At 44.5% G+C, this 276,113-nt stretch overlaps 26 protein-coding genes, 3 long non-coding RNA genes and 2 pseudogenes across 44 annotated transcripts; 18 read left to right on the top strand and 13 right to left on the bottom strand.

Annotated features, from left to right (window-relative positions):
• Positions 1 to 26,907: 26,907 nt before the first annotated feature.
• Positions 26,908 to 32,906, bottom strand: psmb5 (proteasome 20S subunit beta 5). Its single transcript, XM_037459237.2, has 3 exons — positions 32,642 to 32,906; positions 30,720 to 31,026; positions 26,908 to 27,567 (listed from the first exon to the last, which is right to left on the bottom strand). Exons 1-3 carry the CDS (start codon positions 32,864 to 32,866, stop codon positions 27,284 to 27,286), a joined length of 816 nt encoding a protein of 271 aa, XP_037315134.1. The 5' UTR covers positions 32,867 to 32,906; the 3' UTR covers positions 26,908 to 27,283.
• A 55-nt stretch (positions 32,907 to 32,961) lies between these two features.
• On the bottom strand, positions 32,962 to 33,984 carry psmb11a (proteasome 20S subunit beta 11a). Its single transcript, XM_037458980.2, has 2 exons — positions 33,596 to 33,984; positions 32,962 to 33,505 (listed from the first exon to the last, which is right to left on the bottom strand). Exons 1-2 carry the CDS (start codon positions 33,973 to 33,975, stop codon positions 33,199 to 33,201), a joined length of 687 nt encoding a protein of 228 aa, XP_037314877.2. The 5' UTR covers positions 33,976 to 33,984; the 3' UTR covers positions 32,962 to 33,198.
• Positions 33,985 to 35,041: 1,057 nt separating this feature from the next.
• Positions 35,042 to 40,353, top strand: prmt5 (protein arginine methyltransferase 5). Its single transcript, XM_037459207.2, has 16 exons — positions 35,042 to 35,175; positions 35,491 to 35,609; positions 36,065 to 36,150; positions 36,281 to 36,415; positions 36,500 to 36,612; positions 36,721 to 36,770; positions 36,882 to 37,045; positions 37,121 to 37,282; positions 37,374 to 37,451; positions 37,664 to 37,722; positions 37,972 to 38,094; positions 38,652 to 38,827; positions 39,020 to 39,223; positions 39,340 to 39,450; positions 39,531 to 39,595; positions 39,677 to 40,353. The coding sequence occupies exons 1-16, from the start codon at positions 35,078 to 35,080 to the stop codon at positions 39,827 to 39,829; spliced, it is 1,896 nt and encodes a 631-aa protein (XP_037315104.2). The 5' UTR covers positions 35,042 to 35,077; the 3' UTR covers positions 39,830 to 40,353.
• Positions 40,354 to 41,554: 1,201 nt separating this feature from the next.
• Positions 41,555 to 44,355, top strand: LOC119209537 (uncharacterized). The gene is made up of 4 exons (XR_005119556.2): positions 41,555 to 41,674; positions 42,934 to 43,044; positions 43,194 to 43,392; positions 43,922 to 44,355. It is a non-coding gene; the product is annotated as an uncharacterized LOC119209537 (long non-coding RNA).
• Positions 44,356 to 45,293: 938 nt separating this feature from the next.
• ap1g2 (adaptor related protein complex 1 subunit gamma 2) lies at positions 45,294 to 57,430 on the top strand. Its single transcript, XM_037458780.2, has 22 exons — positions 45,294 to 45,446; positions 45,985 to 46,187; positions 46,692 to 46,816; positions 47,595 to 47,736; positions 48,320 to 48,416; positions 48,500 to 48,576; positions 48,664 to 48,759; positions 49,101 to 49,181; positions 49,523 to 49,621; positions 49,734 to 49,789; positions 50,496 to 50,609; positions 51,342 to 51,482; positions 51,818 to 51,872; positions 52,335 to 52,457; positions 53,126 to 53,215; positions 53,434 to 53,561; positions 53,756 to 53,860; positions 54,001 to 54,148; positions 54,843 to 55,005; positions 55,180 to 55,331; positions 55,909 to 56,007; positions 56,211 to 57,430. Exons 2-22 carry the CDS (start codon positions 45,987 to 45,989, stop codon positions 56,316 to 56,318), a joined length of 2,400 nt encoding a protein of 799 aa, XP_037314677.1. The 5' UTR covers positions 45,294 to 45,446; positions 45,985 to 45,986; the 3' UTR covers positions 56,319 to 57,430.
• Positions 57,431 to 57,476: 46 nt separating this feature from the next.
• Positions 57,477 to 58,930, bottom strand: nedd8l (NEDD8 ubiquitin like modifier, like). The gene is made up of 4 exons (XM_037458784.2): positions 58,753 to 58,930; positions 58,080 to 58,127; positions 57,902 to 57,984; positions 57,477 to 57,811 (listed from the first exon to the last, which is right to left on the bottom strand). Exons 1-4 carry the CDS (start codon positions 58,768 to 58,770, stop codon positions 57,688 to 57,690), a joined length of 273 nt encoding a protein of 90 aa, XP_037314681.2. The 5' UTR covers positions 58,771 to 58,930; the 3' UTR covers positions 57,477 to 57,687.
• Positions 58,931 to 59,529: 599 nt separating this feature from the next.
• On the top strand, positions 59,530 to 61,367 carry LOC119209429 (zona pellucida sperm-binding protein 3). The gene is made up of 9 exons (XM_062557673.1): positions 59,530 to 59,635; positions 59,717 to 59,901; positions 59,975 to 60,078; positions 60,169 to 60,260; positions 60,329 to 60,509; positions 60,599 to 60,704; positions 60,772 to 60,860; positions 61,059 to 61,150; positions 61,245 to 61,367. Exons 1-9 carry the CDS (start codon positions 59,569 to 59,571, stop codon positions 61,346 to 61,348), a joined length of 1,020 nt encoding a protein of 339 aa, XP_062413657.1. The 5' UTR covers positions 59,530 to 59,568; the 3' UTR covers positions 61,349 to 61,367.
• A 973-nt stretch (positions 61,368 to 62,340) lies between these two features.
• LOC119208988 (zona pellucida sperm-binding protein 3-like) lies at positions 62,341 to 64,203 on the top strand. Its single transcript, XM_062557765.1, has 10 exons — positions 62,341 to 62,446; positions 62,535 to 62,701; positions 62,781 to 62,884; positions 62,962 to 63,050; positions 63,135 to 63,315; positions 63,386 to 63,491; positions 63,579 to 63,664; positions 63,757 to 63,848; positions 63,931 to 64,004; positions 64,080 to 64,203. Exons 1-9 carry the CDS (start codon positions 62,380 to 62,382, stop codon positions 63,990 to 63,992), a joined length of 954 nt encoding a protein of 317 aa, XP_062413749.1. The 5' UTR covers positions 62,341 to 62,379; the 3' UTR covers positions 63,993 to 64,004; positions 64,080 to 64,203.
• A 1,785-nt stretch (positions 64,204 to 65,988) lies between these two features.
• Positions 65,989 to 68,184, top strand: LOC119208991 (zona pellucida sperm-binding protein 3-like). Its single transcript, XM_037457861.2, has 10 exons — positions 65,989 to 66,096; positions 66,185 to 66,351; positions 66,431 to 66,531; positions 66,607 to 66,695; positions 66,777 to 66,957; positions 67,032 to 67,137; positions 67,225 to 67,310; positions 67,401 to 67,492; positions 67,575 to 67,647; positions 67,721 to 68,184. The coding sequence occupies exons 1-9, from the start codon at positions 66,030 to 66,032 to the stop codon at positions 67,634 to 67,636; spliced, it is 951 nt and encodes a 316-aa protein (XP_037313758.2). The 5' UTR covers positions 65,989 to 66,029; the 3' UTR covers positions 67,637 to 67,647; positions 67,721 to 68,184.
• A 2,042-nt stretch (positions 68,185 to 70,226) lies between these two features.
• On the top strand, positions 70,227 to 72,066 carry LOC119208990 (zona pellucida sperm-binding protein 3-like; annotated as a pseudogene).
• Positions 72,067 to 73,846: 1,780 nt separating this feature from the next.
• Positions 73,847 to 80,022, top strand: LOC119208987 (zona pellucida sperm-binding protein 3-like). Of its 3 annotated transcripts, XM_062557940.1 has the most exons (10): positions 73,847 to 73,970; positions 74,059 to 74,225; positions 74,305 to 74,405; positions 74,481 to 74,569; positions 74,651 to 74,831; positions 74,906 to 75,011; positions 75,099 to 75,184; positions 75,275 to 75,366; positions 75,449 to 75,521; positions 75,595 to 75,801. In XM_062557940.1, the coding sequence occupies exons 1-9, from the start codon at positions 73,904 to 73,906 to the stop codon at positions 75,508 to 75,510; spliced, it is 951 nt and encodes a 316-aa protein (XP_062413924.1). In that variant the 5' UTR covers positions 73,847 to 73,903; the 3' UTR covers positions 75,511 to 75,521; positions 75,595 to 75,801. The 3 variants fall into 3 exon arrangements, with proteins under 3 accessions (XP_062413924.1, XP_062413923.1, XP_037313755.2); XM_062557939.1 differs by lacking the exons at positions 74,059 to 74,225; positions 74,305 to 74,405; positions 74,481 to 74,569; ... (4 more) ...; positions 75,449 to 75,521; positions 75,595 to 75,801 and adding exons at positions 78,293 to 78,459; positions 78,539 to 78,642; positions 78,720 to 78,808; ... (3 more) ...; positions 79,505 to 79,596; positions 79,671 to 80,022 and having other exon boundaries at positions 73,875 to 73,970; XM_037457858.2 differs by lacking the exons at positions 73,847 to 73,970; positions 74,059 to 74,225; positions 74,305 to 74,405; ... (5 more) ...; positions 75,449 to 75,521; positions 75,595 to 75,801 and adding exons at positions 78,094 to 78,204; positions 78,293 to 78,459; positions 78,539 to 78,642; ... (4 more) ...; positions 79,505 to 79,596; positions 79,671 to 80,022.
• Positions 80,023 to 82,898: 2,876 nt separating this feature from the next.
• LOC134105200 (zona pellucida sperm-binding protein 3-like) lies at positions 82,899 to 85,105 on the top strand. The gene is made up of 10 exons (XM_062557750.1): positions 82,899 to 83,022; positions 83,111 to 83,277; positions 83,357 to 83,457; positions 83,533 to 83,621; positions 83,703 to 83,883; positions 83,958 to 84,063; positions 84,151 to 84,236; positions 84,327 to 84,418; positions 84,501 to 84,573; positions 84,647 to 85,105. The coding sequence occupies exons 1-9, from the start codon at positions 82,956 to 82,958 to the stop codon at positions 84,560 to 84,562; spliced, it is 951 nt and encodes a 316-aa protein (XP_062413734.1). The 5' UTR covers positions 82,899 to 82,955; the 3' UTR covers positions 84,563 to 84,573; positions 84,647 to 85,105.
• A 2,036-nt stretch (positions 85,106 to 87,141) lies between these two features.
• Positions 87,142 to 89,431, top strand: LOC119208986 (zona pellucida sperm-binding protein 3-like). Its single transcript, XM_062557717.1, has 10 exons — positions 87,142 to 87,256; positions 87,345 to 87,511; positions 87,591 to 87,694; positions 87,772 to 87,860; positions 87,944 to 88,124; positions 88,195 to 88,300; positions 88,379 to 88,464; positions 88,548 to 88,639; positions 88,721 to 88,794; positions 88,879 to 89,431. Exons 1-9 carry the CDS (start codon positions 87,190 to 87,192, stop codon positions 88,780 to 88,782), a joined length of 954 nt encoding a protein of 317 aa, XP_062413701.1. The 5' UTR covers positions 87,142 to 87,189; the 3' UTR covers positions 88,783 to 88,794; positions 88,879 to 89,431.
• A 2,590-nt stretch (positions 89,432 to 92,021) lies between these two features.
• Positions 92,022 to 93,916, top strand: LOC119208985 (zona pellucida sperm-binding protein 3-like). The gene is made up of 10 exons (XM_037457856.2): positions 92,022 to 92,155; positions 92,244 to 92,410; positions 92,490 to 92,593; positions 92,671 to 92,759; positions 92,843 to 93,023; positions 93,098 to 93,203; positions 93,282 to 93,367; positions 93,460 to 93,551; positions 93,636 to 93,711; positions 93,779 to 93,916. Exons 1-10 carry the CDS (start codon positions 92,089 to 92,091, stop codon positions 93,792 to 93,794), a joined length of 984 nt encoding a protein of 327 aa, XP_037313753.2. The 5' UTR covers positions 92,022 to 92,088; the 3' UTR covers positions 93,795 to 93,916.
• Positions 93,917 to 94,320: 404 nt separating this feature from the next.
• Positions 94,321 to 98,221, top strand: LOC119208993 (RING finger protein 212B-like). The gene is made up of 13 exons (XM_037457866.2): positions 94,321 to 94,478; positions 95,221 to 95,344; positions 95,781 to 95,833; positions 95,922 to 95,996; positions 96,281 to 96,387; positions 96,479 to 96,581; positions 96,667 to 96,695; positions 96,778 to 96,818; positions 96,885 to 96,909; positions 97,026 to 97,092; positions 97,813 to 97,870; positions 97,965 to 97,995; positions 98,086 to 98,221. Exons 2-13 carry the CDS (start codon positions 95,245 to 95,247, stop codon positions 98,156 to 98,158), a joined length of 762 nt encoding a protein of 253 aa, XP_037313763.1. The 5' UTR covers positions 94,321 to 94,478; positions 95,221 to 95,244; the 3' UTR covers positions 98,159 to 98,221.
• Positions 98,222 to 98,490: 269 nt separating this feature from the next.
• homeza (homeobox and leucine zipper encoding a) lies at positions 98,491 to 103,372 on the bottom strand. 3 transcript variants are annotated; one of them, XM_037457853.2, is made up of 3 exons: positions 102,933 to 103,372; positions 102,059 to 102,242; positions 98,491 to 101,763 (listed from the first exon to the last, which is right to left on the bottom strand). In XM_037457853.2, exons 2-3 carry the CDS (start codon positions 102,131 to 102,133, stop codon positions 99,766 to 99,768), a joined length of 2,073 nt encoding a protein of 690 aa, XP_037313750.1. In that variant the 5' UTR covers positions 102,134 to 102,242; positions 102,933 to 103,372; the 3' UTR covers positions 98,491 to 99,765. The 3 variants fall into 3 exon arrangements, with proteins under 3 accessions (XP_037313750.1, XP_037313751.1, XP_037313752.1); XM_037457854.2 differs by having other exon boundaries at positions 102,152 to 102,242; XM_037457855.2 differs by lacking the exon at positions 102,059 to 102,242.
• A 411-nt stretch (positions 103,373 to 103,783) lies between these two features.
• On the bottom strand, positions 103,784 to 107,311 carry dhrs1 (dehydrogenase/reductase (SDR family) member 1). 2 transcript variants are annotated; one of them, XM_037457862.2, is made up of 9 exons: positions 107,092 to 107,311; positions 106,363 to 106,511; positions 106,027 to 106,170; positions 105,812 to 105,891; positions 105,435 to 105,567; positions 105,187 to 105,330; positions 105,029 to 105,098; positions 104,847 to 104,927; positions 103,784 to 104,750 (listed from the first exon to the last, which is right to left on the bottom strand). In XM_037457862.2, the coding sequence occupies exons 2-9, from the start codon at positions 106,504 to 106,506 to the stop codon at positions 104,614 to 104,616; spliced, it is 933 nt and encodes a 310-aa protein (XP_037313759.2). In that variant the 5' UTR covers positions 106,507 to 106,511; positions 107,092 to 107,311; the 3' UTR covers positions 103,784 to 104,613. The 2 variants fall into 2 exon arrangements, with proteins under 2 accessions (XP_037313759.2, XP_037313762.2); XM_037457865.2 differs by having other exon boundaries at positions 107,148 to 107,311.
• A 232-nt stretch (positions 107,312 to 107,543) lies between these two features.
• On the top strand, positions 107,544 to 135,969 carry LOC119208994 (uncharacterized). Of its 2 annotated transcripts, XR_005119523.2 has the most exons (5): positions 107,544 to 107,762; positions 108,033 to 108,080; positions 108,156 to 108,316; positions 133,420 to 134,059; positions 134,270 to 135,969. It is a non-coding gene; the product is annotated as an uncharacterized LOC119208994 (long non-coding RNA). The 2 variants fall into 2 exon arrangements; XR_005119522.2 differs by lacking the exon at positions 107,544 to 107,762 and having other exon boundaries at positions 107,832 to 108,080.
• On the bottom strand, positions 118,228 to 120,351 carry LOC119206986 (piggyBac transposable element-derived protein 4-like). The gene is made up of 2 exons (XM_037457647.2): positions 119,604 to 120,351; positions 118,228 to 119,443 (listed from the first exon to the last, which is right to left on the bottom strand). The coding sequence occupies exons 1-2, from the start codon at positions 120,184 to 120,186 to the stop codon at positions 118,314 to 118,316; spliced, it is 1,713 nt and encodes a 570-aa protein (XP_037313544.2). The 5' UTR covers positions 120,187 to 120,351; the 3' UTR covers positions 118,228 to 118,313.
• LOC134105230 (uncharacterized) lies at positions 120,514 to 121,848 on the bottom strand. The gene is made up of 4 exons (XM_062557789.1): positions 121,507 to 121,848; positions 121,053 to 121,412; positions 120,777 to 120,895; positions 120,514 to 120,708 (listed from the first exon to the last, which is right to left on the bottom strand). Exons 1-4 carry the CDS (start codon positions 121,577 to 121,579, stop codon positions 120,589 to 120,591), a joined length of 672 nt encoding a protein of 223 aa, XP_062413773.1. The 5' UTR covers positions 121,580 to 121,848; the 3' UTR covers positions 120,514 to 120,588.
• A 7,226-nt stretch (positions 135,970 to 143,195) lies between the features above and the next one.
• LOC134105287 (hydrocephalus-inducing protein homolog) lies at positions 143,196 to 152,623 on the bottom strand. Its single transcript, XM_062557874.1, has 21 exons — positions 152,342 to 152,623; positions 152,125 to 152,235; positions 151,881 to 152,051; positions 151,383 to 151,556; positions 151,066 to 151,280; positions 150,488 to 150,671; positions 150,240 to 150,360; positions 149,694 to 149,826; positions 148,740 to 148,845; positions 148,341 to 148,414; positions 147,675 to 147,848; positions 147,442 to 147,471; positions 146,655 to 147,144; positions 146,367 to 146,535; positions 146,173 to 146,255; positions 145,886 to 146,041; positions 144,818 to 145,286; positions 144,476 to 144,671; positions 143,708 to 144,294; positions 143,416 to 143,637; positions 143,196 to 143,334 (listed from the first exon to the last, which is right to left on the bottom strand). Exons 2-13 carry the CDS (start codon positions 152,198 to 152,200, stop codon positions 146,800 to 146,802), a joined length of 1,803 nt encoding a protein of 600 aa, XP_062413858.1. The 5' UTR covers positions 152,201 to 152,235; positions 152,342 to 152,623; the 3' UTR covers positions 143,196 to 143,334; positions 143,416 to 143,637; positions 143,708 to 144,294; positions 144,476 to 144,671; positions 144,818 to 145,286; positions 145,886 to 146,041; positions 146,173 to 146,255; positions 146,367 to 146,535; positions 146,655 to 146,799.
• Positions 152,624 to 162,550: 9,927 nt separating this feature from the next.
• On the bottom strand, positions 162,551 to 165,393 carry LOC119209893 (uncharacterized). 2 transcript variants are annotated; one of them, XR_005119593.2, is made up of 5 exons: positions 164,777 to 165,393; positions 164,524 to 164,679; positions 164,129 to 164,257; positions 163,771 to 163,914; positions 162,551 to 163,172 (listed from the first exon to the last, which is right to left on the bottom strand). It is a non-coding gene; the product is annotated as an uncharacterized LOC119209893 (long non-coding RNA). The 2 variants fall into 2 exon arrangements; XR_005119592.2 differs by having other exon boundaries at positions 162,551 to 163,914.
• A 4,942-nt stretch (positions 165,394 to 170,335) lies between these two features.
• LOC134105111 (uncharacterized) lies at positions 170,336 to 181,366 on the top strand. 6 transcript variants are annotated; one of them, XM_062557619.1, is made up of 4 exons: positions 170,336 to 170,673; positions 170,820 to 170,971; positions 175,030 to 175,128; positions 177,950 to 181,343. In XM_062557619.1, the coding sequence occupies exon 4, from the start codon at positions 178,744 to 178,746 to the stop codon at positions 180,802 to 180,804; it is 2,061 nt and encodes a 686-aa protein (XP_062413603.1). In that variant the 5' UTR covers positions 170,336 to 170,673; positions 170,820 to 170,971; positions 175,030 to 175,128; positions 177,950 to 178,743; the 3' UTR covers positions 180,805 to 181,343. The 6 variants fall into 6 exon arrangements, with proteins under 6 accessions (XP_062413603.1, XP_062413601.1, XP_062413604.1 ...); XM_062557617.1 differs by having other exon boundaries at positions 175,030 to 181,366; XM_062557620.1 differs by lacking the exon at positions 175,030 to 175,128.
• A 3,217-nt stretch (positions 181,367 to 184,583) lies between these two features.
• On the top strand, positions 184,584 to 191,278 carry LOC119209481 (uncharacterized). Its single transcript, XM_062557730.1, has 8 exons — positions 184,584 to 184,858; positions 185,347 to 185,491; positions 185,683 to 185,737; positions 185,839 to 186,117; positions 186,503 to 186,569; positions 189,304 to 189,455; positions 189,685 to 189,721; positions 191,173 to 191,278. Exons 1-8 carry the CDS (start codon positions 184,801 to 184,803, stop codon positions 191,178 to 191,180), a joined length of 801 nt encoding a protein of 266 aa, XP_062413714.1. The 5' UTR covers positions 184,584 to 184,800; the 3' UTR covers positions 191,181 to 191,278.
• A 224-nt stretch (positions 191,279 to 191,502) lies between these two features.
• Positions 191,503 to 198,363, top strand: xirp1 (xin actin binding repeat containing 1). Its single transcript, XM_062557873.1, has one exon. The coding sequence runs from the start codon at positions 191,503 to 191,505 to the stop codon at positions 198,097 to 198,099; it is 6,597 nt and encodes a 2,198-aa protein (XP_062413857.1). The 3' UTR covers positions 198,100 to 198,363.
• A 9,548-nt stretch (positions 198,364 to 207,911) lies between these two features.
• LOC119209569 (solute carrier family 22 member 13-like) lies at positions 207,912 to 211,316 on the bottom strand (annotated as a pseudogene).
• Positions 211,317 to 212,704: 1,388 nt separating this feature from the next.
• LOC119209243 (solute carrier family 22 member 13) lies at positions 212,705 to 215,490 on the bottom strand. The gene is made up of 10 exons (XM_037458411.2): positions 215,089 to 215,490; positions 214,915 to 215,018; positions 214,673 to 214,827; positions 214,380 to 214,548; positions 214,144 to 214,264; positions 213,910 to 214,004; positions 213,626 to 213,840; positions 213,439 to 213,547; positions 213,148 to 213,354; positions 212,705 to 212,824 (listed from the first exon to the last, which is right to left on the bottom strand). The coding sequence occupies exons 1-10, from the start codon at positions 215,461 to 215,463 to the stop codon at positions 212,749 to 212,751; spliced, it is 1,626 nt and encodes a 541-aa protein (XP_037314308.2). The 5' UTR covers positions 215,464 to 215,490; the 3' UTR covers positions 212,705 to 212,748.
• A 113-nt stretch (positions 215,491 to 215,603) lies between these two features.
• Positions 215,604 to 225,925, bottom strand: LOC119209244 (serine/threonine-protein kinase OSR1-like). The gene is made up of 17 exons (XM_037458412.2): positions 225,676 to 225,925; positions 224,932 to 225,044; positions 222,927 to 223,035; positions 222,173 to 222,314; positions 221,775 to 221,830; positions 221,453 to 221,562; positions 221,244 to 221,345; positions 220,874 to 221,007; positions 220,709 to 220,757; positions 220,556 to 220,621; positions 220,326 to 220,448; positions 219,843 to 219,878; positions 219,537 to 219,686; positions 219,020 to 219,125; positions 218,867 to 218,935; positions 218,552 to 218,616; positions 215,604 to 218,463 (listed from the first exon to the last, which is right to left on the bottom strand). Exons 1-17 carry the CDS (start codon positions 225,743 to 225,745, stop codon positions 218,389 to 218,391), a joined length of 1,575 nt encoding a protein of 524 aa, XP_037314309.1. The 5' UTR covers positions 225,746 to 225,925; the 3' UTR covers positions 215,604 to 218,388.
• Positions 225,926 to 228,304: 2,379 nt separating this feature from the next.
• On the top strand, positions 228,305 to 236,305 carry LOC119209064 (1-phosphatidylinositol 4,5-bisphosphate phosphodiesterase delta-1-like). Of its 2 annotated transcripts, none has more exons than XM_037458001.2 (15): positions 228,305 to 228,592; positions 229,872 to 230,030; positions 230,912 to 231,140; positions 231,267 to 231,396; positions 231,540 to 231,768; positions 231,872 to 232,073; positions 232,407 to 232,551; positions 232,635 to 232,787; positions 232,873 to 233,031; positions 233,138 to 233,297; positions 233,546 to 233,662; positions 233,787 to 233,965; positions 234,089 to 234,221; positions 234,474 to 234,623; positions 234,730 to 236,305. In XM_037458001.2, the coding sequence occupies exons 1-15, from the start codon at positions 228,559 to 228,561 to the stop codon at positions 234,819 to 234,821; spliced, it is 2,271 nt and encodes a 756-aa protein (XP_037313898.1). In that variant the 5' UTR covers positions 228,305 to 228,558; the 3' UTR covers positions 234,822 to 236,305. The 2 variants fall into 2 exon arrangements, with proteins under 2 accessions (XP_037313898.1, XP_037313896.1); XM_037457999.2 differs by lacking the exon at positions 228,305 to 228,592 and adding an exon at positions 228,927 to 229,697.
• An 85-nt stretch (positions 236,306 to 236,390) lies between these two features.
• Positions 236,391 to 248,952, bottom strand: ctdsplb (CTD (carboxy-terminal domain, RNA polymerase II, polypeptide A) small phosphatase-like b). 2 transcript variants are annotated; one of them, XM_037458004.2, is made up of 8 exons: positions 248,073 to 248,952; positions 242,108 to 242,262; positions 241,953 to 241,985; positions 241,292 to 241,393; positions 240,544 to 240,600; positions 240,040 to 240,132; positions 239,415 to 239,600; positions 236,391 to 239,285 (listed from the first exon to the last, which is right to left on the bottom strand). In XM_037458004.2, the coding sequence occupies exons 1-8, from the start codon at positions 248,146 to 248,148 to the stop codon at positions 239,160 to 239,162; spliced, it is 828 nt and encodes a 275-aa protein (XP_037313901.1). In that variant the 5' UTR covers positions 248,149 to 248,952; the 3' UTR covers positions 236,391 to 239,159. The 2 variants fall into 2 exon arrangements, with proteins under 2 accessions (XP_037313901.1, XP_037313902.1); XM_037458005.2 differs by lacking the exon at positions 241,953 to 241,985.
• A 531-nt stretch (positions 248,953 to 249,483) lies between these two features.
• On the top strand, positions 249,484 to 256,199 carry LOC119209065 (protein-cysteine N-palmitoyltransferase HHAT-like protein). Of its 2 annotated transcripts, XM_037458002.2 has the most exons (13): positions 249,484 to 249,692; positions 250,697 to 250,809; positions 251,892 to 251,959; positions 252,060 to 252,173; positions 252,565 to 252,585; positions 252,821 to 253,015; positions 253,214 to 253,423; positions 253,680 to 253,851; positions 253,990 to 254,134; positions 254,225 to 254,260; positions 254,364 to 254,565; positions 254,672 to 254,813; positions 255,013 to 256,199. In XM_037458002.2, the coding sequence occupies exons 2-13, from the start codon at positions 250,704 to 250,706 to the stop codon at positions 255,153 to 255,155; spliced, it is 1,554 nt and encodes a 517-aa protein (XP_037313899.2). In that variant the 5' UTR covers positions 249,484 to 249,692; positions 250,697 to 250,703; the 3' UTR covers positions 255,156 to 256,199. The 2 variants fall into 2 exon arrangements, with proteins under 2 accessions (XP_037313899.2, XP_037313900.2); XM_037458003.2 differs by lacking the exon at positions 252,565 to 252,585 and having other exon boundaries at positions 249,485 to 249,692.
• Positions 256,200 to 276,113: the final 19,914 nt, after the last annotated feature.

The following is a 276,113-nucleotide window of genomic DNA, read 5'->3' as shown; positions in this document are numbered from 1 at the left end:
TATTCTCAGAGCCATTAAAGGATTCATCAACATCACTTCTTGTGACGAAGGTATTTTTATGTTTAATTAGTGATCTCCTATAATAGAGCTACTAATCATTTATTAAAAGTAAAGACCCTCGACAAAGAGTGCTTTGATACAAACCAGTAAGCCTGTAGTGACGCGTTAAAGATGTCCTCATCAGTCATTGCTGTCATATACTGAGCATCTGTAACGTTTTGTACATTCATATAACATACCTTTTACCCATAAACCCAGTGTTTCTTTTGCTTGTGTGCATGTTTTATTTTTTACCATATTGGTGCACTGATACAACTTTGGGCCCCCATTTTGTTTGTACCATGCACACGCGCACGCTTTCACGCTGTGCAGCTGATTGACAGGCGAATTTGGCAACGTGCCAAGAAACGTAGTGATGTGCCAACAAAGCAGGCGGCGAGATTAGCAAGGACGAAGACACTCCACCATTTAAAATAGATATTGTTTTAGGAGGGAGGAGGGGGATTTATGGTCTTTATTGTGCAAACATAAACTAGCATAAACTCTTCGGTAGATCTTCAACATACATCCCTCAGACAAAATGACATCTCCTTTTTCTTGCAGCATAACGGCATAATACGTGTGTGTGCCACTACCCATCTTTCAAAGGTGCCACCACCGTCATTATCAACACTAAGCCATCACCTGATCACAGGCCAATGATAACATTATTATATTCATGTTAATCAGTCCGCCTTCATCACTGACGCGGTCCCATTTCAGAAAGCTATTACCTCCGTCCTTATCACTTAAGAGCAAATTATACCTCGCCATCTTCACGCACATGCCCACGCGCACGCGCATATGTCATTACGCCGATATATCCTCCTCAGCCATCGCACATGCTGTAAGTCCCCCATCTCCGGTCTACATTGTACTTGGCGATTGACTCCCCCAGAAGCCCTTTGTGGAGCAGATGAAGGAAGGGAAGAGGAAGATGTATGTGTGCGTAGTAAAAGAGAGGGACTGCTCCTTCTCTATTATAGAAACACAGTAGAACAGGGCCGGCCAGACGACAGAGCATGAAAGGCCTGATTTATCCAGCAGGGAGGGACACCGTGTGCGCGCGTGAGTGTTTGAAGAAAAGAGATGGAAAGACGGAGGAAGACAGGAAGGACTACAAGGAGCCGTGTTTAGCTCGTCTGTTTTGCTCTCTCTATTAATGAAAAGGTAAAGCGTCAATTATTTAATTGAATATTCACATTTGTGCGTGGGCCTTTGGATGTTTCCGTGGCACGTGTGAGTGGACGTGCCGCACTTTGCTGCCACCCGGGGGAGCCAGAACAGTCAATTTGTATTGTATGCAAGTTGTATGCTGTCTTGTGCTTGTAGCCATTTGTGAACGTTAGCATGCTAATAGGCTCAACTTCCGCAGTGACAATAGTAAACGTTACACCTGTGATCCAGCAGTACGATAGCATGGTCTCTGTGAGCATGTGACCAGACAGACGATAGCATTCACTCCCAGCAGAACTACTTTCTCGTGAGGAGATGGTTCCTAAACCAATCGGCGGTAAAACTGCCACCATAAAAATGATTTGCCACCAATCAGTTTGTCAAAAGTTTGTCTCATTTGTAAGCTTAGGTTGCAGGAGTTTGAGGGTCTGTACAACAGAGGCAATCTTTATATGCTGCTGTCGTGTTGATCAAAAAAACACACACTCTGAATTCATCCCTGCCCGTCTGCCAAAGCCATTTACCACAGGAAACACAAACTGGCCGACGAAAAAGCCGGGAGTGGGATGAATCATTTTTGTGGCATGTTAATTGGTGGTAGGGTGACAAAATGTAAATCTATTTAAACGTATCAAAGATTTTTTGTTAGTCGTTTTAAGTCCAAAAAGCTAGTTGAGATCACAATGGCTGTTTCCTGTGTCAGTTTGCCCACCGTTTATTGCTAATCTCTGTAACCCAACAGGGATTTGAAAACAACCCATAATCAAACAAATCTCTACATTTAGTGAAAAGACACATTTTCTCATTAATTCAACGAGAAAGTGTGTCCAAACTTCATGATCAAACCAACACATCTGCACACTTGATTTATCTCTCCGTCATGGCCCTTTATGTTTTGTGCGTGCCAGCGTCTGTGCGTGTGTGTGTGTGTGTGTGTGTGTGTGTGTGCGTGTGTGTGTGTGTGTGTGTGTGTGTGTGTGTGTGTGTGTGGCATGTGTTTAGGAAGGCCACTGTCATTTGCTAGGAAGTGGGGAGGAGGGAGCGCTCCGTGCAGCAAATAAGATGGCTTGATCCCAGGATAGGTCCCAGACATCTATCAGTGTATAAGATGCAAAAGGAACAGAGGAGCGAGGCCGCGCTGGCTCACCCGTGGGAGAAAGCTCGAGAACGGCGGCCAGAGGGACGGGGAGGACGAGCACCTATGGACACATCACATCAGCCAAGCATGTGGGCAAATAAACAGGAAGTGTAGAAACACCTTCGCTCCGTCAACGGACGGCAGGCGGAGTGACAGATAGCATGAGGATAATCGACGGCCGGACAGATGCATGATGGGTACTCCACATCCGCAGTAAGACACCGGCGAGGTGCGCCGTCTAATGGCACGGCACTCAGACGGACAGCGACAGCTGCCGCGCGCTTTAGTCCGAGTCGAGCAGAGATGGACAGATGCCCTTCTCTCGGCTGGAGGGATGCTGCAGCGCTGCACACACACACACACACACACACACACACATACACACGCGTGTATACACACACAGGCTCGGCTGGTCCTCCTCCCGACTCCACCGGTCCGCTCCTTGCTGTCAGGGAGCCAGACATGGGGTGATGTTTGTTCCCTCGGGCACTGTCATCTTCTCCCCTCCCCCCCCCCTTTCCCCCTCTCCCCACTCACGTCTCCTCTCCATTCCTTTCCTTCTCCCTCCTTTCCTTTCCTTTCTATTTATTGTGTGCCATTTGCCGTTTAGAGGCCTGCCACCCTCCAAAGAATACCTGGGACAGACAGCAGCGGTTCGTCTCTTTTGGTATGAATATGACAAGGGCTCCGTGCCAAAGAGGCTGCACGAGCGATTGTCTGAATGCTAATGACCATTTATGGATGCATTGTTATTTCGCTTTCCTTTCTGCCTCTCCGTCACTCATCCAGCTGGCAGAAGCTCTTTGAGCAAATTATATCAGCCTTTAAACGGCTGTTGACAATTGGGTGGAAGAAAGAAATATATGGATTGAGAAAAGAGGACGGGAGACGGAAGTGTAGGTGAAGATGCCGCTCCACTAAATCTGGACAATCGACCCTCACACGGGCCCATTGGAAAGTATCCATAGAACAGTATCTCAGTGTGCGTGATATACAGGTGCTGCTGGTCCAGCTGGTCACATTTGATAGGATTGTTAAGTCCAAATGGCAGTTTGATTTTCAGCATGAAGCCAAACAATCGCAAAGCTGAAAATATATGGACATTTGATTGGGCGGAGCGGACATTATCGCTTCATCTCAACTTCTAAAAGAAACAATCAGTACGCAAAAAAATGTTTTTAAGCATTTCTTTTGCTTTGGAGCTTAAATCTGCGTCAGCTAACGTCTTGTAGGCGTATCGGCGAAGTAAGAAGACGGATACGGAGACTATATTTGAAGTTATTTGCCTATTCATGTGACAAAAGTTGCCGTTGAGTTTAAAAATCACATTTAAAGCTGAAGAGTTGAGGAGATTCACATTCAATGAAGCACTTTGTGTCATGATGTACCCGAAGATAAAAATAAAGACTTGCTTCCAGCACTAGGTAATAACTGCAGTATTTGAAGAATGTTGGCTGCCTTTATTAACAGCATGTGAATCACAGATATCTAATGGATGCCAAGTACAGTCATATCAGAGATATTTAAAGCTGAAATTTCATGGATTTTATGAATCTTTCAACTAAATGTAGAGTCTTGAAAGCAAAACGACAAAAGGTCAAATTTGCACATTTATTTGTTATTTGTAGACTTTGCTATTTGAGTTTAATTATAGTGTTGGATCATTAACTTCTCATTTAATCCTGGAATTAAAAAACAAAATACTGACTCTGCACAGTCCTACTGTCACATTTTTACCAAAGCGATCATAATGAGTTCACTCAAGATATTTCGTCCTCTGCATTCCATTTACTTTATTTGTATTTAGCAAACCAGTCTAACCTACACCACTCATACACAACCCACAGAGGACGTTCATACCCTCACACACGAGGATGAGTTAGGATGAGGTACTGTGTGTTGATTAAACAACACCTGAATGAGATGTATGCTGCCTCACGCCCCGCAGACAAAGGCCCATGAACAACACAGCATGTTAATAAGTCAGCTAGGAATGCTTGCTTAGGTTTATTTCAGTGGGAAAGAGAACATCTGTTTGGACAGAACTCCAATGACCCCCCTTTTTTTGGCCGAGAAGAAAGTGCAGATGCAATTCAGGGTATTTTTCATTCACATTTATATAAGGCATGGAATGTAGGAGAAAGACACTACAATAGAATTCAAATGTCAGAACTCGACTAGCCTGTAGAGACGCTTATTTGATCAGATAGCAGAAAGTCACTGCGGTATCTTTATGTTGATGTCAAAGTGGAACAAAGCGGTCAATAAGCTACATAGATCGTTGCTTGATGGATATTAACAGCGTCAGTGGGGTTATTCAATTGTAGCGTGCATGCTGGTGGAGCAAATGCACTCACAAGCAAGATGCCTGCCAGCCAAATCTCAAATGCAAAACAACCAAGCAAAAGTCAAATAGAGCCTGCAAGCAGAAGATGTTGTCAACATCAGCAGCGGCTCCAGCGGAGCACAAAAAAACAGGTGAAACCGCCCGGCCGCTGGCTAAATCAGCCTAATTTGAGACGTTGCACCAAGCGTAACACTTCCATCCCCCTAAGGGCTCCAGAGAGAGTTCTCTTAACTCGCCTTGTAAGTTGATTTTATGGCAGGTTAAATACCCTCTTTCATCGATCATGCATGGAATGAATCTGATCCATCAAAATCCGCCTTTAATCTTAATCTCATGATTTGAACGTGGCGACAATTCATCATGTGCGGACTGAAATTGAATGAGGAAAAAGGGCACATTGGTCCCGGGGACTTGATGCGTCAGAGGCTCTGCTTGCTAAGTTCATGTGTTTTTATCTGCTTCTATTCATTTGAAATGATTGCCTCAAATCAATTTTACAGTTTAGGATCACGTTCAAGGCTGTCCAATTTTTCTCACAGAAGCAAGCTAAGTTAATGATTTATTTTGAAATGGAGCGTAAGAAGAGTTTTTATTGACGATCCCGAGCAGGGAGTCCTGTTGCACACCAAGGCGAGACAAGTCAAGGCCATTTTATTTGTTTAAAAAACTAAAAATAGAATCAAATTGGAGTACCAAAATGCAGAAATGCAAAAATGGTCAATTAAAGGCAGCAGCAAACAAAAAAGTCTTTGAACTGGATTTAGAGAAACTTTCTGGGACTTGGTTCTAGATATGTGGAGCAGAAAAGTGAACGCCGCTGCTCCATGATTAGTTTTCAATGCGAGAAGATGCTACATTAGCGGCTCAAAGTCTGAACGCCTGGGTCTCAGAACCGATTATAAACCACGATTAAGGATTATGAAACTTTTACTCAAGCCTGCAGCACCTCCTGGAGCTTCATGTACAGCCTTTGAGTGTAAAATGACAGTAAGTTAACCATATAGTTTGAAGGTCATCCACAAAATCAAAAGATCAAAAGATCTAACCTCATGGTCATTTGTTGTGATAATTTTAAAAAAAAGTTACAGCGGTTTAAAAAATAACATACCGTGCTGTACACAGTCTCTCTATGGTATGGGAAGAAAAACAGTAATGTACTGTGATTAAATGTATCGGTGGGAAGCTGACAATCACTGTGAAATACTCCCATAATCCATTGCTCTCCTACTACTATGGTGGGTCTCTGTATGGTTACATACCAAAGTGTGGTATTTTCTTTACTCAAAGGCTCCTCGAAGGGTCCGTTAACCTGCACTCGCTCTTCTTCATCATCACGTTTGCGTTTTTTGTGAAGGAGACGACCGACAGGATTACTGGAAAAGGCAGCGCTCCAAACGCACCCAGACGATGGATCAAATCACACATAACTATCTTGCTTTGTACTAAACTCATTTTTAAACGGACCATGTCTATAATCATCTCCGGGATTCATCTCAATTTCAAAAATTCCATTCAGAGGTGCCGGGCTCTTTCTTCCGAAGGGGCCACCCGTCTTCCAGCGGAACCGGGCTGCACTTTTTAAACTTTTTTTTGGAGAGCTTTGTAATGGAGAAATGAAATGTCCTGGAGAGCCTGTAGAACCTGCTACATGATGAAGCTCGGGCCAGTAATTGCAGGGAAGCCGGTGATTCCTGTTATTACATACCATAAGGCTTTTTGCTTTCAGAAAGTTACGGAACTTTTCGGACTTCGGAGCTCATCTTGTATTGAGGCAGAAGGGTGCAGGCCGGTGGTTTGGGGGGGGGGGGGGGGGTGTCGTAGATGCTGTTGTACTCTCTGAGAAGCACTAGCACAAACCGTCTGGCACCTTAACATCTGTGGAGGTTGCAAAGGTGGCACATCATTGTAATTTGGTCTCCTAAGGCGTTTCAGACCTGTGCTTCGACACTGAGTAACAGCCACGTCCTCGTCGACTACCTTCATGTCGGCACAACTGTGGGTTCTGTTGGACTGTGCTACAAAGGAAGACAACACTCGCAGGGTCTGCAAATCCACAGTTACTAATCATAAAATGGCAACATATCATTACAGCTGCTCGAGGGACTAAGGGAGGACTAAGTAAAATTGACCAAATGCTGTTTTATTATTTGACATGTCATTGTTGAATAAAATCTACCTCACCAAAACATCCACATCAGAGTACAGGTAAATACTTTATAAACTTAGAAAATAAATCCCTTCCAACCTTTCCAATACCTTTGGAAAGACTTTTTTATTCACTCTAAATAAATAAACAATTGCCTGAAATTTTCAAACTGAATATTGTAGCAATGCCTCCGTGTGCATTGTCGATGCGCGAGGCGTCTGGCAGAGCCATCTGAGAGCGCATGGTTTGAATGTGAGCGCGGGCGTGTGGCGCCATCTTTCATCTTCAGGAGCACCGGCTCAATGTCAAGCTGCCAGCGGATAGATGTCTTTTGTGCCCCCCCCCCCCCACACCGAACACTTTCTAGTGTGCGCTAGGCGGGTAACGACCCTGCGTCAGTGTGTGTCCCTGGAGGTAGACGACCACGCTGGGAAGACGAGACAACGCCCTCACACACACACACACACCTGTGCTATCATCATAAGAGCCTTTCTGCTGCTGCTGCTGCTGCAGCACACATGCTGGAGGCCGCCGTGCTCATGAACAACACACACGGCGAGAGCAAAGTGAGCGATAATGACAATAATGGTGATAATCGCCCACCGTCCGAGCAGGAGAGGGGGGGGGGGTGAAGTTTGAACGAATTACGTGCACGCTGAGGATTGAGCTGGCGGCTAACAATGATAAATTGTCCGTACCTGCGATCACATTGAGGGTAATTATTGCATTAGTGTATTTGTTACAGTGTTGGGAGTGGACTCCGTGAGACGAATTCAGCGGCTGAGGGAGGGAAGTGGAGTCTGTCGTGGCTCCGTGTGAAGTCGCTCCCCGTCATGTTTGCTTTCTCCTTCATCGGGGGCCAGACAGAGTTGTAATTTACAGGTGGTGCCAGGTTTCCTGCCATTCCCAATAAATTGGTCTCCATTTTTGTGACATCTGTGCTTTGGGAAGTATGATTTCTTTGATCTGTTCATCCCTACACCAGACGTTTTCTGCTATTCCATTTTACATCATCAGCCCCTCTGATGCCCCCCCTTCCTCTCCCTGTCTCCCTCTCTCTTTCTTCCTCCCCGTCTATCTTTCTCTATGTGTCATCAAACTGTCTGCCTCCCTTGTTCTTTATTTATTTTTATTTATTTTCAGTCCTGTCACTTATCTTTTTCTTATCGCTTGTCTTACTTATCTCCCGGCGTCATCCTCTTTTTACTTTTACTTCTTGCTGTGCCGCTGTCATTATCTGTAAGGTATGTCGTACCTTTGGTTGCATCTTGGTGATCTTAGGCATCATTTCCTTTGTTTGAGTGTGTGTATCTGTGTGTGTGTGTGTGTGTGTGTGTGTGTGTGTGTGTGTGTGTGTGTGTGTGTGTGTGTGTGTGTGTGTGTGTTTAATGTAAATGACTGTCAAGAGTTGGGGAGCTTTTTCATTCTGTAACTCAGGTTTGGAAAGAGTTTGAGGGTGCCATATTCAAGTAAAAAGTACTGCTACTTTAAATATGTATATTAGTCTATAATATTTAGTCACATTGTCGGTTGCTGTTTGAAGACACAGCATTCAAACGTTGCGCCTCCTCTGTGCCTCAAAGCGCGAGCAGGAAGGAGCGAGAGCACAGCGGGCTGGAGGGTGAATGATGAGAGGGACCAGAAAATTGCAAAAACCAAAGCTGCCAAGGAAAGGATGAGACCTTGTTTTTTTTTCATCTGTTCACGGCGGGTTACGTTCTGCAGGAATAAACGCGCAGACGCCTGCGTACAAAAAAGGGAGGAAAGGTGCCCGAGTCAGGCTTCAGGCCGCTGTGGCCTGTCTGCTCTCGCTGTGCGTGTGTTTCGGGGTCCTGGTCACGGTCGCAGTCCGATACATCACCACTCAGCATCTCCACAGAGGGGTGCGACAAAGAGGCCGCGAAACGCAGATTTCCATCTAATGGTTGAACGGCTGCAAGTCAAAGGATTCCCGTGCACTCAGGTCCGGCAAATCGTTGTGGTGATCACAGAGGAACAAGGGATCAGTCACACCGTCACAATGCTGCCCATGTGAAACAGGCTTTCAAAGTCCAAACGCTATGACAATGACGGTAGGAGTGGAGCATTTGATTGCGCCGCAAGTCTTCCCTGCTTTGCCCACACTGGCAGGCCAATCTCTTTAAGGCGTGGCTGCGTGCACAGCCAGCTGCCAACAGCCAATTCAAACAAGGACGGGCCCTTACGCCTCTGGACCACACGGCCCTGAACCCACATGCAAGGAAGGGAGTATGTGGACGAGGTGCTTAGCGTTGGGGAGTGGGAGCAGCTGAAGGAACGGCAGTGCAGTTCTGGAAGAGAAATCTGTCACCATTAGCAGAGCTGGCGCCAACTGTCCGGGATTTGAATACACACCTCGTTTTAGGATGAAGACTTGAGTGCAATACATTAGTCAAGGCCCTGTGGACGAAAAGGTTCTTAAACATCATGGCCAAAAATGATCTGTGCATTTTAGTTACCAGGTTGGAATCCATGGTTTGGCCTTCAGCTGGTTGGATCCTGAAGTTACTAATGGTGGACCTGTAACACAAGATGAACTGAGGAAAACACTGACAGGTTAGTACACATGTATATCTTTCATACAGCTTGAGATTTTTATGATGTTCCTGAATTGACAGGTTTTTTATGCCCGTCCCTCATTTGGGGTGTTGGCCTCAAAATAATAAAAAAAGATTTGTTTTTTGTATTGATGTGTACTTATTCTTTAATGGAAGTGTTAATGACACTCACGGACAAACTGGGACATCTGGTCACCGTAGTCTTAAAGTAGTCATTAGAGGACAGATAGCTGTAGGCAAACATTAAACACATTCGAGATCAATAAAGAAAGCTTTAATAGGCAACGCTACCTTTAATACAATATAAAACTTGGTACACATCCACAGTCATGATTTCCTCTCACGCTGCTACAATGACCAGAAGAACACTTAATCGACTGCTAATGAATCCCTAAGTCCACCCCAAAAGTCTTTATACCTGTCAATGAAAAGACGAGCCGAGAGGAATCATCGTGTTGCCGTGCGTTTAGGTTGCATTGGAAAGAAAGATCCCTCAACAAGGCTAGAAGAGCCATCATTAAGCACAGCTGTGGTTTTTTAATAGCCACCGGAGTGTAATAAATTAATCATACATGCAGTCAACCATCACGTTGACAATAAAGGCTGTCACAGCGTTGCTCATTAAAGTAAAAACCGTCTCACATTTGCAGGAAATATGGTGCAAAAATAACAGCGACGTCTCAGTAATTAGCATTCATTCATCTAGGATGTAAACCGTTTGGCCCCAAGTGAGGCTGAGCAGCGGTGGCCCAAGCCAATAAATCCAATACGTGGATGTTTCATGGGCAGCCGCTCTGATGTCTTCAATCTGCAGGTTGCCATGGCTCTGCGGATGGGGCCGACTCGATGGCCAGATGGAGCTGCAATTATTCTCACTCTCGTTGGTCAGCTCCATTTCATATTGCATCGGTCAAAATGTAAATTTGAGCTGTGAAAATGAAAAATATACATCCACCGGGGGAAGGGCAAGCGCCGCTGTTTGAGAGCCGACCTGAGTGTTATTACATTCCATCTAGACTTCCGCCTGAGCGTGCTTCCACAGTCACTCCGTCTGCTTTTCTTTTTTCTTTAATATGCAATGTTTCTGTAATATGGACAAAAATGCTTAACATTGCCGAGCTTGTTTCCAGCAACAACCCAGTCTCAACAACCCAGTCTCTCCAGCATAAAGATAAACCTTGAACTCCAATTTGCATAAGGGCAAGCCCATAGGACTTTTAAAACCATGAAATTACAATCTTATTCACTGTGATGTGGGTGTCTTAACACAATGCGTGATCGCCGTGTCTCATGGATGGGGCTAAAAACAGCCTCTGCGTTTGTTGAAGCCTATTTTCAGCCATGAATTCATGCACATTTGGTGATCTAGTGGTGAGTAGTTCTGGCAGCAGGACAGCGGATGTGGGGACAGAGTCAAAATCGTGTCTATTCGTGGCAGTGAGGGACATGTCTCACAGTGCAACAGTGGGACTTCTGGAAAATGATGGTAGAGAGAACTAAGCTGCATTGAGCTTTAACCATGAAGCCAAGAGTCGCAGAGGGTCAGCAGGCTGGAGTTGTTGGAATAATGGGTAATGTAATTACTTTTTTTCAGTCGTTGATCACAGCTTTCAAAGTAAGATATATGGTCTGTGCAGGGGTCCTAATTACCATCCATGTGTCTGTGTGCGTGTGCGTGACATAAGTGTATTCAACAGAGCAACTCAAGCACACTGTCCGCTGGCACCTGAGTCTCGGCTGAACGACTTTGCTGCATAAACAGTCCCACGCAAACACAACGCACATACTCGTACTCCATTCAGACACACATGGATACTCCCATCCTCCTCCTCCTCCTCCTCCACACATCCCTTCAACTCCCTCTCTCTCTCTCGCCAGCGCACCCTCCCTCTTCTTTTCATCTCCCTTGCTTTTTTTCCCTCTATCAACCAGATGGCTGACCCATCTGCTCCCCCTCTTTTACTCGCTCTCCACCTCCGTCTCCCTCCCTGAGCACTGCATGCTTCGCATGGTCCAAGTTCTGTATGCTAAGGACCCTCAGTTGCCTCGGACAATGTGCGCTCACAGTTTGACTCGCTCCCCATCTTGCAGGGACTGTGTTTTTGGCGCGCGTCTCTTTGGTCACCCTCGCATTTTTGAAGACATTTCTGACGATGGCTCCTTTTGAAACCTGTGTGTGTGTGTGTGTGCGTCTGTGTGTGCACATCTGCCTAGGTAGCCAAATTTGTCTGCGTGTGTATGCAGCATCCTGACCATCTGTTAGTGTATTTTTGCATTTGGAAGGGAGGTGTTTATCTGATTATAGACTAAATTGGGTTTTGCTTGAGAGTGAAGTGTACATGGGATGATTCTCTAAGCACTGATTCTCTACAGCACCAGTCAAACGTTTCATTCAATTAAATGAGGTGTGTTCAATCTTTTCACTGGTACATCTCTATGCAGCTATGCCCTTCGTCGCTTGGCCATCGTTAAGACGAGTAGTTTGCATTATGCATTTTTGGAGGTTCAGATGAGAAGAGTGAAACCACAGCTGTCTTCTACATGTTGTAAGAATCAAAATGACTGCTCCTGGTTAAGATATATTCTGTAAAAATAATGAATTGTTAGAATTCTGTGCAAATGAAACTTACAAGAATTAATGCATTAATTAGTGGGAGTCAATGGTGCTGGTCAGCATACTATTATTAGTGAATTTTTTGGCTAATTACTTAATTTGGTTTTTTTTAAATAGTTTTTAAAATAAATCAGAAAAGCCTACTTGTTTATTGTCGAATACAGAAGGGCAATGAGGGGCGACAACAACGCAGGCTAGGCTCAGCGCCCTTTCTCCGAGATTAAAAGGAAGGATTTGCTTGCTGAGAGATGCCTGCTAAAATCCTTTTTCCTGTCATTTTCCTTTCTGTGGATTGCTTCCCTGAAAAGCATGTATATAATTTGAGCAGAAATATCTATATACCATGAAAAGCAAGCAAGCCTGAGCTAAAATGATTACGTCCATTACCATGCGCTCTATTCAGCACCCAGGTCAGCGCCACATGGCCCTGTGGAAAAAACAAAAATCTAACAAATACATGTCTGACAAATCAACCTGTGCCACCCGTTTTGAAGTAAGTTTTCAGTAGAATCTTGGCGGTGCCGGTGTCCGGCCATTCCTTGACAATAGCGCAGTATTGCAATGTAGCGATTATTGTGACATTCCTATCTGATGTTTAGTTTACCTTCGAACTGAGCCAGTTTAACCGTCTCTGTACTAAGCGAACACTCTTGATGACTTCATATTTCGCAATATCGATCTTTGGTCATTTTGTTCTTGGCAAATAATTGTGTAAAAAATAAGAAATCACACTATTGCTTTAAATTCATAATTTTATTACAGCACAACCCTTTATTTTGTTGTTAGGATCATCCTTTCAAAGTTTATTGGTGAGATTTGAAAGCCTGAAATAAGTACACCCAATGCAGTAAAAACTGTCTGCACACTAACACCCACCTTTGTTTTCAACAACAATTTAATAATTAACAAAACTGACAAAGCTATGCGAACATCTGGTTTGTAGTGAACAGGACATATGATGATCCAATCAGAGAGGACAAGGACACTGCTGCCTGGAAGGCTCGCGGGCGGCTCTACCCGCTACCGCGTCCGCAGTCACCTTCACCTTCACGGGTTAGATTAAAAAAACATTTTTAAAAACCAACAACAACACTGGCGAGCGACGTTTGACTGACAGGTGGGCATGTGGCTGCCTTACACAAACATGCAGACACACATACCGCCCCGAGAAAAGACGCACGAGCCCCGAGACATGCTCGGGCGCAGAGCGAGATGGACAGCATGAGCCTGAGGAGCAGGGCGATTGCTCCAGACACACGTGGCAAGAGTCAACACAGAGAATAACAGAGGGGAGGGCCCGGGGGGGGGGGGGCTGGAAACGGCAGAGCAGACAGTCTGACGGGCATGCTGGACAATCACATAGATGGACAAAATGAGACACTTGCTATGCAAGCCCTTCCTGCATTGTTCTCATGTGAATCTTTAAGCAGAAGCGCGGGAAAAAAATGAAAACGATTTGACATTTTCAAAAGAAATACAAATACCTGCATGAAGGGAACCTTCAACAACTCAAAGCCCTGTTTGTGTTTCATATGAGGAGACAGTGATATTTGGCTTGGAGATGGAAGACTCACAGCTGTCTGAGAGAGAGCAAAGGGTGACAGGACGCTTCTTCAGACGTTCTGCCTGTTCAAATATTCAATAAAGGACAGAAAATGAATGAATGCGACACACACACAGGAATCCTCCATTGCCGTCTGTCCTCCACGCGACCGCATGGATGGTGCTCTCACTCTCAGGGCTCTGTGCGCGTTGGCAGAGACACACCTGGCGGAGACCGTCTGCACCTGGAGACCTCAGGTGTGGTGAGACAATGCAGAGGGTGGAGGGCTGGATGGAGGGATGGATGGAGGAAGACAAACAAGGAGGGCTCAGGGTTGCCATGCCAACTGTGCTCAAGTGGAAGACCATCAGAAAACCCAAAGTCCCCCGATGCACAGGATGAAACCGCACGGAAGAATCGGGGCACGGCCGGCAGCCCTTGGTGCCGCCCACTTGCGCGCACACAGCCAGCACAGATGCTACCCTGCAACCCGCACGCGCTCGCCATCCACCAGATACAAGTGCATCGCAGACGGCCCCGCGGTCGGAGACAGGCGTGCAAAATGCAACCCCACCCCCCCCACATGTTGCGCAACCCAGTCTCCAAAAAAGCGTGAAATGGCTACGTTGGTCCACCGTGATAAACGTAATCATGTCACGTTTTCCCCCAAAATAACGTTACTATGTTACGTTTCTTTTGGCCCATTCATTTACATTGCTTTGCAAATAGGTCACGTGACTATCAAGTTTCCCGGTAGCAAAAAGAAAAACATGGCGGACGGTCAGCATAATCTCCGTCAAAAACACAATATTTTAAGAAAGCATCAGCATTTGTATGCATTTCGATGGCATTTCTAGCGAGAAGTATGCGTTATTCTTTCATAATCTTCTATCAGAGACTGTAGAAGACCTTCCGTTTATTCGTTTCTGCGAAGATTTGAGTGTCTCTTTGAGAAAGCGTGGCTACGCAACGCCTTTAACGGCGCATTATTAAAAAAACACTTCCAGTGGGGGCGTTACCGTAAAGAAGCGTTCAGCCTTAAAGCCACTAATCGCCAAACAAAACAAACTCAAAGCACACGAATCACATTATGACTTTTTAAACATAAATTCCCTTACTTTTATGAGTTTTCAATGAAAGAATGCATAATTTCCGGGTGTAGGCAAGCCCGGGACATCCCGAATTATGGGCAATTTTGATTTGTCCAGCTTTTTGACAGCTCCAGTCCCGACTTCCAATCACAGCCTCCTAAGTCAATGACGCGCCTTAAACTCTCGGTTTTTGGGTGAGTGCAACTTCCCCCCCCCCGAACATTACGTCTTGTTTACATGGAAAAGGGGGGCGGGGCTTCGCCTTCGGAGCGGAGCGTCATTTCTCGCTCCACACGTCTCCTCTTTTTACTGGCCAGGAAAACGGGCGATCTATCCCACGTGGGTCTGGCTCCATTCCATTGGCTCTGACGAATCCACGGAGAGGCGGGACTTATAATTTGCCCGGCAAACGGAGAGATTTGAACTCCATTGCTTGCCCTGTGCGTGAAGTGGCCGTGAGGCCTCCACTAAAGTCTCTCTCTATTTGTTCTGCTTTACTCAATAAAAGTAAAACCTTTACAGATATACTGTCCACACACTAGGCTAACATAACGGAGATTCCAGGCTTCGTCCTTTATGTTTTATGGGGATAAAGCCTCTGTAAGTAGTTTTTTCCCAAGCAAATCTGAGTTTCTTCTGTTTTTTGTGTGTCCCATACAAATATCAAAATATATATACTGATTTTCACATCCAAACACACTCACTTATGTTCCCTTTTATCATGACAACAAGAAATTTCAAGATAAACCTTTTGCTTTCATAAATATGACAGTTTTAGTGTGTAAATGCCCAGCAGTGTACAGTCCGGGGGCCCCTATCGGGCCACTTGTTAGATGGTTCGATTAGTCTATCACTACTATACTTTGATCTGACGACTAATTTGCACATCATGCTCGTACCGGCATGGCTTCGCCCTTCCCAGGCATAGTTCATCATCTTCCAGGGTCCTATAGCCAGTGTTGGTAAAGTTTACTTTCTACATTAACTAGTTCAAAGTTTAGTTCACACATTTTAAAAATGAACTAGTTCAGTTCATAGTTCAAAATATTTGAAATAAGTTCACGGTTCCAAAAAATGAACTAGTTTAGTTCTTTTTTTCCATACGTTGCTGCGAGCTATTTTTTTTATTTTATTATTGCCACAGCCCAGAACCACAGACAGCAATTATTTGATCAGTTTTAACACTGAAGCTATGCATCAGATTTAATCTTCATATCCAATTTTGAATCCTTATCCAACCAGGGTTTACATTAGCATTGAGGGGACAGCATTTCCCCTTTGTTGCTTTAATGTTGCTGTCATTCACTCCACACTAGCAGCAGTTGCAGAGTTCACCCCTACACTACATTCTCAAACACATGCTGCTTGAATGGTCTTTTTTAAATAAGGTATTATAAAAAGAAAAACAGGACAGTAATCATTAAGGTGCAAATGTTTGCAAAGAAAGGTCAGATTCCTCCCATCCTTACCGACCTTGTCAGTAACTTCATAAAACTCTTTAAAATTATTATACGCCGCCTCTGCTACACTTATCAATGCGCGTTTACGGTGTGTTTTCTATAGAAATCTGGCACCCCATTGAACGACATTAACCTGAAAGAACGTGCCGTAGAAACCAGAATGAACGAGTTCACAGTAACGTTCATCGGGCATTAATACAGTACGTTCAGTTCACGTTCACCCAAAATATCAACGAGTTCATGAACTATCGTTCAATGAACGCGTTCAGGCACAACACTGTCCCGAAAGGGCCGGGATCGCACTTCACCCAGCATGCCTCGGCCTTCACTTTTTTCACTACAGAGTTTTGTTGCACCCTGTGACTCCGGCGTTAGACTCCTTCGACTGAGTTTCAAGATGGGTTGGATGGGTTACTGACTAAAATGTATGCCCCCACCCCCTAACTGCCTCAGGGCAAGTTGTAAATATAATAAGTCAAATAAGTCAAACAAGCAAGTTGTATCTGGTTTAACCCTTTTATTCCTGTAGGCGTTTTTTAGGCCTCATGCTGGAAATTGCATTTACACACTAAAACTAGGATAACGCATGTCTGATGATAGTGACAGTGAGTCTGTCGATCAAGATGAGGATGGAGACATAGTAGAGGTTGAAAATCCTCCTTGTTGAACACCCCACAATACATTCTGTGCTCCCTCTGGCATAACATTTCTAATGATATCATGTCCCCCCCTTCAGTATTTTAAGACATTCTTCAGGTTATTGTAGGCCAGTTGAATGTGTATGCCATACAATTTGACACAAAAAAGCCCTTTAAGTTTACATGTGGATTTTGTACATACAGTGTTGGTCATTTAATTTCTTTGTTTAATATTTTTGAATTTATGTTTGAATCCATTTGTGGTTAATGTGCTCAAAATGCACTACTTTCTTAATGCTTACATTGCTTGTTTGACCTATTATATTTACAAGTTGCCCTGAGGCAACAGACCTAAATCAAGTTAGGGGGTGGGGGCATATATTTTAGTCAGTAACCCATCAAACCCATCTAACAAGTGGCCCGATAGGGGCCCTCGGACCGTACACTGCTGGGCATTTACACACTAAAACTGTCATATTTATGAAAGCAAAAGGTTTATCTTGAAATTTCTTGTTGTCATGATAAAAGGGAACATAAGTGAGTGTGTTTGGATGTGAAAATCAGTATATATATTTTGATATTTGTATGGGACACACAAAAAACAGAAGAAACTCAGATTTGCTTGGGAAAAAACTACTTACAGAGGCTTTATCCCCATAAAACATAAAGGACGAAGCCTGGAATCTCCGTTATGTTAGCCTAGTGTGTGTACAGTATATCTGTAAAGGTTTTACTTTTATTGAGTAAAGCAGAACAAATAGAGAGAGACTTTAGTGGAGGCCTCACGGCCACTTCACGCACAGGGCAAGCAATGGAGTTCAAATCTCTCCGTTTGCCGGGCAAATTATAAGTCCCGCCTCTCCGTGGATTCGTCAGAGCCAATGGAATGGAGCCAGACCCACGTGGGATAGATCGCCCGTTTTCCTGGCCAGTAAAAAGAGGAGACGTGTGGAGCGAGAAATGACGCTCCGCTCTGAAGGCGAAGCCCCGCCCCCCTTTTCCATGTAAACAAGACGTAATGTTCGGGGGGGGGGAAGTTGCACTCACCCAACAACCGAGAGTTTAAGGCGCGTCATTGACTTAGGAGGCTGTGATTGGAAGTCGGGACTGGAGCTGTCAAAAAGCTGGACAAATCAAAATTGCCCATAATTCGGGATGTCCCGGGCTTGCCTACACCCGGAAATTATGCATTCTTTCATTGAAAACTCATAAAAGTAAGGGAATTTATGTTTAAAAAGTCATAATGTGATTCGTGTGCTTTGAGTTTGTTTTGTTTGGCGATTAGTGGCTTTAAGGCTGAACGCTTCTTTACGGTAACGCCCCCACTGGAAGTGTTTTTTTAATAATGCGCCGTTAAAGGCGTTGCGTAGCCACGCTTTCTCAAAGAGACACTCAAATCTTCGCAGAAACGAATAAACGGAAGGTCTTCTACAGTCTCTGATAGAAGATTATGAAAGAATAACGCATACTTCTCGCTAGAAATGCCATCGAAATGCATACAAATGCTGATGCTTTCTTAAAATATTGTGTTTTTGACGGAGATTATGCTGACCGTCCGCCATGTTTTTCTTTTTGCTACCGGGAAACTTGATAGTCACGTGACCTATTTGCAAAGCAATGTAAATGAATGGGCCAAAAGAAACGTAACATAGTAACGTTATTTTGGGGGAAAACGTGACATGATTACGTTTATCACGGTGGACCAACGTAGCCATTTCACGCTTTTTTTGGAGACTGGGTTGGTTGCGCCACCAACGCTACACTGACTCACCTTGGTGAGTGTAGTGCGAGGAGTCATGGCAGCAGACGGAAGGAGGAAGGACAGGAGCGGACGGGTGACTCAGCTTCACAAGGCCGGGTCGGATGTCCCGCCCTCGTGTGTCAGAAATAATGGTTCTCAAGTGATTCTTAAAAAAGGCTGCGTCGGTCCACAAAGAAACATCAGCGACCGAAAGAACCATTTCATCTATTAGATGGTTCTGCGTGTCTTGCATGAAGTTCTTCAGGATATCGAAGGGTTCTTTCTTCATATTTCATGTTTTAGGATGGTAAACATTTTGAAAGAGAAAAATAATCTCCTTTTCCTGGGTTAGTTGGCATATATACATTCATACTTTGTGTGCCACCAAGAACCTGGGGACAATGGATGTTAAAAAGAAAAAAGTTCTTCAAACCTTTATTAGTTCAGCAAGTTGTGCTTTAGAGTTTCCCTAGAAATTCCCCTTCAGAGAACTTCAGAACTAATTAGGCAGGAAGAAGGTAGCTTTGGGGCTGTGGTCCACTTAAATGGGCCTAGGGTGCGATTATCAAAACTCAGGTGAGCATCAAAGAAAGCAAACTTATTTTTATTTAAGGCTGCCAAAATTGGTGCGATAACATTTGCAGATAGAGAAGAAGCCAGCCAAAAGCATCACTCTCCTGAGTTCACCATAAACTAATTTATTTTTAAGAATAAAACTAGCAAAAGGTTAAGATAAAGAATGAGACCATGAAAGAGTTTATTTATTTATAAAAAAAAGAGCGACTACACAAACCAAAGTGTTTGCACACACAAGTGAGAAAAACACTTTGATGTTTTATGTTTGGGGACGGAAACACCACCACCCACTGCGGAGGAGACATTGTACAAACACGCCTGAACAGTTTTACAAGGCTGTGTTGGAGAACTGCAACGCGCGGCACTAAATATCCTCCATCTAACACTGGCACCGGAAGACCTTTCCAAAGCGACGAGAACAACCACTGAATAATTCGATGAAAGAGATTGTAGCAACAAGAACGGTAGGGATTACAAGCAAAGGCAAAGCAAAGTCCGGCCTCACCCTGATATGTTTAAACAAGAGAGGTAGCAAATTAGCAGAGAGGGCTGGGAGGAAACGGATGGGAAGTGAAGGAAACACATGACAGACAGTGAGAATTTTTACCTGGCCTCTACTAAAATACACCATTCTATACTCAAGTGCAAATTCAATACCAATAAGCAATTGTATTTTGCAAAAAAAAAAAAGAAACTATTTTGCTTTCAATAAACAGACAAAACGTTCCTCTATTGGTGGAGTAACTTGCATCTCTGCATCGTACACGAAGGGTTTCGCCTGTTTCGCCATGAACAGTGAAAAGCGGTGCGCCCTGATATTGTGGGGGAGCTCCCCCCCCCCAACACAAATTGGACGCTTACCTTTGAAGTTACTGATTTTTGCAGTGTGTAGGTCTGCAGCGGATCAACGGAAACAAGAAAAAGCCATTTGAACCAATAAAGAAACGCATAAAACAAAAGGCATTGCAAAAAGGGCTGTTTTTTTCGCTCAAGAATCCAACGTTTTGACAAGTTGGCGCAGAAGGGGAGGAGCAGGTGGAACTAATCACAATAATGATGTGTCTTTTCCATTGAGAGGTCCCGTTAAGCCACTGGCATGGAGTCAGCGTGCACAATATCAGGACCCTGCAACAACCACACCTGAATGCAATGCAGCTGTTATTGATGCTATTAGTTACACCTGCATTCTCTGCCGTGACTACTTGGAATATCTGTTTTTGAAACAAAGAAGAAAAGTGTCCAGACCCACTGCAAGCTGGGAATTGTCACACTCGGGCTTAACTAATAACGTCGAGGACATCTGAATGCCATTTATTTTCTTCCTCTTCCCAGGCTCGATCATTTTGCATGCCGGCTCTCTGTCATGGTACACTGATGCAGTGAGATGAAATGAAGCCATTAATTGTGCAATTAGTTACACCTGTGCCTCGCATGCTACGCCCAAATACTACTCCCACCTTTCTACTAGATTGTACAGTAAAGCTGCTCTAGTTTCCCCGCAAACAATGGTTCAAATGAGTGCCACAAATAATGGACCCCTGCTATGCCCCGCCCACTTAGCTAATGGCGTTCCGCTGGAGGCCACACTGTCAAGATTGTACTCCCTGTATTGAGATTATCATATTTTTCTGTGTTATTGGACATTTTTATGTTTTAATTGGCTATACATTTGTGGATTTCATCGCTACCAACTGCAGGAACTGTGCGTTGTTGCAGGAGTGCAGCCAACCACTTGCTGCAGGTTTCCATTTCAGCCAAAGAGTCACTAATTAGCACTCTGTCAGGTAGAAGGAGAAGAGCTCATCCGCTCAGTCACCTGCTGAGGAGAGCTGCTAAAATGAAAAGCTGCAGGCTTATGGCTCTCCATGGCATATGGTTTCCCCGCCTGCTCCTGCGAGGGTACACATCCCTGTGTGGTGACGATCTGTGCCGGGCGTCATCTCATCTGTTCTCACCCTCATTTTAAAGTCACCTTGCTTTTGAGTCACAGCCTATAAGAGCAACATAGACTTTACTGGTGACCCACACACACACACACACACACACACAAAAAAAAGACTAAATTGCGCAGCTTATGACAGAGCTGTAGCTTATAAAAATGAAGCAAGGTTTCATTGTGTTAATGGGGCGAACACTTACCTGTTAATCTCATTGCAGGCAGATGTCTCATATTTTCTCAAAATATTAAATGAGTTAAAAGAAATGTTTAGATTGCAGAGAGGAGATTTTGTCTTATTTGTATCTTTGTTGCAGATTTTGTCTTGAGGACTTGCACAGATTGGAGTCAGCCAGGGTTGCTTTTGAATGAAATAAAATGCGCCCGTTAGTAAGGAAGGGTCGCTAATTATCATTAGCATTAGATTTCCATTAGCTCCCGCGGTAGACAACCTAAAGATCATCTTCTACTTCTACTTTCAGACAAAAGTGCATAGCCCTCATTATCAGTGCGGATAAAATATTGGTCTAGAATAGCATTTAGAATACATGGTCTTAAATTTATACGTCATAACAAGATACTTGGACAGTTATTCCTTCATTTTCTTTTTCCTTTGCTGCATCCTTCGATAGTACGATGTACAAAGGCCTGTGTGTCAAGTGCAGAGGAGAGAAAGTGCAAATGACATCACCTGCAATCAATGATCAACTGCTTTTCTCAGTGGGGCGGTCAAGTGCAGTGGAGCGTTTTTGGGATTTGGAGAAATAGCCGACTCTCTGGGCCGCTCACTTACCGAGCCGAACATGGGCCCACTTCATGTTATGTTCGCATTGTAGTTTCCCAGGGACCATTTCTTTGGTAGAAAGGAGTTCAAATGAAAAGCATTTACAGAGGGGCCTGCAGATATTAAAGTGTAACCAAGACGGGAGGTTTTTTTTATTGCTACTCTGTGTTACTCTGGTGTAATAGATTGACCAGTTAATGATCACATCCAGTTCAAAACTACACAACAAGCATCTACACTACAGTTATTACAAATGCTCTACTACTTTATTTTAAGTTCTAGCTGAGATCTCATTCATTATACATTTACAAAAGGCTAAAATCCTGGCAATTGGCAAATGATATATTTTTGGAAAAATCCAATGGTGTTATAATCCTGCCATCCCATTTTGAAGTCTGTACCTATTTAACTGTGTAAATAAAGTAGTTTTAAAGGTGAGCCGCAACAGCCCATCGTATTTTCAGACACCATGGAATAAAATGTATTTTTTTTCCTTCCTTAAGGGGGAAATCAAACGAGTTCAAACATCAAAGGCTGTTTTCTTGAGGATTACAATACGTGGAAGTTTTATGAAGCCCTCAGCAGCTCTAGATCTATCTGTTACAGAACCCCGAGTGACATCACTTGAGTCAGAAGACTGAAACTTACAGCCACATTAGCCGCTACTTACACAACACAATCTCCAGACCCAACTGTTTGCAATCCAGCTGCAGTAATGTACACAAAGGGCTTTTCACAAAGGAGAAGAATGCATGGAGCAGAAAAGACGACATCTGTGGTTCTGCTTTATCAATTTCACAGAGCTAAATCAGCGTAGTACTTTAAAGTGACTTAAGGACTGTTAAAAGGAATGAGAAGGAGGGGGGGGGGGGGGGATAAAGTGGATTTCAAGGGGTGAAACTAAGCTGCGAGAGAAGCGGCGTTTCAAAGCAGAGGAGGCGGGCAAGACAGTCCCCTCGTAACATAACCTATGTATAGGATTAACATCCCATTCCACACGACGCTACATCCAGATGTGGGGGCATCCAGTGGGAGGGCGGAGGGGAGAACTGGGACAGATTCAGCCTGTACCATTTGCATCTCAGCATGCAGTGCTATAGCTGAGGTTCCCCCGGACTGAAGGCAAAACCCAAATCAGTTGGCCGCGAATGTGTGAAGCCGAGGAAGGAATCATGCAGGGTGGTTGTGCATCAGGAGGCGCGCGCTTGCTGGCTCTCACTGGCAAAAGCCCGAGTCAAAAGGAGATCTGAAATAGAGTGGTTCAGAGAAGGAAACACCAGCGGCCTGAAGCGGTTACACCGGGAGAGTCCGGCTTAAATAAAGCAACCCCTCTTACCACGCGACCTATATGATAATATCAAGAGGTCACCGGGCTGAGTAGCAGGCGCCGCACTGTCTTTGTGTCCACCGATAAAGAGCCGAGGCTGTCGAAGACGCTAAGTGCTGCTGCTGGGGGGGGGTGGGGGCTTAGAGGGGCACTGGGGAGAAAGTGCCCCATCTCAACTGAATCATCAGGGCAAAGGATGTAATGAGAGCGGATCGGTCCTGCATCGAAAGGCGAAAAGGGAAGAGGGAATGGGTGAGGGGTGGAGGTAAGGGGGAGGATGGGGAGCGTTGGAGGGGAGCTGGTGGGAAGCGCATATAGCACGGCAGGATGAGGGGAAGTTGCTGATAGAGGGATGCAGACTTAAAGATGCTAAATCGGATTGAGGCTGTGGCAGGAGAAATATGGGGGGGGAAATGCTCGAGGAGAAACTAAAACAAAAAACATGTATTTTTACTACCGCAGTGCTTACACGAAAACGTCACAGACACGGTTCCACAGAGGAGGCCAACCGCTGGGCACTCAAGGCTTTGGCTCACACATCACACCAGATTCACCCAATGGGGCACGGCAGAAGACGTGCAGTGGGACACGGCGACAGAGAGGCGGTCGTCGAAAAGAAAACAACAATCGGCCTTGATTTTCTTTGTGCCGCAACAAGGTGCCCCATCGACCGCCGACGACGTCTCCGATTTTACAACGCCGACTCATGGCGGAGCCCTGGTGTGTAATTAAACTGCCATTTCCATGATCTAGTCCATTAGCTTCTCCTTCTCGCGACTCCCTCGACTCCGTCATCCCCACAGCGGTGACAACCTGGGCTATTGTTTGCGATCAGAGAAGCTGAACTTGCGAAAGGGGTCATTACTCATTTCTGGCATTTGTTTTCGGGCTCCGGAAGAGAACGCCATAAATTATTTCACTCACGCGCCGTCCTATTGCCGGCACTGCGTGTCAATCACTTTTGGAGGGAAGGCACCCCCCCCCCACCCCCCCTCCTGTCAGTTCCGTCACGTCCGGCCCTGCGGATCATCTATCAGTGGGCGATGGTCCGGTTTGGACGGCTACCCTCCGTTATTAGCCTCGCGTCTCGGGGCTGCAGCTGAATCACAATCGCAGAGCCGGTGAAGAGCCAGGAAGCTGAGTGGGTCGAGTCCGGATAATGAGCTCCGGGGTGGGTAATTAACGCCTCCATTTTCCCACGTCTGTATCACCAGGGGGTAATGTGGCATTGGGATCAGGCCAGAGGGGAGGCAGGCAACTGGCCAAGGGCACAACGGGGGGGATTAAGTCAGTGTGAAGCAGAAGAAGGAAGATGGGATGGACGGAGGGAGAGGTGAGAGGAAGACAAGAGAGACGGGGGCTCCTAGCCTGGATGTGGAGTTACCCCTCATGAGATGGGTCCTCCGCCGAGGCCGGCTACCACAGCTATGAGTGACACTTCAAACCGACGAGGAACACACTGCAGGGTCGTACTCTTCTGTCAGAATTATAAAACAGAAGTGCCCACGGGGGGGGAAAACGCATTCCAAAAGCTGCTTTTTATAAAGCAGACTCCCTCTCCTACTTTTACAAAAATGACAACCTGAACAATTCACAATGTTGATTGATTCCATTATAGCTAAAGGTAAAAGGGGCTAAGCACAAAGCAATAAAGTCCAACCTGGGCTAAATATATACATAGTGTGCAAGGTAAGTCAACAGAAAAACACAACACGCTATATAGATGCACATCAATAAATATGTATCTTACACCTTTCCCTTCAACATGTAGCGACTAAGTCCGTCATATATATATATAAAAAAAAGAAACAGCCAGGAGCCACATGGGAGTAAGTGGAGTGACCTTGGCAGCCACCATCGCTCTTGCTGCATGTCTTTAGCCGTGGTCTCCCTGACCCGGCCTGCTGTTTGCCTTGGGGGCCGGGCCCCGCGCTGCTGACCATAAAACAAACAGACAGGGCCCCATTTGTACAGTCAGGTGTCATGACAAGGGATAAACACTTGCGCCGCTTCAGGCCTCTGGAGGCACAGTCTGCGTTAATGGTAAGGTGCTATCATCATCCTCAGGCCTCAGCTCCCATGAGCATCATCACCATCATCATCATCATCATCGAGGGCCCGCCAGGAGCTCCAAGGTGCCTGCTGGGAAGCGGGGGCGCCGCTGGCTCCAACAGGCTTCCGTCCGTTCGTGTCAATGAATTGATTGAGTCCAAAAAATAGAAAAAAGAAAATAGATTTGCCCACTGCTGGGGAGAATACATTTTAAAAAGTTAGTCATCATTGGCGCAGACAGGAATGACAAGAGCGTTGCTGTTTTTTTTTGGGGGGGGGGGATGAAGAGAGAAGAGAGCCCCTCTCCGCGGCGGCTGTTTGTCAGAAGCGTTCAGTGCGCGCTGATTATGTGAAGCCCGGGAAGCCTCTGGGGGGGTGGACAGGAGGCAGCCAGTGGGGAGTCATTACCCAAACCAAATAGACTCTTCATCATGTTGTTTTATTTCTGTTTGAGTAAAGCATCAACAGGAACAACCAATGGCTGATAAGAAGATGATGACACCCCCCCCCCCCCCCCCGAAGATCCAATTACAAAAACCTTGGGAAGTAGAGTCCCAAATGAGAGTCCCTAAGGTGTGGTCGGAGCCCCTTAGGAGCGTTTAGATAGGATCTGGTGCCTGGGCCTGAGGACCCATTTGTCCAGCTGACAGATGGCAGCATGTGGGCTATGGGGATATTTTGTGACGGTGTGAAACTCATTGTGCTGGCACCTATCAACATCCAGCTGGTCTTTTTTTCATAGCGGTATGTCTAATTTGGGAGGGAACACACAATTTTTCCCTTTTTTGTCCTGCCCCCCCCCCTTCTTCCCACAGAGACACGCGTTGCCCTGGAGCATCCAGCAATAACAAGATAAACAACAACGTTTAGGAGATGTAAAGTATCTGTTCACAATTATATTTACACCTCATTTGCTTTGTATAATACGTTTATATTATAGTTCCACCAGATAAAGTCAGGGGATCGACCATGTGTGTAGGATTCTTCCTCTGGGAAAAAAATAACACTCTAAATGTAATGGTCAAACAAATGACAGAAAAAGCCAAAAGGTTTGTTTGTGACACCGTATTTCATGTGAAGTTAATTTACTCAGCACACCCGCTCATTTCTGGTTATCAAAATCCCATTTCTACACAGTCTGCAGACTGGTCACCTGTGAAACTAGTTTTTAAACCCTGATTTGCAAGTGCACTGGCTTCAGATGTCCACCCCATCCCCTTCATTAGTGTTTATGTGGCACCATGAAAGCCGACGGAGAGGCGCGCACGTTGTAAAACACTGCAGCGCAAAGCAGTGCGCGGCCCCGGTGTCGGGAGGGGGAGGAATTAAAGAAGAAAACTCCCTGCTTCCAATTAAAAGCCGTGTTTCTGCAGCGCGGGCGGAGAAGGAAGCATTACCAATGATGGGAAGAAAACGCACCGTTACAACTCAGGAGGCACAATTACTGCGCTGGCGGTGTGCAATTAAATAGTGCTGTTTAGACAGCACTAATACACGCAGGACATACAGGGGTGACACCACACAAAAGGAAAGGAGGAAAGCATGTACCTCACAATCCCAACAGCTGGGGGAACAGATGACTGAAATGTAAACAGCAGCGGTGGGAAACACGACTATAGATCAAAGGAGAGTGAACAGATAAAACTGCATTTACATAAAAAGGGTCCATTCTGAGGCCTGCCGTTCACCGTCTGGCAACCCGTAAAAAGGTGGAATATAAAAAAAACACTACTCTTGGTAGGGGGGAAAAAAAGAAACACTACAGGATTTATTGTTGATCATTTGCCAGTGTAGGGTCCAAGTTAAATGTATGCATAGCGCACAGCACGTTACTCCCACGCTGCATCAAAGCGCGCCAGCCCCCGAAATGTCCCTCCGTGCAGGAGGAGCGTGCTCTCTGGCACCGTCTGAAACGTACAATATGAAGCTAGCGACAAGTAATACAAGTGGAAATCAAAGGACAGGTGAGTCTTTTTCCTTTTTTATTCATGTGTCAAACCATACTGACATTTTAGAACATCCTAAACATAGTAGAAACTCCCGACCCTCCCCAGTCCCCTCCCACTTCCTGGTCCCCGCTGTGCCCCCAATACACACGACTAAGCCTGACCCTTGTACTGATGGTGCAGCATGAGCACGTCTTCCTGAGACACCCGGGTCCACCCGTCGCTGTGGACGTGGTACAGGTTGACCTGCCCCCCGCTGTAGGCGTCGCGGAACGTGGCCTGGTAGATGGCGCGGCGCCCCAGCTCGCAGGCCTCCTCCACAGTCAGGTCCTGCCGCAGGCCGCTGTCAATCACGCCATAGGCGTACATGGAGCCCGAGCCCACGGCAAACAGGTCGCCGCACACGCGGTTGCCCTCGGAGTCGACGTAGTAGAGCCCTGGGGAGTACAAAAGGGCATGTCAGGAGGGTGGGGGGAGCCAAAGGGCGCAGGGAGGAGATGGTGTTAAGGGGACCAGCGTCCTCCGTTCCCCTGGCTCAGGTGATGAGCTACGTCAAGCAGGCTGAGAGCGAGACACTAGGAACAGCTGCAACCTCTCATAGTGGAGTAAGGCCAGGTGATATGAACAGCCTTACGCCTTCATGTAAAAAAAAAAAAAACAAGCCGCCCATGGAACCTGCTGACCAGGCACGGGCAACATCGGTGCCCCGGGGCTCAGCTCTGGGTCTTATTGATCCCTGCAAACAGGCCAAAAATGAACTATCGACCAGCAACTCTGAACCGTACATGGAAGTGCACCCCTCATAAGGGAGTAGCTATAGGGGGAAAAATGAAATAAAAGAAACCGCGTACTCAGATCTTCTGGACATGACACACATTCATATCATTCCACACATACTCCAATTCAACATTTCCCTTGAACTTCAAGGCACGCGCCGCAAGACCCACAACGCTCCCGACGGACCTGTGAGCGACAGTTTGCGACACGCTTGGTGGGCACACGCGTGTCGGTAACCATGACACACTCGCTGGGGCCTTAACCCTCAGAGTGACGCGGAGTGGGTGACAAGCCAGCGCCAGCTTGTGAGCCCGCCCACGGCACGGCCCCGCAGATGGTGAAAAAAAGGCAGCCTCTGAAAAAAGGCATGTTTTTCACAGCTCTGAAAACCTGTGAAAATTATACTTGCGCAGAGAAATGCAGGCGACGCACGCAGGAAATTGTCTGATATCCACCACTCAATCTCCCACATTAAAAAACACTCTGAAATGCCCTCGGACTGCACATCCTCGCTTGCAGAGTTCCTCGACTAAACTAGTGACAGTCTATTACGGATGAGAGCCACTTGCTCTTTTGGGGAAGAAAAAAAAGAGGGAGCATCTTACCATTGCTTTCAACTGGCAAATTGCAACTTCCTCAACCCGTCGTTAGCTTGCCATGATAATCATCCCGTGCCTGTCTATGCAGGGGGGTAATTTGCCATTCTGAGACCAGTCTGTTCCTCTTGAAAAACTCTAAGGGACTCGTTAAAAACATAACAGACGGGGATGGGGGGGGTTGTAAAGGCGACCTCTCATGCTGAGTGTGACGGTTTGACGGAGGTGGATGAGGACTCTTCAGGAGGTCCAAGTATAGATGCCGAGCGGCGCCGAAAAGCACTTCCCACATCATTTCCCTTCCCAAACACACCTGGGTCTTTGTGGAGCCCGACACGCTGCCGCTTAATGGGCTCTGCGCTTCAAACACTGACGTAGAAAAGCACGCAGCCACAGATGAATGCCGAGAAGAACAAGACAAAAAAAAGGTGTGGAGCATTGCAGCCAACAGAGACTCCTTCCACTCAGTCAATCCCCTGACAGGTGCTTAAGGAGCCCTGCAGCTGGCGGGGGGAGGGGGGTGGCAGCTTTCAGGAGGGACGCGAGGGGCACAGTGCATCAACTGGGTCAGTGTCGTCCTTCCCACCACAATTCGCCACTGCATCAGTATAACACAAATAAATAAAAAATAGCAGCAGCAGTTGAACAGACCCGAGGGAGGAGTGGGGGGGGGGGGGAGGGGGGGCACTACCTCGAGGGAGTGGTGGTAAAACTGACACATGGGTCTTCTGGCAAGGTCTCATATCAACCACTCATGTGGATTTTATTTGTTTTGCTCACGGGGGAGGGGGAGGAGCAGCACTGCATTTAATCACACATCCCCTTCATGTCCTTGTAAGGAGGGGTGCAGGGGGCGACTCAGAGTCTGTCGGAGACCAGAGTCTCCACGGAGTTCTCAAGCATTTACCGTACACTGATTACGAGTGTCATAACATTCAATGTTATTGCATACAGACGGATTTGACAACCTCCTCAACAAGGCCTTTATTCGATTTCTCTCGCACGCAGCTTGAGACACTGACTCCATCGAGGGAACAAGGGCTCTTGACTCAATGGTAGCTGGCTAATGAGCTCCCTGTCTAATCAAGATTGATTTAATTTACATGACATTTGGCTCTACATTTGGTCATTGGCATCGTGGGGGCCGTTGCAGAGCTCCCTGCACCTGCTGAACCTATGCAGGGATCATTATTCCCCCGATTGATAGTTCGGGACTTAACGCTCGCCATTGACGCTAGTTGGCACACAGGCGGGCCAACATTGTTCCCACAGCCCTCTCTGCTCCGTAAACGAAGCCTGCATTGATCGCCGCAGGGCGCACGTGCATTACGCCGCCCGATCCAATTGTCCAGGACCTGGCGTCCATCATGCCGCCGCATTCTGGCCGGCTCGCGGTCCCGGCTTCATTGATTTCCCATTACTGGGTCAGTGTGACAGCCTCTTTAAGCACACCTGCAGTGATGTACGGCCTCACACAGCGTGGCGGCCCGAAAGACTGCAGCGTACCAAAGGCTGCAGTACCACCTGGTGGGGAGATCTGGGAACTACGTGTGGTTACATAAAAGAAAACACAACTGGGAAGCCACATGAATTGACATTCCCTGCATGAAAGGATTGTACATTGAAAAGATCCCATAATTAAATTGGATTAGATTGTCAGTTTTTCTGTATCAAGAAAGATTAAGTCCTTACCTGAACTGTATGTATAATTTGTTATATATTGAACAGCTAAACACTCTTGTTAAACCCTAGTTTGGAAAGTAATGGATGCAATTAATATTTTCTTTAAGGTTAAAGCACATGGCAGGTCCTTCATGACCAATATACCTGAAACTGTATTTAAATGAGTGAATTATTTTTGCTCCTTGCACATGCTGTAAATCTAAATTAATGTGTGGAAATTACATGGTGAGAGTGGGCAGTTAATGTATGCGTCGATACTTCTGGTCTGAGTGCAGCACTTAAACCTGAATTCCAAAGAATTAAGAGATTTGTAGTTTTGGTTTGAGTAGTAAAAAAGATCTGGTAATAACAGCGAGTCACTAAATATATAAATAATATTAAAAAATATTAGAAAATATATATGCAGCTCTTTTGATGTGTTTGATTAAGTCATGTTTCAATGGATTTGCTTATTTTATTTTCACCGTGGGCAAACAGTTATTTTTACATAACCTGACACCAGTAAGTGTATTTCATACAGCTGTTGCATTTACCTGGGCCTCTCTTGTCCCAGCCGCACACCATGGTTCCCATGCTGAGTCCCATGCCCTTGTACTGGTACACCATGTTGGCGAGCAGCTTGGAGGCCGCCGCCACAGAGATGCGCTCCTTGTTGCGGAGCTCGTAGATGCGGCACTGGCGGGCAAGCAGGCGCTCCCAGAAGCTACAGTCGGCGGCTCCGCCGGCCATGGTGCCCAGCAGGTAGGGGTTGATCTCAATCACCTTCTTAACCGTCTGCGAGGCGATGTAGGCACCCGCTGTGGCCCGAGAGTCCACCGCGACAATGACGCCATGCTGGAACTGAGAGAAGTAACCGCAGGAGGGAAACACATTAATGGCAGCACATGACTGAAGGAGGGGGACACGTACATCAATGGATCGGAGATCGGTTATATTCCCCATGAGCTACCTTCTATTTCTATCTAGACAAAGCAGACATGTGCTGCTGCTCTACAACTGTGCGGCTAAGCTCTGTCTGAAAGCTGTGGGATAAGAAGGAAGACCTTTGCTCTTCCCTCTAAGTAACAGCAGCTGTACGGCACTAGGAAAGACAGCAGATTTTGGTCAGTCAGAGGAAGCTGTCGGCTGGAGAGGTTTTCATCTACCCTACCCCCCCCCCCCCCCCCCCCGCCCCGCCCCGCCTTCCGCTCAGGGATTATCGGATAAGGTTGGAAGTTATTTCATCTTATTTTTTTATCAACAAATCCCCTGAAGAGACCACAAGCAACAGCAGGAGAGTTGGCCCAGTATTTAGAGGGCTCTGCACACTTCTCAAAGGGGCAAAGCTTTATTATCTGTTTAATAGTTTTTGGACAACTATGGTGTTCTTGGCACAGGGTGTTTCATACCATTATCTTGTTAGTGGCAGGAATTCATAAATGGGCTCTATACTCGTAAAAATTGTTGCTGTAAAATAAGTCAGCCCAAATATTTTGAATTCCCTCTTTTTTACATAAATTCCTAACTTCACTGAGCTCAATAATAATGCTTTATTTTAGAGTTTTATTTATTGGATAAAGTATTTATTTTATGTCTGGTTCTGAACAACTATTCGTATTGTCTAATGTCAAAACAAAAGTGAAAAACAGTAACTAAACTTAAATGAAAAACTTAATGGCATTAAAAAAGATTTACATAAAAATCCTTGACATAGTATAAAAAGCCTGCCAAGGCACATCATCAATTAACTTTCTCATTTTAAATATTCGATGTAACATATACTTTAAATGGAATGAACGAATATTTTCAGGAATACAACGGCGACAATAAAAAAAGATTTTTTTATTATTATCGTTTAGAAAGGGGTTTGAATGCTCAACCAACGTTGTGTTTAACTCAATACGACCCGTTAAAGACAGCTATTTATCATAAAGCGCTATACATGTTAATGATAATAAAAACAAATCACCTGTACTATTTGCAGATGAAACCATTTCGTTAACAATCTAAAACGGAGTTCATAGATAATATATGTATTGCTTCGATGATTTTTTTTAAACTGACGTTATGTCAACATACGTGGGGAGTGGATGGTGCACAAGTGCCGTTTGCAGGACTGTCATCTTTACATTCATGTGCTCGTGGAAAGTTTTCAATGTATCTGGGACACGGTAAAATGTCAGGGCTGTAAAGTCCACATTGACGACTAGCTTGCGATCATCGAACTGCTTTTGGAGCTGGACACGTTTAGAAAAGTCACCACAACGCTGATGGTGACGTGCTGTGGACATCTGCAATGAGAAAGCGGTTTGTAGCTATGCTAGCATGCTAACGGTTAACATGCACCAGTTAGCGTAGCGTACGTTAAAACCTTCATAATGTAACTTACTAATCAAACCATGTTAACAGGAACCACGATTCCTTGGCGTTTAACAACAGCTGGCTATAATTAGTTAACTGTTAGTCATTAACTTACTTTAAAAGCCAATGTAGTGGTCCCATGCAGGAACTCTATTTTCCTCTCGACGCCGTCCTCGTCTCCGCCACACAGAGGGTTTCTAACTGAGAAACTGAGGCCGTCTCCCGGCGTGGCGTCTAACCCCAGGCCGCTCTGTTCCGGTCCGCATCCAAAGTCAGAAGTTTGACAATTATCAAAAGAAAAATTCGCACAATCACGGCTCAACACACTAGCAAGTGCCATCTTTGAAAAATAGTCTAATGAACAAGCAACTTCCGCCGGACACGGGGCAAACGTTTATTGAGTCACGGTGTGAAGCCCCACGGCTCCCCCTGGTGTTGAGGCGGACAGCAAATGTGCTGCTGCGATGAAAGGATGGATGAAAAGCTGAGATTTTAGAAGATTTTAGAAGAAGAAAAGCTTGAAGATACAGTAAAAATGTATTCTAGCTATCTGACAAAAGTGGATGAATTCTAAGGGAGGTTCTAAACTTTCTAAACTATACCCCCTGGCCACCACCTGAACCAACATTGTTCTACTTCATCCCGAATCCTCTAATGCAGTCCTTCTCTTTCTTATCTCTGCAATTTTCTCCCTTCTCTCCATGTCTCTGTATATTCCTCTCTCAGGTCCTCTCTCTTTCTTTGGCTCCAACCTAGGGCTGTGATGTGGAAGAGGTCTACATTGTTTCCCGAGTAGGCGTCCCTGTGAGTGGCTCTGAACACTGCTTCTCTTGCCAAGGAGACAGCCTCTTCTTTACTCAGGCTCCACCTTAGTCCTCCGTCCAGGACTCCATAAGCGTAAGGAGATCCCGAGCCCACAGAGAAGACGTCCCCCTGCAGCCGAGCTCCATCGCTGCACACATATATCAGCCTCGGGCCACTGTTGGGCGATGTGGAATGTGCCCTCGAAGTAACGTCCTGTCTGCTGACAACATCTATGGAGCAATCAGCAGCAGCAAAGTCGTCTGACCTTACTGCACATTTGGCGTTACCGGTCTCCTCATCCCAGCCACACAGTGTAAGAGCAACACACAATTCAGTCCCTTTAAAGGGGTGCAGCATGAATGACAGGAGCTTGGCGGTGCCACGTATCGAAAGACGATGTCTGTGCCTCAGTTGGTAGAGTCTGATCTCTCTGGCTAGAATTCGTTCCCACAGCATGCAGTCTGCACCGCTCCCAGAGGAGGTGACCACTAAATGCGAATGGATCGGCGTGATCTTGTGAACGGCTGGGCAGGCAACAAGTCCCCCGGCACTGGCCCGTGTGTCTGCAGCCGCAATGACACCGCCTTGGAAGATGAAACCCAAAGTTGTTGTTCCATGAGACAGAGGGAAAGGCCTGCGGACCATCACTGAATTGTTGGCCAGGGAAGCAGCCACTGAAGGTCTGTGGTGGAAAGGGCCAGAGTTCGGCAAAGGTGGCACCAAAAACTCCTGTGGGATACCCCTGTTTGTTCCAGATGTATTCAGTCTCCGCAATCCAAAATTGCACAAGTCAGTCAGGTGATAGGATGTGGCTGTATCTTCGAAATGATAGGCAGGAAACCATTCGCGATGCACAGAAGTGTCTCTGAAGCCACAAATATTTTCCAAAGCCATGATGAGGCAGATACTGATTCTTGTTTCTTGTCTCCGGTGCCTTTTCCAAAAATTGGTGGGCAAAAAGTAATGATTAAACACAGAGTAAACCAAAGTTCTCCTTTTGAAAAAACTGGTTTGGAAAACAGTATTTAAACACAGGAATCCATTTGTGTTTAATAATGGTGACGACGGCAGACAAGTCTCATTTGCTCATCTGCCTTCTATTCTGAAGCTTGCCTTTTATAGCCCTCTAAAACACACACAGACCTGCATTCAAAACCATTTGGATTGACATAAGTTACAATTTTATCTAGCCTGCTGTGAAAATGATACCAAGAGAAGCCCTTTTCTGCAAACACTATGTTTTCCGGAGTGAAAGAGTCATCTTTCTAGTTGTGTGCAACTTCATATATTTTCACTTTGTTGTTATGGCAAGTCACCAGCCACAAACAGCAGATCTTCTGACAGACTTAATTTCCTGTTGCTGTCTCTAGTATATCACGAAAAGATCTAAAATTTAGTTCTGAAGGAATGGAAACAGACTTAGGGCAAATAACATTACATTTGAATTAACTGAATACAAATAAAAAAATATATATCTGTGAGAGTTTTTTAAAATAAATGTTCGGTTACGTTTGGACAAGAAACATGAAACGTTGTTTTCCGTTTTCAGAAGCTGAAGACTTGGATGCGTAGTCATCGTGGTATTTTACGATGTATGCAACTGCAGCGCTTACAACGCCATTTTGGGGCTACGTCACGTTGCTGCCCAACGAGCGTTCTAGTCATCGCAGATCCAAGATGGCGTCAGTTTCCTCGTTCTCCGTATTTAACAAACGGTCCCAGTCAATCCGTTTAGTCGGCTAAAATCATGGCGTCCGGCAGCACGGGGAGCAGGGTATCCTGCGGGAGAGATTTGAACTGTGTGCCAGAGGTAGCCGATACTTTAGCTGCGGTCGCCAAACTTGGGTGAGGATACTATTGCACCCGACAAGTTCAATTTAGGGTTGTTTGGGGTAAAACTTAGCTTACAAGAGAAACCCGCTGGTTAGCTAGCAAAATGTCAGTGCGTGATGCTAGCTAACCTAGCCGGTGAATTGCCAGCACGTGCCCAATCACAACGAACCATGGTATTGTTGCGATGTGTTTATTTTAATGACACAGGCTTTCTGTTTGTATTTGTTTTCGGGCGGGGGGTAGTTGAGTTGAGTGTTTGTCCGTCCCGCACCTCTACCCGGCATTATAAACGATATCAATGCTGAAGTGCGATGCGTTCTTTCCCAGGTTTGACTTCCTGTGCATGCCCCTGTTCCACTCGAGGTTCAGGAGAGAGTTTGAGTTGGAGCCCGCTAAGTCCCGATCCGGAGCGCACACTCGGTCAGACCTGCTGCTTTGTGGAAGAGGTTTGTATTTTCTATGGTCATAACACCACGTCTGCTGCAGCGGGCCCCCGTCAAAACTGGGTTGTTATTATTAATCACTTTTGAATTGAGTGTAAATTAAGTTTTAGAAAGTAGCAACCACAAAGCTATGAAGCATAATTACATTTGTTTAAAAATAAACCACACATACATTTTTTTAACAAAGCGGACCATATGTATTGTCTCACAAACACTGATAAAATTACAACAGGATGCATCATGTTTGAGGTGCAAGTACCGGTGTTAGTTGTAGTGTGCTGTAAATTTGGATGCCATAACCTTGCTTTGTCCATTGGTGTGGCTGTCATAGCATCGCTAACAGAATAAAGCATAGGCATCTCAAAATTGGCTTGTATATAAGTACAGTATTTTTTATAAACTGTAATGACACATCAGTGAATGCCGCCTTTCTTTCAACTAACCATTGTTTTGCATAGATTGGAATACTCTTATTGTTGGGAAGCTCTCTCAATGGATCGACGCAGATTCAGAGTTCGAGACAGAGTGCCGAAACTCGGAGGCTGTAAGTTCTTCAACGTGGAAAGTTCTTCATAGTTTGAATGTGGACGCTATAGTTTGATCTCCAGATTGTCCAGTCTCCAGTCAACCCCCTCTGAATCTCTGTCGCCCTCGCATCTTTTGTTTCCATCCAGGCTCTGGTACAGGAGTTGAACTTCTCAGCATACCTGGGTCTGCCTGTTTTCATGATCCCTCTGAAAGGCCCAAACTGTGCCAATCTAGCCCGTCTGCTGCTTAACCACATCCACACTGGACACCACACCTCAAATGTAAGACACGGCCCAAACAAACATGTTTGCTTTCTAACTGGCAGAGACGGACTCATCCGCTAACTGTTGTTGTCTTCTGATCAGTTCTGGTTACGTGTCCCGCTGATGGCGTCAGAAGACATGCGGGAAGATCTGATCGAGAATGAGCCGACCACTTCGGGCGATGACACAAGTGTTGATGAGAAGACCTGGAGCTGGTTAGTCCACTTTCTGAGCTGTCTGGGGCCGTCTGCATGCTAATACAGCTGCCATCGATTTCCTTTGAATCCGTGACTCATTTTGTTTACATCCCTCTCTTCCTTTAGGTGGCACTCCTTCAGAACCCTCTGTGATTACAACAAGAGGATCTGTCTCGGTGAGAGAGAGCACACTGAAGCACCAGCCTGGGGAGAAGTCAGTGCATTACAGAGAAATGGTTATGTTTGTGACTGCTATTGAAAATGTGTTTTTAAATTTATTCCCAAAGCTATTGAAGTTGGAGCCGACATGCCTTCATCAGCAGTGATTGATAAGTGGCTCGGGGAGCCTATCAAAGCAGCCATACTTCCCACCAGTATCTTCTTAACTAATAAGAAGGGGTTTCCTGTTCTGTCCAAAGCCCATCAGCAAATAATCTTCAGTCTTTTCAAGGTACTGCAACTTAAATAAAAAAACAGCCCGATGCGGAAGTGTTGTTTTATTGTAAACAACCAGTTGTGTTTTTAGTTGGAGGCCCAGTTCGTCTTCACAGGCACCAGTCGCCACACTGAGAAGGACTTCCGGTCTTACCTGCAGTACCTGGAATACCTCAACCAGAACCGTCCTGCACCTAATTCCTACGAGCTTTTTGCCAAGGGCTACGAGGACTACCTGCAGTCCCCCCTGCAGGTAAGGAAGTGCTCAGCAGCTTTGAAATGTTTGCAATATAAATGATATCCTTTTTTTAAATATGAAGGCTGAAATAACGTTTTTCCTTCAGCCACTCATGGACAACCTGGAGTCTCAGACATACGAAGTGTTTGAGAAGGATCCTATTAAATATTCCCAGTACCAACAGGTAAGACCATTGAACCAAATCCAACCTCTTCTAGGTCGATAGACATGGAGGTGTGTTGATTGACACTGATTATCCATTAAGAATGTTTCTTTTGCTCTCCCGTGTGCGTCTGTAACTGGAGAGAGAGCTTTTAACGTCAGGACTAATGGTCATTTGTGTGACAGTGACGCCATCAACGTATTGATATGCCTGCCTTGTGCTTGTGTCTACAGGCTGTGTATAAATGTCTACTCGACAGAGTTCCAGAGGAGCAGAAAGACACAAACGTCCAGTGAGTATCTGCACCCAAGGTTAAAACATACATAATTGTCTATAAGGGACAGCTTCCTAGCTATACGGATTTTGCCATTGACTAATTTACATCTGTAGTTCCTGGGCCGTAGACGGAGAATAACATCGCAGTATAAGACATTATTTTGTCTGAATTAAATCCGCAGCAGCTGTCTGAAGTGAACGGGTTGTTGCTCTAATGGAGAATGCTGATCTGCCGAACTCAGAACCTCTTGTGTCATTGTCGCAGGGTGTTGATGGTGCTGGGGGCCGGTCGGGGTCCTCTGGTCAACGCCTCACTGCGTGCTGCCAGACAGGCCGACAGGAAGCTGAAAGTGTACGCTGTGGAGAAAAATCCCAACGCTGTGATCACGTGAGTGGAATATATTTCAAAGATCGTCTTGCTATATCACGAGGTGTCTCCATCGCTCTGTCTTTACACGTGTGTGTCCTCCATGTAAATGCTAAATTGCTCCCCCAAGTTTCATCATATGCTTTTGGAAATTCAGCGCAGTTTGGACATGTTGAATATTCATACACCCGGAAATGACATGTTTTTCACCACTGTTTTAATGACTGGATTTAGAGCTTTTGGCAAATGCTGTCTTCTTTTCACCCTCTTTAGTTTAGAATGTGGCCACTGGCAGTACTAGAAGTTATCAAAATACAAAGTAAAACTATTAACGCACAGTGAGGCCTTATCAGCACAATGATGATGAATGATCTCAGACCATCTTTTTTTTGGTTAACAAAAAAAACTAACTTAACAGAACTTTCTGCCAACGTTTTCATCGTTGAGTGCAAAATTGTTTGCCTCGAGAAAGCAGCAACACCACAAGCCGGGCATTTGGCCCGCTCAGCGGCATCAAATCCAGAGTGTAGAAATGATGCCTCCGACAAATGGACCAACAACCTCCTGTACTTGTTCAGGCTGGAGAACTGGCGCTTTGAGGAGTGGGGGGATCAGGTGACGGTGGTGTCGTGTGACATGCGGGACTGGGCGGCGCCCGAGAAGGCCGACATCATAGTCAGCGAGCTGCTGGGATCGTTCGGGGACAACGAACTTTCCCCCGAGTGCTTGGATGGAGCGCAGCACTTCCTCAAAGGTACTTGAGTTTTGGCTGTTATTGTGAAATCTACTATGGGATCTGCAGGTGCTGCGGAGGCAAAGTCCTTGTGTGCAGGCTGTTTGCCGCATCAAACGCAAGCATTTGTCCTTCTCAATTACCTTTTTGTTTTCATGCGTCTCAAAGCACTTTCTCTCCCCCCGCCTCTCTGTCTGGTCCTGTTGTTTTCAGATGATGGAGTGAGCATCCCTTGTTCCTACACGTCCTTCCTTGCTCCCCTGTCCTCCTCCAAGCTCTACAACGAAGTGCGGGGGTGCAGGGAACGCGACAAGGACCCGGAGTGCCACTTTGAGACGCCCTACGTGGTGCGCCTCCATAACTTCCACCAGTTGGCCGATCCCAAAGCGTGCTTCACCTTCAAACACCCCACAACAGGTAGACGAGAACGCACTAAACCCGTAAAGAATGGACAAATGGATCTTATTAAAGTTGTGTGTGGTGAATGTGTTGACCATACTTTGCTCCTCTTTTCTTTGATTTATTCTTTTCAGATATGAACAATAACCGGTATCAGTGCCTCACCTTCTCAGTGGGATGTAACTGCGTGCTGCACGGCTTCGCTGGCTACTTCGAGACCACGCTGTACAAAGACGTCACACTCAGTACGTCATCTTTGTGAAGAGGCAAGTCATGTTGTGCTTGGTTAAGATTAAAATGTTTAATTGTGTGTTTTGTGTTGCAGGTATAAAACCAGAAACTCATTCACCTGGAATGTTCTCCTGGTTCCCCATCCTCTTCCCCCTCAAAGTAAGTCACAAAGTCTGGCAAATTTGAAGCCCATACACCCGTTTGCATTCGCACATCAACCCAAATTCTTCCTCCCGATAGCAACCCATCTCCGTATCCCATGACGAGGATGTCACAGTGCGGTTCTGGCGCTGCAACAACGGGAAGAAGGTGTGGTATGAATGGGCCGTGACCGAGCCCTCCTGCTCCGCCATCCACAATCCCGCGGGACGCTCCTACACCATCGGCTTGTGATCATGACACACATGCACACATTTCTGTAAGAATGGGTGGCAGTGTAAGTTGAGGTGTCCCACCTCTTTTTTTTGTTTTTTTTTTTATAGTTGGATTTCTGGTGTTGTGGTAAAAAACTCCCAAAGTGCAGTGCTGAGTTTTAAAGTTGCCAGTGTTGGGCACTTGTCAGTCAGCAAAAAAAACGTTGTTGGATAAGCCAGTGTTTTTGAGTGTGTTCAATCAGGCACAGACGATCACATTAACTGCTGCAAGATTTGGTCAAACACCACCTCACCTGTTTGAGTCTTTCTTTGCCCCTGGCCTGTTCTGAACCAACATGCACACTTAATCCAACTGAACCATTTGCCTTATCAAACACTCATTCCATTTGATACTTGCGTACTAATGAAATGCCAATCTCCGTGACACGAGGGTCCGAGGAAGTCCTGCCATTCAGGTTACAGGCCGTTCTGTTTGAATGGGTCTCTTAGTACTTTTTTGTTTGTGTTTGAAACATGTCAATAAAAAAACCGTCTGTAATGGTCTCCCTGGGCTCTGAACTTTGTTTGGTACCACCACGGTCCACAAATGATTGGGTTTCTCATTATGTAGCTTGTGGTAAATGTCTCACTCTAGAATGATGACCTATGCATGGTTTTGTAGTTAAGGTGAGATGGCTACACAGCAAGGATACTTTGTTGTCTGGGAGATTTCCCCCTTTGATAAACATTTTCCTCCATCAATCAAATCAATGGAGTTATGGCTCACTCTACCTATGTATAAAACAATAGAGGTACAAATGTCTGGTTTATTGTCGGCCTTTATGCTGGAAATGTATTATCTCTTGCACCATTGTGGCAGAATTGTAAGAAAACTTTAATTTTGCTCTAACCTGGAGTTTTTTTTTTCTGCGTCAATGCAACTGTGAAATTCCATTTAGCCATTGTAGACACTACAAAAGCTGCTAAATATGCTTTTCAATCACAACTCACCGTGATCTGGCTCAATATACTCTAACACCAGCGAGAGCGTTTTCCAGAGCCTGCAGACGCACACACACAAAGCGGGACAGAAGGCGATCCAAGTGTGTTTCAAAAGATTCTACTCAACACCAGTGTGAAATCTACAATCTGATTATTTTATGGCAGGAAGGAGTATCATTGTGTCAAACTGTTATGCTTTACGCTTCTGCTTATCTGTCTTAATATTTATACACTAACAAGGAAACGGAAGATTCTAACCAATTCTTTATCTTCTATCGAATATGGGAGACGTCATCAAAAATATGCTGAGATTTCAAAGGTTATAGCTCTATTGATACATTTTCATTCATTTAAGAATAAATAACAGAAGGAAATGCACATTGCACAGAAGACTTAACCATATCAGATGACACAAAACATCAAACCATTTTATGCAGGCAAATATGACTTAAGTTGAAAAGCTTATACTTAAAATCTCCCAATATGTTGTATGATTCCACCAAGTTTGGCTACGGGTAGTCATTTCAGCAATGTCAATCATATCCACTTATTTTGTTTATTCTGTCAGCCTCATTTAAAATAAGGATATCAATTGATGTATGTCAGTGATGCAAGTCCGATACATACAGTTCTATCAAGGGAACTTAGAAAATAAGTCTAGCATTTAAACCAGCTAAGAATAAACAAAGTCAAGGGGGAGAGGAGAGCTGGGTATTTGAGGCTCGAGGGGGCGGGGTTTGAGACTCCTTGACAGGTTTGGCGGCGCTGATTGGTTGAAAGTGCTTTTTCAATTTGCTCAGGGCTTTTAAGTTCAGGTGTTCGGTTGTCTCCGCCGGGCGGCCGATGGCGTCTCCAGGTCTCCAGGCACCGGCTGCCCTGAAAGGTGAGTCCTCACAACAACAATACGAGCTCAGTTCTGCTGCGTTAATTGTTAAGGAACCAACTTTTTGTAACGGAGCCCGTCACAAAATATCTTGATGGTTAATGTTAGCACGTGCGTTCTCAAGCTTCTTTGTGCAGCCCCTCTTTCCACTCCAACCCCCCCCCCCCAGAAAGAGGTTAGTGTTTGCCGGCTGGCTGTTGCCTGCCTGTGTGAGTCAGTCGTTCAATTCAAACCAGGATTAGGTGGCTGTTTTTTTAGGCTAGCGCATTAAGGGATACATAACATGACTGCATTCAAAGCCCGCTTTGGGGATTTATTTAATCTTTTTTTAACTTTATTTACAGAGCTGCCGATTCATTAGCATCTTGTGAGGGACCGATGGTACAACTGTACCTTCATGGAAGCGTCTTATCAATGTGTAATGTGCACAGTTAATCAAGCAAACCATGGAAATTGGGTATTGTCTGCATAACTATAAAAGTTGATGCCGGTTACAATATGACCATAAGGAAGCCTTCATAAGGTGAATAAAATGTATCGTGGAACTGTGTGTAACTCTGACCAACATTAGTAATCATTTTGGTCATATATCATAATCATATATAAACGCAAATTGGGATGCATCCGCAAAACCAGCCAAAGTCTTCTAATGCCAAATGTTTCATCCCTATCCGCATGCAATGGTGTCAAACGCAGCACAAAGGTCAAGCAAGACTGTTGTTGTAAATAACTAAATCCTGAATGAAAATCATCAAATGTGACAAACGCTTTCCTCTCACACCAGCGGTCATAATCCAAACTTCCTTGCTCTCCTGTACTGGTGTGTACACGGGCGTGTAATATGCAAAGGTGGCGTGTGTCCGTCCTGACCCCTAACTAGAAAATCAGACTTCTATTTCTATGTAAAGTTGACACATTAGACGTATGCATCCACAATCCGAATGAACTGTGCATAACAGGTTGTTGAACACCCTGTAATGCTACCTGTGTCTCGCGTCCTCCGCTGCTCAGGTTGTGTAGTGAAGAACAAGCTTGCATCCAGATGGACTTTAGGGAGGCCTGATGTGTGCGTTTCGGTTCTCAGGTCATTATTGCTGGTTGGAGCCGGTTCACGCATTTGAGACCTTGCGGGATTACGACGTCCTTCATATCGGATTATTGATTGAATTTACAGATTTCAGAGAACTCTTGAATAAGTTTTATGTGAATTTCTCATTGCTTTTAATTAATATACCACAAATGTCTTCCATCTTCCCAAGAATCTACCATCCGCGATCGTCCTCTCCGTCCCTGTGGGTACCTTCCTGTACGTGGCCTTCATCACAGCCAAGAGCCCCCAGGAGCTGCTGGCCTCAAATGCTGTGGCAGTGGTGAGAAAGCTGTCAAATCTGAAATTTCATGCATGTAGCTAGAAGGAAAGGAGACTATTAACTCTTTGAATTTAAGTAGTTGCATTTTGAGTAACCACATTGTAGCATTAACACTGCTCTCTCGCTCTCCTGTATAATATTTCTCCCAGACATTTGGAGAGAAACTGCTAGGAGTAATGTGATGGACCATGCCCATCTCTGTGGCGCTCTCCTCCCATGTTGTGCACCAGTGACATTTACACCCTCATAAACTTTGTGGGTTTCATCAACTTCCTCTTCTATGGCATCACTATCGCCGAGCAGATTGTGCTGCACATCAGAGAGCCCGACATGCATCGACCCATCAAGGTAGCGATAACTACAGAGACCACTTATGTAATTCTGCTTGGTTCATAAACGATGAGCAAATTTCACGAACCCTTTTGAAATACTTGTCAAACGAATGGATGTATATTGATGGCAATACTGAGTGAAAGTGATATTCATCTTGTGTCCTCTTTTACACCACAATCTGTGTGTCATCCACCAGGTGAACCTGATTTGGCCGACCAGCTTCATGCTGTTCTGGATATTCCTCTCGGTCTTCTCTATATACTCTGAGCCTGTTCATGTTCACAGGTGTCCTTGTATATTACCTGGGAGTCCGCTGGGAAAACGAGCCCCAGTGCTGTGATATTACCATTGTTAAGGCGATGTTCTGGTGTTTCCCATAAGAGTTAATGGAACTCTGAGATGGGCACCAATGTGAGCCTGCCCCTTCAAAGTGCAAAGAGCACATAAAAGACTATATAGTAAAGTCAATTTGAAATAAAGTATTTCTGTGAATCTTCCTAATGTCAAAATCATGTTTCTGGTTTCTGTCATCAACTGCAATCAGGTAAAATGACTCATCTGTGCCAAAAGCTCTGTTTGGTGGTCCAGCCGGTGCCGGATGGGAGACCTGCCAGCCTCAAAACAAAGATGGAGACGACGACGACGGAAACGTGCCTAAACAAACCTTGGCTATGCCTGTCACTTTTGGGTTAAGGAAAAACAGAGGTACCTGGGGAAGGGAGAGAAATGAATATAGATCTTCACATACTGGCCTTTAATGCTCACTACCATCTACCATGTTGTCTGAACAAATGTTTGAGCTGTAATGTGCAACTGAAATTGTGAAAGGCAGGTCTGTTTTTGCTTTAATGTTGGAATTTAATACTTTGTCCTCTCGTCTGTCTTGAGTGTTGGTGTCATGGCCATGTTTTAACATGAGAGTTGTCTGTATTATTAAAGCTTGTTGATACGTGACTGTCTCCTGCCTCATTAATGTTTTAGCCACCTGTTGGAACACCTGTCGTAAAAGGGGCGGAGTCCATACACGATGAGCATCAAATTGCGGAAGTGGGCAGCTATGACTCGCGAGCTGGGTCGGGATCTCACGCCCTATATACGGACGGAAAGTAGATTTGCTTTCAAAGTAAAAGCCTGAAACTCGCTGAAAGATTTGTTTTCTCACTATTGTGCGTCAGAAGCACAATTCACAACGTATAAGTTTAGTAATCTCAACTCCTTTAAAACATGTTGAGTTAGTTTTATTAAGAGGCTACTTGCAGGGAACAATTTAGGCATGTTTAAATGATCGTGTAATGTTTACAGTAGACAAGTCGACCAGGCCATAACTGCCAAAGAACGGTATATTTCACTGGTTATATTTAAAAATAGTCTACACTGGTAGCCCAATCCTTATAGTGTGGCTGTAAAACCGCTAGCCAGATGATCTCTAGTTAAGATTTTTTAAGTGTTCCCTGACTTGCAACCAATACCCATCTTAAGTCAAAACCATGCTTTTCATACAATGATCGGTCAAAATGTCTGCTGTGAAATAAAGGCAATTATTCCTATTTGTATAGTAATGGTAGAATGATGGAAGTTATATCTATAAAACATTTTAGCTTCTCAGTTGGAATGACATTGGTCTCAATGATCCTGGCTCTCCCAGCAAATAAGCTCATGCCATTGAGATAGCTGCACAAATATACCACAATGTCCTAGTACTGGTATCATGTAGGAATGCAATTACCACTCAATATGCATTGCATCTCTCCATGCTGCTGTAACATGTCAAAAACGTCCCTCTTCCAGAGAATGACTCATCAAATCATGTATAATGACCTCCGTCCAAATCCATTATTTTTATTTAAAAAGTAATATTTGTAGTTTTCCGAATAGGATATTTACCAACCGCGTTTTATATTGAAAGCTGGGACAGGAAGTGGTGTGATTATGTTTTGGATGCTCTGACACGGACACACACACACCATTTGGATTCCCAGCTAAACTGCCCGCTGCCGCGTATTGGAGGGGGGGTTCTGTTGAACCGGTTTACGCTTCTAATTACCGGCGACTCTCCGTACAGCGCAGAGGTACGTTACTGCTCTGGAGCTGCCGCCATTCAACCAGCCGGACTGCCATGCTAGCTCAGCTAGCTCGGCTAGCCGGGCTGTCACTGAGCAGGCTTCACAGCCTCTGCGGGGTTTGCTGCATCCGGTCCCTCGGCTCGTCGAGCGTCACGCTAACTTAAATGTGTTTTCACGTGCACGTTAAAGGCCTGCACTTGATTGTGTGGAGTGAATGACTCCCGGTACAACACGTCCCCAGGAGCGATAGTCGAGTTTACCAGACTGGAAACGTAGTTAAAGTAGTTTGTGCTTATTTTTAAGTATGCAACGTGAAGTTGTGTGTTCTGTGTAGTGTCAGGACAGCTGTTCCTTGGCTAAAGTGCAGTTATTATTGTTTAGTAACAGCTTTGTCATTACCTTGACGTCCCACAACTGGGGATTTTAATTCAACATTTGTAAGCAGGGTGAAACTCTGCATAGCAAAGGGGTTAGTATGTGAGTTATTCAGCTAACATGTATATCGCCACCCCCCATTCTCTCTCTCTCTCTCTCTCTCATACAGCCATGTCTCCATCAGTGCCCCTGCAGGAGATGATCCGGGCCATCAGGTCAGCGAGGACGCAGTGTGAGGAGCGAGGAGTCATCCAGAGGGAGTGTGCAGCCATCCGGGCACAGTTCAGACAAGCCGACAATGGGGGGCGATCTCACAACCTGGCCAAGCTGCTCTACGTGCACATGTTGGGCTACCCCGCCCACTTTGGTCAGGTGAGGGGCTTTCGCTAATGCCCGTCATGGGTTTGCTTTTTTGTTAAAGGGGTTAGCGGGGAGGGAGGGCGGGGTTTAGCGGTAGAAAACTGCCGTGAAGCAGTCCCAGTGTGCGACCACTGTGTCCTCAGCAGTGAGACCACACCGACATTATCTGTGTGCGTGCACGATGGAGCTCTACACACATTACATTGTGGCAGTGCACGCTGAATATAATACGCTATGATGATACTGCTCTGCTCTCAGATTTTGTTTCTTTCCGTTACGTTAGAACACTTTAAATTGAGGTTAATTTCTCGGAGCAAAGTCTGGAGCATCGCAAACCCATATCAAAGAAAGAAAAAAAATCCCAATAAATCCCTGTCAGCTCCGAGGCCTGCTGCTCTAAACGGACCTCCCCGTTGAGTGAGAAAAGGGCAGAATATTCCCCCGGGCCAGTGTTATCGGCTGTGTCAGCCTCTCAAGTCACTTGACATTAACAGGGAATTTTGCTCCTCATACTAGATGGAGTGTGTTCGGATGATCGCCAGCCCTCGCTACAGCGAGAAGCGTGTGGGATACCTCGGAGCCATGATGCTGCTGGATGAGAAGCAGGATGCAAGCCTGCTCATCACCAACTCCATTAAGAAGTAAGACCCATTTAAAATAATTACTATTTACATTTTCACTAATCATTTATATTAAACCTTAGCATTCACATACAACTAAAAGGGGTACACCAGTTATTTCACTGTTCACGGGTAAAGTCTGTTCACGAGTCGTAAACGCGCTCAAGTCTCCAACCAAGCTGGTGGTGGATTTGCAAACACAAGTTGCATTGTGGGTAATGAAGGCATCAGGTTTGGAAGAGGGACAATACTGTGTGAAATTTAAAAATAATCACTGATTCTGATGCAGTGATTTAAATCCTTAAAAAAAAAACACCATCTGAAGTCAAAACTACTGGTTGGGTGCTTGTTTAATAAGGATTTGATAAATGGTTCATAATGCATTCAAATAGGGATGTTCATTTAACTGTATTCACTGTTCAGTAGTCATTACATGTCAAGAAATTTGAAAAGAAAGTTCTTCACATAAGGCCTTTGCCGCAGGTGTATTACCACTAACAAAGGTCTAATAACACAGTACAACGCGGCATATAAATGATCGCAAGTGATCAAGCATTGCTTATTTTTGTACGCACAAGTTATGGCTGCTTCAGGTGAGAAGTTACAGTTGTTGACAAAGTAAACACTATAAGCCTTATATCGTCATACTTTACTATACCGTGTAGTAACATATTATTGAGTCATGTCACCAAGTGTTGTGTGATGGTTCTCCACTTCATACAAAGTACAGAGAGAGGGACATTTGTTTCAGTTCCACATCCTTGTGCTCACCGTTGTCCTCTCTGTGTGTGTTTTCCAGTGACTTATCGCACAGCAACCAGTATGTGCAGTCTCTGGCTCTGTGCACGCTGGCCTGTATGGGCTCAGCTGAGATGTGCAGAGATTTGGCACCAGAGATCGACAGGCTGCTCCGAGCCTCCAACTCCTACATAAAGAAGAAGGTGTTTGCACATGACCATATTCACATCACTTACACTGAGATTATTATTTTTGCCCCTGGAAGTTATCATAGTTCTTTCGATTTGGGATCATTGCAGAAAAAAATATAATATTACTTAGATTATTTTTTCTGCAACATTATTCTCACAAATAAACACAACAATGATCTTTGAAGCCTGAATGCAATCGGCAGAAGCAAAAAGCTGCTCTATAAATAAGCTACACATCACTTCCTGTAGAGTGTCTCATTTAGGCGCTGGATAGGTATCGACTTTGTAAAGACACGTAATAGAAAGGGTTGTTTACTGATGTCACTTATATGGTGGAACAACAAGTTAAAATCTATTAAGCCTGTGCTTACCAAAGGCCTACAAAACACTCTGAAAGACTTCTGCTGGACGGGCTGTAATAAAGTCCTTCCATGAGAAAACTTCCTATTGCCACAGACTGGCTCAAGATTGTTATTGTCAGGGTGTGGCAACTTTAAGGAGAGAAATATAAGCAGAGAAATATCATTATTTTCTTACCTTTTTCAATGTACCAGTGATACAACTGTACTGATGAAGTCCTCCACTGCTCTTCCAGGCTGCTCTTTGTGCTGTTCACATTGTGAGAAAGGTCCATGAGTTGGGGGAGCTTTTTGTGCCGGCCGCTCGTTCCCTCCTCTCCGAGAAGAACCATGGTAAGTGGACCTACATGAGCCCCACCTGTGAGCCCGCCTCTCACACACACCGGTTACCCCCGTTCTTCTCATTTGGGCCCAAGGTGTGTTGCACGGCGCCGTGGTGCTCATCATTGAGCTGTGTGAGCAGAATCCAGAGACGCTGGAGCGCTTCAGAAAGGTACGGCAGAACACACACACGTGTGCATTTGACGAGTGAGGGATCTCTGAGTGTATGATGTCATGCCTTTGTGTCGTGTGTTTCCAGACAGTGCCAGATCTGGTGCAGATCATGAAAGGTTTGGTCCTTTCGGGTTATTCCCCGGAGCATGACGTGGCGGGAATCAGCGACCCCTTCCTGCAGGTCAGTCTGTACCGTGGGATCACAGCACTGCATTGTATCTCCACATCAAGATAATAGATACATCACCTTGATTATCTCTCAATAACACTTCATTAACATCAGAGGCATTTTATCTTCTGTAATGCATCATCTTTGTGAATCTGTTGCAACAATCAACTGATTTAATCTTCATGCAAACCACTTTTTAAATATATTTAAAATCAAAATATGTGACTTTTATTTTTTTATAGGTATGTATTGCTCAAAAATTGTTTATATTGTACTTGGGTTCAGTACCTTTCTTCACACACACACTTGTACATTAATAAACCCATGAACCCTGTTCCTCTCTCCGTCCACAGGTGCGCATCTTGAAGCTGCTGAGAATCCTCGGCCGCAACAACGAGGGAGCCAGTGACGCTATGAACGACCTGCTAGCTCAGGTATAATGTTCCCTTTCACAAATGTTTTTGTTATTTTGATGTTCTTTTAGGTCAAAACCAAATTTTTCCAAACATTCAAATTTCCATTGATGTTTCTTTCTTTCTTTAGCTATCATGGGTATCTTTGCTCATGCTGATCGCTCCCACATTCTACCTCTTAAAATAATGTGACTTATAACAAATCAGTTCCTGTTGCCCAGAGTTTCTCCTGTGGACAGATTTACCCGAACCCGTTAATATCAGCAAATCCTTAAGCTTGAATCACTTCTGCAGCCGCCTCAAACATTCTTTAGTGCCTGTTACAGATGAAGGCATGTGTGTGCGTTTGCGTCGCCGTACAGGTGGCGACCAACACCGACAGCACGAAGACGGTGGGCAACGCCGTGCTGTACGAGACCGTTCTCACGGTGCTGGACATCAAGTCGGAGAGTGGCCTCAGGGTGAGAGACCAGCAGCACTTCTCTCTGTGGTCAACCACCTCCACACACTGGGAACAATGTTACCCGGCTGCTGCCTCAATGCGCACCTGTCTTCATTCCACTTGCGCTGCAGGTTCTGGCCGTGAACATCCTGGGAAGATTCCTCCTGAACAACGACAGGAACATTCGGTTGGTGCTTTTCTTTCCTCCTTTACACTCCTGCGTCTGTTTCCCTTGACACCTCATCCCTCAGTCCTCCCCGCCTCCCCGCCGGGCTCGCTTGACCTCTTTTCATTCCACGAGGCCGACGGCAAACTCTTTGGGGGGGGGGCGAGAGGGGGAGAGAGGGAGAGATAGATCGACCTTCCCAGCAAGCTGCTATCAGTCTGAGCCCACTAATCACTTTCCCTGGAGCCGTTCCTATAAAGCCACAACTGTCTCTCTGTTAATGCGGATTTTGGGGGGAGGGGGTATGTCATTTTTCACCAGGCAGTGTGGAGACGTGTTACAGGTGCCTCTGGGTTTTGATTTGCTGTTGTTTCTTGGAATAGAGGTTGTGTGGCTGGATGAGCTTGTGTGTTTTTCCTTTTACCTGCAGGGCCCTCTGTGTGTGTCTGTGGCTGTTTGACAGTAACCTGACTGGTTTTATTCCTGCGAGAGCTGCCTGGATAGATCTCCCCTGTGCATACATGAATTTTCGAACAGTCCGCGAGACATTTCAAGCGGAAAGATAAATTATTTATCTTGCCAAATAGAAAAGGTTTACACAGTGGTGACAGTTGCTCTTGATCGTTAGCTGAGGGTTATACATCATTTTGCTGTTCAAACTAACTGCATTAAACGAACCGCAGACGGCCCACAACATGACAACCGCCTCCTCTGTTGGCATGTGCAGGTACATCGCCATGACATCTCTTCAAAAGATTGTTGGCACGGACCACAATGCAGTGCAGCGCCACCGGGGAACCATAGTGGACTGCCTGAAGGACCAGGACGCGTCTGTCAAGCGGTAACTTTTGATGTTCTTCCTCAAAACTCATCATACTTCAAAATAAAGTGTGAGTATGTTACGATGAAGCAGCATTAGGACAAAACTAATGCAGTAGCCTGCATCAACAGTTAGTTCTCTGGTGGAAAAGATCTTGTGATGCGCCGTCGTAATCGATACACTTTTTCAACTGCGCGTCAGGTTTAAAGCCCTGCATAATGCAGTGATAACAATAAACCACAAGTTTGATTTCATGCTTGCAAATGCTTAGCTGCACACAAAAAAAATGAAGTTAGCTGCACACTAAGCTCCGCAATTATTTCAAGATCCACAAATCAGGAGGACAATCGAGCTATACTTAATTGATTTATGTTATGGGTAAGTTCTCCTCACATGGTGCTCAGAAAGTCTACATATCAAACGGGTCAATGGGTTTCTCAAGAGCACGACGGCAGAAGGGCTTCTATAACATGGGAGCATCCTCCAGCGGCCACATCCCGCATGTGGATGGACGCTGGAGGGATTGAACATTTTGTGAACCCACAGAACTGCAGCGTGCCGTCGGTTGAGACCACACTGGCCTCGGATGCGTCAGCACAGACGGAGCAGCCGTCTAAATATAGATTTTGAGTTAAAAGACAAGTACCAACAGGCTCACAGCTATAGCGGCCTCGTGTTAAAGGGCCGGGACGCACCCTGCACACAGACCTGAACCCCACCCCCAACATTGACCCTCATTTGCCATCTCTCCAGCCGCGCGTTGGAGCTGTCCCTGGCGCTGGTGTCCGCCTCCAACATCCGCTCCATGATGAAGGAGCTGCTTCTCTTCCTCTCCTCCTGCCCCCCAGAGCTCAGGGCGCACGCCGCCAGCGGCATCTTCAACGCCGCTGAGAGGTGAGCGGCACCGACGCCACAACTTGCACGTGCAGCCACGCATGCATGGGAGTGAGCTCACATGCACGCAAATACATTTAATGTGACGCAACTGTTTGAAGTGTTTAGGCTCTGAGAAGATTAGAAAGTGCTTGGGGGTATGTCTGTGTGGCTCCATGTCCCTCTCTCTGTCTGTCCCCGCTCTGTCTCTTGAAGTGGCTCTGAGACCATGATTAGTTCTGTGTTTCTATTCTACCCACTTTCTTTCATTGCACTTTGTTTCTGTGGATGGATTTGTGCGTCTGACTCCACGTTAAGCACCACTGAGCGTGTGTGTGTGTCTCTGTCTTTGTCAGGTATGCTCCCTCCCAGCGCTGGCACATTGACACCATGCTGCATGTCCTCATCACGGTAAATACAGACCGAGCCGCTTCACCCTGCTGCCCTCTTACGGGGGGCAACTCACTGTAGGTTGTCTCTTGCCGTCATAAGTGTACCCCGGGTTAGCGTAGCTATGCTGCAAGACTCCTTACTGCATTCATATGGACAAGACATTCAGACATTTCTTCCCCCTCTTTTAATTTTGTGCTCCACTTTAGATTAAGAGAATAACGGATATTAGTGTAAGAGTTAATGCTATAGGTAATCCTTTTGACTGATGGATAGAGTGTATCCATCAGTCAAAAGGTGGAGATGTGGCCAAAATTAAAGCTTAAACCATGTCAATAAATGTTATTTATAATGTAAACAAGCTGTGCTAGAAGCCAGTGAGGTCATTGTGTCTGGAAGGAAATGTAGGGCGCCCCTAATACTTGGGCCAGCTGTCTGTTAATGGAGTATTGTGTGGGTGTGTGGTGATTTTCACTCTGCCAGGCAGGGGGCGACGTCAGGGACGAGACGGTGCCCAACTTGATCCAGCTCATCACCAACGCCTCCGAGCTGCACTGCTACACCGTCCACAAGCTGTACCGCGCTCTGCTAATGGACATCTCTCAGGTGGGTGTGTCTCAGCACTTTTAATTTTAAGGCAGGAACAAAAACGACGACATCCATAAACATCAGTGAAGCTGAAAGGTTGATGAAAGCAACAGGAACCTTGCCATAAGTGACAGGACACAAGTATTAATCACAAGCTTTGACAAAGACTTCAAATGAAGGAAAAGAGGAGACCTTGGTCAGCTGGTCGACTCACAAACAGATCCACTGACTGATGACTCTTTAAAACGAGTATTTATGGTCTTTGAACCCATCGTAAATCCTCAAGATAACCTTTGTCAGCTTTCGTGTGGGGACAATAAAAATCATGTTAGTGATGATGAAACTGGTCTGAGATCAGCGCAGCAGGATGTGAACTTAAATCGGATCACATTTAAGCTAGACCAAAGGGATGATTATATACTTGCCAACCATCTTACCACCAAATAAAATAAAATAGATTTCGCGTTTTTAGAAAGATTGATATTCAAAAATCCTGTACTGAGCTGCTTTGCCTCGTCAGCGCGGAGCCTAATAGCAAAGCTTTCTGTTTAAAATTGGCTGATGCGACAAGGTTTATTTTTGGAACCCAGTCGGACGAGCAGCCCGTGTACTCATCTGCAGTGTGGTGCAGTTTCTCTCACCCTGCTGACCAGCAGGCCAATCCCTCTTTCTCCTTGTGTGTGCAGCAATCGCTGGTGCAGGTGGCGTGCTGGTGTATAGGAGAGTACGGAGATCTGCTGCTCAAAGGAGATTGTCAGGAGACTGAGCCTGTTCAGGTACCAACACAGTTTTCTAGAATTATTCATTATCAAACACGTCCAGTCTGACAGTCCAAATACTGATGGACCAAATAGATTCTGAGATATCATAACATGCAGGGGATGAATTATCCGCTAAATGAATACTAGAGGCTAAAATAGCCGTTTGTGTCCTGAGTTGTGGTTTAATAAAAGATGAATAAATAGACCCTGTGGGGACCACATCTCTCGATCAGGTCACTGAGGACGACGCCCTGGACGCCCTGGAAACAGTTCTACAGTCGCACATGTCGTCGCCGGCAACCAGAGGCTTTGCTCTCACCGCCACCATGAAACTGAGCACACGCATCACTGATAACGTGGAGTAAGAAGACACCAGCGCATAAAGTTCAAAGCTCAGGACCAGGCCTCTGTGGCCGGTTTAAAGTCTGATGCATTCATTTAATTTCAGTGTTAGGGTTTTGAGGGTCTCGCATACAATTTCAGTACGAGTTTCAGCAATGTCTCAGAATTTCCCTAACTGCTGGTCCTCCTCTTTTTTGCCCCCCCCCCTGCCAGTCGCATCAGAAGCATCGTCAGCATCTATGGCAGCTGTATAGATGTGGAGCTCCAGCAGAGGGCAGTTGAATACAATGCGCTGTTCCGAAAATATGACCACATGAGGTACGCAATGAAGCTCTCAACTGGTCTTCTCCTGTTTAAAATGGCCTCATATATTGTGTTTCTGTTTTGGTAGAGCTGTTTTTGTGTGGAATCCTTTGGTCTGTGGACATAATGGGCTGAGAGGTTCCTTCTCTCTGCAGGGCAGCAGTGCTGGAGAGGATGCCTGTGATCGAGAAGAACTCCCCGGGTCACACCAACGGGGAGTCGACGGGGGAGGCCGTCAAGGACACCCCGGCAGCCAAAATGAAGCAGGGAGAGCCACTCCTGCTGCAGCAGCCCGCTAACCAGGTACATCACCTTGTTACCTGTGCTTTATGTTGCGTGCCTGCGGCTTAGTGAAGACCAGACTGACGACCCTCGTCAAGGTTTGCCATCTCGACATCTGTGTCTGACCTCTTTTAGCTGGAAGACCTATTGATTTGCAGGATTCCCCTGATAACTATTCAAGCATCATGAATTCAGGCTCCAAGCCTTGTTATGACTGTTGATAATTATGAACCAGTGTGTCGGCACCTCTCCTCAGGCAAAGCTTTAGTTTGTTAAGTGCTGGCTTAAAACTGAAAGCCGCTGGGCTCTTACCACCTGGTTCAGTGCAGCGGCCTCCTGCTATCTCTGCTACCCATTTGGCACCAACATGGAGCTGCTTCTCTTCCGCCCTCGCAGCTTACTCCCCAGTAGAAAGTACCAGTGAATGCAGTGTACCAAAAGAAACTACATTCTGTCGCATTGTGCGGTATGCAAGCCAACACGCTTTTCTTGCTATTCTGACCCACATCACCCTTCCTGCAGTTTAGATATGTGAGCAAAAAGGTCCAAGTTCAAGGCTGTGTTTTTCTGGTCTAAGAGTACTTTGGTTGTTACCGTTCAGATATGGGTGTATTCAAAAACTGTTCCCACAGCCTTACTGTCCTTCGCTTTGAATATGCAGAGCAATGTGTTCTCATTTCCTCCTCCTCCTGTGTGTGTGTGTGTTTTGCATCAGGTGTGTGACCTCTTGGACCTGCTTGGAGGTTCTGAGGAGACTGCGCAGCCCGGTCCAGCAGTCAGTTGTACAGCAGCGGGCCTGCCCATCCACGCAGCCAGCACTGCCGGAGGAGACCTCCTGGATCTGCTGGGAGGGTTTGAGCCTGTAGCGCTCGCACCAGGTGTGCCCCACAGCGGGACACACACACACACACACACTAGTTTAGACGGACAGGCACCACAAGGAGGAAATTATTTTGAAGAAGAAACTAGATTGCAAAGTGTATTCACTGCATCAAGCTAACAGATAATATCCTCCAGTGGTTTTATTGGTTTATTTAAACTTTTTTCCGTAGCTCCCACGGCGCTGGTGTACGACAAAGGCGGCGTGACCCTGACACTCAGCTGTGAGAAGCAGTCCGACACGGGGCTGACCGTGACACTAACGGCCTCCAACTCCAGCGGCTCAGACCTCAGCAGCTTCACCCTGCAGGCGGCGGTGCCAAAGGTTCGCCTCACTTCCTGTGGCAAAACACGCCGCAGACTTTCACACGTCACAGAAATAGAAATGTCTGCTTGTTGCATGTTCCGCTGTCAGAATCAAGATCCCGACGGGCGGAGACGAGTTGTACAGAAACAGATGTTTCAGTTTAACAAGTGGCCGTGTTAACTGGTGACGCCTAGTCTAATCTTATTCCGCTTATTTAAATAACAAACACAGATGAGTGTGTATTTAAAACCGATTGAAGGCTTTACTGAAGAACCTACACGTTCTCCGGGCGTTCCCAACATCTTAATCCGACACGCAGGTGGCATTAAATGTGCCTTCATTATTTTTTACCCACTCACTAAAGCACAGATCTGTAATGTCCATTTGTTTTGGTTGCATCAGTGGTTTATGCCCTCACACAACTTGACAAGCTCTTTACTGACTAAAAGCAGCAATCCTGCAGCATGTGGCAGAATATAAATTATTTGAATTAAACTTTCGTACCAGAGTGCAGATCAGTGCAGCCAAGAGGCGTGAACAGCGTGCTTGGACGGATTGTGGTGCTTCAAAGTTAATTTGATTCCCCTCCCCCCAGAGTGTCCAGTTACACATGAAGGCTCCCAGTGGGGACTCTCTTCCTGCCAGAGGCACAGCTAAGGTGACCCAGATGGTGGTCCTCAACAACCCAAACAAGGTGGGTTACACACACACACACGCAGGGGAGAAATTAACCCAAAAGTTTCTGGAGTAAAAGATGGATCCATTTGGGAAATAGGAACATGAGTCTCTTTACACTTTATAATTGGAAATAACTCATTGACTGACTAACTAGAGTGCGCGTGTGCCGTTGGCCATTTCTACCCGCATCGGATTACTAAATCCTCGTTCCTCCTCCAGGTGAACCTGAAGATGAGGGTCCGCGTGTCTTACACCCGCCTCGGGTCGCCCTTCCAGGACACAGTCCAGATCGACTCCTTCCCGGGACTCGATGCTGCCGGCCAATGACGGCGGACATTCACTCTGACGGCACTATGGCAACAGTCTGTGGATGAGTCGGCGTGTGTCACCCCCCCCTCGCTGACGGAAAGTTCTCTGCTTTCACACACTCAACACTAGCGACCCAGCTGCTGCTTCTGAAGGCTCTGATTATGTTGTTTCTATGGCTGAAGAAGACTTTTTCTTTCCCCTTCTCTGCAGACCCAAGTGTCAAAGTGACTGGTTTAATTCAATTCTGCACGAGTTTTGAATTTTCCCCTTATAATATACTAAAAAAAGTTTAATGACTTTTCTGCCTGTAGGTTTTTTTTTTTCTTTACAAACCTACTGACAGCAGCTTGCAGTTGTTTCACCTCATGGGTACATATTGTTACATGCTCGGTCCTCCCGTTTATTCTTTTTAAAGTCCTTTACCTAACATTTGCCTTTACCAACCTTACCTTGTTGACAAGCAGCTAATCACTTACTAATGAGCCATTAGTTACAAAATGCTCTGATCTGGAACACTTGATTTCAGCAGGAAACGCGGTGACAGGAATTTGCGATTGACTAGAGCAGGATCTTAAACACAACCTCACTTGTTGCAGCATTCAGCCGAACCCTCCTCCTGATTTTCCTGTGCCTTTCATCCCCTTGTATAAAAAATTGCAATTTTATTTCATTTTAGAGGCCAAGAGTTGTTTTTGAATGCTAGGGATGTAGGAATAGAAGCATGTCTTCATTATTACCATTTAAGCATGCCTTTGCCTACTTCTTTCCCCGTCTATTGTTTACAGAGGATCCAGAGTTTTTATTTTCTGAAGATTGTGTTTAGTGATGCAAGATGTCTATTTCAGATTTTAAAGTACACAAGCACAATTAGATGATAGGTCCTTGGATATAATCAAATACAACCCTTTGTTGTAGAAGGAAAACACCTGTCAGATGCCTCTGCTAAAAACCCTCCTGGATGTCACTGTGCTCTAAATGGATTTCAGTTCAACGGATGCTTGTCTCTACCAGACTTTCAATTACTACCTTAATTAAACTGCAAAGAAAATAAGTATTCGATCAGTTATGTAAATTGTCTTAATCTTCTGTTTCACGTCCTTTTCTAAATAAATCAAAATTTTCAGAATCCACAGCGGCATTTTGTGTGCGTTTGTGTGTTAGAGAACAAAGCTTCACTCAACTTCAGTATTTATTCACAAACAAATAGACCACAGAGTGTATCAACTGTCTTTTGTACTGCATGGGTGCCTGCATCAACTCAGAAAGCCACTGTGTGTTTACAAAAAAACATCTGCAAAGAAATTAGAACGTCTTTTTTTCTTAATTTTTTTTTCTTCTCTGCGTCGGTCAGAGATTTCAGATCTCAGGCCCCCAAAACAACAGCTACTCATGACAAAGAGGAGCAGCGTGTGCAGGGCCTGCGCGGCGTTGAGCCGCCTCGTAGCGCCAACACAAGGTGGAGCACCGAGCCTCCTTGGATCTTGTAGTCTGCAGCTGTCTTCTCATCGTTCCTGAGAGCGAGTGAGCACAAGATAGATGAGAAACTGGTGCCGCTCGCAGCCACTACGAAGCAAAATTGTTCGCCGTGTCGGGGAACTCACATCTGTTTGCCGCTGTAGATGAGTCTCTGTTGCTGTGGGGGGATTCCTTCCTTCTCCTCCACCCTCTCCTTAATTCGCTCCACCTTCATTCATGCAAAAAAGACGACATTTAGAGATGATACGGTGCCTTTAGATTCAACAGCACATTTTACCATCTAATAGCAATGGTGCATCTCACCTTGTCTGTGGGCTCAATGTCGATCTCTATTTCTTTTCCGGTGAGAGTCTGAAAGAAAAGTTGACACGATCACGCACAGGGCAGGGGGGGGGGGGGGGGGGGCGCAGTGAGCACAGTGAGGTCGTTAAAGGTCTGATTTCATGAGACCAGGCACAGACATGTAACGTACAGGAATATCCACACAGTGGACGAGTTGGATTCAGCAGTTCGTGGGCAATAACACGCCACCGAAATGATTGATCCAATAGTTATCTGTCGATCAACGTTGTATGGTGCTAAACGATGAATGTCGTGTGGCCCAGTAGTAAAGGCCGTAGTTAGGCTACAGACTCTACCGGGACACATTGTAGTGTAACACCGGACACACCAGTGGCTAACCTGCCGCCGTGATCGCATTCAAGTTAGCAAGCTATCAGCGAGCATAACGTTAGCTACTGAACGGCGACGTGTACCGACGTAACGTCTATTAAGCTACGTTAATTCCGCTAAAACACAGGCAGACATAGAACGTTTTAGCATGAAACAAGATACGTGTAAATTAGGATGTAATAAATCACTGCTCCCTTCCCGGTACAAAGTAAATTAGCGAGCCGGTGACTGGCGTTAGCGGGCAAGCAAACAGCAGCTACGAGGCAGCAGAGAAGCGTTAGCGTGGAGGAAACGATGCCCTTACCTTAACTTTGATCAGCATCTTGAATAAACAATTTAATACAATTCCAAATTATATGAAATGTCTTTGTTGACAACACTGGATGTATTGGGGTTTTACAACCTGCTCGTCTCCGGCTGACTCGAACGTACTTCCTGTGTTCACAGCTAACCCTTCCGGACGCGACAGGGTCCAAACGAACGAAAAGATGGTTCTGCTCTCAAGCAAAAATAGCGAAACGAGCTACAGCAGCTTTAATGGATGAACAAAAATATTTACATCATTGACTTAAGAAAAAATATAGGTATCTGATCAAGTGGCAAGCTAGAAAAAAAATCAAAGTAAGTAAGTTAAACTCCAATGACCTAAAAGAATGAAGATGCTTGAGGTATACTTCTTGAAAGTTCTTAGATCGTTCTAACATTTTAATAAAAATTCACATTATTTTATATCTAAAATATATAGGTTATATATGTTATATATAACTTCTTCAAGCAAGTAACAACCAATTAAAACAATATATTAGTGCAAAAATGAATGTAAAGCAAATAACTTACAATATTTTCCTCTGAAACATTACACAATAGATGTGTAGACTAAAATGAGTGCATATGTTTTTAATTGCTTCCATCAACTACGTGATCAAATTCACTTAACGTGAGTTGCATTTGTCCAAAATGAATATACTACAGTATAAATGGATCTGTGAGAACATACAGAAAGCATAAGTAGACGCTGACCAACCGATGCCTCGCTCTCACACAGGTGTTAATCATTCAACTCATTTGACAGGAAGTATACAAATAGTGTCCGTTCCTCCAAGCTCAGGACGATTCCGTCATGGTGGCTCTTCTGTACCTAGGTGTGATACTCTCGGCTGTCTACGCAACAGCTGTTGCGAATTCAGGTATTATTTGCACAGGAAAATGTGTCGACCTTCTGGTAGTTGTTCATGGATTAAAGCGTGAATCATGGGGTTTGTTTGCAGACATCAAGGTTGACTGTGGAAAAGACTCCATAAGAATCAAATGGAAGATCAGTGCGGAGATGGTGCCGAAGGCTGGCCGTCTCTTCCTTGGAACCTGCATGGCCACTACTTTGAATGTCCTGCCCAGCGGAGAGGGGGAAGTCTACTTCAACCAAAAATTATCTCATTGCCAATTTCAAAAATTGGTAACTCAAACGCTCCATTCAACTAAAATTGCTATCAGCCTCTCAAATGTCTCAATGAGCTGTTTTTCTACAGATAACACGAAAACATGTCACCTTCACAAACGAGCTGACTTACAGGCCCGAGCCGAGGTCCAAACCAGCTGCCTTTGTGCATGCCGTCGAGTGTGTTTATTTAAGGTGGCCGTATCTTTCATTTTAACAGTGAATGAAATTTCACTTTTAAATGCTGCACCGTTCGCTGAGACAAATGCTCTCGTTACAATTTAGACCCCCAGGAATCATTCCACCTTCCCAGAACCCTGGAGCTGGTGTTTCTGAAGGCCGAGGCGGGCTGGTGTTCCACATGGCTCTGCTCAATGGTGAGTTCTTGCACTACAACATGGTGCCTTGTCCCCGCGCTCTAAACCCGTTACCTGTTTCCCTACAGCGGAGTTATCAAGTGTCGCAAAGTCCAATGTTGTCACCCTGGGCTCTTTCCTGCCAATATGGGCGGTAGTGGAGCAGAAGTCCCATCAGCCCTTGCTGCTGCTCATGGAGGAATGCGTGGCGACCTCGACACCAGAGCTGCACCCTGGGAGCGTCGTACACCCCATCATCGGCAATAAAGGGTGGGGAGCCGTGTGTGGATTTAGTCTTTTTGTTGATTCTTCTAGATTTAAAGACTTCCTGCTAATCGGCAACATTTACGTTTCTTCAGCTGTCTTCTGGAAAGCATGACTGAGAACTCCCTGTTCCTTCCTCGCTACCAGTCGTCTGCAGTCACCCTTCTCCTGCAAGCCTTCCAGTTGGGTGTTGGAGAGGAGGTGAGGGTGTAAATTGCCATAAGGAATATTTAGTAAAGTCATTTTTACAGTGTCATGTTCTCCTCAGGTGTACATTCATTGCAAACTGGTTGCATGGGATCCTGAAGCTCTTGATGAAACCAAAAAAGCCTGCCATTATAAGAAGGAAAGTATGAGGTAATGATTTTGAAGTCAAGATTGGCAGTTTTAAATGTAGCAGGTAATCAGTGGAGCAAACGTTAACAAATTGAATTGACTTTATCAGCATTATCAATCTGAACACTTGGACATATTAAACATTGTTGTGGCCTTTGTCCATCCAGAGTTCTGACTCCACCCTGATACAATGCCCCTCCACGATTGTGCCTTTTCCAGGTGGGAACTGCTCGATGACCCCTCTAACAGCTCCATCTGTAGTTGCTGTGACTCCACCTGTGCATCCCGCTCCAAAAGAAGAGTTGAACTGGGTATCCCTATTCTACCAAACCTGATGTGTGATCTATTACTCATTGTAATTTATTTTTTTTCCATCAGAAGTCTTAAACTTATTTTATTTGTCAGAAAACCACGGCTTCAGTCACTTTTCTGTGTTGGGACCCCTGATCATAATGGATCCGTCTGACCCAACGGCCAACATGTCTAAGGAGACTAATTTTGCAGCTTGAGTCATGAAAATGTAAGGTCTTTGTTTGGAAAGAAGAAGAAAGAAGCTCTGGTTTAAACTGAAGGACTAAATCTCTGTTCTCTACAGGAGTCCAAACTGCCATAGACCTGGTGGTCCTGCTTGACTGAAACAGGTGGCCAATGTGACACTACACTTTCCATGAAGTCAACTTGCACTGCTGGCAGATTCATTGTCAAATGTCCTAAACTGTAATAATAAACTAGTTGTATACCGTATTGATGATTTGTTTTTACACTTTTTTTGTTTGCCTGTTTGTCAACAAGTGTATTGTTATGGTCCATACCCTACATTAGTTTGCTCTTACAAGATGCCCAACTCTCAATGAATTTTACATCACACTGAAGACCCTAAATTAGGCTCAAGTATGTTTTCTTCATAAAATGAGTATTTAGCAACTGATTTTGGCCAGTCTTTGACTAACTGAATAAGTGTTATTTCCTCTAGCTCTTTGTCTATTAAAACATTTCTGATTAAGAATGCAACATTTCTAAAGACTATGTATTAAAAAAAAGCTGACATGACCCAACTTGGCAAGTGTTTTCATTAAATCAATAGATTTAAGTTCTTGAATTTATTTGTGGGTATTTGATTTTTAAACTCTGCTAGTTAACTGGTTACTTTGGCTTTTTAGTTTAATGAATAATCTGTACAATGAATGCATCTGACGTGTGAATACAATGAAAAAACCCTTTCTTCCGCATAGCTTCACTAAAAACTAAATGATAAACAAAAATTGTGATACATATTTAAATGTTTGTGTGAAGGTGTTTTCTCATATTGTTATGCATTAGGAGAAAATCTTTCCACAAAATATGACGCCTGCTTACGTGCAGCTGATCAAGCTTCACTTCATCTAAATGAAACACATCTGTGTAATGAGCTACAATTGGTCCAAATGGCCTGTGCACCTGAGACTATTAAATCACACCAGGTGAAAGAAGTTTTCTTGATCAATAGGCTCCAGTAACACGGAATAAAAACCCTCCCAGTGCCAGGAGAAAGCAAACAGTCATGATGGCTTTCTATTGGCAACGAGCAGTGGTTTTGAGCCTGGCCGTGGTCATGTTGGTCAATGCAGGTAATGTAACCAAATGGTGAGTGAAGTTGTGTGTTTGTATCCCTTAGACAGAATGAGTTTGAGTTCCTTGTGTTTTGCCCCTCTCCAGACATGAAGCTGGACTGTAGGCCTGACGCCGTGACGGTGGTGTGGACTAAGGGCAAATCCCAGGCTGATACCTCGCTCTTCCGTCTGGGAAGCTGCTTCCCCACCAGCTTCTCGGCCACCGAGGCAGTTTTCAGAGTGGATTTCAATGACTGTAGCTTCAGAAGACTTGTGCGTAGAACCTTCTTTAAAATAACCTTGCTAACTAAGTTTGTTTCTGGTGCCTCACTGACATTGGTCTCTCTCTAAGGTAACTGGTGATTACTTGATGTACACCAATGACCTAACCTACGGTTCTTCTTCTGACTCTCAATCTCTGGCCTTCACTCATCCTGTTGTCTGTACATTTGAAAGGTGGGTGCTTATTTTACAACATTGGATGTTTAGTAAAATGGCAGCAGTTGCTTGATATGCTCTTTGTTTTGTTGCAGGCCTAAAGACTGGTACCCTATGATTTATGACCCTGTGTTCAGTACACATGGTGTGGGACATCTCGTGTTCCACATTGGACTCATGAATGGTGGGTTTACGTAAATTCTTCACTGAATGTGGTGGATCTTAAGGTGACGTGTAACTTAATGATCCCCCCTCTTTTCTGCTGTAGATGACTTCTCAGGCCCTGCTGAGTCTACTACCTTTGCTCTGGGATCCTTCATCCCGATCATGGCCAGCGTGTCACAGAAAACCCATCAGCCATTGCTTCTGCTTCTTGAGGAATGCGTCGCAGCGACCACACGGGAGCTGCAGCCTGACAGCCCTGTGTACCCCATAATCGCCAATAAGGGGTACTCTTGTTTCACCAGATCATACTGTTATTTTACAGAAATTGGATCTAACGCATTATTTTTAATACAGATGCCTCGTGGACAGCAGGATGTCTGGCTCAAAATTTGAACCAAGACAGAAATCATCAGAGCTCCACCTATCCCTTCAGGCCTTTAGGTTTGGTCTTGGTGAAGAGGTAAGAACACATTGTGCAGGTTTTAGGGTTTTTCTGTGACAGCTGGAAGCAAACTCTGCCTTAAAACCTCTTTCCTCTACATAACAGGTGTTCATCCACTGTAAGCTTGTGGCTTGGGATCCCAACGGTCTTGACAGCACCAAGAAGGCCTGCCACTATGTCAAAGAGCATGGGTAACTCTCTAAAATGATCTTTATTGTTTGGTGGGTAAAGTCAGACTTCTTTGATGGCGAATCTTTTTGCCCTTTCTCAATCTTGAACACAGCTGGGAGCTGCTGGACAACTATGCCTACAGCACTCTCTGTGACTGCTGTGACTCGGACTGCAAGTCCAGGAGGACCAGGAGTATACAATCGGGTAACTTAATTTCTGCCACATTAACTTGTCTGGTGTTGATTTGACCCCCTACCTCTGTAGTGATTTGTTTTCCCTCATATAGTTTCACATGGAGTGGCACAAAAAGCAGTCCTTGGACCACTTACCATTACTGAGACTCCTTGACGTTTTCTAAGGGTAATTTCTTTTTTTCTATGATGCTATTACTTTATACGTTACTACAACCTAACCTCCTCTTGTGTTTTCCAACAGGATTGGATTCTGTTGCACTTTCAAATGCAATTTTAATTGTCTGGATGCTGAAAGCTTGATGCCCATTGGAGTTTTGATTGTAATGAAGCATTAAATATGTAAGCTCATTAAGTTGTGTGTGTGATTGTCTTTGGCGTTTCAAGGAGGTTTTCTTTTCATAACATCATCGCTTGGTGTTACTCTTGGCACTTGCTACAAGAGTGCTTTGACTGTGGGATTTTGACTGCTTGAAAAATCCTTCAGAATGCTTTTTACATGACCTGGAGAAGTTGATGGTTCCTGGTAGAAGTTGTTATCTCTTAATACACCACAGAACAGACACTGATGTGTTTCTACAGTAAATGATCTATGGAAGTTTCCTTTCATTGGATTTTTAATGTAGTGTAAAATTCTAGGTATTGCAAGAATGCTTGATTGTTCACCACTGTAGTGCTAGTTTTCCTGAAATCATGACAATTGACAGCTCCCAACTCATACTGTGGGATTTAATTTGAAAACATAATCCTAATTACCTGTCCATGCCAACCCTTTCACTCAATAGCACTATGACCCTCCCCCCTAGCTTAGGGGAGGCATTTATACTGCATGTGAAATTTGTACATGCATCAAACCTTGTGGCAATCCTATACTGAAGTTGGTTGTGGCAGCTTAATTTACAAACCCAAATTTGGATCACTAAATCTGACTCCGCTATAGTGTAATGTATAACAATGGTGTTAACGTTCATGTGGAAACACTGCTACATAAATCTCACTGCCATCAACTAGAACAATGTCAAGTGTGAAACGGGTTTGTATACTAATGGCCAAATCTGAGAAACTCTATACCAAGGGTGTCATTACTAACATCAATGATGGCTAATAGTTATGAAAAAGCTAAACATTTCACAATTTAAAGATATGCTTACTAGGAATTCATGGGATGATCTAATGGAGAAAATAATGCAAGTTTCCCTTATGAAAGGTTTATCCCCTTTGAGGATCGCCTCTAAGGGCACAGAACCAAGTTCCAAACCGACAATTCTCCTCACGAACAAATATAATGCAGCACATTTTAATCAATCACAACTTATAAGTTTGAAAATGCTCTAAACCAGGAGTCCTCAATAGTTCGATCACGATTGACGAGTCAAACAGGTGAAACAATATTATAGCCACCGGCTCACATATTCACATTGAAAACAGGTATTGTACCAGAGGATTTAAAAATTTAAAAAATCAACGTCTTCGGGTATAGCGGAAAACTCATCTTGTTTTAACAACTGCAGAGCTATATCTATTTTGTCTTGTTTTTAAAAAATACTAGAGAAAATTGTACACAGAAAGATTATGTTGTACCGAGACTCTAATTCAAATCGTTTAAATCATTAAACTTTTATGGCTTTACTTCACCTTATTAATAAAAGTATCTCCGCACTTGATTATAATAAATTGACTTGAAGTATCGTCATAGACATTTCTAAAGCATTTTGTAAAACTTAATAATTCATTGGAAAAGCAGGATAGGTAAGGTTTCTTTAACACTGCAAACAAATTGCTAAAAACGTCTCAGAATCAGAACAGTGTTAATTGTTGCTATTCCAACAAAGCCCGACTACTATGTGGGGTTGCACAAAGGTCTATTCTTGGACCATTTTTATTCCTTATTCATATAAATGATCTGTCTTATGTATCAAAAGCCTTTTTCCGACAATCCTATTTCTCTCTCATTCAAATTGTAATTCCATGATGATGGAAGTTAAATCTGGTTTTATTATGACTAAAGCTACATGGTTGAGGCTAAAGCTGGCTCATGGTTCAGGTTGTTTGTTTACTTTGTTTGAGCCTGTGATAATGTGGCCGCTGCACCTGAGACTATGGAATCACACCAGGTGAAAGAGATTTTCTTGATCAATGGGCCCCAGTAACAAGGAATAAAAACCCTCCCAGTGCCAGGAGAAAGCAAACAGTCATGATGGCTTTCTTTTGGCAACGAGCAGTGGTTTTGAGCCTGGCCGTGGCCATGTTGGTCAATGCAGGTAATGTAACCAAATGGTGAGTGAAGTTGTGTGTTTGTATCCCTTAGACAGAATGAGTTTGAGTTCCTTGTGTTTTGCCCCTCTCCAGACATGAAGCTGGACTGTAGGCCTGATGCTGTGACGGTGGTGTTGACTAAGGGCAAATCCCAGGCTGATACCTCGCTCTTCCGTCTGGGAAGCTGCTTCCCCACCAGCTTCTCGGCCACCGAGGCAGTTTTCAGAGTGGATTTCAATGACTGTAGCTTCAGAAGACTTGTGCGTAGAACCTTCTTTAAAATAACCATGCTAACTAAGTTTGTTTCTGGTGCCTCACTGACATTAGTCTCTCTCTAAGGTAACTGGTGATTACTTGATGTACACCAATGATCTGACCTACGGTTCTTCTGACTCCCAATCTCTGGCCTTCACTCATCCTGTTGTCTGTGCATTTGAAAGGTGGGTGCTTATTTTACAACATTGGATGTTTAGTGAAATGGCAGCAGTTGCTTGATTTGCTCTTTGTTGTTGCAGGCCTAAAGACTGGTACCCTATGATTTATGACCCTGTGTTCAGTACACATGGTGTGGGACATCTCGTGTTCCACATTGGACTCATGAATGGTGGGTTCACAAAAATTCTTCACTGAATGTGGTGGCTCTTAAGGTGACGTGTAACTTGATGATCCCTCTTTTCTGCTGTAGATGACTTCTCAGGCCCTGCTGAGTCTGCTACCTTTGCTCTGGGATCCTTCATCCCGATCATGGCCAGCGTGTCACAGAAAACCCATCAGCCCTTGCTTCTGCTTCTTGAGGAATGCGTCGCAGCGACCACACGGGAGCTGCAGCCTGACAGCCCTGTGTACCCCATAATCGCCAATAAGGGGTACTCTTGTTTCACCAGCTCATTCTTATTTATTTTTTACAGTAATTGGTTCTAACACGTTATTTTTAATATAGATGCCTCGTGGACAGCAGGATGTCTGGCTCAAAATTTGAACCAAGACAGAAATCATCAGAGCTCCACCTATCCCTTCAGGCCTTTAGGTTTGGTCTTGGTGAAGAGGTAACGACACATTGTGCAGGTTTCAGGGCTTTGTTGTGAAAGCTGGAAGCAAACTCTGCCTTAAAACCTCTTTCCTCTACATAACAGGTGTTCATCCACTGTAAGCTTGTGGCTTGGGATCCCAACGGTCTTGACAGCACCAAGAAGGCCTGCCACTATGTCAAAGAGCATGGGTAACTCTCAAATGATCTTTATTGTTTGGTGGGTAAAGTCAGACTTCTTTGATGGCGAATCTTTTTGCCCTTTCTCAATCTTGAACACAGCTGGGAGCTGCTGGACAACTATGCCTACAGCACTCTCTGTGACTGCTGTGACTCGGCCTGCAAGTCCAGGAGGACCAGGAGTATAGAATCGGGTAACTTAATTTCTGCCACATTAACTTGTCTGGTTTTGATTTGACCCCCTATCTCTGTAGTGATTTGTTTTCCCTCATATAGTTTCACATGGAGTGGCACAAAAAGCAGTCCTTGGACCGCTTACCATTACTGAGACTTCTTGAAGTCTCCATAGGTAACTTTCAATTTTATAGTGTGCTTAAAATTCATCCTTTGCAACATTCTAACTGTCTTCTGTTCTCCAACAGGAATGGATCAATGCTGCAACTAGTTTCTGACTTGTATATTAGGCTTTGGAAGCTTCTGAAAACTCAATTGCCATTATGGATATCGGATCATATTAAAGATGTAACTTAAGCTCGTGTTCGTCTCTTTAATGGGTTTTCGTCATGGCTTAATCAGCAGATCATGTAATTTTACACTTTCTACCAACTAGCTTTAACAATGGGATTTTTATAGAATACTACTATGGAATATTTATCCAACAAGTTGTCTTATGCCTCTCCTGGTGAAGTACATGAGAAATGGTCCATATCTTGATGGCTCAGCTGTTTCTACAGTGACTGCTCTCTGCTTACTTTAAAATAAACCCATAATTGTGTAGACTGTGAAATGTCCTGGAATTCAAGCAGGACTATGTCTATTCTGGGACTACCTCCATTTAAAGATCTACTGGAATAAAAGCATGTGAAACTCCTCGTCCCTACACATGTTCTGATCATCCTTTTCTTCCTGCTTAATTTGTCTTTTCATAATTTACTTTGTGCACTGGTCAAACTACACTACAGATCTCTATTTCCAGGCTTGCTGTCAGATCTCATTTCAGAAATGGACTTTAACTAGAGCCATATTTCTAAAAATTGACTGATCACTTTAGAGACCAATTCAGAGCATGACTTTTATCTTCAGAAAGGGTGTGTTGTGTGGAGTAGTGTGATGTGCTGGGAGCCACAAGGTTGGTGTTAATAAATCCTGGCTGCTCCCTGCTCCATGTCAAAGTGTCCCTGAGCAAGACCCCTAACCCCTAATTTCTCCCCAGGCAGAATGTAAGTCACTTTGAATAAAGCATCAGCTAAATGACATGTAATCTCCATCCCCAAAGCATCTACGAGCAGAGGTCAAATATCAATACGATTTAGGAGGAAACCAATTCTGTAAAAGCTTTATCCACATAACCATGTTTCTTGACTCCAACATTTCATCAACTGTTCATTTAATTGCAGGCTTGTATTTGCCATGTAATCCTTTTGTGGTTTCTTGCCATACTGTTCAGACAAGCCCTTATTCTGATTTATGTCACGCGTGCTTCTCCACATTTACATGAACATTGAATGAAGGGTTGCTATTGTCATCCATCGCATCTTGTGGAAATATTTGAGGTAATCATAGCTGATGTGCATTTCATGTTTTCAAAAATTGTAATAAAATATTTAGGTAGAGGCTTGAAATCAGCCCTGCCTGTTTCCTGTCTGGGAATTAATTTTATTTTTAGTATGTTTATTAAATTGTGCAAATAAATACAACTCAACACCTATCTACACAAACATTAAAACCCACATCAAATACTTGTCTTAAAGACTAAACTTGTTCACATCTCAGAAAATTCAGGCAGGAATTCAGAATACAGACCTGGGGTTGTGTGCACCATAACAAAGGTTGGATGTGGAAGATTAAGAGCTAGGCTTTCAAATGAGTTAGTTATTTAGGTTTGGACTTTTCTAATAGGCCAGAGCCAAAACGATTCATAACAATAGTAAACAGAATGGTATATTCTTGATCTATAAATAATTTGTACATTATGCTGAGGGAATATTCAGGGCCGGCGCTAGCCATTTGGGTGCCCTAAGCACAAATGCTTAGTGGTGCCCCCCCCAGCCAACCAACCAACCAACCAACCACCACTACCACCAAAGGAATAACAACCATTCAGAATTTCTTAGGTTCTCTTTATTCCCCAAATAACTTCTAAACATAAATAATTTACATAAACAAACATGAAAAGAAATTATATAAAAGATAAAATTATAAATACCAAATACCACCACAATTACTAAAAACACAGATTTGGAACTGAACATTGTAAACGCAGAAAGTATTCAAGTATATAACCGTGTAAGTAATAATGTGCACATTTCTTCAGTAAATAATATACATGAGTACAAATAATAATAAAGTGCAAATTTTAAAGTGCAAATAACCATACATAAGTAAGAACTGCACAGTAGAATTTACTTTACCATCTCTATAAAAGAGACCATTCTGCTATCCGATAGAACTATATTACATTTTCACTACCATCAGTAAACAAAAGTGGACCACTTCAGCATTAAGATTGTATGTTGTTTCTCTTAACTGAATCTTTGTAGAAAATAAAGACTGTGGGAATCAGATTGTGGCCCTTCATAGAACTAATTTTACTTTGAGCTACTTTGTAAATTCTATGTGTTTTTCACCTCAGCCAGATTAACAAGCTCTCACGCTAATAGATTTAGTCTCCTGCAGTACGGTTGCAAAGATGGTGGTGAAGAAAAATTGTTTCAGGCTGTTTGGTTACGTGGCATAATGAAACATTTAAATATTTAATGCATAAGAGAAAATATTTCCACAATTAACAACACCTGATCATGTGCAGCTAATCAAGGTGCTGAATTCACTCTAAATGAAACACATCTGTGTAATGAGCTGCACCTGATACTAATAAATCACACGAAGTGAAAGACGTTTTCTTGATCAATGGGCTCCCGTAACAAGGAATAAAAACCCTCCCAGTGCCAGGAGAAAGCAAAAAGTCATGATGGCTTTCTATTGGCAACGAGCAGTGGTTTTGAGCCTGGCTGTGGTCATGTTGGTCAATGCAGGTAATGTAACCAAATGGTGAGTGAAGTTGTGTGTTTGTATCCCTTAGACAGAATGAGTTTGAGTTCCTTGTGTTTTGCCCCTCTCCAGACATGAAGCTGGAATGTAGGCCTGACGCTGTGACGGTGGTGTGGACTAAGGGCAAATCCCAGGCTGATACCTCGCTCTTCCGTCTGGGAAGCTGCTTCCCCACCAGCTTCTCGGCCACTGAGGCAGTTTTCAGAGTGGATTTCAATGACTGTAGCTTCAGAAGACTTGTGCGTAGAACCTTCTTTAAAATAACCTTGCTAACTAAGTTTGTTTCTGGTGCCTCACTGACATTAGTCTCTCTCTAAGGTAACTGGTGATTACTTGATGTACACCAATGACCTAACCTACGGTTCTTCTTCTGACTCTCAATCTCTGGCCTTCACTCATCCTGTTGTCTGTACATTTGAAAGGTGGGTGCTTATTTTACAACATTGGATGTTTAGTAAAATGGCAGCAGTTGCTTGATTTGCTCTTTGTTTTGTTGCAGGCCTAAAGACTGGTACCCTATGATTTATGACCCTGTGTTCAGTACACATGGTGTGGGACATCTCGTGTTCCACATTGGACTCATGAATGGTGGGTTTACGTAAATTCTTCACTGAATGTGGTGGATCTTAAGGTGACGTGTAACTTAATGATCCCCCCTCTTTTCTGCTGTAGATGACTTCTCAGGCCCTGCTGAGTCTACTACCTTTGCTCTGGGATCCTTCATCCCGATCATGGCCAGCGTGTCACAGAAAACCCATCAGCCATTGCTTCTGCTTCTTGAGGAATGCGTCGCAGCGACCACACGGGAGCTGCAGCCTGACAGCCCTGTGTACCCCATAATCGCCAATAAGGGGTACTCTTGTTTCACCAGATCATACTGTTATTTTACAGAAATTGGATCTAACGCATTATTTTTAATACAGATGCCTCGTGGACAGCAGGATGTCTGGCTCAAAATTTGAACCAAGACAGAAATCATCAGAGCTCCACCTATCCCTTCAGGCCTTTAGGTTTGGTCTTGGTGAAGAGGTAACGACACATTGTGCAGGTTTTAGGGCTTTTGTGGAAGCAAACTCTGCCTTACAACCTCTGTCCTCTACATAACAGGTGTTCATCCACTAAAAGCTTGTGGCTTGGGACACAAACGGTCTTGACAGCACCAAGAAGGCCTGCCACTATGTCAAAGAGCATGGGTAACTTTCTAAAATGATCTTTATTGTTTGGTGGGTAAAGTCAGACTTCTATGATGGTGAATCTTTTTGCCCTTTCTTAATCTTGAACACAGCTGGGAGCTGCTGGACAACTATGCCTACAGCACTCTCTGTGACTGCTGTGACTCGGACTGCAAGTCCAGGAGGACCAGGAGTATAGAATCGGGTAACTTAATTTCTGCCACATTAACTTGTCTGGTGTTGATTTGACCCCCTACCTCTGTAGTGATTTGTTTTCCCTCATATAGTTTCACATGGAGTGGCACAAAAAGCAGTCCTTGGACCCCTTACCATTACTGAGACTCCTTGACGTTTTCTAAGGGTAATTTCTTTTTTTCTATGATGCTATTACTTTATACGTTACTACAACCTAACCTCCTCTTGTGTTTTCCAACAGGATTGGATTCTGTTGCACTTTCAAATGCAATTTTAATTGTCTGGATGCTGAAAGCTTGATGCCCATTGGAGTTTTGATTGTAATGAAGCATTAAATATGTAAGCTCATTAAGTTGTGTGTGTGATTGTCTTTGGCGTTTAAGGAGGTTTTCTTTTCATAACATCATCGCTTGGTGTTACTCTTGGCACTTGCTACAAGAGTGCTTTGACTGTGGGATTTTGACTGCTTGAAAAATCCTTCAGAATGCTTTTTACATGACCTGGAGAAGTTGATGGTTCCTGGTAGAAGTTGTTATCTCTTAATACACCACAGAACAGACACTGATGTGTTTCTACAGTAAATGATCTATGGAAGTTTCCTTTCATTGGATTTTTAATGTAGTGTAAAATTCTAGGTATTGCAAGAATGCTTGATTGTTCACCACTGTAGTGCTAGTTTTCCTGAAATCATGACAATTGACAGCTCCCAACTCATACTGTGGGATTTAATTTGAAAACATAATCCTAATTACCTGTCCATGCCAACCCTTTCACTCAATAGCACTATGACCCTCCCCCCTAGCTTAGGGGAGGCATTTATACTGCATGTGAAATTTGTACATGCATCAAACCTTGTGGCAATCCTATACTGAAGTTGGTTGTGGCAGCTTAATTTACAAACCCAAATTTGGATCACTAAATCTGACTCCGCTATAGTGTAATGTATAACAATGGTGTTAACGTTCATGTGGAAACACTGCTACATAAATCTCACTGCCATCAACTAGAACAATGTCAAGTGTGAAACGGGTTTGTATACTAATGGCCAAATCTGAGAAACTCTATACCAAGGGTGTCATTACTAACATCAATGATGGCTAATAGTTATGAAAAAGCTAAACATTTCACAATTTAAAGATATGCTTACTAGGAATTCATGGGATGATCTAATGGAGAAAATAATGCAAGTTTCCCTTATGAAAGGTTTATCCCCTTTGAGGATCGCCTCTAAGGGCATAGAACCAAGTTCCAAACCGACAATTCTCCTCACGAACAAATATAATGCAGCACATTTTAATCAATCACAACTTATAAGTTTGAAAATGCTCTAAACCAGGAGTCCTCAATAGTTCGATCACGATTGACGAGTCAAACAGGTGAAACAATATTATAGCCACCGGCTCACATATTCACATTGAAAACAGGTATTGTACCAGAGGATTTAAAAATTTAAAAAATCAACGTCTTCGGGTATAGCGGAAAACTCATCTTGTTTTAACAACTGCAGAGCTATATCTATTTTGTCTTGTTTTTAAAAAATACTAGAGAAAATTGTACACAGAAAGATTATGTTGTACCGAGACTCTAATTCAAATCGTTTAAATCATTAAACTTTTATGGCTTTACTTCACCTTATTAATAAAAGTATCTCCGCACTTGATTATAATAAATTGACTTGAAGTATCGTCATAGACATTTCTAAAGCATTTTGTAAAACTTAATAATTCATTGGAAAAGCAGGATAGGTAAGGTTTCTTTAACACTGCAAACAAATTGCTAAAAACGTCTCAGAATCAGAACAGTGTTAATTGTTGCTATTCCAACAAAGCCCGACTACTATGTGGGGTTGCACAAAGGTCTATTCTTGGACCATTTTTATTCCTTATTCATATAAATGATCTGTCTTATGTATCAAAAGCCTTTTTCCGACAATCCTATTTCTCTCTCATTCAAATTGTAATTCCATGATGATGGAAGTTAAATCTGGTTTTATTATGACTAAAGCTACATGGTTGAGGCTAAAGCTGGCTCATGGTTCAGGTTGTTTGTTTACTTTGTTTGAGCCTGTGATAATGTGGCCGCTGCACCTGAGACTATGGAATCACACCAGGTGAAAGAGATTTTCTTGATCAATGGGCCCCAGTAACAAGGAATAAAAACCCTCCCAGTGCCAGGAGAAAGCAAACAGTCATGATGGCTTTCTTTTGGCAACGAGCAGTGGTTTTGAGCCTGGCCGTGGCCATGTTGGTCAATGCAGGTAATGTAACCAAATGGTGAGTGAAGTTGTGTGTTTGTATCCCTTAGACAGAATGAGTTTGAGTTCCTTGTGTTTTGCCCCTCTCCAGACATGAAGCTGGACTGTAGGCCTGACGCCGTGACGGTGGTGTGGACTAAGGGCAAATCCCAGGCTGATACCTCGCTCTTCCGTCTGGGAAGCTGCTTCCCCACCAGCTTCTCGGCCACCGAGGCAGTTTTCAGAGTGGATTTCAATGACTGTAGCTTCAGAAGACTTGTGCGTAGAACCTTCTTTAAAATAACCATGCTAACTAAGTTTGTTTCTGGTGCCTCACTGACATTAGTCTCTCTCTAAGGTAACTGGTGATTACTTGATGTACACCAATGATCTGACCTACGGTTCTTCTGACTCCCAATCTCTGGCCTTCACTCATCCTGTTGTCTGTGCATTTGAAAGGTGGGTGCTTATTTTACAACATTGGATGTTTAGTGAAATGGCAGCAGTTGCTTGATTTGCTCTTTGTTGTTGCAGGCCTAAAGACTGGTACCCTATGATTTATGACCCTGTGTTCAGTACACATGGTGTGGGACATCTTGTGTTCCACATTGGACTCATGAATGGTGGGTTCACAAAAATTCTTCACTGAATGTGGTGGCTCTTAAGGTGACGTGTAACTTGATGATCCCTCTTTTCTGCTGTAGATGACTTCTCAGGCCCTGCTGAGTCTGCTACCTTTGCTCTGGGATCCTTCATCCCGATCATGGCCAGCGTGTCACAGAAAACCCATCAGCCCTTGCTTCTGCTTCTTGAGGAATGCGTCGCAGCGACCACACGGGAGCTGCAGCCTGACAGCCCTGTGTACCCCATAATCGCCAATAAGGGGTACTCTTGTTTCACCAGCTCATTCTTATTTATTTTTTACAGTAATTGGTTCTAACACGTTATTTTTAATATAGATGCCTCGTGGACAGCAGGATGTCTGGCTCAAAATTTGAACCAAGACAGAAATCATCAGAGCTCCACCTATCCCTTCAGGCCTTTAGGTTTGGTCTTGGTGAAGAGGTAACGACACATTGTGCAGGTTTCAGGGCTTTGTTGTGAAAGCTGGAAGCAAACTCTGCCTTAAAACCTCTTTCCTCTACATAACAGGTGTTCATCCACTGTAAGCTTGTGGCTTGGGATCCCAACGGTCTTGACAGCACCAAGAAGGCCTGCCACTATGTCAAAGAGCATGGGTAACTCTCAAATGATCTTTATTGTTTGGTGGGTAAAGTCAGACTTCTTTGATGGCGAATCTTTTTGCCCTTTCTCAATCTTGAACACAGCTGGGAGCTGCTGGACAACTATGCCTACAGCACTCTCTGTGACTGCTGTGACTCGGCCTGCAAGTCCAGGAGGACCAGGAGTATAGAATCGGGTAACTTAATTTCTGCCACATTAACTTGTCTGGTTTTGATTTGACCCCCTATCTCTGTAGTGATTTGTTTTCCCTCATATAGTTTCACATGGAGTGGCACAAAAAGCAGTCCTTGGACCGCTTACCATTACTGAGACTTCTTGAAGTCTCCATAGGTAACTTTCAATTTTATAGTGTGCTTAAAATTCATCCTTTGCAACATTCTAACTGTCTTCTGTTCTCCAACAGGAATGGATCAATGCTGCAACTAGTTTCTGACTTGTATATTAGGCTTTGGAAGCTTCTGAAAACTCAATTGCCATTATGGATATCGGATCATATTAAAGATGTAACTTAAGCTCGTGTTCGTCTCTTTAATGGGTTTTCGTCATGGCTTAATCAGCAGATCATGTAATTTTACACTTTCTACCAACTAGCTTTAACAATGGGATTTTTATAGAATACAAATATGGAATATTTATCCAACAAGTTGTCTTATGCCTCTCCTGGTGAAGTACATGAGAAATGGTCCATATCTTGATGGCTCAGCTGTTTCTACAGTGACTGCTCTCTGCTTACTTTAAAATAAACCCATAATTGTGTAGACTGTGAAATGTCCTGGAATTCAAGCAGGACTATGTCTATTCTGGGACTACCTCCATTTAAAGATCTACTGGAATAAAAGCATGTGAAACTCCTCGTCCCTACACATGTTCTGATCATCCTTTTCTTCCTGCTTAATTTGTCTTTTCATAATTTACTTTGTGCACTGGTCAAACTACACTACAGATCTCTATTTCCAGGCTTGCTGTCAGATCTCATTTCAGAAATGGACTTTAACTAGAGCCATATTTCTAAAAATTGACTGATCACTTTAGAGACCAATTCAGAGCATGACTTTTATCTTCAGAAAGGGTGTGTTGTGTGGAGTAGTGTGATGTGCTGGGAGCCACAAGGTTGGTGTTAATAAATCCTGGCTGCTCCCTGCTCCATGTCAAAGTGTCCCTGAGCAAGACCCCTAACCCCTAATTTCTCCCCAGGCAGAATGTAAGTCACTTTGAATAAAGCATCAGCTAAATGACATGTAATCTCCATCCCCAAAGCATCTACGAGCAGAGGTCAAATATCAATACGATTTAGGAGGAAACCAATTCTGTAAAAGCTTTATCCACATAACCATGTTTCTTGACTCCAACATTTCATCAACTGTTCATTTAATTGCAGGCTTGTATTTGCCATGTAATCCTTTTGTGGTTTCTTGCCATACTGTTCAGACAAGCCCTTATTCTGATTTATGTCACGCGTGCTTCTCCACATTTACATGAACATTGAATGAAGGGTTGCTATTGTCATCCATCGCATCTTGTGGAAATATTTGAGGTAATCATAGCTGATGTGCATTTCATGTTTTCAAAAATTGTAATAAAATATTTAGGTAGAGGCTTGAAATCAGCCCTGCCTGTTTCCTGTCTGGGAATTAATTTTATTTTTAGTATGTTTATTAAATTGTGCAAATAAATACAACTCAACACCTATCTACACAAACATTAAAACCCACATCAAATACTTGTCTTAAAGACTAAACTTGTTCACATCTCAGAAAATTCAGGCAGGAATTCAGAATACAGACCTGGGGTTGTGTGCACCATAACAAAGGTTGGATGTGGAAGATTAAGAGCTAGGCTTTCAAATGAGTTAGTTATTTAGGTTTGGACTTTTCTAATAGGCCAGAGCCAAAACGATTCATAACAATAGTAAACAGAATGGTATATTCTTGATCTATAAATAATTTGTACATTATGCTGAGGGAATATTCAGGGCCGGCGCTAGCCATTTGGGTGCCCTAAGCACAAATGCTTAGTGGTGCCCCCCCCAGCCAACCAACCAACCAACCAACCACCACTACCACCAAAGGAATAACAACCATTCAGAATTTCTTAGGTTCTCTTTATTCCCCAAATAACTTCTAAACATAAATAATTTACATAAACAAACATGAAAAGAAATTATATAAAAGATAAAATTATAAATACCAAATACCACCACAATTACTAAAAACACAGATTTGGAACTGAACATTGTAAACGCAGAAAGTATTCAAGTATATAACCGTGTAAGTAATAATGTGCACATTTCTTCAGTAAATAATATACATGAGTACAAATAATAATAAAGTGCAAATTTTAAAGTGCAAATAACCATACATAAGTAAGAACTGCACAGTAGAATTTACTTTACCATCTCTATAAAAGAGACCATTCTGCTATCCGATAGAACTATATTACATTTTCACTACCATCAGTAAACAAAAGTGGACCACTTCAGCATTAAGATTGTATGTTGTTTCTCTTAACTGAATCTTTGTAGAAAATAAAGACTGTGGGAATCAGATTGTGGCCCTTCATAGAACTAATTTTACTTTGAGCTACTTTGTAAATTCTATGTGTTTTTCACCTCAGCCAGATTAACAAGCTCTCACGCTAATAGATTTAGTCTCCTGCAGTACGGTTGCAAAGATGGTGGTGAAGAAAAATTGTTTCAGGCTGTTTGGTTACGTGGCATAATGAAACATTTAAATATTTAATGCATAAGAGAAAATATTTCCACAATTAACAACACCTGATCATGTGCAGCTAATCAAGGTGCTGAATTCACTCTAAATGAAACACATCTGTGTAATGAGCTGCACCTGATACTAATAAATCACACGAAGTGAAAGACGTTTTCTTGATCAATGGGCTCCCGTAACAAGGAATAAAAACCCTCCCAGTGCCAGGAGAAAGCAAAAAGTCATGATGGCTTTCTATTGGCAACGAGCAGTGGTTTTGAGCCTGGCCGTGGTCATGTTGGTCAATGCAGGTAATGTAACCAAATAGTGAGTGAAGTTGTGTGTTTGTATCCCTTAGACAGAATGAGTTTGAGTTCCTTGTGTTTTGCCCCTCTCCAGACATGAAGCTGGACTGTAGGCCTGACGCTGTGACGGTGGTGTGGACTAAGGGCAAATCCCAGGCTGATACCTCGCTCTTCCGTCTGGGAAGCTGCTTCCCCACCAGCTTCTCGGCCACCAAGGCAGTTTTCAGAGTGGATTTCAATGACTGTAGCTTCAGAAGACTTGTGCGTAGAACCTTCTTTAAAATAACCTTGCTAACTAAGTTTGTTTCTGGTGCCTCACTGACATTAGTCTCTCTCTAAGGTAACTGGTGATTACTTGATGTACACCAATGACCTAACCTACGGTTCTTCTTCTGACTCTCAATCTCTGGCCTTCACTCATCCTGTTGTCTGTACATTTGAAAGGTGGGTGCTTATTTTACAACATTGGATGTTTAGTAAAATGGCAGCAGTTGCTTGATTTGCTCTTTGTTTTGTTGCAGGCCTAAAGACTGGTACCCTATGATTTATGACCCTGTGTTCAGTACACATGGTGTGGGACATCTTGTGTTCCACATTGGACTCATGAATGGTGGGTTCACGTAAATTCTTCACTGAATGTGGTGGATCTTAAGGTGACGTGTAACTTAATCATCCCCCTCTTTTCTGCTGTAGATGACTTCTCAGGCCCTGCTGAGTCTACTACCTTTGCTCTGGGATCCTTCATCCCGATCATGGCCAGCGTGTCACAGAAAACCCATCAGCCATTGCTTCTGTTTCTTGAGGAATGCGTCGCAGCGACCACACGGGAGCTGCAGCCTGACAGCCCTGTGTACCCCATAATCGCCAATAAGGGGTACTCTTGTTTCACCAGATCATACTGTTATTTTACAGAAATTGGATCTAACACGTTATTTTTAATACAGATGCCTCGTGGACAGCAGGATGTCTGGCTCAAAATTTGAACCAAGACAGAAATCATCAGAGCTCCACCTATCCCTTCAGGCCTTTAGGTTTGGTCTTGGTGAAGAGGTAACGACACATTGTGCAGGTTTCCGGGCTTTTGTGGAAGCAAACTCTGCCTTACAACCTCTGTCCTCTACATAACAGGTGTTCATCCACTGTAAGCTTGTGGCTTGGGACACAAACGGTCTTGACAGCACCAAGAAGGCCTGCCACTATGTCAAAGAGCATGGGTAACTTTCTAAAATGATCTTTATTGTTTGGTGGGTAAAGTCAGACTTCTATGATGGCGAATCTTTTTGCCCTTTCTCAATCTGTATCTCAGCTGGGAGCTGCTGGACAACTATGCCTACAGCACTCTCTGTGACTGCTGTGACTCGGACTGCAAGTCCAGGACGACCAGGAGTATACAATCCGGTATTTGTGGATTCTGCTAGGTTAACGTGTCTATTGCTATTTACGTTAACTCTTTCCTTTTTCTTTTAAAACAGGGACTCGTGGTGTGGCTCAAAAAGCAGTCCTTGGACCCCTTACCCTTACTGATGAGACTTCTTAATGATTTTTTTTTTTTTTTTTTAAAGGTAGCTTTCCTTTAGTTTGTGCTTGACCATTTATCCTTTTTACAATCTGAATCTCTTGTCTTCAACAGGAATGGCTCAATGTTGCAATTTATATCTGAATTTTGTTGGGATTCTGGAGCTTCTCAAAGTGTATTTTTGTTTCCCTTGGATTACAGATGTATGAAGCATTAAAGATTTAAACTTGCCTAAAGCGCACTTGGGTTATTTGCTTACTTGTCTTTAGTGTTTCCTTGTAGGTAGCTTTTTTTTTTTTTTTTTTTTTTTAAATTACATCTTCGCTTGATGTGAACAGATTATGTGTCTGGGGCTCGGTTTGCCATATGAATATGCTCGGCTACAGAAGAGCCCTTCGAAGTAGAAATTCAAACATGTCAGAATAGTCAACTATTTGTAACATGACTTAAGTAGTTTTTGTCCTAGTATTGTAGTGGCATACGCCACTGGATCCTGTCTCTATATTGAATAGTCTTGGTGTAGTACATTTCTTTAAAATAAACTAAGTGTGCAATCAAACATGTCATCTTTATCTTGTGTTTAAAAACTTAATGGACACATATGCTTTTGCATGACACTAGGGCCCTATGTTCATGTGAACTGCAACTTTGTTGCATCTTTAGTGTCCAGCAACTCGTTGGAGTGAGAAATGTGTGGTTATTGGAAAATCTGAAGAGCACAATAGTAATGGCGCACCAACCTGTGATCAGTAACTTAATGACGCCTTTGCTGGACACGGAATATATTCCACCAGAGTACCTTGATGGCTTACATTCCACAATGGGTCACAATATTTGGTATTCTGATGTGTATTTGTAAATCACAGAACTGCCCCAAACCATTTTTTTCAATAGCATTGAGTGTCCTGTATGACCACACCAGTCACGACTATAAAATGTTAGTGCATGAGTCTGAGCAGAGCTTAAGGTTGTGTGTAAGTGTTGGTGAAACAGTGGCGGGATGCACAAGCGATGTGGCAGAAATTAATTCTTGGCTATTGGCAAACTTAGGCAGCACTTGGGTTTTAGCTGCTCTAGTTATCTGAACTTTCACCAACTCATCCAGCTAAAAACGTATTACAGCAGTATGAAGCACAAGTAACTTCTACACAGCACTAGCGCACTTGGTGGTCCATAACCTTATTCAATTACACGTCAGAAGAAAACAAAACTAAGATTAATGAAAGAATGACCAATCTCTGCCCTGGTGCAAGTCTCTTATGTGATGACTGTAGCAGTCTGTCTTTACAGCTTTGATCTGGAGCAGTGACTATTTTGAATTAAGAATTTTGTGTAATTTTATTTTTTTCTTAGTTATAGGACCCATCTTGTTCGGAGATAACTCGAAGATTCTTCAAGTTACTGTAAGATGCCAGGTAGACCGAATTTATCGAAACTCATTAGATAATCAATATCTTGGATGTTCTTTACCTAGTAGAATATCTTCTGTTTTGGCAGAGTGTTTATCAGGAAGTTACAGGTCACCAGGTTTTTATGTCTCAAACATTCTTGTAGTTTATGGAACTGGTGGGTTTCGTCTGGCTTGATCAACATATAATTGTGTATCATCCGCATAAAATAAGTTTATGGAGTGGTTTCTGATAATATTGCCTACAGGAAGAATTTAGATGAATACAATTGGTACAAGCACAGAACCTTGTGGAACTCCAAGACTGATTTTGGTGATCAAAGTTTTATCATTTGCAAACAAATTGGGTTTCAATAATTAGGACTCAAACCACCATAGTGTGGTTTGTTTAATGCCTATCAAATGTTCTAATATCTAACAATGTAATTATCAATGGTGTAGAAAGAAGCTCTGTAGTTTGGCAAGACAAGAACATAAACAATTCCTTTGTGTGAGGCAGATACACGGTAATTTGTCATTTTCAACAGTACTCTCTCAGTAAGAGATTGGGTTATAGTTATCCAACACCTCTGGATCAAGAGTGGGTTTCTAAAGAGGTTTATTAAGACACCCATACACGGCCTGAAAAAATTATAAAATGCGGAGAGAGATGGTAATCTTATTTAATTTAAATTCAGGAAGATATGGTTCCCCTCAGGGGCATAATATATTTCAGGCAGAGAAAAACATTTTCTGGTCATTTTAAATTCAATTTAAATGCATTGAAATAACTTTTAGCTAAAAGTATTGCAATCTTTAGACAGAGGAAATCAATCTATACAATAAACAAAAACAGCAGCAAACGCATTCATTTAGCCAAGTCAGACCGGAATAACTCTTTAGCTAAAGTTGTGATACATATGTAAAACATACAGTATTTCTTGTGGGTGGGTGTGATGGGTTGTAAGGTAAAAACCGTTCAATCTAAAATACAAAGCCACATGAATAGCGGACTAGCACTTCAGATATCACCTGGCCAGTGCTGCTAACACATGACTTAGAGGGAGATGAATGTTGTGTAAGACTGTTGAATTTTAAAATATAATAGAAGACATCAAATGAATATACATTCATTTTCTCTATTATATTTTAATATTCAAATATTATTTAGGTGGCAGCTTCAAATAAGCCCATTCTAATAGCTCAATAGAATGGAGCTAAAGAGATGGATGACAACAGTAAACAGAATGATATATTCTTGATCTATGAATTAGGATCAATTCTGATGTTACACTGAGGAAACATTGCCTTAGCAAACCAAATGAAAGGGGTTGAGCTCAGGATTAAGATGGTCTCGTCTGTGGTTTATTTTTTCTGAGTCTTTAAAATAAGACTGTAAAAATCAGATTATATCAGGTTTACCTTAAGGCGTATGTTCTTAAACTGGCCCAATAATTTCAATTCTAAATACTTGGTAAGTGGTAACTTTTTGTTTTTAACTCAGCCGGATAAACTAGTTCTCATGCTGTTGACAGTGCCAGCTAAAAACCGGTTGAAGAGATAGTGGTAAAGAAAAAAGGTTCAGGTTGTTTGGTCACGGGGCATGTTAAACCTTTTTTTTTTTTTTTTTTTTTTTTAATATATTTTCACAATTAACAACACCTGCTCACATGCAGCTGATCAAGCTTCACTCCATCTAAATGAAACACATCTGTGTAATGAGCTACAATTGGTCCAAATGGCCTGTGCACCTGAGACTATGGAATCATACCAGGTGAAAGACGTTTTCTTGATCAATGGGCTCCAGTAACAAGGAATAAAAACCCTCCCAGTGCCAGGAGGAAGCAAACAGTCATGATGGCTTTCTATTGGCAACGAGCAGTGGTTTTGAGCCTGGCCGTGGTCATGTTGGTCAATGCAGGTAATGTAACCAAATGGTGAGTGAAGTTGTGTGTTTGTATCCCTTAGACAGAATGAGTTTGAGGTCCTTGTGTTTTGCCCCTCTCCAGACATGAAGCTGGACTGTAGGCCTGACGCCGTGACGGTGGTGTGGACTAAGGGCAAATCCCAGGCTGATACCTCGCTCTTCCGTCTGGGAAGCTGCTTCCCCACCAGCTTCTCGGCCACCGAGGCAGTTTTCAGAGTGGATTTCAATGACTGTAGCTTCAGAAGACTTGTGCGTAGAACCTTCTTTAAAATAACCATGCTAACTAAGTTTGTTTCTGGTGCCTCACTGACATTAGTCTCTCTCTAAGGTAACTGGTGATTACTTGATGTACACCAATGATCTGACCTACGGTTCTTCTGACTCCCAATCTCTGGCCTTCACTCATCCTGTTGTCTGTGCATTTGAAAGGTGGGTGCTTATTTTACAACATTGGATGTTTAGTGAAATGGCAGCAGTTGCTTGATTTGCTCTTTGTTGTTGCAGGCCTAAAGACTGGTACCCTATGATTTATGACCCTGTGTTCAGTACACATGGTGTGGGACATCTTGTGTTCCACATTGGACTCATGAATGGTGGGTTCACAAAAATTCTTCACTGAATGTGGTGGCTCTTAAGGTGACGTGTAACTTGATGATCCCTCTTTTCTGCTGTAGATGACTTCTCAGGCCCTGCTGAGTCTGCTACCTTTGCTCTGGGATCCTTCATCCCGATCATGGCCAGCGTGTCACAGAAAACCCATCAGCCCTTGCTTCTGCTTCTTGAGGAATGCGTCGCAGCGACCACACGGGAGCTGCAGCCTGACAGCCCTGTGTACCCCATAATCGCCAATAAGGGGTACTCTTGTTTCACCAGCTCATTCTTATTTATTTTTTACAGTAATTGGTTCTAACACGTTATTTTTAATATAGATGCCTCGTGGACAGCAGGATGTCTGGCTCAAAATTTGAACCAAGACAGAAATCATCAGAGCTCCACCTATCCCTTCAGGCCTTTAGGTTTGGTCTTGGTGAAGAGGTAACGACACATTGTGCAGGTTTCAGGGCTTTGTTGTGAAAGCTGGAAGCAAACTCTGCCTTAAAACCTCTTTCCTCTACATAACAGGTGTTCATCCACTGTAAGCTTGTGGCTTGGGATCCCAACGGTCTTGACAGCACCAAGAAGGCCTGCCACTATGTCAAAGAGCATGGGTAACTCTCAAATGATCTTTATTGTTTGGTGGGTAAAGTCAGACTTCTTTGATGGCGAATCTTTTTGCCCTTTCTCAATCTTGAACACAGCTGGGAGCTGCTGGACAACTATGCCTACAGCACTCTCTGTGACTGCTGTGACTCGGCCTGCAAGTCCAGGAGGACCAGGAGTATAGAATCGGGTAACTTAATTTCTGCCACATTAACTTGTCTGGTTTTGATTTGACCCCCTATCTCTGTAGTGATTTGTTTTCCCTCATATAGTTTCACATGGAGTGGCACAAAAAGCAGTCCTTGGACCGCTTACCATTACTGAGACTTCTTGAAGTCTCCATAGGTAACTTTCAATTTTATAGTGTGCTTAAAATTCATCCTTTGCAACATTCTAACTGTCTTCTGTTCTCCAACAGGAATGGATCAATGCTGCAACTAGTTTCTGACTTGTATATTAGGCTTTGGAAGCTTCTGAAAACTCAATTGCCATTATGGATATCGGATCATATTAAAGATGTAACTTAAGCTCGTGTTCGTCTCTTTAATGGGTTTTCGTCATGGCTTAATCAGCAGATCATGTAATTTTACACTTTCTACCAACTAGCTTTAACAATGGGATTTTTATAGAATACTACTATGGAATATTTATCCAACAAGTTGTCTTATGCCTCTCCTGGTGAAGTACATGAGAAATGGTCCATATCTTGATGGCTCAGCTGTTTCTACAGTGACTGCTCTCTGCTTACTTTAAAATAAACCCATAATTGTGTAGACTGTGAAATGTCCTGGAATTCAAGCAGGACTATGTCTATTCTGGGACTACCTCCATTTAAAGATCTACTGGAATAAAAGCATGTGAAACTCCTCGTCCCTACACATGTTCTGATCATCCTTTTCTTCCTGCTTAATTTGTCTTTTCATAATTTACTTTGTGCACTGGTCAAACTACACTACAGATCTCTATTTCCAGGCTTGCTGTCAGATCTCATTTCAGAAATGGACTTTAACTAGAGCCATATTTCTAAAAATTGACTGATCACTTTAGAGACCAATTCAGAGCATGACTTTTATCTTCAGAAAGGGTGTGTTGTGTGGAGTAGTGTGATGTGCTGGGAGCCACAAGGTTGGTGTTAATAAATCCTGGCTGCTCCCTGCTCCATGTCAAAGTGTCCCTGAGCAAGACCCCTAACCCCTAATTTCTCCCCAGGCAGAATGTAAGTCACTTTGAATAAAGCATCAGCTAAATGACATGTAATCTCCATCCCCAAAGCATCTACGAGCAGAGGTCAAATATCAATACGATTTAGGAGGAAACCAATTCTGTAAAAGCTTTATCCACATAACCATGTTTCTTGACTCCAACATTTCATCAACTGTTCATTTAATTGCAGGCTTGTATTTGCCATGTAATCCTTTTGTGGTTTCTTGCCATACTGTTCAGACAAGCCCTTATTCTGATTTATGTCACGCGTGCTTCTCCACATTTACATGAACATTGAATGAAGGGTTGCTATTGTCATCCATCGCATCTTGTGGAAATATTTGAGGTAATCATAGCTGATGTGCATTTCATGTTTTCAAAAATTGTAATAAAATATTTAGGTAGAGGCTTGAAATCAGCCCTGCCTGTTTCCTGTCTGGGAATTAATTTTATTTTTAGTATGTTTATTAAATTGTGCAAATAAATACAACTCAACACCTATCTACACAAACATTAAAACCCACATCAAATACTTGTCTTAAAGACTAAACTTGTTCACATCTCAGAAAATTCAGGCAGGAATTCAGAATACAGACCTGGGGTTGTGTGCACCATAACAAAGGTTGGATGTGGAAGATTAAGAGCTAGGCTTTCAAATGAGTTAGTTATTTAGGTTTGGACTTTTCTAATAGGCCAGAGCCAAAACGATTCATAACAATAGTAAACAGAATGGTATATTCTTGATCTATAAATAATTTGTACATTATGCTGAGGGAATATTCAGGGCCGGCGCTAGCCATTTGGGTGCCCTAAGCACAAATGCTTAGTGGTGCCCCCCCCAGCCAACCAACCAACCAACCAACCACCACTACCACCAAAGGAATAACAACCATTCAGAATTTCTTAGGTTCTCTTTATTCCCCAAATAACTTCTAAACATAAATAATTTACATAAACAAACATGAAAAGAAATTATATAAAAGATAAAATTATAAATACCAAATACCACCACAATTACTAAAAACACAGATTTGGAACTGAACATTGTAAACGCAGAAAGTATTCAAGTATATAACCGTGTAAGTAATAATGTGCACATTTCTTCAGTAAATAATATACATGAGTACAAATAATAATAAAGTGCAAATTTTAAAGTGCAAATAACCATACATAAGTAAGAACTGCACAGTAGAATTTACTTTACCATCTCTATAAAAGAGACCATTCTGCTATCCGATAGAACTATATTACATTTTCACTACCATCAGTAAACAAAAGTGGACCACTTCAGCATTAAGATTGTATGTTGTTTCTCTTAACTGAATCTTTGTAGAAAATAAAGACTGTGGGAATCAGATTGTGGCCCTTCATAGAACTAATTTTACTTTGAGCTACTTTGTAAATTCTATGTGTTTTTCACCTCAGCCAGATTAACAAGCTCTCACGCTAATAGATTTAGTCTCCTGCAGTACGGTTGCAAAGATGGTGGTGAAGAAAAATTGTTTCAGGCTGTTTGGTTACGTGGCATAATGAAACATTTAAATATTTAATGCATAAGAGAAAATATTTCCACAATTAACAACACCTGATCATGTGCAGCTAATCAAGGTGCTGAATTCACTCTAAATGAAACACATCTGTGTAATGAGCTGCACCTGATACTAATAAATCACACGAAGTGAAAGACGTTTTCTTGATCAATGGGCTCCCGTAACAAGGAATAAAAACCCTCCCAGTGCCAGGAGAAAGCAAAAAGTCATGATGGCTTTCTATTGGCAACGAGCAGTGGTTTTGAGCCTGGCCGTGGTCATGTTGGTCAATGCAGGTAATGTAACCAAATGGTGAGTGAAGTTGTGTGTTTGTATCCCTTAGACAGAATGAGTTTGAGTTCCTTGTGTTTTGCCCCTCTCCAGACATGAAGCTGGACTGTAGGCCTGACGCTGTGACGGTGGTGTGGACTAAGGGCAAATCCCAGGCTGATACCTCGCTCTTCCGTCTGGGAAGCTGCTTCCCCACCAGCTTCTCGGCCACCGAGGCAGTTTTCAGAGTGGATTTCAATGACTGTAGCTTCAGAAGACTTGTGCGTAGAACCTTCTTTAAAATAACCTTGCTAACTAAGTTTGTTTCTGGTGCCTCACTGACATTAGTCTCTCTCTAAGGTAACTGGTGATTACTTGATGTACACCAATGACCTAACCTACGGTTCTTCTTCTGACTCTCAATCTCTGGCCTTCACTCATCCTGTTGTCTGTACATTTGAAAGGTGGGTGCTTATTTTACAACATTGGATGTTTAGTAAAATGGCAGCAGTTGCTTGATTTGCTCTTTGTTTTGTTGCAGGCCTAAAGACTGGTACCCTATGATTTATGACCCTGTGTTCAGTACACATGGTGTGGGACATCTTGTGTTCCACATTGGACTCATGAATGGTGGGTTCACGTAAATTCTTCACTGAATGTGGTGGATCTTAAGGTGACGTGTAACTTAATCATCCCCCTCTTTTCTGCTGTAGATGACTTCTCAGGCCCTGCTGAGTCTACTACCTTTGCTCTGGGATCCTTCATCCCGATCATGGCCAGCGTGTCACAGAAAACCCATCAGCCATTGCTTCTGTTTCTTGAGGAATGCGTCGCAGCGACCACACGGGAGCTGCAGCCTGACAGCCCTGTGTACCCCATAATCGCCAATAAGGGGTACTCTTGTTTCACCAGATCATACTGTTATTTTACAGAAATTGGATCTAACACGTTATTTTTAATACAGATGCCTCGTGGACAGCAGGATGTCTGGCTCAAAATTTGAACCAAGACAGAAATCATCAGAGCTCCACCTATCCCTTCAGGCCTTTAGGTTTGGTCTTGGTGAAGAGGTAACGACACATTGTGCAGGTTTCCGGGCTTTTGTGGAAGCAAACTCTGCCTTACAACCTCTGTCCTCTACATAACAGGTGTTCATCCACTGTAAGCTTGTGGCTTGGGACACAAACGGTCTTGACAGCACCAAGAAGGCCTGCCACTATGTCAAAGAGCATGGGTAACTTTCTAAAATGATCTTTATTGTTTGGTGGGTAAAGTCAGACTTCTATGGAGAATCTTTTTGCCCTTTCTTAATCTCAGCTGGGAGCTGCTGGACAACTATGCCTACAGCACTCTCTGTGACTGCTGTGACTCGGACTGCAAGTCCAGGAGGACCAGGAGTATACAATCGGGTAACTTAATTTCTGCCACATTAACTTGTCTGGTTTTGATTTGACCCCTACCTCTGTAGTGATTTGTTTTCCCTCATATAGTTTCACATGGAGTGGCACAAAAAGCAGTCCTTGGACCACTTACAATTACTGAGACTCCTTGACGTTTTCTAAGGGTAATTTCTTTTCTTTTTTTTTCTCTATGATGCTAATACTTTATACGTTACTACAACCTAACCTCCTCTTGTGTTTTCCAACAGGATTGGATTCTGTTGCACTTTCAAATGCAAATTTAATGGTCTGGATGCTGAAAGCTTGATGCCCATTGGAGTTTTGATTGTAATGAAGCATTAAATATGTAAGCTTATTAAGTTGTGTGTGATTGTCTTTGGCGTTTCAAGGATGTTTTCTTTTCATAACAAGAATCGGTGTTACTCTTGGCACTTGCTACAAGAGTGCTTTGACTGTGGGATTTTGACTGATTGAAAAATCCTTCAGAATGCTTTTTACATGACCTGGAGGAGTTGATGGTTCCTGGTAGAAAAAGTTGTGTTGTCTCTTAATACAACACAGAACCGACACTGCTGTATTTCTACAGTAAATGATCTTGGGAGGTTTCCTTGCATTGGCTCTTGTGATAAATGTACTGTAAAATTCTAGGTATTGCAAGGTTGCTTGATTGTTCGCCAATGTAGTGCTAGTTTTCTTGACATGAAAATTGACAGCTCCCCACGCATGTCACACTGTGGGATTTAATGGAAAACATCTAATTACCTGTCCATGCCAACACTTTCCCTCAAGCACCATGACCCTCCCCCCCCCCCCCCCCCCCCCCCCCCCCGCCCCCAGCTTAGGGGAGGCATTTATACTGCATGTGAAATTGGTACACTCATAAAACCTTGTGGCAATCCTATACTGAAGTTGGTTGTGGCAGCTTAATTTACAAACCCAAATTTGGATCACTAAATCTGACTCCGCTATAGTGTAATGTATAACAATGGCGTTAACGTTCATGTGGAAACACTGCTACATAAATCTCACTGCCATCAACTAGAACAATGTCAAGTGTGAAACGGGTTTGTATACTAATGGCCAAATCTGAAACTCTATACCAAGGGTGTCATTACTAACATCAATGATGGCTAATAGTTATGAAAAAGCTAAACATTTCACAATTTAAAGATATGCTTACTAGGAATTCATGGGATGATCTAATGGAGAAAATAATGCAAGTTTCCCTTATGAAAGGTGGATCGCCTCTAGGGCACAGAACCAAGTTCCAACCCGACAATGCTCATCACGAACAAATATAATGCAGCACATTTGAATCAATCACAACTTATAAGTTTGAAAATGCTCTAAACCAGGAGTCCTCAATAGTTCGATCACGATTGACCGGTCGATCACCAAGGCAATGCCAGATCGCCTGCTGCTGGTAAAAAAAAATCACATCGCGAATGCACGGACGATCGCGGAAGCTAAAGGAAACTAATGCTAATTAGCAATCCTTGCTTACTTAGACACATTTGATTTCATTAAAAAGCAACCCTGGCTGACTCCAATCAGTGCAGGTAGACTGACTAAGGTAATGACTAAGAGTGTATGGAATGGTTATGACGGTTCCCTCGTTTCTGGCAGATCATAGGCTCGTTGTTTTTTGTATTGATTCGTTTTGTCTCGACGGCATGTAGCGCTTTTGTTCCGTTTGATTAACTTTACTGCTCGTTTGCCCAATTCCCTCCCCTACCCCAGCCCACCAATAGGACGCTCCTCAGAGGGGGGGCGGTGAAAATGTGCAACCATTGGTCGAAGCCAGGAGCTAACAACGAAAACGATAGCTCGATAGTTTTTTAACATTTCTCTTAGACAAACATCCCAAAGTCATGGGAAAACATACACCAAGCACCTGAATCATATCAATCATAAATGATCCTAACCTTTCCTGTGTTCAACAAAGATATGAATTTATTCCCAGTTTTTCTGACTGTAATAGCTCCAGCAGCCATCTTGTTTGACTCACAGACATTCTTTGAATCATGTTAGGGAGCTTAAGGCGGAGGGTTGGAAGTCAAACGTTAGTGTTCAGCGTCATTTTACATTCGGGCGGGAGCTCTTCTCCACGTGGGGCTACTCGGATCAAATCGCCGTGTGTACTGGCTCTAGAATCTAGAGGTGTTTTGCTCACTCTATTAAAGTAGAACTTTCCACAAATCTGTCCACACATTAGGTTATCACTTAGATGTGTGTTTTGCCTGGTATCTCTGCGTTTTAAAGGGATGGATAGAAAACACCCACAGATGTTCCCCTTTATCACGATCCCAAAAATTCCCATATAGACAAAATAGTTCCAAAGATATTACGCGTTTTATCACAGGCATGCCATTTTTGGAACAGAGGCCAAAAAGGGCTAGGGTCAAACCCTTGAAAGGTTTTTTGACAATCCATTTAGCTGTAGCTTAAAAATCTAAGGAATTATTTTTAAATGTTGGTCTTCAATTAGCTAACAACTTTCCTGCCTGTCATTGTAATCCATTGGATTTCATTTCAACAAATGTCACCTGTATCCCTTACTTTGAACCCCTTGAAGAAACACGTGCTATATTTGATGATCTAAAACCAACTTTACCATGACAACATCTCTGCGTTTCTAGTCCAACAGGTGAAAAAATATTATAGCCACCGGCTCACATCTTCACATTGAAAACAGGTATTGTATCAGAGGATTAAAATATTTAAAAAATCAACGTCTTCGGGTATAGCAGAAAACTCATCTTGTTTTAACAACTGCAGAGCTATATCTATTTTGTCTTGTTTTTAAAAAATACTAGAGAAAATTGTACACAGAAAGATTATGTTGTACCGAGACTCTAATTCAAATCGTTTAAATCATTAAACTTGGCTTTACTTCACCTTATTAATAAAGGTATCTCCGCACTTGATTTTAATAAATTGACTTGAAGTATCGTCATAGACATTTCTAAAGCATTTTGTAAAACTTAATAATTCATTGGAAAAGCAGGATAGGTAAGGTTTCTTTAACACTGCATACAAATTGCTAAAAACGTCTCAGAATTAGAACAGTGTTAATTGTTGCTATTCCAACAAAGCCTGACTACTATGTGGGGTTGCACAAAGGTCTATTCTTGGACCATTTTTATTCCTTATTCATATAAATGATCTGTCTTATGTATCGAAAAGCCTTTTTCCAACAATCCTTTTTCTCTCTCATTCAAATTGTAATTCCTTGATGATGGAAGTTAAATCTGGTTTTATTATGACTAAAGCTACATGGTTCAGGCTAAAGCTGGCTCATGGTTCAGGTTGTTTGTTTACTGTGTTTGAGCCTGTGATAATGTGGCCGCTGCACCTGAGACTATGGAATCACACCAGGTGAAAGAGATTTTCTTGATCAATGGGCTCCAGTAACAAGGAATAAAAACCCTCCCAGTGCCAGGAGAAAGCAAACAGTCATGATGGCTTTCTTTTGGCAACGAGCAGTGGTTTTGAGCCTGGCCGTGGCCATGTTGGTCAATGCAGGTAATGTAACCAAATGGTGAGTGAAGTTGTGTGTTTGTATCCCTTAGACAGAATGAGTTTGAGTTCCTTGTGTTTTGCCCCTCTCCAGACATGAAGCTGGACTGTAGGCCTGACGCTGTGACGGTGGTGTTGACTAAGGGCAAATCCCAGGCTGATACCTCGCTCTTCCGTCTGGGAAGCTGCTTCCCCACCAGCTTCTCGGCCACCGAGGCAGTTTTCAGAGTGGATTTCAATGACTGTAGCTTCAGAAGACTTGTGCGTAGAACCTTCTTTAAAGTAATCTTGCTAACTAAGTTTGTTTCTGGTGCCTCACTGACATTAGTCTCTCTCTAAGGTAACTGGTGATTACTTGATGTACACCAATGACCTGACCTACGGTTCTTCTTCTGACTCTCAATCTCTGGCCTTCACTCATCCTGTTGTCTGTGCATTTGAAAGGTGGGTGCTTATTTTACAACATTGGATGTTTAGTAAAATGGTGGCAATTGCTTGATTTGCTCTTTGTTTTGTTGCAGACCTAAACACTGGTACCCTATGATTTATGACCCTGTGTTCAGTACACATGGTGTGGGACATCTCGTGTTCCACATTGGACTCATGAATGGTGGGTTTACGTAAATTCTTCACTGACTGTGGTGGATCTTAAGGTGACGTGTAACTTAATGATCCCCCTCTTTTCTGCTGTAGATGACTTCTCAGGCCCTGCTGAGTCTACTACCTTTGCTCTGGGATCCTTCATCCCGATCATGGCCAGCGTGTCACAGAAAACCCATCAGCCATTGCTTCTGCTTCTTGAGGAATGCGTCGCAGCGACCACACGGGAGCTGCAGCCTGACAGCCCTGTGTACCCCATAATCGCCAATAAGGGGTACTCTTGTTTCACCAGCTCATTCTTATTTATTTTTTACAGTAATTGGTTCTAACACGTTATTTTTAATATAGATGCCTCGTGGACAGCAGGATGTCTGGCTCAAAATTTGAACCAAGACAGAAATCATCAGAGCTCCACCTATCCCTTCAGGCCTTTAGGTTTGGTCTTGGTGAAGAGGTAACGACACATTGTGCAGGTTTCCGGGCTTTTGTGGAAGCAAACTCTGCCTTACAACCTCTGTCCTCTACATAACAGGTGTTCATCCACTGTAAGCTTGTGGCTTGGGACACAAACGGTCTTGACAGCACCAAGAAGGCCTGCCACTATGTCAAAGAGCATGGGTAACTTTCTAAAATGATCTTTATTGTTTGGTGGGTAAAGTCAGACTTCTATGATGGCAAATCTTTTTGCCCTTTCTCAATCTGTATCTCAGCTGGGAGCTGCTGGACAACTATGCCTACAGCACTCTCTGTGACTGCTGTGACTCGGACTGCAAGTCCAGGACGACCAGGAGTATACAATCAGGTATTTGTGACTTCCGCTACGTTAATATGTCTTTTTGATTTGTACTTAACTTCTTTTTTTCTTCTTTTTTTTTTTTTTTTAAAGGGACACATGGTGTGGCACATAACGCAGTTCTTGGCCCACTTACCATTACTGATGGAACTTCTGACTCATTCTCAGGGTAACTTCAATTTTATTGTGCTGTAAATTTACGCTTTAAAACTAATCTGCGTTTCTTTCATCAACAGAAATGGATCCTGTTGAGTTGACTGTTTATTGGGTTTTGAATAATGCCTCATTGTATTGAATCTATTAAAGAACTCTTGTTTAAAATATCACGCTCACAAGTGACTTGTTTATCAGCCCTTCCATTAGGTCAGCTAGATGTTTCCCAAAACATTTTTCCTGAAGAAGCTGCTTGATGGGCCTAATCAAATTGCTGTTTTCAACATCTTAAAAATGGCATTTTAACATCTGGTCTACTTTAAGGAAGTCTCCCTAAATTTCTTTGAAAACCTAGTCCCAATGGGGCAAACATTTACACTGTAAGCCTAACCAACTAAATGATAAGTAATCCAATGGTTAATAATGCAATTGTGTGAATACATGCAATGCCTCGACAGGTCTGGAAATGATATATTTAAAGAATACTTTACATGAACTGTCTTTAATGTGACTGTTGTAACTAAATCCCTTCCTACTGAAAATCAAAAACTAAGACTGCATTCTATTAAGTTTATCATCAATTTAAGTCTTCACTGATAGTCTTACTCTCCGTGACGAAGTTAGTGTCAATTACGTCACTCGACCAATCAGAACGGGGAACGAGATGCGCTGCGAGCTGGAGGACGTGACTGAGGAACAAAACTTATTCCACTAACTCGCCCCTGACATCATTTGCCGGTGACGTTAGCTAGTGTTTGCAAGGCAGCAAACACGAGTGTGCAGGTATTGTTCTAGCAAAGTTTATTTTCAGTTTTGACTACGATTATCCTGTAGTTATCCAACAAAACCGAACCAGTGATTTATCCCCAATTTAAGCTAGCGTTAGCTTGCAAACACTTTGCCAGCCAACAGGCTCTTCACAGCGGCCATTTTGACGTCGTCACTGGGTAATTGCAGGTGTAAGGAATATGCCTTATGACCCTGTTCCTTGGGATTGTCGGGACCGAATAGTGTATGTGGGCTTAGTGGATAGATTAATCAAATTAACGTTTGCTAAATATAAATCTTTCTTTTAAATGTGGAAAAACTGGGATGGCCTGTAGTTTAACTGTTGCCACTGTGTATGAGTAACATTAGCTTAGTTGCTCTTCCCTTTAGACAACTGCACCAAAATGTGCGTATTTATGTCTAAGTCATGTCTTTGCAGAATATCCTAGCCTAATGCTAAAATGGTCACGCTATTGGTTGGTTGGATATTGTGTTGCCTTGTAAAAAAAAAACTACAAACTACAATTTATTTAAAATACGGCCGGGTAGGCAGGAGGGTTTGAGGCGTGTGGGCCTGGTTTACAGCCGTCGGTCCCACAGGGGTCGTAGGAGATGAGGTCAGGAAAAAGTCCAAAACACAAAGTCCACAGCAGGAAAAACAACACAATACTAAATACCCAAATGTGTGAACACATGCTTATGGTCAAATACTGTAAAATTTCATGTTACATAATCAAGTATTTGTATGTGTTTGCAGAAGTTGAACCCCACAGGACTAAAAATGGACTGGTTGCACTGTAACCAGTGCTTCACCAGGAGAGGGTCCAGGTTTGCTGTATCCAGCTGTGGCCACATCTGCTGTGACGCATGCATTAAATCCAGTGAGACTAATTCCAAGTCATAGTGCCGCTTTTTTACTATTATTTTACTTAAAGTTGTTGTGAGGAACTTTTAATTGGATGTGACATCAATACTGATTTCCCTGTATGACCTACGTACATAAGTAAGTACACCAGCATCATCGCTGGAAGAAAACACAGACTACGTGCTGCTGGAGACCCCGGCCATATTACCTGGCATGCTGGAGGGAAGGGAGGCCAGGGAGATCCAGTCGTCAGCAGGGCAGACTGAAAGGCCCTGCTGGAGTAAAATTGGTGTTTTTCTTGAGGAAACTTGTTTTTAGGAAACATCCCCACGCTTGTCAAAACAGACATGAACACACAAATTGAAAGTTCCTTGTAGTGACTTTAACATCACTTGCTCAAAGACATTTGCAGGCTAGTTATCGTTCTTATGGTGATAATGTGTTTCCCACAGAGCAGTGCAGTGTATGCGGGGCCGGCTGCAGTTACTTGTTCATCACAGATGAGGTTGGTGAGTTTGAATTCTCCACTGCAGCTTACAGTCTGATCCAAAACAGCGAGTTACATATTTATCTGCACAAATATTCTGTTTTAGATGAAGCCACAGGAAAAGGTGTTTTTCAAGGACCCTGCGAAGCTCATCAAGTCACGGCTGGAGCACATTTCACAGGTCTGTCTCCTCTGCTGCGACCACTCGAACTCTCAGCTACCATTTTAATTGCTTTACAGGGATTTTATATGTCACAGCAGCCAGGCAATTAGTAACCAGTGAGTAAGTCATTCAGCAACAGACTGCTTCAGTTAGTGGGATATTTAACAAGATTAAAAGCATCCCAAATGGTCATCGTCATTTGTGCTTCCCTGAAATTTAATCCAAAAGTTGAATCACATTTATCCATATATTTTTATTTTCTCTGAAAGAGTATTTGATAGTGAGGTCTCTGTGCTCTCTAGATTGCAGTTTTTCAGCGTACGCAGACAGAGAGAGTGACGGCGCATTTCAGGCACAAGTCTGTTGAACTGGAAAGGCGTCTGAAAGAAGTCACTGAGCAGGGTTTCAGGTAATTTCAATATCTGTTGTTGTCCCTTTGTGGCCATGTAAATGAACCCCCACAATAGCAATGCTATTCTTCCCACCTTTGTCTTCATGAGGCAACTCTCTGAGCTGAAAAGAGAGAACGCCGTATTAAAAAAGCAGCTTTCAGACCTGAAAAGAGAGACGGATGATTTGAAAAAGCCGCTTTCTCAGCGCAGGGTAAGTGTTTCCGAAAGTCTAATATCGATGCCGAAACCGCCAACATTTGGGTAAGAAGTTACACATCTATCTGCGTTTCCCACAGGTGTCTCCAGGACAGCTTCATACAAACGGGTAAAACCAATTTTCCCTTTCAGGACTGTCCTGTTTAATCATAAATACTCCTGTATTTAAACTTTTAACTCCTCATATATAGAAGTCAACGGATGTCCCTTCCCGTGGCCGTCACATCTCCAGGTAAACCCTGTGCTTTAAGTCAGTGAATATTGATTCCAGTTGATGTGCATGTTCTCTTTTTACCAGTTACCCCTCGTTCAAGAACCATGAGGTACGTACTGCATGCTCTGATGGATTTTATTCTGCATTTTCAGCACCATTGTGTATCAACATTAAATGAAGAGACTGCAAAGTAATGTATGCTTTAACATGTTGTCTGTGTCTCAGCTACTTTGGCTCAGAAGAGTCTCAAGGGTTGGCCAGAGAGCGGGGTCGCAGTCCATCCTCTCTCACAGTAAGCGTTAGTTGAACTCTGTTTTGTTCACCCCGTGAAAATGAATGTTGGAAGTGTAAGGGTTTTCCAAAAAGTACTGAACAAAATATACATTTGGTCTTAGATTTGTGTGTAACTTTTAAAGACCCATAGCAATGTAACAGTGTGAAAATACAAAATTCATAATAGCTAATAATAACAAATAGCTTTTACCAAACCTTTATTGAGGTCTGTCCTACTAATGGAGTTAGTTCTACCGTTACGGAGGTGCTATCGCCATGACAACCCCATCCACTGACGAATAATAGGAAATGCGGTTGAAACCTCTGAAAGGGGCTAATAAGTACGAGCAACATGCAGGTCAAATAAATGTGTTTAAAAATGAATTCGACTTTTATACATCTGCTTAAAGGCAAAGCGGCAGTGATGCGGGTGGAGGGAGAATAGATGGATTAATTTACAAAAATATGAAGTATCGCTAATTTTAGCACTGTGAAGAGGGTGACAATTCATACGCACATGATGGATGATGGTCTCAGAATTATGAGCTTGGTGCTAAAGAGCCCACCGGGGTATTGTTGAAGGTCGAGTCTTTCATGGTAAAGATTGTTTTGTCAGACTTTAATGTCAATGGTCAGAAATTAATTTTTCACACTCACTGCACTTTCATACTTGAGTCCTCATTATTACTTGTTAAATATTTAACTGGAAATTTGAATTGGGCCTCTTTCTGTTTGTCAGACTCCTGGATCAGTTTCCTCTATTTCAAGCCACAGTTCTCTTCATGAATATGTACACAGTAAGTATTGAGATCTGTGATCAGAACCTCTCTAGATCTGGGAGAAGTTATTCATTTCGTCTTTAACCGGGATCCTGTCCCATGTTTCAAACAGGAACACCCACGTCCTTCAGCACTCCTATGAGGTAAGAAACGCTCACCAATCACGAATCATGAAACATTGATGTGGATGTGAAGATCTTCTCATGCATGCAGCCCATTTCTGTCATCCTCAGAACTCCACGTCAGACACCTGTTTTCCCGTTCCATTTTATGAGCGGATTATCAATACATTCACCCCGAAATTAGTCGGGTGACGCCTGACAATTGGACCAGTTAAGGAGTCTGTAACAATTGTTTAATTTGTCTTAACCTATCACCAGTTGGCTTCAATGATTTAATTTATTAAAGTACATGAGATGTTAACTTTACATGGATATTGTAGTTGTTACCATGTTCTGTTGATTAAATTGTGTTATTCAATTATTTTTTTTTAACTCGCAACAACTTTATTATTTCTGCAGGATGGCTTCTGAATTCATATTTAATGAAACAATAAATTTGATTCGTTGATATCCGTTGCAGTCATTACAGCACACACACAAAAAACATTGCTGCACACACAATTAGAAAGGCAAATCCTTTACTGGTTTCCAGTGACACAGTTGTGCAAATGAGGATTTGTTTTCATACACGGAAGACATCTGCAAAGGAAGACACTAAGCATTATGGACATTTCCCCACAGCATGACGCTTGCATTAACTTTTAATTTCTAAAAGAATGACAGAACCCAGTGATGGACACTGCTTTATCAACATTCTGCTCATCTAACGTTTCCCTAGACGTTCCTAATGAACTCAACTCTTGCCTCTATTTAAAGCCCACTTCTCCATCTCAACTAAAGTAGTACTTTAAAAACATGAAGTTCTTCTGAACGGATGACCTGAATGTGTAATGTTTACTACAATTCATTATGAGTCAGTATGTGTTCTTTGGATTCAAACCATTTGCTACTTATACAGTACGTGGACTGTATTCTTCATCTAGTTTTTTCTAAATCATAAATCATTAAGTCACACTCTATCACTATGCAGACAAAATAGATATACAAATACTGACTGAATTACTGAGTGCAAATCAGAATCGAAATGGACAATTCTGACATTTGAATGCCGCTGATGTGGATGCTGCTGTCCTATTAGATCACGTGTTACAACAGAATGTCTAAAGGACAATCTGGGACTGTGTCTCAGACATAGACAGTAGAATTTGATAGACCATGCTGTTTTTAAAAAGGCTTCAGTGTTAAGAGATCAGAAATGACATGGTTAAGTTACTGGAAGAACTGGATTTCATGAATATGACAGCAGGCTCTAAAACCAAAGTGCAAGATGTCAATTTAAAGTGTACATGTCCAGTGTGCTTTTCATGACAAGGAATTATTGGCTGTAAAGGAATGATTACACACAGTGATCAGTCAACAAATTCATCAACAGACATCTTCCTGGAACAGTTACTTGTCTGCATTAGTCAGGTACTACGAGTACAACCTGTTTAAATTATACTGCTACAATAGCATACTAAAACTTCTGTAGTAGAGATATCTAAAAAAAAAAACAATACGCTAAAAAAAATAAAAATAGAACAAACCAGTGTACAAGTTACTGTCCTATTTACAGCAACATGGGCAGCACAATTATAGTTCAAGTCCAAAATATATATTAGGATAAGCAGGAAATGCAGCATATGTATAAAAAGCCAAACCTTTTTGGGGGGCTTGTGCTGGGAAGACCGGATGTTACAAACCTGCTAAATTAAAGCAATTTAAACCAAAATAACTACGCTGGTTGGTGCAAAGGATGCGAGCAGCACTCCACCAACTTAAAGAAATGTTCTCGAGTGTGGTTCCAGGGTCTTATTCAGCAAAAATCGGTTTTTCCTCAGTACCCCCCACATCCTGACCTGCAAACCAATCCCGCACTTGCTGGTAGCTCATTCTAGATTTCTTGCATAAAGAGTCCAGGTCTCTTTCATGTAGTGAGCCGGTTCCGAGGTAATACGCCACCAACGGCTGGATATCAGGAAGATCTGCACTCGATGCAGTCGCTGGGGACTTCCGTTTGCGGCCGCCGGCCCGAGTAGACGTCCCGGAGCCGCTTCCGTTAGTCAAGCCCCCGCTGCTGCTCTGCTGGGCCGCGAGTTCTGCCAAGAACTGATCGCGGACCCCCTTCACCCAGCGCAGCTGGCCATTTTTTACGGCGTACCGCGTGTCCCCGAACCACTGAATGACATCTGCCCGGGGCAAATTTGTAAGCTTAACAAGTTCGGTGTAATCTTCACTCTTGGGCCACTGGCAGCGTAGGAAGTGCTGCTTCAACACATCCAGCTGCTCCTTGGTCTTTCTTGGTCGCCCAGCCGGAGTGAGGGCAGGGGAAGTGGACGTGGATGAGGGAGCCTTTGAGACGTGCAGCGGCGTTTGTGAGGGACTGGCTTTGGCTGAGTGGGCGGACTTCTTTGATGTGCTGGTGTTGTTTGAAAGCGGTTTGGAAGGCGAGGCGCCCGGCGGTGGGCTCGCAGAGGGGGAAGAGCAGGGGGAGCTTTTCAGGTCATCCGACGGCTCCTGTGGAACATCTGGCTCGATCTTGCAGGTCAGCTGCAGGGGCAGCTCCTCGCTCTGCTCCTCATCTTTCAAACTGTCCCCGTCACCAGAGAGCTCCTCCGTGCCGTCATACCCTTCTGCCTCAAGTACCCTGTCCCCGAATGCTTCCAGGCTGTTGGACAAAAAGGTCTGAAAGAAATGGGAATTCCTAATCCCATTGCTGCGGGCGGCCTCCTGGCTCTTCACCCCGTTGAGTTGACTGGGCTTTTGTGTAATGAGTGGGAGAGGTTGGACTTGTTGGTCTTGTTTATTTGCGGTGTGTTGCGAGTAGTTCTGGGCAGCGGCGAGGCTCCCTCGGCCAACCCTCAGCTGGTACCGGCTGTCACTGAACCACTTGCGAATGTCGTTACGACTCAGCCCGGTTTCCTCCTGCAGGCGTCTCAGCTCTGCCTCCGCAGGCCAGTTCTCTCTCAGGAAGCTCTTTCGAAGGGCGGCGAGCTGAACCTTAGACTTTTTGTAGCGCCCGTGGCGGTGCTGGCGGGAGGGCGACCCCGAAAGGTCGAGGGAGACGTCGGCCGCTGTGCTTGCTGGCGTTTCCACCGGTGGCCGGTAGAAGTATGAATCCTGAGGAGGTGGAAGGGTGGAGCTGAAACACGGGGCGGTGGGTTTGGTTGGTTTGTAGGAATCCGGGGACTCGCACTTTAGTTTTGTCTTTGGGGGGCTGGAGGGAACGCTCTCTACTTTGTTGTCAATCACCAATTCCTCAATACCTTCAGCCTTACTCGGCATCTCGGCCTCCTTGTTGGTTTCAGTCGAGTCATCACAAAGCTCAGGCACTGCCAGCTTTCGCCGCGTCTCCTCGATCTCCTCTGAGGACCAGCTGATACCGTATTTGATTCTCTGCACCATGAACCACACCTTCACTTTGTCCAGTGGCAAGGCACACACCCGGGCCAGGGTGCCGACCTCGCGAGATGACGGGTATGGGAATAAGTTAAAGGCTTGGATCAGCTCGGAGATCGTGTCAAGTTCGCGGGTTTGATCAGACTGCGTCCATACCAACTTCAGTCCCTCCGATACTAGAGGCAGGCACACAACAGAGTTGTGGTTGGTGGTGAAACTAGCCACGCCGCTCACGTTGCCGTCAGCCGAGTGGCGCAAATCCTTTGAAGAGCGTTTAGGAGACGGTTTCCCGTCACATTCGGTCTTTGTTGCTTTTCCATCAAAATGCCCCCTCATGCCCATAAGTAGTCCATTTCTGCCATTGTGGTCACTGTAGGTCGCCATCTGGGATGTCAAAATAGGCTCTTTCACCTAGGGAGAAAAGAAGAAGAAAAAACATGGATTTAGCTGCAGCTTTCCTACTTGTCTCAGAAGGTGGTTTTCACCACAGATAAGATCACTGTAAGGAAGGAACATTTATACGGACATGTACAGGCAAGGGTACCAACTATGATGTTAAAAGAACTTTTGGTCCTCATTCAAAGTCAATTATCTGGCAGCTGTTTCCCCTCCCCCACCCCGTACTCCTTATTCTGAACTCCCAGTGAAACTAGTCGTATACCCTGTCCAGACTCGGTTCCCCTCCCCCCAGAGTGTGGTGACTGACTTTTGTTTTGTGTGAGTGGGGGGGTCGGTCGCAAAGGGTGGGTGCGCGGGGAACGGGGATCCATGAGAAATCCATCGCAGTCTGCTTTCTCACCCTTTCCCAGCCCGGCTTTGTTCCACTCCCAGATCCTCGGCCCTAAAGATGAGTGCAGCCTCTTGACAAAGGCCGACAGCACAAGAGAGACCTGTGGATGAAGAAAATGAGCTGCGTTGGTCTCCACCAAGGCCAAGTCTAGGCACTATTAGACCCCAAATAAAAGTAGGGGATTTGGTTTTGTTCTTTTTGCAACAGGTGTAAGCCAGTTTACAAGCAAATCACACATCTAGTAGTTAAATACAAGGATAATTATTCAAATGTGTCATTTTTGTTTTTCCACGGCAGTTATTACATTACTTTTTTAATATGGAGTCTTTCAAGTAACCATGTAGCCGTCTCTCATTTAGCAGGAGTAGTGTGCTTTATTTTTAGACAAAAGATGAAAAATTGCACCTTAAAAATAAGGTCATAAAACACGTTTTAAGGTCCCCTTTAGCGACGCTAGGAATTAGTACGTGAACCAAAAACAATGGCAAACAATTACGAAACCAGAGTATTAGTCATCTGTGACACACTAAACCCACGGGATGAGGTCATGTGGCGACGTGCGATGTGTTACTCCGACGCGCCGCGCGAGCTAACGCGTTGCATTTTTGCATTGGTGTGCTAAAAAAGCGCAATAAAAGTTGCTTTCGGTGCGGATCACAATAGCGAGTCTCCCTCCCTCCTCCTCCTCCTCCTCCTGCTCCTTCATGGCGTACTAACTAAAGCGCGTCCCTCTGCACAGGCGCACTCCGGCGCCAGACACGCTTCAGTGGAACATTAAAAATAAACTTACCGAAATGCTGCTCCAACCCGTTATCCCCGCGGGTCCGTGGAAGCGGAATGAACACAAAGGGGAACCGGGAGTTACCCCTCCGCCGCTCCGCCTTCTGTGACCGAAGTTTTAGAGAAAGACCCCGCGAACAATAAGGTCCGTCTGTCGGGTTGACCCTCGTCTTGTTTATCACCTCGACGGATTACGGCCGGGACACAAAGATGCACGCGACCAAGTTTTAGTCTCCTTTTGGGAGGAGTTGGCTCGTGGGTTTTAGTCCTTTCCCGCGCGGGGGGGACGATTATCTCAATCCTCGGGATTCAGGTCGGAAGCCGAGTCGCCGTTACTTCGCCCTCCTCGGTCCATCCGTCGTTGCTTTTGTTCTTTAACTGAGAAGTGTTTTTTTTTCGCCGTCCGGTCAGATCGAGGCGAGGCGGAGCCGAGGACCAGGAAGCCCACAAGGCCCAACCGACTCTCCCACGCAGTGACGGCAGGGTGGGTGTCGCCAGTGTGGGAGAGCAGCCCGTGGATTGGCGGGACGAGGCGCCTGTATAAGAGATCCGAGGGGGCAGTGGGCGAAACGGGTTTCACGTCACCCACCCACCGCCGGTCCCCGCCGCGCCGGGCCGCTCGCGTCTCGTTCCAGCGAAACAAACAAAGTGCTGCTGCTGCTGCTGCTGACCCGAGTCAGAGAGGGGGAGACATGTCGGCCTCAGGGACGCTCCCTCCCGGCTTCAACTCTGCAAATATCCCGGCATTTCGTGGACGGACTGCGCTACTGTTGTGCCCACGCGTAACTGAGCGGAGGAGGTGGTATAAACACAACTTGAGTGAGCGCGTGCGTGAACGTTAAAGTAGATCAATAAACAATGAACGATCAAAAATAATTTTATTTGGTGCTATGGCCTTGTATAAATTCATTCTTGATGTATCGCCAAAATGAGTAGTTCAGATGATTAAAGAACAGAACATTTGATCTTTGCATTACGAACAACACGGACGAAATCAATCCGCTGATTCATATTTATATATATAAGTAAAATACAGTTACAATATATACACACATACTGTAAGTCACATGTATCAATTATAATTCATTGTTAGTGCTAAATAATATAATAAAATAGACAAGATGTTGATAATAATCTTTCCGTAGGAGATACAACCCTTTATTTGATAATATATCTGTTTTGATCAGTTTTAAGGACATTTACATTTATTTTACACAAGGTAAGGAGAAAACAGCAGCAAGGTAACACTTCTTTATTTAACCATTCTTTACCTAGTCGGTCGAATACCGTAAGAATGGATGTAGTGTTGGACGTGAAATAGATGTATAGCAAAGATAAAAATTAGTGAAAAACACAGAAGCATTGAACTGTTTATCACAAGTTTCATCTGCAAAGAGATGCTTAAGAAAATACAAAACATGGTTATAATTAAATTCAGATTGTGCGGCTTCACTCACAGATAACAGCAATGTTAACGTTAAATGTATCTTCACTTTGTTGACTTCAAACTTTAACGGCACAAGTAGGATTATACAAAATACAGTATGCAATAATACTCCTTCAAAAGATATAGTTGAAAGTCATAGCTGCTTGTCACCTACTGGCAAATGTGGCGACTATATGTTTAACTATGGACCACTTAGTCCACATATGGTTCGATGCTGCCTCTCCGGTGCGGACGTGGGAAATGCTTAGAAGCGGTTACTAGCCAGGGTGAGCGCAAAGCGGGGCAGGCGTAGGAACGAAGGGACCACCGCTGACAGCCAGGAGAGATACGGCACCTGGCTCAGGAGGAATTTCAGAGACGTGTAGTCAGCTACGGTCCGTCCTGGACACAAACAGATGAACAAAGCATCAAAGTCATGTGACTGTACATCATAGTAGGGAAGAAAAACATGAACACAAGCAGCAGGTCCACACTAACCATCAATGTCTTGTATTCCATAGCGCCTTGCCAGGTCACAAGTCAGGAGCACCTTCCCAGTCAGAGACATCAGATGTTTATCTGTTAGGAAAGAAAACTCTTGACTTACTTTGCAAATAAACAAGAATAACAGTTAATCGAGTCCAGCTCCTCCGCAATCATTTCAAATAGAGTAATCCTACCGTTTGCCAGGTTGACGATGCACATCCCACTCACTTCTGTGGATTCCCCATTGGCAAAGACTTCTTTGAACTGAGCCACAAAAAAAAAAAATGATTGAGCACAAGAAATAATGAAATACCTGCGGTGAAAAAGGATTTACTGTAAAAGAAGAGTGTACCTTGTCATCGCCACTTTGTGTTGATTCTTTGTCTAAGACAAACTGAGACACCAGCTCTGTTTTTACCGCTCCAGGCCACAGACTCACAGAAGCCACGCCCCTTCCTTTAAGCTCCAACGCCATGTCTGCTGCCAGCCTGTCACACTGAAACAAACAACAAACACCGTCACACCGGATTACACAGCACATGTACATTGATGACATTTGGCCCCTTGACAACATAAATCTGAGACTAAATTAGAACTTACTGCCGCCTTGCCAACGCCATATGGCACGTTGAAGAGATACCGCAGACCCCCCATGGACGAAATCGTGACTATCAGACCCCGACCTTGAGCCACCATCATCCGGGACGCGTGAACGGAGAAGAAATAGTGGCCCCTGCCGGATTCAATAAAAGATGTTGGTAAAATTCCTAGTAAAAAAAATGCCTACAGAAACTGAGATATTTAAGTAAACACGTCACACTGCTTTTGACATCACTCTGACAGTTTCTAGGAAAGTCACCCGGAACTCAAACATAATTAGAGAAAACAAAAACAAATGAGGTAACAGCAGTCTGGGGAAACCAGCCCTGGTCACAAGGAAATGACTCGGTCGAGTCATCAGACATGACGAAGTGTACCTGAGGCCTGTGTTGTTGATGGAATCCCAAATGGACGGATCGATTTCCCAGAACTTGATCCCCATATTGTCAAAGATGGCCTGAAAGAACCCATCATGTTTTAGAGGTCAAGCTAAGAGGTCACCGAGTCAAATGTCTTTTTTTTTATTGGCGTCTTAATTTTGTTCACAAAACACAAGTTTTCCACAAGGTCGTGTTTAGGCCCTTTATCTTACCTGGACTCCAGCATACGCGTTGTTCACCAGCAGGTCCAGTCGGCCATTTTGCTCGCGCTTGATCTGTTCAAACAAGTCTTCGATGTCTTTATCTTTTGTGGAATCGCAGATAACCGGGACACACTTTCCACCCCTCTCCTTCACCTGTGTTGATAACAAACGCGTCAGCCACAGACCGATTAGACAAAGCAGCTCCGACACACAACCGCTAAGAAACGCCGACATCGCAGTGGCGAAGCCGTCAGAGTGGTCCAGACCTCAGCCGAGGTACGGATCACAGGCCGATTGCACCGTTGTCAGTAAGCGATTGTAGCAAATTGAAGCTGGAAACGTCACCTGGGCAGCGGCTTGTTTCAGAGTGGTCTCCTCGCGCCCTGTGATGTAAACAGTGGCTCCTGCCTCGGACAGCTGGAGGGCTATTCCCTGGCCGATGCCTCTGGAGGCCCCCGTCACCAAACACACCCAGCCAGACAAGGACATTCTCCCTGGAGAGGAGGGACAATAACATGTCAGATAAGAGATAAGACCAAATGTCAAGTAGGAAAGACTCAGTCAGTTTAGTATCATCAGAGGTCAGCTGGGGAGGGGTTGCAACACTATCCAGAGTTGGCTTAAAATCTCGTGTCTTTTTCTCCCTTCAAAACTCCTTTTAGTGAAATGACTGTTACTACGCATTGCGCATGTGCAGTCAACAGCTGATTTACCATGACGTCATTAATGACAAAGTTACTGATCATCAATGAGGGTAAACTTTGCCCCGAAGACAACAACATTGTAAAAAACGTACATGCATTAAAAGGTAATCGCAGTGCGATTACTCGACGTTAATCAAGGGTAATATTATTATTATTCACACAGTAAAAATACAACCAGAAATAATTGTTTTTAAAATAAGTTATGTTTAGAGCTTACACTTAACTCACGTTCTTGTTCTTATGATATACCAACTCATCTTTTAGACATTTTCCTAAACGTTATTTACTTTTAGCAGTAATGGTTATTCTTGATAATCGTATCGCGTTGTAAGGAATGCATGGACAGAGGCAAGACTCGACTGTTACTCACCTACGATTGTGGACTTGAAAGTCTGAAGAATTCGCTTGAATAAAAGACTCTGGTACCTTAATCGTACTTCAGCCTCAGACGAGCGAACGGATCTGAAGTTTCCGTCTGCTTCACGCCGCTGTTTTATATCAATGACTGGTGACGCGAGCAACAATGTGAGCAGTATTATTTCCAAGGAATTTCGAAGCACCGTTTTCTGTGGTCGTGGTGTCGCGAGAAGACGCACCGAGAGGAGATTACGAGGTTTCGTAAGCTATCGGCGACGTTTCGGTACCAACTTTAGATCGAATAAGTGAAAGACAATTGTGTGTGTCGTTTTCGACGCAGATGATATTCCCCTACTTATTTGTTGTGTACACATTCCTACATTTGCCCATTGCGTTAGGCAAAGAAAACACCACACGATGGCGCTATAGTCTTGCTAAAAAATATACAATGACGGTGTGCATTAAGGGTCGGGTTTTAACAGATAGGAGGTTTGTGCTGGTCTGCTGCTCCAATACTACTTCAGAGACAATGCAAGTGTATTTGTATAGCATATTTAAACAATGACTTTTCACATGTAACCATTAAAACCACCGAAATGAAAAAAATGTTACTGTCTGTTTGCCCAGTCAAACAGGAAGTCATTTATTTAAACCATCGTTAGGGAAATACACAGGTGGATCCCGGTGAGTCACCAACACTTTCTGAAACAAATTCATCAGAAAAGACAAAGTTTTCCAACTGTAACTTTTTTATAATTCTTTATTTTAATCCACTTTATAGATACCTTTTCCATGTATGTCTATTTAATACATTCCTTCAAAGACAACTACTTTCAAAACTTGTATTTTTAAGTTATTTTCTTGTGTAAAGTCTGTGCACAATGGTTTAGCCTGATGACGAGGACTCCCTGTCATCAACATATTCCCTCTATTATCTTCCTGAACTACCATCAGGTATGAAGAAGCAGCTGGCCCATCACAGCAGACCACTCCGCCATCTGGGTGAGTATTGATCCCATTCAGAGCTCGGGGAACATCTCGAGGTGTTCTCTCATTAACATGCGCTCGTCCCGACAGATGTTGAAACCTGCAGCTCCACCGCGGCTCTCTGTGGCTGGGAGCGTTTAGCCGTAAACGACGCTCTACACATGTGTCTCATCCTACTGACGCGCATCAAACCCAGTTGTTGAGCTGAATGCATCAACTTCTGGGAACCTTTGAGAGCGACACGTTATCAAGTAAGTTTATTTGGAGGCAAACATAACATTCTTTGGTGTCGGAAGAATAGGCTTTCCATTAAGGAGCCGATTTCTTCATTTTTAAACTAGATTGATTAGATCATAATTTTTCCCAGGGTGAACCTATTTCAATCTATAGTGGTCGTGGTCAGAGACTGCAAAGGGGGAACTGCTTTGCTTTTATTACCCCGTTAAAGCATTAAAAGAGAAATCGGCTCAATCGCGATGGAGCAGACCCGGCGGGGCGGTGCTAACCCTTCAGAATGGGCGACGTGACCCAAATCGACGTGGCGCTGCGCTGCGTAATCCGTTCACTTCTGACACAGAGAGGCGGCACCTTTTGTAGAAATCGATCCGTCGACCCGTGAGTGAAATGAAATACCAGATCTGTAACAACTGGATCATAAAAAGTATCGTGTTGCGATACAACACTGTTTTCAATGTGTGCGCGAGGTGCGGTGGTTTCTTTCATTCAGTAAACGTCCACCAGGGGCAGCATTGTACTGATCTGGATCCACGAGGACTTTTGTGTCGGTGTCAAAAAGAGGCGCACTCTTTGAGCCGAGCTCGGGTGCGGATTGGTCGACGAGCGACTGCGCGGAACCTCTTTCTTTTGGACGGGACAACAATGGTGGGGGGTGGAAAGGACACAGCCGGTTTGATTCCAGAAGGACGCGCCCCCGCCCCCGCCCCCTGACTGTTATTTAACTGGGCAAAAAGAACTGCTCTACAAGACTCGGTAGTTCACTGTGACAAAATCACTCCAGGTAGAAAGTTAACAGTTTAACATGATTCTTAGGAGGATGAGAGAAAGGCAGAATAAAACAATAATTAAAGCAAACTTTATCTTTGACATTATCATGGTCTTAGGCCTTTTAAGTCAACATATGACCAGGAGCTTTTGATGTACCATTTAAAAATTAAAGCCTCTCAAAATATCATACAAGAGCCAATTTCCTTCAATATCTCAATCACCAGACTACATTTTGTCATTTTCAGATTAGATTTAAAAGGAAACAATTGATACCTTTATGACCATTCCACTTCAGGTTGATAGCACACATCCCAAGGTGACACTTCTGATGTTCCATCCCAAAATAAAAGCCTCTCAAAATACCATACATGACCCAACTTCCTTCGAAATCTTTTAAACAGTGTTTTTTTTTAATTGTGCCCTACGCACACAGTTTAATATTTCTTCTGGCAAAATGCAATTTTTAGAGCCCAAGGTCACAAGAGCACACTGCGTGGATTTGAAAAGAATCGGGTTCAATCCCTGGGAGCAGTTCTTTTACAACTGTAAGAAATTCTGAAAATATGCCAAAAAGGAACATCTTTAATGATTAGTGTATGCCGAGTGTGGTCTTTTTTTATTTCTAGAGGGCGCTATAGACACATTTCTTTATACACAAATGTGAGACCCAAAATTGATCAATTTTTTTAACAGTCCAGATATCCATGCCAAATTTACCAACTTTCTGAACATGATAAAGGCCTCAAAAAGGCCTGCGGTTCGTGAGAATAATAATAACAATTCCTTGTTATACAATATGTTCCTCTACGACTAGTCATAGCGAGGACCCTAATAATGATTCCTATAAATGCAATAGGTTCCTCTATAACTAGTGGTAGCGAGGACCCTAATAATAAACGAGCAGCGTAATTTTGAGAGACACATGACTCTACCGAACGCATGAGTGTAGCTTTCATGTCTTTATGTGTTTTAAAACTGCTCAACTAGCAGTTTACAAAATATGTACCTTCTGTTTTTTTTTTTTAAATATGTGGGGAGATTTGTATTGGACCCTATGGGGCTTGAGGCAGACTTTGTCTCACTCTCGGGCTCCTCATGCAAAAAGTTAATAAATGTGGGATTTCATACTCTATGTCTGACCAGCACAAGCATGGCATCGTTTTAATCTAGAAATGAAGCCTGAAAAGTGAATATTGTGGCCGTAAAAGCAAAAGTCCCTTTCTTTTTTTTTACTAAACTCTGACACTACTCTCACTCTACTTAACTCTAAGAAACGCAATACACACCAAGATAAAACTCAGAAACGGACCCAAAAACTAATGAAGCATAACTACTGATTATGAAAAAAGTATAATAGATATCAACTGTTTTTTTAAATAAAATTGTTAAGACTTGTGAACTCCATTGGAAACCATGTTATAAAAGTTGAGGTTTTAATTAATATAAATTCAATTATAAGAGCTAGAAAGCTGAATAGTCATAGCACCGCTCTCCTGAATGAGCTGAACATTTTAATACTAGAACGGTTTAAATAGCTGAAAGTGTGAAGGAGTGGTGCGAGGTGGCACGGAAGAAATAGAATAAGTTGCATCAATGCATTCCAACAACTTAGCCCTTTTACTAAAATATCTCACATAGATATTTTTGCTGTATACGGAATTCAGAAGTTATGTACCTATTACTTATAGGCAGATACTTACTGGTCATAGTAACAAACCTAACTAAATCTGCTTTTCAATTCAATTCATTTTATTTTGTATAGCCCAAAATTGCAAATTACAAACTTGCCTCAGAGGGCTTTACAGTCTGTACACATGCAACATCCTCTGTCCCGCAACCCTCACATCGGCAGAGGAAAAACTCCCCAAAATATGAAAAAACCCTTTAATGGGGGAAAAAAGGGAAGAAACCATAGGGAGAACGTCAGAGGAGGGATCCCTCTCCCGGGATGGACAGACTGCAATGGATGTCATGTGTACACAATCAACAATGTAAAAAAAAAGTACAATACATTCAATTCCTCTAACAGAAATGATACAAGTAATTGCAAGTAGCAGAACAAGTGTACGGCAGGACCACTGCAGGGACAACCACCATCAGATCGAACCACCATCCACAGAGGCTTCTGTGGGGAGGGAGAGCAGAAAGATGTTGGTTTATGATGACAGTAATATGAATCATATTTAAAGTAATGATGATGGCAGCAGCAGGTGTCAGCAGAGCCATGAGCCAGGAGTCAGAACCGACCCAACTGACCGAACTGACCGAGTCTGTCCCCCGGACTGAAAGTGGAAGCTGGTTCCACAAAAGAGGAGCTTGATAACTGAAGGCTCTGGCCCCCATCCTACTTTTTAAAACTCTAGGAACCACAAGTAGCCCAGCATCTACGGAGCGTAGATGCCTTGTAGGGCAATACGGTGTAACAAGCTCTTTAAGATAAGACAGTGCCTCACCCACAAGTGCCTTGTAGGTGAGGAGAAGTACCTTAAATTCTATTCTTAATTTAACAGGAAGCCAGTGCAGAGAAGTTACTTACTTTTTGTGGGAACTTTTGTCCACAAAAAGCTATGCTGCTCGAGACCATCTTTGGCAGCACCTTAAATGAGTTCTTGTGTCCCCCGCGGCCCGGTGGAGCAGCAGAGCCTCTGGACCTTTCTACTTTACACTGTTACTAAATCCCAGTTTGTGCCCCAAACCCCTGTAGGGCTGTACTTTCAAGTAGGAGGATGAACTGGAAACAGAGATGGCAATGACATGGGTGAAGCTAGCTTCACTGGGCACCGGTTCTTCTTCAGAACCGGTGCCCAGTGAATCGATTCCTTGGAATCGTTGGCATGTCTTCCTAACAATGCCGCTTATCGATGCTGCTCATTGTAAATGCGTCATGACGTTACACACTCACTGCGTTTGTTTTGATTCAGAACGCAGCAAACATGCCACAGAGACTGAAGTTTGGCTATATTTTACGCGAAAAGACTTCAATACCGTCACTTGCAACAGTTGTAAAAGTTAAATTCCATCAAGGGGAGGGACTACCTCCAATATGCAGAAACATTTGGCCACCCAGCATGCGATTCATTTGCAGGACTGTCGCGTGTTTGATACACTACTACTTAACGACACGACAAGTGAGTCAAGCAGCAGCGGAGCTAACAGGACACCATCTGTTATTAATCCCAAAGGTAACTTGTCTAACTTTACTTAGTTAATGTGAGCGGCGCGCCATTTCATTCATTGAGTAAACTTTTACTATATAACAATAATAATCTCCATTGTCATTGTACATCAAATTGTGATGATGATAATGGCCAGAGTCTGGCAAAAGGCAGAAGCTCTTTCTTGACTGTTTTCAGTTTGTGTTTTTAGTTTTTATGCCACATAAATGGCAGTTTATTTTTTGTTTTCTTCTGTTGTCTGGACTATTGACCAATGAATGTGAAAATGAACAATTTCCACAAAAGACACTCTACTTTACTTTGAGAAGTAACTCACCTACTTTAAGTTTGTTTTGAGGTTGCTACACATACTTTGTGTATACTCGGTGGTGTGTCTTAAAGCTAATTAAAGCGAGTTAATTAGCAAACTTTGTACTTATTCCCTCACCAAATGAGAATCGATAAGAGAATCAATAAGAGAATCGATAAGGAATCGGACCGTTAAGCAATATCGATGAGGGAATCGGAATCGTAAAATTCGTATCAATTCCCATCCCTAGGTGAAGCGTCTGCTAGCTGTCTCGAGGTGTGTGTTTGTGCGTGTGCGTGTGTTGATTCACCGGTCGTGTAATTCAGAGCACCTGGGAGGTGAACTCCGAGACACCTGGGGTAGTACCGCCCATTAGGGTTGTCACAATACCAAAACTATGACTTCGATACTATACCTGCCAAAATATTACAATACCCGATACTTTCGAAACGATACCACAAATAAGATACTAAAATATCTATGATAGTAACAAAAAAACATCTTTAAGGTTCCCTTTTTACCAGCTTGTTCCTGCCCAGCTTTTTAAAGACTAATAAACTAACAAATGTCATTCATATTAGTATCTTTTTCTCTGAACTCTCTGACCTCTTGGTCTGCTCGTCCTGCATTTTGCGTTTCATCTTGTCAATCTCAGGGGGGAGAAGTAAGTAAGATAGATTGTAGTTCATCCTGAAGGACCATTCCAGAAGAGGCCTGTGTAGCTGATGAGGTAGATGGCTGGTCCTCATCCTGAGGCTCTCAGACTATTCCAGCAGCAGAGTCATGTGTAGCAGGGCGGGTAGGTGGCTCATCCTGACCAGTAGCAGAGGATACTCCAAAATATTTTAAAAGTGACCCTGAAATTGTAGTTGATTTGCAATTGAAATTGAAATCAAAAGACCGTAGGATTATGTTTTATACAGTTAAAACAGCATGGGGTCAAATTGACCCCAAACATAATATAGTAGGGTTAAATAAACATGCCCTTACGCTAAATCATTCATTACATGCTATATTAATCTAACTTTTAGGGAGGAAACTGACCGTTAAACTATACTTTGTCACAAAATATAGTTGTAGCAAATAGCAAATGTCCGTCTTTGAAACTACCTACAGATTTAAAAATTCCGTTGGTTAATGACAGAACCTAACGTTGAACCAAGTGATGCAAATAAATAATAACTGAACTCACAAGCACATTTTATGGTGAAATTACAAACCTTGTGTTTGTTGAGTTAAAACCGAATTATTGTTGTATAAGCATTAAGCAACATAGCAAAAAGGCTAACAGACGAAAGACTTACCCCACCAATTAATTTCAGTTCTGCATTTGTTGCCGGCAGACCCGTTACACATTCATGACACACGTATAATCATACAGAGAGAGAACATAGTTGCATACCTTCATCTTTTGCTCATTTCTCCTCCTCTGCTTTTCTTTTCTTTCTATAGTGGGAACCTGAGGGCTTTAACCTTTTTCTGTCCATCTCTGTTTATATTTGCCACTGACTCGACAAGCAACAGATTTCCCATCCCCCCAACACTGTCAGTCACGACCAGAAGTCAAGACTAAACCAATTAATATGAGGGGCCGTTCAAGACATTATTCATTCTGGTACTCTCACATACATATATTCTCACTCTTATATACATACATTCTCCTTTTACATACTTATATTCTCACTCTTATATACATACATTCTCCTTTTACATACATATATTCTCACTCTTATATACATACATTCTCCTTTTACATACATATATTCTCACTCTTATATACATACATTCTCCTTTTACATACATATATTCTCACTCTTATATACATACATTCTCCTTTTACATACATATTGTACGGTGTGGGTTAGTACGGCTCCGGACACAGGCACTGACACCAGGGTGGTGGGTTTCAATGGTTTTATTATTTTATTATTTTCGCTCGCAATGACACGCCGCTCGCTTGGTCGGTCTCTCCCCTTCCTCGCTCCCGCCTCACTGTTATATCGGGGGAGAGCACACACACACACATGATTATCATTGTTTTCACCTGGCACCGTTCCCAGAGCCGCTCCCCCTCTCTCCGACCTGCAGCCGGGCTGAAACCACGCCCGCCACCACATACCCCCACCGCCCGACTTAGGCCGGGGAGCCGTCCGGCCTAGCTCACTCCCCCCCCCCTCCCTCCAGGGGGCGGGAGAGGAAGTCCGCCACGACCATCTGCGTCCCCGGCCTATGGACCACCTTGAAGTTAAAAGGCTGGATGGCCAGATACCACCGAGTGATCCGGGCGTTAGTATCCTTCATGCGGTGGAGCCATTGGAGCGGGGCGTGGTCCGAACAGAGGGTGAATGAGCGTCCCAGGAGGTAGTAACGCAGGGAGCCCACCGCCCACCGGATGGCCAGGCACTCCTTCTCCACCGTGCTGTACCTGGCCTCCCTCTCCGACAGTTTCCGGCTGATGTAGACCACCGGGCGGTCGACCCCCTCGACCTCCTGGGACAAAACGGCCCCCAGCCCTCTGTCCGACACGTCGGTCTGCAGAACAAACGGGAGAGAAAAGTTAGGTGTGTGGAGGAGCAGCTCCCCACAGAGAGTCTGTTTTACCTTCTCAAACGCCCGCTGGCACTGCTCCGACCACTGGACCGGATCTGACGCACCTTTCCGGGTCAGGTCGGTCAAGGGGCTGGTGAGGTCTGCAAACCCGGCGATGAACCGTCTGTAGTAACCTGCCAGCCCCAAAAACCGCCTCACCTCCTTTTTCGTCTTGGGGCGCAGGCAGGCTGCAATTGACGCTGTCTTGTCTACCTGAGGACGCACCTGCCCCCCCCCCCAAGTGGTACCCCAAATACCGTACCTCCCTCCGTCCAACTGCACACTTCCCCCGGGTTGGCGGTTAGCCCGGCCCGCCTCAGCGACTCCAGCACCGTGTCCACCCGCCGCACATGCTCCGCCCAGGTGGTGCTGTGGATAATGACATCATCCAGGTAGGCGGCTGCATATGCGGCGTGCGGGCGCAGCACTTTGTCCATGATGCGCTGGAACGTGGCCGGGGCACCGAACAAGCCGAAGGGAAGCATGGTGAATTGGTACAAACCATACGGAGTGGAGAAAGCTGTTTTCTCTTTGGACTCTGACAACAGGGGAATCTGCCAGTAGCCCTTAGTTAAATCCAGGGTCGTAAAAAAACGTGCAGTGCCCAGCCAGTCCAGGAGTTCGTCAACCCGGGGCATTGGGTAGGCGTCGAATCGTGACACGTCGTTTACCTTGCGGTAGTCCACGCAGAACCGCACAGTCCCATCCTTCTTGGCCACCAGAACGATGGGGCTGCACCAGGCGCTGTTGGACTCTTCTATTACCCCCATCTCCAACATAGCCGCCAATTCCTCCCGAACCACTTTTCATTTGTGTTCGGGTAGTCTGTAGGGTCGTGACCTCACCGTCACCCCCGGGGGTGTCTCGATTCGGTGCGCTATCAGGTCGGTGCGGCCTGGCCGGGGAGAGAACACATCAGCAAACCGCTCCTGCAACTGGGCAATGTCTGCTCTCTGGTCCTCAGAGAGATGACCCTCACACGGGAGCGGGGTGGGATTAGCCGCTTTTGGCACCTCCGGCCCCAGGTCCTCTCTTTCCGATACTGTGGAAATCAGAGAAACAGACTCCGCCTCCCTCCAGGGTTTCAGGAGGTTGAGGTGGTATATTTGTGTGGCCCCGCCCCTGTCAGACCGCACCACCTCATAATCAACATCCCCCACCCGGCGTGTGACCTCGAAGGGCCCTTGCCACTTAGTTTTGAGTTGGAAGAAGGAAGTAATATAAGTACCTTTTCTCCCGGTGTGAATTCTCGTTTTTCCCGGGGCTCGGACCTTCCTCCCAGCTTTCTTTAACCCTCCCGTTGTCCTCCCATCCTCCAGCAGTCGCACGCACGTACGTACGTACGCGCTTACGTCACGCGTTCAGCCATCATACAACCCCGCCCTCCGGTAGTCGCACGTACGTACGCGCTTACGTCACGCGTTCAGCCATCATACAACCCCGCCCTCCGGTAGTCGCACGTACGTACGCGCTTACGTCACGCGTTCAGCCATCACACACCCCCGCCCTCCGGCAGTCGCACGTATGAACGTACGCACGCACGTACGTACGCGCTTACGTCACGCGTTCAGCCATCATACAACCCCGCCCTCCGGCAGTCGCACGTACGTACGCGCTTACGTCACGCGTTCAGCCATCACACACCCCCGCCCTCCGGCAGTCGCACGTATGAACGTACGCACGCACGTACGTACGCGCTTACGTCACGCGTTCAGCCATCACACACCCCCGCCCTCCAGCAGTCGCACGTACGAACGTACGCGCTTACGTCACGCGTTCAGCCTTCACCTCTCTGTGCAAGACTATTATGGCCCTTTCGCAATACCTGAGACGGCGAGAACGGACTTGCGTTCCCGCGAGAATACACTCGGGAGGTTCGGGGGGGGGGGGGGGACGGTCATTTCCGCCATTGGAACAGCAGCTGACTTGATGACGTCACCACGTCAGCTGGTCTTGCTAATACGCTTTAATTTAGTTTTTGATTTAAATATTTTACTATTAACAAGCTTTTGTCTCATTTTTTGTCTCAGAAATTGTATATATAAGCAGTCGTAAAATAGATAGCTTTATCAAGGAGGTTGTAACAAAAAATAAACTATTATACTAAAATATTTTAATGCACACACACACACACACACACACACACCTACCGTTTGTCTTGTTACTCATCAAGAGGCTGATAATCAGCGTAGTGGTCCTCGTGCAGCAAGCCGCTGACCGCACATCAAAGATCTTACAGAGTACAATAATCCATATGTGGATTTTTTTATTCATTATTTTTACAAGTCAGAGCTTCAGATTTTCTTTGAAGCTCTTCCGCCAGTTTAGACTCTCGAGCGCGGTGCTCACCTCGTGTCCTTTAATTAAAACATTGTTAGTTTTAATGCACAACGATGGACAATAAACAAGCTGCGCTCTGCGCATACAGACAATACGTATGTACAAAAGTTACATGTAAACATGAAGTTATGAATCTAAACAAACAGACGGTGAACAACCTCCGTCTCTGACACCACGTTAGAAAACGTACCAAGACTCGTCGTGGTACAGCTAAGTCTCACGTATAAACCGCTACGGAGACGCGAAAACGACCGGCGGAGCATTTCACAGCAGACTCGACGAAAACAGGCCGCTCTCCGCGGGCTGCGAGATGATCAGCTGACCTCCCGGCGCTGGAGGGTGTCTGACGGTCCGTCATGACTACACGTCCACGGGGCAGATTGTTACGTTAAAGGCTGTTGACAAACATTTACTTTAACAACTAACTTTAGTCATAAAATTACATAACGTTACTTAAATAAAGTAGTATTTATAAAACTCGGACTGTGTGTTTATTTTCCTCCGTCGGTCGCTGTTGCCTGCCTCTTAGGTTGAAATGCATTCTGGGATATTTGGCTCTCGCAACAACAGGCGAGCCTGCTCCGATGCATTGTGGGTACAATGGGCGGCGCGAGTCGCATCCGCGTATTATGACCGCGTTTTTTTTAGAATTTCACGTTAAACGGTGCAACTTTTACTATAGTAAGCAAACTATATATATATATATATATATGTATCCGTCAAGTATTTGTGTAAATGTGAATAAAGACAATGCAGATTGGTGTGTACATCCATTGTGTTTTTATTACGTCAAGCATTCAGCCTTCACCCCCGCCCTCCGTTAGTAGTAGCACGCACGCACGCGCGCGTTCAGCCGTCACCCCCCTCCACGCCTTGTCGTCCTCGCGTCCTCCAATAGTCGCAGGTGCGCGCCGCGCCTCCGTCGTCGCCGCCGTCGTCGTCTCCGCGCCCCCCGCCTCCGTCGCTCGAGACACGCCGGTCGGCGCAGGCGGGGCAGAACGCGCGCGAGCAGCCCCGGCAGATGTACCTCCTGCACGCGCAGCAGACGGTGTGCGTCTTGCTGTCCTTCTTCGACGGGCAAATCTGACACCTCTTCCTCTTGCTCGCCACCCTGGACAGAGCCGAGGCGACGGCCGCCGCCCGCGTTTCCGGCTCCCGTTCCGCCTCCGGCGCCGCCTCGGCTCGACCGCGCGCCCTCCGGGCGGCCCGCACGAACGCCGCGGACGCTTCCGTGCGGGGGAGACACGCCCTCCTCTCGACGAGCGGCGTCACGAGCTCTTTTCCGAGCCGCTCGAGGAAGAACCTGCGCTTGCTCCGCTTGCCGGACATCCAGTCGGGACGGACCTCTCGCCATATCACGAAGGCGTTGTAGGCGGACACGTCGACGACGTTGTGGAACACGACCAGGGGCCAGCGGGCCGTCATCCTCCTGCAGCTGTACGTGCCGATCACCTTGTCCAGGTTGTCCACGCCTCCCTTGTTGCGGTTGTAGTCCAGGATGATCGCGGGCTTCCCGTCCGGGCGGTCGCCGACCTCGGCCTCGGCGTGCCGCGTGCTCATGAGCACCACGTTGCGGTTTTTCTTGGGCACGTAGGACACCAGGGCCGTGGTGGGCGTGAACGCAAACATCGAAGAGAACACCGCCCTGTCCCTCGTCGCCAGCAGAGCGGGCGGAAGCTCGGGCTTGTTCTTTCGAACCGTGCCGACCACGGTGATCCCCCTGGCCAGGAGCCGGCGCGCCAGCTCGTAGGACGTGAAGTAATTGTCGCACGTCACGTTGCGACCCGCCAGGCCCTCCGTGACGTCGAGCACGACCCTCATCCCCAGGTTCCTCTCGGGGCCGCCGCCGCCCGTCGTCGGCTTGCCGGTGTACACTTGCATCTTCCACGCGTAGCTGGATCTGGCGTCGCACGCCACCCACGTCTTGATTCCGTATTTCGCCGGCTTGCTGGGCATGTACTGCCTGAAGGGACACCGCCCTTGGCGGCGGGGGGTTACGAGGAGAGAGAGAGAGAGAGAGAGAGAGAGAGACAAGACAGAGAGCGTCGTCGTCATCATCATCATCATCGGCATTGTCTTTTCGCGAATCTTTACAAGAAAATAAAAAAAAGCCCCTCCGCCGCCGCCGCCGCCGCTTACCTCTGAACGGAACCAGCTGCTCGTCCACGGTCACCTCGGGCCCCGGGTTGTAGAGGAGCGGCAGTCGGAGCACCCACGCGTCCCACACGTCTCGCACGGCCGCCAGTTTGTCGCTCGCTCGTCGCTCGCGCCTCGTCTCGCGGTCGTCGAATCGCAACAGTGTCGAGTACGCGTGAAAGTCCTTCAGCGGCATCGTGGCGCGGAAAATGGCCCTTCCGCTCTCCGCGTCCCACAGACTGGCGGCGGCCTCCCCTCTGGACCTGTACACGCCCGCCAGGATCAGGAGGCCCACGTAGGCGCGCAGGTCGACCCGGTCCATGCCTTTCCAGTCGTCCCCGTATCTTCTGCGACCTTCGAGGTTGGTCATCTCCAGGACAATGTCTTCTATCGCGGGCGTCACAAACAGCCGGAACGTCGAGGCGATGTCGGTGGCGCGGGACGCCGCTTCCTCCGTGGGCCCGGGGGTCGGCGGACCCGGCCGACTCTGCTCGTCGGTCGCGCCCCGTCTGCCGTGCGCCGTCGAGGACCACGTCAGTTCGCCGTTTTTGGACGGAAAGGTGCAGGTCTCGGGTCTTTCGCCCATGGCGCGGTCTTCTTCTTCTTCTTCTTCTCCTCCTTCTTCTTCTCCTTCTTCTTCTTCTTCTCCTTCCTCCTCCTCCTCCTCCTCCTCCAAAGACAAAGCTTCGTTCTCCGGGTTGTATTCTTCGCCGCCGTCGTCGTCGTCGCCGTCGTCGTCGTCGTCGTCGTCGTCGTCGTCGTCTTCTTCTTCCCCTCGTAGCTCTCGTTCTTTGTTGTCAAATCCAGCACCTCGGACAGATCTGCGAGCGCGCGAGGAGAGAGAGAGAGAAATTCCAGCACCTCGGACAGAGGCCCCCAAGTCCCCCACCCCCTGAAGCTCTATCTGGCGTCTGTCCGAGGTGCTGGAATTTCTCTCTCGCTCTCTCTCTCGCTCTCTCTCTCTCTCTGCCCCGGTCGGCCGATGTCTCTAGCGCGCCACCGTCGCGTTCATGTCCTCGTACACGTCGTCGAGGGGGAACCGCTGCAGCTTCTTCCTCTCCTGCCGCTGCCGCCACCGCCGCAGCGCTTCCTTCGACATCCTGCACGCCTGTGTCGGAAACGAACGCGTTAGTCATTGCGGCGTCGCGAGGCTTTTTTTTTTGGTCGGGCGCCTACCTTCAGGAGCGTCCACGCGAAGCACCACGCGATGACGACGACGACCAGGACAACAAAGGCGCAGGTCGCCAGTGTCGTAGGGGGGGTGTCATCCCATAGCTCGTCTCGACACCTCTCGCCTGTCGCGGACACGAGAGAGAGAGAGAGAGAGAGAGAGAGAGAGAGAGAGAGAGAGAGAGAGAGAGAGAGAGAGAGAGAGAGAGAGAGCGAGAGCGGGTCATTCGCTCGGCCTCGACGCGATGTCCTGTTTCGCGCGCGTGCAATATTTTTGCTCACCCGGCGACGACGGCTGCGGCACGACCAGGAACACCGACCCCGTGCCCGGCAACTCCACGGGTCGCCGTTGGCGATCGTATTTCAAATACACACACTCGTACCGCCCCGCGTCGGCGGGAGTCACGGGGTCGATGACGACGTCCACGTCCGGAAACGTTTCGCTGCACCGAAGTCTGCCTCGGTATTCGGGGGCGACGGTGCCGCCGCCCGGCTGGTCGTCTTTGAACAGGACCCTTACGTCGCCGCGGCCGCCGGCGCCGCGACCCGTCATCAGACTCAGGTACTCGGGCTTCGGATGGGAAGATCGGCACCGGACGGTCACGGCTTCTCCGGGCTCCCTCCACACCGCTTCGTCGGGCCCTGCGACGATTTAAAAAAAAAAACCACGCCCCAAATCATTTCGCCTCGCCCGCACACACACACACACACACAGAAACAAGCACGCGACGCTCACCGGGACCGCGCGGGGCCGCCGCGCAGGAGAGGCACAGGGTCGCCGCCGCGAGGCTCAGGTAGAAAGTCGACATGTCGGCAGAGCGCTTCCCGGCGTCGAGGCGATCCGTGAGTAGCACGCGACCGTTTCCGCGTGCGCATTCGTTAGTATGTCACCGACATCGATGTCATCGGCCACACGAACCCCGACCGAGGGTACGCGAACCGAGGTGGCCACCGCGAATTAAATTGTCACAAGCGGCCCCTCAAATCTTGTGCCATACGCTACACGACAAGGCAACGACACGTGGAGATTGGTTTTAACCTTTTATTTTATTTCACACACATACGCACGCACGCACGCACGCACACGGACTCCAAAGTCGCAGCGACGGGGACGGGTGCTCGTTTACGTGGAAAACACGTGTCGCACGAGGGTCCGGGTGCTCCTTCGCGTCACGCGAAAGCGACGGTGAGAAGTGGCCGCCCGCTCGCTCCCTCGCTTCGTCTTCAGGGCACGACGGTCGGCCGCATGTCCTCGTAAACGGCGTCGTCGGGCCGCCGGGCGCCCTCGGCCGTTCGGCACATCCGGGTCTGCGGACGCACGCACGCACGCGCACACACACACACACACACACACACACACACACAGGAACGGTTGTTGTTGTGAGGGATTGAGAAAAGCTTGCACGCGCACACACACACACACCACTCGGACTACGCGGCTACCTCGTGGATGATCCACGCGAGGAGCCCTATGACGACGGCGGTTCCCAGAAGCAGCGCGCCGACGCAGGTCACGTTCGCCACCAGGGCCGCCAAGTAGTCGCCCCAGCTCGCCGTACCTGTCGTCGTCGTCGTCGTCGGGAACAGCAAATGAAATACAAATAAAATGTGTTTAGCCCGCGGCGCGTTTAGCTAGCCTGCGTTACACCCCCCGCAGCCCTTTTGGGAAACTTGCGTGAATGTTGAGAAGGAGGAGGGCCAGCCGCCACCACCAGGAGCACCGACCCGGTTCCCCGCTGGTCCAAGGACAGGTCGAACCCAGGCTCGCGCCCCGAGTAAAAGCACCAGTACTGGCCCGTGTCTTCGGCGATCAGGTTCTCGATGACGGCCTCCGAGTCCGGGAACGTCCCGCTGAACCGAAGTCTTCCGCCGACGACGGCGTCGACCATGACCTTTCTCGGCGAGGCGCCCCGGGCCGCGAGCGTGAAGGTCTCGTCGCCGACGCTCTTGACCAGCCTCAGGGACCTCGGGCTCGCTCCGACAGCTCGGCACCGGATGGACACAGTTCCTCCGAGGTCTCTGCGCACCGCTCTGCCGCGCCCCGCGTAGGAAACCGCCGAAAAGGGCACGCGCGGGTCACTCTGCGGGACTGCGACGGCGAGACACAAGGCGGTCGCTAGCTTCAGATAGAAAGCCATCGTCACCGGCTGGCGTCTGTGGGTCGGAGCCGCTACTTATATTCCCGCGGCGGCCTTTCCCCCCCCCCCCTTTTTCCTCCGACCAAGCTCTGCAGAGGGTGTGTGTGTGTGTGTGTGGGGGGGGGGGGTGGTGCTGTACAGGAGGCGAGGGACCTCGGTGGACAGGTAGGCGGCGTCGGGGTTCGACACTCCGATCTGCATCTGCCAAGCCGCTTGTTCCTCCCTCGCTCTGAGAGAAAAGCACTCGGCGAGATCGCGACTCTTTGCAGTCGTCCTGGCTCCCAGATGGCGGAACGAGCTCTGCGACATGAGGCGTCGGGACTGCGGAGGGCCTCTACGTCTTCCGCGGGAAAAGTCGAGACGCACCTTTTTTAGACCTCGACTAAAACACTAGCGGACCGTAGCACTGACAAATGGTAGCACTTGAATTGGACTCGTAATGGCACTTTTCTGTAACGTGTTTTCAAACTGCTTATTTGATGAAAAATGTACGCTCACTCTATGTGGAAATGCACTTACGTCGTACGTCGGCGCTTTGGACAAAAGCCTCAGCTAAATGACATGTAATGTAATGTAGAAAGGGGAGGATCGGGGTGGAAGAAAAACAGCTCCTCGAGGCCCCTCCTCGCGAACGAAGAGAAGGGAGAGGAGAAAGCTCACAGGCTAAATAAATGGCTCTCACAAAAATAAAAAGTGACAAGTGGAGCGGCGGATCGCGATTCCGGCAGGCAGGCAGGCAGGCACGCATGCACGCACGGAGGAGGAGGAGGAGGCCTCCGCTGAGTCCTCCGACTGCAGCTGCGGCTCCCGGAGGCCTTCACGCCGTGGACTACGTAGAGGGATTTCTGCACCGCATCACTAAAGGAGCCAAAGGAGCGCAGAGGTCTCTCTCTCTCTCTCGCTCTCTCTCTCTACTAGTACTTTTGTTTATTTGGGGTTGTGTTTATTATGTGCTTTGTGTTGAGCTGATTTGATGTTGTGAATTGTTTTCTTGGGATGTTGAAAAATAAAGTGTTTTTGAAAAACCAAAAGAATCCCTCTCTCTCGCTCTGTCTGTGTGTGTGTGTGTGTGTGTGTGTGGTTCGGCACCCCTTCGGCCCTTTTGATTGCGACATACAGCGAAAGGTCAACTCGAGAGGCCTTGCCGCGGTTGGATATTATACTTTGTGTGGATCTTTTGCGGACGTTGATCGCGTACCTGAAGCCTCTCTCGCACTCGGCGGCGATGCATGTTATCGTCTGTCTCTCTCTCTCTCTCTCTCTCTCTCTCTCTACTAGTACTTTTGTTTATTTGGGGTTGTGTTTATTATGTGCTTTGTGTTGAGCTGATTTGATGTTGTGAATTGTTTTCTTGGGATGTTGAAAAATAAAGTGTTTTTGAAAAACCAAAAGAATCCCTCTCTCTCGCTCTGTCTGTGTGTGTGTGTGTGTGTGTGTGTGGTTCGGCACCCCTTCGGCCCTTTTGATTGCGACATACAGCGAAAGGTCAACTCGAGAGGCCTTGCCGCGGTTGGATATTATACTTTGTGTGGATCTTTTGCGGACGTTGATCGCGTACCTGAAGCCTCTCTCGCACTCGGCGGCGATGCATGTTATCGTCTCTCTCTCTCTCTCTCTCTCTCTCTCTCTCTCTCTCTCTCTCTCTCTCTCTCTGTGTGTGTGTGCGTGTGAGGTTCGGAACACATTCACCCATTGCAATCGTGACATGTAGGAAAACGTCATCTCTCGCCGAAGCCTCGCGAGTTCTCGCGAGATGACGGCTCGCTACGAGCAGGGTCGTTCTGACCCGAACGACGGACACGATTCGAGGGTCAGTGTGACCCGACGCCGTCGTCTGGGCTGAGGCGCTCGCCGGAGCGAGCCGATTAGACCCGAGCGATGCCGACTCGTAGCGAGCCGTCATCTCGCGACATCTCGCCGGGTCGTTCTGACCCGAATGACGGAGACGAGACGACGGTCCCGGCCCTTCTGATGGTGACGCGTAGCTAGCCGTCATCTCGCGAGACCTCGTCGGGTCGTTTTGACCCGAACAGCGCAGGCCTCTCTTGTGTGAATGTTGCCGAGGGTCAGAGAGACCCAAGGACAACGTGAGGGTTAATAAGGTCCAGCACCCCTCTTGGTGATCTGCCAAACAGAAGCTCAAAGGGGGAAAACCCGGTGGAGGCCTGGGGAACCTCCCGAACTGCAAACAACAGAGGGTCAAGCCATTTATCCCAATTACGTTCATCGTCGCTAATAAATTTACGAATCATGGACTTCAGCGTTCTATTCATCCGCTCCACCAACCCGTCCGTCTGGGGATGGTAAACGCTGGTGCGGACGGACTTAATGCCCAGTAACCCGTAAAGTTCTCCCAGTGTGCGCGACATGAACGAGGTGCCCTGGTCTGTTAGAATCTCTTTCGGGATTCCAACCCGGGAGATGACCTGAAACAGTGCTTGCGCGACGCTCTTTGCAGAGATATTGCGCAATGGCACTGCCTCCGGATACCGGGTTGCGTAATCCGGCCGCATAGTCTCTCCGGGCCACCGGGGGGAGCCCCATGGCCGCCGTCTGCGCCTCCCCGGTCAGGAGGGGCACCGGCCTGACCGGCCACTCTTCCTCCGGCCAGCCGCATGCCTCCGCCATCGCCTCGAAGGCCTCCAGGAAGGCCTGGGCCTTGTCCTCCGCCGTCATGCGGTGGAGGGTCAGGCTCGCCAGTGCTGTCGGGCCCGGTGGTGGTTGCGTGGGTCCCGACCGCGCCACCAATAGCTCCAGCGCCTGGGCCTGCCTCCCCACCTGGGCCTGGAGCGCCCCCAGGAACTGCCGGTTAGCCTCGGCCTGATCCCTCTGGATCGCCGCCAGCTCCCCGATCATCTGGCCCAGTGCCAGCGGTGGTTGGGCCGGCATCGCCTGCTGTGCCTCGTCCGCCATTCTGCCGGGTTGGGCGCCACTGTACGGTGTGGGTTAGTACGGCTCCGGACACAGGCACTGACACCAGGGTGGTGGGTTTCAATGGTTTTATTATTTTAATTATTTTGCTCCCGCTCGCAATGACACGCCGCTCGCTTGGTCGGTCTCTCCCCTTCCTCGCTCCCGCCTCACTGTTATATATCGGGGGAGAGCACACACACACACATGATTATCATTGTTTTCACCTGGCACCGTTCCCCGAGCCGCTCCCCCTCTCTCCCACTTGCAGCCGGGCTGAAACCACGCCCGCCACCACACATATATTCTCACTCTTATATACATACATTCTCCTTTCACATACATATATTCTCACTCTTATAAACATACATTCTGCCGTGCTGTGAACAACGTCAGGCGAGGATGAGCATGCCCTTTGTTGCTCAATAGAAGAAATTGTGTCAGAGGATGTTAAAATAGTTCTCAAAACTCAAATGGCTTGCTGCAAAGCGGTCTCATCGCCGTCCATGCTGATCGCGACCTGAACATGACCCGCCTCGAGTCTCAGCCAATCACAGGGTAGGTTGACAGCCAATCACAGCGCGAGAAATGTTCTGCCTTCCGTTTCCACTATACGCCTTCCGTTTCCACTATACTTTCGCTCATACACACATACAGTACATTCTCCTTATACACACATACATTCTTCTCTTACAGACATATATTTTCTTTACACATACATACATTTGTTTGTGAGAGTGAGAATATATGTATGTAAAAGGAGAATGTATGTATATAAGAGTGAGAATATATATGTATATAAAAGGAGAATGTGTGTATATAAGAGTGAGAATATATGTATGTAGAAGGAGAATGTAGGTATGTGAGAGTACCATAATTAATAATGTCTTGAACGGCCCCTCATAAATTAATCTTGGTGACAGGTGACACATAATCGTTTTGTATTACCAATTTGTATTGGCCATTTCACACAATTCATAAAAAACAAAAATGTGCAGGAACTATAGGCCTGCATTTATCACTATTGAAATGTGCGTTATTTGGAAGAAAGTCGGGGTGTGACTGACTTTAGCCCACTAATTACATTAGCGTATTTAACAGTGAATCCCCCCCCCCCCACACACACGAGCAAAACTGGCGAAGTACTCGGCAATTCCGCGGAAAACAAAACATATCCTGGATAATAAATCGTTGAACACCCTATATCACTCATTATTTTTGCCATCTCTGACATATTGTTTCAAAGTCTGAGGAAACACCTACAAAAGAACTCTGCAGCCGATATGCACAATACAGAAAAGAGCAATAAGGACAATAAATAAAACAGGATACAGAGATCACACAAACCCACTCTTCATAAAATCACACATGTTGAAATTTATGGATCTGGGCAAATTCAGGAGGGCACTTATAATGTATAAAGCGAGAAATAATCTATTTCCAATAAATATACAAGGATTGTTTAGCGAAAGGGAGGGGGGATTTAATCTAAGGGGAGACCTAACTTTTAAAAAACCAAAGGTGCGAACAAATATGAAAAGCATGTACGTATGGGGTGACTTTGTGGAATAGTCTGGGGACTGACATAAAACAAAGTGAAAATATATAGTTGTTTAAAAAAAGATATAAAAGTAACATGTTTTGTTTAAACAACTATATGAAAGAGGAAGGATGTTAATGGAAGATGATGAGGGATTAATCTTTAAATGAAATTGGGTTGATTGTTATATTGTATTTAACTTAGTACATTTGATTTGATTTGAAGCATTTTATTTCTTGAACATGTAGACATTTAAAAAATAAAAAATTTAAAAATCAACATAGACATAGACCACAAAATTAGAAAAGTCACCTTTTGTTCAAGAAAAGGAGTAGAGGGAAGCAAAAGCATATAGATACCCACCCCTATCTTATCCATATTCTCAATTAGTATATATTACTTTGAAGATTAATATCATACATACATACATACACACACTCTCTCACACACACTCTCTCACCCTCACGCACGCATAATCACACTCACAAATAAATACAATTTAAATTTCCGTCACTGAATATTTTCACAGATCTCATATTTGGCTAATGTGTATAATTTAAGATGTTTTTGAACTGTGCAATATATTTATAATCTTTGATCTTATCTGGTAAGTTGTTCCACAACTTCACCCCACAGACCGATATGCACCTGCTTTTGAGTGTAGAGTGCACCTTTGGTTGCCTCAGTTTCAGTCTCCCTCTTAAATTATAGTCTCCTAGTCTGTCGCTAAACAAACTTTGAAGGTTTCCTGAGAGTAGGCTGTTTCTTGCTTTAAATACAATCTGTAACGTTTTAAAATCTTTTAAGTCGATAAATTTTAATATATTTAATTTCAGAAATAATGTGTTTGTGTGTTCATAGTACCCCACCTTATTAACTATCCGTATTGCTTTTTTTTTAATTGTGCATATTGCCTGTAGGGTGCTTTTGTAGGTATTACCCCACACTTCCACACAGTAACTCAAATAGGGGGCAAACAGTGTACAGTACAGTGTATGCAGTGATTGTATATTCAATATATGTCTGACTGTGACTAGTATCCCTACACATCGTGCCAATTTTGAGTGTACATGAGTGACCTGTGACCTCCAGCTGAGCTTGTGGTCTATCATTACACCTAGAAAGGAGTATTCAAACACCCTTTTGATTTTTATATTATCGATCTTTAGTTCAATGTGTGTGTTTGCTCGTGTGTTACTTTTACCAAAGACCATAAATTTGGTTTTCTTTACATTAAGTGATAATCTATTTATATCAAACCACAATTTCAACTTGGTTAACTCAGTCGAGACCGCCTCCAACAACTGTTCGAGGTTCCCTCCCTCACAGAATACATTTGTGTCATCTGCAAAAATAACATTTTTCTGGATCCTGGAAGCATTACTTATGTCATTTATATAAATAATAAATAGTTTTGAACCCAGTATTGATCCTTGCGGCACACCACAGGTAATATTTCTTAAGGTGGACTTCTTATCCCCTATCTGTACAAACTGTTTTCTTTGTCCTATGTAACCTTGTACCCAATTTATATATATATATATATACTACTATATGGGGATAGTTTATGTATATATTTATATGTATATATTTACAGGGATATTTGTATAAACTTATTGGTGATTATATATTTATGTGGATATTTATGAAGTGTATATGTGGTAAATATGTATATAGGTATGTTATGTAGAGAGATTATCGGTGCAACTGAAGAGCTGTTATAAAGGGTTGGGAAATCAAAAAAGTATTGCACTTCTTCCCACTCCTTTTTTGTATGGTGTGTTGTTATGTCTTGGCTTTGTAATTCTGCTCTTTAAAAAAAAAAGAATAGGAGAAGAGTATGTATAAATAGTTATACATTTGTTTTTATGTAGATGTTCGAAAAAAATAAATTCATTCATTCATAACACAATCCCAAGGTTTAAATTACTAGAAAGCATAGGTATGGACCTTATTGAACTGGATTAATGTAAAGAAAAGGATTATAGTTTGACAAAAGCACAGGGTGTTTAACAAAGGCAAAAAGCCGCAACAGAAGAAAGTAGAGAATGTTTTGTTTTTAACAGTACACACTGTGTCAACAAAGTGACAACACATCTGTTCCCTATCAGGGAACTCGAGCTGCGTAAAGACGCTATGGGAACGCCCCTGCGTGGCCGCGTCACGAAGCACGTGTAAAATTCAACCAATGGCGAGCTGGTACGTCATAGCGGGGACGCCAGGGCGCTAAAAAGGGCTGAGCGGTTTGTCCAATGTGTTCCCCCTTGCACCCGATAAGGTAAGTGTTACGGGGCTTAGGCATGGAGCACGCCTAACTAGCCCTTGAGGGGGCTGGCTGTGCAGACTGTGAGCATTTGCTGTGGCAATCTTGCGTCTCCCGTCAAGCTCTCTTCACTGAGGACGGCTCGACGAGGCGTGCTCCCCGCGGCTCCGCTTCGGCTCATGCCGAGGCAGAGCCCCGGTTGCAAATGGCAAATGGATCTCACGGAGGATTCCGGGACGGCTGACGCCTTTTCCCGGCCCTTCACCATGGGATCCAGGCGCTCCTTTCCGGAGGCGGAGGCACGCTCCGCGGCTTCCTCCACCCCGGACGAGACGCCGCTCTCACGTTTTTCCGGCTCCGAGGAGCTGGACGTGGTGAGCGTAGAGGCAGCGGAGGCTGACGCCGAGGCGACTCATTCCTCCGCTGCCGCAAAAGGAAATTGCTGGAGGTCCTCACCCGAGCCGCTGACAGATTACATATCAGCTGGCCGGCGTGTGAGCAGCAGCCATCTGTGCAGGAAAAGAAGGAAGGGAGCCGTAGAACGAGTTCTCCCCCCAGACAGAGAGTCAGGCCGGTACTTCATTGTTCCAAAGAAGGATGGGGGTTTGCGTCCGATTTTGGATCTCCGCCATTTGAACCGCGCTGTTGCGAAGTTGAGCTTCAAGATGCTCACTCTCAAACAGATTGCGGCACAAATCAGGTCCGAGGACTGGTTTGTCACGGTGGATCTCCAGGACGCTTACTTTCATATTCCCATCCTCCCTCGACACAGGAAGTTCCTGAGGTTCGCTTTGGGGATAAAGCTTACCAATATAAGGTCCTTCCGTTTGGGCTAGCCCTCTCGCCCTGTACGTTCACTAAATGCGTGGATGCAGCTCTGGCGCCGTTGCGTCTCCAGGGCATCCGTATTTGAACTACTTGGACGACTGGTTGATTTAGCGCCCTCCGAGCGCCTGGCGGCCCAACACCGTGATGTTGTGCTCGCCCAAATCAACCGTCTGGGGGTGAGACTCAATACTAGGAAAAGCGTGCTGTCCCCAGCACGTAGGACCACCTTCCTGGGTGTAATTTGGGATTCGACCACGATGCGGGCACACCTGTCTCCCGCTCGGGTAGTTTCGATCCTCTATGCTGTTCAGCAGGCTAAGCTAGGCCAGCCACTCACTGTGAAACAGTTTCAGAGACTGTTAGGTCTCCTGGCAGCGGCATCCAATGTGATCCCCCGCGGCCTGTTACACTTGAGACCGTTGCAGTGGTGGCGCAAGACCAAGGGATTCTCCCCAAGGGGGAACCAGCACCGCCTGATCAAAGTCACTCGGCACTGCCTGAGGGCCTTGGTCATATGGAGGCACCCTGGGCTTCTAGCCCAAGGGCCCGTTTTAGGGGCGATCTGTCGCCGGCTCATCCTCACGGCAGACGCTTCCCTCACGGGCTGGGGTGCGATCATGCAGACACCCTGTCGAGGCAGGGGCCGAGGCCGTGGACTGGAGACTCCACCCAGAGGCGGTGGAGTTCCTTTGGGGTCACTTCGGCCGCGCGGATGTGGACCTAATTGCCTCCGCAGAGACAACTCATTGTCCTCGGTGGTTCTCCCACACGCACCCCGCCCCTCTCGGCTTGGATGCTTTGGGACAGGCATGGCCAAAAGTATGCGCTTGTACGCTTCCCCCCGGTTGCTCTGCTCCCAGGGGTTCTGGATAGGGTCTGTCAGGACAGAGTCAGCCTACTGTTAGTAGCCCCATTCTGGCCGGCCCGAGTATGGTTTGCGGACCTAATATCGCTTCTCGCAGGCCCCCCGGTGGAGATCCCCATCGGGTCGGACCTGCTGTCTCAGGCGTCGGGGTCCGTAGTTTACCCCCGCCCGGAGCTTTGGAAGCTATGGGCGTGGCCCCTGAGGTCCGGTTTCTCGACTGAGGTCGTAGAGACCACCTCCTACTCCAGAGCCCCGCCACTAGGAGGCCCGTCTGCCTTTGGGGCATCTCTCTTCCTTTGTGGCACCCGGTCCTCCGTTCCTGACGTCGGACCAGGCGTATAACAGAGCCGCAGCAAGTGAATGGTTATTAAGGCCATGACACTTGCTTATGAATCGGACGGTCAGCCCGCATCTTGGCTGTCCGGGCCCATTCTACTTGGGGTATGGCGGCTGCAGAAGCCCTCCTGTCGGGGACCTTACCCTCGCCTCGAGCACAGGTGCTCTCGTTGAGTGTGCGTTTTTGAAAACTTCACACCACGGTCACCTGCTCGTATGGTGAGTGGGTATAAATGTTCCCATAGCGTCTTGAGTTCCCTGATAGGGAACGTCTCTCGGTTACGTATGTAACCTTCGTTCCCTGAGGGGAACGAGACGCTGCGTAAAGCGTTCTGCCATACTCCCGGCCTGCCCGTGGCACTCGATTCGGCCTTTCAGAGATGAATGGTCCTGCCCTTTGGGTCCCTTTGTAGCGCCCTGGTCCGGCTAAAGGAATTGGTTGAATTTCACACGTGCTTCATGACGCGGTCACGCAGGGGCGTTCCCATAGCGTCTTTACGCAGCGTCTCGTTCCCCTCAGGGAACGAAGGTTACATACGTAACCGAGAGACGATTTCTAGTTTTGGGAGCAATGTGAAATATCATTTGCCCTTGTTACCCACAGTCAGCAGGACTGAAGGAACAAAGAAATGGTAGAATGAAAATTAAAATGAAGTAAAGAATGGCTAAGTCGGAAAATAATTCAATGTAGCAACTAAGTAGCATTAGAGGGCTCTAAGGTTTGAACTATTAGATGATGGTTAGATGGAAGTTATTAATTTATTTTACTCATCTTAAACCATTTGTTAAACAAAATGAACAAATGGGAGAAAACACAGCAGAGAATATAAAAAAGAGAGAATTACGTTGGCTGTTCAATGTTTTTCCTCCGCAGAAGCTGCCTACTCGGGCCATGAAGGTCACAGAGAGCCGGACATGAACCAAGCACATCAACAATCAACAAGCAGAGAGACCATCCTGAATCCACCTTATGAGGATCAGATGCCAATTATTGCCACATATGTCACACACATAAGAGTAACCTGTCTGGTCTGCCTGTTACCGGTTTCAGGGCTGGTCGCCAATAAACCCAGCTGCCATGTCTCAGCCTGAATAGGGCTGAGACAGAATTGGGCCCAGATTCTGCAGCCAGTCTATTTCAGTGCTGTTTGCCGATAAATCCGGCTGCCACGCGGTGTTAATTTCGTTAGCTCTATAGCCCGGGAACGCTTCGAAGTTGTGCTATCAACTCATTTAAATCTAGACATGTATATTCTCTTATATTTGAATGATAATACTGTTTATTAAGCATTGCCGTACATATATTATTTACATCTAATCAATTTGAATTCAGCGGTAGACATGTACTAGTGTTTTATGATCAGATGCAACAAGTCTAGCTTGAGTGATCCAGATGCAGCTTTAATGCAGGCTTCTCATTTAGACATATTTTACACAGCTTACATACAAACTCCTCGTGCTCGCTCTTACTCTAGCTTTCCCAGCATACATTACGGTACAAACCCATGACGGCGTTGTGCTTCCATCGCTTTGAGTGGGCATGGTGTAGCGTGTAGAAATAGCATAACAGACTGGACTAGTGAGCTAGTTAGCAGGCCATCTAGTCACTTGTCTTTATATCAAAACAGTCATTCTGTTGTCGTTGGTTTGCACCGTTAGGCTAAACAACAAATCATTAGAGTGCCACCTAGTGGCACAACTACATTGTTACAACTAGGAGATCTGTATATATCATAAAGACTAATTGTATCCACCGTTTTTTCACCTAGATCCCAGACACAAGACCGGAAAGACCAGAAAAACAGCAGCCTGATCCAGAGAGGATGGCGTCATCTGTTCAAGCCAACTTCTCCTCACCAGTGAAGTATAATGCTGACTCGAACAACAAAGCAAAGAAGAGGCTATTACCCAGTGGATTGGACGCACTGGCCTACCTGCCCGTTCAGTTGAGGACGAAGATTTTGTTCAAATGATGCTGACCATTGATAAGAGGTTGACGGTTGTCAAGGAAACAAAAATAACTAATTTAATTGATGAACTTTAAAATGCCGAAAGGCAGACATTTAAAGACAGACTCGCCACAGCATGCAAAATTACATATGGACAAAAAAAGGCCTCACAGCAGCATTCCTTGCCATTAGTGCATGCTACTATTGCACTCAGCAAAACACATACTGCTGAGGCTTGAGCAGATCTCCCACCCACACACTGCAGAGTGTATAAAAACATGTGTTGACCGATGCACAGAGGACTGGGGAATTTCAAAAGAAAAGATTCTGACTGTAATAACAGATAACGGGAGCAACATGGTTGCAGCATTCAAAAACGAAGATGATGAGCACAGCTCTGAGGATGAAGAAGTCCAGAACAGTGATGAAGAGTTTGAGGAGGGTGATGAAGAGCAAAAAGGTAAATGGTTTTTGATTGTAGCGGTTTCAGTAGTAGGCTAGATAATGTCTGTCATTGAGCTAGGTTTGGTTAATAATTCTATGCTGTTATGTGTGTTAATACATTGTATATTGTGATTGCATTGTGCTGCTCATGGCAATTTAATTTCCCATGGATGATTATTAAACTGCCTGTCTTCTCTCTTGTTTGTCTATCTGTCTTATTTACTAGGTACGGAGCCATAAAGAGGACACCCTGCGCTGTACACACGATGCAACTCGTGGTTAACATGACCCAGAAGGAACAAAGTGTAAAACGACTCTTTGACAAACTAAGAGGACTTGTCAGGCTCTTCCGCAAGTCGTCTGCAGCAACTGAGCGACTGCTCGAGCTGTGTGGACTTACTCTGGTCAAAGACTGCGTCACTAGATGGTCCAGCTCATACCAGATGATCTCCCGCCTTCTTGAAGTGAAGGACTCAATTGTCCAGGTTGCTGATGGGATGGATTGGGACTGTCTCCTGCCCAGTGAGTGGCAGAAGCTGGCTGCTCTCAGAGACCTGCTCCTCCCCTTCGCAGAGCATACCAAGATGCTACAGAGCGACACCATGTCCCTATCCCTGGTGGTTCCCGCCCTCTTGGACCTGAGTGCTCACCTGTCCCAGTTACCCCAGGGCACTGGCTACAGGGACCTAGCTGGCCTGGCACAAAAAATGAAGGCAAACATGGAGCAGCGCTTCAGCTGCTTCCTTGAGCCCATGGATCCAAAGTTCTCGCCCCTCGCCACCGCTGCATGCTTCCTTGATCCAACTGTTTCACCTGAAACCCTCATTGAAAATGAGGACAGCCAAATTCACCCACATGGAAAGAACCTATATAAACATATATGTTTTAATATATGTTTTGATATAGGTAATTGATATATGTGACATATATAAAATTGGCCGTTTTCCTATGTTATATTATATATGTACATATATGCGCCACATATATGCAGGCATATATGCACGCATACATGTACACATATATATACATGCATAAATGTACCTATATAGGTACATATATGCACATACTGTATGTCCACCTATATATTAGTAAAATTATTAAAATCCAAACTAGGAAACAAAAATAAAAGCCCAAAATGTGGAAATTTACACGCACAACCATCTCTAGGGTTTACAGAGAATGGTCCGAAAAAGAAAAAACATCCAGTGAGAGGCAGTTCTGTGGGCGGAAATGCCTTGTTGATGCCAGAGGTCAGAGGAGAATGGCCAGACTGGTTCGAGCTGATAGAAGGGCAACAGTGACTCAAATAACCACCCGTTACAACCAAGGTGGGCATAAGAGCATCTCTGAACGCACAGTACGTCGAACTTTGAGGCAGATGGGCTACAGCAGCAGAAGACCACACCGGGTGCCACTCCTTTCAGCTAAGAACAGGAAACTGAGGCTACAATTTGCACAAGCTCATCAAAATTGGACAATAGAAGATTGGAAAAACGTTGCCTGGTCTGATGAGTCTCGATTTCTGCTGCGACATTCGGATGGTAGTGTCAGAATTTGGCGTCTACAACATGAAAGCATGGATCCATCCTGCCTTGTATCAACGGTTCAGGCTGGTGGTGGTGGTGTCATGGTGTGGGGAATATTTTCTTGGCACTCTTTGGGCCCCTTGGTACCAATTGAGCATCGTTGCAACGCCACAGCCTACCTGAGTATTGTTGCTGACCATGTCCATCCCTTTATGACCACAATGTACCCAACTTCTGATGGCTACTTTCAGCAGGATAATGCGCCATGTCATAAAGCTGGAATCATCTCAGACTGGTTTCTTGAACATGACAATGAGTTCGCTGTACTCAAATGGCCTCCACAATCACCAGATCTCAATCCAATAGAGCATCTTTGGGATGTGGTGGAACGGGAGATTCGCATCATGGATGTGCAGCCGACAAATCTGCGGCAACTTGTGATGCCATCATGTAAATATGGACCAAACTCCCTGAGGAATGCTTCCAGCACCTTGTTGAATCTATGCCACGAAGAATTGAGGCAGTTCTGAAGGAAAAAGGGGGTCCAACCCGTTACTAGCATGGGGTACCTAATAAAGTGGCCGGTGAGTGTATATATTTAATGGTGTGGGGGATGGCCTAAATTTATCTACATGTCACTGGACTTTGGAGATGGGATAATGGGGTTGATGTCAGCTCCTTCTCATACCAACCCTCTGACTTTACAGTGGGTGGAAAGTAATTGTGCTTTGACAGTCCTGCACACAACCTTGGAATGGTCCTTAGTGCGTGGCTACGGCATTGTGGAAATTGGGAAGAAGACCTCTGCTTGTTGTTGTGAGCCACAGTTTGCCTATTATTGACACTGTGTTTTAAGGCTTTTCAATGAAACCGGAGCACCCGGAGAAAATCATAACAGACATGCCATGCAGAGAACATGCAAAGCCACTCAATGAGGCTCATGAATGTGAAGCCAGAACCCAACCCGAGCCACTGTACAGTTTCTTGGGAATGGCAAATTTAATGGTGTGGGGGATGGCCTTAATTTATCTACACGTCACTGGACTTTGGAGATGGGATAATGGGGTTCATGTCAGCTCCTTCTCATACCAACCCTCTGACTTTACAGTGGGTGGAAAGTAATTGTGCTTTGACAGTCCTGCACACAACCTTGGAATGGTCCTTAGTGCGTGGCTGCGGCATTGTGGAAATTGGGAAGAAGGCCTCTGCTTGTTCTTGTGAGCCACAGTTTGCCTATTATTGACACTGTGTGTCTTAAGGCTTTTCAATGAAACCGGAGCACCCGGAGAAATCATTACGGACATGCCATGCAGAGAACATGCAAAGCCACTCAATGAGGCTCATGTATGTGAACCCAGAACCCAACCGAGCCACCTTGCTGTTCCTTGGGAATGGCTAATTTAAGACCGTGCGGGTGGCCTGGGTCGTGGTGACGCTGAGGCTTTGCATGTGTAGCAATGTCGGGAGGACGACCAAATAATCTTAATTAATATACGAGCAACGCCACCGTGGGAATTTCACTCCCGGAATTAATGACATGGAGCACCTAATTATGGTCAGCAACAGGACACAGATTCGAACAACACCGGCACTAGACGTGATTCCATTATACAAAATTATACGTTTATTTATGAGTACATCGTTCTTAAAAGACAGTCTCGAGACTAGTGATATGGTCTATAAATTGATACACGATTAGACCAAAACAATGAAAAATGCTTAAAAGTCATCCATGTTACAAAAAGAAATAAATCAAACCAGGAAAAGGGGACAGAAGACTGAGGGCTCGCTGGCAGAGATGACTTCTGAGAAAAAGGTGGGGGTGGACGGTCCCTAATGTCACAGCAAAGAAAACCAAACAAAATAAAAGAAAACCACACAGCTGAATATATGATGAAGTAATATAAATCAAACGAGGGGGACCACCACCACCAGGCTCAGCCAACCACTCTTACCAGCAGCCCAAGAAACTCCTGTCCCTTAAATAAAGAAAGAAAACAATTAATAAACACAAAATATCGGCCACGGGGCCCACACACACAAACAAAAACAAAGAAAAGAATGATTAATTCACAAAACGAGTTCAGACAGAACAGCAGTGGAGGGGGTTTCCGCAGTATCTTGTGGGGCTTGCCTCCGCAGTTGGTCCGCTGGTCAGCCGTGCATCAGGCCAGTGCCGCTGGCTGCAAATTAACACATCGCTTAAAACAGCTGGCCAGAGCAACTGTAATCGCAGTACAGATGAGACAGCCTACCGTCGGAATATGGTGTCACACTTGAATACACCAGGCTGGAGAACCACGCTCTTTCAAATCAACTCAGCCGACAAGCGGGTGAGTACCGTTGATGGCACAGAATGGGAAGTTGCCACACCAGCTTCCTGCAGGCACGCTCCCTCAGCCGCAACCTCCAAACCACGGCTGGCCAAAGCCCACGACCAGGTGAGTCTCACAGGAGCCCCCAAGCAACCATTATACCCCCGAGAAGCGGAAAAAGGAAGACGCACCACAGGTAGGTGGACTGAAACATATACTCTCCCGGGGAGAGCCCCGCCCTGTGATCAAAAAGACGGGGAATAATTGTTTACAGCTGGGTATCCCACCGTGATTGGAGGTGCATAGGTGGCAAGCCACCTGGGTTAGACCAACCCACTAGACCGGTAAATTGAAGTGGACTGAGCCACTCTGTCACACATGTGGCTGGTGGTGGCCTGGGTCGGGGTGACGCTGCGGCTTTGCATGTGGCTGGTGGTGGCCTGGGTCGGGGTGACGCTGGGGCTTTGCATGTGGCTGGTGGTGGCCTGGGTCGGGGTGACGCTGGGGCTTTGCATGTGGCTGGTGGTGGCCTGGGTCGGAGTGACGCTGGGGCTTGGCATGTGGCTGGTGGTGGCCTGGGTCGGGGTGTGCATAGCGTAGCTTTGGAGAGGACTGGAACGGGGAGCTTCTTCAGATCCTTTTCACATCCAGACTTTGCATTGAGTGGGAAGCGAGTTTGCCTTGACACAGGCCTGCAAGCAACCTTGGACTGGTCCTGGACTAGGTTTCTAGTCACTTGGTCCTGAGTGGATGACTGGGCCTTTGTGGAAACGGGTGGCAAACACATGATGGGTTTGGCGCCATACTGCTTCCTGCACTCGTCCTTGGATTTGTCTTCAGTGCGGCGCTGATTGCTTGTGGAAATGGAGGCCAAGTGAAGACGCTTTTCTCCAACTTCACACTTGAGCTTCCGCAGGGCCATTGTCAGCTCCTCGTTCTCATTGCTCACTGTCTTGTATTGAGACTCGAGCGCCAGGATTTGTCCCTGTGTTCCCTGCAACTGTTTTTTTAGTTGTCTGTTGTCCCACTGACACTGCTGGAACTTCAGCATGGCGTCATCCGGCCTGCGTTCCAACCTGCACTTCAGGTCCTTGATCTCGGCATCCTTTTGTCCAAGAATGTTCTTCTGAAAGTAACTCAAGTTATTTTTTAGTAGCTTTTTCTGAACCATACTAACGCGATGTTTGTGGACTACCGGACGGTAGAAGATTACCGGCCTTAACTTTCCTTTGCGAAGAACACTCAAGTGATATTTTAATAAATCATTCTCCGTCTGGAGTATAGAGACCCGATCTGCAGTGTCCCTATTACTTTTTTCTTGCGAGACCTTTGTAACTTTCTGGAGGTTGACCTGGACATTTAGTTGTTCTTTTTCATCTTCTAAGTGCAAAATCTTTTTTTCTAACTTTGCGATTTCAGCCGGGACCTCGTTCAGTCTGGCTGCTGCCAGCAAGTGGGCCTGGGATCCGTCCTCATATATTTTCTTTGCTTCTGCAAGCTGCAAGGTTTTTTTTTCCAGCATTTCTTTCAAGTCATTGCAAGCCAGGTTAGCCTTGGTAAGCTGTTTATTCCTAACATCAGCCTCAAAATTCAAGGTTATGACCTTCTCCTGCAGACTTTGATATTCTTTGCGGTTTTGAACGAGTTCCTCCTCAGCCTTGAACAAGTTTTGCTGGCCAATATTTCTCTCTTTTATTATGGACTCATTATGGATCCTTTCCAGTTTATGTCTTTTCTCCAAATCAGCAAGCAAACACCTGACATTCCCAATCTCCTGTTCTTTGGATTTCATGTCCTCGGTGAGCATTTTCATCTTAGTTTTTAATGTGAATATCTCCTCAATGAGGCCATTCTGATCCTCCTTCATTTTCCTAATGTGGTCTGCCTGCTTCGTCGCCTCGTTTTCATGTTTTTCTAATTCCGTTGTCTGCTTTGCCAGATTTTCTTGCAGGCTACTCACTTCTACCTCAAGCTTCTTATTCAACGTTAAATAGTTGGCATTTTGACTTTTCATGCCATTGTACGTTTCAGTCAGTTCATTTATCTGTCTCTCATAAGCTTTCCCTTTTCTGTATCTTATTAAGAGTTCCTTTGTTATTTTTTCACATTCTGTTTTTTCTACACGCAATTGGTCCTTTACAGAGGTCAGCTCATTATCCACGTTTTTATTTTTAGCAAGCTGTTGTTTCACACTGCTCAATACATCATTTAATTTAATGGTGTTTGCCTGCAACATTTTGATCTTCAGGCTCTGTTCTTCAATTTTGTTGACAGCAAAAGATTTATATTCTGCCAACTTATCTAAGTCCTGGTTGGTATTCTTTGAGACTGTGTCCTTGAGCTTTATCAATTCTTCTTCCCTCTGCTTCCGGAGCAAATTTTCCACGATGTATTTATTCTCAAACTTCGTGGTTTTTTCCAAGGCGATCGAATATCTTGAATGAATTTGACGTTTCTCATACTCCCACTTTGCTTCATCAATACGCCGTTGTTCTTTGGCCTCTTCTAAGTCCTCAGTTAGCCAAGATATAAGCAAGTCCTGTTCAGCGGCATGTTTTTGGGCTCTACTAAGGTCATTCTCAGCAACAGCAAAACTGACAAGCTTTTTTTGGAGAGACTTATTATGGCTCATCAGCCTTTGCTCTGTATTCTTTCCTTTCTCAGTCCGAGACATTTTTAAAGCTTTTTCTAAACCAATGCAGTGATGTTTGTATCTACCTGTGGTTCCTTCCTCAGCTCCAAACTATGTCGACTGCCAGACAAAGCCAATGGAATTCGATATGAAAGCTGTAATGTGACTCGTGACGCGCTTACGATATCAGAGGCGTTGCCATGGAGAGGTAATACGTCATACACACGTGAGTGCCGACGTCAATTCCGTTCCTAATATCGCCGTCTCGCACAAGTTGCGCTGTTGTCGCTACTATCGCTTAGCTGAAATTGTCCTTTGTCATTTTTACAATAACGTTGAAGCCAGACAAAGCAGCAGGTGCTGCTGCAGGCGTCTGACACTGTTAGGGACGACAGCTGATACGTTGCACAGTATTCACGGAATTAAATAGTTATTTTCCTGATGACATAATGCGACTGCCTGAGATATTGTCTGCAAATTACCCATTTTAATTATTGCAATGTAAATAGAACTTAATTGCCTTAATTCTACGTGGCATTGATTCAACAAGGTGCTGAAAATGTTGGCCCATATTGATAGGATAGCATCTTGCAGTTGATGGAGACTTGTCGGCTGCACATCCAGGGCACGAAGCTCCCGTTCCACCACATCCCCAAAGATGCTCTATTGGGTTGAGATCTGGTGACTGTGGGGGCCATTTGAGTACAGCGAACTCATTGTCATGTTCAAAAAACCAGTCTGAGATGATTCCAGCTTTATGACATGGTGCATTCTCCTGCTGGAAGTAGCCATCAGAGAATGGGTACATGGTGGCCATAAAGGGATGGACATGGTCAGAAACAAGGCTCAGGGAGTCCGTGGCATTTAAACGATGCCCAATTGGCACTAAAGGGTCCTAAAGTGTGCCAAGAAAACATCCCCCACACCATGACACCACCACCACCAGCCTGCACAGTGCATTGTGGCGCAGGTTTTTTCACAGACAATCGTTAAATATGAATAAAGGCTGTGTGTCAAATATTTCTTTCTCCGTTTATTTCCTTTCAAGGAAAGAAAGGTCACAGCAGCTACGTGCTCAGTAGATTGCCAAGAACCTTCCCCCTTCACATCAGGGCCAGGCGGTTCCATACCTCAGTTCAGTTACAGGTGGCATTAACAGAAAACTTGCTTACATTCAATCAACGTGTTGAGTCTCTACAGCCAGGACACTGGGGACCTCTTATCAGTGGGAAACACTACTAAAACAGTTCTTTTCCCATGGCCTCACCATCCCATCACTTGCATTTGATAAACTGGTTATACAATGAAGCATTTAGAAGAGTTACATATATTTTTGCCATTACACCAACCACAGCCTTGCAGGCTGCGTGAGGCTTGCGTAGCTTTTGTCCCTAGTCTAGAAAAATTGACGACGCACGCAAGAAGGGGTGAAAAGGCACGCATGCGTGTGCGTGTCCTTGCGTTTTTCTGAAAAGTCAGAAACTATGCTTAACACGCACTAGGGAGATGCTCTTATGTGCACTAGTGAGATGCGCATGAGTGTTTCATTAGTACGCGTAAGAGTGTCTCAGTAGTTAAGTACTAAACAGCCCCTCATAAAATCCATTTTGTGTGTTGATACCCGTTTGCTAGCTGTCTTAAAACACTTTAACAAACGGGCCAATAGCAAAATCATTACAGCTGGGTGACCTTAACATGCCCTTGCGCGGTGCGTGTTACACATTTTAACTTCATCATAGTAGGATGTGCACCAGGGACGGACTGGGAAAAAAAATTTGCCAGTGAGTGACTGTCAAATCCGTTCCACTCAATGCACAGCGCGTTCCCCACTCAATGCATTGCACGTATCGTTATTTTGGATGATTACAAAGAATTTACATAATTTACGTATTTCAAATAACATTTGGATGCACCAATTTGCCTTGATGGAGACATGGAATATGATGCTTTCTGGTTATGGAGCTTAAGCGGTAGTTCAACGAAGGAAGACTCCCTTTATGCCATGCGTACTTCATGGCATTATGCTATCAGCTGAGATTTCCAGCGTCTAGGTGTATATAACCAACCAGACGCGGTGCTGTGTCTCTAAACCAATCATATTGTTGCTGTCAAACCTTTAAAGGGCTTCTCTCCGTTGTTGCTGTCAGGTGTCATTTCAGCGCAAAACCGGATGCAACCCTCCTCCCCCCAAGGCACTTCCAGCCAGCTATCATGCATTCTTCACTCATCCTTGGTTTTCATTTTCATCAACTCCCTTCTTCACCACCACGACCAATGTCTGGACTACAGGAGGGGGGAGCACAATCTCTAACAATAAACAATAAAGACAGTGAAATCAGAGGGGAGAATTAGTATGAACATATATTGTGGAAAGGAACATCAGTTGCTTGTGTGATTGTGTGCAGGGGCGGTTCTGCATTGAATGGCACCCATGGCGAGACCCCCTTTGAGCGCCCCCCACCCTCCAAAAAAAATTCTGCAGTTATATTTTTATTTTTTATTTTAACATGAGTGAGAGAAAATTACATTAGAAAAACACAGAATCCAGTTACTGTTTTTTGCAATTACAACAGGAAACACATTTTACACATTTGCACAAAATATGTCGTCTAGGCATACCCCCTTCACACACACACACGCACACACACACACACACACACACACACACACACACACACACACACACACACACACACACACACAGAGAAACAAAACATGAGGTCTACCTCGTTGCCCTGATTCCTTTCATGAAAAAGCCTATGCAGGGTGGTAGACTTACTGGTGGAGAGCAGCAGGGTTCAGGATCCGTCTTCATCACCTGCGTGCAAACGTGTGCTCAACAAAAATCCTGACCTTGTGATTCTCTGTTTAACATCGCTCTCACTGTCGTCATGTTTACCTTCTTCTTGTGCTGCTGTGGTGCTCCTGAGGCCTGTTTGGGAGAACTCTGCCACTGCAATGTCCTCCTCTGGTCGTCCCAGTCGGCCACCTGCTCGAGTGGCTGCTGGAAATTCACCTGACTAAGTTTGCATCTGATCGGCTGGCTGGTAAGAGTCACTGGCTGATTGGAGGCAAAGGTCACAGTCACTTCCTTGGAACAACCGGCATGAAGGTGCCCAACCTGGAAGAAAAGAGGTTATTTGGGATTTTTTTAAACTCCCACACCTGTATTCCTTCCTCCAATATTTTACCTGTGGTGAAAAGGAGACATGGGATCCAACAGGAGGCCACTCAAACCTCACTACCTGGCTGCTGCTGTGGTTTGTCATTGTGAAATTCTCTTGATAGGAACAATTTACATGGCAGTCGCCAAAATTCAGCACCTCGTAATAACCTGTCAGACAGAAATAGACTTGAGTAAAATTCCTGAGAAAGAAACCAGCTAACATATTAATAAATCCCAACGCTTACAGCATTTGCCTGTTCAGAATCAATAAACAACTGCTACTCTGGTTGATTATTGAACCTGCTTCACACATGGCTCTTTCCAGTCTTATCACATGATGAGCTTTCTGCCGCCCTGTCTCCTCTTACCTCCATCTCCATTTTCCTGATCTATTTCCTGATCTATTGATCTTAAAAAAACACAATTTATTGATTTACCCCTTTATCTGTGTCGTGAGTTGTCCAGACGTGGGGGCTCCATAACAAATTCCACGGGGAAAATTACAAGCTATTGATTGTTTAAGTGAAGTCTTACAGCTCCAGTTTGTACCTGAGTCATTGGAGGCCTCGATCTGCGTGGAGTGGATGGAGCTGCTTGTGTTGCCAGGTGCCGCTTTGAGGGTGAACACTCCATGTTTATCCAACATATTAATCTGGACCTAAACAACCCACAAAGCACCTTTTTGTGTAGCATTGTGTTTTGGGTATTTTGTTAGAGTGGATGTGGGTTACTATGTGAAAAATGCATCTTCTAGATCTATAATAAACACAAGGATAAATAGGTCTCTTCCTACCTGAGCAGGAACATTGCCGTCATTTAGCAGCACCAGAGGCCGTGTTTTGCGACGCCCTACCAACACACGTCTGAACTGGAGCATTTGGCGTCCTCTGCTGTTCCTCAGAGCGGGACGCACCACACATACACTGGGCAGACTGCCCTCGCCCCTGAGGTTGAACTCCAGCACCTTACTCTTGAATGTGGGTGTCATTCTGGATGAGACAGAGAGAAGAGATGCACAGCGGTCAGCAAGGAAAATGAAGTGCTGATGCTGTTCTGTTACTACACTTGGTAGTAGAAATAAATGGGACCAATCAACGTCAAAGAGAGCAGTGCTTACTCAGTCACCAACTCGTACCTGCTGGTTACCTCCATTGTGGCCTCAAACACAGCGTTGTAGCACAACATTGTCTGGGGTGTGAAGGTGACCACAGCGAATAAGTGTGACTGCCTGGGGATGCTCAGCATTGCAGCAGACAAATTAAAAACATCCGCAATTCGAGAAGTCTGTAAGAAATCGTAGTATCAGCTGCGTGTAGCACGATAGGAAATGGTCCTGTACGCATTCATCCATGTACCCTTTACATGCCTTACCTTAGAGCCAATGTACTTAATTGCCAAGCTGAGCACACAGGGCACCTTGCTGTTGTTGGTTATTTTGAAGCGGGCCTGGGCTGTTTGCCCCACCAGGACTTTGTTGAAAATGAACGTGTTCTCGTCCCGGATGTAAATGCGTTCAGCATTGCAAAACTGCTCAGAGGAGAGCTGACTGCTGTCGTGGCACAAATGGTGTTCCTCAAAGATGGTTGACATGTCTAATGCTATACCTGTGAGACAACAATGATCCAAAATAGGTAATAATTTGATCTGATTAGATGTTTGTGTGAAATTGCAGTAATAGGCTTTTGAAGCCCTCAATTATGGCCAAATAACAATAAATTCTTCATCCTTGTGTCTGAGTGCCCAGAGATACAAATATTCATTTAGGTTGAACATCTTTAAGCAAAGTGAGTTTTCAGAAGAAATATCACTGTTATAACTTCTTCAGCTTGACATCACTTCAAGTAGCAGTTGAGACCTTGATTGTGATTTATGCACAAGTAGGTTTGTCTCTTTTTCAGATTTAAATCTTCAATGTATCCATTGACATGAGAGACATGTTATTGAACACAATCCCATTAGTTTGTATTGCAGGGCATTGTTTTTGCTGATACCGTTTACTATGAAGCTACCTCCATCACGCTATATACGGTAACTTTTGTTCACAGGAATCAGGAACATTTTAATATGGAATTTTGTGACTTGTGGCAGCAAAGATGGTTCAACATGTGCAACTTCAAAACTTGTGTTTTAGCATTTTCTAATTTTTTAATGAATGAGTATCATCCCTTGTGCTTAAGTATATGTGTGTGTTCTGTTCTCCTACCCTGCCTTCCCCGGTGGCGCAGGGTTAGGGGTCATGCGGCTGATGATGAAACGTGTCTCAAAGTCTCCATTGTTCTGGATGGTGAAGCTCTGGCTTTTCTTGAAGCCATAGACCAGTGGGCCAAAGTTGAGGTCACATGCAGGTATGATCTTGTACCTGATCAGCAATTCATCAATTGCCAAAAAAAGATACACAGATTCACAATCTGAATTGGAATAGATTGTACTACTGTTCCTTAAATACTAATGCATATTACAGAGAAGAGATAGTATGAATCAAGTCTTTACCTGGAGAAGACAGACTTGACTGAAACCTCAATTGCTATAGTGGCTATGAGTTCTCCACCATTCCCAATGCTGGGGTCAATCACCTGCGAGAGAAGAAACCCACATTTTAACTTGAGTGTGCCATAAAATGAACAAATAATGAATACATAGCTGAACCTCCACTGCAAGCATTAAGGCCGTTGTAGGGTTCTGACCTGGCAGCGCAGGACAGGTTGCTCTCTAATGAGGATTTCTCTGTTGGGTCTGCATAGTATTTGCACCGCTGTGGGCTTCTCGTGGGGCATTAGAGTCCCACTCTGGGGAGACACTGTGAAAATGGCCTCCAGGTTTGGCTGGCTTGGGTCGGTTCGCTGCAATGTGAACCTTTTGCAAAGAGAAGAATGCAAGTGAAACAACTTTGTTTTTTTCTCTGTAGTTCACTTGCAGTAAGGTGAAACCCAAACTAATACATTGAAAGTAAAGAAGTAGAATTTCAAACTCACTTATAGGCTATTTCATATTTCCCTAGGTTCTTCATCCTGAGAGACAGTTTGGCCTCTTCAAAGACTTTAATGGTTCCAAAGTTCACCATTAGCTGGTACAACCCAGCGAAATGTTGTCAGACTGCACAAAAACACACACACAAACTTAGTACAAACAACAACAACATAGAACAGAATAAAACACCATTGTGGTGTCTGTGTGGGTTTTTCCTTGCCTCTGGCTACGTTTCAGCTTTATGTTGTCTTTGTGTTGGTCCTGTTCAGCGCAGTCAGGTGTGGAGGAGAGGGGTAACCGAGGGGAGGAAGACCGGTCAGAGCCCTTTGCCTTTGTCTTGTCTGAACTTTGTCTCTTACTCTTCTGACTCTCTCTGGTCTTTTTATCCTTGTTTTTTGTCAAGCTGGCCTTGATGCGACCTTCAAAACCTGGCACTGACATCTGACTAGGCAACGGCAACGAGCCGTGTTTCTTGTTCTTCTTGCCAACAGCCGTCTGTGCACACAGGCCATGATGTATCCAATTGATGTGTTGGTTTCTCGTACCGCATTACTGCAATTTAACTACTTTTACCGGGAACAAATATGGGGAGGGATAACAATGTCTAAAACAGGATTATTCTACAGGAGTAACGCTGCGTTACTGGAAAACCATGTTGCAATGTTGTGAACATGCGACAGGTCAGAATGCATCTCTCCGTCCATCCCATTAATGTGTGTAAACCGCTGTATGTTATCCTGTGGGAGTCTGGTGTCACAGTGAAGGGATGGCTCTGCGCTGTTGCAGACTTACCAAGAATAAGTGTTCTGCTCCCTGCGGATGCTACAAGGATTTCAAGAACTGATCAGAACGGTTAAAAGAAGAGTTTTCCAATGTTATTTCAAATGTAACACGCTTGATGAACGGCAGCCGTTTAGGAGAGAGTAAAGAAGAATACCATCTTTGTCGTAATTTTACAGGCAGTCTTAACTTAATTAGAGAAAACTTCATTTAGAGAATGCATGACTGACGGTCATCCACCTAACCTGTTTCTCTGTTGGGGCATCCTCAGGCACTGGAGCAGCCTCGTCACCAGGCAACGGGACCAGCAACAAGCCCCGGGCTCGGTCCCAGTGCTGCAAGATGTGATCCACCTGTTGCTGGGTCTGCTCATACACAGCGAACTGACACTGCAGCTCATCCACAATGGACTGGATTGGCTGGATAGTCCAAACATCAAGGGTAATACAAAGTGGTCATCAGCATTGAACAGCTATTGATTTTTTCATGGTGTGGGATAAGCAACTCATTTCATTATTATTAGTTAATACTATCACTTAAATATTAACTGTAAGTGCATACAGCAGTTTGTCTTTCCATTGTTACATGCGAAAGTGAATGCAATTCCTATTTTATGATATCAATTATAGGTTGTAAGCATCTTACTCGAGATGTTGTCATAGGACACTGAATGGTTGTTTATATTTCTAGTATTCAGAGCAACGTTTGATAGTAAGAACAATTTTAGCTTTTAAGAGCTGCAAGAGTGCAAATACAAAGGGAAAGAAGTCTACTTTTTGAGTAATACAAAATGCATTTGTCTCCATTTTTGCTGGAATTTTTGTGTCCTGATCCGAAAAAAGAATTTGACATGACGATGGAGTGACTTGCTGTGCGGGGGTGTCATGGCCTTCGCTTCTTAATGAACTCACCATCTCTCCCTCCAGCTTGTCTGCAGGCACAGAAGATTCTGCTTGTAATCGCTTGGCTTCTTTGCTCCGATGCGCTGTATTAGCAAAGCGGGATTGATAATAGCACATACACAATAATCTTGGGCTATATGTAGTACATTTTTACATTATGAATGACATTAATTCCTTAGCCTAATGTGTGAGTTTGCATTTATTTATATATTTCTTCAAGACCTGAAACTGTTAATGCTTAACACTTTAAGAACCTTATGGATCAAAAATATAATAAAATTATGAGTTGTGTAAGTAAGTAAATTGTGAGTGCAACCCTCAACCATCATGGTAAAACAAGTGTGTATGGTCTTTTATATATGCTGAAGGTTTCTGCATCCTGCACCGAATCATGTAGAGATTCCTTACATCTGCTGGCACCTTTGTTTAATGGAAGCTGCTCTCTTTCAACCACTCGTATTTTTTTGGAGTTGTTAGAGCCAGACGTCGGCACAACATTGACTGCAGCTGTTGTCTGGAAAAAAAAAGAAATCAAATCTATTTTGAAATCAGTGATGCATGTGTGAACGTGGTGCTCCTTCCCAGCACCAGATAGGCGATTCTTCACCAATAGCTCTTTCCTTTTCTTCAACACCCTTTCTACTCTTAGCCTCTTCATCTCTGCAGATTCTATACTCTTGAGACCCATCATACATCAAGTCAGTTCTGATTGCAACGTCTGGGATCTAATTTCTCTAATTGTTTCTGTAGATGGGCCCATAGAAAGATTCTTCTTAAAGTTTTGACTCACTATCACACTCACACTTCTACAGCTGCCTTGGCTGTTAGATTGTGACTCCTGGTTCTCAGTCCAACAGTATCCAATAATATAACGTACTGTACTCTATGAACAATGATTGACAGTTTCATATACACTTGTAACACTTGAGGCTTCTTAACTCCTACAAGTACAATATAGTACTCAATATAGTATGGCCTAAATCTCTAGAGAAAGTTCCATAAAATATTATTTTCCCTGGACTTCTGTCATTTGTTAGCCTCAGCAGATAAAGTAGTTTTGGTTATAAAAGGATTCACAGCTGGTCTATGATGTGCTACAGTACTCATTAATCTGTATGTCCCCTTATTTTCCAGTTGTGGTGCTCTGTAGTTCATAATGTACCTACATAATGTAATATTTGAAAGTTAATTATAAAATACCTACGAAATAATTCCACGTTATTCCCTCGTTCCATGTTTTGTTGCCTCTCAAATACAGTACAAGCATCAGTAACTACTGTAGGGGTATGCAGTGGTAACGTAAATTGGAAAGTTATGCTATGTGTTGTAGGACATCAGTAATATAACAGTATATACACAGACCTGCTTCCTCTCCAGTGTGCTCTTCTCCTTCGACACTTCTTTAAGAGTCATTTTTCCTCCCTTTTTGTTGTTCTTCAATTCTTCTTCCTTCAGCATCTCCTCCTGAAGCCTCTTTTCTTCCTGCCCGAGCTCCCTTTCAAAGAGGCGCACATGCATTCACACGTTTTTATGGTTGTGTAATTTTGGTTCGAAATATTAACAATAATTGGATGAAAGCAGAGTCAACTAATTTGGTTAACTTTTGTGAACAAAAACAAAATAAATCATCTTTAGAGGAGATTTTAATTAAATGCAGTAATGCACTCAACATTAGACATATATCTGTACTCTCCTGTATACTCTTAATGTATAGTTTATTTCTACATATCTGTACTGTGTTGTTTCTCGGCTCATCTTTATTTGTCAGTTTCATTTTTTTCCTTCTGCATTATGGTTGCATTTATAGTCATTTTCAATCTGATGATGTTCAGTTAAGAGAGAGTGATGAATCTGACAAGATACATTGACACTAGCGTATCTAAGAAAAATAAATTCTGCTGTCTGTACTTCTCTGTTAGTCGCTGATCAATATGCTCCTTTTTCTCCTCGGGCAGAGCGTCGTACTCCTCATCATCCAGCTCCTGCAACCACGGCTCCTCCATTTCAGCTTTCTCTTTCTCCAGAGCCTCTGAAGTACACAAGCAGACAGTTACATATTTCTTAACCATAAACCCGACTGATTAGACATAAATATACACTAAATAAAGATTTGTAACCTTTGTATAATAATGCGTCATCAAGTGCATTTCTCTTACCCTTGGCTTCTCTCTGTGCTTCCTCTCGTGCCTTCAGGGCGTCGTACGAGTCACTCAGGTTGACTACAAAGATGCGTTTGCGGTTATCAAGGGCCTTGAGAATAATTTGGAGCACGCTTGCTGCCGATTGAGCATACACAGACTCCAGGCCGTCAATCACGATGCCGCGGTGACAGTCGCTTAACTAACGCCATGACGACAACAAGACGACAAAAAAAAGAAGACACAAGTGAGACTAAGTGTGAAAAGTGTCACACATAATACATATTTGATATAAGACTAACCACAACAAAAAACTGTGGGTAATCTACCTGAAATCAATCTGCCAGGATGTCAACCAATAGCTGTTCAGGCAACAGATTACTGTCCACATCTCCTCCCTGAGGAGAAACCACACTCAAGCTGGTTTATTATAGTCAACTATTATTTTCTTATTTCAATTATACACAGAGAAAAGAGAGATTTGAGAGATAAAGAGAAATTTGCTTTACACAGATGAAGATGTATCAAGTAGGTTCATACCCTCAAATTAGTAGAGGAATTTTTCAATTTACAAACATGGACTTCAATGCTTAGACAGCAGCAGCAGATGAGCAGAGGAGAAGAAAATATACCAGGCAACGGGTAAAGTGTGTGTTCTCGGTCCCCCGAGGAGCCTTGGAGCCATTTCCGCTGAAGCCGTCCTCAATGGGTTTTGAAGGAACTTCCAAAGTACCACGTGAAGCTGGAGCTGAATGTGGAGCTGGTTCTGATGCTTCTGGATGTGTTTCTGGTTCATATTCTGTGGACTGAGCTGAAAGCAGATACAGTATTAATATTTTCTTTTGTCTACATTTACCAATGTTGCTCATTAGAATGTTCTTCTACAGTTGTGTCCTGTCTGTTTTCTTCTTACCAGCCTCCTGAGGCTTCTTCCCAGCATTAGCGGCGGCAGCACAGTCGTAGGGTTGTCTCGCAGTCTGGCTGATAGGTGAAGTTCCATTGACGAGCACCTCGGTAACCACGGCATCAACACTCAGGCTTGCCCCTCCGTAGTGACGGGCCAGAGCTGCCACACAGCTGCCATTATCTAAAGTGGGGAAGACACACAAAACATTTCACAAATTCATACTCATCAATCATACATTTCTGGGTATACAGCATATAAACTGTGAGGCAAGTTAGGAACACATATTTTTGGTGACTCTTTTGGATCTAGTCACATATTTTATGTTAATAACAGATAAACCAGAGAGGTATTGCAGGTGAAAAAAAGATGGATGAAACATGGGTCAAATTAATTCAATATATTAGATTGATATATGAGGTTCTCCAAATGAGATGACAAAATTGAGCTTGATTTAAAATGCATAGCCAACTTTTTATTGATCAATTAGTCAATCAGTTGCTTCACCTGTCAGTGGCGCTCCATACACAATAATAGCAATGCCTCTGCGGTTGCGTGCAGCCAGACCCTCAGGCGACAGATCCACACGCATGTGGCGAGCTATTGCTCTGGAGACGGGGGTCATCTCGAGCTGCCCCAGTGCCTGGGAATTTCCCACTACGGTCATCTCCGAAACCACTGAAAGAACGAGTGTTACTTAGACACGCAGGGCCTGTGGAAACAACAGTGAATGTTCAAATGTTGTACTTACGTAATTCAGCTGGTTTCAAACTTAAAGAATGCATTTCTTCCACTTTGCTGTCTCTTTCCTCGTATGTGTCAACCATCACAGCTTCATCTTCATCCAGGCCTTGTTTCAGTCCTGCTGTACACAGGTAATTTGGATAAAAACAGGGAACCGACATTATATGCAGACACCTTTGAGTACATGATTTCAGTTCTTAAGGATCATGTGTGCCCTAAGCTACCATCGTCTTTCAGCTGGGAGCAGTGCTCCTGGTAGTACTCGAGCAGTTCCTGGGGAAGACTTTCTCCAGGGGCTCTGGGGGGCAGTAGTAATATGCGGTTCTCGCCATAACCCTTAACAAGACGCAGGATCTACACGTGAGGAAGAAATGGGAAAGAGAAGGAAACCGGAACAGAGAGAAAACATAATATGGAACAGTTAGAAGAAAATGAAATGTTGTGGACCAGTTAAGGAACAAGATAAAAGAAAACACATCTATATCTGTATCTCGAAGGGGTGCCGAACCACACACACACACACACACACACACAGACAGAAGGAGCGAGATAGAGGGATTCTTTTGGTTTTTCAAAAACACTTTATTTCTCAACATCCCAAGAAAACAATTCACAACATCAAATCAGCTCAACACAAAGCACATAATAAACACAACCCCAAATAAACAAAAGTACTAGTAGAGAGAGAGAGAGAGAGAAATTTTTTGATTTTTCAAAAACCTTTATTTTCTTAAAAAAACAAACACAAACAAAAACATATTCCATGTTGACATTAAAGGTCCAATGAACACACAGAATGACTGCGAAGACGCAATCTCCTTCCAGCCAATCAGCTCCAGATTCCTCTGCAGCACCGACGCACACAGAAATCGTCCACTTTGTCGATGAACCGTAGGTTCGTCTGGTCACTGGTTCCTCCTTTCAGCCGGTACTCCACTCAATCCACGGCAGCCCTCTCGTTGATCCTCTGGACGAACTTTCGTAGCCGGAAGACCTCCTGCTGGGTGTAGCGGGAACTCCCTCGTTTACTTGCGCCCTCTCGAGCAGTACGCCTGAATTTCTCCATATCAGGAAAGTAGTCCTCCAGCTGTATCCCCTTCATGTTCTTTGTGGTCTTCAGGAAGAGTTTCACTCTCCCCACGCTGTAGCAATTAGTGGCCGTCCCGCCAGAAGAGACGCTGTCCGCAGAGTCTTGCTCCACAGCCGAATCGGCTACTGCTGCTCCCCCTGTCCTTCTGCTCCCTGACCCCTTCTTGGCTTGAGAGCCCCCTCTGCTCTCCGTCTTTCTCTTCAGGAGGGGGATTTTTAAACTTTCTTCTCCCCCCTCCATGTCCATTTCACTATCAGTAGACAGTGTCCCTTCAAAGTATGTCTCCAGACACCCTTCCGTCTCCTCTTGCCTCCCTTCACCCCCTTGTCCAACCTGCTGGACCCCAACTATTTTCTCATTCACTCCGTCATTCCCCTGCCCCCCTTGCTGGGCCTCACTCGTCCCTTCATTCACTCCGTCATTCGCCTGCCCCCCTTGCTGGGCCTCACTCGTCCCTTCATTCACTCCGTCATTCGCCTGCCCCACTTGCTGGGTCTCACTCGTCCCTTCATACACTCCGTCATTCGCCTGCCCCACTTGCTGGGCCTCACTCATCCCTTCATTCACTCTGTCATTCGCCTGCCCCACTTGCTGGGCCTCACTCATCCCTTCATTCACCCAGTCATTCGCCTTCCCCACCTGCTGGGCCCCACCCGTCAGGTCCTTCACTCCACCAGTCCCTCTCTCCACCAGCTGAACTCCACGTTCACCCCCCTCACTCGCCACACTCTCCTGGACTCGATCTGTCCCTTCTTCACCTCCTTGCTGGACCCCAACTGTCCCCTCTTGTCTTTCATGCCCCCCTTGGTTGTGACTAGTAGATTTCCTCTCTGGACATGCTCTGCTTTGATGTCCCTCCCTCCCACACCGGTAACACCTTGAACTGTCAGAGTTGGCAAACACCAAATAATCAAAACCATCCACCCTTACTTTAAACACCACGTTGAGATCCTCGTCTTTTTGGTTGAGGAGCATGTACAGCGTCCTCTTGTGCGACACCACGTGTCTGAGGAGAGGAGATTTGCAGCCTGATGTCACTTTTTTAACGCCAGACACAACCTTCCCGTGTCTTGACAGCTCTCTGGTCAGCATCTCGTCTCCGATGAACGGGGGGACGTTAGAGACCGTGACTCGGGTCGCTGGTGTGGCGAGAGGCAGAACGGGCACGCGCGTCTGATTCACCACGATCCCCTTCTCCACCACCATGTTGGCTTTGTCCACACTGTCTACAAACAACACCACCGCGTTGTTCATGCGGGCGGCGGACTTTACGCTGCCGTGACCGACCATCTCTCCCACGGCCAGGCTGCAGTCCTCCACGGAGCAGGGGAAGCCCGGCGGAACCTTAACGCCGTGCTTCCGCGTTAGTCGGGTCAGGTCCATGGCTGCGTTTAGCACGCCGATCAGCGTGACTTGATCGGCTGCAAAAACGCGCACAACAGGAACACTACCTAACAAAACACGTCTACACAAAACTTCTAAATTCAACGCATTAAATATTAGGCAGATCTATGCTACAAACGCTATCGCTCTCACCTCCACGCTCTGCACGCTCGTCACTCAGAGAGAGAGAGAGAGAGAGAGAGAGACCTCTGCGCTCCTTTGGCTCCTTTAGTGATGCAGAAATCCCTCTACGTAGTCCACGGCGTGAAGGCCTCCGGGAGCCTTCACGGCTGCAGGCGCAGCTGCAGTCGGAGGACTCAGCGGAGGCCTCCTCCTCCTCCTCCGTGCGTGCCTGCCTGCTGGAATGACGATCCGCCGCTCCACTTGTCCTTTTTATTTTTGTGAGAGCCATTTATTTAGCCTGTTAGCTTTCTCCTCTCCCTTCTCTTCGTTCGCGAGGAGGGGCCTCGAGGAGCTGTTTTTCTTCCACCCCGATCCTCCTTTCTACATTACATTACATTACATGTCATTTAGCTGAGGCTTTTATCCAAAGCGACGTACGATAAGTGCGTTTCCACATAGAGATACACACCGCGGTAACGAGTGAGTACATTTTTCATCAAATAAGCAGTTTGAAAACATGTTACAGAAAAGTGCCATTACGAGTCCAATTCAAGTGCTACCATTTGTCAGTGCTACGGTCCGCTAGTGTTTTAGTCAAGGTCTAAAAGGAGTCTAAAAAGGTGCGTCTTGAGTTTTCCGCAGAAGACGTAGAGGCCCTCCGCAGTCCTGATGTCATCGCAGAGCTCGTTCCGCCATCTGGGAGCCAGGACGACTGCAAAGAGTCGGATCTCGCCGAGTGCTTTTCTCTCAGAGCGAGGGAGGAACAAGCGGCTTGGCAGATGCAGATCGGAGTGTCGAACCCCGCTGCCGCCTACCTGTCCACCGGCAATCGAGGTCCCTCGCCTCCTGTACAGTACACCCCCCCCCACACACACACACACACACACACACACACACGCACACCCTCTGCAGAGCTCGGTCGGAGGAAAAGGAAGAACAAAAAAAAAAAAAAAAAGGCCGCCTCCGACCCACAGACGCCAGCCGGTGACGATGGCTTTCTATCTGAAGCTAGCGACCGCCTTGTGTCTCGCCGTTGCAGTCCCGCAGAGTGACCCGCGCGTGCCCATTTCGGCGGTTTCCTCCGCCTACGCGGGGCGCGGCAGAGCGGTGCGTAGAGACCTCGGAGGAACTCTGTCCATCCGGTGCCGAGCGGTCGGACCGAGCCCGAGGTCCCTGAGGCTGGTCAAGAGCGTCGGCGACGAGACCTTCACGCTCACGGCCCGGGGCGCCTCGCCGAGAAAGGTCATGGTCGACGCCGTCGTCGGCGGAAGACTTCGGTTCAGCGGGACGTTCCCCGACTCAGAGGCCGTCATCGAGAACCTGATCGCCGAAGACACGGGCCAGTACTGGTGCTTTTACTCGGGCCTGGGTTCGACCTGTCCTTGGACCAGCGGGGAACCGGGTCGGTACTCCTGGTGGTGGCGGCTGGCCCTTCTCCTTCCCAACATTCACGCAAGTTTCCCAAAAGGGCTGCGGGGGGTGTAACCAGGGTTCGAAATGACTTAGGACTCTTGGGGGGGTCCCCTAAAATTTAACTATAAAAAATACTGAAGACTACCTTGCTACTATGGAAGCCCATTTCCGCCACAAAAAAAAAAAAAAAAGAAGGCTTAGAAAGTCGAAATTATGACTTAAGAAAGTCGAAATTATGACTTAAGAAAGTCGAAATTATGACCTAAGATATGCGCATGCGCAGCTTCCAAAGGTCAAACGGTTTTCTAGCCTTACTTATTTGACAAGTACAAAAAACAGCCGTAAAGCCTCTAAGCTCCAGTAGCCGATGGCGTAAGGCATCCGTCCTGGATATGTTGTTATTTTGCTCGACATGGTTCGAATCCAGGTTGTGGCGATCTTTCATTAATATATATTTTCTTAAATTACCTTCTTAAATGTCTGTGATGCACGTCACTGTATGACCGTCTGAACATAAAATCCTCTTATGTCCAAATGTTTCGGTGGTTCCAGGCTGCAGCCTCGCGAAAAAAGTATCGATACACATGTTTGGAAGTGTTCCATGATACGCCACCAAACCAGTTGTCTTGGCTCACCCTGAACCAAAAGGTTTTCTTGCCACTGACGATGTGCAACTTTATAAGACGTATTGAAATCAGTAGCGGCATTTGACAGCTCGGTTGGCCGACGGCGTAGCGCCGCTGTCTTATAAAGTGTTTCTGTTTTGCTCGACTGCATGGGTCGAATCCAGGTTGCGGCGATCTTTTAATAAATGTATGTTCTTGTATGTTCTGTATTTCTTTATACGTGGCAGTGATGTAGTGCTCACTTATACAATCGCAATATGTTTGCGAATGTGTGACGGATCAGGTGACCGAGGCAGACAACCTCTGCCGCTGTCGGGGCAAAACAAACACGCACGCGTAGCCAAACCAGTAGGTTCAAAAACCAGTAGCTATGTTGATGTTGCTGTAACGTCATCCCCCTTTGAGGAATACAGAAAACACATCGCTGATTACTAACAGTATTAATTTCCGTGTATGAATCAACATCACAAAGGATAGCGTATACATTGCAAAACCAGCGACGTTGTGACCGCGTCACGGAAGCTGCGCATGCGCATATCTTAAGTTATAATTTCGACTTTCTTAAGTCATAATTTCGACTTTTTAAGTCATAATTTCGACTTTCTCACCCTTCTTTTTTTTTTTTTGTGGCGGAAATGGGCTTCCATATGCTACACTATATACTGCAGGCAAAATTATATTGACATATTTTGAAGGTGAGATAATGGTGTTGGGATGTTTTTCATGGTTTGGGCTAGTCCCAGTAGTGTAGTGGTGTCTGGAGAAGTGGATTGGCTATAATCAAACAGGTAACCCTCTCATTCTGGAGCAACAAAGTTACAGCACCTTATATAAATCCCTGACATGACAAAGTGGATAACAGGTCATTCTTTCCTTGAGCAAGGAAGTTAACCAAGTTACCTAAATCCACCAGGTGTACTCATTATGGCAGCACCATGCACCTTCAAAGGGTTTGATCAAATACAAATGGCATTTCTCATCCCTTATGTTAATGGAATTTGTAAAACAATTAGCCACTGGATTGAATAATAATGTCTTTAAAGACTGTACCTACATTAGATGGTTTACTTTGTTTTAAAGTAGTCAATCTATAACCTGAACTAAAATCTTTAGGGACAAAAAAGTAAGATATTCTAACATGACCGAAAGCCATTAATATGACAATAATCCAATAGTAACCACATTATTCAAAATCAACATGTTAAGTGACCAGTCACATATTTTATTTATTTGTTAACAACTTCATCAGTTAGTGTTAACTGGGGTTGGAGAGAAGACCTACAGGGCACCCCTGCTTCTTTTTTTTTAGTTAGTGAAAAAAAAGGAAACGATAGTGAGCTCAACATTAAATGAATTAATAATGTAATAACAATAACTTATAACAAAAACTTATTTCACCAGTAAATTACTGTTAAACGACAAAAACAATGGGAAAAGGGTATTTTACAACAACTTTGAATGCAGCACAAGGCTGGCGAGGCGAATTTCAAGTGAACGCAACATCTGTTTGTTTTTCAGACAACGGCAGCTACAGACTGTTCAGTGAAACACAGACACACTTTACACCGTTTAGCTGTCAGTATTTTAACCGTGGTTGCTCCATTGACATATTTAAAATATATATATACTTCAGCTGCCAGCTAACGGTAGGCTAACGTTACCTGCTGTCTAGTGTAGTGTTTACTAGCGTCCCGTGCGGCGCTGTTTCACTTCCCTCTAACGTCCGTTTTCGGAGCATCAGGGAGAAGCGGGAGGCATTTTAGTGGCATCTAAATAAGCCACCGAAATCAGAGTTACTATTCGGTCCGGTAGATAACGGCCGTTAAGACACCTGTACCGTATTAGCAACGGGTCTCGAACCCTCCACCCCCCCAAAAAAAAACCTCTTCGGATCTACACGATTCACGTAGATGACATTTTCCCATTCAAAACTCACAGACTTGAATTAAGTCCTTGCTATCTTTCGTAATCACTGACTGGACCATTAGGTCGGTTTGCTAGCTTTGTCTACTACTACTAGTCTAGCTAACTGCTAACTGTCTGCTGTTAGCTGGCAGTTTGTTTGGCTTCATACACGTACAGCAAGAAACGTTGACAAACGCACTCTTCTAATCATCTAACTTAATGCAACTTTTGATATGGGAACACCAACTCCAAATATTTTACTATAATAAGCAATTATTATGGAGATATAAACATAATCGAAGCACTTACGGGATTTTCATTAGGGTTCTTTAGATTTCACTCTTTGTGAGGCTTCGTTTTTGCCGCGTTCAATGACCTACGTGTCTGCGTCACAGACTGCACTGTTTACGCCGGAGGACCACGACAACAATCTGTGACGCTAGCTGCCCTGATTGCTGCCCAATCGCGCTAGGAAATAAAGTAATTTTTTGTTATAAATATAAAACGTCACTAAAGACCTATAATTACACAATCATTTTTAATGTTAAAAATATTTTTTCGGGGACCCCCCAAAATCTAAAAATAAATTCTTATGGGGGGTCCCCAATGGCTTATGGGGGGTCCGGGACCCCCCCAGACCCCCCTCATTTCGAACCCTGGGTGTAACGCAGGCTAGCTAAACGCGCCGCTGGCTAAACACATTTTATTTGTATTTCATTTGCTGTTCCCGACGACGACAACGACGACAGGTACGGCGAGCTGGGGCGACGGCTTGGCGGCCCTGGTGGCGAACGTGACCTGCGTCGGCGAGCTGCTTCTGGGAACCGCCGTCGTCATAGGGCTCCTCGCGTGGATCATCCACGAGGTAGCCGCGTGGTCCGAGTGGTGTGTGTGTGTGTGCGTGCGTGCAAGCTTTTCTCAATCCCTCACAACAACAAAACAACAACCGTCCCTGTGTGTGTGTGTGTGTGTGCGTGCGTGTGCGTCCGCAGGCCCGGATGTGCCGGACGGCCGAGCGCGACCGGCGGCCCGACGCCGGCATTTACGAGGACATGCGGCCAACCGTCGTGCCCTGAAGACGAGGCGAGGGAGCGAGCGGGCAGCCACTTTTCACCGTCACTTTCGCGTGACGCAAAGGAGCACCCGGACCCTCGTGCGACACGCCGAATCGACATCGGTGACATACTAACGAATGCGCACGCGGAAACGGTCGCGTGCTATTTACGGATCATATTGTGCATATTTTTTCCCTTGTTCACTAACGACTAATTCAATATTGGCCAGGTATGTACAGTGGAATGATACTGCAATCCATTGTTGGACTGATACCTGGCACAGGTCACAAAACAACCTGGAAAGCAGTAAATGTGGTCCATGGTTTTACAGCGAACACTTAAGGGAGGGTGGAGAGCATGCCGTCCACTTAGAGGATTTATGTGACAACAGCGGGTCAGGCAAGGCCCTCCAAATCATTGCTGCTTCACTGGCTTAAGTCCATGGTCAACTTTCAGACCACAGGCTGGTTTGTGTGTGACTCTATTCAACAACATGCCGCCTCAGTAACTGCAGAGCAACACCTTCCAGTTGAATGGAAGTCTTATTACACAACACAACAGTAAAGCTAAAATTCCCTGAAAATATAGTGCAATTTATTTAATAAATGTTGGGCAAATAGCTTTGTTGATACTAAATTTTACTTTTTCTACAAGATGAAATGAAAAAGGACAAGTATTATTTTAATGCAGTTAATTGTAAATTAGCAGGAAGTGTAACACCCAGACTGGGGATTTTGGCCACAAAGTGATTCTGTGTGTCTTCTGTCAATCACCCTTCCTTCTCGTTTCAGACACCGCCTACCTGTGTGCCGCCGCCCCCGTGATTACAAGCCCCACCCTTATTGTTTACACCTGTGTCTCGTTCCCCTGTGTATTTAGCCCTTGTCGACGAATTGTTCTGTGCCAGTTTGTCTCTTGTCTCCCATGAGCTTACCAGCGATTGCCTGAAGTGTGCCTGCCCGTGTTTCGAACCTTTTCTGTCCACCCGCAACCCTTTGCCTGCCGATTTGGATTTATCTGCCTCCTCTGTCTGATTACCCGTGTACCGAACCTCTGCCTGGATTAAATACAAGAATTGCTCTTAACTACCGTGTGTCAAGTCGGCTTTTGATTCCAGGTCCTTGTGGCCCTAGCCTCCCTGACAGGAAGATAGCACAATATACAATACACACATTTTTCCACTAAAGTCAAAGAATAATTATAAATAATCAAAATTATTAAAATTATTAAATATTAATTTTGGCCAAACTTGTGTACGCCTATGGTTCACATTACAGTGTGTTTTAATACAATGATCTGGACAATGTGGAGAAGGAATGGCAGCACAGTTTGACTGCAGATGTAAAACAATGACAGAACATCGTGTTGAAGATGTGAGAAAATCATATTGTAAAAGTAAGCAGGTCGTTGCTTACACAGATGTACAGTCATAAATAGACTATAGAAGCTGAATCATTATAACATTATCTAACCAGTTGCAAACAGAAGCTTTGAGTCGCAGAGATTCAAAATATTGCTTTTTCTGAATCACCAAGACAGCATTTATCCCTCTAAATCCAGAAAAGTCATGGTGGCACTGTTACGTCCCCTGTTCTGTGTATAGGTTTGTGTATGTGCCTCCTGGGGAGGCAGAACGTAACAGGCACTATCGACAATGTTTCTACTCATCATGCTTTGATGACATAGATAATGGAGCATAGCATGTTATTTTTTAAATCGTGAGTTAGGACAACCAACGTTAGTTTAGTTAGCTCAGGAAACATTTAAAAGCCGGATCTAAAATTATTATACTTGTATAAAGTAAAGTTACAGCAACAAAAAGGGAAGATGATGTCCTCATCAACCAGCTAGCTAAATGATTAAATGATTGTTGGTCCAGGACAGCGTTAACTTAACTGCTGGATCAAGCTAACGTTGGTGCTCATCGACTGAACTCACGTTAGTTAGCTAACGAAGGTGAAGTGTTAGTTACTACTAGAGATGAGCGAGTACAGCATTATCTGTATCAGTATCTGTTGAACCATATGAATTATCTGTATCCGTATCCGTACTCGGACTGGGCGGGGCCTAACCCGAAAATGGGCGGGACCTAACCCGGAAGTAGGAAAGATTTACCCCGTAAATTGTCGGGTTAAGCCTTTCTGCGGTTAAAACAGCATTCCTTCTTAATTCTTATCACTGATGATCATGAGAGAGAGAGGGTTAGTGTGTGTGTGGCTTAATTTGTAATATTAATATTTAGTTATTCAACACAACTAGTCAACGTCAGACACTGAGTGCGTGAAGAGAGCCAGCAGACGGTAAAAAACTGAGAGAGAGAGAGAGAGAGAGAGAGAGAGAGAGAGAGGTCAGTGCGTGAAGTAAAAAAAACTAAAAAAAAAAACTGGTTAGAGCCGACTGAAGAAAAAAACTCCGACAGGCAGAGACGCAATGCGAGTCGCATTCTTAAGCACCACGTCTTAACAAGCCCCACGTTTACCTGAACTCTACTAGTTAAGAACAACAAACCGAAGTAAAAAAAATAAAGGCGAAGAAATCGTTTAAATTTATCGGGAAAGACCCGCGAACCTGGTGACTGAGGTAGGGAGAGAGGAGTTCTGTGTGTGAGTGAGCAGAGCGGGACACAGCAACACAAAACAGTATGTGTGTAGTGGAGGGGCGCTGTGACTACCAGCCAATCACAGAACGCAGACACAGACAGCTACCCAATGATGACTTTTATTCAATCCGAGCACAGATATTGACTCGTATTACTCGTATAATACTCGTACTCGGCAAAAGTGCTTTATCCGTACCGGATACTCGTTTCAGCCGAGTATCCGGCTCATCTCTACCCAGAACCTTAGGTCAAGCACAGTGTCATCAGGAAAACTTGGGTTTGAGTTTTGAGCCAAAAGCGATCTCTGTGCACCAAGTGTTTTTATCTCCAGTACATTACATTCTGGTATACTGTACACAAAAAGGAGGCAATGTTCATTAACATGAAATATCTTTGCCTGTTTCATTGCATGTCTCAGATTGTCTTCTCATTTACAGTTTGGTCTAGAGAAAACTCTTAAACTCCAAGTTCCATAGCCATGGTAGAGTTTAGCAAATCAAGCAAATCAAAGATTACAGTTTTGAAAGCAGAATATAAAACAGAATTACAGTTTAAAAACCAAGAAATGGAACCGTAATGGTCTGTGATAAAATCCCTACCCCTCCCATGAACATAATTGAAAAAGATCTGGTTTTGTTTAAGTAACTCGTGACATTGAGTCCATCCTATATAAGACCAAATCCTGGGTCAGTGGAGTTGAGGCAGGCCTGAAATGTCACTAGCAAAAGCTTCGTAGTCTTTGTGGTGTGCAGGAAGACAAAGTGTTTCAAAACACGTTTAAGACTTCCAGCATTAGTTCACTGGGCAAGAGTTCCCATCCTGTCCAGAATTGGAGGAGTCTTTCGAACTATGTACGGGAAGCTATTAAATGAGAAGTGATAAGTGTTAACCTAATTGGTCCTCTGTCACATTACAAGTACACACTGGAAATTAAAAATAGGTTATGATGGAATGCCATTAAAAATGTATTCACAGGCTGGGATGATGTTAGAACAGAAAAAGAAAAGATAAGACTATCGTTACCATTTTCAATATTTAAGTGCACTTATATGTAGCTAAAAGACATTGCACCTGTAGTTAATATGATGTACTTGTGTTAAAAGGAAAATGGCACCTTATTGGGACTTTTTCTTATTCCCTGTAACCCCCTGAGTATGTCCATACATACGCTGTGACTATACAAATTACAACATGTAAATAGGAACATGTTGGCGTTATTTTGTCACTTATTGGGAGCAGTAGGCTAGATGGAGCCGGTTGGGGGCATTGGACAGAGTTACAACACACGGAGATGAGAAGGGTATGTATGGACTTGTCGAACTCTGGGGGTTATGGTGAATAAGATTAAGTTCCAATAAGGCGCCGTGTTCCTTATAGCGGAATTGGAGCAATAGAGACAACAGAGGAGAGGATACATTTGACCTATCTTCACTTCATTGACTGTGGACATCATAATTACATGAGAACTGAGAGCAGCCTCTGAATTCCTTGGGAAAAATGTGGGAATGACGTCTGTCATTCTCTCTTTCAGAAGGGGCCAAACCATGGTCTCCTTTAGTCCTTTCCGTAGCTGCTTTACTTGACGGCTTGTTCGTTAAATCACCTTCAATGTCAAAACAGCATAAAAAGCAAACAAATTTTGAGATATTTTAGAAACAAATAAACAGCTACATATAACTGAAGTTTATACAGAGAAAATGTTTTTTATTTGAGCAATAAATTTAAAGATTTCAACCTTTGCACGCACAGAATAGACATTATTTAGCATAGCATTAAATCTGCAGTTTAAAAGAAAGTAAGCGTGCACCATCACTCACAGCGTGGAATAGAAGCCGCTCATGCAGCCACTTCCGGTTGGTTTTGGTAACACCAGGTAGGTCCCAGGACAAGGCAAGGTCAAAGTCTGCGTTCTCTTCCTCTTTTGTCAACTCAGAACTGCCTTCCAGCTCGATGCCAACATTTAAGTAATATGAGTGAGATGTATGACATTCAACAAAAAATTTAAATTCAATTACTTTTAGTTTATGATCAAATTGATGCATGCCATTTTGTGACACCATGAGACCGTAATATTGTGCGCAATGTTAAGTGCAATGTCTTTTGGCCACAATATATAGCACTTATGTCACAAAATGTCATGCATCAGTTCAATCATCACCTGATATTACAACAAACTAATCTTAATTTGACAGATAACAACCAAAGTTCTTACCGACTGGATAGTAGTGCGGATGTCAATATCGGGGCAATCTGCAATTTGGATTGTTGTAGTTTCTGGTGATTCCCCCACACAACACATGAACTATTGCAGGACTAAGGCCAGATAAACAGGGTCCACTGTGTAGGAATGAGTGGCTCAACATCGTTCCTAAATTGGCAATAAAAACATATCATGACATTAATGGTTTAAGAAAACATTTGAAAGTTTTTTTCAGTTCAGACCTCACAGTAGGCACATATGTTACCTGCCACCAGAAACATGTCACTATCCAGAATGAATTGAGCTGTTGATGGAGTTAGGTGATCTGGTTCTCCATCAAAATCCGAGTGAGGCTGGTGTTCCCTGTACAAAATGCAGTTGGATTTCTACAAGTGCTAAGCAATAACTTTATGAAAGTCACCATTGCTCAACACAAACCAAAAACATGTTTGGCCACTGTACTGATGAAGTCCTGAACGAAGTCTAGTACTGGTTGCTAATACGGCGGATAGGTTTAGACGTGCGCCCGGTGCGCTCGAACATAGCAAAGACGGAGAGTTCTTTGATTGTTACAAATATTTTGCATGTTTATTTTAAATGCAAATATCATACACCGGCAACTTTTTGCTCATAATACATTTACCCAAAATAACAAACCGCATTGCTCACCACAAAGGCAGACACGCACACTGGCACAGTCGAAAACTGTTTGCTTCCCAAATTAGCAACACCTGTGTCTGGGATTCCTGCAGGTTAAATGGCCTACCTGGGCATATCCGAGGTCAGCTGAGCCACAAAGCACATACAGCCCCCTACTGGCACAGAGCAAAATTTATGGAAGTAAATCTGTGCCATCGGGGGTTGACATAAAAAGGTGATTGAATTTCTAGCACTGAATATTTATGCATTGAAATTATGTACCTGAATGTTTTTCAACATTAAAACACCGCAAAAAAATTCAACCTAAAAAAAAACTGTTGAAATATTCAGCCGCAACAGAAATGGAGGTTACAATATTCAACCCCAAAAATGTCAACCTAGACAGACCAACATCCGGGACACTAAGGAAGAGCAATCGACTCTAGATTCAAGAGAAAATGGTTACCCTTTAACTCCCTGATAAACCCCACCCCACATCAGTTAATCATAGTATTACCTAGAGATGAGCGAGTACAGCATTATCTGTATCTGTATCTGTTGAACCATATGAATTATCTGTATCCGTATCCGTACTCGGACTGGGCGGGGCCTAACCTGAAAATGGGCGGGGCCTAACCCGGAAGTAGGAAGGATTTACCCCGTAAATTGTCGGGTTAAGCCTTTCTGCGGTTAAAACAGCATTCCTTCTTAATTCTTATCACTGATGATCATGAGAGAGAGAGGGGAAGTGTGTGTGTGGCTTAATTTGTAATATCAATATTTAGTTATTCAACACAACTAGTCAACGTCAGACACTGAGTGCGTGAAGAGAGCCAGCAGACGGTAAAAAAAACTGATGAGAGAGAGAGAGAGAGGGAGAGGGAGAGAGACAGAGAGAGAGAGACAGAGGGAGAGAGAGGTCAGTGCATGAAGTAAAAGAAAAAAAACTGGTTAGAGCCGACTGAAAAAAAAAACTCCGACAGGCAGAGACGCAACGCGAGTCGCATTCTTAAGCACCACGTCTCAACAAGCCCCACGTTTACCTGAACTCTACTAGTTAAGAACAACAAACCGAAGTAAAAAAAAATAAAGGCGAAGAAATCGTTTAAATTTATCAGGAAAGACCCGCGAACCTGGTGACTGAGGAAGGGAGAGAGGAGTTATGTGTATGTCTTCACTAACCTCCTCGAACCCCCCAGTCCTCCTCCCCCCTCCACCCTTCTCCCAGGAGACTTTGTCACCTACTTTACCAGAAAAATAGATGACATACGCTCCTCCTTCTCCAACCCACCTCCTTCCAGTTATATCGCACAGACCTCGCCCCAATCACCCTCACTACCCTGTTTCACACCCCTGTCCCCTGACAAAGTCCTTACCTTAATAACCTCTGCCCGTCCCACCACCTGCCCCCTTGACCCCATCCCATCCCATATCCTACAGTCGATCGCCCCTGATCTTCTTCCCTTCCTCACATGTCTCATTAACAATGCTTTGTTATCTGGCTGTTTCCCCAACACCTTGAAGGAAGCAAGAGTTAACCCACTTCTGAAGAAACCCACCCTCAACCCTTCGGAAGTAAACAACTACAGACCCGTATCCCTCCTTCCCTTCCTGTCCAAAACAATTGAACGAGCCATCTTCAACCAACTCTCCTCCTACCTCCATAGTAACAACCTCCTAGACCCCCACCAGTCAGGCTTCAAGGCGGGCCATTCCACAGAGACTGCTCTCCTCGCTGTCACGGAACAACTCCACGCTGCTAGAGGCGCCTCGCTCTCCTCCGTGCTCATCCTACTGGACCTTTCTGCAGCATTCGACACAGTAAACCACCAGATCCTTATCGCCGCCCTTCAGGAACTTGGTGTCACAGGATCCGCGCTGTCTCTTCTCTCATCCTACCTTGACGGTCGCACCTACCGGGTAACTTGGGGAGGATCAGTGTCGGAACCTTGTCCCCTTACAACTGGAGTTCCTCAGGGCTCCGTCCTGGGTCCCCTCCTCTTCTCAATTTACACCAACTCCCTTGGGTCCGTCATTCGCTCTCACGGTTTTTCCTATCACAGCTATGCCGACGACACCCAACTAATTCTCTCCTTCCCCGACTCGGACACTCAGGTGGCGGCACGGATCTCTGCATGTCTGACTGACATCTCCCAGTGGATGTCCGCTCATCACCTGAAGATCAACCCCGACAAGACCGAACTACTTTTCTTCCCTGGAAGAACCTCGCCCACCCAGGACCTGACCGTTAACTTCGGCAACTCCGTGTTAACGCCCACTCAGAGTGCCAGGAACCTCGGCGTGACACTTGACTCCCAACTCTCCCTGACTGCCAACATCGCAGCGACGACCCGATCCTGTAGATACACGCTCTACAACATCAGGAGAATACGTCCCCTTCTCACTCAGAAGGCGGCACAGGTACTGATTCAGGCGCTTGTCATCTCCCGCCTTGACTACTGCAACTCTCTGCTGGCGGGTCTCCCAGGTACCGCCATACGACCCTGCAGCTCATCCAGAGTGCAGCAGCTCGACTGGTCTTCAACCTTCCGAAATACTCCCACACCACACCGCTTCTCCGTTCACTTCATTGGTTACCAGTAGCTGCCCGCATCCAGTTCAAAACATTGGTACTGACGTACCATGCTGTGAATGGATCGGGACCAGTCTACATCCAGGACATGGTGAAACCCTACATCCCAACTCGCACACTTCGATCTGCATCTGCAAAGCGGCTTGTTCCTCCGTCACTGAGAGAAAAGCACTCGACGAGATCGCGACTCTTTGCTGTCCTGGCTCCGAGATGGTGGAATGAGCTCTCCGATGACATCAGGACTGCAGAGAGCCTCTACATCTTCCGTCGAAAACTCAAGACACACCTCTTTAGACTCTACCTTGACTAAAACACTAGCAAACCGTAGCACTAACAAATGATAGCACTTAAATTGTACTTATAATGGCACTTTTCTATAACATGTTTTGTAACTGCTTATTTGATGAAAAATGTACTTTCTTGATACTCGTTTTCTGAGTTTGTATCTATGTGGAAATGCACTTATTGTACGTCGCTTTGGATAAAAGCGTCAGCTAAATGACATGTAATGTAATGTAATGTAATATGTGTGAGCCGAGCGGGACACAGCAACACAAACAGTGTGTGTGTAGGGGAGGGGCGCTGTGACTACCAGCCAATCACAGAACGGAGACACAGACAGCTACCCAATGAGGACTTTTATTCAATCCGAGCACAGATATTGACTTGTATTACTCGTATAATACTCATACTCGGCAAAAGTGCTTTATCCGTAACGGATACTCGTTTCAGCCGAGAGTCCGGCTCATCTCTAGTATTACCTTGAAATGCGATCCGTTTCCCTCCAAGTCCAGCAGCTGTTAATTCCAATTTGGCATTTTTTGCAGGAACTTTGTCCCCCATATGGTCACTCAGGTACGGCTGCAACAACGAATCGATGAAATCAATTAAAATCGATTATTAAAAGCGTTGGCAACGAATTTCATTATCGATTCGTTGTGTCGCGCGACTATTATGTTTGAGTATTAAAAGAAAGTTGCGCACGCCGCGCAGAGGTGAGAAAAAAAAAGTTGAGCGCTCGCGCAGCAGAACAGAGAAGAAAAAAAGCTCCGCCCAGCAGAGCATTGCTAAGAAAAATAAATAAAAAAGAGCAGCGCTGAGGTAGAGGAAAGACCATCGGAGAGACCCGTAATACTGTTCTGAAACATGCGGAGGAAGAGAAACCAATGCGACCTAAATCCTCCCAGGTATAGGATTATTTCACACTGAAATGGGGGGGGGGGGGGGGTGCTAGCGGTTTTCTTTGCAGCGCCAGTCTCATCTTTTTCCGTTCTAATTGCCGCGCTTGACTTCAAGATGTAACCTTTATTATTGTTCGGTCTGAAACGGCGCGCCCAGTGGTGCAGCAATATTGTTGTCCGGGTGGAAATCGGGAGAAAGGTCAGTCCGGGAGATTTTCGGGAGGAGCTTTGAAATTCGGGAGTCTTCCAGAAAATTCGGGAGGGTTGACATGTCTGATTGTAAGATATGCAAAAGCGACATGGCCTGGCACGGGAGCACCACGGCGATGATTCAGCACCTTAAACGGAAACATGTTGGAAAAATCTAATCTAAATATTTTTTGTGCCTAATATATTTAATTTGGCAGCTGTAAAGTATACACATCATGCGATGTGTGTATGTTTTTTGTGTTAGTCCATTTTATTTGCTTACTTAGGGATGTTCAAGGAGCAATCTGTTTGTGCACTTTCTAAATGTTTTGCACTGTCAGTTCTATTTTTCAATAAAGCGTTGGAAATTAATGTTTATTTTTTTATCTGATTCATCGATTAATCGATTATTAAAATAATCGTTAGTTGCAGCTCTACACTCAGGCAAAAGAAATTGTGCGTAAACATTGTCCGACACAATCTTTTAGCTGGAGGTGCCGTTCTTGTTGTAGGTCTTGCTGGCCTAGCACTGTAGGGAGCGAAAAGTCTCGCCACTTCAGCGTAACAATGTGAAAAAGAAAACATGGGATTAAAGAGAAAGTCTGTAAAAACAGTAGCATGCTAGGCACACACAGACAAAGCTTTTTCATATAATATATGATGATCTTATAGAATATGATACTTTGCTGTACACAAAACTATCCAACAGTATGTACAGAAGTTAACATAAGCACAACCTTAAACATCTCATTTTGTAAATGCAAAATACACATGCAGCAGGAATATTCATCGCAACACCAAACTACTCTATGACGTTTACTTTGGGTCCAGTTCATGTTAAACGCTAGCATGCTCCAAGCTAGCATGCAAACTAGCAAATTATCTGCGCTAACGCTAACTAGCTTACCAAAAAATCAGTCTTTCCCGTATCGAGTGGGCAAGTAAAATAACTGGTTATAGTTCCAGGTGTGCTTCATTCAAACACTCACGTACTTACAGAGTATTGGGGCCGGTAGCCGTGGTTGAATCAGCTCGTTCACGTCGCTCTGCTCCCGGACACACTTCCCCTCGCGCTGCACCCGGTGGAAGCTCTGCAAGCGTCTAAGAACTTGCGCATGCGCGTTACAGATGTGAGCAGAGTTACGTGTTTTCAACTAATGTTAGCGACACACACTCACTGTATTTCCATATTTATGACGTTTTAAGAAAAATCTTGAAAGCGTTGTGAGATGTGGGGTTCTCTGTGTGTGTCTTCTTGTATTTACTTTTTAGCTTGTAGAATAGATGTCCGCTTGTAGGACAGATGGCGTGACCGGATCGGTCCTTATAAGGCAGACAATGTGAATGGTGGAAGAGAGAGCACAGGAAAAATGAAGATAAAATATTATCTGAGATAACACACCTGCGACCGAAGGGAGAGCCAGTTTGAACCCATTTTCAGGGCAAGGCCGAAGGCTGCAGGAGAGAGTACCAGACACTCATTGTTCGGGGAAGGCGTTTGTTACAGAAGGATGAACTGGGTTGAACCAACGTTCAAGGGCACCAGAGGGATTAAAACAGGTCAGTGCCAGAAGGCAGGCGGACTTTGGAAGGGATTTGCTTGCGATACGTATTTCATTGTCTCCAGATATATCTGCGGAGAATTGCTCATGTACAACTTTTTCTCTTCTAAATAAATGTTAAACTTTTTAACTAATTTCCTGCAGTGGATTCTTCTATCAACCAACTCGGGTGGATAAGGAATATCCTAACAATTTTGGGGGCTCGTCCGGGATAGGAGTTTTCCTGCAGGGGGAATTCGGTCCAAGAGCTTTCACCTGCTGAACACTGCGTACTCCCAGGCCGGCCTCAAAACAAGGTAAGCAGAAACCTGTTACTAATTCTGCATATTGATTAATCTAAAATAAGGAGTACGCTGTGGATTGGTGGTGAAGGAACCAAATTGATACATGAGCAATTCGCTAAAGTTAATATTAAGGAAACCGGTAAAAGTGCACAACAATAGTACCGGCGAGTACTATTGGGTTTAGTAGGTACCGGCGAGTACCAAGGGATCTTCTATCCGACACAAATTAAAGGATCAGGGATCCTATTGGGTTTAGTAGGTACCGGCGAGTACTATTGGGTTTAGTAGGTACCGGCGAGTACCAAGGGATCTTCTATCCGACACAAATTAAAGGATCAGGGATCCTATTGGGTTTGGTGGGTACCGGCGAGTACCAAGGGATCAATGATCTGACACAAATAAAAGGATTTTGAATCCTAGTCTTTGGTTTGGCAACCCCATCAGTTCCTGACGAGGGCTGAAGTCGCTAGGTGAGTGTCCTGGGGATTTGAGGACCCCCGAAAACTGGTCTTTGGTTTGGCAACCCCATCAGACCCTGACGAGGGCTGAAGTCGCTAGGTGAGTGTCCTGGGGATTTGAGGACCCCCGAAAACTGGTCTTTGGTTTGGCAACCCCATCAGACCCTGACGAGGGCTGAAGTAGCTAGGTTGGAGTCCTGGGGATTTGAGGACCCCCGAATCCCAGGGTTGGAGTCCCTAGGAGTAAAAGCTCCTTAAATCCTGGGCTGCAGTCTCTGAGCAGCTTGTGTGTGTGTGTGTGTGTGTGTGTGTGTGTGTGTGTGTGTGTGTGTGTGTGTGTGTGTGTGTGTGTGTGTGTGTGGGTGCAAGCAAGCAGGAGAGTGAAAAAAAAAAAAAAAAAAAAGGGGAAACTGAGAACATAGACGGTCCGAGAGGTTAATATAAACTTTCGGTGTAATACATTGATGACCGAGAGGTTAACATAAACTTTCGTTGTAATACATTGATTCTCGGAAGGTTAAGATAAACTTCCGTTATAATGCATTGATTTCGAAGGGTTAAAATAAACCTTCGTTACAATAAAAGAATTCTGGAAGTATAACATAAGTTCTCAGAACAAACGGGGAAGCTTGCTGGAGCTGCGGAGAACATTTACTGTGTCACACTGAGGTGACCAGCTGTCCGAGCGGGTTAAAGCGATATAACTGGGAACTGTTGTTGGAATGGAAGATGAATATGATCGGGAAACTGTTGACGGCGGCTGGGGGCCAGCGCCGGGGTATCGATGGAAAATAATAAACGACCAGCTGAGGCTGTTGTTGGTGGCGGTGGGTGGAGAGACCACCGGGAAAAAGAAGCATGAGGCTGTGGAGCGCACGGAACGCGCGGTGAGAAAGTTGTTAGAAAAGAAAGGCGTTAGTTTGGCAGACAGGCTGTCACTGGCGCAGATTTTGTGGGAGAAGGAGAGAGATTGTAGAGAAGAAAAGAAGGAGCTTGAGTCGAAACGCGAGAAGGCGAGTGTGTTGAAAAAAGGAAAACTTCGTAAAGAGATGGAGGATGTGGAGGACATGAGGTCCGCATTGTTTTCGTACTGGATAAAAAGTAAAGCCGTGGGGAGAAATAACCAGGAACGGTGTAATGAGGAAAGACCACCGGCATACGATGTTGAAATAAACGGTGTGAATTCGGCTTCTGCACCTGCTGGGTTGTATCCTGTATTAAATATAACGGGGGGAGAGTTGGAAGTTGAAGAAAGTGTACCACTGCGGGGTTGTCGGGGCAACGAGGTAACGGGGGAAAGCCGGCCTTTCGAAGCGCGTCAAAATCGGGAGGGGTTTAAAGAATGGACGGACTCACGCACTCCGGGGAGAAGGGACAGCTCAGAAGTGCAGCGGAGAAATAAGGCGGATAAGGGAAAGTATTTAGCCGGGGCGAATGAGCGGGTGAAAACACAATTGAGATACGGGGAATCACCAGACATGGGGGAGAGAGGAAAAAAAGGCTCTGCCTCGGCTCAGGAGGAGCAAAACGGGGAATGCGGGGATAACAGCGACCCAGAGATTCACGGGGAACCGGGAAAAATGTATCCGTTATTCATGTCTTCTCGAGGGGTTAATAAATACAAGCCGTGGTCGCTGGGAGACGTGTCCGCTCTAGTCGCGCAAATGCCTGCACCATCTGAAGGGGGAGATAAGTGGCTAAAACAACTCGATACGCTTACTAACGGACACGCTGGCGCTCGGCGACTTTAGGGCTGTAGCAGCCAGATGCATGACCGCACATGATTTAGCGGACGTGGAAAACAGAGCAGGGGTGACCCGACAAGCCGATGACGACAGATTTTTGTATTTCGCGACGGAGATCGGGGACGCAATGCGCGAGAAATGGCCACTTCTAATGTCGACTAAAATACCGAAATTACCATGGGACGCGAAGAAAACCCCGCGCGCGTATTTGGACGAATGTAAAGAGACCTGGGTAAAAAGCACTAGCCATCATCCGGGAACGGAGGGCATACAGAGAGAATGGTTCAGACAGGCGGTGCTGGAGGGAGTACCAGAGGGGGTAAAAGCTAAAATGATCACTAATCCAGACTTGCCAGGAAGTGAATCTGCTGTGTGGGAAAGACATTTACTGCACCATTTACAGGACGCGACTGAGGAAGCGACAGGGGAAGAGAAGCAGCTAAAAGAATTACAGGCTCAGCTTCTTAGGCTTCAGCTCACTAAGGTCAAACAGGAAGTGAGCGACAAGAAGCAGAAAGGGAAAGACGAGCGACAGATGACAGTCCAGGCTGCCCCAGCTGAAGGTAACGCCCCAGATTTGTATCCACTCCCACCATGGGAGGAGACGTCGTATGGGACAGCCCAGGGGTGGGGCCCAAACCGAGGGGGCGGTTATCGGGGAGGTTACAGAAGTAATTACAGGGGTGGCGCTGGTCGGAGAGGATCATACGGTGGGGGAGGAGAAAGAGGCGGCTACCAAGGGAGAGACGCTTGTTTCAACTGTGGTATGGAGGGGCACTGGCGCATGGAGTGTCCTAGCAAAAAGAAGAGACAGGGGAGGGGCAGGGGTGTCCCGTCTCAGGGGGCTTGGGCCCCCAATCCACATGCTGCGCCACCTAGGGGACAATACCCTGCACTGGAGGACTGGGGCTATGAGGCGGATGCCTCTCAGTGACACACCCCGATGGGAGACTCCGACAGCAGGGGCAGGGCAGACCCCATGCTGTCACTCACGGTACTGCAACAACAACTTCCGTTTCTCGTTGACACTGGGGCCACATACTCCACCATACAAGCAGCGGGCTCGTCTGCTATGTCCAAAGACAGTGTCAGCGTTATGGGATTCTCCGGGGTGTCACAGAAACTGCCTATAACAGTCCCCCTACCGGTGAAAGTGGGAAATCAGACATTGACTCACTCTTTTGTTGTCTCACCTCAAGTTCCAGTGAATCTTATGGGAAGGGATCTTCTCATCAAAACAGGGGCTTCAATCTTGTGCGGCCCGGACGGACTGAGTGTCACATTGCTGGATGGAACTGTGTTGCATTGCAATGACAATGGACAGACTAATGGCCAGTGGGTGATGCAGCCACTGCAACAACAACAGTGTGCAGACATCTACTGGGGCCTCCTAAAGCCTGAGTGTCCTGACATCCCAGGGGTGATGGCTCTTTACCAAAAGTGGAAGCCTTGGATAACTCTTCTTGATCCGTATGTTTCTCCTCCTGACCCGCCTCATGTAACATTGTTCTATGATAGACAAGGGGATGATTGCTACTGGGATGAATTTATGGGGCACTTAGAGAGCACTGAGTGGGAGGTGACGTCCCAAAACCTCTATGTGGGCCCAGAAGGGGTAGCCACAGCTGTTATCCTCTCTCCTGATCAATTGAAATGGTATTTAATGAGCCAAGAGGCGGTGCCACATGTATCGCTGGCTCTGCATCCCAAACATCAGGCTAAAGACTTGGGTCCAATGACTAAACGAGCAGTGCTGCTAGATGACTGGGTGTGCACTCAACTGCCTGATGTTTGTTTTTCTCCTTCCGCTAAGATGTACAGAATTTCAGGGAAAGCGACTAACACTGTCATTTTAACGCACGAACAGGTGTCCAGAGACCACGGAAGGGAGAAGACCGACCATCCCCACACAGCTATCCTTCTTGAGAAACTTCCAGACTACCTCTGGTCCGAAGGCCCGACTGACGTAGGTTTTTGTAACACATGTAAACCAGTAACGTTTGAAATTCAAAAGCGACCCCCCATTTGGCAGTCCCAATACCCTCACAAGCCAGCCGCGGCAGAGGGGATCAGGGACACTATAGAGGGACTCATTAAGTCAGGAGTACTGGAGCCCTCTCAGTCCGCCTGGAACACGCCCATTCTCCCGGTAGAAAAGGAAGCAACTGGTAAATATCGCATGGCACATGATCTCAGAAAGATAAACGACATGCTGGTAACGACAACGGTACCCGTCCCGAACCCATACACTGCGTTGACTAGTCTAACACCACAACAACAATGGTTCACGTGCATTGATTTGGCAAACGCGTTCTTTTGCATACCACTACAGGAAAACTTGCGGGATGTATTCTCATTCACATATGGGAACAAGCAACTACGTTATACTCGGCTACCGCAAGGATTTGCTCTTTCACCTGGTATTTTCAATCAAGTGTTAAAACAAGCATTGACAGGTTGTCCGCTCCCAGAGGGCACGACGCTGATCCAATACGTCGACGATATCCTCCTCGCATCCACTTCAGCTGAATCCTGTGTGGAAGCAACAGACACCATCTTACGCTGGTTGGCCACGACCGGTTTCAAGGTCAGTAAGTCAAAGTTGCAGGTCGCCAGGCGGCAGGTTTCGTTTCTGGGGAGAGTGCTGTCAGGAAGCGGCTCAGGGCTCTCAGCCGCGCACAGGTCCAGTATTCTCCACCATTCGCGTCCACAGAATGTAAAGGAAATGCTTTCCTTCCTAGGACTCACGGGGTTCAGCAGACAATTCATTCCGCGTTATTCAAATCTCACTCAGATTCTACGTGCAAAGGTAAACGAGAAGGGGATGATGAACCTCACTGCTGAACTCGATTGGGACCAAGGGGCGGAGGAGGCATTTATTACACTAAAAACAGAGCTGGCGCAGGCCGCAGACCTTGCAGTTCCAGATTACAGCGCGCCGTTTTACCTGGACGTTTCTGAAACAACAGGGGTAGTAAATGGGGTTTTGTTTCAGAAAAAGGGGGAGGGTAAAAGGAAGGTGCTTCTGTATATCAGTGCCATGATGGACAACATGGAAAAACGACACCATGAATGCACACAACACGCAGCAGGGGTTGCAAAGCTATTAATGAAAACAGCACACATAGTCATGGGCCACCCACTACACGTGCTAACAACACACAGCATAGTAGCTTATGTAAACTCACAAACTTTCACGATGACGTCACTAAGACAAAGAAGGCTGAGCAAGCTGTTAGAAGCTCCAAACCTCACCTTCACACATGAAGGCATCAACATGGCTGATCACATGAGAGAGGGGAAACCACACCAATGTGAGTACAAGGTGGAGCTGGAAGCAAAAGCACGAACCGACTTAAAAAGCACACCACTGACACACTTTGATTGGCAATTGTTCACTGATGGCAGCTGCTTCAGACATCCACAACATGGGTTGCAGTCCGGATACGCGGTAGTCAGAAGTAATGGGGCAGGAACAGAGGTTCTGGAAGCGGGAAGAATTCAGGGTCAACAGTCAGCACAGAGAGCGGAGGTACTCGCGCTGATAAGAGCGCTACAGCTGGCAGAAGGGAAGGCAGTAAACATCTATACTGACTCGGCTTATGCGGTAGGAGCAGCTCACGTGGAGCTGGGGCAGTGGTTAAGAGCAGGTTTTCTGACGGCTGGAGGAAAACCGATTAAACACGAACCAGAAATGAAAGACTTGGCGGCAGCCTTGGCTCTACCAAGCACAGTGGCCATTATAAAGTGTAAAGGACACGAGCAGTCCAACAGCACGGTGGCAAAAGGAAACCAGGCAGCAGATCAAGCTGCAAAACAGGCTGCAGGTTACCAAATGGGGCTCCAAATGGTAAATGCAGAAGAAGAGGGACAGTTGGGGCCACAACTTAATGAGGAGCAAATTGCAGAAGCCCAAAAGGGGGCGTCTCCACAGGAGAAAACGGTGTGGAAACAAAGAGGGGCTACGGAGGCTGGAGGCCTCTGGAGGTCCCCGGACGGTCGTCCAGTGCTACCACCTGAAATCAGAAACAGGTGTTTGCAGGAGGCACACGGGATGGCACATGTGGGACACAAACAGATGAATAGGAATCTTTGTCACTGGTGGCATCCGTTTTTGGCAGACATGACACGTGAATATGTTAAGACCTGTAAAATATGCATCACGTTTAACCCAAAACCGACGGTGAAGCCGGAGATGGGGGTGTTTCCGTTGACATTGGTCCCGGGACGGGAAATAGTCATCGACTACACTGACATGATCACCCGATGCGAAGGTAAAAGGTATCTCCTGGTATGCGTGGACGCCTTGACCGGCTGGCCAGAGGCGTGGCCCACAAAAAAAGAGGACAGTAAATCAGTTATCAAATGTTTGATAAACCATTACATACCAAGACATGGGTTCCCTGAGAAAGTCAGGTCTGACAACGGCACACACTTCAAAAATCATGACCTACAAGAAGTGGAGAGAATGTTGGGTCTGAAACATGCTTTTGGTACAGTATATCACCCCCAATCCCAAGGGAAAGTAGAACGCATGAACCAAAACTTAAAACAAAAATTGGCTAAAATCTGTGCACAGACAAATTTAACCTGGGTTCAAGCCCTCCCACTTGCATTAATGGCCATCAGAAGCTCAGTCAATCAGGGTACAGGTTTCACCCCATACGAGCTGACCACTGGAAGACAGTTTCCCGGACCAAGCGCAGGCTTGAAGCTCCAGCCTGACCCGGAGACACCAACAGGTGAGTATGCAAGTCATTATAACGAACTACGAGCTCTCGTTTCAGATTTTGCGGTCCAGGTGCAAGACAGAACCGGAGGGCAGAACACCCCTGATCCCCACACAACAGCCTGGGTCCTCCTGAGGGTCATTAAGAGGAAGTGGTCGGAGCCACGGTGGACAGGACCATACCAGGTGGAGGAGAGAACCTCACACGCTGTGAGGCTGAGAGGGAAAGGGGACACCTGGTACCACTGGAGCCAGTGCGCCCCCGCGGACGAACCGGGTCGCACTCTTCAGGACATCCTGACAACGCAGCAGAAAGAGACGGAACTGGGCACTGGATAGTGCCCGGACGTGCTCTCGGCGGGCAGTGACCGACAGACACCCAGTGCATGGTGTTCTGTGTTGACTGTCTACAACGAAAGAAGAAGACCAGCGACGAAGAAATGCACAATGCTATCCTCTCCTCTCCTCTGTTCTATCTTTCTCAATTCTCCGCAGTTAGTTTAGTTGAAATAGAGAATGTTGAGTACGCTTAATATTTCCATAATTGCTATGGGGGGGGTAACGGTTGTTATTGCATTAGCTCTTATATACTTAGCTGTCACAGGTTCCACCTTGTTTGTTTGAGTGTTTTTACAGTGTTGATACTATATAGCTTGGGTTGTTTTTGGGTATATCTTTCTGTGAGTTGTTTGTGTAAACTAGTGGAAAGGAAGCGAGCCACAGTAAGCGACAGAACCAACACTTGGGGGTCCCTTCTCAAAGTCAGACACGAAAAGACAGGGCGTGGTGTAAGGTAAGAGGTTTAAAGGTCCTGGGGGAGGCCCTCCTCCATCAGTATCACAACAGACCGGCATGATGGGCAACGGCTCCAGGAGTGGAGGACTCCACGCGTTGGGGGGCTGGAAATGTATGGGCTTCATGGTACTAATCTCGATTGCCATAGTGTGGGGTATACTCTGGTTTTTTGAAGGCTCACACGTCACCCCCATGGCAACGCCCACCATCCTCTCCCGCACACGCCGCGATTTCAAGAAGGGGTGGCCATGCGATAGAAAGGCGAAGATCTTACGGTACGTTAGAGGAAGCACGACGACCTTTGAGTTTGATTTATGCGACGTGATACATTGTTATCGGAATCACGCATCATGGACAAAGTGCAATTTGTACCTGTGCGCAGATCCGTATTTCCATAGTGTGTGTGCACGGGCGCGGTACCTACACAAAGAAAGTGAGAGGTGTGGATCATGGGGACACGTAGCAAAATATACTGGCGCTAACTGGGCCCCATACGGACCCTACTCCGACCCTTCGTGGTGGTCCAACGTTACCTTTTCCAGAAAACCCCAAAGCACCATCTCGATCAACCGGGTTAGTCTCACACTAGCAGGATTTTATAGTGCACCCCCCAGCAGAAATCCGAAATATGGGGATTTCTACTTCACTTTGGGGCTTGAACGAACAGGGGAGGACGCCCAGGGGATACTGCAGCTTGTTTTTGTTGACCCTCCGGCCTCTCGTCCAGGGAGACCCACACCTCCTCCAGACAGACAGGGGGCACTCGCTATGGCTATTGACTACTCTCAACTAAAACCCTTAGATATACTCGAACAGGCCACCGGCTATAAAGACGACAATCTGTGGCTTCGATGGCTGTCCCAAAACGCGGTAGAACATGGGCAGGGTAACTGTATAGCATGCGCCTCGGGTCGACCACAACTTACCACGGAGCCGGCCCCTCTGCATCCGGAAGATGCCTGGGGTTATAATTGTATGCTGGGGCTAACTCGGCAGGCAACCCCTCCAAAGTGTACCACCCTGGCGTCTCTCTTCCCACCGATACATAACAAGACAAAGCCTGGCCCGTTCACTCCGTACAGAGGCGAACCGCGTCGTTATCAGTGTTTCAACTTCACTCATACTTCCCCCACAATCAACGTAGGACAGGTCCCGGCCGACTGGTGCAACATCACAACCAGAGGGACATTGATCGGGGTATGGGCCCGGGCGGGGTTATATTATTATTGCGGGGGACAGAGGCTTTTGTCCAGAATCCAAACCAAAACAATTGGGAGATGTGCAATGATCCAACTGGCCGTACCACTAACTATGATCAGAAACAAATTGGTCAAAAGCACAGAAAAAGGAAACACTGCGCTCACTAAACGACGACGGCGGCACGTCCTGAAGCGCGCAGCTGTTGATCCGACACGGTTATTTGACCCCACCTATCAAAGTCCCACTTACATTGATGCCTTGGGGGTCCCCAGGGGAGTTCCGAATGAATACAAGCTGGCTAATCAAATCGCAGCGGGGTTTGAAAACATTCCGCTTTTGTCTGCATACTTTCCGGTAACGCCCAACAAAAATGTGGACCGCATTAACTATGTTCATTACAATGTGCTACGACTCTCCAATCTCACCAGGGATGCCGTGGAGGGTCTTTCTGAACAGCTGGCCCCCACGTCCTTAATGGCCGTACAAAACCGGATGGCCCTTGACATGTTATTGGCTGAAAAGGGGGGAGTATGCGCCATGTTCGGAGATGTATGCTGCCCGTTCATTCCGAATAACACGGCTCCAGATGGTTCTGTCGCCCGCGCTTTAAGTGAACTAAAGACCCTGTCGGCCAAAATGCATGAGCACTCCGGAGTAGACAATTCCATGGAGGAGTGGATGACTAAGACGTTCGGAAAATGGAAATCTCTCATGATGACTGTCCTGTTGTCTCTAGCAACCTTTGTGGGCATACTCGTCACGTGCGGTTGTTGTTTTATTCCCTGTGCCAGAGCGCTCTGTTTACGCCTTATCTCCACAGCGATTCAACCTGAGGGGGGGAACATGATGCCATTGTTGGCCTTGAAGGGCGTAGAGGACTTAGAGGAGGAGGTCGACCCGGCAGACTTACTCCATTAGTTAGGGTGATCTCTGTAAGAGATCAAAAGGGGGAAATTGTGAGATGTGGGGTTCTCTGTGTGTGTCTTCTTGTATTTACTTTTTAGCTTGTAGAATAGATGTCCGCTTGTAGGACAGATGGCGTGACCGGATCGGTCCTTATAAGGCAGACAATGTGAATGGTGGAAGAGAGAGCACAGGAAAAATGAAGATAAAATATTATCTGAGATAACACACCTGCGACCGAAGGGAGAGCCAGTTTGAACCCATTTTCAGGGCAAGGCCGAAGGCTGCAGGAGAGAGTACCAGACACTCATTGTTCGGGGAAGGCGTTTGTTACAGAAGGATGAACTGGGTTGAACCAACGTTCAAGGGCACCAGAGGGATTAAAACAGGTCAGTGCCAGAAGGCAGGCGGACTTTGGAAGGGATTTGCTTGCGATACGTATTTCATTGTCTCCAGATATATCTGCGGAGAATTGCTCATGTACAACTTTTTCTCTTCTAAATAAATGTTAAACTTTTTAACTAATTTCCTGCAGTGGATTCTTCTATCAACCAACTCGGGTGGATAAGGAATATCCTAACAGCGTGTAAATCATGTCTTTGCGTAGACCAAATTTCGCCGACCAGTTCATTCATTATTATGATAATCTTAATGATATTATCGTCTCTCTTTCAACCTTACGTTACAACATGACACATAATCAAGAAATGTACCCTTTTCTAGTACGTTGATGTTTCACGCACTTTTTCGCCAGTTGACGTTGAAATGAGGTCTTAGATGTTCAGACCTCATTTCAATCCAATTTCAACCATATTGACGTACGTTGAAATGACGTCTTGTGCTCACTTCTAGAAGTCAATCAGCCAGCAATATACACCAGATAGAACAATCTTGGCCATTAGTTGTATTTTACCTCAGATAAATTCCATTGCAATTAAACAAAAAAGAAACTGCTGGATATTTTGAAGGTGGTCAAAAAAAAGGCCTTATGCTGATCAGACCTGTATTATGTATTATATAAGGTGTCAGGCGCTGCCCATATTCATCACAAAACTGTGACATGACTCACTGGCATTCCTCTTGTATGGTTATGTATTCAAGTTAGAAGCTTAAATTCCCAGAAAACTCCCTGTATTATAGACGTGGGTGTGAAATCCTTCCTGTTTTTCTGTTATATTTCATTTCTTGTTAACAGATAGAAGCATTTGTTAGAAATGTACCTATATGTAAAGCAGTACATTCTCATTTTGAACTATTACAACTTTTAAGTCCATGTTTTGGGGTGGGAAGTACTGAGTTAGATTGATGAACTGTGTCTCAACTTTTTAAAGAGAATCATAGGATACTCTGTGTTGCCCATCTGGGAGTGAATTGAAGCTGCAGTGCACAGAGAGAACAGATGGACAGACAGATGAACGGGAAAAAATACTACTACTTTTTGAACTTTGACCCCAACTTTAGTTTGAAGGTCAATAAAAAGAACTCAGTACCTTTTTCACCAAATATGCTTTGCCCCTTCTGTCCTCGGCACTCAGTGGAGTGTGATCCACTTTGGCTGGGATCACTCCAGTGCATGTGTGTGTGGGGAGTAAACAGACAGGAGAGTGGAGGGAATTACTGATATAGTGAAGCATATATCGTTTGTGAATCAGTGTGCTTTTAAAGCATTTGATGCAGGGTGGATTTTGCAACCCGAAGGCACATCCAGTTTGTGTATTGTCTCGGAGATCTGTGACTTACACATAACACATGATCGAAGTTCTTCGGCAGGCTACCTATTTATAGCACAATTACGCAGCCCGTCCAAAAATACATTTGTTCGAAACAGTTGAGGCAATGTAGAGTATGTAATTTTATTAACCCATATGAATGGAATGATTTGTATTTGCAGTACAACATTTTAAACCCTAACCAGACTCTACACCTGTGCACTGTTGCAAATAGCGAGTCAAGCCTCAGCGCAAGTGCTAAGTAGGCTACACAACTACAACTTGCAACAGCAGTGATCTTATCTCGCTGCATGTGAGCAGCACAAGCCGTCACAGCCGAGCAGCTGTGTGATTGGGTTCGACATCCCCCCCCGATGAGCCTCTTGTCGACATCAGCCGCGGAGCTGTGGAGACCTCTCTCGCGAACTGGCCTGTGTGACGCAACGTGGACCCAAAAGGCGTCTTTGCAGAAGCAAAGGGATAATGTTTGTCCTCAGGTCTCCATTGTTTCATTGTGACTCCATTAATCCCCAGGCTAACATCTGTGTGGATGTGTGTAACAGGAGGTGCCCGTGGTCATCCAGCCACCTGTTGCATCTGGCTGTCGGGTCTGCAGTGGGAGCTCCCGTAACTTCCCAGATGCAGCAGGGTGTGCTCTGCTGTTTGTGCTGGCCCTCACATGTGGCTCCATGTGAGGCTTTTGCAAGAGTACACAGCAGCAGCAGCTGGAGGAGGAGGAGGAGGAGGAGGAGGAAGAAGGAGACCTGCTCTGTTCTCAGCTGCGTGAGCCAGTACTGAGCTGTTTGGATGACAGTCTGACTGCCCCCCTCCCTTCCATCAAGATGACATCTCTATACTTTGTATATCGACTGCTTTCTACTATCCATATACGTTTTCAGAACTCCTTTTTACAATCAGTTTATCCATTTAGCAATTTCTGTACACCGGTTTACAAACAATATTTTGTATGTATTTTATCTCTATTTGGAGAGGTACTGTGTAGGTTAATTATTTCACTTGCATAATTTTCTTTTCATACATTGTTAATGAGCGTTGTTTGTGGCCTGAGATGAATGCATGAATGCTTCTCTGTAAATGCTGCATATGACAATAAATAATATACATAAGTAAGTAAATAAGAACATAGCTGCCATGCATACATGTGAGCACACCTCAGTGTTAAACATTACAGTAGGGTTCTGTCCAACCACTCCAAGGCCCTCCAAGCCCTCTGCTCTGGATGGAGGCGTGCTGCTCTGTCGCCATCTGCTGGCTCTTAAATCATTCTTCTCACTGGTGGGTTTTTCAGCAGGGAATGAGTGAATCTTCTAAACTGAAAGTCAGCAATTGCATTGTCTGATTTGGACGGTTGGCACACAGTGAAACCAACCTTTGAGATATGCTATCATACCGTTTTCTATTTACAATACAAAGATTTTGATCATAGAAGCATCAACATAAATATAGATACACACCATACGTCAAGTATTCCCACAAGGATGATTGAACCAAGAATATATTAAGTTAGTTGGAAATAGCTGTATATTCAAACATTTCAGGACAATATGAAAAAGTCAATCAGTTAATACATTATTTAATTCTCCTGTTTAACATATTTTCAAGAAGATCCGATGTTCCTTAATGTCAGTTGACGATTACCTCATGTTACCATTGTCAAAAAAAAGTTCAGGTCTATATAATGTTCTCTCTGATTTATTGGGGCATAAAATCCTTGTGCCAACAGTGGTGGATTCTAACTCCATTCATGCTCACCAGCTGCCTGCAAACATTGTGCAGTGTCAGCTTTTCCTGTACTTTGGATACGTACTGCTTTGGGAGAATAGTAGAAGCAACTTAACACATTATGGTCTGTTAGAGCCTCCTTATATACGACGTGGCTAGAAATCAGTAAGGAATAGCAGCGTGTGAGGTGCATCTTAAATGCGGCTTCTCTGAGTTTTTAGTATGAGGTGCCGTGGCACAGCAACTATGCCAGGTATTTCGACGCTAACATCTCACTGGAGCAGCTGTCATAGAACAAACAGGCCAGCTCTCTGGTTTCTCTGTGTCCTCAATGCATCATACTGTCATCACTGTCATAAACAAAAAAATGCAACAAAAAAAAAAATCCACCAGAAGATAACCTTTATGAGCATGTTTTTGCATAAGTGCCTGATTGCGGGTTGCATTGGTCCTTCAGAGGGATGTATCAGGTGATGGCGTTACGGTTCCCGTATTCAGATGCCTCGGAAATCACGAGGCGTTAAAGGACTTTGGCCACTAGAGCATTGCTGTGTGAGAGATGTCACTAAACCACAAGGGACAGAGATGCACAGATGACTTAAGCGTCTTCTCTTCAGGTATGGGCTTAAATACTTTTGTCACTTTGCAGACAGAAAAATATTAGCAATGGCAATTTTGTGGCTCTATTCTACTTTGTAGCCTATTTATTTTTTACTTATATCATAGAGTGTACATTTGCATACATATATTTCTCTCATCAAAATGTAGATCTTGTCACTTTTTCTCTTACTCTGAGAATAAGGGCATTTCAGTTACGATATAATCCTGAAGATTGAACAATAAGACATAGTCCTACAGAAAAGTACATTTGCTTTTGCTTTCTGAGTGCAGGAGTTCATAAACATTAACAGAGTCATATGACTTTCAGTGTGTTGTGTTGTATAATAATAAACCTCAGCAGTACTTCTAGTCCGAATATTCTGACTCCTCAAATCATGTGATTTTAGCATTTACAGGTAATATAGTTTCTGCAAATTAACACACAATAATGAGGCGATTCGAGGCTTCTGCTACATTACATTAATGTAACATTTGCTTATTTTAGCTGCTGTTGGAGGGACTGCGATGGAGACATTTGGCATGCGCAGGACCCAGTCTCTGAGGTGTCTCTCCGGGGTTCAGGAGAGGTCATGGGTCATGCCAGCTCCCACCCGCTGGGACAGGAAGTCTGTGTCTCAGCTGGTACAACAGTAAGTTCTGACTATGTGCACATATAGCATTAAATGAGAAACATTCGTAACTTTATACTAGATTCATTTTCTGGTAGACAGTAGGTGAAATTAATAAAAGACCATTTCATTCACTTTCAGAAATTTTCATCTTATTCTTGGAAACAAAAAAAATATTGTTATAAATGTGTCAATTTGTTTTTGCCAAACAGTTACCAAAGCTGTACTGACCTGATGGGTATCGCTAAACAGGAGCACAGACTTCAGGTAATAATGGTTCTTTGTCTTTTGTTTCATCATGGGTGATAAAACGTGAAAACAAATACAACAACAACGCGCAAAACAAACAATCCAATCGCTGCTTTCAGGTGTCACCAAGCAAGAGGCAGCAGGCGGACGGGGACAACGTGGCCCTCTGGGGATCTGGAAGAGCTTCTAATTTGTCCAGGAGTCGCTCCATGGACCTCCTCCCTCAGAGAGAGCCGTCCGGCACCAAAGCTCTGTGTGCCTTGTTTGAGTCCAAGGCCACACTGCAGCGAGGCTTCAACAGCAGCCCCCGGCTCCACCCAGCCTCCGCTACCGGCAGGAACACAGGGAGAGGCCCCCCTCTGCTGGAGTGCAGAGGTCACAAGGAAACAATCTTTCAGGTGAGAGAGTTTTGAGCAGGTGTTATTATTTTTAGAGCCTATTTCACTACATTGACTGAACACACTGATGCTATCATGCTAAAACCCTCCTTCCAGTACTTTTAGAAAACAGTTAACCGTATGATCTATCTGATTTATCCAACATGTATAAAAATCAAATGTATAATCATCTATTTTTAAAAATTTTTTTTAGAGTTGCGTGCTTTTAGTGGCTACTGGCAGGTAGCCATCAAATAGTCATCAAAAACTATTTTTCTTCAAGTTCCCATTGATTCAAATCGCAGCAGGCTTCCAAACAGTGCTACCAAAACAAGTCAAGTTTTTCAATGTGAAAAAACAATGCGTTGTAGCCGTCCTCACCACGCCTTACGTTGTTTGTGCCCAGGTGGAAGGCAGAAGGGCCATGAATGGACTCCCAGAATCTTCAGCCAGTGGATCCAGATACTCACGAGGTGAGGGCCGGAGCTTGTTGTCACTGAAATCGGATAGGGCGGATGGGGTTGGTGTGTCCCTCTTCAAATAAAAAAGTATTAACTCACTGGTGTATTTTAGTATCTGAAAGTGTCACCATTCACATCCTGACAGGGTTAACACTGGCCGCTGTGTTCTTTGGCCTGTGAGCTTAAGAGAAAGAGCTAAATTAAGACACAGACCTTGTGGTGCAAATGCATAACTATGCATTTAGCGTTCATGCTTAAGATAGGAGTGAGGCTGTTGCTGATGGCTCTGACCATGACGCAGGCCGAGGCCCTCTGAGCCTTGCCTCTCTGCGTCCTGGAACTGATACCTTTGACCCTAAGATGAATCCGGTGTGAATAAGACACTGAGAGAAATATGCGGAGAAAAAGAGGATAGCTGAAATAAATCATAACATGTTTTCCTGTGTAAATGACTAAAAAACGTCAGCAAATATTTCTTTTCCAACCACTAGAAAGACACACTGACACACATACTACAGGTCCCACCCTGTGCCCGTTATAGTGGGTGACAATATAGCTCTGGAAATAGGGTGTAGAGGGGTGCCTCGGGCTCTCAATGAATAACAGGGGTGATTGACTCAGCCTTCTAACAGCAGCCGCCAGCCCACCCTCCCAAAATAGCCAGAGTCCTCCAGTAGGGGAGTGGGATCTGATAAAAATCAGCTGTCACAGAGGCCACAGGACCAGAGAGAGCTCAGTCACAGTGAACCGAGAAGCACGGGGAGAGGAGACTCTATCGCACGTCACAGGGGCCTTAAGTTAGGCAAGCAAAGCGGAGATATACAGGGAAAGGACACAGAACGACGCTGGATGGTATTCTAGTGAGTATCACGAGTTTGAACTTGGAAGAAACAGAGGCAACCGCGAAGCCAATGTAAAATATACTGTGTGACAATAACTGAGGTGCTTTATTGTGTTTTGTTAATCTGTCTGACATGATTGATTGGTAAAATAAGCAAATGAACATGGAGTTTAGTGGATCAACTTAAATTCAATACTAAACATATTAAGTTTAACTTTGTGCCAGTATGGCGGGTCAACAGGGAAACCAAATACAGTTTATTTAAAGGGAAAATATTATAATAAATTATTAAATTACTTCGAACAAGGAAAAAAAGAAACAGTAACAATGATCATGCTTTAAATTTTCCTTTGTCTGGCTATTTCTTATATATCAGAGCTAATCAAGGCCCCAAATTCTAGTGTTACTACATTGCTGACGGGTCTGTTTACAGGCCGATGGCCTCTCATCTGTCTACAATCAGTCAAGAGTCATGATGAAGGAACGTGTCTTCCATTAAAACAATGAGGAAAAACTAGACCTAACTTTTATCGGCCGGTGTTACACACAGTGGTGTGATGCGCCGTGTGGGGCAATTCCGCGTGAGCAGCCTTTCGGCATGCTGGTTTTCATTACAGTCTGTGAATGTGGCGGCAACCCGCTAACAGCTGACCGCGGTGAAGGTTGTGGTAGTGGAGAACAAATACCAACGGCATTTCCCCATCATTTGCACAGCTGCCAGTGGCCCAAAATGCACCACATTACTGCGCCGCTAATAGCTCCTCTTCATTCCTGGAGAACGAACCTAGATCAAAGACATGTCAGCAGAAGTCGCTTTCAGAGGGTGGGAATCCCGAGGAAGGTACCAGAGGTCAATGACTCTGTGAGTCACCACACATTTGGTATTTTCATCTGCTGTTGACATGTGTGTGGTGATAAGTGATGTAGTTGCCCTCTCAGTTTAGTGGTGGAAGACTTCAACAGGACAGGCATGGCACGCGGTCGCCTCATTCAGTCTGCTCACCCATCTATGAAAATAGTTTAAGTCTGGACTCGTGAGAGGCACCAGCTCGCTGGTCCATCCTTTTGTCCTGGAAGGGCTTAGTGGATGAAAAGGGGAGGTGTGTTCAAATCTGTCGATTTGTGCAGCCCTCTGAGCGGTCGACCTCATGCCGTATTGTTCACGGTGCTCCTTTTGTTGTTGTTGTTGAAACTCACATAGTTTCAGTGTTTTACTTAAGATAGATGGACTGTTGTGCCAACTGGGGGGTCTAACGCACGTTTTTTACAGGGTCAGGCAGGCACATTCCTTTTGGTCAGGTGTTGATATTGTGATGGCAGAGAGCTCACACAAACAATGTGCAAACGATCTGTGTAACTCCAGTTGAGCGAGCAGTTGCCGTGTTTTTTCCTTCCCAGGTGTCATGGTCAGTCTTGGGCATGCAGTGTGGTGATGGTCCTACAGCAGCAGGCAGGCTGTGGGGCCTGGTTTTTTCAGTCAGATACTGGGATCATAGCCATTGTAAACTCACTTGTTAGTCACAATATTTACCTGAAGCATAATAAATCATATGTTGGGTCATTTGAATATTGTAGTCCTCCAAGCTACTCAGAATCCCTGTTCAGATGTCATTAGGAATAGTTCCTGGGGATTGGATAGTTTCCACAAGTTAAGAGGAAGCAGCCACAGTGATAAGTAGATTCCTTTATCACTAAAAATATACCCTCAGTGTTATCATTAACTTGTTGCTCGCACTCGTCACACAACAATTATTTTGGGACACGGGACAAGGAGTCCTATTTTTAACAAATGTAAGCAAGCAAAGGAGACACCAGTAGGAGGTTAATTTACTTGAGAAAATTGTGAAAAATGTAAAGATATTTTAGCTTTATTTATTGAATTCATTTTCACCTTTTCTGTTGCAGATGACAAAAAAAGTCCATCACTGACTAAGGGGGGAACAGCAACAAGACAAAGCAGAGACCAGCTATCTACTTCCTTCTCGGTGAGAGACAGATCAGCCATCTACCTGTCAAGAGCAACAGCTATCGACTCCCCAAGAGGCTCAACACAGCCAGTGAGTTCCTGAAATGTCTCACATTCCTCCCTAAACACAGAGCTCACAGGCTTGTAAAGCAATGACCACAAGGCTGTTTCTCAATGGGAGCAAACAAACATTTGACAAAACAGCTATTGCATACTTGAACAGCCCACATGCAGAACAGTGATAATTAATACTCTGACAGAAAATACTGTAACTCACTCATGACACATATCTCACTCTTTATCTTTCTGTTTTTCAACAGGAATTTATTGGTACTCCAGGAACGAGACCTAAAAACAGTAAGGTACTGCCTAGTTCATTCAGCTTCCTTTATTACAGTGTGTGTGTTTTTTAATAATATGTGTGCTTTGCAACTGACTCATTTTTTTATCCAGTAAATAATAAACCTTTGACTTACAATACATTAAATATGTCAATAAGCAATATACAACCCCATTTATATGTCATATTTAACCGCTGTATGTTCACTACCAAATTCTTTCCCCATAGCCTTAACATTGCACTGGTAATGCATTTCACCAGTAATGTACACCGTCCAAGGCTGACCACTAGTAGTATTGTAGATTTCCTATTCTAGAACTAGAAAATTGAAAATGCAATGGGTTACACCAAATGTGGTACATATAATATCTACATTTCTTTGTTGAATTATATTCCAGATAGTCAGAAAGCAACCGAATTTGAAGTAAAAAAAACTACAACATAATGCTTAAGTGCCATCTTGGATCAAAGGCCTCTTTGAAAAGTACAGCAAGGCAACAATTATTAACTATTTCATGTTGTAAGATAACGTATTCACTCAAATCATCTCACATTAATCATTGTCATTCAAGCAGACTGACTGACCAACAGTAATAAATGTTATAGTGCATGCATAGTGCAAAGGTTTGTTTTACAGTCTACGGTCTATGGTCCAATCCCAATGACTCAACCTGGATTTAAACCAATTATTTGTAATATTAATAGTTTGTATAATAAGACAGTTGGCGCTACTGTAACAAGATAAAATTGACGTATTCAATATGGCCTATGCTGTATGATTACTTTATGTATGTGAAAGGTGCAGTGCATAGTAACACCAATCAGACTATGACAACAACTTACAAGAGAACATAGTGGAGCATATACTGGTGGAAGATTTCCATCAGGACTTGGTGGAAACCAAAAAGAAAAGTAGCAGGAATACTCAACTTAAATTTGTTATCATACTTCAAATGAGAGACACCCTGGTGCAGCTGTTGGTGTACAAATTTCCCATTAAAAAGGTAAAAATATGTCATTTTTGTGTATGTAGCGTGTTTCCACTGCCTCCGTGTGGAGGAGGGAATCAAGTCAATTCTGATTTAATGCAATACCACAAATTTAACATTTCCCAGGGGTGCTTTACAATCTGTACAGCATTTGGTATGCTCGGTCCTTGGATCCTTTGCAGCAAAAAACTTTGCCGATTTGTATTTCCAAAGGAAGGCATTTAGCGATGCATGTAACGTTGGGGTATGGACTTGGTGCCTGTTCGATGTCTCCTTACTAACAAAGCTATAAAGTGTTTCGTTAACACTTGTATGACAGAAGATGGTTTGCCGTGATTAACATCAAGCGAGCATAAACAAAGGTAAAGTGTTGCTTTCCTTACTAAAATGCATGCTATTGTCATATTTGCACCTTAATGAATGCTCTTTATGATTACTGAAACCTGACATTATGACTCCCATCTTTCTTTCAATTAAAGATGGCTGAAGCAGGCAGAAAAATCTCAGTTTCACAATCATCTCATGAGGAAGATGACCTGCCTCTCCCCCCACCTCCACCCGTGCCACCCAGACCCCTTGACTATGAAGGGCCTTCGGCAATAACTAACCTCCCTCTGCCTCCGCCTAAAGAAACGTTTTCCACATGTTACCAGCAACGGCAAAAGAGTGAGCTGAAGAGGCTCTTTAAACACATCCACCCAGACCTCAGGGCTAGTCTCAATGATGTGATAGATGATGACATTTGGATGGCAGTGCAGCCAGAAAACAGTCATGCAGCAGACGCGGCCAATCAAGTTGAAGTGCACTCTATGAGGTGGATCTTTGAGAACTGGACTCTGGACAATATAGGGGATCCTCATGCAACCAAGAAGCTGTTGGATGATGAGGAGTTAAAAGGGGGGAATGTCCGAGGTACCTCCTCTATGTTTGAGAATATTGACAGCGCCCAACACATGTCTGCTAAAAGACAGACTTCTGTCAGAGGGGATGTGAGAACATCAAAATGGCTGTTTGAGACCCAGCCCTTAGATTCTCTAAATAAATCAAATGGAGATGAAGGTGAACTAGTGGAAGCAGTTCTGAAGGAACCCATCCAGCCAGGAGATGTGACTGGAGCTCGGCTTCTTTTTGAGTCCAAACCATTGAGTGACTTTGGACGCTGCGACTCCATAGATGACCACAGCTTCCTCAAACTGAGATCGGAGCTGGAGGAGCAAAAAGGTGATGTGCAGAAGACCTTAAAACTCTTCCAGGCAGACCCATGCTGTGCCATCCGAGACAACAGTGGCAAGATCCATGCGATTAAATCCATCTGCAGGGAGGAGATCAACACCAGTGACATCAGCACTGCCCGTTGGCTTTTTGAAACCCAGCCTTTGGATCTGATTAATAGGGGAACTGATGGGGTCAAAATAATTCGGGGTATATCCCTGGAAGAGGGACACAGAGGAGGAGTTGACCAAAAGAGGTGGATGTTTGAAACCCAGTCACTTGACAGAATACAAGAGGTCTTCGGCGAGGACAAATTTGAAGGAACGGTAGCTAACTGCGCTGGAGAGGCCGATGTCGTGAACAAGAAGAAGCTCTTTGAGATGCAACCATTGGCCGCACTAAAGGGAGATTCCGCAGATAAATCCTTGGAAAAGGAAGAAATTATTGCGGGCGATGTCAAGACTTCTTTGTGGCTGTTCGAAACTCAACCCATGGAGAGCCTTAATGATAGCTATGAAGTTGGGCGTTTGAAGAAAGTTACCCTTTCATCTGATGAACAAGGAGAAGTAAAAGGCAAAAAACAAATATTTGAGAGCTGCACTATTCAAAAGAACCCCTCATTCAAAGAACAAGAGTTTGAAAAGGGGGATGTTAAAGGGTTCAAACATCTTTTTGAAACACTTCCACTGAGCAAAATCTGTCAGTCTGATGAAGAGCTTACTAAGGGGGAAGAAATGACTGCAGCGGTTGACGTGAAAGGTACCAAAGCAATGTTCGAGATAACTCCTTTATATGCAATAAAGGACAGCTCTGGAAATCTCCACACGGTCACAACAGTCAGCCGAGAAGAATTAATCAAAGGAAAGGTCCAAAACTATAAGTGGATGTTTGAGACAAAACCTTTGGACGAGCTTGCAGAAAGAAAAGCAAATGTTGAGGTGATCAAAGGCATCACCAGACAAGAGGATACAATGGGCGATGTCAAGATGGCAAAGTGGCTTTTTGAAACCCAGACAATAGATGGGATCCACTCCAAGTTCAACCAGACAGAGCAGGATGCTTCAGCGGAGCATCGTAAAGGTGATGTCAACAACTGTAAATGGTTATTTGAAACACAACCAACAAACATTGTGGATGAACAATCAGAAAAAACTAATGATAAAGAAGCCACTGACAATACCAATGTCAAGTCCATCACCTGGCTTTTCGAATCACAGCCTCTGGACAGCATCAAAGATGGTGAAGAGTATAATCTGAAGTTATGCAGCACCATACAGGATTCTGTCAAATCGGAGGTTGGTGTTGAAACAGTGAAACATGTTTTTGAAACTGAAACCTTGAATAGAATAAGAGAGGATGCAAACCCGGAACACGATGTGAGAAGTGTCAGCCAGGTCAACTTTCAATCTGGAGACGTCTCTCGAGTCAAAGAACTTTTTGAATCCCACTCCCTGGATGAAATAGGATCTGAAATGAGGAAACCTGATCAACAGAACCAAGACGAAGAACTTGTAAAAGGTGCCGTACATAAATGTACTTGGATGTTTGAGAACTGTCCCATGAACCAGATGAATAAGGACAATGAGGGTGTAAACATTCAGCGAATCAGTAGTGAAGAAGTTGGCGATGTACAGAACAAAAAGTTTGTATTTGAAACCTCCTCACTGGACAACATCCAGGCCAGGCCCCTTGAGCAGACCTCAGACCCGGTGGAGCAGCTGGTCAGCAATGTTGACGTAAAGTCGAGCACAATGATGTTTGAGTCCCTGCCCCTGTATGCCATCAGAGATAAAGAGGGGCAGTTTCATGAAGTTACAACTGTGAAAAAAGAGGAGGTGATGAGTGGTGACGTAAGAGGAGCCAGGTGGATGTTTGAGACCAAACCCCTTGACGCCATCAAGGCAGACAAGGAAGTTTACGTCATCCGAGCTGTAACCCAGGAAGATGTCAAGAAAGGAGATGTAAAATCAGCTAGGTGGAAGTTTGAGACACAACCGTTGGATTTCCTTACTAGCCGAGATGAGCCCTCAGTCAGGGTCATTGAAGACTTGGGAAGCAGAAATGTGCAACTCAATAAACAGATATTTGAATCTGAGCAGTCTTGCCAGAAATTCATGCGAATGGTTAGTGTCACTGATGTCCAGCATGGCGATGTCAGGACCTCCACCTGGCTTTTTGAGAATCAAACCATTGACAGTCTGAAAGGGGAACCTCAGGAGCAAGGTCTGGTGAAAACGGTCCACAGGGAAGACAGCCAGAAAGGTGATGTGAAACGCTGCACTTGGCTGTTTGAATCCCAGTCACTGGACAAAATCAAGGAGCCCGAGGATGCCGCCGTGCAAAGTTCTGAGGAGAAAATATCAACAGCTGATGTGAAATGCACTACCTGGCTCTTTGAAACCACTCCGCTAGACAAAATCACTGCCAACAGTGTGGCTGACACGCTGTTCTATCTATACCAAATGACTTATGTTCACTCGAGCGGCATCATTATAGAAGCAAATGAGAGTAGAAAGGTCACGATGGTAAAATATCTGCTGGAAAGCAATGAAGGTGTTCAAATCCAGAAAGAAGAGGTTGTTGGTGGTAACATCAGGAATATTGTGTTACAACTCTTAATCAAACCAACCTTAAAGCCCCAAGTTAGTCTTCTTAAGGAAGTTGAGAAGGGAAAAGTGAATACCACAGTGGTAGAACTTCCTGTCTACGAGTCAGACTCAACTATCAACTTGGAGAGGGATCAAAGAATACAAAACATTGTGCAGAAGATCGATGAATTGCTTGTCCAAGATACAGATTTTACAAAAGGAATCATAATGCAGGAGACTGTAGGGGGGCAGGCAGAGATGTCAGTATATTCACTCATCGGCAATTCTGAAACCAAAACGAAAGGTCCGGTTGTAGAGAGGGGAGACATTAAGTCTACGATCGGAAATCTGTTATCAAGTGCCAGTAGTCAGAGGACTGTCATGTCGTGTAGGGTGGATGAAAACGAAAAGGGAAATGTGAATCTGTACAAAAGCTGCATTGAGAAAGGAGACTTGGACTACCTGAAAAGTCTTCATACGGACGCAACAGCCGACGAGGTCGATCACGGCCATCTGCCTGAGGAGTACATTGAAATAGTTCATGGCGATGTGAAGGAAGCAAAGAGAAGTCTATGTTCGCAAAAAGAGCAGGTAGAGCGAACCATTTCTGATGTTTTGCCAGGAGATGTAAAGAACACCAAAAAAGTGTTTTCATCGGAGTTCTCTCTCTGTGTTGAGAACTGCCCTCACAAGGAAGAAATAATCCCAGGGGATATTTTATCGGCAAAGCAACAACTTGCTGTTCTTCCACCCGTCGTGGTGGAAAAAGAGGAAATTGTGGCGGGTGATGTCAAAGCAACAATGGAGTCATTAGAACGCGCAAAGCAACAGAGCATGTGTGTGGAGCGGGAGATTGTCAAACCTGGGACTATCTACGACATGAACTTGTCGGGCCCCGACATAGAAGGAGCTGAGGCACAAAAAGAGGTCATCATTTCTGGAGATGTGAGGGCAGCCAAAATGTCCCTGGAAATGGCTAAGCAGCAAAGCTTGTTTGTGGAGCGCGAGGTCGTTGTTCCTGGAAAAATATACAATTTGAATGTCACGGCACAAGAGGAAAGCTCCTCCGAAGTGATGCAATCGACACGTTCGTCTTCTTCCAGATGCCAGCAAATCAAGACTTATCCAAAGGTCAGTGATGCCGAGAACAATCAGGGAAGCCATGTTTCCCTTGAGGCTTGTCGACAAAGTGCAGTTATAGTCAGTAATTGTGTACCAGAATCACTGCCACGTGTTGGTAGCTGTGAGTGTAAAGGTCAGACAACAGAAGATGAGACAGAAGAAGTTATCAGAGGAGATGTGAAGGCATCTATAAGGTCTCTGCAGAGTGCAGCAACAGAGCCAAAGCTCCTAGATAAAGAAGATATTGTAAGAGGTAATGTCCAATTGGCTTTGCAATCTCTTGAGAAGTCCAGTGTAAATGTATCCAAAGGAGACTATAAAGCTGCAATGATATACAGGAATTCAGGGAAGGCTTGTTCAGGGAGGAACAAGACTGTTCAGAAGCAGTGTGTTGTAATCTCTATGCCTCCGTCTGACACAGTGTTGTCTCCTTCAATTTCAGTAACCTGTGAAGGACAACCCTCCATTACAACACAGAATTCAACCCCCAACCCCGTAGCAAATGGAATTTCTAAATCATCCAGCTCTGCAAGTGTCACTCCACCTCCACTGCCACAAAAGAAAATTCAGAAACCTCAGGAGCTGAAGCCAGCTTTACCTCCAAAGCCACAATGGACAAAGTCTGTAATTGTAGAGGAGCCAAATATTTCGGCTGCTCCCGAAGTCACTTGCCACACTAAAGACAACATGAAAAGTGCAACGATTCATCCCAAACAAAGTAAACCATTTTCTATGCCGTTTCCAGATAAACTAGAAAGAACAATGTCACATGGCAAAATCTATAAAGAGGCCGGACAGAAAACATCCCAGCAAAATTGTATTGAAGCTTCGCAAGACTTCAATCAAACAAATGAATGCGTGTCAACGGACTTAAAGGCTCAGGAAACACATACAGGGAACAAATCAGAGTGCAGAGTGATGATGTCGAACAGCCCTGTAGAAATGACCAGAAATGTAATACAGAGAATCAATGCAGCTGATGAGATACAAATGTGCATGGCAAATTATGCAGAAGATGGTAAATATGAAAAGAACATGAGCTTGCAGGCCACTCTACAGAACTTTGAAAGAAAGGAAAGTGCCACTCGAGACAAAAGAGCACCTTGGTTGTCCAAGAAAGTAAAAGTGGTAAACCCCGATGCAAGTGACCATAAAGAAATCAACCAAACCACTGCTCACCAACACAAACCCCCTCCCGAGGAAGAAATCAACTCTGCTGACACGATGCAAATATCTAAAACCAAGAGATGCCATGAACAGCAGAATGAAGAAAAGCAACCAATACGCGAGGATAGAGTCGTTTTAAGAAATAAAAAGTTTAGGGAAACAGACGATGAAAGACGACAAAGGCTTTCTGTCCACAAGGAGGAGATCATGAAGGGAAATGTGACAGCAGCGATGGAAATCTTTGAAAATCTGAGGAAACGAGAGGAACTCCAAGGAATCCTTTCTCAAGTGCAAGACATAGAAGGAGATGACAGCAGTGTAGATGTTAGCTCCTTCAAGACGTTATATGATACTGTCCCTGCTTGGATGGTCACACCAAGTGTAAATGCAAAGAGAAGTCAAACGGAGGAAATGAGAGTTGTCGAGACACAGGACGATGATCTAGAAAGCGTCTCGTCGGTTGAAACTGCATTTGAGGATCTGGAAAAGGCAAGCAAGGAAATAATGAATCTGAAGGAACAGACATTAGCAAAACTTCTTGACATTGAAGAGGCCATTAAAAAGGCTTTGTACTCCGTATCCAACCTGAAATCTGAGGCTGACATCGTAGGGTTGTCAGGACTGTTTGATGAATCTTTAAAATCTGAGCAAAACCTCCAACCCGCCCACAATATCAGGAAAATAAGTATTGTGTCAAGCAAGGCCAAGTCGGGTCAAACCAAAGAAGCAGTTTTGGATTCTAGTCCTTCTAAACAAGAAGCGCATCGAGAAGCCCACAACAAGCCACTCGTCAGACAGTCCTCTTCCCAGTCGTCTCCATCATTCATTTCCATTCACTCAGCTGCCAGAAAGTCGGTTGAGCAACCCAAGTTGCCCATGTCAACATTTAAACCAGAAACAACAAACAGTCATTCAAAAAATGATGCAAACGTTGATCTCAGACAGAAGTCTGCTGCTAATGAAGCGTCCAAGCAAGGTCAACCTCCTGCCCAACGCAATGTTAGTGTGATCGAAGTGAAAACGGCTCCAGAGCCACCTGCCGGAATAGTTGGCACAAAAACTGTCAGTGAAACATACGAAGAGACGGATGGCTTTGGCAATGTATTTGTTTCATCTATGACTTCCACAGTTGTCACCAAACAGTCTGACAGTAAGTCATCAGCATTGTTTGAGGTGGTTGGTAATCCAGCCAGATACAAAGTCATGACGTCGCCATTGATTCGAAGGTCTGGCCGCGCTGAAGATAGAGTCTTGAACCATACGAATGAGGAAGGGACGGTGTTTGTAACATTTAGCCAACCAAAGGAAAAGCACTGAATGAGACATGCAGTGTGTTCACCTGACCTTCAGGAAAGCAGTTATTTCATTTGTGTATTTATTACAATTCCTTCAGAAAGTTTTGTTGGTCATAGAATGGATCTTATTTGAGTACTAATTTGTTGCATTTTAATAAGAAAAGAATTGTCTCATTTTATACTATAACCACATGCAAACCTGATAAGTTCTTTTAATAAACATATGCAGTTTATACTTAATGTTCTGTTGTGTGAATTGTCAAATAAACGGTTTAAAAGATTAAAAGATTTGTAAAGTGACTTCTATTCTTAATGCTGGTCTCTCATTATTATTCATTACATTACATGTCATTTAGCTGACGCTTTTATCCAAAGTGACTTACAATGAGTGCATTTCAACCATAGAGATACAAACTCAGAAGAACAAGAATAATATCAACAACCATTATTGATCTTGCACTACCGGCAAGTTAGCTTGCTGTCGTGGAAATTACTAAATGTTCAAATTATTTTGCATATCCTCAAAATGATTCTGGCAAATAGATCGCTAAGTTTGTTTTCTCTCAAAATGTTAGAAATAGAAGACCATTCTGATATTTGTGTGCTAAATATAAGCCGGCAGCAAGCTGGCTTACATTAAGTTAAAGACTCAGCCAGCCAGATCATTCCACCAAAAATCAGCTACCAGCACCTTTAAAGCTCACCAATTAGTATCTTACTCCTCCCAAAAAACACTCAAAGTTACCCATGTTAATTACCCCAAATGTATTTTAATTAAATGTAACATTTCGGCAGTACCTCTCAGACCCACTACGGAGCACGTGGAGGCCCACATGATGGTCGAGGTGCAGTGGTTGAGAGAAGTTTTACTGCAGCAGGAGGATGCAGCATTTTTGTTTGTTTTTTATGAAGAAAAGAAAAAAATATATTTTCTTTCGAAAACCATTACAAAGGATTCTAATGCAGAAATAATGATTAAGAAAAATTAAATGATGACAGAAAGGCAAATAAATTCCAATGTTTTAATATCAAATACTGTGAACTGATTTGTTTTATCATCACAGTTTGATTCACCTGGGAAGGATATGTGTTCTGCCTGTTTGACACCTGTCTATCCAATGGAGAAAATGCTGGCAAATAAACTCATCCTGCACAACAACTGTTTCTGCTGCAAACATTGTAAGAAGAAGCTCAGGTGAGACATTGTCCACAGTCACTTACATCAATGTATGATAAACATTCAACCTAATTAATATGACACATGAATTTAATGAAACCATTCTACCATTAATGAGCTGAAACATTGTTGATTACACATTAGCGTTTGCAAATGCTTTGAAATCACCTGCCGCTAATCTCGCACAAATACATTATATTATACATTAAACTTCTGGTAATGAGATTTTAGATTTGTCTTAATATTAAAATATTGTTTGTTCTTACTTTATTGCAGCACCAACAACTGTTCATCTCTTTATGGAGAGTTCTACTGCACTTCTCACTACCAACAGCTTTTTAAAAGAACAGGAAATTATGATGAAGGATTTGGACACAAACAACATAAAGACCGCTGGATTCAGAAAAATAAAGTCACAGATGAGCCAGATGCTTTGTCCACTCCCAAAATGACAAAAGGCAATTCAGACACATCTGATAGATCCAGAGAGTCCTCTCATAGTGTATATGTTAAAACAAATTCTGCAAAAGCAATGGTATACAACAGTCGTACTGATGTTAAGGGGAAATTAAAAATGAGCTGGCCCCCGGAGAAGAAGAGTCCTGGGTTTAATTCAGCACAGCCAACAGAAGGGAAAAATAAGATATCTGACATCGGCAGAGCCTCGACCGCAGAGCGACACAAAAGTGACAACAACCAATTGAAGATGCGCCATGGTGGTGAAGTGAGAGAAAAAGGGAAGACCTTTCCAAGCTCATCCGTTTCAGGAGTAAACGAGCAATCGAAGAAAACATGTCGTACCTCAAGTGAGAAGTTGCCATCCAAGCTGACAAAACTCAGCAGTGATCCAACCAAAGACAGCGTCTCCTCGGCAGGACTGAACTTTTCTCTGACCTCCGCAGAAAAGAGAGATCCTGTCACAAACTGGAAGTATGAAGAGACAAACATGGCACTCACTTCCAAACCAAAAAATCAAACATCCAACAGGCTGCACGCTAATCCAGAAAAAGTTAGGAAGTATGTGCGATTCGCTCCAGATGTTGCTGTTGCTCAGTATGAACTATTCTCTCAACTGACAACAGAAGCAAAAGATCAAACTCAAATTAGTCGAGTGAATGAATCCAAGGACACAGAAGATGGCAGTGACAGAAATAGTCTTTATCAAATGCCTTTCAAGCTCAGCAGAAAACAGCTAGTTGTTGATGAGGAGAACAGCCAAGAGGAATCACTCGATACTCAAAGTTTCACTGAAACTTTTAACTCAACTCAAGAGGATGTGAAACCCCAAAATCCAGCTGAGGTATCGCATGTCATTCCAGGAAACTCTGTCAGCCAATGTGAATCAGGAGGTCCAAGCACTCCTCTCAGTTCAGCAGAACACATGCATAGGGAGGAGGTTGGTCTTGTGAGGAATGAAGAACAATTTGAAAAGAAAGAGTCAGCCAATGACAATGAAAATGGCAGAAATAAGAAGAAGCCTAATGTGAGAACAAATGCAAAACAGGCTGAAAAGACAAAGGTCCAACTGGGATCCTGGTCCAAAGCGAAGAGTCCTTTGTCAATGCTCTTCACATCAGGTGGAAATGACAAGACAAACAAGGTTGAACCGAGAGATGTCAAACCTAGCGGTGGCCTCTTAGGAAGGCTGTTTCAGTCATCTTCAGAGAAGGCTCAGGAAGCCACAAACATGTGTGCGCACGATGAAATAAATGATAATAAAGCACATGATAGTGACAAAAAGACAGAAGAGGCAAAGGACGCCGTAACAAAAGAGATACAAAAGGAGGACAACTTGTCTCAAGCACCGCGGCAGGAACCAGAGGCTGAAGAGCAATTAAAGGGACAGTCTTCATTCCCGGAGCCTAACACCATGGAGAATAACACGATTCTGGCTTTAAGCAAATCCACGGATCCATCCAACCTGCACGAGGCTTCAACAAGTGAAACAGGAGATGATGGAACAGCTCCAGAACAAAATGATGATGCTGAATCAGATTTACAAATCAGTGAGTCCACAGACCGGTCTGTAACTGATCCTACAAAAGCTGAGTCTGAAGATCTGCCCAATACTTTGCAGTCAGCGAGACAGGCATCTGAGCAGTCGACCAATCAGGTATTAGCGGAGAGAAGTACTGATGACATCATGAGCACTCCATTGATAAATGATGATTGTTTGGGGGACGGTGGCAGTTCGGCCTGTGACAACCGGTTAGCCTTTCAGGTAAATGCTGAAGAATGCTCTCAAAATCCAAATGAAGTGCTGGATGCATCAGACAAAGGAGGAAGAGACCTTTTTGGTGAAGCATTTCTTGATCTCGACTGCAGAATTCCTCAAGATTCCTCTTATCCAATCAGCCCCAGTGGTATGTTTGTACCTTCTCTCGCTGACACAGCTTTTCCTGAAGCTGCTTCCTTCGACACTTTCAACCAGCTCAACACACAAAATATATCAGATGGGATTGACATGGTGCTCGACCTGACAGTTCAGTCTGTTGTCAGTGCTGCAGTACCCGTAAACCAAGATGAGGCTCTAACCTCCAGTCCTTCCGGTACAAAGAGTGAGACAACAGGGCAAAGTAAAGTGAATGAATCCAAGGATACAGAAGATGACAGAGGCAAAAATAATCCTCATCAAATGTCATTTGAGTTTAGCGGAAAACAGTGCCAAAGTGAGACACACCTTGAAACCCCTGAATACAAATGGCATAAAGAAAAGAGTACTTCGGAAGAAAGAGAGCCTGTTGTTGATAAGGAGAACAGCCAAGAGGAATCACTCGAGACTCAAAGTTTCACTGAAACTTTTAACTCAACTCAAGAGGATGTGAAACCCCAAAATCCAGCTGAGGTATCGCATGTCATTCCAGGAAACTCTGTCAGCCAATGTGAATCAGGAGGTCCAAGCACTCCTCTCAGTTCAGCAGAACACATGCATGGGGAGGAGGTTGGTCTTGAGAGGAATGAAGAACAATTTGAAAAGAAAGAGTCAGCCAATGACAATGAAAATGGCAGAAATAAGAAGAAGCCTATTGTGAGAACAAATGCAAAACAGGCTGAAAAGACAAAGGTCCAACTGGGATCCGGGTCCAAAGCGAAGAGTCCTTTGTCAATGCTCTTCACATCAGGTGGAACTGACAAGACAAACAAGGTTGAACCGAGAGATGTCAAACCTAGCGGTGGCCTCTTAGGAAGGCTGTTTCAGTCATTTTCAGAGAAGGCTCAGGAAGCCACAAACATGTGTGCGCACGATGAAATAAATGATAATAAAGCACATGATAGTGACAAAAAGACAGAAGAGGCAAAGGACGCCGTAACAAAAGAGATACAAAAGGAGGACAACTCGTCTCAAGCACCGCGGCAGGAACCAGAGGCTGAAGAGCAATTAAAGGGACAGTCTTCATTCCCGGAGCCTAACACCATGGAGAAAAACACGTTTGGGGTTTTAAGCAAATCCACAGATCCAGCCAACCTGCACGAGGCTTCAACAAGTGAAACAGGAGATGATGGAACAGCTCCAGAACAAAATGATGATGCTGAATCAGATTTACAAATCAGTGAGTCCACAGACCGGTCTGTAACTGATCCTACAAAAGCTGAGTCTGAAGATCTGCCCAATAATTTGCAGTCAGCGAGACAGGCATCTGAGCAGTCGACCAATCAGGTATTAGCGGAGAGAAGTACTGATGACATCATGAGCACTCCATTGATAAATGATGATTGTTTGGGGGACGGTGGCAGTTCGGCCTGTGACAACCGGTTAGCCTTTCAGGTAAATGCTGAAGAATGCTCTCAAAATCCAAATGAAGTGCTGGATGCATCAGACAAAGGAGGAAGAGACCTTTTTGGTGAAGCATTTCTTGATCTCGACTGCAGAGTTCCTCAAGATTCCTCTTATCCAATCAGCCCCAGTGGTATGTTTGTACCTTCTCTCGCTGACACAGCTTTTCCTGAAGCCGCTTCCTCCGACACTTTCAACCAGCTCAACACACAAAATATATCAGATGGGATTGACATGGTGCTCAACCTGACAGTTCAGTCTGTTGATGAGGCTCAAACCTCCAGTCCTTCCGGTACAAAGAGTCAGACAACAGAGCAAGGCTCAGATTTGGACATTTTTGGCTCAATCGACACTCTGTTCACTCAGCCACCTGCTGTGAAAGAGTCTCGTGGAGGAACAGCTTTTGCTTCTTTGAACCAAGCGCCTGACTTTCCGGATGACATCTTTGGGGTTAGTGATGTGTTTTCCGTGTTGCCATCCAGCCGAGCTACCTCCAACTCCCCAAATGATTTACTTGGGCCAGATACGTCGTCTACTGCAGTTCCTTTAGCTTGGACAGGTCTATTTGGTGATGACTTCTTTGCACCTGAACCACAGTTGCTGGCCGTGTCTCAGCCGACGGATGTAAATGCATTTCTGGACAGTCTTTTAGTGTCCTGCAACAGCGCGGAGCAAATATCTGAAAGCACCGTCACAGGTAGCAGCTGGATGGATGATTTTCTTGGATAATGTGATGTTATACACATTGTTGGAAAGTAACCCCCCAAAAATATTAACGTGCTTTTAAAAAAGGAGTTTTGTTAAGCGTAGGGATATTATACCAATTTCCATTCATTTCGTTTTTTTAAAAGCACAATGATTATTGATTTAATTCACTTTTGACTTTTATCAAGAGATCTGTATCAAACACAATATGTCCTATTAATCCTATTTCACTTTTGTGTGGTAATAACAGTATGTGTCTTTACATCACAGCTGGAAAATAAATTAAATGTATTGCATAGATGTGATTAAAATAAAAATGTAGAGCAAAGAGAATTTTCAGAATAAAAACGTAATGCAAAGAGAATTTTCAGAATAACTAGTAAACTATAAAAATGTAGAGCAAAGAGAATTTTCAGAATAAAAACGTAATGCAAAGAGAATTTTCAGAATAATAAGTGATTTCACATGAATACATAATTAATAAAGAGTCAGAAGTAATGAGACAGTCTAATTTGAATGGGAAATGTCTGTCTCAAATCTATAAAAAAAAACTTTTCCCATATTACCATTTTATTATGAAGTGCTGTTTCTCACTGATGATCTCCTTGGAATAAAATTTTGATTGATGACGTCTTTAATTTGACTGAATTAAATTGGCAGACACTGTTTGATAAACTTAACTAAAGGGCAACATACAAACATGAAAGTGGTTGTTATTTTTCTAATCCGACAATTAGGCAAGTACAAACTACATCTGTAGCGTCCAGATATTTTCCTGAAAATCTTCCAAATAATTTGTTTAAGCAATGTGCATTATTTTTCTGGAGTAGTATCAGGGAAATTCTATTTATTTATACACAGTATTATGAAATATAGAAGTAAACGGAAGATTTTGAAGCGTAGAACACAGTCACATGTAATAGAAAACAATGGTGTTTAATTTTATTAAGCACATCTATGTAGTTATTTTGAAAAGAAAGCATAGATACATTATTCACATAAATAAAGCTATTTTTAATAATTAGATTAGGAACATCTGATTTAAATCATGTGTAAATATGTGTAAAAATGACAATAAACAATGTAGGTCATTATCAACAAACAAAGCTGACTAATACACACACAAGTAAATGGTAAGATAACATTGGTCCAGATGGGTCTGGACCAGTGGAACCAGCATGTTGAGCAGTGGATCCAGTAGTCCACCTACTCGCCCTGTCATGACTCCTAAAGCTGTGGCTGTTTGTCTGGAAGTGGAAGGAAGAGTGGAACAATAGACATTTCACATTTGGATCACACAGCAAAACATAAAAAGAAGGTTATTTAATAGAGGACACCCTAAAAATACGTAGGAAAGTACTTGAAGCCTTTTAACAGAAAACCAAAGCAATACAATTTTGCAGAGGTTAACTTAAGAGAATGCAGATGTCAGCCAGGTGCGAAGGAACAATACCTACCTATTCAGTCATTAATAAGCTATAAGCGCCTTAAAACACATTTCATTAGAACTGACAACCAGTGGGGAGATATATATGCAACCAGGGGGCTGAAAATCGTCATACCACAAGATGTCTCTGAGCATACAGCCATAAGATATCAACGAGCAGAATTCTAGACTACAATAAATGCAATTCAAAGACTATATCCCATGAAAAGAATTCCATAAAAAGGTTCTGTATGAAATGTTTAAAAAAGAGTTCACCCCAAGGCAGGTCGTTTCAAAGCTGAGGGACCCTGATGGTAAAAGATTCAAGTCTCAGCTTAGGAATCAGAGGTGCTCTACCTGAAGAAGTAGGATACCAAAAACCTTCTACCACGTCTTAAATGCTGTTTCTCTCAGGTCTGGGATGTTTGCACATTAAGCCTTTGAAAAGCTACCTAACAGATGTTGGAAACAACTCCTGCACAAAGACGTTACATACAGTAAGACCAGGAAGAAACGTGCTGCAAGGGCCAAAGACGTAACAGCAATGGAATTTCCTGAAGAGAAAAAGTCAAACAAAGGAAAGGAAAACCATAGAAAACCAACCATTGAGAACAGACAACAATCTTGTTCCAGGAAAGATATGAGCTGTATTGAAGAATAAATTGCTCGTCAATCTGTATGGAAGCTAATTTCAGCGCTACATACCGAACTGATATGAAAATCAACAATTTCACGGTTGTCATGAAGTCATTAGGACCAAATCAACATGAACTTTTTTGTTTTGATTGTTTTTTCAGTTATTTATTTGCAATTTCACATACGATTTCTGAGGCCTCAAACTAATACGTAGCGTCACACGTTGGTACATTAATGTCAATGTTCAGGGGTATCATTTCAATCTGAATGTCTGCAGTAACTCTACACAAAGGTACGGCCATCAGGCCTGACATATACAACCTCACATGCTGCGGACATCTGTCACGGGACACACCATTTATGCATGGGAACAAACACCAGGCAAGGTCAGACATTATACACCTGACCTACGCTGTTGGACTGCATTATGAAGTCTTTGACATACCAGACTATGATTATATAGTTTATCGCCCTATACTAGCATTTATTCAGGACGTTTTTCGCCTAGTATGATATCAACCTTTATCTTACTACACATTACAGAAAGTCGGTGGGAATGAGGCTCCCCGGATGGCGTCACAAAGCTCATCCCGTTAGTCTCATTGAAGACAGCAGTCAAGGAGTCGGTCCAGGTCAGCTGGTGATGCACAGGAAGAAGTGATTCACTGTGATTCATGGGAGAGAGGCTGCCTCTCTTTGGGGGTAGTTTGGGAAAATAATATGCAAAGCTGGATTCTTCTCTGTCACAACCGGACAATGGCCCTGAACCCAAATGCACGACTCCAGAGGAAACGTTCAAAAATCAAAAGTTTATTATCGCTTTCACAGGAAAATCCTATACTAAAACCAAAGAACAAAAATGATCTAGAAAATAAACGCTAGGCTGAAAAAAAAACAAAGGGTAATTGAGCCTGAACAAAGTACAAAAACAACAACAAGACTTGGCAATGGCAAAAGGGCACTGGCACGCGCGGGTTCTTTATCACATGGGACAAGACGTACTGGCACAGGACAAAGGGAGACGCACAGGTGGAAACAACCAGGGTCAAGGAAGGCAATCGGACCGGCACACATGCGAGAAGATTTTTAGAAATGTTTTACAGGAAACTACCAGCCCTATTTTTAATAATCTACTATGTAATTAAGTATTCATGAGTGTAGCTGTGTATCCTTTACCTAATAAAAGGTTCTGCTGGATAACACATTAAACAACATTTAAGCTATAACTAACATTCATTTAATTATAAAACAAACATTTCTGTGAAACAAACGTTTCTGTGTAATAAGATGCAAGTTAAATGTTGTATCATATTTTGTTACCAGTAGTTGTACATGAACTTTCTTACCAGGATCAGGTCAGGTTCTGACCACAAGGTGGTACAACCAGAACAGCAATGGACCGTCCAAAATGGAAAGCGTGAAAAGAAAATCTCATAACAATCTTCCAATTACAATTTGATATTTCTTGTGTCCCTGTGGAAATGCGATTGCTCTGGAGAAATGGTCTGAGGTCAACGGGGAAATATCAGCAGAGAACAACATGAAGACGTTGCCAGCGGCTGCTTAATGATGGACCACAGTTGACTGACCAATGAACGATTACCATCCCGAGTGTCTGAATACATATCAGATTACAAATGGGTAGATATGATTTGTTCAGGCTTGGTTGTTAGATTTGTGTTCCTCAGGGTTTTCTTTTTGTTGAGTTTTTCTGTCTGTTAACATACACGAGGCAATGTGTTCTCAACTGTTATATTGTCCTGTACAGATCATTGAGTTCCAGTGGGCAGAACTGTGTTTTAGTCCTCCACAAGTAAGTATATCTGGCCTAGAACTGGTCATTCACGCAAAGAACGCTGAAAAGGTCACATCTGTTAACAATGTATTCGGCTCAATATCTTTGTTATTTTAACCATTATTATCTAAAATATACAATGAATGTCTTGTTTTTATACTGATCACTTCATTTTTCTTTTGTGATTTTCCTGATAAACAAATGTAGCAAATACATAATATAATCGAAGTGCCCTTGGCCAAGATAATTAAGCCCAAAGTGCTGGGGGTATCAGAAAGGCGCCATGTAAATAAAACATGAACGCGATCCATATGCAGTTGTTACACTGCGCGCTTGGCCAAGGAGGACAAACTGCTGCCTGTGATGAAAGCATCATGAAGGCCGTCGCCTTGTGGCTCGCTTCCCCTGCTGCCCTCGGCCTTGTCGGTGGTATCAGGGAGCACGTAGCTGAGAGCTCCACTCCGTATCAGGCTGCTGAAGACCACGGTGGGAACGGACCAGTGGTACACAGCCAACATGTTGAGCACCGGTCAAAAGTAGTAACAAAGTAGTACGTAGTAGTACGTAGTAAACGTAGTAAAAATTGATTCTCAAATACCACTAAACAAAAGGCAGACCAACCAACAGTAAACATACTGATGTCCTCTAGTTGTACACAAGCTAATACAATAAGAGGTAAGTAAGAGGTAAGTGTTGTACTTTTCTGCATTCCTTCTTAGAAGACACACTGCTGAATCCTGTGAGAGACAGTGAGATGGAGACAGTGGGATGGAGACATTGAGATGGAGACAGTGGGATGGAGACTGTGGGATGGAGACGGTTGGAATGGAGACAGTGAGATGGAGACGGTTGGAATGGAGACAGTGAGATGGAGACTGTGGGATGGAGACAGTGGGAGGGAGACAGTGAGATGGAGACTGTGGGATGGAGACAGTGGGAGGGAGACTGTGGGATGGAGACAGTGGGAGGGAGACAGTGAGATGGAGACTGTGGGATGGAGACAGTGGGAGGGAGACAGTGGGAGGGAGACAGTGGGATGGAGACAGTGGGAGGGAGACAGTGAGATGGAGACTGTGGGATGGAGACAGTGGGAGGGAGACAGTGGGAGGGAGACTGTGGGAGGGAGACAGTGAGATGGAGACTGTGGGATGGAGACAGTGGGGGGGAGACAGTGGGAGGGAGACTGTGGGATGGAGACATTGAGATGGAGACAGTGGGATGGAGACTGTGGGATGGAGACAGTGGGAGGGAGACAGTGAGATGGAGACTGTGGGATGGAGACAGTGGGAGGGAGACAGTGGGATGGAGACAGTGGGAGGGAGACAGTGAGATGGAGACTGTGGGATGGAGACAGTGGGGGGGAGACAGTGGGAGGGAGACTGTGGGATGGAGACATTGAGATGGAGACAGTGGGATGGAGACTGTGGGATGGAGACAGTGGGAGGGAGACAGTGAGATGGAGACTGTGGGATGGAGACAGTGGGAGGGAGACAGTGGGAGGGAGACAGTGAAATTGAGAAGATGTGGGGAACAGCTCCTGAACATAAATGCATTTGGATCCTGCCCAGTTCATGAAAAAACATCCTGATATTGCTAAAGTGGTAACAGCAACAGCATTTCCTTGACCAGAATAATACTGTCAGGCACATTAAAAAACAATACCTCAAAACAAGCAACCATGCTAGCGAGGTTGTTCTCTGAATGAAGTGATCAATGAAATATTGATGAGATCTTACCCTGAATCAACCTGCAGGAGGCGCTACAGGGGTAATTAGGGGATCCCTCACATCATGTGATGATTATCTGTACTGAATTGGATTGAAGGCCAACCAGTGACACCACAAGTCGTGCACTGACTGGCAGCCGGAGGAAGACGTTACCTTGGGGAACAGCTAAGAATCCCCCTCTCAGAAGAGTGCACATCAGTGATACTTTTCTCCCCAGAGCCTTCAACAGCCAGGTGCAAAGCATGTGAGCCGGTAACATTAGCTGTGTCAGGAAGATGTCCCAGCCAAAATGTCCCACATTGAATGAAAGGCAGTAGTAGGTAACATTCAATGAGAACCTGAATGTTTACAAAAAAAGAAGTCTTCAACAATTTGAAATATGATTTGTAAAATGGGTTGTTGCTTGTTACTCATTTATTGGCTCAGTTGTTATGGGTGTCATAAAACACTACTTACCAAGCCAATGTTATGGTAAAGAAATACTTCCTGAGCACAGTTGTTGGGTAAGTATTATTAGGCCTCCCCTTTTCTCACTTTGTTTCTTAATGTGTAATGAACTAGGGGTTGAAAGAGTATCACAGAAACGCTTGCTTGTGTTAGCAGATCCTTTTATTTAACAGCCTGTGTCGAACAGGTGATGAACTCATATATTAACTCAGTTATTTGGTTCCAAAGTGTTTAATGCAATTCAGCATAGTCCAAATGACTGTAGTGTTTACATGCCATTATTTATTCAAGACAACCTTTTCATCAAAAGTTACAAGTATCTTTCTGACGCTGTTCAGACAGACACTATTCATTAGCATTGTAGATATTGCCTTATGTTATATTATTTCACCATGAAATGGTTGCTAATACCAGTATGTGGGAAATTCAACTTGAGTCTTGATAAAGTGTGCTTTTACCTTTTCCAGCCTCTGGGACTCTGGGACGGTGCGTTTGTTGATGGCTGCCACTTTGGAAATCAGCTGTTGAGCCTCTTCTGGCCTTCCTCTTTCCAACAACCACCTGGCTGACTCAAACAAAACTGTCAGAAATGAGGACGGGGACTCTTATCAGTGACCTGCAATTTACCTTTAAAACAAAGGGTGTCAAAAAAAGAGTAAAGAGCACACTATATGTAAATTGCAACGACTGCAACTACGGCTGGTGAGGTGGATCAGACTAGCGAGCACGGCCTGTCCAACTGCACCAAATAACTGAGTCACACAGGCTCCCCGCCCTTGTTTGGAAGGGCCGATCCACCCAGTGGCTAGAAACAGAGCCCCAACACCGACAAAATGCTGTAAATATTAATTATGAAAAGTAATGACAAAGACTGAACACATCAGTGAATAATAATCTTATCTATATAATTCAAATGTAATGCAAAAGTGCAGGCAAATGCTCTTTGATCAAAATACATTCATTAGTTGATCGTGAGACTTGATGAAGACCAGAGACATGCGATTGAAGAAAACGTCTCTGAACTTCCATGTAGCCAGAAAATTGCAAACAAAACGTATTAGCTAGGGTTACGGTTTTCAAAGTGCGTGCAGCACGTTACATAGAGATTAACAGGAATCCGGCTGTACTTCTATGATGAATAGGCTGTTGTCTTTTCTTTCATTCTACATATACTGGTCGCTTTCCCTGTGCTTTGTACTCGGATGAAAACAATGGCGAGTTTATTGAGTGACCTACACCTCACCCAGTATGACGCCATTTGGTGGAAAACCTCCATATCCAATTCCCGCCATGACCTGGGACACCAAGTATAAATAGAAGTTGGGACATAATTCAGTTGTTAGGGTAAATATCAACATCACAATGACTGGAATCTGAGATAAAACCTTGTGTCAGCATGTGTGGTATAAAAAAACATTCCCATTTTTATTTTTATTGTACAGCGTAATAAACACGTGCTCTGTACAATGTAAAGCACACTTACGATTCAGCAAAAGGTCCAAACAGGAGACAAACAATAAGAATGCCAGCCATCAACATTGCTTGGGCCATTTCCAACAAATTAGCCTGGTCACAAGAAAAAGGAAACAAAGTGATTATAAAGGGTCATTTTATTGTAGATTACAAACAAATATGAGAGACTTAGGACTTACATCCTCATATATGGTGTCATAGTACACCCATCCCTGCTGGCAAGACCAAAAAGAGTGATCTTCTGAAATGATTCAAACTATATTCTTGAGAATCTCTCCAAAATCAGCCATGTTTTGTTTGGAGATGCTCCTGCACGGTGACCTTTAAGCAAAGCCTGTTAATGTTGAAACCCTGGACAGTCTGTGTCAGCAAGGATGAGGCAGCATTTATGCAGATACATAAAAAGAAATGATTTACCTCAGCAGTCATTAAACTCTCCCCTAGACCAACATAGAATTGTTTTACACCCATTTTACCAATATTGAAATGTATAAGATTGTATTTTACATTTCTAAATTCAATGCTTATTAAACCTTTTATCCAAAAGTGAAGATTCTTTGCAGCCAGTGTAATGCACAGAAAGTGCTGTCAATCTTTATTTAACGTTTACAACACACGGACATAATCAAACCTCTCTGACATGAAAGCCTGCTACATAATGCGGAGTCGTCGTACCTTTGGTGAGAAACACCTGACTATAATGTGTTTATAAAGAAGTCAAACTAATGTTGTGTCTGCACATTTCTGTATAAGAGAAGACGGTTGTGTTACTCAGTGCACAATAGAAACACAAACATCAAAAAGTAAGGACCTCCATGACAGTGGGTGCAGCCCTGTGTGCATTTAATACCTTGTAGGTTGAGAACAAAAGAAACAAAAGAAAAGTAAATGATTTTTTCAGGGTTGGGATCTCATATGGGAGATGATGTAGCTGCAGCTTTACACACAGTATCTTGCATTCTGGTAAAGTCGGGCACATCTCTGCTGAATGTGAAACTCAACTGCTTGTGAGCTGCTTGTGATGTAAATGATTTGACAGCCAATCATAAAGCACTACCGGCTTGTTCTCGGGCAGAGGAGCAGTGGTTGAAGGGCAGCTGGAGGTCCCCTTATTCATATTCTTACACGCTAGAACTGTTTCTGTGAGTAAGCCTGTTAATGCAGCTGTGATGATGGAAAACGAGGAGTGGACTCTCAGCCCTGCTGTGTTTACATTTCCACCAGCTTATGCATTTAGGGTTATTCCCTTGTATTTCTTCTAGTTCAGCCAACTTTCTCAACAACAGCCACTGAGCCAGCTGCCACTAGAACAGTGAGACAGTAACAGACAGAAATGAGAGCAATAAAAACACACACGCAGTAAATGAGCAAACACACCGGGCCAATCAGCAATATGGACGGATAAATTGGGTTCAAACAAAAGTATTCTACTGTATATATATATATATACAGTAGAATACTATAGAAGACAATGCACAAGAAAAACCTCTGTAATAATATGGCATTCCAACTAGAGTTTAGTGGATTTCCTGCTGTTGTGTGTGACGATGTTGGAGTCACTTCCTGTGTTCTTCTTTGTCATATTCCTAGAATTAAAAGGAAGACAATCTTTAAACTACATAATTCAGACCTTTACCTGTCCGACTTTTTGTTAAAACATTATTTTTTAACTCAATCACACAAGTGTGTTTATGTATGACTTGATTCAATTGAAGCGGACAGGAATGTACAAGTCTCGAATAGTCCATAAATTGTCATTTTTACATGTAGTTTTTTGTATGGAAGAAACATAAGAGATTTAACACGTGCAAGAATGCCTAATGCAGACCTAGTGTGGATGGTTGAAACCGATCCCCGTAAAAAAAAACTTATCAGCACGACTTCTCGCTTCATGGCAGAGCCTGCGTACCTTTTGCCCTCGGCCTCGTCCGTCGCATCGGGAAGCTCTTTTCTCCTCGTCTCAGGGAGCAGGAAGACAAGCGCCCCACTGATCAGAGTCAGGCTGCTGAAGACCACGATGGGTATGGACCAGTGGTACACAGCCAATATGTTGAGCAGAGGAGACAGCAAGCCTCCACCTCGATAGGCAATGGAGCCGAAGCCAACCGCTGTCTGCCTGCAAGAGTGGAGTCCACTTTCAAATGTAGAATAGAATATTTAAAACCATGTACAGTATTTGTTATCCTTCTATTTCGAGTACCTGACAGAAGTGGGAAACAACTCCTGAATGTAGACCAAGCATACGGATCCACCCCAGTTCAAAAAGAACTTCCCAGCGGTAATGAGGGCCGTGATAACAACCGTGCTGTCTGGAATTTAAGTGCATGTTCAGTGGACAGTGGTCAGCTGTACCTTCGTGTACTGGACGTGAAGGACAGGACATTTACCTCGAGGGAAAGCCAGCGTTAAGAGGCAAAAGAAACTGCTGGTCAGGAGGGTGGATGTGAGGGATTTTCTCCTCCCAATCAACTCTAGAACCCAAATACAGAGGAAATGTGCCGGCGCCTCGGTGATCCCAAAGAGGAACTGAACCAGGAATATGTTCAGACCGAGCTTTCCCACGTTCAGCACGAGGCAGAAGTAGCCGAGATTTAACGAAAACCTTCAAATTACAAAAAATATATATTTAATGACAAATATAACGAGCTTCCAAATGATGCTTGAAACTTACCAAGCAAAGGATATGATAAATAAATACTTCATCAGGACTGTTGAGGTCAAAATTTCTTTGATTCCTCCCCTTTGGACTTCTCGATTCTCAGTTACCTGAGGGGCAAATGTGTTGTTATAATTCTGCTCATGTACACATTCATACTTGTTTCCGGGAGGGGGGGCTGCACACAGCTAAGTCGTATCTTTAAAGGAATTATTTAATCAGAGGTCAATAAATTAGGATCTGATTTACCTCATCCAGCAGGTTTTCTGGGATTTTCTTTTTATTGATCGCTGCAACTCTACGGATCAATTTGTTTGCTTCTTCGATTCGTTCCTGCCCAAGTAACCACCTCGCAGATTCCGGAATCCACCTGAAAGGATCATTCGCATCAAGGTGTTGGGAGTCACTCACAAACTTTCTTTGAAACCTTTAAAATGTTCATTTCTGAAAAATCTCCCTAAATAATAGTATTAACCCACACATACCATATGTACAAGAATATAAAGGCCTGCCCTCCTGCTATGACAAACTGCACTTTCCTCCAGTCGCGGACAGCATAGACCAAGCCAGCCATGGCACACTGTCCAACAGCTGCAAACATCTGGCTCATACACGAGGCCAAGGACCTTTTGCTGACTCCAATCCACTCTGTAGCTACAAACAGAATTCAAAATCACCTCAGAGCTACAATAAATAACGCTTTCCAGATCATTGCTATTCTTGTCAAAGACTATTAAACATAAATCAGGCATGTTGGTCGGATAAAAATAAGTCATACCCAATACAGTGGAGTTAATTCTATATCCTCCGAGTGCAGCTCCAATTATGAACTGTGACAACATGTAAACATAGAAGTTTGGAGACAGGCCAGCAACTGTGGCGAATATTAGCAGAAGAACAACTGGTAACTGTGTGGTTCTTCTGCGGCCGTACCTAGAATTTAGAGAATTGTTTACCGTTAAATGTGAAGGTTTAGGTTTCCTTGTATCTCACCCAATTCATCTTTTTCAAGTCACTTACGATTCAGCTGCAGGGCCAAAGACGAATGAACCAGCGAGTAAACCTCCCATGAATATCGTCTGCGCAAGTTGAGCCATCTCAGACTTGTCACAGACGAGATCAAACTGCAAAAGAACGGCCCAACATGAGCAGGGCTGAGAAGAAACCACGACTCCCAAATCCTTACCCACTTACATCCGTGACTATGGTGGCCTCGTACATGGTGTCGTAGTACACCCATCCATGCCGGCACCCCGTGGTCTCATTGATCCCGTGCTCCCTGATGTCTCCGATGTCCCGCTCCACAGGGACAAACATCTGACACCTGCTGAAGGTCCCGTCCTCCTGGCGGGGCAGCGTGAGGTTCAGCTGCTCCTCTGTCGTCAGGTTGGAGTCAGCCGCAAGGATCCAGTCTGTGTTGCAGTGGCGCTCCGGATCGGACCGGATGAAAAGGAGACTGCAAAAGTAGACGGGCAATAAGAGGTTCGGGAAGGTTAACACAAGAATGATGAGCTTTTGGAAGAAGCCAAAGTCTCCGATTGTTCTCAGAATCTCTCCAAAATCCACCATTTTTACACTGCAGATCTGGTGTGAAACTCAGATTGACTTTCCAATCAGAGCTCTCACTCAAATAAATGTTTAACCATCTGTAGTCAGTAATTAAATGGACAAAATGGTTGACCTGTTTAGGCAAAAAAAACAATGAAAACTAGAGTGTAAGAATGATACTTTAATTAAAAATTGTCCTCAATCATTGGATTTCATCATGTGACTTTATTCAGCTACTAAAATCATTTGCATGTGTTGTCATTTTCTAATCAGCTATACATGTCAAGGAATCACAAATATTCCACTTCAAATTATGCATTTGATGTTTAAGTTTCATAATCAAGGATTTTTTTTAAATATATGTAATGATCTGTAAAAAAGAAAAATGTGCCAATTAAATGATTAAAGTAATACTAATCATTCAGTGACTCCATAAGAGGCAGAACGATGGTTTTCTGACGAGTAAACAAAGCGGAAAGTAATTTAGGAACTCTAAGTGCCTTTCAGCTTAAAGCCTTTGATAATCAATCATTTTATCACCAAAATCACACAAGAAGTTTGACCTGTGCCAGGTCTCATTAAAATGACTTTTCACCCGACAGCCTTGGACAGGTTGCAGTGAGAAAACTGCACGTCATGACATCAAAAGCAGAGTGTGATGAAAATACTCATGTTAACATATCAGTAAGGTGCGAATTGAACAAATAATGTGTGCATGATTAGTGATGCTCCAACGAAGGCCAACCGTGGAAAACACTACCAAGCAAATCAAACTGCGTCCTGAACATGAGTCTCATTCCGCTGCGATCTATATTTATATTTTAACCTGACACTTGAACAGTCAATGCATCTACATGGTTACACAAAAACCTCATGTTTGTGTGCGTGGAGTTTCCATCACACGTACATTTACAACATCTTTACATACATCAGTACCGCAACTAGGAGCTATTTCGCGGCCCTTTGAATGCGGTACAAAGCAACCAAGCTATGCAGGGAGTGATGACAGGGAGTTGTTGGTGTTTATAAAGCATAGTGGCTACAGTACTGTCAAAACATCTTGCCTGTACGCCCAAAACTAAGGTATTAAGTGGCCCCTGGACGTTCGAAGGATTACTTCCGCCAATATATGAAAAGTGTACCGGGAGTGGTATCTGGACATGCAGATAGTTTGGCTTTTGTGTGCTGAGGTTTTATTTGTTGAGGTTTTCAAAGATCCATCTCAAGCTTGCGGTTGTCCCTCGTTTACGATGCAGGTAAATGGACTTTTGTCTGTTGTGCTCAAGGCGACAAACCAGGTGTGCACAGCCATGGCAGCGCTCAGAGAGGCCGTACCTCAGCCAAACTAAAGGCTAAAGTCAGCTTGCCCACAAGCTCACAGGGACAATGCTCACAAGCTGCTGGTTAATGGGCATCTTTCATGGCACGTAGTTTAGCATCTTAGCGTGCTAACGTTTGCTAACGGGTACTAAATGCAGAGAACAGCTGAGGGAAACGAAAATGGTTTTAGACTTTGCATGCCTGCTGTGGACGAACTGCTGCAATTAAAAGAATTAATTCCGTCAGGGAGCTCGCTCAAGTTATTTCGGTGTGGCCACCAATGTGAGCCACTAACAGGCCATTTGCCTCAGTTGGATCTGAATGGAGGCAAATAACACCAAACTATCTGCTTAATATCACTTGAGGTAAGTGACAAAAAAAAAAAAATCAATTTTCCCAAATTACCCCTTTAAACTTTATTTCGCTTTGGTTGAACATTTTCAGTTTTTGTCCGTGCAGTACTTGACCCGTCAGTCGGCCTGTGACCACAGCAACTCCAGGCTCGACACTCATTGCCAGCATTCAGGATTCTTCCTGAGCTGTAACATCAGTAATGGGTAACAGGCTCAATGACGCTTCTCCCCACGGGGACACTTGACCGGTGGGTCAAATGTTCAATTGCTTGTGAAAATTGGAAGTAAAACCTCCCTGCGGGTTGCCTGGCAAACTTCTTGAGCTCCAAGTGAGGAACAAGCGCAAAAAAGTGGAATTATTCAACCCAAGAGAAATAATATTAGTGACCAGTGGTCACACACGAAGAAAAGAAAACACCTATTGCATAGTACAAGAATATCAGGCAGGTATCGATGAGTGAAAGTAATCCTGTCATTGAAGTGTTGTTACTGCAGTGCTGTGTACATTTGAATGGTTTCAGAAGGGGGGACAGAGCCTAAACTCTTTGGTTTGGTTTTGACTTAACCACCACACTTTGGGCTGCCTTATAAAAGGAATCCGGAAATTGTTCTTTATACTATGTAAAAATCCATCTGAATGTACAGACCTATAAAACTAAACCTAGTCTAACTGAGTTATTTGTCAGTGTTACAGGAGCTTTTCTGAGATCTCTCAGATAGGCATACTTAAAATACACCAAATAATCACAAGTAAGCTCCAATATTTTGCCAAACACACTTGTAATATCTATAGTTTGACTGACTAAGGCTTTTCAATTTCAGTGTAGCATAAAGTGCCTTATAAAGTAAGCACGACACTCTAGTGAGTTTTGTGGCACAGTTGATTAAAGAAAGAAAATTAAATTATGAAAACAAAAGGCAATCACTTCCAGTACTGGCAGGAGATGGTTTGGATTGTGCTTATGTAAATGAAGTTTGGGGGCGGGGGGGGCAAGAAGAAAGAATTAAGGAGTTGATATAGTTGATTGCTCTCCTCCCATTTACTGTATAAGCGCACTGTAAACGTTTCAAGTGTGATTCCTGTTATGAACTGAGCCTCTTTTCAACGTGGTCCTCATGCATCCTGCAGTAGTTTCCCACTGCTGCCAGCTTCCGGTCTCCTCCTCCTCCTCATCTTCCTCTTCTCTTTGGCAGTAGTGGTTTCTTGGAATTGACTACAATGCAGCTGTGCAATACCATTAGTTTCTATCCTCTGTTTGTGGCTCGACTTGACTTAGCTGATGCTGAGCTGTGCAAATCCAATGAGTTTAATATCATCAGGAATTTCAGACTCCTCCACGCCGGATGCCTGGAAGAGAGGAGGAAAAAAGGCTGTAAACGGCTTATAACATCTACATATAAAATCGGAATATTCATGATTCTGTCAGTGTACTTACCAATTTAAAAGTCACATTTTTGTTATTATGAGTGTCGTCAACAATCTTTTGTAAATTGGCAGCAACTGGACAGAAGACAAAAACTTGAAATGAGGGATTGTTCAACAGAATACAAAATTATAAACCAGCTGCATTCAGATTATACTGCGTCAGAACTTTATACGTCTTTTTTGCTTGTTTCCACTGGTTGCTGGACAGCATTAGTAGAAAAGTAGAAGTCATCGCTCTTTTTACACGAGACAGAATATTATATCAGAAAACTAAACCTATTAGACAAGTACATTGAGGTGGTAATATAATATATCTCTTACTTACCAATGACTAAGTCTCGCCCATCAACCAGACCAGCTGAGACCAACTCCTGAGAAACTCCATCAGCCGAATCTGAGGGCAGATATAAAGAGGAGGTTGAGACTGGAGCCTTTTCAGAACAAGATAGAAGAGAAACAGCTCGCGGCTGCATCGTACCTCTGCCGGACATGAACTCAAATCGGATGTCGTTGAGTTCTTTCTTGGGGTTCCTCAGTCTCAGGACGAGGCTTATGGGGACGCTGGCATTTGCTGCACCCGGATCCTGCAACAGCACAACCGATAAGTATTTACTGTTCAGCCTATCTGGTTAGAATTCACAGAAAGGAGGTTAGAAACACAGCGACTATAATACATGGTAAATCATGCTCTGCCAAAGTGAGCCCAATGTCGTTGTTATGTTCAAAGTATCTACATTTTCTGCCTATGCACGGTGTCCAATGCACACCTACAAAGTGAAGGTAAAAAATGTAGGTGTGAGGAAGTTTCAGAGAGCTCAACTTGAAAATGCAACAAAAGTGATGCCTTTAATCGTAAGCAATGCATTCACATTACCAGCCGAATTATACAACAAATAATACTGGCTATTGTGTTTTAGTGTTATTAAATGTTGTGAAGAGAATGTGATTTTAGAGGTACAGGTTTTACACGACCTCATGGAGGAATGCATATGTACCTGAGCAGTGGCTGCACGTGAAGGGCTTGCTGTTTGAGCGGGGGCCTGTGGAGGAGCATCCTCCCCTGACTGGCCCACATTGGCAGGGCTCTCGCTCGCAGCTCCCAGTGGCTGCAAATGTGGTGTGGAGCCATCCGCTGGTGGGAAAAGCTAAGAGAGGATCGGAAGTCAGTGGGTGTTTTGGGGTTTTACAACAATGGAGAAAAAAAAAACATGGACACACATAGGACAGTCATGCAGATTGCTTAGGTGAGGCATTGCCACAAATCAAGATTTTCAAGTCATGTCCACTACAAATGGACTCACCTGCATATTCTCAGGCCCGTCCTTGACTCTGGGGGACTGCAGAATGGACATGACAGATTGTCAGGATTAAAAACATGCAATTCTCCTTTTATCCCCCCAAATGTATGGACTGATGGTGTATTGTAAAATTGAAAGAATTTGACACAAGGCAACTTTAAATCACAGAGAGCAAAATCCCACACCAAGACAAGGAATGAACACATGTTGGAGAACATGAGCCGGTGTCTGGTCCAGATATTCTCAAATATCAGTTCGACCGACCATGATAGATCACTGCAGTCTTATGTTAGTCTCAACTTGCATCACACTCACATTGAGGCAGGAGAACTAAGCAAAAGCACAATGCAGCTTGGCTGAGAAACGTTGGCTTGGCTGAGGCCCACTAGCTCCACCTGCTGGCCGTAAGGACGCTGCGCGCAAAGAGGAACACAGCAAAGTGGCCTTGTAAACTAAACTGAGTTGACTGGGCATGTGAAGTCTCACCCGCAGCGCTGCCACGGCAGCTTTGCCCTCCTCGCTCTCCTCGTCCAGCTCGTCGTCGCTCCACTCCCACATGCCGTCCTCCGTCTTGTGGAGGCGGCCACTTGAGCCGGGCACGCGACGCACCTGGGTAATGCAAGAAAAAAAGAAGATGTTACAAGTTCGGAAACTGGGACAGTACACCAGTGGAGAGCAAAACAGAATGGCACACGTTAAATTAGTAACTATCAAACCTTTTTGGATCGCTCAGTTATTGTCGGACCTTTGTGTAGAAGCCTCTCCTGCAGGTACTCGTTGTTCTGTAAAAAGAAAAGAAAGTATTCTTTCTGAAATGCACCCACCATAACAATTTCAGTGAGTTTTAATAATAGTGATGAAAGGCTCACTTTGGCTTTAGTGAAGAATTTATGCTTCAGCAGCTCTGCGGCAGTTGGCCTAAATAGGAAAATAGACAAGGATGTTCATTATATTTTGGGCTCTAATGGAACAACTTGGCACAACTTTAATCTGGCATAAGGCAAAGAACAAAAAAGGTTTTAGCACCAACTGACCTTTTTTCTGGATCCTTCTGTAAACACAGAGAGAGCATCTTCCTGAAGGACTTGCCATACTTCTTTACTATCTCCTTGTCTGTGATGCCAGTCTCCAGACAGGGCGGGTCGTTCTGCAAGGTCAGCATCAGCACCTACGGACACGTAAAGAACAAACAACAGCCTAATTAAACTCAACACCCTGTTGATCAGCATTTCCACGACTAAATACAAAGCGCAACAGAACTCCTTGAAATAGTCTTTCCTTGTTTTGTTTAGTGGTTTAAAATGTTTATTTCTATGCTTAAATAAATCTTGTTAATCAAGCAAAAAAGCTGTAGCTTTCACAACATGATGTGCCTCGCAACCAAAGAGATAAGAGATGGCCTACCTTCATCGGTGGGTATTTGTGATATGGTGCAGCTCCCGTGGCCAGTTCAATGGCTGTTATCCCGAAACTCCAGATGTCGGCTTTGAAGTCATAGCCGCGGACCTGCAAATTAAAAACAGATCAGAGTAAACAGACCTGATAGCTCTCGTCTTTTTTTTTTTATCACCCAGTTATGAGGCATTACAAGATCTACAAAATGAGCCTGCTACCTGCTCCATGACCTCCGGCGCCATCCAGCATGGGGTCCCCACAAATGTCTTGCGGACCTTGTTCCTAGTCATGTCTCCTCCTGCTGCGAGAAAGGCACTCACACCAAAGTCTGTGGAGCATGTGAGGAAATATATGTTAAACGACTCAAATATTTTGAAATATCAAAAAAGAAAAGAAAAGGGTAACAATGTGGAACTAGTTTGTTGAGCTCGATAGATGCATCAGAATTCTTCAACACCCAAATCTAAACATGGACAGTCAATTGAGGGGCATTTTACTGTCAATTAAGGAAAGAAGTAAAACCACAGAGAAACACCGTACCAGCAATTTGTACTGAGCCATCGTCTCCGAGAAGAATGTTTCCAGCTTTTAGATCCCTGTGCCGGAAAGAGGGTTAATAGAGGTATGGTTAGGCTGTGCATACTGACACAGCAAATGAATAAAACTCAAACTATTTCTGATCTGCCATGTTTTGCACTTTAAATACAATTAAAAATAATTTTTGGCTATGAAGAGGCTTTTCTTCTCAGAAGTGGTTCAGCGTGTTCTATGTAAAACAAACTTCCTCAATTATGCAGTTTCACTGTATTAAATATTCACAAAGAGGGAGGTCTAGCTTAGGCAACATGCGTGTGCAGCTCACGCAAGGCTCGGTGCGGACGTTGAGAAGGGACCTACGGCGCACAGTGATGACAGCAAGGTACATCATCACAACTCACCGATGAATCTGCCCGTTTTTGTGGAGGTACTCCAGTCCCTCCAAGACCTCTTTCAGGATGCTGGCGATGCTGGCCTCATCCAGCACGCCGCTCTTGTGCTCGCCACGAGAGATGATATGCTTTATGATGTCCAACACTGAGCCTGAAAGAGTGAGGAAGACGATGGTCAGAGGACGCGCTGATGGTCACAGGACGTGGTTCACTGAGTGACTCCCTCTGCCACCTCCCCCAACTCAACAAAACACAGCCTGACACACCTCTGGAAGAGGTGCTCGGGATAATAAACTAGGTGCTTCCCACCTCAGTTGAGTTATGTAGCATGTTGCAGTAATGCCGAGGAATTCATTTGGTCTTCCCCTTAAATACATAAAGTGTGGAGCCAATAATACCAATTATAAGACATACAGGCAGAGGTCAAAGTTGGCCACTGCTGCAGGCAAAGAGAAGCAATAGGAAACATTTATATTTTTGTCATAGAAACTATTAGATGTAAAATCGTCCACAAGCAGCTGATATCGTTTCATAGTAAAAAAAAACAGACCGTATTACAACACAACCTAATAATGGGCCACATTATGTCAACTGGATTAAGTCACCGGGGAACTAAACAGTCAGTCAAAGTTCAAACCCCGGCGTGTTGAAGGTTAAAAACAATACAAAGCAAGGAGGTGTTATGAAGAAAGTCAAGGGGAAGATAAAGAGTGAGCCGAGTCATGTCAGGAGTTCCTTTTTCTTTAAACACAACAGAACTCACCACCACTGAGCAGCTTCATCACCAGCCACAACTCATCCTTCACCACAAAGGAGGTATAATAAGACACAATGTTCGGGTGGTGGCACTGACTCATAGCCTGGATCTCTTTCTACACAGAAGGAAATATGAGAGACACGGTCACACTGGGAGCAGAAATGTGGAGACACCTTGCAAATAACAATGCCAACAAGACATTTCCACATGACAGACACAACAGATGCATTCAGGACCTTTACATATCAGAAAAGGACTTCAATAAAGTATTATTACATTGGATGGCATACATTGCAATGTATTGAAAAGTCCTTGAAAAGCAATAATTTAGCTTTAAATGTAAATTACCGTATTTTCGCGACTATAAGGCGCACCGGATTATAAGGCGCATAGAATAGAAGATACGGCAGTAAAACGTTTGACTGGGGCTGCGTTATGGATCCACTAGATCAGGCTGTGCTAAATCAAACTTTATTAAGTGTTCTGAAAACTCTTCACTCCCATGGTAACGTTGTTCAAACGTTAATGTGGATATTAACAATATCTCTGAACCTCCAACTTTCGTTCTTGATTAATGAAAACATTCTTGGCAAATGCTTTCGTGCATCTTGCACCGAGAGGCAGCGCTGGGACAGACGGTGGCGCCTCGCGGCGGACCGTCAGCTCGATACCGAGATCTAACTACGAGCTTTTTAACTACACTTTAGTTTACAGCTTTAACAGCTTTAATATACGCTGTTGGAGCTGAAATTACCGCGGCTGCTGGCACCAGACTTTCCCTCCAATGGATCCTCGTTAACCAGTATGGATCAACCAATTGATCCATATATATGGCGCTCCGGATTATAAGGCGCACTGTCGTTTTTTGAGAAAAAAAAAAGGATTTTAAGTGCGCCTTATAATACGGTTGTCCCTTTGCTGCAAGGCTGCTACCAATAATGAGCACCTAAAGCTTATACAAAAGTCAAACCTCAAACAGTAGTGTTTACATACAGGTAACATGTATATCCATAACAATAGAGATATGACAACCAAAAGAGATTTTGTTCTACCAATTGAGTCGCTTTCTTTCAAATGTAATAATTTAAAAACTGATCCGTACTGTTTTATTGCAATGTTAGATGTACATGATTTGCATATGTCATTAACTATTTAGATTTGTACGGTATTTAATTTACTGGGTTAGACAAACAAAAGTTAATTCCTTTTGTTTATGTGGTCTATCCATTTTACCAACAAAAACTTAGGGAGAATTAAAAGAGTTCCCAAAGATACATTGGTTGATACTACTCTAAAGTAACTTTAAGCACGGTGTTGATCTGCATCATTTTTTAAACCAGAGTGTGACTCTCTACCAGCATTTCTCCAGCTTTGGAGAAGTAACTCAAAAGGATTCCCTTTTTCTCAGACATTGCAACTTGCTTAAAATAATTATTGTTAAGCTGAAAATATAAATGAACCAATCACCTGTTGAGGTGAATCAGTGGAATCCTGAGGTATCTCTTCTCACTATCTATCTTCTCACTGGACATCCACCAGCTCACTCATTTAACAAGTTGCCTTTGGGTATTTGTTTGTTTTCCCTAACCGCTTCTGCTGAAGATTGCATCTTAATTTAAAGGGAGATGGCATGCATCTACTATGAAATGATGCAGAAACCCCCAAATTACCATTTCTCGATATACAATGATATTACAATATGAACTCTGATATACCTCATCCGATTTGATCAATATCACTCATGTGGTTTAATCACAGAATACTAAAACACACTCTTTCCATTTATTCTATATATTTTGTTAATTTCACTGGAGATGGAATCACAATATGGCTAAACCCTGCAACCTTGACTCTGCATACATGTCCATCAAAGATGTGACTGTTGCACATTCCTCTACATCCAATTTACAAGTCACCTAGGCTCAAAACTTAGTGTAAATAACATTACATTTCATAAAGTATGAATCCATTAGTCTGTTGTTGGTTGCAGTGGTTCTGGTCTGTTTCTTACCAGGAGCTCATCCATGCTTGTTTGACACTTTTCCAGGTTGATGCGTTTAATGGCCACCTTCTCCTTTCTCGGCTTGCAGTATGCTGCTTGGACCACTGCAGTGGCTCCGCTCCCTGTGAACAACATCACGAGTGAAACTATTGCACTGTGGGGACTCAGGAGCCTTTCGAAAACCGCAGTCAGAATCAACCCAGATTTAGTTAAAAACTCGTTTCTAGGACTGAGTACTGCCGTAACTAATCAAAGGGAATTAGACAATACTGTAATATAACGTTACACCATCAATCAGTCTTTATTTTCATTTGTTTAAAGTCGTCAGTCACGTTACCTTGACTGAAGCAAAGAATGAATAGCTCACGATAATCCGTGTCATACCTTCAGTAAGAGCACCACCCTCTTCAACAACTGCCGAATCTTCACGCACCCATGAGCTAACTTGTGTTAGCTAGCCGTTTAGCTTCGTGCTGGCTGGCTAAGGATCCATCTCAGTTTAACTCTCCTACTAGCTCAAAACTCATTAATTACTTTGGCCTAGCTAGAGGGAAACTCTGCAGAACGAACGACATAAAAGTCCGCTGAGCTGTTAGCCTTTACTGGGTGTATCTTAGCTAAGGGTTGTGACTGGCCTTGCGTTAGCTACAGGCATGCTAGCTAGCTAGCTAGTGTCAGTTGGCAGCCGACACCGCTGCAAAGACAGGGGAGGGGGGGGCTAGAATGCTAACTTTAGCATGCTAAGATACTCACCTATCACCTCATTGAGTTCGTAGTCATCCCTGTCGATTGTCCAGGACTGAGAGGACTGGTCTTCTGCCATGTCGTCGTTGTTTGAACGCTGTGAACAATGCTGCTAAATAGAATCAGGGACGCTGTCTGGAATAATATCTTTGTAATTACTCCATTCGGCTCCGGTGATGATGGCTACTGCTGCCGTTCCGCTGACAACTCCTACGGCTCCTGTCAACACAACCTTACGCACGATTGACGCATCGTGTGACGTCGGTTGACGTACGCCCTCAGCAGCTAGAACGAAGACGTCGCCATCTTGAGTGTGGCAAAGTCTGACAAGTGTCAGCAAAAATCCCCCAAAACTCGGAAACCGTGTTCCACAGTAATTGGTTAGTTGATTAAAGTGCATAGACCATAAAGTGTTTTAGTCTTCAGACAACACACACATACACTAGTATCACGCTAGAGAACACCCGATAGAGGGCGCTATCGCCTGGGAAATTTGGTTCTTCTTGTGCAGTGTTTGATTTCTTGTTGCCCAGTGAAGTTTGACAGTCATAGGAGAAATACCACAGGAATGAGTGGGAGTGTTGCAATTTTTTAGCAGGAAACTATATGAATTACAAGTCAAATGCATGCATTTTATTGTTAGCAAAAGTAAAACCAGAATGGGTAACTTCAGTGTTACATTAGTAGATCATTAAGTGTTAAGTGTGAATAGATTACTATAAAACTGAAAAAGGTCAGTATTGAATGGATGTTATAACTCGTGAGATGCTGTTTCTTTTGTGTATGTTTTGGAAGCTGATGAATTTTTAATCAATAAAAACAAACACAAACCCAGTTTTAAATAAATACAAATTCAAACTAGACCAAATATTTGTTAAAACACTCAATTTTATATTTAGCACTTCAGAATTGTCTTAATCAAATGTATTCTGGTTTAACTACTCATGTTTTGTAATCTGATTCCCTAATCCAGATCACATGTGATCAGCTAATACTCAGGAATGTTAAGATATAAGCAGTTCATTTGTTGTAGCTGTTTGAGGCAGTGTTTGTCTTAAGAGATTTAATGAATGTCGGGTAGTTTGATGAGAACTATTTTTGTATTTGTATTTGTATTGTATCCTATGCCCAGTTTTTGTCTTGAAAAGTAGTCCTACGCAGTAACTATGGCAATTAAACACAGTAAATATAGTGGAGTAAAAAGCATACAATTCTTCTGTAAAATGTAATGGAGTTGAAAAATAAAGTAGCATTAAATAGAGATGTCGAAGAATAGCAAAAATGCTACAAATTTGTACTTTTTGTACTACTAAAGTGACTAATTTTACTTGGTCATTTTCGGCAACTGGATAGCAGACATGCTACAGTGTTTAAGGTGTATTTACAGGCTACTTTAAGTTTATTCTTTATGTTGAAACCTACCAAAAAGTTTCATGAAAACCAGATGGTCAGTGTACTCAGAAGAAGTGCTCACCGCCCAGTGTATTCAAAACAAAATTTAATTTGCCGATTTACACATCGGAGAGTTGTTTACGTATTTCTATATGGATCATCCCTTAACTTCCTTTTTTTCCCAAAGCCTTATGCAACTGGAATTGCATAAGATACATATGGTTGTTTTGGGGGAAAGCAGAAGTGTGGATGGTATCAGTGTTATATGAGGAAACAGTGGATCATCAGACACTCACACCATGCACATACATGGACTTAATCAACAGTTGGACTCCATTTTCTGTTTAAAGTGTTTGGAAGTTTTGTGTGATGCATTTCACTGTTGTCATGCAACTGTCATGCAAAGACCTTTGCTGCATAAGTAATTTGGCTGCAGTGCAATGTTAATAGTTTGAGCCAATTACATGGCTAAAAGGAATAAATCATCAAGTATGTAAGGTCAATAAGCAACCCCCTTTTGCCTCATGGGGTATTCTTCCAGACGCCTTTGTGGCTCATAGAGAAGCTCCCAGATAAAGGTGTGTACAAAATGTGAATCCAAGATCAAATGTTTTGGTAAAATAACCCCCCGATTGTTCACCACTGCCCTCCTGTTCCACTGCGTGTTCCCCTGAACCTCGTGTTCTTTTGGAGGTGGTCGGCCCCAGGGCCGGAAGCTCATCACCTGATGCTGCATTGAATCCCTGTGAGCCTGATGCTGACGGTGCGCTGAGGGTAAGCCCGGCCTGAAAGGGAAGTGCTGAGAGCCACAAGAGCCCCAAACGCACCAGTGATTGCAGTGCTATTATCCTGCCATTGCTAAGGTGCACATGAAAAGCAAAGCAGGAGAGAATAACCAATGTTCTTCAAGTTGATGTCAACTCTGCGATTCAGCCTCCATGATCATGTTTATCGTTTGTTTCAATGCAAGCGGGTTTCTCTGTGGAAACATAAATGCCAAAGCTGCTTCAGGAAATATAAACAACAGACATGAAGTGAATTTCCCCATTCCATGAATATGAAAACCGGATATCATCTCTTGAGGCTTGTGGGTGCTCCCCCCAAGTGTTTAAGAGAGCTGGATAATGAAGGGCGTGGATTGAAATGTTTCATTTTATAAAAATCTCAGTCTGTGACATTGACCAGTCCCACGGCGGATGGCATAGGCGGTGAGGTACTGCAACCTTCCCTGTTGTGACATCAGCAGTGCGGCTTTCATTTTAAGGCTTGTCAAACCGGTGTTGAAGCCTCGGGCAGTGCTGACATTATTCAGACTAAAAGTGGAGACCCACTTGTACACCTCCTTTGGTGTTGAGCTCGACAATCGCCACACTGGGAAGGGTTCTTACCTTATTTGCTCACATGGAAACAGGGAGACACTTTGGGTGAGGCGTCACATCAAGTGAAAGGAGGAAAAAGCAAGTTACAGCGTGAAGGAAAGATCCCAACAATTAAGTCGGCATGGGAAAGAATGGCACCGAAGCGAAGGTCAATGGTAGGACATATTTTTGTTTCATTGTGGTTACTGAAGTGTGTTTTGCACTAGCAACACCTAACTTTGTTCCAGCGGTTTTCAACAATGAATGAGGCCTAATCCGGCGATTGCAATTGTTGCCATCAGAGGTTTTTCTTCTCTAACCGAGGGTACTTACATAGTGAACGAAATGTAAGATCACCTACACCAAAAGGTGTGGCTCCTCTAGTTTCACCTTGACGCTGACAGAAACAGCCTACAGTTACCCCGAGGGAGACACACAACGCTGTTACTGTTGCAGGAGGCGCACACCTCTCTCCTCTCGGGCTTCAGTGTGTTGTTTGACTTTTTTTTTTTTAAAGCGTTCGCGTTTTACAGTGCGTTAAAAGAGCATGGATTGAGTGAAAAGTAGAAGACAGCGCCTGGTAGTAACGCGGGGTGTCCACCAGTGGGGGCCAGCGAGTCAACAATTGACCCCCTAGTAAGCAGAATACACGTTTTATTACATTGACTGTACGTGCATCTTCCAAGTCATTTTACATGATGAAATGAATTCACATAGCTGGAAACTGTGTAATCTGTCTATAAACCGCACAGGGAATAGAGCGAAAGTAAATCAATAAACTGCTGAAGCATGATGAGCTGAAGCATGATGAGGAAACATGATGAGAAATATGCTATATATCATGGATTAGTTGCTGTGCGTCGCAAACACAATATTTAACGTAAACGACCAGGTCATTGTGTGTCTTCAATACAGTCCCCACGGTCATCTCGTCCTCCCTCCCCTTAGTATCCTCTGAACCCATTTAACCGCACCAACATTTGCCATAAAACTCCTCTCGCCGCTAACGTCAGCTGAAGTACGCGCGTGCGTGGTCGCTGCAGACCGTCCCGCGGGAGATGAACGGTGGACTTTGAGCGGGGCTGGTCCACGCTGGTCCACGCTGGTCCACCCCCCCTCCCTCAAACGAAACGGTCGCAGCGAGCGCGCACAGTCGGGTAGCGCGTGAGGACCAAAGGGGCGCCATGTACTGCCTGCGGGGACCCAAACTCAGCTCGTCTGAGGAGATGCTGCGCTACGCCAGAAGCCAGAAGGTGGTACAGATGAACTTGGAGCTCATAGGTAGGCTCCTGTGCAACTATTCCACAGCACGTGTCAGACTGAGTAGTGTTTAAAGTTCCAGTTACCGGATTGATGGGTTGCGTTGAACGGGCACCAGTTGGTAACCTTTTTGTTAGAAGATCAGTGTTTAATCAGATGGTCGGTTCCCTCTGTTGCTTGGGCTTCTTTCCACAGGCATGGAAGGCGATGCGGACCTCCAGTTCCTCCTTCAGGGGGGAGACCTCCTCAAGGTCCGCTCCCTGTCCTGGAAGAAGACGCGCCACTTCAGGCTCATGGAGGACTGTAAAACCATGTGGAGTGAATCGAGGAAAATGTTCAAGAATAGCAAGACCTGTGAGTGCTCCCACCCTGTGTGTGAGACCTTCCAGAAAACAACAACAACAACAACAATTATGAACAACTCTCGCGTGTGATATATGTTTCCTCACCAGTGACATAAAGTTATCACATCATATCATTTATGTCTCCAGGGCTGATGCAAGTTAAACGTTCGTTTTTCCTCCATGGGTTATAACATTTAAGGACTGACCTTTGAACTGTAAAAAGATTAATCCAGTGTGAACAAAGTCTGTTTTATCAAAGGCAACCGGGTTGTTATCAGTGATTTGTTTTGTGGGTGTGTTAATCAAGATAGTGATTTTTATTTTTTTATTCATACATCTGTAGAGTGGTTTCAGTGAGTCTGTTTATATACCTCAGAGAACATACATGATCTGCAAACTCTTTAAGGTTCATCCACAACTTTGCACATCAGCAAATTTTAACTTGTGATGTGACGTCAGCAAACTGCCAACAGCAGCTTTGTGTTTACAAAGCATGTTGGTCTGTCACACCTTGAGAATAAAAAAAAATAAAGAGCTGCCTTTTTTTATTAGCCCAATTAGACATATTTAAAATCCTTTACTTATTGATAGACTGGGAGTGTAGGACAGCAGGACTCCGACACACGATGCTCATCACTTATTCAGAGATGTTGGTTAACAAGGCTTCTGTTGATAGACATTCATCGGGTTACTTTTCCAGGCAATTGGAGAGCATCTCTTCAATGTTTTGGTAGACCCACGTGTACCAAACCGGTACAAAATGTCAGCATGCAATCTAGACTAAACATATTTGTTAAAAGTAATCATTAGTAAACAAAAGATAAACGTCCCAAATTTACACTTCAAATAGGTTTGGCCTAAAATGTAAAAAAAAAAAAATCCTGTCTTCAGTTTCACTCGACGACATCTCGGCGGTGCGAATGGGCCGTCAGTCGGAGGGCCTGCAAAAGAACACGGAGGACCTCGTGGAGGGCCGCTGCTTCTCCATCATGTTCAAGGGCCGCCGCAAGAACCTGGACCTCATCGCCAGCTCAGAGGAGGAGGCCAAGCGGTGGGTCAACAGCCTGCAGAAAGTGGTCTCCAACAGAAACAACCTCAACCGCCTGCAGAAGACCGAGCAGTATCCTTATCATGAGAGCGGGGGCTTAGACTGAGAGTAGGCGGGACCCGGATGTCCAACACAAATTAAGTATGCAGACAGGAAGATGCCATTACATCTACTCTCCTTACATTACAAGCGTTATAGTTGGATCTTCAACTGCCTGAGGAAAGCCGACAAGAACGAGGATGATAAGATGAGTCAATCGGAGCTCAAGGACTTCCTGCGTCTGATCAACGTCGAGGTGGACGACAAGTACGCCGAGATGCTCTTCCAGGTGAACCTGCCGACCTTATTCAATGATTCATAAATGTCATAATCATGAGTACACATCCTCAGGAGCAGTTAAACAGAACTGAAAAAGGATGGTAACGTTTTTAGTTTGGGGGTCGACTTTCATGTGACATTTCAACTGTGCAGAAATGCGACAAATCCAAATCAGGATACCTGGCTGGAGAGGAGATCAAACATTTCTACGAATTGTTGACCCAACGGGAAGAGATCGACATCATCTACGGGGAGTACGCTAAGCCGACGGGCTTCATGAGTCCTCAGAACCTAGTAGACTTCCTGATTAAAGAGCAGAGGGAGGAGGCCACGCTTGCCGACGCACACAACATAATCCAGAAGCACGAGCCAGATGACAATGGTCAGTACGTTCTGAACATTAATGCTGAGAGGTGCAGAACATACCTCGTGGTCTTCATCTCCGGTTTCCGTGCGGAATCAATCATCTCCTTGTGTTCTTTCAGCCAAGGAGAAGAATCTGCTGTCCAAAGACGGCTTCCTCATGTACATGCACCACCCAGAGGCCATGGTGCTCGATCCAGCCCACAGAGAGGTGTACCAGGACATGAGCCAGCCCCTTAACCACTACTTTATCTCCTCCTCGCACAACACCTACCTTATGGAGGACCAGCTCACAGGGCCCAGTAGCACGGAGGCTTATGTCAGGTAACTTCTTTCTACTGTATGATGACGGAGGCCCGGCAGGTGGATGTGAAGACCCACTGGGCTTGGTTGATTAAGTCACCATTTGATAGACAGCCAGAGTTGATTAATTGTTTAAGGGACTCACACGATATCTACATCTTCTGATTTTGACTGTAGACCTAAAGTCGTTTTGAAATGGGACTATTGATCTGACTAAACAAGACATTTAATGGGATCTCTGTTGGTGCTATGAATTTGTAACCGTCCCAATGAGGGTGTTAATGCCGTCAATCCTTGGGCAGCTTGGAAGAACTCTCTTAAGTCCAACTATTCTGTCTCCGATGTTGGTGTTAGGGCCTTGCTGAAGGGCTGCCGCTGTGTGGAGCTGGACGTCTGGGACGGATCAGACGATGAGCCAGTGATCTACCACGGCTACACACTGACCTCCAAGATCCTCTTCAAGGACGCCATCAAATCCATTAAGGAGTACGCCTTTAAGGTGCGTTTGGCGTTCTGCTAATATCCGCCACGCAACTGCTCTGGACCTGAGTGCGTTCTGCTTTCTGTCCGCTCATCACCCAGACGTCAGATTACCCCGTTATTCTCTCCTTGGAGAACCACTGCAGTGTGGCGCAGCAGGAGGTCATGGCCGAACACATGACCTCCATCCTGGGCAGTGCACTCGTCACGGCCCCCCTGGGAGGCGTAATGCCCTCCGACTTTCCATCTCCCGAGGTTTGTATCCACTCGTATCGATCGGCAGAGTACATTTTCTTTTGCGCTTTCTGTGCCAGCCGCTCACGGTGCTACGCTCGTTCAGGAGCTGAAGGGCAAGTTCCTGATCAAAGGCAAGAGGTTAAACAAGCTGGAGGCCAGTTTTGCTCCCGAGGCAGCTGCAGCTGATGAAACAGACGTGACGGAGGAGGACGAGGCAAATAGCGAAGACAGGGACGGACAGAAGGAGGAGGAGAAAAAAAAGGTGGGGTGTCCCGCCGAGTGGGAGCATATGCAGTAACTGCCCTCACACATTCTTTTAGACCTTTGTTTTGTACTGATGCTCGATTTTCCCCGTTGGTCCGATGAAGGAGACAAAGAAGCTGAAACTAGCAAAAGCGTTGTCCGACATGGTGGTGTACTGTAAGAGCGTCCACTTTAACGGCTTTGAGGACGCGAGACAAAACCTGAGCTTCTACGAGATGTCGTCCTTCAAGGAGCCGAAGGCCATGACACTGGCAGAGGAGTCGGGTGAGGAAGCTGGGCTACTCAAATGTTATAGTGTCAAGATGTATACTAAGATCTTACCAGTAAGGAAATTTAAATCAATCATAAAAGGTTGTCTTCAATTTTGCTTTTTTGCTGAAGACTTATGATCATATGACCATCCTCACGTTACAGCTACGTCTGTGATCTTAGCCTCTGCGTGATAATAGGAATTTAGGATCTGGCTTTCCCGCTTAGCACTCAGTTTTTCTGCCTCGATGTGCTCTGTGCAGCCAACTCGTACATCCGCCACAACGTGGACAAGTTGAGCCGCATCTATCCAGCAGGCTCCAGGACCGACTCTTCCAACTTCAGCCCGGTGCCTCTGTGGAACGCCGGCTGCCAAATAGGTACACAATGGGAATGGCAATTGCTTACATGGAAAGCGCAGTTTCACAACTACCTGATGGGAGACAGTGGCTTGGTTTTGATTATTCATTTTGTCCTTGCGTCTTCTTGTAATTCCCTTTTTAGTGGCCTTGAACTTCCAGACAACCTGCACGGACATGGATGTCCACCAAGGCCGATTCCTGGTGAACGGAAAGAGCGGCTACATCCTGAAGCCGGCCTTCATGAGGGACGGAGCCACAGAGTTCGACCCCATCACCCTGACCCGAGGACCCTGGCTCAAGCACAAGACGCTCCATGTCATGGTGAGTGTGTGTTTTTTTCCCTGCAGTGATGTGCACTGGCCTGCCCTCCCCCCAATCTGCAGAGTTGAGGTCTGGGAGGATCTTTCTATCGGTCTGACATGACGTACCCATGTCTGTCGCCAGGTTATATCCGCACAGCAGCTCCCCAAAGTGAACACGAGGAAGACCTCCATTGTGGACCCGTTGGTTAGAGTGCAAGTGTACGGAGTGCCGGCCGATGTCGCTGAGAAAGAGACCGCCGCTGTTGCAAACAACGGTACCTTACCCTTTGTACGCAATATTCTTGCGTGCAGTATAAAAAAATGTGCTCCAGAACATGTCTCTAGCAGTCCTAGCCGTAGTAGACCAGAAGGCAATGCAGTCTGGTCTACTGAGGCTACACACAGCTGCATATAGCTGTATTCACTACCTTTGGGAGTCTGCACACATGAGAGAGAGGAAAGCTGAGAGGCCCAAGTCGACGTCACAAATATATGACACGCATTTCCTTTTATATTTTGGACTGAAGGTTTCAACCCAGCGTGGAATGAAAACTTCCAGTTTGATGTGTACGTGCCGGAGCTAGCGCTGGTGCGCTTCACCATCGAAGACCACGACTCCACGTCCAGTAATGACTTTGTCGGGCAGTTCACACTTCCATTCGACAGCTTAAAAATGGGTGAGTTATTTGTTTTCACACTTCATAAATGAACAGTAGCACTGAAGCTGTGAAGCGTAGACAACTCAGTTCAGCACTTCATCACTGACTGTTACCCACCCCCCAGGATACAGACACGTGCCTCTGCTCGGTAAGAACGGAGACACGCTGCCCTCATCTGGACTCTTTTTACACATTATGGTCCTCGATGTCGAGTGAGACGTCGCCAACTGTGCTGCTGCAGGAAATAAGGACCTCCGTTTCTGCTGTTAATAAATCCTGTGTGTGTGTTTTTTTTCTCTACTGTTTTAGGTTCATGAGTAACCTATTACCCGCATTCCAGTAGTTTAAGCTGCTACTTTGAATGTCAGATAAAGACCACAATGTTTTCAGCAAGCTTAGCACCTATGACTGCAACTGGAAAGGAAGTTGTAATGTGACGTGTGCCCGTTTTTATAATGCTCCATTTGAGTCACATTACACCTTTTACGTCTCTAATTTCCAGTAAGTGAATGCATTTTTTGTTTTAAAATACGCTTTTATGAATTCTGCAGAAACATAAGCCAACATGGAAACAATGTGCTTTGTATTATTAAGTAATTTTAGCTAAGTATGACGTCTTTTTGTAAATCACAATGAAGATAAAGGTTTTCAACATGAACACCTGTCTCGCTTTTTTTTTTTTTTATATCTCCTCGCTGATGATGGCTGCGGCTGGGGGGAAAAAACAAAACAAAAACTAAAATATTTTTTGTGGCCTGCCTGTTCCCATTGTCAAGAGCTCCTGGAGAGAGTTTCTTCAAATGTCAACTTGGACTCAAGATTAACAAAGCCCACAAGTTGGTAAATGTCGAACAGGATAAAATGATAAAAAAGGATGACATTTTAGACAAACGGCAACGCTGATTACAGGAGGCGGCAAACTTTTTCTAGCACATTTGAAGGAAACTGTCTAGATTATCTGAGGATAAATTTATAAACTCTAGTCTTATAAGACATTAAAGATGATTCAATAAGCCTGGGGCTTCTCCTGCAGTGAAATCACATGTAATATTACAACAGTATTGTACCTTGGTTGGTGACTTAACAGGGAAAGAAGCTTTATAGTTTCTACAGAATGAAACCATTAACCAGTTGAACTTTGGACGGGGACGCCTTAGATACACAGTGTTCCGGGAGGTGGTGACCATAAATTCACAGCTCATGGACTAGCTTATGTTTGAGTGGCATTTGACTACTTAAACATATCTTATTTTTTTTTGCAACTCTCACTGAACAGCTGTTTCTGGAAAAATCCTCCAAAGAGGACTCGCTGGGCAACGGCAGACGCCGTTAGCACCTAGGAAACAAAGTGGAGCATTTAGCAGCTAAAGAGACATAAAGAGCCAAACGTAGAATAAATACTGGAGTTGCAGTTGGTCTGGAGCTACATCAGCACAAACTAAACAGGCACCTGTATGCTATGCTTTCAGTTTTGTTTGTTTACTGACATGTAAGATCAAATGAGCTTGTTTCAAGATGAAGCTTGTGTACGCAAAGTTTGTCATTAAGATGCTGACAGAAGACGAGCAATATTCCTTCATAAAATGTGCTTTATTGTGACATTATTTGAAGGAAATTAAAGTATGAAGTGAAAAAAAAAAAAGTACAGTGAGCTTTTCTAACAGAAGACAGTGACATTCTGGTGACTTGAGTTACAAGATTAAATCGGGTACAAACTTTAGAAAGCTTTGGCCTTTTTTCATGGAGCTTGTCATACTTTTGAAATAAAATAAATGTAGGCATGACTATCGTTTCAATGAAGCTTTTTTATTATGGAAAGAAAGAAAAGATGATGCTCACAATGACAACACACTGCCGACACTCAAAATAAGCCAATCATAAGTGACAGGTTTGTGTTAGTTTGAAAAAAAGAAACTAGAAAGTGAATAACCTCAACAAATAAACCCTTATGAACTCAATTGTAGAATCATGGTGTTAAAGCAATACAAAAATGATGAGGGAGGTGATACACAAAACTGGAAGGAAGCACAAGCATGATGCTTGTCGCACACAGCCACACAGGTCTCTTGATAGGAAAGACTAGACCTGACAAAATTCTGAGGGAGGGGTATCGAGCAGGATACAATTGGTAGTATGCATTTTTTCAAACCAAATACTGACAAAGGTAGGTAGAAAAATATCACAACGATACAAACATTTTCAGAGGAGGGTAATCTCTGAGAAGTTGACAAGTCACTTCTTTTAAAAAAAGGAGATTGCACTGAAACCATTATCATGAGCCCCCCCTCCAATAGTAATTATGCAAAAGAGATAGTTTCAATATGCCTTGAACTTGAAAAAAAAAGATATTGGGAATTATGACATAGTGTAGGTCTTTTCAAAGCAACATCACAACACATAGACCAAGGAATCTAGCAGATGAGGTTTGTCGAAGCATACAATCCCTCGATGGCACCTTCAAGCTTTTACCATACTTTGTCTCATTTTATTGTAAGAATAATTCTGCCAGCCCTACATTTATGCCCAAGTTGATTCCACACCCCATCAGAAAGAACTGACGAGGCAACGCTTAAATATGTAGATGTATCCTTGGAATTAATGGAGAATGGTTGCTTCGTGCCTGCACAGGCAGTAAGGCTTCGAAGCTACAGTGAGGTTCCTCACAGTCCTGTTGCGGTTCCCCTAGTGTTCCTTTCAGAGACACCTGTCTGAATGGGCCAGGACTGAAGGCGTTCCTTGCACAACAAAAACTGATAATGGCAATGTGGATCACGATAAACGGTCTTTTTGGTTCTTGTTGTTAAAATAGACCAAGCAACATTCAAGTTGTTTCAGTATTTTCATTAAAAAAAAAAATTAAATATATATATATATATATTAAAATGACTGAAGGACTAACTGCTATGTGTATGTCCAGTTTTCAGGTGAAATAATGTGAGAAATGAATCGTTTGAATGATGAGGTTATGATAACCATACGAACCTTTAGTGTCAACAACCCCTCTACCGGCAAGCCTCGTCGGGATGGGACCCCCATCCCTTTCCAAAAAAAGGTTATTGCCACGGTAGCTAATGTTGCAGCATTCGGTTTGTGTGGTTCCTCTCAAAACCTAGGCACTGAGGTGAAGAGTAGTTAAAGTCTGGGAAGGTAAACAACACTCATCGTCCACGCCGCCGTTAGTAAATCAAGAGAAGGGTGCTCTTTTAACACGGTCCAGATACAAGCTAACACTATTCTATTTTACCTAAAGAAAAAAAAACAGGGCACTCTACCCATTTGCTGTGAGTTCCCAGACTATTTGAAACAACAAAAAGGGAAAACCTTTGCAGCTGTGTATAATTATTGAGATGGATCATCCCATATGAGTGAAGCTGACCCCCCTACAACACAAGAGAAGATGATGTTGGGGACTAAAAGCTAGCAATACCATATAAACAATATGAGAAACAAACAAGATCTCGTCACATAAAACATACAATTGTATTTGACAACTATTTTGTCAAAATAAATCCTATACTTACTAATGGTTTAACAGTTTATGGCTGATCCCCTGGAACAGATATGAAGCTTGTTAAACAAATACAAATCATTTGCTTATTTAGCAAATAATAAAAAGATATGTGGATTAGGTTAAGGGTAATGAGAGAAAGACAGAAAATAAATGGCACAATTTCATCTGAGCTCTCAGATCAAACGCAAAGAACTACTGTACTTGCGGGTGGGGCGAAAGGTTTGAAAACGACCTCCTTTGCCTAAAACCATGAACTCTTTACGTATAATAAAAGCAGGAAGAAAGTCACGTCTATATAATGGCACAAGCATGCCGGGGGATGTAAGAGAGAGAATACTATGTAGACATTAAAACAGCATTTTGAACGAAAAAAAAAAAAGGTCAAACTTTTATATATGAGAAACTTTTGTGTTCACTCTAAAGCATATTTCGTGTGAAAATTGAAGTACTCTTGAAATACGCCTTGTACAAAATATCTCCAAATATAAACAACATTCACACAAGGCACTTCATTAAGTAAGAAAAGAGAATCACAGTCCTTTCTTCTACCAGAAACTGCCTGCATAGCAACAATACAAAGACACCATTTTCTCAGACTTTTGTGTGGTACCACAAAAGAAATTTTTTTTTTTTTCTTCTCCTTTTGGTTTTAAAATAAGCACTTCACCAAATACTTTTAAAATTAAAAAGTTCTTTTTCTCTTAGCATTTTGTCTTCACTATTATTAACTTTGGACCCTCTGTACACTTTCTGCTTCTTTCTTCTTTTTTTGTGAAACACAGTGCTCCTGGGATATTTTAGTGTTTTTCTCTGATGGAACTCGGAAGGCAGCCGGTCACCAGGAGATGAGAGCTGGGATGGGGGGGGGGGGGGGGGGGGATACATGAAGGTTCTCACAGGGAGCCAAGACGTCTCCTTGGGGCAGAGACAAGAGGGGTGCGTGTGGGACAATCTGTCGTGAGTCCGAGCGGCGTGTTTGTAGAAGATGGCGGAGGTGGACACAGAGGAGGAAGGAGAGCACAGGCGCGCTGTGGTGTGTCCTGCTACCTGCCTCTCAGATTCTGGAGCACTCCGTAAACGTCTTCTTCTTTGCTGAGTCCCTCAAAGAAAGGCAGCAGGTCCAGGAGCTCCGTGTCATTCATATCGTCAAACCAAGACTGCACAGGGACCTTGAGAGGCGGGAGAAGCACCAGCAGTTAGCTTTTATTCAGATACTAACTCGTACAACATAGGCATAGGAACCACTGGCACTGGATTCAAAGCCGCAAACAGAAGCCAAAACAACTTGAGGAACTCACAGCGTTTTCTGGGTGAAAAATATAAGAGGCAGGCGAATTGTCAACAATGATGACGTTGCTGAGCTCTCGTCCCAGCCGACTGAGGTCTTTGACGTAGTTCCCTCTGTGAAAAACGCATGCTTCTCTAAAGAGTCGCTCCCTGAACACGCCCCACTGGTCCAGCAGGTCTGCCACAGGGTCTGCATACTGTCCAAAACCGACACAAACACAGAACATGTTACAGCATAGGGCACACAGTAAACAAAATCAAAGATCACTGTGTGCTAACAAGCCTCAGGTAGGAGCTGCAATGCTATGCTAACATTCTAAAAAGGAAGCAGGTAATGTTCATCTGAAGGTGCCCGGAGCGAATGCTACTCTATGACACAAGAAGCACCCCTGACAGCCAGTTATAAACATCCACTACCGACTCAATATGGCCTTAACATGGCCAATGCTCCGTCCCGTTCGTTATACTTACCCATGCATTATTGGCTAAGATGCAAAAGACACAGATGGAGAACGAGGCAGAGGAATTGAGAACATTCTGATCGTGAAAGCAGAGGAAATACACGAGAACGAGGAAATAGAAAATGTTGCTCTACACAGATGGGCAGAGTCGACACACGTACGGCTCCAAACGCACCTTGGCGAGACTGGCTGTAAAGAGGACACATTCAAATAGCTCCCCCATCTTTTGGAGAAACTCATCCACGTGGGGTCGTTTCAGCACATACACCTGCAACAGTTTAGGGTCAAGTTAGAGAAAAACAATGTGGACCTGTAACACAAGTGTGGAGAGAAATGCACAGCTTAAAGGATGAAATGTCGAGGAGCGCAGTCCACTGGCGCAACGTAATGTAGTATTCTGTATATTAGTGTACGTTTCGACGATTGCTACACAGAAAAACAATAGCCCCTACTTGCTTCTTGCTTGTCCTTTCAAGAGAGGTTGTTTTCACTCACAGTTTACGCTCTCCCTCTTTGCCCAGCGGCTGCAGCCCAGTGCAAGTAATCACGAATAGGCCCACAAACATACACACAGCCTATCCTGGATTACTTGAACCGGATCACAGCCAGTCTCTTTGCTTGCTTCACATGGGAATAAAAGTGACCAAAAACGTATTTGTGCTATTTGTGCGAACAATACCTGATGAACGGTACCGTCGATCTCAACCGGAACAATAAAGTCTGCGTTGCTGATGGGCTGCATAAAGGAAAGAAACAGTCGATTGGTGCAGTGCCACAAATGATCAGCAGAGGTCCTGCTAGCAACACAACAACTTTGCATTTCACAGATTAGAACATCTCCGAAAGACAAGAAAATAATTAGTCTGCCTCATGCCAAAATAAAGTCTTCTCTTTATCCTTTCCACCTGCAACCTCAAGTAAACTAACCCAAGAAGCAACAAGCCGGTCGCCCTGAATAGCAACCGGACGGAGACAAGGAGAAAAGTCAAAGATAGAATGAACAAGGGGAACAGCAATATAAGGTCTACGCCCATCATAATATGAGTTGTAAGACAAAAAGACAACTTATTTTGAGCGACAATGATTTTTCAATCTCATGGAGAAATTGTATTAACTGCAACTGATAGGTAACAGCGGCGGCAGACCTAACACTCTTATCATCACCCTGCTCTTCCTAGATGCACAATCACGAGTGGAATACGTTTCCTCTTCTTACTGCAGCACATCCTCCACCACCTGCTCGCCTTCTGGCTTTGTTTACACCGTTTCATTGGATTGAACTGGGTGTTAACTTTCTGCAGGTTACTGGCTGACATTTGGATATCAAATACAGCATATATTATTCTCATTGCCAAGCACATTTTCTATTGTATGCTTTACACTTCAATCAATAGTGAACCCCTTTATGAGCTTTAGCCACTTCTCACCTTGAATGAGCTGTGGACGAGTGTTTCATCCAAGTCGATCACCACACACTTTTTGCCATAGTCAGATATTCGCATCTCTGGTAGGAGGTATTTGGCTGGTGGCTGTGGAGAAAGACAAGGCAGATAATGTCAGATAAATGGAGAGAGAGAGAAAGACAGATGGAGAGAGAATGATAGAAGACATGCAGCTTGCATAAATTACTGTGTGAGGGTGAGCAGATAAGCAGCACTGTGTTAGTATCTCCATGGGTGACAATAAAACTGAGATAAAGTTAGAGTTCAGTGGAGATCAGCCCTATTCACTCATATGATCCAATTGCAAGGATGAGAAGCAGAATAAATGGTTTTACTTGCATGTAATGGAAGCACTTGAGACGATGGATGAATATTGCTTCACACTTAACTTGTTAAACAGTTTCTATGCATTTCTGAACCCATACAAAGCATCATGGGTGACACCCATGCAGATCAGGCACTGAGCTACCATTTGAACCCATAGGTGCATGTACACCTTCCATACAGCCAGTGCAACCAGCTGGTCAGCTGGTACTGATAGCAAAGCGAAAGCTCTCTGAGGAGCACTGGAGCCCACACAGTCGGAATGTGCCAGCACCAGCCCACTCAGCCTGCATGCAAAGGAAAAGAAAAGGGCAATACATACACTAGGGAAAGGGATGACCTCGACCTGGTCACACTACAACACAAGAGAGATAGAGACACGTATACATAAGGGTATGAAGGAGAATGAAAAAGAAGAAGGTGATATCCCAACAATTAAGAAACAAATAGCATGCATTTAGAGGAGCAGCAGCCCACCTTGGGAGGTGACCCGTTCTCCTCCACGGGTGGAGGCTGGGGGCTGGTGTTGGTGTTGGCTGGCAGGTCCACATTGTAGTTGCGGAAGCAGCAGAAGAATGTGCTGAAGATGCTCCGGCTCCTCTGCTTCTTCAGGCTGCTGTTCGACTGGGACGCTGTCAAAACAACAGGAGGGAGTGAACAGGTGGATATGCAAGTTTATGTTCTGTCATGAGTAAATAAATAAAAATGCCGCGGCCACAACTGGGAAGCATTTCCCTTTGGTTAATTGCATGCCGAGCCGCGGCTGCTACGGGAATGACTGGATACAAACTGCTTTTATGTCAATTACAATCCCCCTAAGTGACCACAGAGGTGTGAGCTACACTGAATCACAACAATAGGTGAGACCATGACTATGATTAAATGGCATCCGTGTTGGTTTTGTTGACCCGGCTTGGCTGAACCACTGATCAGAAAATAACTTGGCTGGCCGGGTGACTTCATCCAGAGACAGTTCAGACCTCTGCTCGGATTGCAAATCGCCCCCAACTACGGAACTATGGAGGAGGACCTAAATCAGACACCAAACTTTTATTAATAGTGACAAGTTGGATGCTGCGACTTGCCCCCCTTTTTGCCCCGCCGTGGATCCCTCCACCTGATTGGCCTTGGAGTCTCCATTTTGAAAGCTTGCTTCCATTGGCCTCCCACATTTCGGCTGTCAGGTGAGTGACGGAAGCAGCCTGGACCCGCACAAGAGATGAGGGGAGGGAGGATGTGGGAGGCCCTCAGACCCCAGAGAGCCTATACAAGGCTGCATTCCTCTCCACCCATTACTACCCCCCACCACCACACACACCCTTCAGCACACACAAGCAGAATGCTTTTTGCAACTAAAGACCAGTGAGGAGCAAATAGCATTATGTCATGTCTTTTAAGCATCTTGATATTGTGCCACTGCTCCTGACCTTAAACAAATACCCAACAGACATTTGTCAGGGGGAAACGCTGTGTCTGGAGGAAACACATCAACTAACTAGTACACAATGCATTGGTTGGAACAACAACAACAAACAAATACCAGAACTGTTCTTTATATTAGATCAATCTTGCTCTGTCAGATATTTTCCCAACAAAAGCAATCTTATATATTGGAAGCACAAGCTCTAGGCAACGGCCTTGTATCATGTCATGCAAAGAAATAATATGTGGAGTTGGTACATTATTATTCTAAGGAGTACATACACTCACCGGCCACTTTAAAAAGGTACACTTTGCTGGTAAAAGGTTGGTGCCCCTTTTGCCTTCAGAACTACCTTAATTCTTAGTGTTGGAAACATTACTCAGAGATGTTGGTCCATATCAACATGATAGCATCACTCTGTTGCTGCAGATTTGTCAGCCGCAAATCTCCTGTTCCACTACATTCCAAAGGTGCTCTGTTAAAGAAACCAGTTTGAGACGATATAAGCTTTGTGACATGGTGCATTTTTCTGCTGGAAGTCGCCATCAGAAGATGGTACACTGTGGTCATAAAGGGATGAATGGTCAGCAACAATACTCAGGTAGGCTGCAGCATTTAAACCATGCTCAACTGGTACCGAGGGGCCCAGAGTGTGCCAAGAAAATATCCCCCACACCATTACACCACCAGCAGCCTGAACTGTCGATACAAGGCAGGATGGATCTACGCTTTCATGTTGCTTACGCCAAATTCTGCCCCGACAATCTGAATGTTGCAATTGAGACCCATCAGACCAGGAAACGTTTTTCCAATTTTCTATTGTCCAATTTTGGTGAACCGGTCCAAATTGTAGTTTCCCGGCGAGTGTAAATTCTATACCTAGCTAAAACTATTCATTAGTGCAGGAAATGTATTGGACACAGACATGATGCACTCTGCCTTACCCAATCCCTCTGTCATTGCCCTCGGTCACCTTAATTACTGCTTTTCTTTAATATAGGGCAGGCTGTGCCAGGTATTTAGAGTGCAACTCATCAGTGACACAGTCCCTTCACCCCGAGACCACTGAATCAAAAATGCATCCATCAACGAGGAAACATTGAAACATTCAGTCACTATTTTATGTTCTACATTAAATTACGTGGAATTGCTTGTTGAAGCACTGATTATAGACTACTACTACTAACAGAGAAAGAAGTAAAACAGGCAGCAGAAGAGTTTCCTCCCGCCAAAGGTTTCCACAGTATAAAGGCCACATTCTTACCCAAACACTGAACCTTTACACAATACAACAACAACCACCAAATGCCAAACGAATTAACTGATTTACAGATTTGCTTCGACAAACAAATAACTTAATGGTTCTCTATGATGCCATAGATAACCAAATCTAGCATAGTGAGTTTGATTTATATGTAAAACATAACCTAAAATCGGCGTTATCTAGGTTACCCAAACCATTTATTTCAGTAAGGTGGACTTTGCCTCGTGATTTCAGCTCTGCATTACTGTAAAAGTCTTTAGCTTCACGGGACCCATCACTAGAGGCAGCTGCTGTATTGATTCCTCTGCACAAAAGACCCTCAGAAAACACCCAAGGACTCGAGTCATGCACGGAGTAGAACTGTGCCTCAAACGCAGTGCTCACCTGAGGTGTATGGAGGCTAGTAGTTATGACGCAGGGTGAACTCTGTCTAATTCATCAAGTTACAGGTCAAAGTTCAGCTCCCTTATTCACAACACATTCCAAGCATACCAAAAAATAATGAGCAATTATGACCCAACAAAAACAACAAGCTATTGCCTGGGCTGACACATCAATCAGTGAGAAAAACACTTCCTGTTGGGTTCAGACTATGAAAAGCAATGTTTTTCTCTCTCACTGGGACTGCATGACGTGTCCAGACTGGAGACTCATGGGTGGGTTTAGGATTTGTATAAATAACTGTCCACATGTATGTATACTGAAAGTCAATAGTAAGTATGCTGATCAAACTTTCTATAGTGCCTCTAATCCTTTGACCTACAAAGTGAGAATTTAACCGTCCTTAAAATTGAGTTAAGCCCCCCAATGCATATGTCGATAGGGAGGAAAGGTGTGTGTGTGATGAAAAGGAGACATGACAGAATGAATATGATCACAGATAAGTGTTTAATCATTAGGTTTGGAAAATGTTTACTTACAAACAGTTACCCGTCTAAATCGAATACAATAATCTACAGACTAAGCAGAGCAACGGTTGTCCCACAGGCAACAACAGCAGCCAGCAATTGTATCACCTCAAAAACACAACATGGTCACAGGTTTGTGAAAGCACTCTGGCCTCAACACAAGCAGTTATTAGCCGGCCACAGATGTTACTTTCATTTTAGACGTGAATGTGAAAAGGTTTATAACCATTTATAAGACACCGAAAACATTAAATTTAAAGTCAAAACATTTATATTCTAGGATTTCCAAGGAGAATCAAAACCCTCAGCATTATGTACTTCATCTCTTATTGAAAAGATATGTTTTGATTTGAAGGCAAAACAAAACATAACTTCAGCATGTCCCGTTTTTTTTAGTTCAGATTCCATTGAACCTCTACTTATTTCAACAGAGCCATCTGGTTGAAGTTAATTAACAGCAGATGCTTTCTTTTACAAGTTGTATGCTTTAAACACTTACAGATTTATAAGGGCTGAACCTCCCTAAGGGGGAACCTCAAGCTGAATACGGTTGGAATCTGACCAAACCTGTACGGTGGAAAGGACAGTCATTTAGTGATGGTGGCGCACAGAGTAGCGTGATGCGCTGGGAGCCGCAAGGTTGGCAGTTCGAATCCCGGGTGCTATGAGCCATGTCAAAGTGTCCCTGAGCAAGACACCTGATCCCTACTTGGTCCGAAGGCAAAAAGTAAGCCACGGGTCAAAAACATAATGAAAGTCGCTTTGGATAAAAGCATTAAAAAAGCTAAATGACATGTAATGTAACAACAGCCGTGGAGATGAGCATCAGAAGGTTGAAGGAATGCATCATGAAAGAGACACCATTGCATCTCATAAATGCATTAAGGTCTGAGCGCAACCCTCCCAACAAGGAAAGAAAGACCCACTAAGGCCACAGCCCGTTTCATCGTCTTTGATAATCAGGTTGCCGTTTGTTTTCCAAACTAAAGCCTTGCCTTATTACAGTAATAATACAAACAACATTGCTGTCTTGTCGGCAAGTGGTTTTACTTAGCCTTAAGGTCAGTGATGTTCTAGCCAATAAGGAAGCGAGTCTATATTTAGGCTGCTGCTTCGCAGCCAAACCAGTGTGAGAGGCAGGCGCATGTTGTTAGACAGCCAGTGCAGGAACACAGAGAGCAAAGGTGGTCAATTTTGGTCCAGCCGGCTTGGAGCCGGTTCAAGCATTTTAAGACTACCTGTCAAAATTCCTCTTGGACAGCTGCTGGTATGAGCTGCATGTTAAATGATCCCAAAGGGGAAAATCATTGGTTGGCTGCATAATAAAGAAAAAGGAATGAAGCCAAGAATCTTTGAACACTGTGACAAAGCAGGCAGATATGGTCTATTTTCAAAAACAACAACTGTCCAGAACAAATGGAAGAACGAGTATTGCCATGCTATAATTATAATGATGTTAATATTTTACTTCCCATTCTGTGTGACTCATCCTTAGAAGAAAATAAAAGGTAGGACAATAACACCAACATCTGAGGTCTACTCTGTCCCGTTACTCGACCTTTGCCCCGTAGTCACCACAGTAAATATTGGGCCCATTTTTTCACCAGCTACATGTCTTCCGAACCTTGGGATTGTTTTTCAGTGTTGAACACGCCATGACTCCGCCGACTTAAGAGGAAGGATGTTTATAATATTATACACATATTTCTATGTAGAGTATTTCTAAAATGGACTCACAAATTAGTCTGTATTGTTTACCTAATCCTGAAGATTTGCATAGAATGGACACCTACTTATAGTGTTCTATTATTTTCATTCTAATCATTAGTAGATGAGTTCATCACTAAATTGTCGCTTTAAAAAAAAGACTAACGCCAAACTGATAATAAATGCAAATAAGAACTTAACAATAATGACAGCTTTCAAACCAATGGCGTCTTGGTAAGATCTTTACTGAGATATAACAAAGATTACGGTGTGTGTGTGTTTATTGCATCCACATTGCATGGGCCCATTGCCTGCTTTTATCCTATATTTTTACCCAAGTCAAACTACATGCAACAAGCTCATTTGAAGCACATATGGATTCCATAGTTATTACTGAGGAATACATCTGTACCCTCGGAGGGAATGCATTGCGGTGCGTGAAAGATCTCACATTACCAATGGTCTTACAAGTGGGGGTCGAGCTGTGATACCGATACACACCCCATGGGCATGGGTGACCCGGGAAGTATCAGTGTAGCCCCAGGAATGGGAAAAAATGGACAGTGATGGAGTAGTTTAACCTCCTCTCATAATCATGCTAAAGCGTGAAAATGGATGAATACATAAAGAGAACAGATGGAGTATAACTTAAATGAAAAGCACAGGGAAGGAGCCCGATGTGCCTTTGATTCGTAACGTTAGTGAAAGTCCAGTTATCTGGCCTGCACATATTAAGAATCAAAGACTGGGCATAAGTAACATGATCAACTGATTCTCACACACACACACACACACACACACACACACACACACACACACACACACTGAACAGCTTTAACCACACGTCGCCACACTTGAGCGCTCTTCATGTCGGAGGCGCAACAAACTGACGTTAAGATAACGTTGGTTCCATAACTTAACCGGACCGAGGCCACCCTGATAAACTTGTTGCTTAGAAAGAGTGCGTTAACTAATGCTAGTTAAGTGTCCATGTTATAAATACATCTCACAAGCAGCACACCAGTGTCTTCAACTAGTTACCGAACCAGCTAGCGAGTGCGAGCTAAAGGCTAATGTGAGCAGAGAAAAGTAGTTAGCAGGCTAGCATTAGTTCTGTGCCTCTAATGGACTTTTCCTTACCTTTTTCCTGGTTAAGGGATTGTACTTCTTCATCCTTCGGGTTGGAAACTTGAGTTATTATGGACATGTGGTCCATTTAGACCGGTGGTTAATCCTGTGACGTTTCCCACAATGTTATTGGTACTAGCGCGCTTGGTTCGCTTCCTAGCTAACGTTAGCTGTTTGAGATGAGGATGAGCGGCCACGAAGCCAGGCAGCCGTCCGAGACGAGGTGTCGCGGCTGCGGTGATAGCCAGCCAGCTAGCAGGGTGGTGAATGGAAGCCGCTTGAATGGCTGTCATTTATGGCTCCCCGCAAAATATCATCGCTGCACACAAGTATTTTAACAATGTGGCTTAAAAATAAATTTAAAAAAAGCAACCGACGCTGAATTTCCAAATAGTTAGCAAATAGCTAGAGTTAGCTGTGGAGCTCCGATCGTCCAAAATAAGAGGCCGCGTCTGGAACGACGTTGACACCAGTCGGAAGCCCGCCGGAAGATTGCTCGCGTCCTAAAACAAATATCGAACCCAAGTTGTTTCCCGCTGAAGTTAGTTAACACTTTAAAGCAAACAGTTCACCCGCTGGCTCTGGCAACATGGAGGCTTTATGTATTTCGAGTTGCATCTGAAGCGGGGGCACTCGGAGTGGAAGGGGGCGTTTTGTTTCTGTGATGGATTCCCTCGCAGCTCCACATTGCTCAACCCATGCAGCTGGCTGCACTTTCTCTGTCATTACTGTTGCTCTCACGCAACGAATTAGAGCTCTTTAGCATAAAGGAATACATTCAGAGACACTTACACTTACTCACAAAACAACAACTATCATAAACAACAGCGAGACCGTTAAACAATCCCAGGGAACTAGTTGAATCTCAAGCCCATGAGTTGTGTGTTCTGTGGGGCTAATTTAACAGGCTGAGAGCGCCCCCTGCTGTCTTGAGTAGGAAGATGCTGCGGTGCCTGCTTCTTCTCTCAATCACCCTTCATGAGGCGCAACATGGATGCAAAACTATGGAGACATATCGAAAGTTCTTGATATAGGTGTGACTTTGTAATGTGACACTCTATTGTGATACCAAACAGTAAATATAATATAGACCATCACAAAACGAAATACACTTTCGTGCGATCCCCGCGGCGTTTTTTTTTTAATTGTTCATTTACTTTTTCGTTTATGCTACAGTCTACTTGCACATGCATTACTCAAGAGTCTGTCGAATCCTTTATTTACTTATTTTACTGGTGAATCATTAGATACATTCTACGTTGTGTCAATCGGATCCTGTCCGGAATACATGTGTATTTTCTCTTCCTAACCACTTCTCCCAGCGTGTTTTAGGGCTTCTGTGAGGTCGTATGGGCTCGGTGCAGAGGACACTCCACTGCGGTGCAGTAGTGAAGGATAAATATATCCCACCCCCCTCCTCCGCCCCCTCCTCCTCCTGTAGTTGAGTCCGCAACATCCTGACTAGCCGAGCCTGGTGATCGCAGGCAGCGGCAAGCCCCCACAAGACGGATGAATTAGAAAACCTGCTGAAACCACCCCCTTTAAAAAAAACAACCATAATCATCCTCTATATTGAAGAGTCTGGCTTCAAACACCGCTGCCCCCATCTTAACCGCGTGAGGCGGATACAAGGTTAGTAAAAAGAAGTGTGTTTAATGGTTCAAATGGTTAAATTGAGCAGCAAGTATAGTAATCAATACCAAAGGGCCTGTGTTATCGGCTCTGTTTTTGTATGCAGGACGCTTAGCCGGGGTCCTGCTTAGCCATGGCAACATCTTGGCACGGACAGCACTTGTTAGTCCAACTTCTTTAACTTCAACTTTAGAGTGCGCGACGTGAGCACACTAAAACACGCACTCAGGTGCGAGTTCATCATTCCCCACTGGAAAGTAACCGTCTATCGGGTTTTTTTCTCCCTACTACGATGCACCCATTCTTGGTCATTCCAGTCGGTGCTAATTACTGTGCGCAGCCTCTCGGAGATCACATAGCGCTGCAGCTGCCCCGCTGTACAGCAGGGCCGACAGCTCGAGCTATAATAGGAAGGAGGGGTAGGGTTGCGCAGCTGACGGTGCTGATTCCGAGGAGCCAGAGCTCTGCGGTACTATTTAAATCACTGCTTGGTGGATCCTAGAAGGGTTATCCGTAAAACGTCTCTTCCTACGAGACTTGCAATTTGCCAGGATGAACCTGAATCCTGTGTTGATGTGTATTGCAACAACATGATGATATATGGTTTGGGTCTGTGGACTTTGTAAGGCTATGTTAGGGCTGGGTTTTTTTCTCCAGTTGGTATATTAAAAAAGCATTAGAGACTATATGAATGGTACTGGTGACTAGTGAACAATTTACACATGAATGAATACCATGTTTGTCAAAGAGGATGCCTTCAAGGCACATGCTGGTCTCAGCCTTAACTGAAACATAACACTTTCCCTCAGAATAACCAGTGACATCTGGAGTAGGGAAAAAAGTAACAATAAACTTGCTAAACCCAAATTTTCCCGATCATGCATTGCTCTTTCAGATGTGCCGTTGGATCTTTGTATTTATACTTATGCTGTTTGCAGTCAGTCAGGTTTAATGTTGTGTGGCTGAATGCATTTTGACCCCCGTCACGCTTCCATCTTCTGCAGGTTCACCATGGGGATCAAGGCTGCCCTCCCCAGATATGAGCTGTATCTCTACACAGCTGTGCTTGCTGCGGCCATGATATGGGCAGGCAGTTGGATATCTGAAGCTTCAAGTGGTGAGTGCAGACAATGTCAACCGATGTCCAAAGCGCACACACTGACAGGACAAACCTAGAGTTTGTTGAAGCTCAATGACGTCCCCACAAGCAGCTCCTGCTGTTGCCGTGGCGCCCATGAGCAAGACGCTCGACACTCACAGCATCGGTCCAAATGAATCTCGCAGAATAATCCCTCACTTTGGGACAATGTGACTTCATTATTATAAAATCAATTTAAACTCAATCTGCACAGAATTTAATTGAGCAAACAAAAAGAGACCCCAACCCGACCCCCTTAGGGACTTCATGCATGTTCCTATTAATACAAAGGCAATTTAAAGCTGGTCCATTTATATGGACATTTTAAATCTCGATTACTCTGAGTCAGCTAATCCCAGATTTCTTCCCTCTGAAACCCTGCCAAGTACATACATAAAATTCTCACTCATCTTCTTCACCCACTGGCCTGAATTGTCCAAAGGGTGCTGTCCGATACAGGGTACAGTCAGATGAGTCATACGGCTCTTTCTCTTCCCGGATTTTCTTGAAATGGTCTTTTTCTGACTGCTCAGTCGGCGAGCCTTTATACCGCTCAGGTCTGTATTGCTACAGGGGCAGCCAAACACCCGTAATAGAAGCTTGGCTGTGTTCCCAGATTTAAGAGGCTTTCCCTGACTGACCCTAACGTTTTGATAGCCGTTTTTTTAATGTCCATTAGTATAATCAGGCCAGCTCCTGTCGGGGCAGCGTGCCAGTCCCATTTGTCAACTTGTACTGAATGTCTCAACATCCGTGTCACAGTTCTGATTATCATCACACATTTTTTATTCTTGTCATTTCTGTGTTAGCTTTTGACTCAGGATAGGGGGCAAACTAATCTCATACCAGCAGATTATCACCCTGTGCGTGTAGATGAGTGCATTATGTAATATTTGATGTTATCAAGTGAATAACTTGTCAGACCTTAGAATTATTATTTTTTATTCTGAAAAGGATTATTTCAAAACCACAAAAAATTAGTTGAAACAATTGAAAATTGAGAATTACTTAGTTGATTATTTTTTGTTTAATAATTGTGCTGTTTTTCTACTTTTTTTCAGAGAATATGAACAGGAAGGCCTTCAAAGAAAGCGTAAAACCTGGATGGCATTACTTTGGCAGGAAAATGGTGAATTGCTCACATGTAACCCCCTTTGTGTATCTGCCAATGCAAGACGTTGGGAGGGAGTAGCTGTCACGCGTTAATAATGCGTCTTACTTTGCCACAGGACGTTGCAGACTTCGAGTGGATGATGTGGTTCTCTACATTCCGCAATCATATCCTTTTTGCTCTCATGGGTCACGTTGTCTTTGCCAAGATATTCACCCTTTTAGCTCCAAAGGTGCGTGCAAGTGTGTGAAGGCACAGGTGCAATGGCATGTCACTGATTATGTGCGTATGTATCTACGTGTTGTGTGTTAACACCAGCTTTGCTCCAGTCAAGGCCGCTGACCAGATTTAATATGTTTTGTGGTAGAAACATATAAAATGCAATGTACTGATGTTAATTGTATACCTTGGGCTGTACAAGTCTTTCAATTTGGTTCAGTGTAATTCTGCTCTTTGAGAAAAAATATTTTTCCTACTGTATATTTGTACCCTAAGGTGTAACAGGTAATGGACTTGATGCATGAGCATGAGCTGCAATGAGTTAGACTAACAGTAATGTTCACATCTTTAAAGCTATTTGTTTTGTAAAATGTTTTCTGTCTTGTTCCATGCTAACAATGAAGATTGGTATTGATGGATGTAAGGTAACGTAAATAAACTTTTCCGAACATTTGTCATGTGTTTCATTAAAATAGTTAATACACATACTGTAGATTTGTCCCCTATAGTTAATATTCTAAACCTCTTGTTTCCATCCATTGTCGTACATGTGACAAGGCTGTTGTACTAACACCATTCCTTGTGAGTGTTTCATTGAATCTTGAATAAAAGCAGTCCTGCCGGGACGTCACTCTGACGTTGGTCCCTCTTTACCCACAGCACAGATCCTTGATCTTTGGTGTGTACGGTTGTTTGGCAGTGCTGATCACAATGGGCTGGACCTTCATGGCCCTGGTCCTGTCTCACTGCCTGGTACTCTACAGCCTCGCCCTGGTCAAGAAGAAGTGGCTGGTCTTTGCGGCTGGCCTTACCACGTTGGCCTCCATTAAGCTGGAGCCCTATAACTCCTGGCAGGTGAGCGCTTGGTGCCAGGTTCGAACCTTCGATTGGTGTAATATAGAAGCATTAAGACTGGACGCACTGCTACAGAATCAGCTGTGGGAATTAGATAGAGATGCGTATCTCATTTTAAACAAATGCATTCAAATACAAAAGTACAAAATTACAGTAGATGATGATGTTAATGATGATGATGTTGTTGTCATCCCTCAGGAAGCCTTGGTGACAGGCTCTTTCGACCTGCAGGACATCCTGTTTTATGGAGGCTGCGGCTTCAGCATCATGCGCTGTATGAGCTTTGCCTTGGAGAACTGCGAGAGGAAGGACGGCAACTACACATTCTCCGACCTGCTGCGATACAACTTCTACCTCCCGTTCTTCTTCTTTGGACCTATCATGACTTTTGACAGGTTCCATGCCCAGGTGGGAGTGATGAAGAATGAGTGAAAGTGTAAATGACTAAGCAGCCCTAGCTATCAAGCCATCATTCACAAGCATATATTGCAATAGAAGACTCCTTAAGGCGAATGTAACACCCACTCACAATGCCATACATACTCATGATGCCAAGTGCTAGAGCCACAGGCAGAGACAGAAAGGGGCGACGGGTCCAACCTGTTGGGCACTGGGATGCTGCAGCAGTCATATTATTTTTACAACACAATGTTGGCTTCCTCAGGTGAACAACATCCAGCTGACCCGCAAGGAAAGGGAGCTGTGGAACATCACCACCAAGGCCTTGCTGCATCTGGGGGTTATTCTGGTGGTGGATGTCTTCTTCCACTACCTTTACATCTTGACTATTCCCAGTGACATGAAGCTGGTCTCCAAGCTTACTGACTGGAGCCTGGGTGAGTTTCACATATGTTCCCCATGTTGTCTTCATGAGGCTGCGGTCACAAAGGAGTAATATCTAACATATCTAGAAGAAATTCATGTATTAACATTATCAACTTCTACCACAAGTGTACTTGCTTCGTTGTGTGCAGCTGGTCTGGCTTATTCCAATCTGGTGTATGACTGGGTGAAAGCTGCCGTGATGTTCTGTGTCATCAACACTGTGGCTACACTGGACCACCTTGACCCTCCTCAGCCTCCCAAGTGCATCACCATGCTCTACGTCTTTGCTGAGACGTACGTGGGATTTACACTAGATCAATGTCATCTTAAGAAACCTTTTTTGACGGCGCTGGACATTGATATCGTGTAAACTTGTCTTTCCAGGCACTTTGACCGAGGCATCAATGACTGGCTGTGCAAGTGAGTGTTTGAGTTCCAGATTACCTGGTTTAAATTTCAGATCTGACTGTGAATAGGGAAGAGAGTCTGATCAGTTCAAACCAAGTGAGAGGTCATTTTGCAGGTATGTTTACGACTACATCGGTGGGGATCACGATAAAATCTTCAAGGAGCTCCTGGCGACCATCTGCACCTTCGCCATCACCACCTTGTGGCTTGGCCCGTGTCAGCTGGTTTACATCTGGTCCTTTTTCAACTGCTTCGGCCTTAACTTTGAGCTGTGGGTGGCCAAGTTGTTCTCCATTCCGCCTTTTTCTACCATTGAAGTGAGATACATGGAGATAAAAATCACTGGCAGTCAAAATATGGCGTAATGCTTTGTGTGATTTGGTGCCGCGTCCGTTGATGTGCCTGCGTCTGCTGCATCTACAGGGCTTGATGGGTGAAGGCATGTCACGCAGAATCCGAGGTCTTTTCAACGCTGCCAACTTCTGGACCATTATCCTCTACAATGTCCTCGCCCTGAACAGTTTGGAGTTTGCCAAACTGGTGGGAAGACGGCTGATTTTTAAAGGTGGGTGACAACAAAGATTTATTATATGAACATGTCAGACATCATCGCAGCAGAATTGCTTTCTGTTACTTGGATCTCTCGCGTATAATAAAAGAACTACAGAGCATTTATTCACTGGATCGTTCGGGCACAGCGCAAAGAAGCTCCATTCCTTTAAAGTGGCCCTTTCGTCTTAACCCTCTTTGTGATTGTCTCCCAGGTTTCCCTCTGTCGACCATCTCTGTGCTACTGGTGACCTACTGTGGCGTGCAGCTGGTGAAGGAAAAGGAGAGACAACAAGCCCTGCTGGACGATCCGGAGCCGGTGAAGGCCGTAGACGGGGGCAAAGAAAAAGCAGAATGAACCAGACCGAAAAAAACGGATGTCACAGACTTCACGGTCAACAGCCCCCACCGACCCCCTTCTCACCTCCAGCCCCATACACATTGTTCTGTCCTTGGCTTTGCGAGCTGTACCTATCCGGACTGTAACAGCCAGTCAGCAACTGAATTGCTCATAAGCCTATATTTGTTGCCTTTGTCACAAGCAAGGCAGCATTTTGAACTGTGAAATGTCCTCAAGTGCACTTGATGTAGATAGTCATCACGTCTTTTGGAACATATCCACCAACCTGCAATATGTATTTTAGCTGCACAAAAGAGTGTTCAACAAATGCTAGATCTGCTAGATATTTTAGAATGCTAAACTTAATAATGTAGATGAAGAAAACAACATTGTTAAGGAAAGACTAATTTTCTGTTTGGATGTCTCCTCTGTTCTCTTATGATTTTTTTCAGATTAGGATAGCTATCCTTGTTTTTTTAAACATCATTTATCATTCATTTATCTTCTTCTAACTTCTAATTTTTCATTAGAAGTTTAAGCATTACAATGTTGACCATTCTGAACGTTTGAAAAACTTGAAATCAGGGTGCATGGAGTACAATGTAGAAAATAAACCAAGGGTGTATTGGAGGTCCTCCACATGGCTTGCAGTTGAATTTAAAGCATATTTGCTCTAATGTTATGAAGCACAACTATAAGTCTAAAGGTAGAGAATAGTTAGTGAATGGAGAATGTTTTAGCTCTATTGAACGTATTTAAAACGTCCAGAGAGCTTACTACCTTACCTGCTCTCTTAAGCGTGCCTTTTCACTGTCTTTCCTCGTCCCTCTTTGATACAATCCAGGCAGCTCAGTGCTCTGTGAAAAGCCACAGGCACCTTCATTGAATGTGGGTCACTCTCTTATCCTGCCTGCCACCAAAACCTGCTGTCTGTATTTCATGCAGCAGGAGAGAAAAAAATAATGTTTAGGGAAGATTGTAATGCCTTTTCCCATTTGTGGGTTTTTTATTCAAAGGAGTTTGTTTCAACTTAAAATAAAGTCTTGTCTCATCCAAAAGTGACACCAGTAGAAGTTTGTTTTGCTGCAGAAAATAATGGAGACCAAAATGTATGTATTTGTTTGTTAGATTTATTGACAAAGTCTTTCTTAAATCAAAAGATTTCATTTCATTATGTATATATAGAGGCTGCAATGCGTGATTAAAGGCCAAGTAGGGTTTCACTCAGGTGACAGTAAGTCGTTTTCATGTATCTCCACAAGATGGCCCAGTTTCACCAAAATTGATCAAAACATGTAGGTCCATACAGCCAGTGTTCTTAATTTCTCCCAGAAGTCGGCCTGTGATTGGTATAAAGAGGCAGGACATTGTTCAACTGTTAGTAGCCAGACAGACACTGTTTTCTGTGGACTGGACATTTTCGGACATCATTCCAACTGTGACTAGGAAGATTTGTGTGTAAGTATCCCCAAGCAAATGTCTATTCATAACATCTAACTAACCAGTAGTGTGTATTTCTACAAGTAACATTAATGTTGGTGTTGGGGATTCGCCCCCTGAGAAACTGATTTATTGTAGGACATTGACCACCACAGGCTTCTAGTCAGAGAACATGCAGACATCTGGTTTGTTCCACATTATTCTGTATTTACCCGGTAATGCAGGCAGATACAGAATGAATTGAATGATGGACAGGAAGATGAATGGAAAGATGGAGTTTCTGAAATAAACACAGAAAACAGATGACAGAACTGAATAGTTGACAGTAGTTAACAAAACAGTAATACACATAACTTCCATTAACAAGAATGCAGGGACAGGGACAAAAACAGGGACATTTTATACAAAGTTATTCATTGTGTGAAGTTTTGTGGGTTTTTGAGTTTGTCTTTTCTCAACACACTGGGTGTTTTCCCAACAAACTAGGTTCATAGGTGCATCCCACCTGTTCCATGTTCTAATAGATTTCATATAAATATATTTATATTGTAATATATTTATCCTTTAATATAATATATTTATGATATATTTATATTGGATATTATTTATAGTTACAAAATGGTAGTTATATTCTGAATATTGTTTTATATTTTTATGGAATATTTCAATAAAACTAGTTCGGGAGAACAGAATGATTTGTTTCTAGGTTCATCTAATAAAACAGAGTCTTGATGAATGATCAAAGTTGCAAAAGTCCATTTAATGCTTGCAAGCAAGAGGTCAAATACACAAGCATGTATTACGATGCTCTGTGGAGATGGATACATTCCCTAGATTTGTCATATTTTGTATTGCCTGATGGATAACGCCTCCGTCTTTGTCGTTTTCAGAGATGATTGTACAGCAATATTCTCCTATGATAGCGCAGCCCTCCCATCTACCACCTACGGCCACATTGAACCACATCCATTCCATGTTATCATTCTGATATAAATTATAGGTACACTATGTTGTTTGTATTATATTTAACATTTATATTTAATACTTTATACTGTAAATAAAATGAATTGAATTGAATTAACTGGTTGACTAGAGGCATCTGCAACTGAGGGGTGTTCTGCGCATTCTGAGTCATTGAGTGACGATGAGGGAGACAGCTGATTTCAGGTATACGATCCGGATTCAAGTGACTCAGAGCCAAATAAAGTGCCAATGATTCAGAAAAAGGGTTTACAAACACAAAATTCTAAACTAATTAGTTTAGACCCTTAGTGTAAACCCTTTTTCTGAATCATTGGCACTTCATTTTCAGATTCTGTAACAAGATCTGGCTCTGAGTCACTTGAATCCGGATCGTATACCTGAAATCAGCTCCGTCTCCCTCATCATCACTCAATGACTCAGAATGCGCAGAACACCCCTCAGTTGCAGATGCCTCTAGTCAACAAGTTAATTCAATTCAATTCATTTTATTTTGTTCAACCCAAAATGAAAAATCAGCCTGAGGGGGCTTTACAGTCTAAACATGCAGCATCCTGTCCCAAAACCATCACATCGGCACAGATAAAACTCCCTTCAACTGGACAACACTTAAGGGTGAACAGCGGAGGAGTAGGTGTGTACAGAAAGAACAACTTAAAGATGTACAGTACGTTCAATTCCTACAACAAAAATTATTCAAATATTCAGAGTAGTACGCCAGGTGTAAGGCGGGACAAACTCCATCAGATGTAACCTCCATCCACAGGAACCTGTGAGGAGGGAAGAACAAAGACTTTAGGGAAAAGGCAAAGTGTGTAATTTGGGTTTATGACAGTAATAAAAAAGTGACTGTCCAGTAATGAAAACAGCAGCAGGTGTTTTAGAACCTTTATAAACAATTTATGGCATTTCTGGAGTAACATTTCCAGGTATATTATACAGTACCATACTTTACAATGTTGTTTTAAGCATGCAGTAACTTACGATGTGTTGGCTAGCTTGATTTACAGGCAACAACTTGTTGAATTCACTGCAATCTGTGTTTAGGCCACGTTGCTTTAAAACGTGTATTTTCTACATGAAATGGGAACGGCAATAATATGATATGGGTACAGCAACAACCTAACGCATAAGCAACACCAAACACACGGAAAACACTCTATGATGTTTACTTTTGGTCCAGTTCATGTTGAACGCTAGCATGCTCCGAGCTAGTGTGGCAAGCGTGAGGTGGGGTAGGAACTACCCCAATAATCTATGTTTTTAACTAGGGGAAAAAGAAAGAAACTAAAGGAAACCAGCAACGCCACCCTGGGAGAAATCACCCAGGGAAAAGAAAGAAATCTATGAATAAGGTAAATTACTAAATCTAAACAAAAGGACAACACAAGTTCGTTACACTGAGCAGGCGAGAGACGTGTTTCCAAAAGCATATACAACAGTTTATTGGGCACAATTCAAATCTAAAAAAAAGTTATCCTATTTGTATAAATTATCATGTATTCCAGGGCTGGGGCATTTGTGCTCAAGGTGAGTGAGGGGTGGGAGTATAAACTTAAAATGGGAGCACCACAATCCGAAATTAACACTCCAAACACACAAGGGCAAAGCAAAACAAAGGAGGGGAGTGAATAAGACACTACACACGAAGGGACACCATCACCAAACAGGATCACCAGTGAGGCCCTCAGCACCTGGAATCACAAAGATGGACAGTTAATGGGAGACTGAAAATAAATTCAACAACAATAGAGATCCAATACAAATCAAAAAGAAAGGAAAATATCAAAACAGGTTACAGTTTGAACTCAAAGAACTAAACCATCAAATAATCAAAAATAGCTACAAAAATAATAAAGAAAAATCTCCCTTGCCATCCACCTCCTATTTCAGGCAGCTAAACATGAAAACATAATACAATAGGCATAAAAATGCGGACAACGGGATTTCCACACCCGAACGCAGCAGCAGGCAATGTCCGTAAAAAGTGTGGGTTTTATCCCCACACAAAGCAGCAGCAGTCCAAAACGGGTCAGGGCAGTCGGGACCTCAGCGTGGCATAGCTCCGGGACGAAACGAGCAAACACGCAGTCCGACCTGTCAGCGCCTGCACATAAACGCAAGTTTATTACGGCGCAGACTAGATCGCCGACGCGCAATAGACTACAACATACCTGCACGGTGGAATAATTTGCGCAACACTGCAGAGAGTGCCGAGCGTCTGCGAACCTGCAGCCAGGTAAACCCGGAAGGGGGAGGTGCGTATCAGCTGTCAGAGAGCGAGCAGATCTACAGGTCCCTCCTTATATAATAAATTAAAGGGGGACAATACTGCGAGTGGGCGGAGCCACTGGAAAAGCAGTCATCCTGCTACAATCTACCCCCACTCTTTGTATCGCCGTCCCGACGATAAACTAAATGCGTGCTTAACTCCAGGGTCTAAAGAGTGCAGTGACTAAGTGTGATACGGGGCGTTCGGAAATTGCAGCCCCCGATGCCAAGTCCCCCACTGGCCTTGGAATGCGGTGGACATTAGGATGGTGGCCAGCAGTTGACCGCGTTGACCTCCGGGGTGGCAAGTTGATGGGGTCAGAGGAGCTGGTGAACGGAGCAACTGGGGATGCAGATGGCAGGTCTGGATTCAGAACAGGGGGCACTGATGGACCTGGCACAGTGGGATCCATGTTAGGTCGATGGTGTAGTTGTTGAGGAGCGGTTTCAGTCTCGGCCCGTGCCCGAGTGGCTGGAAAGGTGGGGAGGGGAGCAGTCCTAGGGACCAGGAACAACAAGTCACCATCACAGGAGGACTCAGAGACTGGGCTGTCAGGGGGCGGTGCATGACTGGCCACCGCATGGTCAGGGGGCTCTGCTCCAACCACCGCCTTCAACAAGGTACGGTGAACATGCTTTACTTTAGACAGATCATCCTTTGGGGCTATTGTGTAGACGGCGCCTCCTTCCTTTGGTGCTTTGAGGACTGAATACACTGTCGAGCTCCAGCGGTCTTTCATCTTGTGACGCCCCCTGGTACTCAAGTCGCGCAGGAAGACTGACTGACCTTCTTTCAGTGGTTCACCTCTGAGGTGCTGATCATGCGCCGTCTTTCTGCGCTCCGCTGCAGTCTTCATGCATTCTCTTGCACCATCAAACGCAATCTGCAACCGGGCCTGATGCTCTTGGATCCATTCATGAACACCTCCACTGACAGGGTCCTGGACTCTGGCCAACAGGAAATCGATGGGGAGTCTGGGCTCCTGACCAAACATTAAAAAGAATGGTGATTCGCCAGTGGTTTGATGGGGAGTGGTGTTGTAAGAATAAAGGACTTGTGGGAGGCAAGAGGTCCAGTCTCTTTTTCGGGATGGAGGCAGTGTGCGGAGGAGGTTATGGAGAGTTCGATTAAATCTTTCACACTGACCATTGCCGGCTGGGTGATATGGAGTGGTGCGAGATTTTTGGATGCCATAAAGACTGCAAAGTTGCTGGATTAGTGCACTCTCGAAGTTGCGTCCCTGATCCGAATGTATCCTTGCAGGAACCCCAAACTTCGAAAACCACTCCACCACCAAAACATGGGCTACAGTAGAAGCATGTTGATCACGGGTGGGGATGGCGAGCGTATATTTACTGAAGATGTCTGTCATCACCAAGACATTTTCCATGCCATTTTGAGCGGGCTCCAGCAGGGTGTAATCAATGGCGAGGATCTCATTTGGTCTTGCTGCAAAAAGGTGTCCCATGGGATTCCTGGCAGCAGGCTGACGGTCCTTGGCAACTTGACACCGCTCACAAGCTTGGCACCACTGTGCGACCTTTGTTGACATACCCGGCCAATAACACCTGGATCGTAGAAGAGCGAGGGTCCGTTCCACACCCTGATGGCCATGTTCTTGGTGAACCTGTGTCAACACTTCAGGAACTAAAACTGCAGGCAGGAGCAGCTGGAGGATGGGCTCAGCTCCATCAGGGCGCAAGGTCTGCCGATACAGGATGTCGCCCCGCTTAACCAGCCGGCCCCATTGACGCAGCAGGATCAATGCGGGAGGTGAGAGCTCTTGTCGCTCTGCATAACTGGGACGCCGTCCTTCCTCCCAGTACCTCTGGACTTCCCGAATGACCGAATCAGCCTGCTGCAGGTTGTGGATGTCGTCAGGGGTTCTCTCAGGTAAAACAGTCACAGTTGCTTGTGTCACGACCGTTTTATTCACTTTCAGGACCTGCTGGAGTGGTTCCGGGAGTGGTGTGCCAGGGAGCATGGCCGTCATATCTAATGGGCCAGGCGGATGCTGACGGGACAAAGCATCCGCATTTCGGTTGCTTCTGCCGGAACGGTACTTGATCTCGAAGTCGAAAGAGGCCAACTGAGCTGCCCAGCGCTGTTCCGTGGCGCCAAGCTTAGCAGTCGCCAAATGACTGAGTGGATTATTGTCCGTGTAGACTATGCAGCGGTGGCCCAACAGATACTCTCGGAACTTTTCGGTCATAGCCCACTTTAGGGCTAAAAACTCCAGCTTCATGGAACTATAGTTTGCCATATTACGCTCGGTGGGCTTCAGTCCGCGGCTGGCATAAGCTATGGGCCTCACCTTGCCGTTTTGCTCTTGTGATAACACTGCACCCAACCCACCATAACTGGCGTCAACCTCGAGGATGAAGGGCAGTGAAAAGTCTGCGTAAGCAAGCACAGGGGCATTAGTGAGCTTGGTCTTAAGTGTCTCAAAACAGTCTTTAAGCTCCTCTTTCCAGTGCTCAGGGCTCAGCTGTGGGGACCGCTGGACCCGTCTAGACTTTGTGCCTCCAAGCTCAGCAATCAGTCGGTGGAGGGGGGCTGCCAGCGTTGCAAAGCCCTCCACGAAGCGGCGATAGTAGCTTGCGAAACCCAGGAAAGACCGAAGCTCAGAGACCGTCTGGGGAGGCTGCCACTTTGCCACGGCCTCTATTTTGGATGGGTCCGTGGCGACACCGTTGGCCGATATAATGTGGCCGAGATACCGCACCTCTGGCTGGAAAAAGGTGCATTTGGAGAGCTTGGCCTTGAGTCTCTCCTGTTTCAGACGGGCTAGTACCACGTCGAGTCGCTGAAGATGCTGCTCTACAGTAGAAGAGAAAACAACAATGTCATCTAGGTATAAAAGCAGAGACAGACCTTGTTCATCGCCAAAGATCCTCTGCATTAATCTTTGAAAAGTGCCAGGTGCATTACAGAGTCCGAATGGCATGCGGTTCCACTCAAACAGGCCGAATGGTGTACAAAACGCCGTCTTCGGTCGGTCCTTCTCCGTGACCTCAACCTGGTTGTACCCACTGGCCAGGTCCATGGTAGAGAACCAGCGTGCACCCGTCAAGGCATCCAATGATTCTTCAATGCGTGGCAGCGGGAACGCATCTTTCCTGGTCTTGGCATTTAGTTGCCGGTAATCGACACACATACGCAGGCTCCCATCCTTCTTCTTTACAAGCACAATGGGGGAGGCATAGGGGCTACAACTCTCTCTAATTACCTGAGCAGAAAGAAGCTGATTAATGTGGTCTTTGACAGCCTCATAATCAGAAGGGGATACACGCCTGTAGCGTTGCGTGACTGGGGTCTCGTCTAACAGAGGAATGTCGTGAGAGATGAGGTTAGTGCAGCCTAAATCACCGTCATGAGTAGAGAAAATAGGACTGTACTTTCTAAGGAGAGACCTCACCTGACCTTGCTCTTCAGGGGAAAGAGAAGACAGATCTAAACCCTCAATCTGGTCTGGCACGGTAGGTAAGGCGGCGTGAGAAGCTACAATGGCTACAGTGGATGGGACCTCTGCGATTCCTGCAGGGAGGCTGACAACACTCACTTTTTGTAAAGTGCCAAGAACAGTGCGTGGGTACAGCAGTACTTCTATAGAGCCAACGTTTACAATGGGTATGTATGCTGTACCTCTAACTACCCTCACCACAGATGGAGAAGCCAACAAACCTGCAGGTAAACCGGAGTCAAGGGGCTCAAACAACACTGTGCTATCGGTACCCTGCCCTGAGCAAGTAGCTGCGACTATCTGCATCACACCACCTGCAATACGACAGGCACGCCTACCTCTGACCTTTGCCTTCCCAGACAGCTCCTGGGAGGTCTGCGTGGTCACCTGATGGTACTCCTGTAATGCCTGCGTGACAGGTTGTGGGGCCTGCGTGACAGAGGGCAGATTAAACAGGGACAAACCGTGCTGCACAAAGAGCTCTTGATAACATTTCTGGATCACGTTCATTCCCAACACACCAGGGGCCTGAAGAGAAGCATTACCAGGGGGGTCTTTTACCACCAAGATACCACACAGTGAAACTAGTTTACCGCACAACTCAACATCGAGCTCCAAATAACCCAGGTATGGGATGCTCAAACCATTAGCTGCCCTTAGCTGTAACCAGCTACAGGCTTTGAGCCGCTCCTGACCCCAAGGTTCAAAATGTTTTTGAAAGAAGCTTTCTGTAACAGTAGAAACCATAGAGCCGGTGTCAATCAAACATGGCACCTTGACTCCTCCCATGAGAACCTCTAAATAGGGACAGGACGACACCAGTCTGGGGCCTTGAGCTAGCCCACCAGACACAGGGCGTGAGCCATGAGGGGCCCCACCTAAACTGTGGCTCTGCAGTTTGGTGGGTGGTAGTTTTCCGGAGCCGTGCTGGGTTCTGCCTGCCTAGCAGACGGCCTGGAATCTGGTGAAGAAAACTGGGGGCGGGAATTGCGCACACCGTCACAGTCTCTCGCAAAATGGCCTGGTCTCTGACAGCGATGACACACTCTGGGCCCACGATGCGCTGTATGACTACCAGCATGAGGGCGCTGCATATGAGCGAGGGTCTGGGTTAAATGGTTGAGCTGCTCTTGTTGCAGCCTCAACATTTCCTTCAACTCTACCATTTCTGAGGACGGGGGGACACATACAACAGAATGAGCACCCTGAACTCCATACTGAATGCCACTGATGGAAGGGACGGAGTTACTGCGGCCTCTGAAGGTGCTGGGCAGACCTTCACGCTCCCACCTAATGGCTTCCCCTCTGACGTCGAGCAAGGTAGCTGCAGGTTGATGACGAACAAACTGTTTAAGCTCTCGCCTCAGGGTGCTGTCTAAGACCTGCTCAACAAACTGATCCCGCAACAGACTATCTGTATTAAGCATTCCAGGCGGTGCACGCTGCTTCACCCTTTCCATAAGGCTCATGAGAGCGAGCGAAAATTCGAGTAGCGTTTCCCCTTCATGTTGCTTACGAGAGAAGAATGCTTCCTGCAAGGCCACATACGACTCAGAACAGCCATAGAGTTCTTGTAATATAGTGATTAGTCTAGCTGGATCCCCGCGCTCTGTGCTGGGGCGGTATTTAATTTCCTCCCGTGCTTCTCCCTCTAAATGGTCATACAGAAAGTAGGCCTGATCAGCTGGGGCTAAATGACGAGCCCGCATACACGACTGTAGCTCTTCAAGCCACTCGCTCAGAGCTATCCCTGACCTTCCTCTAAACATAGGGCACTTTCTGTCTCGGGGCACGAACACTAACCTCTCGGCTGCAGGGGCACTGGCAGAAGTAAGGGCAGTCGGCAGTACTGAGGAGGTTGAAGGTGTAGCACTAGAGGGCGGCACCAACGAAGCTTGACGCAACCTCTCATTGTCAGCCTTTAACTGCGCAACCAGAGCTCGCAACTCTTGCATTTCTTCCTCCATGGTTGCCAGGGGACTGCTGCTGCTTTGTCTTATTCAGAAAAACAAAAAAAACAAAAAACAAACAACAAAAAACAAAGGAACACACGTCTCTGCCTTTTTTTTTTTTCAGTATAAATCCTGCCAGCAACGCCAAGTTTGTGGCAAGCGTGAGGTGGGGTAGGAACTACCCCAATAATCTATGTTTTTAACTAGGGGAAAAAGAAAGAAACTAAAGGAAACCAGCAACGCCACCCTGGGAGAAATCACCCAGGGAAAAGAAAGAAATCTATGAATAAGGTAAATTACTAAATCTAAACAAAAGGACAACACAAGTTCGTTACACTGAGCAGGCGAGAGACGTGTTTCCAAAAGCATATACAACAGTTTATTGGGCACAATTCAAATCTAAAAAAAAGTTATCCTATTTGTATAAATTATCATGTATTCCAGGGCTGGGGCATTTGTGCTCAAGGTGAGTGAGGGGTGGGAGTATAAACTTAAAATGGGAGCACCACAATCCGAAATTAACACTCCAAACACACAAGGGCAAAGCAAAACAAAGGAGGGGAGTGAATAAGACACTACACACGAAGGGACACCATCACCAAACAGGATCACCAGTGAGGCCCTCAGCACCTGGAATCACAAAGATGGACAGTTAATGGGAGACTGAAAATAAATTCAACAACAATAGAGATCCAATACAAATCAAAAAGAAAGGAAAATATCAAAACAGGTTACAGTTTGAACTCAAAGAACTAAACCATCAAATAATCAAAAATAGCTACAAAAATAATAAAGAAAAATCTCCCTTGCCATCCACCTCCTATTTCAGGCAGCTAAACATGAAAACATAATACAATAGGCATAAAAATGCGGACAACGGGATTTCCACACCCGAACGCAGCAGCAGGCAATGTCCGTAAAAAGTGTGGGTTTTATCCCCACACAAAGCAGCAGCAGTCCAAAACGGGTCAGGGCAGTCGGGACCTCAGCGTGGCATAGCTCCGGGACGAAACGAGCAAACACGCAGTCCGACCTGTCAGCGCCTGCACATAAACGCAAGTTTATTACGGCGCAGACTAGATCGCCGACGCGCAATAGACTACAACATACCTGCACGGTGGAATAATTTGCGCAACACTGCAGAGAGTGCCGAGCGTCTGCGAACCTGCAGCCAGGTAAACCCGGAAGGGGGAGGTGCGTATCAGCTGTCAGAGAGCGAGCAGATCTACAGGTCCCTCCTTATATAATAAATTAAAGGGGGACAATACTGCGAGTGGGCGGAGCCACTGGAAAAGCAGTCATCCTGCTACACTAGCATGCTCCAAGCTAGCATGCTAACTAGCAAACTATCTGCGCTAACGCTAACTAGCTTACCAAAATAACAGTCTTTCCCGTATGGAGTGGGCAGCAGTAAAATAACTGGTTCCAGGTGTTCTTCATTCAAACACTCACGTACTTACAGAGTATTGGGGCCGGTAGCCGTGGTTGTATCAGCCCGTTCACGTCGCTCTGCTCCCCGACACACTTCACCTCGCGCTGCACCCGATGGAAGCGCTGCAAGCGTCTTGCGCATGCGCGTTACAGATGTGATCAGAGTTACGTGTTTTCAACTAATGTTTGAAACACGCATTATTTTTGTATTAACTTGTTACGCCTCCTCTCCCGAGCCGGGGTTGGCGGCGTAACAGACTCACACTCTGTATTTCCATATTCATGACGTTTTAAGAAAAATCTTAAATGCGTTGAAATCACGTCTTTGCGTAGACCAAATTTCGCCGACCAGTTCATTCATTATTATGATAATGTTAATGATATTATCGTCTCTCTTTCAACCTTACGTTACAACATGACACATAATCAATAAATTCACCAGTTTCTAGCACGTTGATGTTTCACGCACTTTTTTGCCGGTTGAAAAGACGTTGAAATGAGGTCTTAGACGTTCAGACCTCATTTCAACCCGATTTCAACCATATTTCAAAGTTGAAATAACGTCTTGTGCTCACTGGGGTCCTATTATAAAACAGGTAAAAACGCTGTCGCTTTTGTCGGGTTTATTGGAAAGTTGCAGAAACAGATGTTCATTAAACAGTATTGAATGGCCAGAACGAAAGAACGTGGATAATACCGGAATAAATAAAAATCTCTATATATTTAATAAAAACGAGAGCACGTACAAACACGCACGCACGCGCGCCCTATAATGCCATGGCAACCGAACGATGACCCGACCGAGGGTATTTAAGGTCAGCGCACTTTCTGAACGTTCCTTTTGCACTTTGACTTGAACACGAATTTTAACCTCTTGTGAAATCAAACTGCTGAGAACTGAATCGTTGAGTTTTTGACTGCTGGACGAGATCTACTGGATAGGAATATTGTTGGAGAAGTGAACTACTACATAACATCTTTAGTGGAGCACAGACGAGGCTGAAAAAGGCCCTCCGGCGGCGGAGCATCGAGGACGACCACCTGCTGAAGGAAGTTGGCTGTGATTGGAACCTTCGGTGTTCAAGTAAGACATCGTTTTCATCCCCTTACATCCTTAGAAGGGTCCCCAGGTTATACATGACTAAGACACATTGTGTTTAAAGGTGAAAGAAATAAGATTTGATGGACAAAGACACTCAGTCGAGGATTTCTCCTGTAAAATGATTATTGGAGGGGCGGGATGTGTTACATCTCGCGGGACATCTCTGGGATGTGTCAACAATTAGTGTAGATGTTTTAAAACACTGTTATTTTGGTTTTAAGGTATCAAATTGTCGAAGATTAACATTAGAATTTGTGAAAAAAGATGGCGCTGAGAACGCCATGGAACGTTCAAATAAATGTTTTTATTTGGAAACAACCGGGTCCATAGAGACGGTGTGGTTGTGACGTCACAACGTGCAGGCGTAGTCAACACACGTCACACGTGGTTGAAACTTACTTATGAATGCATTGTTATATGCTCCATACACTATTTCTCTCATATTGCACCATTCACCTCCTCCACGCGCTGCGATGTACAACTCATAGAATAAAGAGTGATAAATTAAAGGAGTTCCTGTGGTCATGTTGGATCACTGGCGCACTGCATATAAAACACGTCCACGCTGTTTATTGCAAGTCAATGACGTCCCGTGCGCACACATGCAGAATGAACGTGAACAGTGGCTTAGTTGACCCGCTAACTGGCTGATTGAAAGCGTTTTACAATCATGACGTCGATGCATCTAGACACACAAGGAGCGTCAAGTATTGGTTGAGGAACTCTTTAAGCCAGGGGTATGTTTTAAAAGTATCGTTTTAGAACTGGTATGTTGTGTGTATGATGTTTGTCATTTGTTGGGAGGCTCGTTTACACCAAAGCTCGTTCAGAAACGTGTCACTTTAATGAGCATGATGAGCAGCAGAGAACAACAAGCAGGATATTTGTTATCCACAACGTGGCTCTTTCATTTTTACACCGCCAATTCATTTGCTCATGAGTAATGAAAAGAAAATGGTGTTCCATATCAGACCAGGTCAGGGGTCAATTTAATAATATTCATTGGTAACTTTGTGTCTGTGGGTTTGATACCAGCAGCATGTGTAAGCCCTCTTTCAGTAACAACACTGACCCAAATGCAAATGTTTTATTCTGCTTTTTCTTTTGTTAGTGTATTATTTATTGCATGACATCTACTTCGAATCCACTTTTAATGCAATATGTGATGTGAGAAATGACCACGATGTGCATCGGTGATCTGAGGGTTGTGTTGCTGTTTATTTACCCTTAGATGGCCCAACGGTGCAGCTACACCAGGGTCCAGATCCCGGACCCTAATCGGCCCGGGATCCTGCGGACCATCCTCAGGCTCAGAGGACTGCCTGACTGCTCCTCTGGATCTTCAGGTAAGTCTTTAAAGGTAAGTCCCCCAGAACCACCACAGGGACCAGGTAAGTCTTTAAAGGTAAGTCCCCCAGAACCACCTCAGGGACCAGGTAAGTCTTTAAAGGTAAGTCCCCCAGAACCACCTCAGGGACCAGGTAAGTCTTTAAAGGTAAGTCCCCCAGAACCACCTCAGGGACCAGGTAAGTCTTTAAGGGTAAGTGTGCATGAGCCATTATTGAAAAGGAGCTGTGCTAGAGTAGGGTGGGAACCATCACAGGTAAGTCCCCCTGAGCCTCCTCAGGGACCCGGGGAACCATCACAGGTAAGTCCTGGTGAGTATCGGCCGTTATGGGACCAGCCTGAGCCAGATTGGGTGGTAGATATGAGGGTTTATCTAGAGTGGAGAGACCAGTTTGACAGCTGGTGGTGCAATAGACGCACTGATGCTCCAGGTAATATTAGGAAGCATAATCCAAAAAAGAATGTTTATTCATTTGAAAAGAATTTATCTGAGTTTAAAATTACTTACCTGGAGTAAAATGATTTACATGTTATTAATTTAAATTAATAAAGTTTCATCATGCTGTATTTTTTGTATTAAGTTGTATTTAGTTGTATGTTTTTATTTGATAGTATTTCAGTATTAACACACCTTCGATCCTGGAAGACAGCTCCAGAAACCTGCTCAAACTCCAGCTTGGTCCAGATCCAGGCCTGACACCTCCATCCTTTAAGCCTCAAGCAGTCTGCAGGGTTCCTGAATCGCCATCTCTGGTCTGTGCCGTTGACCTGAAACTCACCTCCACTCGGCTTAACATCTACAATCCACCTCTTCCGGTAAGCTGCAGGTGCCTCCTCCACCTGTATTTTACTTGCAGACGGCTTCAGTCCTAAGGTCCACCTCTAGGTTCTGGCAGTGAACCACAGGAGCCTCCTCTGCCTGCCTTTCTCTGGCAGACACCTATAGGCCAAACCTCTACCCATAGTCTCTGGCAGTAGACTGCAGGTGCCCCCTCCACCTCGAGTGTGTGGTGGGCAGCTGCAGTTTAGACCTCTACACACAGCCTCTTTTAGCAACTAAAATCCTCCAGCCGTCAGCCGTCCAACGCCACCTCCATCCCTGGCCTGCACCTGTCATCCTGGAAGACAGCTTCTGAAACCTTCTCAACCCTTCTTCTTGTTCCAGCTCCTGGCCTGAGCCTTCACCCGACACCTCCATCCTTCAGTCATCAAGCAGTCTGCAGTCTTCCTGAACCGCCATCTCTGGTCCGTGCCGTTGACCTGAAACCCACCGCCAAGAGATCATCCCTTCTACGACCGTCGGTCAACCTGCTGGACTTTGCCTCACCACATTTCGGGCCCCCTGACACGCCTCTCATGGGTCTAGGATTCTGTGAAGGGCCCACTCCTGGAACCAGAAAGTCGTGGACTACTGGTGTTTTTCCGTTTTGTGGTTTTTATCTGACCTAACAAAATAAACCTTTTTGTTTCACCCCAACTGATCTGGTCTGCGTCTGGGTCCTGTCTGAGGAAACCGTGACAGTTATGTTTCAGGAAGCTGTGGTGAAGGAGCTCAAATGAGGTTTTTATTGAGTAGATCCTTAATGTCTGCACTGGTGCCTTTGGACCAGATAAGATGTCCACCCAGTCACACAGGTTGTTGATGGTCAAGAAGCTACCGCTATGTATTACTGTTCTACCTCTTCCTCAAAAGGCCTATACAGATTAAATCTGGGTTTGTTGTCATACAGTCATCAAATGTTTAGTTTGTTATATCTATAAGATGCTAAATGTTAATAAATGTTAATTATTATACATTTAAGTATATTCAAAAGTCTGAATTTATTCTTTCTACTGACAGATGGATAGCCAGAATTATCTTGGATTGGGAATCATTTCTTATTTTCTTTGATTCTTTCAATAAAACCGTTGGTAAACAAAACCACATCTCCCTTCTGTAGATAAAAACAGTAACTCAAGATCCTAAAGCCTCTATTTCCTGGGGCGCAATTTCCCAGATGGAATTGGGTTCATGTTTATCAAGTTGTTGTACACCATTATATTATCTGTGGATGACAAATATTTAATTCCTCAAAGATACAAAGAGTAGTAGCTGCTTACTGTTTCCTTTTAGTCCAGTGAAAGCAACACCCTGCATGATCACTCAAAAGAGGACCAGTAGTGGAACAAGCTGAGATTATTTAAGTAGTAGTACTACAGTGAAGAAATACTACATGTAGAAATAGTGCCTACAAAATTAAGTAAAAGTTATTTGTATTATGAATTGAATAACTATTAAATAGAGTGGAGTAAGAAGTACAACATATTCCTTTGGATTGTAGTAGAGGTATAAAGTAGCAGGAACTATAAGTAACACACTCTTCAAGGGAACATATTGTGAATAGAGTGGAGTCTACTTTCACAAAAAAAGAGAGTAGTCCGGGTGTGATGCATGGGGTCGTCAATAGAGTAGACAATAGATAGTCTTTGGAGGGACTATGGCCAAGGGACACAAATTGTGAAGAAGCAACAAAATGCATAAAACTCCTCATTTTCATTTCAAATGCTGTTTCACTCTCAAAGCTCCATGAAAACCTGCATTTCTATATTATGTGACATTTCTAATACAGCGTTTTGTGACTGGGTGAGGAATGATTTGTGGTTAACCTCTGGGTAGGACAGGAGACAGTGAGTCGATATGAAGCTGCATAAGGGGCGGACTTGGACCTGATGAAGTGAAGAGCAGCCGGGATTCAAACCACCAACCTTGTGGCTCCCAGCACATCCCACTACTCCATGTACCACCATTACCCATTGTTGGTGTCTGTAAAGTTCTAAAGTCACTAAAAATGAATGTACGGTATAATACATACAAAATAATGTATATCAGAATGATGACATGGAATGTATATGGTTCAATGTGGGCCTAGGTGGGTGTTTCAAATCTTAGTATCGCCTAGGGCAGCCAATGGGCTAGAGCCGTCCCTGACTCCGAGGTATGTCATTCTATTAGAACTCCATTTTAAGTCAAGAGTTTGTTGTATACGTTCAGATGGTTTATAATTTAGTTTTAAGATTTCTGTTCTTGACAAATTCAATACGTATCCAGAGTAAGAACCGAACGTCTCAAGTTGATCGATTAATATAGAATCTTTTAAGTAATAATAATAACTTTTATTTATATAGCACCTTTCAAAACAAATTTACAAAGTGCTTAACAATATGCACAGGAGTTTTACAAAATACAATCAAGCAGTTCATAATAAACAAGATAAAATCCCTCAAATATATAAATAAACCAGCTGGTAAAAGTGTGTTCATTAGAAGATATTTACAACAGGACACTGAATTGGCCTGTCTCAATTTGCAGGGGCAAAGGCCCGATCACCTTTAGTGACCAATCGAGAGCTTGGGACAGTTAATAAGGCCCTGCCTGAAGATCTCAGGCACCACTCAGGCTCATACGGGCTCAGGAGCTCACTGATGTAGGCAGGAGTGAGATTATTCAGAGCCTTAAAAACAAGCAGTAACATCTTAAAATAAACTCTAAAGCTCACAGGTAGCCAGTACAGAGCAGCAAGGACTGGTGGGATGTGGTCAGTTCTCTTTGTATGGGTTCAAAGCCTGGCAGCAGCGTTTTGTAGCCTCTGAATGTTCTGCCAGCTAATGCCCGAATAGAGTGCATTGCAATAGTCCAGCCTGGAGAAGATAAGCGCGTGGATGACTCTTTCTAAGTCTGCCGGTGAGAGGAAAGACCTAATTTTCCTAAATAGTCTCAGTTGGGTGAAGCAGATATGCACAGCCTTGGTAACCTGAGCATCAAAGGACAGTGCAGAGTGTAATGGCAAAAATATATGTAACTCTTCTAAATGCTTCATTTGTATAACCAGTTTATTAATTGCAAGTGCTGAGATGGAAAGGCCATGGTATGAGAGCTGAAGTGTTCCACACTGATAAATGTCCTCAGCGTCCTAGCTCTAGAGACTAAACAAAGTAGGTCGTATGTATTTGTTTTCAAGTGTTAGGAGCGCGAGTCCATGGTCAAAGAACTGATGTGTCTTACATGGACTAGCTGTCCTGAGTATCCTGGCTGTAGAGACTCAACAAGATGGTCAAGGTTTCTGTTGACGCCACCGATAACTGAACTTGTGTATAAGAACTGCCTCGTTCTGTTGGGGGGCAAGTTGGTTCATGACAGTCTGCAGAGCATGTAGCTGTTGTGACCTTTCTTCCCATGCAAGGAAATAAACGGAGAAAGACATATTTGACTCGGACCCTTTGTTTCTTACTTTACGATTGTCTGTGCAAAATCTTCCACCACAAGAGTCAAAAGGAATGCCCAGGTTGAGTGCTGCATGCTGAACATTTGTTAGCGTGCCGAGTCGTGAGGACGGATCAGCAATGCAGCTTGTGTTTGGGGAGGCAGGTGTAATAATAACGACCTTGCATTTTGAGTCGTTTAACTCCAAGAAATGGTATGATATTTAAAGACTCTAGGAGATTATCGAACTCAAACTCAAACTGCTTGTTGAAACTAGCACGAAAGTGGGGCAGCAAACATGGATGTTAAAATCACCAAGAATAAGAACATAATGAACCATAATGCAGGAAAAGAGGTCTGATAATTCCTGAATGAAACCAGAATTAAGATTTGGAGGTCTAAAAATTAGGACGCATAGAATGGGCTGCATGTTCTTTAGAATAAAACTAAAAAAAGACATTCAAATTGAAGATGTTCTTTCAGTGATCCTGACTGGAATTACGGAACTAAAAACTGAGCCATTGGCGACAGACCCAGTGGAGTCTGGATCATTGACAACAAGACCTGCACTGTCATGTACAGTGCTATGCGACATAGGGCCAGAAAACTGTGGAGAAAACCATCAGTTCAGGCTTAAAGCAATGTAATTAATGAAGTTCCGGTTCAACTTATCAGTACCCCTTCAAATTAGGTGTAGTCCATCATATTTAAAAAGGGCCTGCTCGGTCCAAAGGTCACAACAGATCACGTCATCCGCAAAAAGCCCTATAATGTGTTCATTATCAGCCGCAAAACGGCTCCTACAGTGGCAGTTCGCCATTGGTAAGCGTATAGTTAAACGATGCCTCGAGGATCGGTAGAAGTAATTCACTAAATGATTCGTACTACAGTGCCAGGGGATCTATTTGTTATTAGTCTACCCACAGCTTTCTCTATTTCTATTTTTGTGATAGGGGAAGTCAAAAGGTTGTTCTGATCAGTTCCAATTACTGGTAGGTGTAGTGTCTCTAGGAAGGTTCAAATTTGGTCTTCATCAGCAGCTGGGGGTTGACTATACAAGTTTAGATAATTAATAGTTCCTAAAAGTCTTTTCAATCTCTTTGGGTTCATACTATATTACATTTGTTGCCGTGTCCTTTATCTTATGAATCGTCCTGTCTGCCTGTTGTTTTTGCAGTCTTTTTGCCAGGGGTTTATTTGCTTTGGGTCCCACCTCGTAGTAGGATTGTTTCAGAAATCTCTGCAGTTAGTAACTTATCTATATTGCCTCTAACTTCTTTGATTTTTGGTAGCAGAGTCGAGTCGCAGGTATTTTTATGTTGTCGTTCAGGTTTGAGCAGTTTTTCCTTCTCTGTCTTTCCGTGTTTCTTCTTTAACTCTTTTAATAGCTACCGTCGTCGCAATTAGTTTTCCTTTAATAGCTGCTTTAAGAGCGTCCCACATGATTGTAGGGATAACCTCACCATTATCATTCTCTTTTTGATATGTTTTAATCTCCGATTTAATCTCTTCAACAACTGAAATATCATTTAGTATTCCAACATTCAACCTCCATAACGATTTTTCCCCCTGAGGTTTTAACTTAACGTTGAGATAAACTGCAGAGTGGTTGGACATGTCTGCTGCTCCAATTTCACATTCCGTAACTCAGTATATATCCTTTTTGTTCATAAATTCTAGCATAACTTTTGTTGGGTGCAGAGTAGTGTGATTAGTCGTGTATACTTCTGGTGGGGTGGAGTTCTCTCCAGATATTAACCATACCAAATTCTTTGAACAGAATATTGACTGTTTTTGTGACATGATTAGGGTTTTTCTTCTGGTTTGTTGACTACTACTAGACTACTATTCATAACTATGTTACAGTCACCTTCACATATTAATATTCCTTCTTCCTCTAGTAAGGTTTTAAAAATGAACTTTTCACTATTAGGTGGCGCGTCGACATTTACCATTGTAACTGTTTGTTTTCCAACTTTCCTTTCACAACTATATATATGCCTTTCTTATCGCTTATTTCTTTGGTACATTGAAATTTCACTGAGTTAGATATAAGAACAGTCACGCCCATTTTATGCATATTTTATGCAATTACTCAATATTGTCTGCTTTCATGTGTTTTTTTGGTTGTTCTTTCTTTAATACTTAATGTCTCTGTGTTAATAAGAGGCTGAACAAACATGTGCCGTCCTCTTTGTGAAACCTTTATGAACCATTTTCCGTTAGGGGTCACACTGTTATTGTTCATGTGGATGCACCTATTCATCTACCGCATTTATTTAAACCAAGGAGCTTGCATCCAATTAAATGGATTACATAGTCAGGATGTGTAGTAGTAGGGGACCTTTGTACTATTTTTTTATTTTCAGCCCATAGGTGCCAGTGTTGTTCATGACTTCGGACGCGTCTCTGGCTTGAATCATTTAGGTTGTCACACACATTCCACATGTCCATTTTTTTCCTGACTACATATGTCACTGAGAAGTGAGACTTGAGATCATTTTGTGTTCACCCTGACATTTCAATCCAATCGTACAAAACAGCGCACATTTAGTATGCATAATGTTAAATCATATTGTAATAAGTGACATGGGGAAGTGTCACTTGCTATGTTTGTAACCTGAGGAAGGCTCAGAGGGACGCTTTGAATAAGCAATACATTTTAGGGTTGTATCCATGTTTGGTGGGATTCTGGTTCTGAAACTTTAATTTACCACTTTGTGGTTTCAGCGGAGATTTCTTGTACAA

This window comes from Pungitius pungitius, chromosome 15 (genome assembly GCF_949316345.1).
Source record: "Pungitius pungitius chromosome 15, fPunPun2.1, whole genome shotgun sequence".
NCBI classification, from domain to species: Eukaryota; Metazoa; Chordata; class Actinopteri; order Perciformes; family Gasterosteidae; genus Pungitius; species Pungitius pungitius.
This window is presented reverse-complemented; position numbering and strand designations above follow the sequence as displayed.

Coding starts and splice junctions, on each gene's coding strand:
- LOC119208993 (XM_037457866.2), top strand. CDS start 95,245: ATGGACTGGTTGCACTGTAACCAGTGCTTCACCAGGAGAGGGTCCAGG. Junction 95,997..96,280: donor GGCTGGAGCACATTTCACAG/GTCTGTCTCCTC, acceptor TGTGCTCTCTAG/ATTGCAGTTTTTCAGCGTAC. Junction 96,388..96,478: donor GTCACTGAGCAGGGTTTCAG/GTAATTTCAATA, acceptor TGTCTTCATGAG/GCAACTCTCTGAGCTGAAAA.
- prmt5 (XM_037459207.2), top strand. CDS start 35,078: ATGGCGTCCGGCAGCACGGGGAGCAGGGTATCCTGCGGGAGAGATTTG. Junction 35,610..36,064: donor CCTGCTGCTTTGTGGAAGAG/GTTTGTATTTTC, acceptor TGTTTTGCATAG/ATTGGAATACTCTTATTGTT. Junction 39,596..39,676: donor CCATCCTCTTCCCCCTCAAA/GTAAGTCACAAA, acceptor TCCTCCCGATAG/CAACCCATCTCCGTATCCCA.
- ctdsplb (XM_037458004.2), bottom strand. CDS start 248,148: ATGGACCACATGTCCATAATAACTCAAGTTTCCAACCCGAAGGATGAA. Junction 242,263..248,072: donor ATCCCTTAACCAGGAAAAAG/GTAAGGAAAAGT, acceptor TTGTTTTGACAG/CGTCCCAGTCGAACAGCAGC. Junction 239,601..240,039: donor TTACAGCCAGTCTCGCCAAG/GTGCGTTTGGAG, acceptor GGTTTTGGACAG/TATGCAGACCCTGTGGCAGA.
- LOC119208988 (XM_062557765.1), top strand. CDS start 62,380: ATGATGGCTTTCTATTGGCAACGAGCAGTGGTTTTGAGCCTGGCCGTG. Junction 63,665..63,756: donor CACTATGTCAAAGAGCATGG/GTAACTCTCTAA, acceptor TCTTGAACACAG/CTGGGAGCTGCTGGACAACT. Junction 63,849..63,930: donor GACCAGGAGTATACAATCGG/GTAACTTAATTT, acceptor TCCCTCATATAG/TTTCACATGGAGTGGCACAA.
- LOC119208991 (XM_037457861.2), top strand. CDS start 66,030: ATGATGGCTTTCTTTTGGCAACGAGCAGTGGTTTTGAGCCTGGCCGTG. Junction 66,097..66,184: donor GGCCATGTTGGTCAATGCAG/GTAATGTAACCA, acceptor GCCCCTCTCCAG/ACATGAAGCTGGACTGTAGG. Junction 67,493..67,574: donor GACCAGGAGTATAGAATCGG/GTAACTTAATTT, acceptor TCCCTCATATAG/TTTCACATGGAGTGGCACAA.
- psmb11a (XM_037458980.2), bottom strand. CDS start 33,975: ATGGTCCGCAGGCCTTTCCCTCTGTCTCATGGAACAACAACTTTGGGT. Junction 33,506..33,595: donor AACGCCAAATGTGCAGTAAG/GTCAGACGACTT, acceptor ATCGCCCAACAG/TGGCCCGAGGCTGATATATG.
- homeza (XM_037457853.2), bottom strand. CDS start 102,133: ATGGATTTCTCATGGATCCCCGTTCCCCGCGCACCCACCCTTTGCGAC. Junction 101,764..102,058: donor CCCACTCACACAAAACAAAA/GTCAGTCACCAC, acceptor TTTTCTCCCTAG/GTGAAAGAGCCTATTTTGAC.
- ap1g2 (XM_037458780.2), top strand. CDS start 45,987: ATGTCTCCATCAGTGCCCCTGCAGGAGATGATCCGGGCCATCAGGTCA. Junction 48,577..48,663: donor CGCTGGAGCGCTTCAGAAAG/GTACGGCAGAAC, acceptor GTGTGTTTCCAG/ACAGTGCCAGATCTGGTGCA. Junction 55,006..55,179: donor GCCTGTAGCGCTCGCACCAG/GTGTGCCCCACA, acceptor TTTTTTCCGTAG/CTCCCACGGCGCTGGTGTAC.
- LOC119209065 (XM_037458002.2), top strand. CDS start 250,704: ATGGGGATCAAGGCTGCCCTCCCCAGATATGAGCTGTATCTCTACACA. Junction 251,960..252,059: donor ATTACTTTGGCAGGAAAATG/GTGAATTGCTCA, acceptor ACTTTGCCACAG/GACGTTGCAGACTTCGAGTG. Junction 254,814..255,012: donor AAGACGGCTGATTTTTAAAG/GTGGGTGACAAC, acceptor ATTGTCTCCCAG/GTTTCCCTCTGTCGACCATC.
- LOC134105230 (XM_062557789.1), bottom strand. CDS start 121,579: ATGTCGACTTTCTACCTGAGCCTCGCGGCGGCGACCCTGTGCCTCTCC. Junction 121,413..121,506: donor GGCGGCCCCGCGCGGTCCCG/GTGAGCGTCGCG, acceptor AAATCGTCGCAG/GGCCCGACGAAGCGGTGTGG. Junction 120,896..121,052: donor GCCGCAGCCGTCGTCGCCGG/GTGAGCAAAAAT, acceptor TGTCCGCGACAG/GCGAGAGGTGTCGAGACGAG.
- xirp1 (XM_062557873.1), top strand. CDS start 191,503: ATGAGGTGGATCTTTGAGAACTGGACTCTGGACAATATAGGGGATCCT.
- LOC119209064 (XM_037457999.2), top strand. CDS start 229,601: ATGTACTGCCTGCGGGGACCCAAACTCAGCTCGTCTGAGGAGATGCTG. Junction 232,788..232,872: donor CCGACTTTCCATCTCCCGAG/GTTTGTATCCAC, acceptor ACGCTCGTTCAG/GAGCTGAAGGGCAAGTTCCT. Junction 233,032..233,137: donor AGGAGGAGGAGAAAAAAAAG/GTGGGGTGTCCC, acceptor GGTCCGATGAAG/GAGACAAAGAAGCTGAAACT.
- LOC134105287 (XM_062557874.1), bottom strand. CDS start 152,200: ATGGTTGACACATACGAGGAAAGAGACAGCAAAGTGGAAGAAATGCAT. Junction 148,415..148,739: donor AAACAAAGGTGCCAGCAGAT/GTAAGGAATCTC, acceptor TTGCTAATACAG/CGCATCGGAGCAAAGAAGCC. Junction 147,472..147,674: donor ATGCCCCAACAGAGAAACAG/GTTAGGTGGATG, acceptor AAATCCTTGTAG/CATCCGCAGGGAGCAGAACA.
- LOC119208985 (XM_037457856.2), top strand. CDS start 92,089: ATGATGGCTTTCTTTTGGCAACGAGCAGTGGTTTTGAGCCTGGCCGTG. Junction 92,594..92,670: donor GTTGTCTGTGCATTTGAAAG/GTGGGTGCTTAT, acceptor GTTTTGTTGCAG/ACCTAAACACTGGTACCCTA. Junction 93,024..93,097: donor CCCATAATCGCCAATAAGGG/GTACTCTTGTTT, acceptor TTTTTAATATAG/ATGCCTCGTGGACAGCAGGA.
- LOC119209243 (XM_037458411.2), bottom strand. CDS start 215,463: ATGGTGGATTTTGGAGAGATTCTGAGAACAATCGGAGACTTTGGCTTC. Junction 214,549..214,672: donor AATTAACTCCACTGTATTGG/GTATGACTTATT, acceptor TTCTGTTTGTAG/CTACAGAGTGGATTGGAGTC. Junction 213,548..213,625: donor AACGCTGGCTTTCCCTCGAG/GTAAATGTCCTG, acceptor CTTAAATTCCAG/ACAGCACGGTTGTTATCACG.
- LOC119206986 (XM_037457647.2), bottom strand. CDS start 120,186: ATGGGCGAAAGACCCGAGACCTGCACCTTTCCGTCCAAAAACGGCGAA. Junction 119,444..119,603: donor GCAGCTGGTTCCGTTCAGAG/GTAAGCGGCGGC, acceptor CCCGCCGCCAAG/GGCGGTGTCCCTTCAGGCAG.
- dhrs1 (XM_037457862.2), bottom strand. CDS start 106,506: ATGTCCTTGTCTGGCTGGGTGTGTTTGGTGACGGGGGCCTCCAGAGGC. Junction 105,892..106,026: donor ACGCGTATGCTGGAGTCCAG/GTAAGATAAAGG, acceptor GGGTTCTTTCAG/GCCATCTTTGACAATATGGG. Junction 105,331..105,434: donor ATGGCGTTGGCAAGGCGGCA/GTAAGTTCTAAT, acceptor TGTTTGTTTCAG/TGTGACAGGCTGGCAGCAGA.
- LOC134105111 (XM_062557617.1), top strand. CDS start 175,342: ATGGCACATGATCTCAGAAAGATAAACGACATGCTGGTAACGACAACG.
- LOC119209481 (XM_062557730.1), top strand. CDS start 184,801: ATGTCACTAAACCACAAGGGACAGAGATGCACAGATGACTTAAGCGTC. Junction 185,738..185,838: donor AACAGGAGCACAGACTTCAG/GTAATAATGGTT, acceptor CGCTGCTTTCAG/GTGTCACCAAGCAAGAGGCA. Junction 186,118..186,502: donor ACAAGGAAACAATCTTTCAG/GTGAGAGAGTTT, acceptor GTTTGTGCCCAG/GTGGAAGGCAGAAGGGCCAT.
- LOC119209429 (XM_062557673.1), top strand. CDS start 59,569: ATGGTGGCTCTTCTGTACCTAGGTGTGATACTCTCGGCTGTCTACGCA. Junction 60,079..60,168: donor GTCGAGTGTGTTTATTTAAG/GTGGCCGTATCT, acceptor GTTACAATTTAG/ACCCCCAGGAATCATTCCAC. Junction 61,151..61,244: donor CAAAAGAAGAGTTGAACTGG/GTATCCCTATTC, acceptor TTTATTTGTCAG/AAAACCACGGCTTCAGTCAC.
- LOC119208986 (XM_062557717.1), top strand. CDS start 87,190: ATGATGGCTTTCTATTGGCAACGAGCAGTGGTTTTGAGCCTGGCCGTG. Junction 87,257..87,344: donor GGTCATGTTGGTCAATGCAG/GTAATGTAACCA, acceptor GCCCCTCTCCAG/ACATGAAGCTGGACTGTAGG. Junction 88,125..88,194: donor CCCATAATCGCCAATAAGGG/GTACTCTTGTTT, acceptor TTTTTAATACAG/ATGCCTCGTGGACAGCAGGA.
- LOC119208987 (XM_062557939.1), top strand. CDS start 73,904: ATGATGGCTTTCTTTTGGCAACGAGCAGTGGTTTTGAGCCTGGCCGTG. Junction 78,460..78,538: donor ACTGTAGCTTCAGAAGACTT/GTGCGTAGAACC, acceptor TCTCTCTCTAAG/GTAACTGGTGATTACTTGAT. Junction 78,809..78,891: donor CCACATTGGACTCATGAATG/GTGGGTTCACGT, acceptor TTTCTGCTGTAG/ATGACTTCTCAGGCCCTGCT.
- LOC119209244 (XM_037458412.2), bottom strand. CDS start 225,745: ATGGCAGAAGACCAGTCCTCTCAGTCCTGGACAATCGACAGGGATGAC. Junction 219,879..220,325: donor CTGCCGTGGCAGCGCTGCGG/GTGAGACTTCAC, acceptor TCCATTCTGCAG/TCCCCCAGAGTCAAGGACGG. Junction 218,936..219,019: donor TGAGTTCATGTCCGGCAGAG/GTACGATGCAGC, acceptor ATCTGCCCTCAG/ATTCGGCTGATGGAGTTTCT.
- psmb5 (XM_037459237.2), bottom strand. CDS start 32,866: ATGGCACTTGCTAGTGTGTTGAGCCGTGATTGTGCGAATTTTTCTTTT. Junction 31,027..32,641: donor CCACTACATTGGCTTTTAAA/GTAAGTTAATGA, acceptor TACTTCTCTCAG/TTCCAGCATGGCGTCATTGT. Junction 27,568..30,719: donor CTGGGACAAGAGAGGCCCAG/GTAAATGCAACA, acceptor TGTACTCCCCAG/GGCTCTACTACGTCGACTCC.
- nedd8l (XM_037458784.2), bottom strand. Junction 57,985..58,079: donor ACATTGAGCCCACAGACAAG/GTGAGATGCACC, acceptor GCATGAATGAAG/GTGGAGCGAATTAAGGAGAG. Junction 57,812..57,901: donor ATCTACAGCGGCAAACAGAT/GTGAGTTCCCCG, acceptor ACTCGCTCTCAG/GAACGATGAGAAGACAGCTG.
- LOC134105200 (XM_062557750.1), top strand. CDS start 82,956: ATGATGGCTTTCTATTGGCAACGAGCAGTGGTTTTGAGCCTGGCCGTG. Junction 83,023..83,110: donor GGTCATGTTGGTCAATGCAG/GTAATGTAACCA, acceptor GCCCCTCTCCAG/ACATGAAGCTGGACTGTAGG. Junction 84,237..84,326: donor CACTATGTCAAAGAGCATGG/GTAACTCTCAAA, acceptor TCTTGAACACAG/CTGGGAGCTGCTGGACAACT.